General features: G+C 40.7%; 6 protein-coding genes across 18 annotated transcripts; 4 read left to right on the top strand and 2 right to left on the bottom strand.

Annotated features, from left to right (window-relative positions):
* Nucleotides 1–7,287: 7,287 nt before the first annotated feature.
* On the top strand, nt 7,288–78,777 carry LOC124872448 (calcium/calmodulin-dependent protein kinase type II subunit beta). Of its 7 annotated transcripts, none has more exons than XM_047372459.1 (21): nt 7,288–7,723; nt 14,467–14,561; nt 17,578–17,637; nt 19,446–19,500; nt 20,082–20,147; nt 29,310–29,382; nt 38,855–38,957; nt 45,755–45,838; nt 45,919–46,013; nt 46,111–46,233; nt 47,631–47,714; nt 49,935–49,977; nt 52,844–52,915; nt 53,923–53,960; nt 65,420–65,488; nt 69,410–69,454; nt 70,069–70,117; nt 73,217–73,292; nt 75,186–75,280; nt 75,366–75,602; nt 77,677–78,777. In XM_047372459.1, the coding sequence occupies exons 1-20, from the start codon at nt 7,662–7,664 to the stop codon at nt 75,596–75,598; spliced, it is 1,620 nt and encodes a 539-aa protein (XP_047228415.1). In that variant the 5' UTR covers nt 7,288–7,661; the 3' UTR covers nt 75,599–75,602; nt 77,677–78,777. The 7 variants fall into 7 exon arrangements, with proteins under 7 accessions (XP_047228415.1, XP_047228419.1, XP_047228421.1 ...); XM_047372461.1 differs by lacking the exon at nt 29,310–29,382 and adding an exon at nt 30,081–30,153 and having other exon boundaries at nt 7,298–7,723; XM_047372462.1 differs by lacking the exon at nt 29,310–29,382 and adding an exon at nt 30,081–30,153 and having other exon boundaries at nt 7,301–7,723; nt 53,926–53,960.
* A 29,768-nt stretch (nt 78,778–108,545) lies between these two features.
* Nucleotides 108,546–151,787, top strand: ogdhb (oxoglutarate dehydrogenase b). Of its 4 annotated transcripts, XM_047372493.1 has the most exons (24): nt 108,546–108,680; nt 110,433–110,536; nt 112,092–112,514; nt 115,739–115,927; nt 116,395–116,488; nt 122,906–123,021; nt 124,563–124,717; nt 124,808–124,954; nt 127,554–127,644; nt 128,176–128,355; nt 128,439–128,567; nt 128,856–129,035; nt 136,902–137,054; nt 137,222–137,324; nt 138,016–138,144; nt 138,239–138,389; nt 140,056–140,183; nt 140,386–140,564; nt 140,796–140,867; nt 147,409–147,534; nt 147,626–147,698; nt 147,788–147,951; nt 148,066–148,220; nt 149,778–151,787. In XM_047372493.1, the coding sequence occupies exons 3-24, from the start codon at nt 112,281–112,283 to the stop codon at nt 149,896–149,898; spliced, it is 3,069 nt and encodes a 1,022-aa protein (XP_047228449.1). In that variant the 5' UTR covers nt 108,546–108,680; nt 110,433–110,536; nt 112,092–112,280; the 3' UTR covers nt 149,899–151,787. The 4 variants fall into 4 exon arrangements, 3 of the variants coding, with proteins under 3 accessions (XP_047228449.1, XP_047228450.1, XP_047228451.1); XM_047372494.1 differs by lacking the exon at nt 110,433–110,536; XM_047372495.1 differs by lacking the exons at nt 108,546–108,680; nt 110,433–110,536 and adding an exon at nt 108,813–108,832.
* Nucleotides 151,788–151,961: 174 nt separating this feature from the next.
* pargl (poly (ADP-ribose) glycohydrolase, like) lies at nt 151,962–178,223 on the bottom strand. 2 transcript variants are annotated; one of them, XM_047372496.1, is made up of 16 exons: nt 178,065–178,223; nt 171,297–171,622; nt 170,504–170,641; nt 169,768–169,860; nt 169,619–169,690; nt 169,446–169,529; nt 168,620–168,780; nt 168,458–168,537; nt 168,302–168,374; nt 166,330–166,405; nt 166,099–166,246; nt 165,010–165,088; nt 164,827–164,935; nt 164,496–164,595; nt 161,370–161,498; nt 151,962–152,455 (listed from the first exon to the last, which is right to left on the bottom strand). In XM_047372496.1, exons 2-16 carry the CDS (start codon nt 171,618–171,620, stop codon nt 152,343–152,345), a joined length of 1,779 nt encoding a protein of 592 aa, XP_047228452.1. In that variant the 5' UTR covers nt 171,621–171,622; nt 178,065–178,223; the 3' UTR covers nt 151,962–152,342. The 2 variants fall into 2 exon arrangements, with proteins under 2 accessions (XP_047228452.1, XP_047228453.1); XM_047372497.1 differs by lacking the exon at nt 161,370–161,498.
* Nucleotides 178,224–194,815: 16,592 nt separating this feature from the next.
* Nucleotides 194,816–259,434, top strand: zmiz2 (zinc finger, MIZ-type containing 2). 3 transcript variants are annotated; one of them, XM_047371890.1, is made up of 20 exons: nt 194,816–195,328; nt 216,334–216,435; nt 218,434–218,551; nt 220,432–220,634; nt 222,913–223,081; nt 238,022–238,240; nt 238,418–238,630; nt 239,756–239,839; nt 239,995–240,172; nt 241,316–241,457; nt 243,338–243,416; nt 245,838–245,969; nt 246,098–246,203; nt 252,087–252,244; nt 252,327–252,394; nt 252,487–252,555; nt 253,106–253,347; nt 253,657–253,778; nt 254,364–254,564; nt 258,174–259,434. In XM_047371890.1, exons 2-20 carry the CDS (start codon nt 216,386–216,388, stop codon nt 258,279–258,281), a joined length of 2,661 nt encoding a protein of 886 aa, XP_047227846.1. In that variant the 5' UTR covers nt 194,816–195,328; nt 216,334–216,385; the 3' UTR covers nt 258,282–259,434. The 3 variants fall into 3 exon arrangements, with proteins under 3 accessions (XP_047227846.1, XP_047227847.1, XP_047227844.1); XM_047371888.1 differs by lacking the exon at nt 194,816–195,328 and having other exon boundaries at nt 218,324–218,551; XM_047371891.1 differs by lacking the exons at nt 216,334–216,435; nt 218,434–218,551 and having other exon boundaries at nt 194,817–195,328.
* Nucleotides 259,435–264,487: 5,053 nt separating this feature from the next.
* ppiab (peptidylprolyl isomerase Ab (cyclophilin A)) lies at nt 264,488–273,642 on the top strand. The gene is made up of 5 exons (XM_047371892.1): nt 264,488–264,671; nt 269,970–270,000; nt 272,882–272,970; nt 273,069–273,241; nt 273,321–273,642. Exons 1-5 carry the CDS (start codon nt 264,603–264,605, stop codon nt 273,454–273,456), a joined length of 498 nt encoding a protein of 165 aa, XP_047227848.1. The 5' UTR covers nt 264,488–264,602; the 3' UTR covers nt 273,457–273,642.
* Nucleotides 273,643–275,459: 1,817 nt separating this feature from the next.
* On the bottom strand, nt 275,460–286,409 carry LOC124872917 (dual specificity protein phosphatase 26). The gene is made up of 4 exons (XM_047373349.1): nt 286,061–286,409; nt 285,671–285,848; nt 284,565–284,776; nt 275,460–281,348 (listed from the first exon to the last, which is right to left on the bottom strand). The coding sequence occupies exons 2-4, from the start codon at nt 285,841–285,843 to the stop codon at nt 281,137–281,139; spliced, it is 597 nt and encodes a 198-aa protein (XP_047229305.1). The 5' UTR covers nt 285,844–285,848; nt 286,061–286,409; the 3' UTR covers nt 275,460–281,136.
* Nucleotides 286,410–287,907: the final 1,498 nt, after the last annotated feature.

Genomic DNA, 287,907 nt, shown 5'->3' with positions numbered 1-287,907 from the left:
CGATTATGTATACCATGTTTGAAGTGGATCCGATGATGTACAAAAAGCGGCTGAAGTTTCCTTGGGGACGCCATTTATCCAAATTCCAATTTCAACCAAAAGAGCTGCTTGAGGGGTGACAAAGTTCAATCATATTCAGTTTAGGAAAAATTTGCCACGCCGACACTTTCTGGCCTAGAGTAACTGTTCAAAGAAGGACTCTACATCACCTTGTTATTTGTGATGAAACCTGTAAGAGCCAGAGTGTAGAAGAAGAACATCTATCAGTGACATATGTGACTTCCTGTTCATAGTGGGTGGGGCTAAGGTGATGTCATCCACGATGATGCACATAAAATTTGGTGTGGATCCGATGATGCGTGATGGAAATATAGCCATTTAAATATTCTAATGGTGCTGTAGATCCAAATGCCAATGTAGTCAAATAGAGCTGTTTGTAGGTGACCAAAGATGATTCATGTCCCGTTTGAAGCAGATCAGATAATGCATGTGTGATTTAGAGGCAAACATATGCAAATGACAAGACATTGAAATTCGTCACCCCGCCACGCCCCCACTGTGTGGCCAGCAGTCACTGTTCAGAGAAGACAAGTCAAGTCAAGTTTATTTATATAGCGCATTTCAGCAACAAGGCACTCAAAGTGTTGTACACAAGGAAAAACATTACAATGATACAGAAAATCAAACACAGAAAAACAAATCAAATGACATTAATAATCCTTGGGGGTTTACTGGTAAGAGGTGGTCCTAATCCAATCTTTAATAGAGGTAATTAGCTCATCAAGTCCTCTGTGGTAAGGAATTCATCCTGTGCTAGAAGAAAAATTATAATATTAAACCTTGAGGTCACTGGTATGAGGCAGCTGTTGTCCCATCATTCAAAAAGTAACAGTCATGGGCACTCACTGAAGTCTAAGCAGAGAAGCTGGGTCACTGGTAGGTCCAAACTTTTTAAATACTAATATTGTTTGGCTTTCACTGGTGTGAAATTGTTGTGATACAATCCTTCTAAGAAATCAAAAAATCTATGAATCCTTCTTAGAAATCTAAAAATCTCTGGTCATTGGTGTAAAAACAACTGTAGTAAATGTTCAAATAATAATAATATTTGGCTTTTGCTGGCAATCCTTCTGAGAAATCTGAAAATCTATGAAAAGTAATGAAATCACACATTTAGGTGAAGTAAGATAGGAGGGAAAAAAAATCATATTTCAGACTCTATTCTTCGCAGAATAGAGTCTGAAATAGTACAAAAAACTTCAGCAGGAGTAAGCAATACACACATAAGTAAAGTTTTAGCAAGGGTACGGTGGAATCTTGAGTGTGCGAATATAAATAAGTCTGAGTATGTTTGAGAGAATTAGACTGTCAACACTGATAGAAGCGCCATTGTCCTTGAGAAGAGAGGTGGAAGTTTTATCAATCGGCCGCATAGTCCTATCAGCACACAGCTGGTAGGGGAGTGCTGGGGAAGAGTGTCGTGTTTATATAACATCCAGGAGATATTTTGTCGATAGCCAGTTAGTAGAAGTTGCCAAGGCCACATTGGGGCGCCAGATTTAGAAAAACAATAAATGTTGTGGTTCATGCAGTTGTGAATTTCCAACCACCTTAAGAGTTTTACTGGTTTGTCTCAATTGCGAATCCAAATAGCCAAATTTCTGGTATTTTTCCGCCGTATGAAACATCACCTTGTTCTGTGATGAAACATGTAAGAGTCACAGTGTAAAGCAAGGACATGAACCATGTGAAACATATGACTTCCTTTTCTAAGTGGGCAGGGCTAAGATGATGTAATCAATTTACCATGCCAACTTGTTCAGCAGATGCCCATGATGATGCATGCCATAGTTGGTGTTGACCTGATGATGTATGATTTTGTATATGACCATTGAATATTGTCCGGGGCAGATGTGGATCAATGCCAAAAAGTTTCGTGTCTCTGTGACTTTCCTTGTAGAAGCTATAACAATTTGGTTTTTTTTTAGCAGGATGTCAAATTTTGAGGCCACGCTCTGCCCTTTCAGCATGCTCAAAAACTCACAATTTTGATAACTTTAGATCCCCCATCCCTTCTGAGCCGACGGACCAAATTTCAAACCGATCGATCAAAATCTCTAGGAGGAGTTTGATCAACTACAAAATTGGGGTCAAAATCTCAAATTCAATTCAAGATGGCATGAATACCTGTTTGTTATAGAACATGTTTGCAAGAGAGTTTTAGGTAGAGCTCGGGGAGTTCTAGAAATGTGCTGAATTTCATACCTTTATGATGAAGTAAGGTCATTGTGGAGGCTGTTTTGAAAATGTCCAGGGGGTGCTGTGAAGCCATTTTTATTGCAACTTTGGCAAAACCCTCAGAATATGTAAATTTCATGCCTCATGCATATGTATTCAGCACCCCTTAGGGAGCACTTTTAAAACAGCCTTTCACTGGAATTAATGCTGTACGTATTTTTTGTGGGTCTCCACCAGCTTTGAACATCCAGAGACTCATTTTTTGTCCATTCTTCTTGTTCAGTCAAATTGGATATAGAGCATCTGTGAACATTTATTTCAATTTATGCCACAGATTCTCTGCTGGATATAGATCTGGACTTGAGTGTAAAGACATAACAATATTTTCTCATAACCCTGTCCTGTCTCACCATTTCTTAATAACCTTTGAGTTTAATTTAACCGAGTACTCCACACCTGAAATAAAATTTCCTTACAGTAGATCATTATCGGGCGATGCTGTAACAACCTTTAAAGAATCTGTTCTACTTTTAATTTCCTCATTATCACTGAAAAGCACAGTGGAGGGCAATAATTCTGTTTCTGCCCCTTCACAAATTGATTCTTTTGTTCATAGTGTTTCTTCATCATTGCGTGATGCATTAGACAATGCAGCACCCTTGAAAAAGAAGGTAATCATTGATAGGAGGCAGGCTCCTTGGTTTAATTCAGAGTTGCGTACTTTAAAGCACAATGTTAGAAAATTGGAGAGAAAATGGCGCTCTACACACCTATAGGATTCTTACTTAATCTGGAAAAATAGCCTATTGTTGAATAAAAAGACACTTCGCCAAGCCAGAACAGCTTATTTCTCATCATTAATAGAAGAAGAACAAGAATAATCCTAGATTTCTCTTTAGTACAGTTGCTAAACTTACATAGAGTCATAGCTCTGTTGAGCCATCCATTCCCTTAGCTCTCAGCAGCCATGACTTTATGGGATTCTTCTTAAATAAAATTGATTCTATTAAAAAGAAAATCTTTGACATACTCTCGAAGATGATTACTTCATCCTCAGCAAGTGAGACAACATTAGAAATAACTGCAGAACCTGACTTGTGTTTGGACTGTTTTGATCCTGCAAAGCTTCCTGAGTTATCAGAAATATTAATTTCATCTAAACCTTCAACTTGTATGTTAGACCCAATCCCAACCAAATTATTTAAGGAAGTGTTCCCTCTGATTACCAGCCCCATTTTAGATATGATTAATCTATGTTTAGTAAATGGATATGTACCACAGGCTTTTAAGTTAGCTGTAATTAAACATTTACTTAAGAAACCTTCGCTTGATCGAGATGACATGAAACATTACAGACCTATATCCAATCTTCCATTCTTATCTAAAATTCTTGAGAAAATAGTTGCTAATCAATTGTGTGAGCATTTACGCAGCAATGACCTGTTTGAAGAGTTTCAGTCAGGTTTCAGAGCTCATCATAGCACTGAAACAGCTCTGCTGAAAGTCACTAATGATATTCTTATGGCCTCAGATAATGGACTTGTGTCTGTACTGGTTCTGTTAAATCTCACTGCTGCATTTGATACAGTCAACCATAATATTCTCTTAAAAAGGCTGGAATATGCTGTAAGGATCAGGGGAACAGCGCTAGGCTGGTTTAAATCTTATCTGTCTGACAGATTCCAGTTTGTTCATGTAAATGATAAATCATCTTTAAACTCCAGGGTTAATTGTGGAGTACCACAGGGTTCAGTACTTGGGCCAATTCTCTTTACTATATATATGCTTCCAATAGGTCAAATTATCAGGCAGCATAGGATAAATTTTCACTGTTACGCTGATGATACTCAGCTTTACGTATCCATAAATCCTGATGAGCCCAACCAGTTAGATAGACTACAAGGATGTTTTGAAGATATAAAACCTTGGATGACTTTAAATGTTTTGCTTCTAAATTCAGACAAGACAGAAGTTGTCGTCTTTGGACCGGAGTCTTTAAAAAAGAAACTGCTTAGTCAATCACTTAACCTGGATGGCATTAAATTGACCTCCGGTAATAAAGTAAAAAACCTTGGTGTTACTTTGACCAGGACATGTCATTTAAATCTCATATTAAACAGGTTTCTAGGATTTCCTTCTTTCACCTCCGAAACATTGCCAAAATTAGAAATATCCTATCCAGGAGTGACGCTGAAAAGCTAGTCCATGCATTTGTTACTTCAAGGCTGGACTATTGTAATTCGTTACTATCAGGATGTCCACAAAATGCAGTTAAAAGCCTTCAGCTGATTCAAAATGCTGCAGCAAGAGTTCTGATGAAAATTAAAAAGAGAGATCATATTTCTCCTATTTTAGCTTCCCTTCATTGGCTCCCTGTTAAATCCAGAATAGAATTTAAAATTCTCCTCCTCACATATAAAGCCCTTAATGTTCTAGCTCCGTCATACATCATCTGATCTGATTGTTCCATATGTTCCTAACAGAGCACTTTGTTCTCAGACTGCAGGTTTACTGGTGGTTCCTAGAGTCTCAAGAAGTAGAATGGGAGGCAGATCCTTTAGTTATCAGGCTCCTCTTCTGTGGAACCAGCTCCCAGTTTTAGTCCGTGAGGCAGACACCCTGTCTACTTTTAAGGCTAGGCTTAAAACTTTCCTTTTTGATAAAGCTTATAGTTAGAGTGGCTTAGTTTATCCTGAGCTATCTTCCTTATTTTTTACCTCCGTCTTCTTCCTTCCCTGTTGGTTGGAGTAAGGGGGAGTCAGGTTTAGCCTAAACCGGCTCAGTTATGGTTGAGGTGCAAACACACCCTCCATTTCTGCTACCTGTATGACCTCTTCTCTTTTCCAATGGTTATAATTAGTTTGACAGGGGGAGGTATCCCAATCCTTGTGTTTTTTAGTATAACAATGACCATCAGTGGGACCCTTTGTGGGGTGCCTTGTGACGACATTGTTGTAAATAAGCGCCGTTTAACTAAATAATCTGAACTGAAACTATCTGTGTAGTTATGCTGCTATAGGCTTAGGCTGCTGGAGGACATAATGACCACTTTCACTCTCTTCGCTACATTCTCACACTACCCTCCAATTTTGCATTGTTTGCTGTTATTTCAACTTTTAACTTTGTTCTCTCTTTTCTCTTCCTAGAAACTACACCTGGCCTGACTCTGTGTCTACCTGTGACACCTTTCTGGAGAGGGGCATTGTCCAAGCTTCTGCTGGCAACAACTTATTGCTCACCCTCTACCGATGATCCACATGGCCCTGTCTTTTAGTGTTTAACCCTTTCTCTCTCCTAGACATGGTGATTGACTGAGCTTAACTGTGACTAACTCTATGTGCTCTCTTTCAGACTCTAACCTTGAAAACTGGCTCAGAGTTTATCTGTTCTTTCTTTCTAGGTGAAACGACTAAAGGAGCTACATCCATTAACATTTAATTTTCCTTCCCATAGAACGTACTCCTGGATCAGTGCTTCTTTGTTCTCTTTGTGTCTCTGTTCTGTTCTCTCTAACCCCCAGTCGGTCGTGGCAGATGGCCGCTCACACTGAGCCTGGTTCTGCTGGAGGTTTCTTCCTGTTAAAAGGGAGTTTTTCCTCTCTACTGTCGCTACATGCATGCTCAGTATGAGGGATTGCTGCAAAGTCAACGCCAGTGACTGTCCACTGTCTCTACATGCTCATCCAGGAGGAGGGAATGCTGCAAGTCACTGACTGGATGTAATCTGCTGGGTTTCCTTAGATAGAAAAACATTTTATCCAATTTGAATAAATAACTAACTTTGACTGCACTGTTAAATTGTTAGGATTAATTGGAATGTAAATACCTGACTGTTGTGAAGTGCCTTGAGACAACATGTGTTGTGAATTGGTGCTATATAAATAAAACTGAATTGAATTGACTTTGACTAGGCCATTCTAAACCATTTTTATTGTATTTCTGGCTGTATGTTCAAAAATGTTAGACTCTGTCTCAGTCTCAAATCTTTTACTGCCTTTAACAAGTTTCCTTCCAGGGTTGCTCTGTTTTTATCTCCATTACTCTTCCCATCAGCTGTGACAGGCTTCCGAGTCCTGGCTGAAGAGAGGCATCTCCACAGCATGATGCTGCCACCACCATGTTTCACAGTGGTGATGGTGTGTTGAGAACAATATGCAGTGTTCTTCCATCGTAACAATGGGTTTCTCGGTCGATTCTCTGATTAATGGTCTCCTTGCCAGGCCTGTCAGTTTAGGTGGAGGTCCATATTTTAATACGTTTGCAGTTGTGCCCATTTTCAGATTGATCAGTAATCTGTGATGTGCAAAATTTGGATATTGTTTCATCCTAACTCTGCTTTGAGCAACTTTCTTCCTCACCTGTCTGCTGTGTTCATTGGTCTTTATGATGCTGTTTGTTCACTAACCTCTGAGGCTTTCACAGAACAGCTGCATTTATTCTGAGATTAAATTACATACAGGTTTGACTACTAAGGATTTTATTTAGGGGTATCAGAGTAAAAGGGGACGAATAGACATGCAAATCACACTTTTCAAATGTTTTTTTAAAAATAATTTTTAAAAACGTATCATATTCCTTTCACTTACCAGTTATGCACCACTTTGTGTTGGTTTGTCACAGGCAAATCCTATTACATTACTTTGATATTTGTGATTGTAACGTGAATACTTTTGAAAAGTACCGTTAAGTATGAAGATCCCCAACATTGCATTGGGTCCTGTGACTTTTTGGCTCGACCTAAGTTGCTTTGTTTTCTTTAGATTTGCTTTGCAGCTTTATTTTTGTAATTTCTTGAATGTTAGCAGACAGGAGGGTGAAGACATTCGACACAGGTTGTCATGGCCACGTCGCTGACCAGGCGCACTACCGTTGTTGGCTTTGTTTCTTAAATTGCCAACAAATGAAACAGAAATCCTGAAGAGCACAGAAGATTTCCCTGTTGAACTCCGAGGGGTTTCCTCGCTGAAACCTAAAAATAGATCCCTGCAGCACCCTCACTGCAGTGATGCAAAAATCACGATCAGCTGGGAGTTTTGTTCACTTTTTTGATCATTTCATTTATCAGGATGCTGGGTGATCACATGAAGAAACAATTTATAAACCAAACTAGTTCTAAGCCCTTTTCCACGCCTTTCAGCTTTTCCTCCCTTTCTGGAGGATCACGTCATGTTGTGAGCATCTCTTGTGGTATTTAAAGAGTCCGCGCTTCTCGTCTTGCGGAGCGGAGAGAGCGCACCGGGCCGCAGCTGAACCACTCAGCCTTCCGGAGCTCTGTTGTGGGCGGAGACTGACGCCCCAAAAAGGTCCGCAGCCAGAGCGGGCACCGAGCATTTCGGGACTCCCCTCCCTCACACGCACACACACACACCCTCACACACAAACACAACGATCAAACTAGTCAATCCGTCCGAGGAACGAGGCATCATGGCAACGACCACTTGTACGCGTTTTACTGATGAGTACCAGCTGTACGAGGAGCTCGGCAAGTAAGTGTTCAGATCTTCGTGTCCTGTCTCCTGCATGCCGCCTGCATGACCCTGTCCTACCAGCGGACGCAGCGTGAGGGATGGAGGTCTGGAGGTCTCCCCATCTCCTCCCACCTCCCTGTTTAAAAAGCTTCTAAAATTAGCCTTTGGACTTCTTTAAATGGTGGAGCAATTTAGTATCAGTCATCAGATGTGCCTGATGATGATTGTCCATGAGCCCAGAAGCACTCCTGAGCATCCCCTACTTCTCCTCCTGCTCCTGCTTATTGCTCCTCCTCAGCCTCCACAGCCCAGAGGCTAATTAGGGACAAACAAACCTAATATGAAGGAAAAGCTCATGTGTTGGAATCACAGTGGCACACAGCTTAGCAAGGAGGTCAGAGAGCAATGCTGCTGCTTTTGATCTGCAGTGAATTTTGTTTTAAAAGAGAGGAAATATAGATCTTTTGGAACATGTGGCTGCAGATAAAATGAGAGAGTCTGAAGAGGCTATGGGTGCCACAGTGGGCAGATGCAAAGTGGACTCAATGTCTCTGTCGGGTTGTGCGTGGGTAGAGAGGCTCTCTCTGCAATGTCTGCCTCACAGGAACATTATTCCACAGTCGGCTCTGCTGGGCAGGCAAAAAAAAGAAGCAATTTGAGTACTGCAGGAGATCTTTTTTAACCCTAAATGATTATATTGAAGTTCAGCCATTATATAGTGACTGTTCTCTTCAGTTCTGTGTGTGTAAGCATATTGGAAGAGATAAGTTTGAAACAAAAGAGCTACTGGAAAAGCTGCAGCTGTTCCTGCTGATACCAGATCCTTATTGCTTGTTGTATGAATTTCTGTTTTATTAAAGATACAAGAAATGTGCCTAAATAACCTTTCTTAGACCAGCTGGAGGACGTGATCTCTCTCCAGGACATGACGAAAATACCTTGCAATAGTATTAGTACCCCTTGAACTTTTTCTCATTTTGTCACATTACATCACAAACTTAAATGCACTGTATTAGGATTTTAAATGACAGAGCAACACACAGCGTAATTGTGAAGCAGAAGGAAATTTTTAAAATTTTTCATAAAAAATCTGAAATGTGTGGTGTTTCTGTAATCAGCCACCTGAGTGTTTAGTTTGTAGCATTTTGGGGTGTATCTCTATAAGCTTTGTACATTTAGAGACTGACATGTTTGCCTATTCTACTTTCCTAGCTGTGGCTCCATGTTTAGGGTTCCTGTCCATTGTCTGTCCATCTTCCCATCAACTGTGACCAGCATCCCTGGCCCTGCTGAAGAAAAACATCCCCATAGCATGATCCTGCCTCCACCATGTGTAACACTGGGGATTGAGTGATCAGGGTGATGTTCTGTGTTTTCCTCATAAACATTTTTTTTTAATGTAGCATAAAAATGCAAAAACCTTGCTCTCATCTGACCAGAACACCTTCTTCCATGCATTTGCGGTGCTTGCTACATCACTTGTGGCAAACTGCAAATCAGACATCTTATGGTTTTCTTTCAATAGTGACTTACTTCTTGCCACTCTTCAAAAAAGCTATATTCTATTTCGTTTGCAAAGTGCCGCGTGCATAGAGAAAAACCCATGGCAAAGCCACTGTAGCTGATCTGTTTCACCAAGGATTATGCTGTCCCAAACTTGATCAGTTAATTCATATCCTGGAATAATATTATTTTACTGTTTCATGCTAGTGCATGCAAAAATGTTGGAAATGGAAAGCTAGAGTCACTGGGCATTTCTTAATATGCTACCAAAAGATTTGTTTTTCATATTTAAAAGACAACAAAACTTTTTCTATTAAGAAAAGATCTGCTCTGGGCCAATTCACAAACTTTGCTGATTTGTACCATTATTTTGTACCAATGTGCTGCCTTTTCGTCCCTACCAGATTCCAGCTAAGTCTACACTAACTACACTACTCTGGATTTTTCTTCAAACATACAAATTTCAGTTGTTTAAAAGAAATATGGTTTGTTAAGGGCTGCACGGTGGCGCAGTTGGTAGCATTGTTGCCTTGCAGCAAAAAGGTCCTGGGTTCAATTCCCGACCGGGGGTCTTTCTGCATGGAGTTTGCATGTTCTCCCCGTGCATGTGTGGGTTCTCACCGGGTACTCTGGCTTCCTCCCACAGTCCAAAGACATGCCTGTTAGGTTAATTGGTCACTATAAATTGCCCTTAGGTGTATGAATGAGTGTGTGCATGGTTGTTTGTGTGTTGCCCTGCGATGGACTGGCGACCTGTTCAGGGTGTACCCTGCCTCTCGCCCATAGACTGCTGGAGATAGGCACCAGCTCCCCGCGACCCACTATGGAATAAGCGGTAGAAAATGACTGACTGACTGGTTTGACACATCCTCTAGAATTTCAATCATAAACACTGAAATACCAGTGTTTTGCCAGCTGGAGGCGATAGTTTTTGCATTAATGACAAAAATTCAAACGGAATACATCTCAAGCATGGCTAAATCACTGCTAGGCTGAATATTGTCAGCTATAGCTCCTGTTTTCTTTGACCTCTTCAGAGGCATCTAATCGTGAGTCTGCAACAGTAATTTCCAGTTCTGACAACAACAAGAGCTGGAAAAGCACAGAAATATACCAAGAATGACTGAAGCAAAATCCCAAAATCAATTACACTCTTTCTGGATTTAGTATGGACTCAGACTGACAAGTCGCAGCCGGCCACGTGGATTGATACAACCAGATTCAGCCCAAATAACTTTATCGTATTAGCACAGATGTTTGTAGGCTGAAAAGACTGTGACAAACTTAGTAATGATCTCTTGTGAAAGTGTAGGTAATTACCATTTGCTAATATAATGAATTTCACAGATACGGACATTTTCAGTTTAAAATGTTTGGCTAAAAATTGCTATGATCATCTCAGACAGTTTCTTTACTTTTCTACAAACTGACTGGGGTGTGAAATTTATGCACCATGACTCCAGGTCAATTTTCCCCTTCACCAATTCTATGTCCATTCATACTTGTAAATTGCCAATTTAATACTTGTATACTTAGACCATTGTTTGAGTTTATTTTTTACTGTTATAACTGGTAATAAACCTAATATTACCTAATTCTGCTGTACATTATTAACTGAAAACTTTGTATTACATCTATTTCCATTTGTTTTAGTTCTGATCACTGTTTAGCTCGCTTGACTCATAAAATCTAACAGATTATGAACCTTTATCAAGCCAAAATAACTCTAAGCAACATCCTGCAGGTAGATATTGATTATTGCAGTCATGTAACCAAATTTTCTTGAAGTCATCAGTTCTCTAAGTGGCTGTGGAGTGTCCACCTGGCAGCTGCTAATTTCTGTATGTTAGAGCAAAAAGTCGCCAGTTTGATGGCACTATACGAGCAGAACTGCAAAGGTACAAAATGGCGAAGTGGTAACATAAACAGCTTGTGTCTACTATAGAACCTTAATAAAAAAAAAATCTAAACTATCCCTTTAGGGCAATGCAAGTCGCTTATTTATCATAAAAGAACACTTGGTTCATATTAGGTCATAAAAATGCAGGGTTAAGGCTCAGTTATATTTGTGCTTCAGGATGTCGCGCAGGACTATGCTGATGGCACGCAGGCCTGAACAAGCGCTGTAGGCATTTATCCATGCTGACCTTGGTGCAGTATTCTTCAAAAACACAGGGGGCAGTATTCTACAAAACTAGTGAAAATGTAGTAAAAGAGAGAAGAAACACTTGATGTCACACACCTGTAATGCATACAGTCTAACTTTGTAACACATTTATGTTTCCCTTACCATTTTTGTTTCTTGTTTTTCTTTTTTGTTACTCTTTTACTTCTGTTCATGAAGAAGCTATTTATTTGTGTGTGAAATAAATGTTTGCACATTTAACTTCATTCTTTCTAATCTAGAACAACGTTCACGGTCCTTGCCAAGTTACAAAAAAATCGTAGGTGCACGACCAGGCGCCGTGACAAGGGTGAGGACGGCGCCATTGCGTCACTGTTGGCACGGCACCCTTCCATGCGTCAAGTATAAACTTAGCTTTATGTTGACGAAACAGAAGTGTGCATAAACAATATTTTCAATTCAAATTTGATATTTCTACAGCTGCCTTGTGGTAAGAACGATGCATTACAAAAGATTGATTCTCAAAACAAAATGGATTTTTCAAATCAGTGCTCATTTCTCTTAGGAAAACAGATTTTCTAACAGTAGATGTTTTTTCAGTGTCTCATGTATGTTAGAAGTATTTTATTTTTGTTTTTCTGACTTTTGCATTGTCTGCAAAACACACAAATAAAAAGCAAGTGGCAAGAAATGCTTGAAATGCATAATTTAGGCCTGTCATCTCAAAATGATGCTGTTGTTCTTACATTTGATCATGAGGCAGCATTTTACAATGTGCCTCTCATTTACTATTCATGCAGACACCTTTTAAGCTTTCATGTCATGCATCTGAGGAGCATGTGAGTGCAGATTTACAGCTAAAGCACAGAGTCAATGTTAGCAGTCCTGGAGGAACTGAAGCAGCTCAAACTAGATCACTTCTACCACCATGCATCAGTCATGTTTGTTTCTGAAAAGCCTCCTTTAACATGTGCCAAACATGGCTGTTATTACTGAGCAACAACCTCAGTCATGCTGTTGCTCACCTTTATAAACTCAAAGGCTTTGTAATAAAAGGTACTTGCTATGCCTTTAGAGAGGGTTTGTGGTTGTGTGTACATTCTTAGTTTTAAGAAGAAAGGTTATCAGATTAGTGATCTGTTACCCTCTGAGATGAACTAATCCAGGTTTTTGGAGCCAAATCGGGCCCCCCTGCTGACTTGCACCTGCCCTGTCATGTTGAGGCTCTGCTGCCTTTTCCACGGCGCTGTGGGAAGTCAGCAAGTGTTATGCTTACTTACCCAGTCTCCCCATAATGTATGCGAGCTGAAGAGCTTGTAAGAGGATGGGGTTCTGAGGGGAGTGTGAGTGTTTTATTGTGTAACAATACTAAGGTGAGATGAAATTAGCTCAGACGGATGACAGAGATGGTTATTTCTGTCCCTCTCTGCAGGATTTGATGAACAAACGTGGTCCGAGAAGCTTCGGAATGCTACTCATCCCTAAAACGGAGCTCCTGATTTCACTAACATCACCTCAGTTATTTTCAGTATGAGGACAAAGACTAATCCAATGTTATATCATACACATTGTGACTGCAGGGCTTGCTGCTGTTGCACAGATACTAATTTTAGCAAAGACTTAAAATATCCTCACTTGAAAGTGGGATTCTAAATACAAGAAATACTGAATCAGAACTTTGTTTTGCATCCGTTTCTACTGTATTTAAATATAAAACAAATGTTCACAGCCCTGTTAAAATATAATATATATATATATATATACACATCTATACAATGCCTGGCCAAAAAAAAAGTCGCCACCAACAGAAAAAGGTCAGATACTCTAATATTTTGTTGGACCGCCATTAGCTTTATTACGGCAAGCATTCACTGTGGCATTGTTTCAATATCTTCCATTGATGATGGTAGAGTCTGACCGCTGCACAAAGCCTTCTCCAGCACATCCCAAAGACTCTCAATGGGGTTAAGGTCTGGACTCTGTGGTGGCCAATCCATGTGTGAGAATGATGTCTCATGCTCCCTGAATCACTCTTTCACAATTCAGCCTGATGAATCCTGAAATATGCCTTTGCCATCAGGGAAGAAAATATCCATTGATGGAATAACCTGGTCATTCAGTATATTCAGGTAGTCAGCTGACCTCATTCTTTGAACACATACTGTTGCTGAACCCAGACCTGACCACCTGCAGCAACCTCAGATCATAGCACTGCCCCCACAGGCTTGTACAGTAGGCACAAGGCATGATGGGTGCATCACTTCACCTGCCTCTCTTCTTACCCTGATGTGCCCATCACTCTGGAACAGGGTAAATCTGGACTCATCAGACCATATAACCTTCTTCCATTACTCTAGAGTCCAATCTTTATGCTCCCTGCGAACTGAAGCCTTTTTTTCTAGTTAGCCTCACTGATTAGTGGTTTTCTTAAGGCTACACAGCTGTTCAGTCCCAATCACTTGAGTTCCCTTCGCATTGTGCGTGTGGAAATACTCTTACTTTCACTATTAAACATAGCCTGGAGTTCTACTGTTGTTTTTCTTTGATTTGATTTCACCAAACGTTTAAATGATTGCTGATCACAATCATTCAGGAGTTTTTCTGGCCACATTTCTTACTCAAAGATGATGGGTCCCCACTATCCTTACAGTTTTTAATAATGCGTTGGACATAAAAGATGGGGAGAGAAGAATAAAGAAAGAAAGGAAGGCAGGTTGTGGTAGTGCAAAATGCTTATTTTGTTTCACAGCAGGGGAGCTGAGTACTCAGGTTGTAAGGTGTTCATTGTATGCTGTGAGTGCACTTTCCTTATTTGGAGTGAGATCTATCTGGGCTGAGTGAGAGAGTGAGAATTAGAAGGAAAGTGTGAGTCTCGCTCAAGAAGAGAGAGTTGCCGAGTTGCTGTTTAGGGACACCTGGTGAAATTAGGTAAACTTTGGGTTGGTAAACAGTCGACAGAGGGACAGATAAGGACATCATTTGTGGCTGAGGATATGCTGAAATCCGTCTGTTTAAATCAGCTTAGGCCATATAGGTCAGCGTCTGATAGCTGAGATGCCTGTTTTGATGCTGACAAAGCTCTTATGGCAGCTGACCCATCTCTTCCTCCTTTGTCCTGTCTCTTGTCTCCCAGGGGGGCCTTCTCAGTGGTGCGTCGCTGTGTCAAACTCTGCACAGGCCAAGAGTACGCCGCCAAAATCATCAACACCAAAAAGCTCTCCGCCAGAGGTGAGAAAAAAGAAAGTCACAAGACATAATCAGATACACAATGAATATGCAGAAGAAGCAGCATCTTTATACATGTGTCCTGGATCCAAGGGCCCACATTAGCATATTCTGGCACTGGTTTATTTCCAGTATGTAAAGCCTTCACATCGGTTACTCAGAAAGCAGCACATGATGGCTTCATTTAGAATCCAAAGCTTCTTAGTATCTGGCATCTTTAACTGCAGGCTGACAGCACTTGCAGTGTTGTAAAAAACATTTTTTTTCTCTTTTTTTCATCGCACTGTAATATTTCAGAAAACCTTTATATCAGACAAGGTTAACCTGATAAATAAATGCAACTCTTAATTATTGATGTCATTTTCCAACCATACAGAATCCCTTATTTATTTGCTTTTATGTCATAGTTAAACATTACAGATCATCAAACAAATTGTGATATCAGAGAACAATAACCTGAATAAATCCAATATGTGTTTTAAAAATTATGATGTCATTTATTGAGAAAAAAAGCTCAACCCACCAAGCCACATGTGAAAATATGCCAAACGTCTTTGTTAAATCCTGTTTTATCACATTTTTATGGCTTAATTTTGGTAGCCACAACAGGGTCTGATTACGGTTTGACCTTTAGAATCATAAAATAATTTTAATAGAACCTGTTCAACCACATGAAGTGGACCAAAGAATGTCAAAAAGCAACACATCATTACCTGATCTTCAAATGAAAAACAAAGTCATTTGCATCAGTCAGTCTGGCAAAGGTTACAAAGCCATTTCTAGGCCTTTGCGACTCTAGTGAAGAGTCATTACCTACAAATGGAAACAATTTGTAATAGTGGTAAACCTTCCATGGAGTGACTGACCTACCAAGATTACTCAAAGAGTGCACTGACAACTCACCCAGGAGGTCACAGAAGAGTACAACATCTGCAGCTCTGCAGATCTTACTAGTCTTAGTTAAAGTCACTGTTCTCCAGCATCTATCTCCAGTGGTATTGGGCAGAACGTAGGGTACACCCCGTGTAGGTTGCCAGTTAATCACAGGGTAAGAGACACACAGAACAAAGATATACACCCACAGACGATTTAGAGTAACCAATTAATGCAATCATGGGAAACATGGAAACTCTATGCGGTATCCAGGACTTTCTTGTTGCATAGTAACACTATTAACAATTGTCCAGTTTTCACCCCCGCCAACGGCCCTTATTAAAATCACCAACGACCTCCTCTTGGCAGCTGACTCCAGTCTCCTTTCCCTCCTTATCCACCTGGATCTGAGTGTGGCCTTTAACACCATCTCACACTCCATCCTCCTCCCCAGACTCTCTTGGTATCATAGTTACTCCCCTCTCCTGGTTCCATTTGTACCTGGAGAATGTCTGGCCATCAGTTTGAGACCTTAAGCTCAAGTGCATACCAGCAAGACTATCCCTGAAGTGCTTGTAGTGGCCTCTCCAAAGTCTGAATTTAAATATAATTGGGATGATGTGAGCTGATCTTTTTTGTGGCCTTCTCTTAAACATATTTTCATGCACTGCACCTCCGCAGTGGTGTAAAAGACTAACTAGCACTTAACGTAAACACTTGATTTTAGCCATTCCTACCAAGGTTGGCACAACCAGTTATTAGGTTTAGGAGGCTATTACTTTTTCAAATCTGCTCGGATTGGCTAGGATAGATTTTGTTCTAAATAAATTAAATCATCTTTTGAGAACTACATTTTGTATTCATTCAGCTTATCTTTGTCTGATTTTAAAATGTGTTGGATGATCTGAAATGTTTAAGTGTGACTAAAAAGCAGAAACAGAAGAAATCTGTAAGGGGTAAATACTTTTTCACACCGCTGTATGACATGTAAAGCAAACAGCATTTCATTTTCTCAGTTTCCTTGTTTCTCCTTACTTTAAGACGTAATTTTCCCCCTGTCAGTCCAACTATGACGAAGCAGAATCATCAAATAATGAGCAAATGCCTCAGAGAACGTCTGAAAATAGCAACATTTGTGTTATTAACACTGAGAACAGAGATGATGGGGTGAGACTGTGCTGAAGTCTATATCATGGCACCTTTATTAAAAACACAGCAGCTGCTCTCCGTCCTGCCCTCTTCTCAGGGAGGATGAAGTCCTTCATCGTTTTGCATTCCATGGCTGAAACAGCTGTGTGTGTGTGTGTGTGTGTGGTTGTGTGTGTGTGTGTGTGTGTTAGGTGAGGGCAGGACCAGCTGTCACTCAGCTAAATGCGGATTTTTGCTCTCCTCAGGATTCTCCACTCCTCTTGATTCACCTCTACCTTGTTCTGTCCATACAGTTATGTTTTTATCTTTTTATTTCTTTCTTTTCTTCTTGTTTTCTAATTTTCTTCTTCTCTTGATTCCTCTTTTGTTTCCTCTGTTCTTCGTTTTCTTTCCTGTTCTTCATTTTGCACATTAATTTGTTTTGCTTCTGTTTTGTTTGCTTAATTTTTCCTTTTTGTTCCTTTTCAGATCTTTTCTTTCTGACACCCTTTTTTCATTTGTTTTGTCATTATGTTGGTTCCTGTTTTATTTGCGCCACTTTTAGTTTTTGACTTTATTCTCAAATTTCCCTGTTTCCTGTCTGCCTTTCAGGAACTAATCATAAAAGAAGTTAATCATAAAAGTTGCATAATGTATTAAAACTTGACTTTAATTCAATTCATTGTTACTTTGCTCTTGTCTGTGGTTCTTTGAGTCATCTGTTGTTTCTTACTGTCTCATCTCCTTTGCTTTTTGGATTTAATGGGTCAACAGAGCATTTGGGACAAACCTGTAGAGTTAGAGGCATTCTTCGGGTCGTGCTCGCTCCTGTGTGTGTATAAAGCCAATGCTTAGTGTCATTGCTGGTGATAAACATTATGATGAGATATGCTACCTGAACCACCATGATATTTAACTATCACAGAACAGCAACCCTTCAAAGAGGTTAACTGATTATATTTACTTGGATCACACTGATTGTCATCCATTGTCTGTATTCCGTTAAATTCTCCTGTAGACCATCAGAAGCTGGAGAGAGAGGCCCGGATCTGCAGACTGCTCAAACACCCCAACATCGGTGAGCCTTATCAAACCTTTTTAATAATAAGTGCTGTGTTGAAAAAGAACAATCATAGCTGCTGTTTATGTCAAAGTTGCCTTCTATTTGAACAGGAACAGGTTTATGGAAACATCATTTGAAGGAGACCAAGTTCCAGTCTTAAATTGTATTTTAGTAAGAGTTTTTATTGATTTTTATTTTACTAGGTTTGTATGGCAAGGAGGTAAATATTAGCTGAATCTCACGTATGAGTATTTGGTACATTTGAAAATGTAATTCATCCGCAAATATACTTAACATGTTTGGATTGACAATAGTTATTATTTAATGTTTTAACAAACTATTTAGCTGGCAAAACCTGAAACAGCTTCTCTGCTGCTCGAAAGTGTTATGGTTTGCGAGATATAGGACCCCAGAATGCAGACGAGCAGGCAGCGTGATGGTAAGTGCAAAAGGTTTAATAACAGAAACTCACTCACAGCAGGAGGCAGGAAGAAAACAACAAACGGGCAGGCGAGACAGGCATGGCATGATCAAAAAACAAGACATGATCTGAGAACAAGACATGATATGAGAAAAATGTTTCCGCAATGAATGACAGAACAGGTGTGTATATATGGAGTGTAAATCAGGTGAAGCAAGACAGATTAACTAGGTGCATGTGAACTGAATAAAGTTGATTAACAGAGAACACAACGTAACACGAGCAAAACATGGCTTGAACAGAACGCAAATCTAAGGAAACAAACTAATAGAACTATAACTAGAAAAACATGAAACAAAAGCATAAACAGGAAAATAATAAACAGAAGCATGATTCAAAACTTGAGCAGTGAAAAACATAAGGAAAAAACCCGAAACCAAAAACCAAACAACCCCAAATCATAACAGAAAGAAGGCAAGAAATACATTTTCAGTGTACTGTTACCGTTGTAACGTTTTTGCTTATTAAATGAACTCTCGGTGCTAAGAACCCCTTCACACCTGAATAAACAAAATCACCCAATGGAGTCCATAGTTTCCAACACTGAAAGTCATCAGATTGTGAAAAAACCTGATTTCGATGGAAAAGCAACAAAACGTCATGGATAAATGACGATGCCTCATCAATGGAGCACCAGGACACAGACATGCTGCTGGTGCTACAATAACGGACTGTCATGAACTCCCCTTGGAAGCTGTGAAGGAATATTGGGGAGCACACCGCATATTCATGCACCCAGAAAACTTTTCCAGGACCCTGTGAATGCCTGACTGTTCTGGATCATTTTTATGTGATGAAAGTTTCTTTCAGTTCTAGGTTATTTCTTATCAAGACATGATGAAAATAATCTGGTCTTAATCCAGATAGAACAATTGTATAAATCTAGCTTTAGGTTGTCTAAAAGCACCTAACAGATTCCATCACATCCGTGTTTATTGAACAAAAGCAAAGCCAAAGACTTGACCTGATACTTTTGGGAACACCGCAGGGAAACAGAACATCCAATACAGCTGAAGAACTGCAAAGATGCTGCATGCAAATAGTTTCCATTTAAGTCCTAATATCAGACTGCAATGAGAACAAGCACATAGTTATGACAGAGTTGACACATTTGGGCTTTGTATGTGTCAATCTGTGACAACTCACAGCAGCACAGGAAATGTGTCGGCCTGACATCAGAAACATTCATTGGCTTTTCTGCAGACTGAATCCTTTGAGCGTGATCAGAACAGTGTGTAAACATGGAGTATTTCTTAGTGCTTTAAAAAAACAAGGCAGTAATGATGTGTGTGCCTGTTTTAAAAAAAAAACATTAGGAATGAACTTGATGCCTCTCTTACAGTTCGTCTCCATGACAGTATCTCAGAGGAAGGCTTCCACTACCTCATCTTTGACCTGTAAGTTTCTCCTGTCCATTTTTTCCTGTCATTCCTTCTAAATCCCACCCCCTGCCTTGCTCTGTACTGATTTTAAACTCCCATCCTTCAGTCTCTGCTGCATCTGTCTCCTCTAACACTTCCATTCTTTATGTTACATCCACATCTCTGCATTCCTTCTCCTTTTCTCTTCATCCCCTACTCGCATCCGAAGCAGTTTCCCCCATTACATAACCCCACTCATCCACCCTCCCCTCCCTGCTTGCGGCTGCCGCTTAAGCACACGCACACAAACATACACACACACAAACACACACACACACACACACACACACACACACACACACACACACACACACACACACACACACACACACGCACACATGCAGCCACAACTCCCCCGCACTGGAGCCAGTCTCCATGGCAACACTGTCAGAGAGAATCCTGCAGCCGGGGTTTCCCCCTAATGAGGACATCCCCCTCCTATCCCTATGTGTGTGTGTGTGTGTGTGTGTGTGTGTGTGTGTGTGTGTGTGTGTGTGCGTGTGTGAAACAGAAGTATGAAGTTTGGTATTTCAAACTCCATCCCTTACATTTCTCAGGGTGACAGGTGGGGAGCTGTTTGAGGACATCGTGGCTAGAGAGTACTACAGTGAAGCAGATGCCAGGTAAACCCTCTCTGTGTCTCACATGTGGACCCCCTATCCTCTGCATCCTCCCATCCATGTGTCACTCCTCCAGCCTCTGCAGTCCTCCGCAGCCCAGAGAGTTTGCCTCCTCTCATTAGCGGAAAGAAGAGTTTGACACATTTCGTGTATATGTACTTTTTTTCCCCTGTTTTTTTGGGCATTGCGCATTGTAGCTCTGACAGATCCCACCTCTGCACAGTGTTCCATAAGCCAAATTGCAAATGGAGGTCGAGGGAGCTTTCCCCAGAGTCGGAATTTACAGAGGAAAAAAAAAACTGCACATATGCCCACGCTGTAGCCCCTCAGGAGGTAGACCTAAATCAATTTGAGTGAGGAGGTGGTTTGCGGAGGCGAGAGGAGAAGAATAGAAAGGGACAGGAACATTAAAAGGAGGAGAGAAACAGGGATAATGAGAGACACAGTAAACAGATTTAGGCTGTCCCTTTTCAAAAACTCCCATAACATCTCAGCTTTCGCCTTCCTGCCACTGCTGAACCTGTTGCTAAGTTTTTCTTTCAGGAGTTGATTATTCTGGCTTGTGTTTGTTCATTCCAATAAAAACAAAATTATTGTTAACCAGTAATGAAGTTTTGTTATACCTTTGCTTATTTAAAACTACAGATCGTTTTTTGCCCTGCATGTAACAGGAACATGCCCCCATACTGTACATTTATGTAGGGGAGGTGACACATACGTTCTTTCCATCCATCCATTAGTTGTCTTCCACAAATCCAAGAGGTCGATGTATCCCAGGAGGTAACCCCAACATAATATGGTCCAGCAACACTCTCCAGCTCATTCTGGGGGATCCGAAGGTGTTCCTTAGCCAGAAGGAATATCCCTCCAGGAAGTTCTGGGTCTGCCCAAGGGTCTCCTCCCAGTGGGATATGCCTAGAAAGCCTCCAAAGAAAGGCTCCCAGGAAGTATCCTAAACAGATGCCAGTGCAACTTGCTGATTCCTTTCGATGCAGAGGGGCAGTAGCTCTGCTGAATTTCCCTGGATTACAGAAGTCCTTACCCTATCTCTAAGACTAAATCCTGCCACCCTACGGTAGTACCTTTTGGTTCAGGGTTTTCTTCATGAGGACAGGCAGGAGCAGTAGCTGCACTGCTGCAAAAGAGGTCCTGATCCATCAATTCATCTCACACTGCACCCAGCCTTCACTTATCTTGTTGAACAAGACATTTAGACTCCTCAGGCAGAGGAGCAGTTGACTGCTTTCCAGTTAAGAACCAAGGCCTCAAAATCTAAGGAGCTGACTAGTTATCCTTGCCACTTCATACTTGGGTGTGAACCCTTCAGAAATCACTGAGGGCCATGGCCTGTAGATGCCAACAGAATGATAAGTTCAAGAAGCTAAGATGAGACCCTAAGGTTCCCAAACCCGACAACCTTGTCTCCATAACTACGCTTTGAGACCAGTCCATGAAAACCACAAACAGGGTCAGTGACAAAGAGAGAGCCCTGACAGAGTTCAACCCACACTGATAATGAACTTGAATTTTTGCTGAGAATTTGGATACATCTCTTACTTTGGCAATCAATGATAGGATAATCCTTAAAAACCACCCAGGCACTCCATATCCCACAGCAACTGAGTCAAAATTTTCATGACCACCTCAGCTAATTTGTGAAGGAAAGGATCTTTTGCATTGTTCTACAGATACGACAAAACCCACACTGCCCCCCCTTCAACCTAAGTTTGAGAGTGGATTGAATTCTACCTTCTAAAACCCTGGAGTAAACTTTCCCAAGGGGGCTGAGAAGGCCAGTCTCTTGTCCCTTGTCCCCCCTCTTAAATATGATCTTTAATTTGGAAAACTCGAGGCTTCAGTTTTGTCACGAAAATTAGCACAGTTTTTACAATATTGTGCAGAGTGATCTGATGAATATCAATCTACTACTTAAAGCAATCGCACAAAATGGTCAGCTAACTTAATTTATTCATTTAAGTATAGTCATATCATCAACTTTGAGAGAGTCCAGCTGAAATCACTTTATGAATGAAGGGCAATTTCTTGCAACAATCCAGGCCCAGTTTAGTGATGATCTGTGAATTGTCTAGCATGATGGAGTGCAGAGTAACAACTAACAATGTGGAAAAAAGATCAGAACATTGAGATTTTGGACCCGTGGTCATGACGCTCTCTGAATATAAACACCCTGCTAACCTGTGGTCAGTTTTTAAAAGGAGTTCAGAGAAGCCTAACCATCAGTATGTAATTACTATAAGTCCTAATAAGACAAGAGTAGGTCACCATCAGTCAAGATTTTTCCAGACGTTGATATGCAGCATGCCAGAGAGAAAAAGAGCTATTGACTCCTCACATAAGTCTGATATATTACTAATTGATATTTTACTAATAAAAGCCTTTAAACTTGGGGCATGGCAGTTCCACAGGGGTAAAATGCTTGATCCAGAGGCCTCAGTCCTTGATGCAGCCCATTGCGGGTTCAACTCCCAGCCTAGTCAACCTTTGCTTCCCCTTCTCTCCAACACTAGTGGCAAAAAACCATAAAAAAGCCTTCAAACTTATTAAACTTTTTGTTGTTTTATACATAACATAGATAAATAAATATATAAATGAATATATATATATATATGTATATATATACATAGATTCAACAAGATGATGGAAACATTACTCAGAGAGTTTGGTCCATATTGACATGATAGCATCACACAGATGATGCAGATTTGTCGGCTGCACATCCATGATGCGAATCACCCAAGGCATTGGATTGAGATCTGGTGACTGTGGAGGCCATTTGAGTACAGTGAACTCATTGTCATGTTCAAGAAACCAGTCTGAGATGATTTGTGCTTTATGACATGGTGCCTTATCCTGCTGGAAGTAACCATCAGAAGATGGGTACACTGTGGTCATAAAAGGATGGACATGGTCAGCAACAATACTCTGGTAGGCCGTGGCATTGACACGATGCTCAATTGGTACTAAGGGGCCCAAAGTGTGCCAAGAAAATATCTCCCACACCATTACACCACCACCAGCAGCCTGAACCGTTGATACAAGGAAGGATGGATCCATGCTTTCATGTTGTTGACGCCAAATTCTGACACTACCATCCGAATGTCACAGCAGAAATAGAGGCTCATCAGACCGGGCAACGTTTTTCCAATCTTCTATTGTCCAATTTTGGTGAGCCTGTGCAAATTGTAGCCTCAGTTTCCTGCTCTTAGCTGACAGGAGTGGCACCCGGTGTGGTCTTCTGCTGCTATAGCCCAACCGCCTCAAGGTTCGACGTGTTGTGCATTCAGAGATGCTCTTCCGCATGCCTTGGTTGTAATGAGTGGTTATTTGAGTTACTGTTGCCTTTCTATCAGCTCAAACCAGTCTGGCCATTCTCCTCTGACCTCTGGCAACAACAAGGCATTTGCGCCCACAGAACTACTGCTCACTGGATATTTTCTCTTTTCCGGACCATTCTCTGTAAACCCTAGAGATGGTAGTGCGTGAAAATCCCAGTAGATCAGCAGTTTCTGAAATACTCAGACCAGCCTGTCTGACACCAACAACCATGCCACGTTCAAAGTAACTTAAATCACCTTTCTTCCCCATTCTGATGTTCGGTTTGAACTGCAGCAGATCGTCCCAACCATGTTTTCATGCCTAAATGCTTTGAGTTGCTGCCATGTGATTGGCTGATTAGAAATTTGTGTTAATGAGCAGTTGGACAGGTGTACCTAATAAAATGGCTGGTGAGTGTATATAGATGTTACAATATATATATATATACAGTACAGACCAAAAGTTTGGACACACCTTCTCATTCAAATAATTTTCTTTATTTTCATGACTATGAATATTGTAGCTTCACACTGAAGACATCAAAACTATGAATTAACATGTGTGGAATTATATAATGAACAAAAAAGTGTGAAACAACTGAAAATATGTCTTATATTCTAGGTTCTTCAAAGTAGCCACCTTTTGCTTTGATTCCTGCTACGCACACTCTTGGCATTCTGTTGATGAGCTTCAAGAAGTAGTCACCTGAAATGGTTTTCACTTCACAGGTGTGCCCTGTCAGGTTTAATAGGTGGGATTTCAAGCCTTATAAATGGGGTTGGGACCATCAGTTGTGTTGTGCAGGAGGTGGATACAGCACACAGCTGATAGTCCTACTGAATAGACTGTTAGAATTTGTATTATGGCAAGAAAAAAGCAGCTAAGTAAAGAAAAACGAGTGGCCGTCATTACTCTAAGAAATGAAGTTCAGTCAGTCCAAGCAATTGGGAAAACTTTGAAAGTGTCCCCAAGTGCAGTCGCAAAAACCATCAAGCGCTACAAAGAAACTGGCTCACATGAGGAAAGCCCCAGGAAAGGAAGACCAAGAGTCACCTCTGCTGCGGACGATAAGTTCATCTGAGTCACCAGCCTCAGAAATCGCAGGTTAACAGCAGCCCAGATTAGAGAACAGGTCAATGCCACACAGAGTTCTAGCAGCAGACACATCTCTAGAACAACTGTTAAGAGGAGACTGTGTGAATCAGGCCTTCATGATAAAATAGCTGCTAGGAAACCACTGCTGAGGACAGGCAACAAGCAGAAGAGATTTGTTTGGGCTAAAGAACACAAGGAATGGACATTAGACCAGTGGAAATCTGTGCTTTGGTCTGATGAGTCCAAGTTTGAGATCTTTGGCTCCAACCACCGTGTCTTTGTGCGGCGCAGAAGAAGTGAACGGATGGACTCTACATGCCTGGTTCCCACCGTGAAGCATGGAGGAGGAGGTATGATGGTGTGGGGGTGCTTTACTGGTGACACTGTTGGGGATTTATTCAAAATTGAAGGCATACTGAACCAGCATGGCTACCATAGCATCTTGCAGCGGCACACTATTCCATCCTGTTTGCGTTTAGTTGGACCATCATTTATTTTTCAACAAGACAATGACCCCAAACACACCTCCAGGCTGTGTAAGGGCTATTTGACCAAGAAGGAGAGTGATGGGGTGCTGCGCCAGATGACCTGGCCTCCACAGTCACCGGACCTGAACCCAATCGAGATGGTTTGGGGTGAGCTGGACCGTAGAGTGAAGGCAAAAGGGGCAACAAGTGCTAAGCATCTCTGGGAACTCCTTCAAGACTGTTGGAAAACCATTTCAGGTGACTACTTCTTGAAGCTCATCAACAGAATGCAAAGAGTGTGTGGAGCAGTAATCAAAGCAAAAGATGGCTACTTTGAAGAACCTAGAATATAAGACATATTTTCAGTTGTTTCACACTTTTTTGTTAAGTATACAATTCCACATGTGTTAATTCATAGTTTTGATGCCTTCAGCGTGAAGCTACAATATTCATAGTCATGTACTGTATATATATATATATATATATATATATATGTATATATATATATATATACAGGGGTTGGACAATGAAACTGAAACACCTGGTTTTAGACCACAATTTTATTAATTTATTAGTACGGTGTAGGGCCCAAACCATCACTGATCCACCCCCATGCTTCACTCTGGGCATGCAACAGTCTGGGTGGTACGCTTCTTTGGGGCTTCTCCACACCGTAACTCTCCCGGATGTGGGGAAAACAGTAAAGGTGGACTCATCAGAGAACAATACATGTTTCACATTGTTCACAGTCCAAGATTTGCGCTCCTTGCAACATTGAAATCGACGTTTTGCATTGGCATGAGTGACCAAAGGTTTGGCTATAGCAGCCCGGCCGTGTATATTGACCCTGTGGAGCTCCCGATGGACAGTTCTGGTGGAAACAGGAGAGTTGAGGTGCACATTTAATTCTGTCGTGATTTGGGCAGCCGTGGTTTTATGTTTTTTGGATACAATCCGGGTTAGCACCCAAACATCCCTTTCAGATAGCTTCTTCTTGCATCCACAGTTAATCCTGTTGGATGTGGTTCATCCTTCTTGGTGGTATGCTGACATTACCCTGGATACCGTGGCTCTTGATACATCACAAAGACTTGCTGTCTTGGTCACAGATGCGCCAGCAAGACGTGCACTAACAATTTGTCCTCTTTTGAACTCTGGTATGTCACCCATAATGTTGTGTGCAATTCAATATTTTGAGCAAAACTGTGCTCTTACCCTGCTAATTGAACCTTCACACTCTGCTCTTACTGGTGCAATGTGCAATCAATGAAGACTGGCTACCAAGCTGGTCCAATTTAGCCATGAAACCTCCCACACTAAAATGACAGGTGTTTCAGTTTCATTGTCCAACTGTATATTCTATCATCTATATCGATATAGATATAGATGTTATAATACAGTTTTTCCCAGTACAACTTCATGAATGTAAATTGGTCAGTCAGCAGAATTTTTATGTAAACAAATGAAAATAACTTGAAGTTTGATGACTTTCTTTTAATTGGCATTATTCTACGTTAACTGTGTAAGTGTGAGTGTTTGTGTGTGTAAGTCTGGATGTTTGTGTGTGGGAGTGTGAAGAACTTGTCTGTATTTCTGCCCAAAGCTTCTCACTGACACTTTCTTTTTGGTGTTCCATCTGTGCCCTGTTCAACTCTCAGTCCACCTAAATGGCAAAACCACATTTTATTCACTTAAACTTCTTCTGTTGTTAAGCCAAACAACAAAAACGCTAAGCCTTTTCACAAGCTGGTGCAAGTAGGATGTCAATGATGACCCCCCCAAAAAATATGTCACAAAATAGTTTTACTCGAGATATGGTGATAGTTAGCAGTAAAATATGGATTCACTCCACTAAAAAATATTCTGGTCTTATTTAGATAATTCAAGAAGGTCAATGAAAACAAAGTGTGGTAAAATGTGTTATCTGTTCCCAATCAAATGAGTCTAAAACGAGGAACAAGTGCAAACAAAAGGTTAGGAATGCATCAAAGCAAGAGAGCAGAAAACCTAAAATGAAAATGAATACAAAACAAAAGAAAAGATATTAAGCAAAAATGGACAGAAACAGGAGTCAATGTCTCATGACACTTAGACCCAGAAAAGCCAAACCAGAACCATCAACACCTATACAGAAGAAACAAGGTTTCAGTGATCAACGGAGAAGCAGTGATTGACTGTGGATGGTTGGATCCAAATAAAGCCCGTAAAGATGCCTGCCTGAATAAAACCAGTTCATATCCACAGTCATGGATGATGTGGGATATGTGAGGTAAAGGATCAGATGGCAATCCTTACATCTGAAGTGTTGTGACTACGAACACCCAAATCTGACCTTTTATACACCTTTCATTCAATAATACTGTTTTCATTAACTACCTTGAAAATGTTGTTGCTGGACTCATTTAGCCATAACAACCTGATGGTGTCCTGACAATGCTCAGAAGAAGGCCGGTCTGAATGTCCTAATGATTGTGGAATCATTATAGGTTACTGATTTAGAAAATCTGATCCCATACGTCAAAATAATCCATAATTATTCATTCATTTAGTCATTCATCTTCTATACCACTTTTTCCATAGTGGATCACGGGGGAGCTGCTGCCTATCTCCAGCAGTCTACGGGGGAGAGGCAGGGTACATCCTGGACAGATCTATAATTAGTTAACATTAAATAATGATTCATGTGTTAAACTAAACCTGTTTTTTTTCTACTTTAAATTATAATTGCATGTTATTAACCTTGTACTGTTTCAACCTGGAGATTGTACATTATCTTCAATTAACATTAATGTACTTCTCTCTCCCAAAGACTAAAGAATATTGTTGGAAAAAAAAAAGATTTCAATTGTTCTTATTGGCGGACTCGTGTGCTGTTTTTACAAGTTGTCCAAAGTCCTACGTGATTAGTTGATCAGACTTTGATATCTCCTTCCCTGGAAGCTGCCGGCTCAGTTACACTACACAAAAAAATGGCTCAAAAACATGTTAGTTTATAAAGAAATACAAAGTAGGGATGTTCCAGTGAGGATTTTTGCTAACACAGAGCCCCTAGAATGTAGGTTGTGTACCACTTAACTCACCAATACCATGTGGTGCCATTTTTCCTGTTGGTGACAGATATTTTGCTTACACTGCAATTTCTGCAGGACAGCCTCAATGTGCTTTTCCACCTGTATTAACTGGGTTAAGGAAGCTAAAATGTTATGAAACACATGTACCTTTACCACTTGTCTCTAACAGTATGTCTGACTCAACATATGCAGCTATAGTCTTCAGTAAACTCAGGTCCTGCTCCTGCTGAAGATTTTTCATGCTGAGGACTTTTCTGAAGTGCTAGGCTAACGTTAGCATGCTCACTCTCTGGTTTGATATGCCTTTTTGATAATTTAGTTTGTAAGATTTTCATTGCAATTCCAGTTAGTTGTGAATAGGCAATACGTACAAAAAAGTTGTTCTCTTGCTACATAAAAGTAGCACTTTACTGTGAATGTCATAAAACTGAATGATCAGTGTTTCAGGTGTTTCATGCTGGGTGTCTGAGCAGATTCTGCAGCACTGGTCGCATGTTAATGACAGACCAGGAGCTGAAGTAGCCAGTTATGTCCCTTTATAATGTGAATGTCAGTGTATAGTGTGAAAAAAAACTTAGATTGTCAGGAAAAACCCAGATTTGGTAGATCAGCAAAGTAATGTGCACAGCATATATTAAAAATAGTGCAAGCTGTGCACACGAAAGTAGACTATGAGCTTTAAATTGGCAGCACAAAAGAGACTCCATTTTTGTTTCCTGGGATCAGATTGGTACATTTTCCAAAGGAATACTTATGAACTGGTGTTGCATGTCATCCTAAAAGAACAAGTGTTATTATTATTTACTTGGTTTCACACATATTTCAAAATGTGAATCGGAAAAAAATATGTAATTACAATTATTGTTTTTGTCTGTAGTGTTTTTTACAAGAAAACATAAAATGTCAGATTACTGCTGTTGTCTGTACAGTCAGCAAATGGCAGAGTGCAGCTGCAAAGCATGCAGATCTGAGCTTGGATGTTTTTTCAAAGCTTTGAAAGAGTTGAGAGCCAAAGGCGCTTTCTTTTAATCCCCAAAGAGAGTAAAGTGTGTGTTACTATGTGTTAGCTTTTCTTCCCATGTCTTTCCTGAAGATCCCCTTCTCCCTGCACCTCTCTGTTTAACCATCCCTGAGCTCCCTGTCCTTCCCTTATTGTCTCCTTTATCTGCTCCTTACCCGTTGTTTTGTCTCCGCAGTCACTGTATCCATCAGATTCTAGACAGCGTGTCTTACACCCACCAACATGACATAGTGCACAGGGACCTCAAGGTGTGTCTGTGTGTCATTGTGTTGCATTGTGTCCCTGCATTGACATGCTTGTGTCCTATGCTGTTATCTAAAACATGGCTGTGATTTTAAACAGTTTGCCTGTGCCTGCTGTCTGTCTCTCTGTTTGCCTCCTTGTGCGTCTGCCTGTCTGCAGGTTTTTTGCTTTTGGGATTCTTGTTGCACTACTTTAAACCATAATAATCAGTTCTTGTCGGTCCTGGCAACAGGGCCCGCTGAGCCCAAGCGCAAGAGAGTGAGTATATGCAAGACAGTGTGTGAGAGGGTGAAGGTTGGCATTATAAAAGCAGAGGCTGAAGCTTTTAATCAAATACGACATTCCTGTTTGTGAATAAATCACACAGAAAAACAGGTTAGACACAGGGTCTCCCATGCAGAGCTGCATCTGACCATGTGCTGCTTGAATGAGCAAAGTCTGGCACCTTGTTGAAAATACAAAGCCGCACACCTTTTCGCCGAGTAGTTCAGATGGGAGTAGTCCTCACAGTTTTCATCATTGTGTGTGTGGAGGCGTGTGTGTTTTAAGAGTGATTCTTCTCCATGGGAATGCATGTGTGTGTGCGTATGAGTGTGTGTGAGTTGGAAAGATTTTGGTGGCTGATTGGTGCGTCTGCATGAATGTCACTGTGGTGGGCGGATTGTGTTTGAACTAACCTGCCCTCCCTGATGTCTGCATGCAGTCATTGCATCCAGCAGATCCTGGAGGCCGTGCTCCACTGCCATCAGATGGGGGTGGTACACAGAGACCTCAAGGTGAGTCACCTGCAGGGGTGTGCGGTGTATATGTGTGTGTCTCTCTGTGTGTGTTGTAGCTGTTTAGTTTTAAAACTAGCGAAAGGGACATGAACTACTGTTTAAGGTGCAGAAGAAGTGAGTCAGTTATTGAAAAAAGGGAGAGCATCTGTACATTTACTGATGACTTGCTGGCACCAGGGGTTGCTGGTGCCTGTCTTGAGTGGTCACTGGGTGAGAGGCAGGGTACACCCTGGACAGGTCACTGGTCACAGGGCAACACAGAGACACACAGGGTGTACAACCATGGACACACACTCAGACCTAAGGGCATTTAGGGAGAACAATCAACCTAACAGTCATTTTTTTGGATGCTGTGAGGAAGATCATCTTACTGCAGTTCAAATCAGTTCAATTCCTTTCAACCTATTCAGTTTATTTATATAGTGCCAGTTTCCAACAAAGGTCATCTCAATGCAATTTACGAGACAAAAAGAGCCAGTTCTTTTGTAACAATACTGAATTGAACACATACCATATTTAATTTAAATTAATCAAATTCATTCCAACACAATCTAGTCATATAGTCAGATTCAGATCCAATTTCACAAAGTCCAATTAAAATTAAACATGTGTTGCCAGCATGTCCGCCTATAACCAAATGTTTTAGCAGCGCCACAAATTGTTTTGCATTTTTATGTGTTTTTGTTTTTTAACAAGGTACCATGGTGTAGAGAAATGAAGTTGGAGCATTTCGGTAGTTGCAATCACTCTTGTCCACATCTGAAAAGTCAATATTTACAGAGCTAACTGTTTTTCTTCCTAACTACTGTGATTTTCTCTGACATGCTGGACATCAATTTGTGGACCAAATCTTGAGCGATGGTGATCCATTCTTCTTAGTCCTTGGAGTTGATTTCAGTTTGTTTCTTCTTTTCCTTTTGTCTTGTGACACATCATGCTAGAAAAACGTTTATTGACCAGTGTTCATGACTGTGATATGTTGCTTAATGACGGAGCCTTGAAAATAACTTTCTGATAGAGGATGTTTTGATCCCACTCCTTATTCACGACAATGTTCTTGTGCAGAATTGTGAGGAAACCGACTGCCTTCGATGAGTAGCACTCCTACAGATGGATTGTATCAGGATGTGTCTTTGTTGGAACCACAAATGACTCATGGTAGCTCTAACCTTTTTTTCCATGGACAAATTATTTTTTGTAGTTGTCCTAAACAATCCAATGGAGCATTCATCAGCAAAAAAAACAAAACATTGCAACACACTGCTGCTACCCAGCCTTGTACTTCCTGTACAATTTCAGTCAGTCCAAATGTTTTCCCTTGAACTGAAGTCACTTTTTCTTTCCCTTCTTGCCACAAGATCATTGTCCAAATGTCTTACAATCACTGCCTTTGCACTTGCACTTACCCCTCCAGCTGCAAATGTTAAGCATAATCTGCACTGGTGCAAGGGACTCTGTTCTGCATCCTTCAGCAGAAGGCCATACTGGTGCTTGCTCAACAGTCTTGAATGTAATTAAACCTTCTTCACCGCAACTAAGTCTCCCATTTTGAAGTTCCCGATGATCACATTATTCCTTCATTTCTCTCTTGTTGTTGTGAATATTGTTAGCAGCAGTTATTGTTAGCAGCACGTCAGGCCCTTTTCATGCAAAGCAATGATGGATTCACGCTTTTCTCAGGAGGCAACCAAGTTAGTGATTTCAGTCACATTTGTCCATCTTTTATAGCGATCCATCAGGCTCCTAATTGGCAATTTCAGCCGAAGTCTTTGACAGGGACTCCTGTACTGATAAAGGCTGCAAAGTTACAAAATGCAGCATCATCATCGCTGCTAAAACGTTGGGTTACAGCTGTACACATCAACCCCACATGAGTTATGTTTAGATATGGAGCTCAAGAAAGGACGTTTTCACACACATAGGGGATAAAAGAAACTCATGGATGCTCTCAACATGGGCAATACAACTGATAACATGTGGCTTTAACAAATAAATGGGAAACCTGTACAGACCCTTGAAAAAGTATTCAGACCATTTTAACCCTCATTAGATTTTGTCAACATTAATGTGCTGCATTGGGATTTTATGTGTACATCAACACCAAAAAGCACAATTGTCAAATGGAAGGGAAGCTATACATGACTTTCATTTATTTTACAATTAAGTATCTGAAAAGTGTAGGATGACATTATATTTTACTTCAACATTCCTAGATTTAATCCAATGCAAGGAATTGTCTTCAGTAGTTTCATGCTTAGTATGTTGAGTCCAGCTCTGTGTAATTTAATCCCAGTCTAAATACAGCTTTTCTGTGAAGGCCTCAGAGGCTTGTTAGGGAAAATTAGTGAACAAACAGCATCACAAAGACCAAGGAACACAGCAGGCAGGTCGGGGAGAATGTTTAGGAGAAGTTAAAAGCAGAGTTGGTTAATAAAATAAAATCCCAAGCTTTGATTACCTCACGTAGCTCTGTTCAATCCATCATCTGAAAATGGAAAGAGTAAACTTTAGGCCTATATGCAAAACCCTATGTGTGGCAGAAAGCTCACAGTATGTCTCCCTTACTATAGCAACCCCATGCTGAAACATGGTGATGTCAGTATCAAGCTGTGGGGATGCTTTTCTTCAATAGGCTAACTGGTCAGAGTTCATTGGGTGGAGTTAAATGCAAGAAAAACCTGGATGAAAACGGTTTGAAGGCTGCATGAGACTCTACCCCGGGGCAGAGGTTCACATTCCAACAGGGAAAAAGCCCTAAACATACAGCCAGAGGTACCATGGAAGTGTTTAGATCAAAGCATATCCATGTGTTAAAAGTCCAGCCGAAAATCCAATTAAGAATCTGTGCCAAGATTTTAAAATAGATGTTCACATATGCTCTTCATCCTACCAAACAGCGTGAACTATTTTGCAAAACAACGAGCATAAATGTCAGTCTCTGGATGGACAATGCTGAGACATCCCCAAAATGACTTGCAGATACAACTGAAGCCAAATACGGTTCTAAGAACCTTTTCCTCAGTGGCTTCAACACCAATGCACATCACACTTTCATGTATCCCTGTCCTTCCACTTCCCAAGTATACACTACTTTGTAATGGCCTGTTACATGAAATCCTAGTAAAATACATCGTGGTATGTAGTTGTAAGAAAATGTTAAAAAAAGTTTTAGGGGTATGAAGACTTTTGGAATTCACTGTATGGGCTTTGCCCAAAGCAGTGTGTCCAGTTCATTTCTGCATCAAACACACACACACACACACACACACACACACACACACACACACACACACACACACAATAGGTAGTTACAGTCAGTATGTGACACATCCTCTGAAGAGGTCAAACTGAATTAAACATTATCAGACCAAAACATCAGTAGAAAATTAACTTTGTTTGAGGCCTGTCTGTATTGTGGCAACATATTTATGAAATCTGGAAAAACAAATCTCTCTCTTATAAATAAAAACACACAGGGGTGATGAAATATAAACTTCATACACCAGGCTCTCTTAGCCAGAAATCTGTACCAGTTGGTGATGGATGCTCTTTTTGCAGTTGGTTTGAATTAATTTAGACATTTGCTTGCAGACCAAGCTGAGTTGAAACTTTGCAGATTCTCTTCCTTTTCTCATCCTTGTCTACCTTATCTGACTGTGGTGCTAGATGTTGATAAGTGGTGAGTGTAGTGAACATGTCCAAGAGTTAGCATGTCTGCGCACGTCTGTGGACCCAAATGATCCACACATGCATGTATGTATCTGTGCAGATGTTACCAACAAACTAGATTGTTGTGGATGCTCTTCATTGTACTGCATGTCTTCTACTAAATAGACTGATTGTTTCCAAGATGTGGTTCATTTTTTAAAAACATGTTTTTTGAGCTGACAACAAGTGAACATAGAGCTTTAATTAAGGCTTTGTCTGTAAACTGTAACATCACCATTGGACATGGTCACAGGTGCAACTGGGAGGATGTTTTCAACCAATGTTTAACAGCAGTTTACAGTTTACTGACCAGCCAGATAATAAATCAGAAACAAGAGGAAATGCTCATCTAATAATCAAAATGGCAGTGGGCTGCACACATTTATTTCACATATTATTTTTATTATGCATTATGTGTAAGCAGTACATCAACTGGATAACAATGTGTATTTTATGTAAAAACATAGAGTAATGACACACATGACTCTGCCTTTTTAACACAGAAGGAACTTGTAAACATTGTGTCTTTGATATGTGAAAAGCCACGTGTGTTTTCCATATTCTTTCTGTTTGGTGTGCTCCATCTGTAACAGCTGATAAGGATTGATTAGCCTCATATCTCTTAAAAATTAATCTGAAGGACTAAATTCCGTTTATCAGCAAACTCTTTATGTTACAGAAAGGAACAAGATTTATGTGGTATCAAGGCACCACAATGGTGTGACATCATAACATTTGTCATGTCACTTATTCTTACAGTTAATCTTCCAACAACAACAGTTTGGCCCTAAAGAGACACTTCTAGCTAATACGACACATAAGAGAGCAGTTAATGATTCTATTTATTGAAATGATCTGGGGATTCTGTAGATATGAGCAGATGTTTTGTTCTGACACATGAAAACTCAAATCTACATCACAAAAGACCTAACAACCTTTATGCTAAGTTTCCAATAGTCTCATTATCCTGGGGCAAAAGGTTTTTCAAAAGAAGATACTGGTTTTGGTGTTTGAAGAGAGATCCACTCTATTCACTTTCACAACTCTTTCTAATACATCCATTCCACATATTTCTGTTAGAAAGACCCTTTCATAAAGAAATCAGCACATTTTTGTACAGATTTTGCACACAGACTACATGGCAGTCATGCTGTGTTGTTACATGCTTGTTTTTATTCATGTATAGAATAGGTGACCCTTATTGTGTCAGAAAAGTGTGGTTTAAAATCACTTATTTGCTGTGAGAAATCACAGAAAGGCTTATTATGATTTATAGTATTCCAGTTTTATACTTTCAAGATTTCTAGCTTATCTGCCTCTGAAATGCAAAAGTCGGAAAAAGAAGGACACATGGAATAACTAGTTTGTACAGTCTGAGGTTAAATTAAAGCCAAAGTCAAATAAAACATGCACTTTTCTATTTCAATTTCTACCCTTTTTATGTACCATTTACATTTCTCAGTTAAATTTAGAAAAATAAGATGCATCAGTAATGTTGGAAGCTATTTCTGGACACCTTTCCTTTGGGGAAGCACCCTGTTTCAAATTCACCACAGACCTGTATTAAAAACTGTCCGAGCAGTGAAAGCCAGGTGATGAAGGCCCGAAGTTGATTGGCGATGATTTCCCAAGTGGAGCATTTTTTCAGGTTACAACAAAAGACAATGCACTGCTCTGTTGTGTTTCAAAGCTGCACTGAAAGGAAGAAGGAGAATGACAGCTTATACATCCCCAGGTTTCTGTTAACGTTGACTTCTGTAAATCCAGACAGATTAGATAGGTTTTAAAGAAGGCAACGGCTTCTAAAAGGACCAAAAACAGATTTTTCTTTCCTTCGCCAAAATAGATAACTGCTCTAAGATGGAGGAGAGCAAGAAATAACCAGAATAACAGGATTACTTGCTATCTTTTCATTTAATCTGTTACTCATTCTGCAGAGCTCAATTCGACTGTAGGAAGGGGACGAAGCACAATGTTGTTCCTCACAGTGAACATTTATTTTTAAGAAAAAGCATAACAAATTTTTTAGATGTAGAAGCACTAAAAAGCAGAGCTGCAACAATCTATGTAAAGGGAAAATTTACCAATCTATAGAGTCTGAATAGACACAATAATCAGTAACATCATGAACATTGATAATTAGCAGCACCCCCTTTGTTCAAAACATAAAAAAAACTCTCTACTCAATTTATAAACATTTGGTGTTCTGATCATTAAATGTCCTACAATACAAACAAGCTAAATGACAACATCCAAACTAACTGCTTACAGCATACAGTTCACACAATTAGCCCATAATGACAGAGTGAAAGTGTTTTTTCAGATACTTACGTTTTTTAATTTGTAAAAAAAAAAAAACGAGGAAACATTAAACAGTAATAAGTACAAAAGTATTCACAGCATTTGCTATAACACTCAGATGTGAGCTACGGTGCTTCGGATTTCCACTGAGGTCATCTGTGGAAATTATAACATATAGTCAGATTCCAGTAAATAAAATGTTGTCGAATAAAATTGATTGCATGGAAAGTTTGCTTTGATGCTCCAGAGGAAGCAAAGGGTGAGAGTAGAAAGGAATGACTTACCAAAGAGTAAAGAAGAAATGTTCTCAGCTTTGCTGCATTAGGCAGCCTAAATCAAGCCCACCTACACCTGATTAGGAGTTTAGATAAGCCGGCAAGGGGGTGACATGAAGTACATGCTACAGCTGGAGGAATACGCACATGCAACTGCCCCTCTGTGGGAGCAGTGGGCAGATTATTGTTTAATTGTACAGATCAGTCACTGTGTCTTTCCTCTGTCTCGTTGTTAGATCAGCATCAGAATATCACAGACACTGCTACTGCAAACAGACAAGCTGTGTTTAGTCGCCCTGAATTAAACAAAACAGCAAAAAGGCTTTAAGCTCCATCTGTCAGTCTCAGTCTGGGTGTCTGCTGCATCCACAGCTATTATTAGTCTTCACAAGCTGGAGGAACCGAGCTGCCTTTAATCTCACGAAAACTATAAGAGATAGAGAGTTTTCTTAAGCAACAGTAAGGTTGTGATAGTTCTTATTAATGTAAATATGTTGCACTCCATTATTGCATTATTGCAATAATTCCATTTAATCATATTGCAGAAATAGTAAAGACTTAGGGATCAGAATGTCTGCTTTAAATGACGATATCGACTCACGACTCTCCACACGACTGTAAAGAACCGGAAATGATCATAATGACAACCCACCAAAAGAAATAAAAAGAATAGACCTGCGAAACAAACATGGAGGTGCATTAGAGATCTGAACATCTGCCCCAAGAGAACATATATAACTCATGTTTTGGTATAAAGACAAAGATAATAAAAAAAATCACAAGCAAGGAAAATCTCAAAGAAAGACGTAAAATGCACAGAAACAACAACAACAAAAAAACAGAGTGGACACAACGATGATCCTCCTCAACATGATGCAAACAGCATAATCAAACTACAGCCACCAGTGATACAGACAGTGCAGACACAGTTAGAAGTTAGTGGGCTTTCATTTGTTTACAACACTTGATTAACGTCAAAATCCGACAGCGATGAACAGGAAGCTGACATTTGAGAAGGCCTTACTTGTCTGCTGTTGCCGCCGTGAAAAAACTGAAATCTGCCCTACCTCTGAACTAGCTCTTTGAACAGTGATGGTAATTTATTAGTCTAAGATTACTGCTAATTAAGGACAGATTAAAAAAGCTCCGTTAGCTTCCTAGTCTTTGTGCTTTTTTCCACTGGGTGCTCCTGGACTCTTCTTGTAGTCCACACAGTGTTTGTTCTATGTGCACGTTGGAAGCTGATGTGGATGTCCACGGAGGAGACTGGAGGGGTGCATTCAGATAACACATGGGCACCGCATTGACTGGAAGTGGTGCAGATGTGAATGAGGTCATCTTCCAAAAGGAAATAGAATTTAAAATTTACAGCACCTTGCAAAAGTATACATACCACTGGAACTTTAAAACTTCAATGCATTTTAGTGAAAGACCAACATAAAGTAGCTCATAATTATAAAGTGGGGGAAAACGATGCATGATTGTTTTCACAAATAAAAACTGTAAATGTGGGGTGTGCATTTGTATTAAGCCTTCAGAGTAAATACTTTGTGGAAACACCTTCAAATTATAACTGCAGGTTTTTACGGTATATCTCTACCAGTTTGGAACATCTGAAGATTAAAAGTTTTGCCCATTGGATGGAGAGGATCTGTCAGCATCAATTGTTTTAAGTCTTGCCACAGATTCTCAATCAGATTTAGGTCTGGACTTTGACTAGGCCAGTATAGTACATGAAAAAACTTTAAGCTAAATCATTCCAACTACGCCCTGATTTTAAGTCTTTTGCAGCTACTAAAATATTTTCTTGCTGGATTGTCTTGTATTTGATTACATCCATCTTCCCATCAAATATGACCAGCTTTCTTCTTCCTGTTGAGGAAAAGCATCTTAACTTGTCTGCTGTGTTCCTTGGTCTTCATTATACTGTTTGTTCTCTAATGTTCTCTAACAAACCTCTGAGGCCTTCAGAAAACAACTACATTTATACTGAGTATAGATTATTCACTGGTCAACCCTATTACCTAAGGTGCTGACTTCTGAAATATGTTGGTTGCACTGGTATATAATTAATAGCATCAGAGTAAATTTGGCTGAAAACAAATGCAGACCACACTTTTGGCTTTTCATTTAAATAAAAAAACTGCACTAAACTGGTTGTTGTGACAGAATGTGGAAACTTATAATGAATACTTTTGCAAGGCATCGTAAATGACCCTCAGTCCTTTCTTCACCAAATCACATCTTATTCTTTAGGTTATTGCTTTATGTAAGCATTGTGTAGTTTTTCTTTCCTGACTCAGTCAGTGGTCCCAGCTGACTGCTTTGGTCAGATCCAGTCTTGCTCTTTTATAAAGTCAACTTGGTTCTGCTTCACATAACAATGCTGTTGTGACTGTTTGTTACACCTGCAGCCGGAGAACCTGCTGCTGGCCAGCAAGTGTAAGAATGCAGCTGTGAAACTGGCTGACTTTGGACTGGCTATTGAGGTTCAAGGAGAACAGCAGGCTTGGTTTGGTAAGTTGCACACACAGATACACACAAACATTGCAGCAACATGCATAAAGGCAAACTATAATCGTACAACACATTCTTAAAACTAACTAACCACCTGAGGTTGGGTAGTGATTGCAGGAGAACACTCAGTCTATTTCTATACACTCAATTTAAGCTACAGTTACACTGCAACTTTGCAATAGCTCTGCTTTTCTTGTCCATACATAAGAGCATAGGAAGGAAATTGTTTCATTAATATAATTATGTCTGACTCCTCAAAGATCGGTGGAAAAAACACATTAAGCTCTTGAGTAGGGTGCTGGTTCTGGTCAACCTACTTCCACACAGACCAAAACAAGAGGCAAGTATTTGAACTGATGCCCGATTGGTACTAGGCGGTGAATTAGATAGCTTAAAGCTTTGCACATTTCATTACAGCTGTCTGTGTTAGATTTCACAGTTTTGTTGTTAGAAATCCTCTGTTGTTCTGTAGTTAATGCAAGGCCCACAGCAGAGATCTGCAGAACATGAGTGAGCTCATGGTTCAGTCTGGCTCACACTGAGTAAATGGATGAAAGGCAGATTTGGTACCCGACCTTGTACTGGTGGATGGGTAATACCATTACTACATCAGTTTTTTTTGCCATTGGATTTTTGTGTCCTTTATTAACAGTAGTCAGACAGGAAGTGGGCAGAAAGAGAAGGGAAGACGCACAGCTGAAGTCATAAGGTTGGGAATTGAACCCTTGACAGCTGCGTCAAGGACTAACAGCATTCATATAAGCGGCACCCTACCATACTCCTTCAGGTTTTAATTGACATACGCACCACAGCATCAGGATAACTACCAGAAGATGCATCACTTTGTCGTCTGGATGGAATGATGTTAGCACCCACCCCGCTAGTATGGTCAGACAGATGTAGACATGTTGATAGTTATAAAACCAGTTGTACAGGAATAACAGCTGGTTCCCTGGTTATACCCCACACATTTATGCACATAAAAACTAAAAAAAAGAGTAGTAATTTAAATAAACCCATGGATGATTTCTTTGTACATTAATGTGTCTCTTGTCAAATTAGGAGAAGTTTGGCAACACCTTTCCAGTATAAGTTGGTCAGAACACAACAAACAGCAACTAGTTTGTGGAGCAACGTGACTTCCTCATCATTACACTGAAGCACCATAGTGATGGGTACATGTACAGCTAACAAGATGTGTTTAATGGTGATGCTGGCCGTAAATTTAACAAAGGGGGGGAGGGAGTTTGGTGTTTCCTCAGTGTCTTCTGTATCTGACAATGTCCTTTGGAAATGCTGGTTTCTCAACCTCAACACACTTTATATGAGGTCAAATATTGGAATAGCCACACTCCTACACAGCAGTCATGGCTAGCGAGGCTGTCAATGAAGAAAGATGCTGCAGTGTGATGTCACAAGACAAATGCCTATTATAAAATACTTTTTAGGTTATTTTATATCCTACTTTGGAAACTTTCAGTTTAGTTTGCAAGTTGAGTTGTTTCCTGTGAAGTGTAAATTATATTTGAAATGCCATTTTTTATTAAAATATAAATTAAAACAGGTAGTCATTTTTAACAATGATTGTATTTGTATTATTTTACCTTTTGGGAGATGCCTATCTGAAAGGACATGTCCTAACCTAAAACACCTTCTAGGCTGTATGAAAATTATTTGAAAGCTAAATCTTTCAGCTGTATGAATAATTTTGAGCTCAACTGTATGTAAGTTGACAGTATTTTGAAATGTGACTAAGATTTGAAACTCGTGTGTCTTTTGGATTGAAATATCAATTGAGGAGTAAGAGACAACCTTTATACAATTGTTTAAGTGACAGCCCTTTAAGCTGTCCCAGCTTTATGAAATCTTTAAAGAAACTATTGGAATATCTGCTGCAAGTCTTTCTCTTTCCCCCACCCCGTTTTCAGCTTGAAGATTATTGCCTCAGAGCTCTTGGTATTACATCTGATTTTAAGGCCAGAATCTAGAAAGACTGCTCAGTTATGCTTTGAGTTAGGACAGTTTTCCCCACAACCAGTTTTTCTTCCACTCACTTTAACAAGGGGTGCAACTGAATGGCTGATATTTTGCCACTGTCTGTTTCTATATTTCTGTGCAGCATTTTTACTGTATATTGCCTGAGTAATAATAGCCATTAATTTCACAACAAAGTCAGTGGTTTTCTGTTTAGGAAGCAAAAATAAATGGATCCTAGAGATGAAAAGTGCTTGTACTGACTGAGACAAGTGATCTACATCTACTGTTTTTTCATCCAGAGCCAAGGCAAAGATCTATATAAAAATGCTGCACCAAAGTAAAGGCTCTGCCTGTACTTCATCTATTTTTGAACAGCACTCACTGCTGTGATTATCTGAAATATTTCCTAGCTGCAATGGAAAACATTTTGTGCTTGGTGGCATGTTTATTCTGTAGCTTTGTTAAAACAGGGACAGCAAGCTACTTTTATGATGAAAAAATTCCAGATATTAACAGATATGGAATGAAGCATTTCCAGCTTGGCAGCATTGGCAGCTTTATCAAATGTAGCTGCCATCACACTGATTTAGATATTGCATCCCTGGATAAGTCTTCATCTACCCTCCAAGCTCTCTAAGCTGCCTTTGACCAAATTCACACAGAACCAAGACAAACCAGGTGAAATCTAGACATGTCAATATTTGAGGTAAGAAGAGCAAAAAGTTTCTATTGATTGGTCTGACAGAGGCAGGAAGCTGGTGTTGAATGCTGCGGGTGGAGGAAACTCATTAAGGCTCCCAGGAACAGTTTGCCTCTGAGAGTAAAGGCAGATAGATCATTTAATCTTTAAAGATAAGAGCAGGCAACAGTAGAAAGGTTCCAGCGAAGGAGGAATGTAACACAATCCCAATAAAATACTGAAAAGAATAAATGAGGTAAATACAGTTATTAAATAGTTCCAAGGTAAAACTGCATTATGCTATGCAAGTCAAAGGGATAATGAAACTGTCTCCACACTAAGTTAGGTTTACATGACAAGCCAACCTTAGGAAAAGTAGGCTCACTCTTGATTAACTGACTGCACAGATGAAGTTTTGAGGTCTACTTTCTTGCTTAAAAACATCTTAAAACTACTTTTTGGGACAAATTATGGTATAAACACGATAGATATTTACACTCACCTTTTCCATTTACCACTGGTGGTGATGCAATGCATTGTGGGATATCTTGCTTTACTGTCAACTGCAAACCAACCCAGTGCAGTGGGAAGGTCATGGCTGGACGTTTAGATGCTAACAGACCTACAGGGGTTGGACAATGAAACTGAAACACCTGTCATTTTAGTGTGGGAGGTTTCATGGCTAAATTGGACCAGCCTGGTAGCCAGTCTTCAGTGATTGCACATTGCACCAGTAAGAGCAGAGTGTGAAGGTTCAATTAGCAGGGTAAGAGCACAGTTTTGCTCAAAATATTGAAATGCACACAACAATATGGGTGACATACCAGAGTTCAAAAGAGGACAAATTGTTGGTGCACGTCTTGCTGGCGCATCTGTGACCAAGACAGCAAGTCTTTGTGATGTATCAAGAGCTACGGTATCCAGGGTAATGTCAGCATACCACCAAGAAGGACGAACCACATCCAACAGGATTAACTGTGGATGCAAGAGGAAGCTGTCTGAAAGGGATGTTCGGGTGCTAACCCGGATTGTATCCAAAAAACATAAAACCACGGCTGCCCAAATCACGGCAGAATTAAATGTGCACCTCAACTCTCTTGTTTCCACCAGAACTGTCCGTCAGGAGCTCCACAGGGTCAATATACACGGCCGGGCTGCTATAGCCAAACCTTTGGTCACTTATGCCAATGCCAAACGTCGATTTCAATGGTGCAAGGAGCGCAAATCTTCGGCTGTGGACAATGTGAAACATGTATTGTTCTCTGATGAGTCCACCTTTACTGTTTTCCCCACATCTGGGAGAGTTACGGTGTGGAGAAGTCCCAAAGAAGCGTACCACCCAGACTGTTGCATGCCCAGAGTGAAGCATGGGGGTGGATCAGTGATGGTTTGGGCTGCCATATCATGGCATTCCCTTGGCCCAATACTTGTGCTAGATGGGCACGTCACTGCCAAGAACTACCCAACCATGTGCACCCAATGGTTCAAACATTGTATCCTGAATGCAGTGCACCAATACACACAGCAAGACAGGTGAAAGATTGGTTTGATGAACATGAAAGTGACCCCATGACCTGCACAGTCACCAGATCTAAATATTATTGAGCTACTTTGGGGTGTTTTGGAGGAGCGAGTCAGGAAACGTTTTCCTCCACCAGTATCACGTAGTGACCTGGCCACTATCCTGCAAGAAGAATGGCTTAAAATCCCTCTGACCACTGTGCAGGACTTGTATATGTCATTCCCAAGACGAATTGACGCTGTATTGGCTGCAAAAGGAGGCCCTAAACCCTACTAATACATTATTGTGGTCTAAAACCAGGTGTTTCAGTTTCATTGTCCAACCCCTGTACATCTTCTTCAAAAAGCAAAAAGACCCTGAGGTTACCTAACAAGAAAAACATGTGAGATGAATGATTGTTCTTGACATTAAATGGAAGGATCTGATCTTTTTTTAGTAATGAGGGCATTGCTTTGGTCTGTTGTGGGGAAGGGTGGGCTCTCTTGATTTACTTGTCTATCTACTGTATAATTCAACCCCAGCCTATGGTCCTCAGAAATGTATCATAAGTGAAAGAATGGGGGTCGTACCAGAGGTGCTACACCTTTTCATCAACAACCTCAGCTGAGGTGGTTTAGCATTTTGATTGCGATGTCTGCTTGCCACTTTCATTTCAAACAGCTTTGTGGGCATATCCCTTTGGAAAAAAGGTTCTATTACAGTGCCAGCTCATGCTAGGGGGATTATAGCCCCTTTTCCACGAAACACCCTGGAATTTAAAGCCCCAGGATTTGTTTTACATGGGTAATAGGAATCCCAGGGAATTTTTGTTTCCATTGCTCACGAATGCCACAGATCATTTATTTAAATCAGACTAATGAAGTATGGGGAAGCTGTAAAGAAAACTGCAATACACCTTCTGTCCAGTTGATGGCTATATTCCTTTGCTCCCTTTAAAAGACTTTTAGCTAAGAAATTTTTTTTCGTTTCAGCTGATAAATGATAGCAGATAACGAGCAACCTTAGAGCCATATAGTTGATTAATTACATCCATTATTCCTTGAGTTGCACGGGATCCATTAGTTTAAATCATTATATTACATTTAAGTCTTTACCAACCTGCATTGGGCCAGAGTTGTTCCTTTACAACTACATGATTCATTTACAATAACTGCCAAGAACTGATTAACACATTTATTTTTCTTTTACTAATATAATAATTAGGTAAACTCATATAAGATACAGCACAAACAGAAGAATGTCTTTCATATTTTATTTATTGGAAGAAACTCCCTGATAAAACTGATAAATAGTCCAGAAATACAGGGAATCGACTGTCTAATCATAAGCAAATAGTATAATATATGTATAATATAAAGTAGAAGATACATAGACAGTGGAAAAAATTATGGCAGGAAACGGGGCTGAAGAGGATCCCTGGGAGCTTCAGGGAAACTGCATCCAAGCCTGAAACTGTGGTCTCTTCTCCTGCACAGCTGTCTTCATAAAACCATGAAAACACAAAACGACAGTTTCTGAGAAATCAATAGTTTGTCTGTACAAGAAAAAGGGGAAGTGCTCTGTTTGATCGTTAAGGGGTAATGTATTAAAATATTTTTCTGATAGAACTGTCTCTAAACAGTTAATTAATTCCTACATTACCTTAAAATGTCAAGGATTACATTTTATATTCTGGTACTTGCAGATATTCACCACGTATACTAAATACTTTTTATTCACGTTCAGCTGCCACAAAGAGATAACAGGTAGCGGGAAATCCCTGAGTGCCGGCTCAGATCAGGCTATGTTTACAGGGAATTCCAAGTCTAACAGCCTGGTTACTTTAGCTTATCTTATTAACCAGACCGGTCTGTAAGTGGAGCTCTGCTGCTCCAAAAACTCTGAAAGCACAATTCAAAGCAGGCTCATTTTTGTTTTGAGTTCTATTTTCTTGCTTAAAACCATCTGAAACTACTGTTTGTGACAAATCAATGGTATAAAAATGATAAATTTGTACACTCACCTCCGCCATTACCACTGCTGCACACAACCTGGGGGAAATCTGGAAAGACCTAACTCAAACCATGGCCTCTTAACCGTGAAAGCAAGGGCCTGGGAAAGGTAACTTACCTGGCTAAATTTGTATTGAAACTCACTCTGGGTTTTCCACAAGCAATGGAAAAAAGGCTATGTATCCCTTATTGCATTGGAGTGCTTTGGAATGACCCAGGAGGATTTGGGAAATGTTACTGTGAACAAGAATGTCTGGAATTCCCTCCAGGACCTGTTACTTAAATTATCTGACATTTAATACGTGAAAAAGAGTGAATGGATGAAAGTTTTTTAGTTGCACATAACTAAGTTTGTTTCCTCTGGAACATATTTTTGGCATACATTCTGATGTCTGCCTAGTGTTTGGCCTACTGCTTTTGGGAAATCATTTTTGTCAGGAACATATTAAGGTCATGTTTAACCAAAAAAACCTCTGCACTATTCACCAACCCAGTTAGAACGTTTTTTTTAGATCACCTAAACAACAAAATATGAAAAGGATCTCCAACATGAAAAACCTGTTCTTCATCTAAAAAGAAACTGAAGCAAATAACTTGTGCCCTACTTTGCTTATGTTTCTGTTTGCAGGCTTTGCAGGTACTCCTGGTTACTTGTCCCCAGAGGTACTGAGGAAGGAGGCGTATGGAAAACCTGTAGATATCTGGGCATGTGGTAAGCTCTTTGTTTATGTCTTCATGCTGCCGCCTCCTTGTTCTCCAGCTCGTCACTCAAAAATATGTTTCTGTGTGTAGGTGTGATCCTTTACATTCTGTTGGTTGGGTACCCTCCGTTCTGGGACGAGGACCAACACAAGCTATACCAGCAGATCAAAGCTGGAGCGTACGATGTGAGCTGGTTGTTCCTGTGCTTTTCTCTGACTTTAAATTAAAAATGTTGCCACATGCATATTTATTGTATGTGTGTGTATGAATGGGTTCGGTTAGTTTCCCTCTCCAGAGTGGGACACAGTGACTCCTGAGGCTAAAAATCTGATCAACCAGATGCTGACTATCAACCCTGCCAAGAGAATCACTGCCCAAGAGGCTCTGAAGCACCCATGGGTCTGTGTAAGTAGCATTCACATATCCAGTATCCCACCACTGCTGACAGAAAACAATATTTCATCACCTCCTCTGACTAATTTGTAAAGGCCTAATTGGGAGTCTCAGAACATCTGATTGAAGCTGGCAAATCTTCCCACCATCTGTTTCCAAACATGCAATTTATCTCTGACATGAGCAGATACCAGGCCAGCTTGTTCTGGACATTTAGTGTCAGAGAACGCCAAAAGTGTAACTTTTCTCAGAGAGTAACTCTCATCTTGCTCTTCAATAAAACATCGGTTCTATAGTTTTTCAAGTGCGTTCAGGATATTATACAGTTGAAACCAGACATTTACATACGTTGCATAAAATGACAACAAAATTTCCTGTTTTAGGTCAGTTAAGATTACCAAAATAATTTCTGTTTGCTAAATGCCAGAATAATGATTGATGAACATCTTTATTTTTCAGTACTTTCTTTTGAACAGTTTAGGGAAGCCCAGATGATGGTTTTGTAAAGTACTGATGGGGTTATTCACAACATTTGAGTTAACTGAAGGCACACCTGTGATGAAGAAAATGCAAGCAAATATTAAGGAAATGTTTGCAAGTTTCTAAGTACATACGAGTTCTAATAAAAATTCTTTCATTTAGCAAATAGAAATAAAGTTGGTAATCCTAACTGACCTAAAACAGGAAAATATTAGTCTGGAAAAAAAAGGTTTTGTGTCTGTATACAGTGTATGTAAATATATAGTTTCAACTGTATGTGGAGGTGAAATACACTCAGTTCATGCATTTCATCATCAAGTCTAAAGTTGTAAATGTAATGTAATTCTTTTTCACCATTCCATCTAACATCACCTCGGCCCACCTATGCTGATAAGCTGCCTGGGGGCATAGCTGGATCTAAGTTGGCAAGTAGGTGTAAAGTATGAAAGTTGGCATTTCCTTGTTGAGGTGTACATCCAACTGTTTTCATAGTCAACCCTAATAGAGTTTAGGATGGGATAGGTTTTGTACTGTAAACAAAATTATATTCTGAAGGTGTTAAAGTCCTTGTAGGAAGGTTTCACTTTTGTTTTGCTTTGAGTTGGTTTGAGATTCAGCTACAAACAGTGGTTTCCTAAGGTCAGATATGCCTCAGATACATTTAGCCTTTGTAGTTCAGTTTGCTGTATTTACCGACAGCTGGCTCAGCTCCATAACCTAGCGTACACTTAAAATACTTTGGCAGGAATTTATGAAAGCGATGTGAATCCATTTAGGCTTGGAACATCAGGAGCCTCGGAATCAACAAATGTGTTGTGCAAAGCTGAGGCTCTCCTGCACCGTCTGCCCACATAAGTCTGTCAGTGCCAGATCTGCTCTTCTGTGATGTTTTATTTTCAGCATCTCTCTCTCTCTTTGTCTCCCCGCAGCAACGCTCAACAGTGGCCTCCATGATGCACAGACAGGAGACAGTCGAGTGCCTGAAGAAGTTTAACGCCAGGCGGAAACTGAAGGTGTGAAAACACTGAATAGGTCAAGAAGAAATTTCTCTTCATCTGTTGCTCCGGATCTACATTATATTTTACAAATCCAATACCATTATGAGTTTATTAGAAATTATTATAAAATTATTATCAGTATCAGTTAATTGTATTGGCTATGTACTGAAAAATATCTGAGAAATAATAGATGAAACCCAGTACATTTTATCTTTATGAAGCAGGAACCATCCACTAGTGTCTCACTTGATGACTCTACCATGAATCATGAATCGTCTCAGTAAGATTTTGACTCCTTACACTCTAACCGATTGGAATATTTCAAGGCAATATGATCAAATATAGATATTTCTTGTACACATTTCTACCAATGGGATGCATTGTAAAAACAATCTCTTGTTTAGGCCTAAAACTCCTCGAAAGTCAGATTTTCCTGTAAGTCCCCGGAAGAGCACAGGAGGAACAGAGCCCCATCTTTGTTCTAGTGAGAAAGGGAGAAGATATACACTCACCGGCCACTTTATTAGGTATACCTTGCTAGTACCAGGTTGGACCCCCTTTTGCCTCCAGAACTGCCTTAATCCTTCGTGGCATAGATTCAACAAGGTAATGGAAACATTACTCAGACAGTTTGGTCCATATTGACATGATAGCATCACAAATGATGCAAATCTCCCATTTCACCACACCCGAAGGTGCTCTATTGGATTGAGATCTGGTGACTGTGGAGGCCATTTGAGTACAGTGAACTCATTGTCTTGTTCAAGAAACCAGTCTGAGATGATTCGTGCTTTATGACATGCCGCGTTATCCTGCTGGAAGTAACCATCAGAAGATGGGTACACTGTGGTCATAAAGGGATGGACATGGTCAGCAACAATACTCAGGTAGGCTGTGGCGTTGTCACGATGCTCAAAATATCCCCCACACCATTACACCACCACCACTAGCCTGAACCGTTGATACAAGGCAGGATGGATCCATCCTTTCATGTTGTTGGCACCAAATTCTGACCCTACCATCCGAATGTCACAGCAGAAATCAAGGCACATCAGACCAGGCAACGTTTTTCCAATCTTCTATTGTCCAATTTTGGTGAGCCTGTGCGAGTTGTAGCCTCAGTTTCCTGTTCTTAGATGACAGGAGTGGCACCTGGTGTGGTCTTCTGCTGCTGTAGCCTATCCGCCTCAAGGTTCGACATGTTGTGCGTTCAGAGATGCTCTTCTGCATGCCTTGGTTGTAACGAGTGGTTATTTGAGTTAGTGTTGCCGTTCCATCGGCTCAAACCAGTCTGGCCATTCTCCTCTGACCTCTGGCAACAACAAGGCATTTGCGCCCACAGAACCGCCGCTCACTGGATATTTTCTCTTTTTCGGACCATTCTCTGTAAACCCTAATGATGGTAGTGCGTGAAAATCCCAGCAGATCAGCTGTTTCTGAAATACTCAGACCAGCCTGTCTGGCACCAACAATCATGCCACGTTCAAAGTCACTTAAATCACCTTTCTTCCCCATTCTGATGCTCGGTTTGAACTGCAGCAGATTGTCTAGACCATGTTTACATGTCTAAATGCACTGAGTTCCTGCCATGTGATTGGCTGATTAGAAATTTGTGTTAATGAGCAGTTGGACAGGTGTACATAATAAAGTGGCCAGTGAGTGTATAAGGAAAGAGGCTTTAAAAGGAGTTTGAGAAGGCAGGTGTTGGTCACTCCCCAGTGGAGCAAATGTAAAAGAGTTCTGGGAATCTGTTCCCCAGAGATGGTGGTGCAACCCCTTTACCACTAATAACGGTCTACAATTTAGAATAAAGTCCAGTTTGCTTTGAATAAATGATTTTCAGGCTACAACATGCCTGGCTTGATGGATAACATCTTCTGTCTCTTCTAAAACTGGACGTACTTTGCAAAAAAAGAGTAAAACACGTATTTAACTTTTTTTAATTTCAGATATATATATTAAATTGTTTCAAACATTGAAATGTATGATTTAAATATGTTGCATGGTTTAAACTTCCATTAGACCATTGACTTAGAGAATATTTGCAATTAGGACGAGGCAATTTGCTTGTTAGTGTATAAATGTAAAATACTGTACTTTTAATGTAAGTGATTTCAGACATTTTGTTGGATAGCAATGGGATAATGTTGCAAGACTCATTCAGACACGAAACCAATACGCTCGTGTGTTTACTTGGCTTTATCATAATGGCTCTCATCTTCTTTTTAACCTCAGGGAGCCATATTAACCACAATGCTGGTCTCCAGGAACTTTTCTGGTAAGAACTGTGTTCTAATGAGATGGGAATGAGGAGAACAGGGTAACATGCCATCTGTCCTTCACATAAACGCACACCCACACAAAAGTTCACGCTCATTTATGCATAGGGAGGTTAATGGGTGGCAGGATTGTAAGCAGGGCACACTGCAGAAATATTCACTTGCTTTTTGTTATGGCAAACCTCATATTGGATTCATTAGTTGTATATACAGTACAAATGTAGAGCATTTCTCCAAGTATGCAGGGCTACAAAAATCTGATGAAGTGGCTGAGAAAGCCTCAGAAAACCTGTATCCTATCAGGTTTTAGTTCCCTACAGTTGTGATTTGTGCCTCTGACTGGAGATGTCACTTGGCTGAACTATTGTCTTTTCTTAATTAGACCATTGATGTGTTGCAGTATTTCTGGTAGGAAAAACTTCATTCAGCAGCTGCAGTTAAATGATATTGCCAGGTGTTCAGTGGAATAAAGAGAAACGGAAAGTTCCCTTTACTGCAGATGATTATTTTGTCAGCCTATGTTTGAGCTATGCTTTTGAGTTCAAGCAATACACAGATCCAATCTCAATGTACCAAGAAAATGACAGGTCATCCATCTGAGGAAACTCCAATGTGTTTGATTGGGGATTTTACGTATTATACATACTGAAGTAGTGCATAATACAGTGACCTAGAAGGAGAATTATACATGATCATAAAGTTTTTGCACCTAAAAATCTGAAAAGTATGGTGTGCATTTGTGTTCAGTCCCCTAAGTCAACTCTGACTAGTTTTTCTATCCGTGCTGTAGAAAAGCATCCCCACAGCATGATGCTGTCACCACCGTGTTTTACCATAAATAATGTTTTGCATGTGGACCAGAAAGTTCAACCTCTGTCTCATCTGATCAGAACACCTTTTCTAATTTGCTGTGTAATCAGGGCTCCCCAACCTTTTGTTCTCCATGGACCAGACCTGGTCTACCAGAACGTTTTGTGGACCATGGGAGGGAGGGTGCGGGGTGGTTGCATTTTTCTCACATTCCACAAAACAACCACATAGGGCTGGACCAGATGCTCACTCAGTTTACATGTTTCTCTTCTTGCTCCGTTTCATTCCGTTTCTAGATACTTCTGAAGTATACCAACAGAAGTGCAAGAACACTTCCTATTTAAAAAAAATATATGTATATCCACTCGCTCTCGTAGCTCTGCTCCTCAATACCTCCAAAATTAATGCACATATTAATTGATTGACCACGTCTCGCAATAGACCCAATAGACCCAATGCCTGCTACTTGTCTTGGGCCAGATTGTCAAGGTGGGGTTTTGGATCGGACCAAAGTGCAGACAAGAGCTTGGCATCCGCATCTTAGTAATTTTTTAGTTTATTCTCAAAGATCAAAAAGTTACAAAACACTGCAGGAACTCATGGAAAAACGTAGTATCGATTTCCAAGCGAAGCATAGTCATGGTAGAGAACGGGGTTGTGACGAACAGGAACCAGCAACAAACAATGACACACAACCAACTAATATACTGAGGGATAACAAAGGGCAGGTAATCAAAGAAACAGGGAACAGGTGTGACAAGGAAGCAGGGAGGCAGAAGGAACAGGTGAAACAAATACAAAGACTGAGGATGGGCAAAGTAACTAATAAACAATAAACAGAAACACAGACCAAGCAAACCTATAGACAAACATAAATAATCAAATGGGGAATAAGAAAACTAGAATAATCATGACTAAAGTAAACAGAGAAACTAGAGGGAACATAGGAACAACAATAACAACCTGAGAACAAACAAAAAAAAAACCATAAAGAAAACCTGAATACAAAAGAAAACAAATCTAACCAAACTGACTGAATAAACTGGAAAGGAAACAGAAAATAAATTAGTAAACAAGAAGAGTGCAAAGGAACAAATACTAAAACATAAATAGACACAAAGATACGAAAAGAGAAATTAAACTAGAGAATCCAAGGAAGAGAAAGAACTATAATAATTACAATAATAATATTAATAATGATGATGATAGTAATAATAATAATAAACCATACAAAGAATACAACCATAAAGGAACTTAAGAAGGAAAACACTAGGGGGCGGTAGAAGGAGAAAAAGAACTAATAAACATGATACAAAAACCAAAATAGAAACATCTAAGCAAAAGGTAAACAAACACAAAGCCACAAACAAAGTCCAAAAATGTCAAACCCTGACACAGATGGTTGCAGACTGCAAACTTTCTTTTAACAACAACTTTTTTTCTTGCCACTGTTTAAGTAAGGTTAGATTTATGTAGTTCACGACTAATAGAGTTGCAGATTGTCCCACTTGAGCTGTGGACCTTTCCAGGTTCTCCAGTGTTACCATAGGCCTCTTGGCTGCTCCTCTTATTATTGCTCTCCTTCCTCGGTTGTCAGTTTAGATTATGTCTTGGTAGGTTTGCAGAACAGAATAGATTTATACAGGTTTGTACAGAGATAAAAATTACACATAGGTGAACTCTATTTACCAATTAGGTGACTTCTGAAGACAATTGGTTGCACTGGAGTTTATTTAGAGGTATCAGAGTTAAAAGGGCTGAAAACAAATGCGCACCACACTTTTCAGATTTTTATGTATTTTTGAAACATTTTCAAAAGCATTTCCATTTTCCTTCCACATATGTAGTGTTGGACTGTCACACAAACATTGCAGTGAAATAAATGTAAACATTGTAACGTGGAAAAATGTGCAGTTCAGGGGCTATGAATGTTTTGGCAAAGCAGAATATAAGCTAATTCAGCATTCCTCTTAACTGAAGTAAAAAATCCTGAAGTACATGATATTACTGGTTCTTTCTTGTCCAATCCACTCATCTCTCTCCGCTGTGTTTCAGTGGGTCGACAGACCACGGCTCCAGCTGCCGTCAGCGGGGTGGCAGGAACCACCGCTGGCATTGTGGAACAAGGTGAATCCACCTCAGATGTGAATATTTAACCATCATCTTCCTTACCCCCCTTTAAGCCTGAAAAGCCTCTCTGATGTGACACAGTTAAATGGAAATCTTCTAAAATCACACCACACACTCTCTTGGCTTGTTTTAATCTCTCGCTTTAAATCTTTTTCTCTCGCTCCATTCACCTTTACTGCTCCTTAAATATTTGCCAAGGTAAGCAGCTTCATCACTCATCTGTGAGATGAAGGTATTAATCCTCATCTCTTTTTTTGTTGTGCTAGGAATCGGAAGGTGCATGTATGAAAGAATGTATGCACCATTTAAAATGTCAGGTTTTAAACGTGAGTTGAAAGAAAAAAAGTCGCTGGAGGTTAGCTGCACACAGAGCTTTAGTGTCACTCTGATGAAGGATTAATGTCAGCCCAACCGTTGCTCTTTATGTCGTTTATACTATCACAAAAAGTATTTCAGCACCAGAGCACATTCTCTATGGCCTCCTAGAGTGTGTGTTTTTGCCCCCACATCCTGCTGCACCCATCAATGAACTCCAGCCTACTCTTGAGATTAACTAACCCATTACCGTTTACCTGCAGCTCTATTCCACTTCCTCCATAGCTCCATTCCTAATCCCCTGTGTAGCTGCAGCTGTGTATGAGTGTGTTAGGATTATATGGAGAATTAGACTTTTTTCCCTCCCCTCATTGCTGATGCCCTCTGCTTATCTAATGCTCTGAACAACGAATCATGGTTAGGAAGTGCCAGTTGGATGGAGGTTTTTTTATGTTGTTTGAATAAGAGTTTGGGTGTTTTCCACTAAATAAGGGTTTTTTTGTTTTCTATTTCTTTTCCATTTATCTATAGTATTTCAAGTTTGCTTTTAAGCAGGTGCAGTTTTTTCATGCATGCATAATTAACAGTGCATGTGCATTTGTGTGATGAGATTTTAGGAGTTGTGGTCATCTGAACATTTATGATGTGTACTCTTCCATCTGAGGGTGTGTCCTTCTGCCTCTCTGCAGCAGCCAAGAGTCTCCTCAACAAGAAGGCCGATGTCAAGGTAGGCTAGATTGTCTTTTAATTTCATTCCTTATTTGTGTCCTTTATGTGCATGTCTGACTCCTCCTCTGACTCTGGTTTGATCCATTTTTATTTTATTAGTGATGACTTGTAGTTAGACATTGTTAGGTAATGCAGAGTTTTGGCCTTAAAGGCACAGCATGAGTCATTACTTTGCAGGACCTTTTAACTCTAATGTTGAAAATCAGAGGCAATGCCAAAGCTCATTCTGCCTGACTCCTAGCAAAGGACTTCATAGACAAGGACTGCATGTGTTTGTTCTGTAGTTTAAATCTGTCAATCATGAAGAGGAGACCTAGGTGGCATATTTAGTTAAATCATAATTTAACATACTAAAAGTAAATACAACAATTCATATAGGTAAGCATGATATGCATGACAAAAGTAATATTGTGCTCTTTTATTTTGAAAAGTTAGTTTAAATCCTCTGAAATTCCCATCTGATTCACATCTCTCCTTGATTTGGCTCAGCGGGCACTTTGCACCGCTCTGCTGCAGACATTTTTCACACAGAATATTCCTTCAGTGCCAAAGCAAATCTCATTAAAGAATTAATGTCTGCAGAGTTTAACTCCCCGAAGAGACTACTTAGATGCTGAATGTGCAGTAATTTGGATTCTGACATTGTTGGTGCGCTTCTTTTTTTTTTTATCTCAAGTCTCTGAAGTGTTTGCAGTCTGCTGCTTTCTGTTGTGTGTGTGTGTGTGTGTGTGTGTGTGTGTGTGTGTGTGTGTGTGTGTGTGTGTGTGTCTTTGCAGTATCCTGTGTACCACTGTTGGAAACCTGTATTCCATGTGTTGTGTATATGCTGTGTTTGCACGACTCAGTGGGAAGCCTCTGTGTATACTGGAAGAACAGCTCCAGTAAGCTGCATAGTTAGTCAGTTAGAAAGCCTTAACATGCATCTTATAAAAGCACAACTGCAAGCTGAAGAAATGATAGAAACAAAATCTCAATAAATGGTTCCAGAGCTGCTCCTATAAAGGTTTCCAGTGTTTACACATCCAGCCCACAAACCTTGCATTCTTAGTGGTAATCCTGGTTGCTGGTTCCTTAATTTAGAGAGACAACCCAAGGCTCTAAATGTAATCCAGAGAATCTTAAACAGGATTAAAAATTAGTTGGAAGCCAAGGAAAGAAGAGAAAATGAGGCAGGGATTTATGTTAAAACAATCTGCATGACTTGGTCAGAAACTTTGGCAGCACCGCCCTTTAGCAGTTCAGCCACATGTTGGAAAATCTGTCATATAATGCTGTGTATTTGTCAGACCAACGTGCAGATCAATGTTAGGAAGCAGCATGGTGAGTTGGTGAGATTTAATAAAGGATATAAAATATGTGTTGTATTTTTGATATGCTCCAATTCCTGGTTCCAGATTGAAAAGGTCACCTGACCGTCAATTTGGACATTTTGGGGCATCCTGAGCAACCCACAAAATTTAATATGACTATCGTATATTTAAGACACTGTGAAAGTGTGAAAATAAACTGTTCATTTGTACGTCTTGTGGTTTATATCTTATTAAATCCGCCACATTCTTAATGTTGTTCTGTACGCTTTATAAATGACACAGTCTGACCTAAAATCTGACCAAACCTTTCATGTTTTAGGCCAGTTTGGATTACCAAACATATTTCTGTTTGAAAAAGGGCAGAATAATGCGAGAGAATTGTTTTAGAAAGATTTTCTTTACTTTCTTTAAATTCGGAAGTTTACACACATTACTTTAGAATTTGGTAGAATTGCCTTTAAAACTGCATGATTTGGGTCAAACCAAATCATGCACAGGTGAACATTGTCCAACATTAAGGAGTTAGAGCAGTTCCACCTTGAGGAATGGGCATAAATCGCAGTGGCAAGATGTGGCAAATTCATATAGACTTGTCCAAAGCGACTTGCAGCTGCAATTGCTGCAAAAGGTAACACTACAAAGTACTGACTTTAGGGGGAGGATGAACAGTTATGCACGCTGAGGTTTTCTGTTATTGTGTCCTATTTGTTGTTCACAATAAAAAAAAATAATGCAATAATGCAAGTTTAGGCAAGTTCTGTAAATGAAATGGTACAAAAAAATCTATTTTAATTTCAGGTTGTGAGGCAATAAAACATGAAAATGCCTTGACTGTGAAGGAAATCCTCTCATTTTTCCACAGACAAAAATAGAAACTATGTATAAATAGGACTAGTTTTGATTGAAATTTAGTCTGATTTAATATCAGACAGTAAAAAAACAACAGGTGTATACCTTTCTGTACGGTATAATTTAATATCTGGTTTCAACTGCACTTGTGTCATGTTCCTTTACCGTCTGAATGCAGAAAATTATTTGGTATTGAGAAGTTTTGTTATTGGTATTTAGCCTGTTCACCTAGCAGTGAGCAACTCCCACTGTGTTCTGACTTGATGTTCTTCCTAAATCTGTGTTCAGACTTCTGGGTAAATGCAACACAGAATCATACTAAACAATAACTCAGATAAAACTATTAGCTGTCAGGGTTTGGACATTTATGGACTTTAGTTTGTGGCTTTGTGTTTTGTTTACTTTAGTTAGATGTTCTGGTTTGTGGTTTGTATTCATGTTGTTTATTGCCTTTGTTTTCCTAACAGTTCTGGTTCCCTCTCGCCCTTGTTCCCTTGGTGTTGCTTTACTTAGAATGGTTTCATTATTATTGTTATTGTGATTATTAGTTCTGTATCTTCCTTGGATTCGCTGTGTTTATTAATGTTAGGTATTTTGTTCTCTCTCCTAGTTTAGTCCCTTAGGTCTAGTTTCTATAGTTCTAGTTCTCCCTCTCCTCTTGCTAGGTCAGCTTTTATTATTGTTTACATCTTTGTTTGTCCTCATGTTCCCTGCTTGGTTCTAGTTAATTCAGTCAGTGTGGTTTTAGGTTTGTCTACTTTTGTAATCAGGGATTCCTTATGGGTTCTTTGTTTATACTTAGGTTGTCAAGTATATGCTGTCTATCTATGCTGTCTAATTGTGTTAATCTGTTCCATTTATATAAAATCATTTGAATCCCTACTACTTGAAACAGAAAGAAAAAATGCCAAAAATACATTTACGTTTTTAGTGATTGAGAAAGATAAGAGACTAAAGATCAAGTTTTTATCATTAAAAATATTTTAAATAAAAATAATAAAATCATTGCTTTCTTACTGTTATTTGTTGAACAGAAAGCTGAATGAAAATATAAAGACTATTAAATTCCACCCACATTCAGCATTTTTAATACCTGAGATCAAATTATTGGCCCATTTCTGTGTTCCTAGTGAGGAACACTCCACATGTAAATGCTGTTCAGTAGTAACTTCTCCCTGTTTGTCTTGTTGAAGGAGACTTACAGATGTAACGCATTATGTGGGTCTGCCATTTTGGGCCTGTTTTTATGTCCGTTTTATGTCAGAATCTTAGTGTAGTGTGTGTTTCTCTCTGTTAACTGCTGGACTGGAAGTTATTCATTGTAATCAATACTGATGACAGGCATCATGTTGAAAGAAGGAACTTCAGAAAGGTTATAAAACTTCAGTTTACTAAGGCGTATGCCTTTATTGGAGAGGTCTGCTTTCTCATACTGAAAAACTGTCAACCTTCCTGATAGTCGTGGTATCATTTGCACGCTTGTTACAGAGATCAACAAAATCAGAAATTTACACTTCAAATACAGACCTAAGACTAAAAATTGACATTCAACAAAACATCCATCAATTGTCCATACCCACTTATCCTTGCAGGAATTAGCCCTCCAATATTCATTGGGTGAGAGGCAGGGTACACACTGGCAAGTCAGGAAGAAACACAAAGATATACAGGACAAACAACCATATGCACACACTCATACTTTTTGACAATTTAGAGAGACCAGTTAACCTAGCAGTCAGGTTTTTGGACTATGGGAGGAAGTCAGTTTCTGGAGAGAACCCCAGCATGCACAGGAAGAACATGGAAGCTCCATGCAGAAAGACCCCAGACCGTGACTTGACAAATAAAAGACCAGAAGACGACAGAGGTGAAGCTAGAATAGAAAGCTACATGACACTAAGATTAAAAAGATAATCTGTTGATGGGTCCAAATTATAAGATCACTATAACCTGATGCACAGAGTTGCGTCTATGCTGTCAAGCATAGAGTTAAACATCTGTGACTGAAACATCATTTTTCTTAATAAAGCAGTTTCTCAGTCTCCTCTGACATGCTCCTGTTTCCTGCATCTCTCTTCCTCCTCCAGTCTCTCTCCTTTCCACATCACTAACCCTCCCTTTGGTTGCGTGGGGTGCCCTGATGCTAATCTGAGATTATATCCCTCCAGATGATTAATCAGTCATTACATAATCACAGGGAGGTCACAGGGAGGCAGAAAACCTAGGAAATGCCTTCTATGCCGAACATATCCAAATTTGCTTTATCTTTAGACTCTGTCGACAAAGATTCAAAACCTCAGGACAAATGGAAGATCAGTTTTAAATGACTATTTAACATATTTTTCTTTGCCTTTCTCTCTTCAATAACTACGGCAAGTGGTATTGAAGTCTTGATTTTGTTTGTATGATGCAACTCATGACACAAACACATATCTGGGCTGTTTCAGATCTCAAAACAGACGCCCTCTCCTGGGCAGTGTTAATGTCCTTGACTAAAACTATGATGAAAATATTTTGTCAACCACCCTGTTTTTACTTATGAAATCAGTAGTTTTTAACTTCATTTCATTGTAGATCAATAATGTCTTCCAGGTGGAATGAAATTATTTTTCTTTTAGGTTGTAAGAAGAGATAAACTGGAGATCTTCTGTGATTTTATAGTTTTGTTGAATAAAGTTACAGAAAATGTACTCGACAAAATCTAAAATGACTGCAGGTGACTAAAATGCAACTAAAACTAAATTACATTTTAGAATAAAAAGGACTAAACTAAACTAAAATGTGCTGAATTAAACCCTGCTCCTGGCCAAGCCAGCTGACTCAGCATTCCATGGCCAACTCCTCTCTTAACTACAGCCATTTTAGGGCTTTTTCTGCTACCACCATCTTATGCATGATGCACTGTATTTTCAGGACAACCTTGTTGCCTTGCAGATCACATGGCCAACATAGAGCAAATGTTAAAGACTTAGCATGCCATTTGTAGCCGGAAATGAGCAATGAAGGTATTTACGATAAGACCACCCACACACCCAATCCTGCTTAAGTATTTATGCAGTGGAACCAACTATAATCTGGTTTCTCTGAGCATTTTAGTAGCAGCAAATGTGCACACAGAGTGCAAGGAACACAGGATTTTTAATTAGGGTCAAATAAATATGGCCGGGTCCAAGTGCTTTGATCGAAACTCATATCTGAGAATGATGCCAGGCCGAGTTTCAACCAGTAGGATTTTCTAACAGTTTTTACATCCAGTCTAAATGAGCTTGAGCTACTTCACAAAGGAGGATGGGGTAGAATTTCAGTCTCTCAATGTACAAAGCTGCTAGAGCAGGGATCTGCAACTTGCAGCTCCAGAGCCACATGTGCCTCTTCAGGCCCTCCACAGTGGATCTTCATAACCCTTGTCAAAAATGTGTAAGACCTGAGAAATACTTTAAAATATTGTCTTCTTTCTTCGTTATCTTCTGCTTTTCTCTCAAACCCACTACCTTCATGCTTTCTTTCATTCCATCCATAAATCCCCTCTTTGGTCTCCCTCTAGGCCTCCTGCCTGGCAGTTCCTGCCTCAGCATTATTTTACCGATGTACTCACTATCCCTGCTCTTTACATTCAAATACAATTCAAAAATACTTTATTAATCCCAAAGGGGAAATTAATTGTTGTTGTAGCTTATATTGTACAGGTTTCCTCAAAGAGCTTTTGTAGATGCTGATGGTTGTGGGTAGGAAGGATCTCCTGTAGCGCTCCGTCTTACAGCACATCTGAAGAAGCCTCTGACTGAAGACACTGTTGTTGTACAACAGTCTCATGAAGAGGATGCTCAGGGTTCTCCATAATGTTCTTCATTTTATGAAGAATCTTTCTTAGCACAACGATCTCCAGAGGTTCCAGAGGAGTCCCCAGAACAGAGCATAAATAAGGCTGTCTTTATCAGCTTGTTGAGATCACACTCTCCACAACAGACTTATAGAAGATATGCAGCATCTTGCTGCAAACACTGAAGGACCCAAGTTTCTTCAAGAAGTACAGTCTGCTCTGTCCCTTCTTGTGGACGGCTTCACAGTTGCATCTCCACTCCAGTTTGTTATACTGGTGAACACTGAGGTATTTATTCTCCTCCACCACCTCCATTTCTTCTCCCATGATGGAAATAATGTTTGACCTATTCCTGCTTCTCCTAAAATCTACAATCATCTCCTTTGTTTTATTCACGTTTAAGATGAGATGATTGTTCCAACACCATGCCACAAAGCAGTCCACCAGCTCCCTGTATTCATCTTCTTGTCCATTTCTTTCATTTGCAGTCATGTATTCTGTCTTGCTGCGGCTAACCTCTGCTTTCCAGGGCCAACCTCCACATCTGTAGAATGTTCTCTACGCGTTCTCTGCTCTCACCTCAGATCACATCAAACATCATAGTCCATGAAGATTCCTGTCTAACCTCATCTGTCAACCTGTCCATCACCACAGCAAACAAGAAGGGTCACAGAGCTAAACCTTGACGCAGTCCCTCTTCCACCTTCCAGCACACCTCACCACTATCTTACAGCTCACTCTCATACATATGCTGCATGTATGAGACACGCTAACATACTTTTCTGCTATTCCAGACTTCCTCACACAATCCCACAGCTCCTTTCTCAGCACACTGTCATATGCTTTCACTAGATCTACAAAAACACAATGCAGCTCCCTCTGCCCTTCTCTGTACTTCTCTATAAACATCCTCAAAGCAAATATTGCATCTGTAGTACTTTTTCTTGCCACAAAATCGTACTGCTGCTCACAGATGCTCACTTCTGACCTCAGTCTAACTTTCACTACTCTTTCCCATATGTATAACCACATATGTATATCCTTAACCACCCATTGTATAACTTATCAACTTTATTCCTCTGTAGTTATCACAACTCTGCACATCTCCATTATTCTTGAAAATTGGTACCCACAAACTTCTCATTTATTCCTCAGGCATGTTCTCACTTTCTAAGATCTCATTGAACAGTCTAGTCAAAACCTCCAGTGCTGTCTCCACTAAACACTTCCATACCTCCATAAGTATATCATCAAGACGAACTGCCTTTCCACACTTCATCCTTTTCAGTGCCCTCGTTACTTCATCTTTACTGATCTTTGCTACTTCTGATCCACAATAGTTTCGTCTTCTGCTCTTTGTTCTCTCTCTCATTTTCCCTATTCCTCAACTCTTGAAAGTACTCATTCCATCTTTCCCATCAGACTTGGTACACCTGCCAGTACATTTCCATCTCAAACCTTCACCACCCTAACCTGACAAACATTCTTTCAATCTCTGTCTCTCTGCCTTACCAACCTGTATAAATCCTTCTCTCCCTCCTTACTGACAAAACTATGATACAAGTCACTATAGACCCTTTGTTTGGCCTTGGCTACCTCTACCTTCACTTTACGCTGAGTCTCTCTGTGCTCCTGGGGACTTTCTTCAGTCATCAGAGTGTCCCACGTCTTCTTAGCTGATCCCTTTCTCCATATATATATCAACTTCCTTCCAGAAGACATACCAAGTAGTCTCCTACCTGTCTCCCTGATAGCATTAGCTGTAGTTGTCCTGTCATTTTGAAGCACCTGAAAGCCACACAACTTTCTTCCTTTTCAGCTTCCACCACTTTATCCTCTGCTCTGCCTTTGTCCTCTTCATCTCCCACACCATCAGTTATTCTACAGACCACCATCCTGGGCTGTCTGGCAACACTCTCACCTACCACTACTTTGCAGTCACAGAGTTCCTTCAGATTACATCCTCTACACAAGATGTAATCCACCTGTGTGCTCCTACCTCTGCTCTTGTAAGTTGCCCTGTGTTCCTGCATTTTCTGGGTACCAAATCTACCCATCACTTCCTCATCACCTCTGTTCCCTGTTCCAGCATGTCCATTGAGATTTGCACCAATCACCACTCTCTCATCTCTGGGGATATTTTGCATCACTTTATCTTCAGAATTTCTCCTTCTCCTCCAACTTACATCCTGCCTGTGAAGCATAACCACTAACAACATTGAAGATCACACCTTCTAGCTTCAGACTCATCACCCTATCTTACACTCTTTTTGCCTCCAGAACATTGCTGACAACCTTCTACTTTAAGATAACTCCTACACTGTTTCTCTTCCCATCCTCTCCATGGTAAAACAGCTTGAACCCTGCTCCTAATCTTATGGCCTCGCTAACTTTCCAACTGGTCTCCTGAACACACAGTATGTTCATCTTCCTCCTCTGCATCATGTCAGCTAACTCTCTTGCTTTTCCTATCATAGTCCCAACATTCAAAGACCCCACTCTGTTCTAGACTCTTGCCTCTTCCTCCTATTTTTCCTCTTCTTTGCTGACGAACAGCAGACCAATTTCCACCAGTAAGCTGTCGGTGACTGACACCAATGGAGGTCCTTGTTAACCTGGCCTAAATTGATCGAGCATGGAAATCATGTTCTTGACTAGCATGGTAGATGTGTCAAAAGTTTTACCCTGGATGCTCTTCCAGACCTAACCCTTTGCATTTATCTGGGCTTTGGACTGGTACAAATAGGACACAGGACACTGTCCACCAGGATGAGGCCTTCAGTATTAACTTTGCCATTATCTTTGACCTGGTCGAAATTCTTGTTTCGATTATTTACAATATTTTTAGCTAGAAAAGTTTAGTTCTAGCATTTTTGTCTGTGCTTTTTCTTGCTATATTTGCATAGAATTTCCACAAGGGGAATGACACAAATGACACAAGGAATTCCTTTTTGTTGAGTTCTTTTTTTTTGTCTTTAAGCTCTTTTAGGTTTTAAGATCTAAAATTTGTTATACATATATATTTCTGTCATTTAAATATAAAACAAACAATTTAAACAGTAGGTGTTCATAAAGCTAAAAAGGTAGGTTTTATGGATCTAGACAAATGTTATTTATTACATTTATTGATTATTTATAAGAAAAAAGGCAAAAATGGCTCATTGGATTATAAAAGTTGCTGACCCCTGTACTAGAGATATACTCTGCAGCTGTAACCTTAGTCCCCTACCGCCTAGCCTGGCAGGGGAATCAAATCAAAATTATCACAACACCACAGATTTTAATTTGTTTAAAGGTTGGAAAACTAAGCAACTTGTTATTTTCTGTTTATAATTAAACCCTACTTTCTCAAATAAAGTTCTGATATAATACAACACTGACATTTGTAGTTTAACAAAGTTCAAGTTGTATTACAGGCACTGTAAGTTTTAAAAGACTTAAAACTGATTAGTAGCACTTCAAAAACACTTGGACAAAAACATTGTGTCTAAAGGTAGTGAATTACAGAAAACACGGGTTCCCTTTTAAATAGCTCTTCAAATGTTTCCACATTGCTAGGTTAAAGCTACAAGATTACTTACTGAAGTGATTGTTGTAATAACAGCGTTTCTCTCAGCGAATGCCTGCTGAGATTTTCTTTTTATATTCACAAAACATATTAGAATCACTCAGATTTTACTTCATAGCTGGGTTTGAATGCTGAGGCGTAGCAATTTATAAACAGGGAAGAGTTTGGTCTGACTGCAGGTTATACCTTTATAACCCCTAATGACACTGTGCCCCTCTGAGTTTCATTTCACATTCCTCAATATTGAAGTGCTAAATATATATAAAACTGATGGTTGGACCCAACTTTCTACCCCAGCTCAGCTTTCAGCAACAGGAAATCTGAACGCCGTGGAGTCTGTGCGTCATTGCTGCAGTTGTGTGTTTCTGCATGCTGATTTAGAACATGAACACTTGCATTCTTGCTATTTATTTAGGAAACAGAGTGACTGTATATTTAGCAAGTTATGTCGTTTGTGTGGGCATGTGTGAACTGCCTGTTATGCTTCACAGTTCCGTCAGAAGTGCTGTGGGTCTTGTTAACTCCTCCGGTAAAATGAAGCAGTTATATGTTGCTGTTTCCTCAGGAAGGGTTTACAAGGATTTAGAGCCAAAGCTTGCTTGATTCTTTACGCCTGGAAAATGTAGACAGCTGCTTGTGTTTCAATAGCAATATGCAAAATGGCATCCATAGCTAGAACTAGCCAAACAACACTCAACTGGACAATATTCTTTTATAAAAAGAAAAAAGCTATACAAACCAACATGAAATTATTCTTGCCTTCTAAATAGATAACCAGACACTTTACTGCAAGATTTTTTGGTGGTGAGCAGAATTCATCAGTTAATAAAAGTTACCCAGGTCCTAAAGAAGCAAAATAACCCCAGACCACCATGTTTCACTGTCTGAAATGTTGTGTTGCACCAGATGTAACAAGATGCACACCTTCCAAAGGTTCCAGTTCTGTCTCATCGGTCCATAGAATATTTTTTCAAATGTCTTGGGGATCCTCAAGATGTGTTTCTGCAAATGTGAGATGGATCTTTGTGTTCTATTTTGAACTCTCCCATGGAAGCCATTTTTGACCAGTCTTTTCTTCTTTTTGTTGTCTCACTGACCTCAACTAAGAAAAGTGAGGCCTGCAGAGTTTTAGATGTTTTTCTGGGTTCTTTTGGGACCTTCTTGATGAGCTGTCAATGCGGTCTTGGAGTAACTTTGGTAGGTTGGCCTTAAAAAGTCTTAAAAACGGCTTTGTAAGCCTTTGCAGACTGATAGTCGTAAATGACTTAGTTTTTTATGTATTCTTGAATTTCTTTAGATTGGGTTATGTTGTCTTTCAGCCTACTACATGTTGCCAGACAGGGAAATTTTAAGGGATTCCTTTATTCTAAAGGCCTGCCAGTAGTTAGGCCTGGGTGTAGCCAGGGAAACAACTGTTAACTGCTATTAATTCATGATTTGAAGAAATGAGTTGGAGGATACTTTTCTCAGAGATGGCCAGGTTGGTTTGGCTAGATTTTTTCTCCTAATAAATAAAATCATCATTTGAAAACTGCCTTACGTTTCAAAATGTGTTGGTCGAAAACATTTTACGGTGACAAAATAGGCAAGAACAAAAGAAATCTAACAGGGGATAATCAATTTTTTCATTGCTCATAGGTATTAAACTTGTGAAAACTTGAGAAATCACATCCAGTGGTTTATAACAGTTGTCGGAGCTCTGTGGAAACCCCTTTGGGTCCATACCTGGGTAAAAACACTCAATCTAATCTTCGTGGACGCTTTATGTCTTGAGTACTCCTCTACTATCTATATTTACCTTAATTACACTGTCTATTTTTTTCCAGTAACCACCCACTTCACAACCAGCAGATGGCACCTTTCTGCATTGTCTCTGAGCACTAATGCCATACTTTGTGTTTCCATCACAGCCCCAGACAAACAGCACGAGAAACAGCATAGTCACCAGTCCCAAAGGCAACATCCCTTCTGCTGCACTGGTATGCAGCTCTATGTCTTGTCTGTCTGTCCAGACCATATCTACACTGCAGAGTACTGATGTGTGTGTGAGTGTATAAGAATGTCTGAAGGTGTGAGTAGATAAAAAAAATGACACTTTGTTTTGAGTTATGAATAGCAGCTTGATACAAAACGCTGATCAATGCAAAGGTTGATTAGGTTAGAAAGGCTGGTTCTGTAATCATACCCTCTATTCATGATGACATTCGTGGTGCAGCGTGAGTCAGTATAAATAGGTAAGCAGAGAAACCCTGAAGTCTGTGACCCAGGTCAATTAGACATACACTGTGATAACTGAAAAGATAAATTTGTCAGGTTGTTTAACATCCTTTGATGAAATGTGAAAGCTTATAGATAAGATTTCATTCTGTCAGATGTTTAAACAGAATTTAACATGTTTGCCATCTGCAGTCAAAGAAGAACACACCATGGTGGATGTCCACTGAGCTCCTTCTTCTTGTAGCGTCCTTATTTCCTCAGTGGTTAAGCAAAGGCTAAGGTTAAGCAAATGAACTTCAATGAAGCAGGAACAGACAGACTAACGACACCGCGTGGAACAAAGGACAAAGATGAACTTAAATACAGACGAAGGTGGACATGACACAATAGGGCAGGTAATCAGGGAAAACAGACACATGTGTGGAACAGGCGTGTGGGAAGACAGAGGGGCAGGTGAACCAGATAGGGATAACAAGAACATGAGGAGCCCGACAAGGCAAACAGTAAACAAACCCAAGGGACCAAAATACAGGAAGATAATAGATCTAATAATACAATAAAGAACAAAGCCAACAGAAGAGAACCTAGGAAATAAAACACCAGAAACGAGGACACAAGAACTAACCAAGCTTAGTAACAGAAAAACACCTGACTAAACGTAAACATCTACAGAATCAAAAAACACACACAGTGACCACACAATTAACAGAGCAGAACCTAGAAAATAAAACACCAGAAACGGGAAGTCAAAAACTAGCCATACTTAGAACAGCAAAACACCTGACTATACGTAAACAAATACCAACCAAAAACACACACTCTGACATTTGCAATGCACCAGTGCCACACTGACAACCAAACAGAACCTCAGAATGATGCTACCAGCACCATACCTGAAAATCATTATTTTTAGGTTTGAAAACATCACTTTCAAGCATTCTTTTTTATAGTGTCAAATCAATATATTTTCACTTGAAACTATACTTTAGAAATCCTTTGGTTTGTTCATGTGGACGCTTGCTAATTTCAGACGTCCTTTAAGGTGTCATGTTTTGGCGCAGATACAGTTATATTCAATAAATGACAATATTCTCATTGGTCAGATTAAAAGTGCCTTTCGAAAAAAACATCCTTTAAGCAGGTATTAAATATACTTTTCATTAAGCCTAGATTTCTACATTAAAATATTTTTTATTTGTATGATTTAATATTTTAATCTTAGATGTCATGTTTTGATTAGCTGTACAGAGCTTAAAAGGATCAGAAATAACAGAAATAAATACTTGAAATCATCAGTCTTTGTATAATTATATAACATCTATATAATGTATTTCACTTGGTGAACTGAGTTACTGAAAAAAATGAACTCTCAATAATATTCAAATTTATTATCTGTATTTCTTCCTTGGTGGCACTATAATTTACGGTTTATGATCACATCGAACCTTGGTGGTTAATATGTTTCTCATGAACATTGTAACACATTTTCTTGAATCTGAGAATGACAGCTGGGGTCAGATGCAGACGCGGAGCCAGTGTCACATTGCAGAGGGAGCGGGCACTTGTAGTGAGCCCTTATGGCTTTTGGCCATTTCACTTGTTAACAATTCACATTACGGATCTGATCTGGATCTGAGCTGTATTTGGTCGCTGCCAAAAAGGGCCTGAATAAACAACTTTAGCTTAAAAATAAAAAGCAACACACTTTGAACCATCAAAATATAAAATAGAATCATAAATCAACAAAGAGACTCAATTTGCTTTGTAAACAGCCAGATATTACGTACGTACAAATCCAACATTAGACACTGCGCATTGACAGCTTGTATGACACAGCTGATCAATTAGTAGCATTAATAATTGGAAACGGAGACAGAAGGGCAAAATGGAGCGGGTGGATTAGGATAAATTGTGCAGCACAATTTGTGCAGTACAATTTGCACTATTTCAGCACCAGGGACATTGCCATGGATTTATCATTAAATAGCCAACCGCTCATAATCTAGCACCACAACCGTCAATAGGCTATTTCAGCACCATGGTCACATCGTCGCTTAATCTTATTTGAGAAACGCTCTGATCTGGACTGATATTTCCCAATTCTTTACACTTGCTGTACATCCTTACAAATCCAGCAGTAAGAGACTGATTTTCCAGCTTTACTTTTTTTTTTTTTTGCCATCAGTCTGGCTGGCATGGGCCCATTCGAAACCGTGGGCCCAGGGCAGCCACACCCTCTGCCCCCCAGCTACAGCTCAGATGGTTAAAACCTGGACACAGTTGGGGAAAATGTTCCAAACACATTCCAACTACTTTTGGAAGGTTGGAAGGCGTGCAATAAGCTTTCTGAATGATCTCCAAAGCACTGACTGGCATGTTTAGTAGGTTGTGAAGGATCAAAGTGCAAAGATTGACTGGCAAACCAGAGTTCTTTAAAAATAAAGAAAATACAAATTTGTTTCTCGGGGGATTTGCAGGAAGAGCAGGTCATGGAGGACAGGAGGACATCCGATACGGGCAGTGAGTTCAACATGTCGGATGAACAAAGAAGCCTTGCAATTGCTCTTGGTAGCGGCTGGGAGGAGGAGCATCTGCTCGGAAAGGCAGCTGCGGTTCCTATGTTCTCTTCTTTCAGGGCAGCTGGAAGAGAAAAACTGCTTCGTCAAGACACGTCTCATCTTGGTGAATCGTTGGCTCATATTCATTTTTGCAGAAGCTCAGACAGAAACGCTAAGGTGACAAGTCTTATTTTTGGCTAGGATAAGGTCACCGGTACACAATCAGCAGACCAAACTTAAGTTTTTGATCCAAGGTTTCTGGCTACAAAGATCTTTACCCAGCCAGTGAGATCAGGACATTTACCCACGTGTCTCCCCTATGTAACCTGTGGTAGTTGCATGGGGGGGGAGACACAAAAGAGTAAGCAATCTGCTCCTTGCCAGAGTTACATAAATCTTTGATGTCACGAGGATTGCAGCTGTGACTCCTCCTTCCTTGGAGCAGTGCAGGAGGTTAATGAGGTGCATTCTGAGATTTAGAGTTTTGGCCAGTCTCATTTGTTTTCTGTAGCTCAGTATTCTTTTTGTTCATTTCATGGCTGGACTCCACTATGTGGCAGAAATAAATCAGGGAAGCTGAGGGAGTGAGACTAACTAACACAGCGGGAACTGAATTACGACACAGAAACTACTAACCAAGGGGAAAGACTAACATCTAAGGGAAATAAACTAGATTACACAGAGAACAGAACACAAGAAATAAACTATGAAACTGAAATGCAAAGGCATGAAGTAATATGGCAAGACCATATAGAACATAAATGATCAACAAGGAAATGATCAAAACACAAATACCAATACCAATACTCCAATCCAATGATACACAGTAGTTTCTGTATTCCTGCTGTGCAGGATCCACAACCTGGAGGTATGAACACAAATATTTTACTGCTGATGTGAGAGACAAGTCAAAGTGTAATAATGTTTACATGAATACTTAAATTTTTGCTGTCATTGTTTGTCCTAGATTCTCCCAGTCTTCAGAACTTTCTTCCTGTTGCCATGTGTTACTCACATCTTACGCTCTGCTGACTCTCATTCAGTCATAACACATCCTCTGTTTTGCCTTCATTTACTACTACTTTCTCTTTTTTCCCCCTTTCTTTCTCCCCATTGTTCCTCCAGGAGCCACAGACTACTGTTATCCATAATCCAGTAGATGGGATCAAGGTACATCCTCTCCTTTCCTCCATCTCCTCATTCCTCGTCTTTCCCTTCATTTGCCATCCTCTTCTTTACTCTGTCCCTTTCCCCTGGTTGGCTCAGCAGTGTTTTTCTAGGGGTCTTTTTTTACACTGTGAAGTTATTGTGATTTTCTTTTTCTGCATGAGAGGTGTGTGGGTGTGAATCTGTAAAGCTGTGGGTGTTTTTTTTTTTTTTTTTTGGTCTTATGCTGCCTCACTGTGTTCAAATGAATGAAACTCTGTGGCTCGGAGAAATCAGTGTGTGTCAGCAGGACTGATTAACACAGATTAACACTCATTCCACTCTTTAGATTGTGTGCTTAATATGGCTAAATGTTCTACCTGTCCGTGTGTGTTCTCATGGAGATGGCTCAATCCACAGATGGGATTGGGCTGGGTTGCAGCAGAGGCAGAAATGCAGTGCTGTTTTTGTTTTATTATTATTATTGGCAAAACTGTTGCGTGAACACTGGATTTTTCTGCAGGCTGAAACGTAAGCGTGTTGTGTATAAATCTGCATGCTACATTAGGATGAATGGCTAGATTTGTTGTTAATTTTAAGATTTTAATTATCAAGAGGGTGGATTCTTTATGTTTCAGGAGTCATCCGACAGCAGTAACACCACCATTGAAGATGAGGATGTAAAAGGTAGGTCACAACTACACCCAGGGCTCACTTAAATACAAACTGCTGAACATTAGAGTGCCTTGCTAAAGTAGTCACACCATTTGAACTTTTCCAAATTTACAAACACAAACCTCAATGATTTTATTAGCATTTTATGTGAAAATAAAGTAGAGCATAATTATCAAGTGAAAGAAAATTAGGATTCTCAAAAATGTGTAAGAGTAAAAATTTGAAAAGCGTGGTGTGGATTTGTTTTTTTAGCCCCTTTAGTCAATAATTTTGTAGAACCACCTTTCACCTCAATGAAAGCTTCAAGTTTTTTGAGGTATGCCCAGCTCTAAACAACTAGAAAGTGAAATTTGTCTTTCTTTGCAAGACTGCTCAAGATCAGTTAGATTGAATAGATTTATGAAAATCAGTTTTAAAGACTTTCTACAGATCAATTGGATCTTGGTAAGGACGGAATATTCAAATATCTTGAGTTCTAGTCCTGGGCCTGTATTCACAAAGAATCCTAAGACTAAAAATAGCTCCCAGTTACGTCATTCTAAGAACAATCTTAGAATTTGTCAGATTCAAAGATTTTTCTTAGAATGTTTCCCTCGGTAAGATAAAAGTTATTCACGAAGCATCTTAGGCCTAAAGAGAGCTCCTAAGGTTAGCAAAAACCAAGAGTAGTGAGTAGGAGTTTCAGTGAGGTTAAGAGTGTCTTAAGCAGAGAAGATGGTGGAAAGACAGAGAGAAAAGAGATAAAGTCTCAGAACAATGTATAAAAGTGAATTAATAAAAAGCAACCAGCTCTATTGTACAGGGATCCACCCCCAAAACAGTAAATTAATTGGGCACATAAACTTCTGTTACAATCATACAATTATTAATATAGAGATAAGACAAACTCTAACATCCCTCTAGGGTGAAATTAAGTAGTCTGTAGCAGGAAGGTCCTGGGTTTGACTCCCAGCCGGGGGTCTTTCTGCATGGAGTTTGCATGTTCTCCCTGTGCATGTGCAGGTTCTCTCCAGGTACTCTGGCTTCCTCCCACAGTCCAAAAAGCATGACTGGTTAATTTTGCCGAAAGGTTTTATGACGCTTTGTGTTTCACTGAGTTCCAAATTTGGGGGTTTTATGACTGCAGCCTGGTGGAGGCCGCTCCCAAAGCTTCGCCCAGTACCATATTTTCTCTTGTTTTGCCATAACTGCTGATTTCAAAATATGATTTTAGATTATAATTCTTGAAAAATATTAATTAATCAATAATCATAATTCTTACAGAGGGAAGGTAAATGAGGAGCCTAACAGTTGCCAGCCGTGGAGGACATTGCCCAGACGTTTTTATTAGGAGGTAGATGGCTAGAAATTCAGGAACACTCCAGTGTGTGCCTAAAGTCAGCCCAGGGAAACCTTTAACAAGAAACAAACGAGAGGAGAATGTCAGACTAAGCAGACACATCAGGAAACGAAAGGAGGTTCAGGAGGCTTGGGTTACTAACAGCCAAGCATCAAAGGACTGTCAGCCAGCTCCTCATATACTCCTCCATACAGCTTAATTCCCAGCTTCTGGTTGCTGCAGGTGTGCTAGTGCACACCTGCAGCAATCAGACGTCCGGTGCTCCTACACTTCAGGAGTAGTTTGCCCTCCAGATTAGAACCTAGGAAATCCAAACAGACTGACACAATACAACACAAACGCCCTTGATTCCTGGCAGGTAGAGCACCCTTGGGATAAAGTAGAGTGAAAAACTGTGACAAAGGCCTTGTTGTCCAACATCAATGTCTGACCTCACAAATTCTGTCATGGAAGAATGGACAAAAGTTCCCATAAACGCATTTCTAAACCTTGTGGAAAGCCTTTCCAGAAGAGTTGAAGCTGCTTTAGCTGTAACAGGTGGGCTGACATCAAATAAAACCCTATTCATTAAGAAAGGCATGACAACAAGATTCAAGTGTGCTAAGCCAGATGTGTGAATACTTTTGGCAGTATAGTGTGTAATCAGTCATTGATGAAATAATTTGCCACATAGATGATTAAGTTTAGGTGAGAGTGCCGCAGGCACCGCCCAGAATGAAGTCAGCAGCAACAGCTGGTTACGGGCAGGTAGAGAGAGAGAACAAGGAGAAAGAAAGAGACAGGAGAAAAACACATTGGATCATGACTTTTTCTGGTGCGAACCTTTTACATCTCATTTACTTGATAACCCAGCACTCAGCTGTCATTTAGATATACAGAAAAAAACAACTATGTCTTATTGTTCTGTTTACACCCCCTGCCTCCTTTACAAACAGATATTTGGGTGTATGATTGTTTCTGGTTTCTTAAATGTTCTTTTTAATTCAGAAACTACAGGAGACTGTGTCTCCAGCCTTTCCTATATCTAATACTCTAAGCAGCTTAAGACAAATATAACTTCATCTGCACTTTATTTTAGTGTTAGCCAGTATCTTACTGTATAAATTTATGATATAACATGGACAAAGGAACCAGCGGTGGAAATTATTAAGACAGAACTTTGTTGTAATTAAAACTGAAATGTGGCTTTGAGCACACTGAAGAGGGGCACACTATGATGTCTCCGTTTCACCGACTTTTCATTATGTGACATGGAGCTATGTGACAGGAGAAAATGTAGATGAAGCACAGAGGTGTTCTCATGATAGAAAAGGGTCCAAAAAGCAGAGAGAGTGAGAGAGCGAAAGAGGGAGGGAGGGAAATAGAAAATCCGAGTGAGTTAAGCCCTTCACTTAGTGTGGGGAGGAAGCAACGGGAGAAGGACAGGGCAAATCTCATCCAAAGGCCTGGGAACAAGAATAGCACCATGAGCTCGAGCAGGCTCATGCATGCAACAAAGATATGATGGATGATGGATGGAGGTAGAGGGCGACGCAGTGTCAAGACACACAATGGGGGGTATGTAAGCTGTACGGTCTAGGTGTGTAAAGTTCAAGAAGGAGATCGGATCAGGAGCACTTTCACTGGCAGTACTCACACAGACTGATCAGCTCTGTGACTTGGTTCAGCCTGTGATGGCTCTCAGTGGCCTTTGCTCTGGCTAAGCTGTGGCTCTGTGATGAATGTCACTTGGGAAGCTGTCTCATCCTTCTATCTTTCCTTCTTCTCCACAGCTCGCAAACAGGAGATCATAAAGATTACGGAACAGCTTATTGAAGCCGTCAACAACGGAGACTTCGAGGCCTATGCGTGAGTCCCCCCCTCATTCCTTACCCTTTACTGCTTTTAAAAGTTCAGCCGGCAGCAGGAAAGTGCAGCCCGTAAAGTGAATATTTAAGCTCTCCATCAGCCATGAAGAACCATTAATCTGATTGACATACAAAATGTGTTGTATTAAAAGATTAAAGAGTAATTTCATTCATTGTTTCATCCACATCCCCCCTTTCTGCTTATCATATAATTAAGAATAATGCCAGGCAGATTGAGGGGAGGGGTGGGAAGGGCTGGGTTTAGAGTGTCCTCAGTGATGGAAGCACAATCAATTCCACAGATAGGAAATAAAATATGAAAGATTAATGTGATAAAAAAGATGCAGTTTCAAATCAAACCCACAGTTGTATACAGTTAAGCTCAAAACTATTCATACCCCTGGCACGTTTATTTTAAAAAGTATATTCATTCAACCAAGAAGTTTATTTCTGACAGGAAATACAACATGCATTTACATTTTGTGGAAAAAAAATAGCATGGCGAAAATCATTTATACCCTTCTCAAAGGGGAAAAATCTTTATTGCCATTAAGTCAATCAGACTCTTTTTATAATAGCTGACCAGCTCTTTTATCAGTCTCTAAGGTTGGAAGGCCTCCTTGCCATCACCGTAATCCCACCAACACCCTTCACAGATTCTCTATGAGATTCAGTTTCAAACTCTGACTGGGCCAATCATAAACTTTAGGAATTTTGGGTATAATTGTACTTAGCCCAAATTATGATATCATAATAGTTAAATTCATTCTTAATCGCAATGGAAGAATCCTATAGTACTAATTTAAAATTGTAACCTACAGTGGTGTTTATATTTACGAGAAATATGAGCTAATAACTGAAAGAAAAAGTGTAAATGGCATCGCGTAGCATCAATTCTAACATTTTTTAGAAACCTCAGTTTAGAATTTATTGCAGGGTTCTGTTAACAGTAAATATCTTAACTGTAGTAGACACATTTTTGCTTTTTTTTATTTGTTTTCAGGCTAATGGCTTGTCAAAGCAGGGTGAGCGCAAAGCAGGCTTCTGCCATCTTAAAGCGACTTATGCAGAAGTCTTTTATAAACCTTGAACTCACTGTAATGGTTCCATCACAGTAGCTTGAAAAACTATTAGTGCCCTATTAACCTTTTCACATCTAACAAGCACAAGTTGTAATGTAATATTGGAATTTCTTGTCACAGACCAACCTAAAGTAGCATAAGAATATGAAGCAGAAGAAAAATAATGCTCGGTTTTAACATTTTTTTGACAACATGCGTTCGTATTTTCAACTCACCCAAGTCAATACCTACTACAAACATTAGATCTGCCTCATGCTGGAGTTACAGTGGCAAGTCTTTTGGCAGGATCATGCTGTAGGCATGATATGAAGATGGAACGAGCTAAATACAGTTTAATCCCGGAAGAAAGCCTGTTAGAGGCTTAAGTCCAGGTTTGAAATTTGACTTAAAATTGAGAATCTTTGGCAAGTCTTGAAAATTGATGTTCGCAGACGCTCTGCATCCACTCTGACTGAGCTTGACCTGTTCATTTTGTAAAAAATAAAATAAAAAAATATATAATTTTCTTTTCCATTCACAATTATGTTCTACTTTGTGATGGCTTTGTCAGAAAAAATCCTAATGTTTGACATTCAATCCTAATAATTGGCATTAAATGGGTATCCACACTTGGACAATGTGGATTGTTCTTTATATTAATACACTGTTTTTAAAAACATGATCGAGTTGTTTCCCAGTTCTCAATAAATACAATGTAAGCACATTCAAGATCTTAAATGACAAGATTTCAACAAGTATAGTAGACATTTTTGTAAGATGATTGATAGTTGATATATGTTGCCGTTTTCAGTTTGACCCATGTTTTCTTGCAGGAAGATCTGCGACCCTGGCCTTACCTCATTTGAGCCTGAGGGGTTGGGAAATCTGGTAGAGGGCATGGACTTCCACAGATTTTACTTTGACAATCGTAAGATCACAGTTTAATATCTCATTGCTTTTTGCATAACATATTATTTTTTACATCTACACCCTGTGTTATGTCCTTCCTTCAGTCCTTTCCAAAAACAGCAAACCCATCCACACCACCATCTTAAACCCTCATGTGCACATGATCGGAGAGGACGCCGCCTGCATCGCCTACATCCGCCTGACGCAGTTTATGGACAGCCAGGGCCATCCCCATTCCAGCCAATCAGAAGAGACCAGAGTATGGCACCGTAGGGACAGCCGGTGGCAAAACGTTCACTTCCACTGCTCGGGAGCCCCTGCTGCACCGCTGCAGTAATGAGGTACAGACAAGAAGAAAGCTCACATACGGCACAGGCCAAACAACATGCACAGAGGCTACACAGCCCCTGTTCAAATGCCAGGTTTTTGTGATAAAAACAAATGAGACCATGATAAGTCATTTTAAAACTTTTCCACCCTTAGTTTAAAAGTAAGTGTGCATACCCTTAAAGTAATACCAGTACTTAAAATCCATCTCTATCTTCAACTTTAAAGCAGACAACTGAAGGTTTTGACTCCAAAGTCACTGGCAGATGGGGCCGTGTATTATTTCATTAACCTGGATTAAAAACCCGAGTTTCACCTAACAAATGTTAACCTGTCGCATGATGTGCCACCACCATGTTTCACTGTGGGTATGTTGTTCTTTTGGTGATTAGCTTTTGGCATTGTTACCTTACAAGTTTGGTTTCATTAGATCAGATGCCATTCTGGTGAGCAGGACATTAGCTAGGCCTGGCTTTTCTTTGGAAGAAAAGGCATCTGTCTTGCAAGCATTCTCCTTTAGGTAGATGTATAGCGAATAAAGAAGGCTGTCAATTGTAGAATACAATAGGTCTTGTTGGAAATTCTTGCAGCTTCTTTAGTGTTGCCTCTTGGGAGTCGTTCTGACCAGTTTTCATCCTGTTTTTTCAACAATTTTGGAGAAACGTCCAGTTTTTGTAACTTCATGGTTGTACTACATTTTCATTAGTTGTGGCTTTTTGACTGACTGATACCTTTGTATGAGAACTTCCTGATCCTTTGTTATATATCTGCTGATGATGACTTCAGCTGAAGGATGCGAATGTGAAAACGTCAGAAAAATGAAGCTTGTACAGCTGAAATTCCTTCCAGATTTATACGAGTGAATATAACCGATGGCGTGCGAACCCAGGAAAACTAAAATTAAATTAACTGTGCTTTAACAAAATATTAGTTGTGTGTACACTCTCACAAAATGTGGTTATTGCACTATTACACTTCCCCCTTTAACTGTCATGTTACTGTCGGTTTGCGAAGGACCCAAGTGCCAACTGAATGGCAAACAAGTTTCTTTAATAAAAAAAAACAAAGGAGTACTTACAGGGGGGATCACAGGGAGAACAGATCTAGGAACCCAGGCAGCAACGGAAGAAACCAGCAATAAGTAAACCAGAGTGTGAAGAATGACAAAGAATACAGGTGTGAGCAATCAGGGCGAAATGTGGAACAACTGAGGCAGAGTGAAAGCAGGGAGCTGAGGGAGGGAGACCAATTAACCTGAATGGAGCTCAACAGAGGTCATTCAAAATGTACAACGAAGAATTGACAAACCAACTAATACACAAAGGAATTAACTAAAATTGCAAAACCTTAGAGAACATACAGAAAAATGAAATGAAGAAAACAGAGACCCCAAAAATCCAAACACCTGATTACAACACTAACAGGATAAACGTCACCTTAACAGGTGGAAAATTTGTCAAATGGTTTATCAGGATTTTTTCTTTCACATCACAAAAACCCAGCATTTTACCAGGGATGTGTAGACCTTCAAGAGAAAATGTGTAGACCTCCAGACTTTGTTAATGGAAGAGGGTCAGACAGGGCAGACATGCAAATACTGTAAATAGAAAAGAATCACTCTTTTGGTTTGAGCTGCTTCTCCATGCCTTCTTTATTCCTCTTTTTCTATAATTCTTTTGAATGCTAACCATAATTAATTTTTATCAAAGAATCTAATCTTAATCCAGAAACTTAAAGTTATTTTTATTGTGGATCTGAGAAAGTCGAATATTTCTATTCTTGAGGCTCATTAATGGTTTGAACCACCAGAGTATTTGCTCTTTTCAAGTCTCCACTTTAAGATTGAAAACATGGATAATCACACCTTTGAACACTTCATTGATACTAAAAATTGGCTAATAAACAACAAGAGTGTTGTTTTCATCGAGACCTAGTAGAGCTTAGATATGGTGTGTTCAGTGCTCACAGATCAGATTATTTTGTTTCCACATGTCGCTGGTCAGGGCTGATCAAGCTGGATGTCAAATCCTGCCACCAGCCAATGTCTTGGTCTATCTCTAATTGTTTCCTTATCTTTCTCTCTCATAGCCAGCCAGAGGAGAACGAACCTAGCAGATGATCTGAGAGAAGGCTTCAGCTCTGAGAGAGATGTGCAGGTGGATGAAAGGGTGGGTTTGAGGATTTTTGGGATTGGGGTCGTCCTCGTGCACTCTGCACACCCAGCTTGTGCTTCTCTCTCTGCAGCCACAGCAGACTGTTAAAACAACACCTAACCTACAGCAGGGGTCCAATATCAGCTGTGGCCAGAAAGCTCTATATGTCTGCATCTCATCCTCAGCTGGACTGCATGCGACCGAACACCTGGACTACACCTTTCCTTTATCTTGTCACTCTGACGTGTGGCACCCTCCTGTTGATGCTTTTCCTTCTCTTCTATTATATTATGGATCTAGATGTTATTATGGCTGCAGTCTCTTGTTGTGCCCTTTCTACTGTACAGTATATTTATTACCCATTTTAATCCCTTTCTTTCTTCTTTTTTATGACAAGCATGACTCCTACCTGTACTCTTAATATTATCGTGGCCGTTTTTTCTGCACGACTAAAGCTGCCTGTGTGAAGCGAACAAACAGAACCACAACACTTACAGAGAGAGACATGTGGGTGTATTAACTAGGTGTTTTGTTACTTCTTTGTTGTTTTTATCCTCTTTATCTGGAGTGTTGTTGACCCCGAACTGACGCCTCCGTGTACCCCCGGACCCCACCAAGCTGCTCTGTGAGACAGTGATAAACCATGCTGCTTGCTACAATATTCCTGTTGTTCTTAAAGATTTCCTGTGTGTTTACCTGCTGAAACTATGGCAACAGTTGAGATATACACCCTCCCGCTGTGTATGTATATATCCGGTTTCATTGTGGCGGTATTTACTTGCATGATATTTCCAAGTTAATGCATCACTAAATTGGATGTTATTGTGCATTTGGTTGACTTTTTCTCCCATGGACTGAACTGCCGGTGAGCTTTAATCCTGGTTTCCTGGGCTGTGTAAATGTAGATCCTGTTATAATTTCAGTATGAAAAATGGATGTAAGCATTTTTGACTCTTTCCTGGTTCCTATATAGAGTATGAATGGATCTTTACTGTTTATTAAGCAAAAATAATAATAAAAAAATCATTTCCCAGTTGATTCTTGTTGGCCTTTTAGATCAAAAACAAATGTGACTGATAAAAACTGTTTTAAAGGGGACATATCTTGCTTGTCCCTTCTTTTCACACTTAAATCATTCAGTTGTGGTCTATATAAAGTGGAGCTGCAATGCTTTGGTCTGAAGTCCTTGTTATTGGAGCTCCACTGGCTCCTCTTTTACCCCTGTTGTTAGGAGCTTCTGGGAGCAACTCGTTTTGGTGCGGTCTCTTTAAATGCCATTGAGGCAATTCACACCCCACAATGCAAAACTGTTTAATGTGATAATACTATTCCAAACACGCACTACTGTTATGTCTTCAGGGAGCTAAAAGCACACAGCCCTAACATAAGCAGAAGGCACAATGTTACTGCTATCAGAATGTCCAGGACGTCATATCAACACACAATAAATTCATGTCTAATATAAAGTTTGTTGTCCTTTTAGGGTTATTTGCAGCTTACTGCTTTGCTGCGCCCTTAATCAAATGAAGTCTTTCAGCAAATCATTCTTGATACTGGCAGAGGTTGCTGAAGGCACATGTCGTTGAAGTGGGGAAATAGGAATTTCCCCACTGATAGATTTCCTTGAAATATCAAATTTTACCAGATACATTGAAGAGGTTCTGATACTGGGGACAGTGTAATGAATTGTGTGGGTTAATACACCCAACAACCGAACATTTAGAATTACTCACTTGCAGCTTCGACGTACTTGAGCTTGGACTACAAAATAGCAGAGAACTAAAAATGGTCAGCCGGATGTCCATGACCTTGTTTAGCTGTTGCGCAGCAAATACTGTGACGTAACAGTTCAAAAAATGTAATAGAGGATAGAGAAAATTGAACAGACTGAAATATATGACCCAAACAAAATATAAAGATATCTATGCAGCACCTGGAGTGACTGAATTTAACTTCTCTGCACTCTGACAGATTCCAAGTACAAAACAAAATGTATTTAAGGGTTAAAAAAATCGATTTTTGCATGATTTGTCACCTTAAAAACCTCAAATAAGGATGTTTGATTCCTAAATGAAACAGGTGTCATCTTTCACAATGCAGAATTAAAGCTGCATTTTAATACTTTTTGGATTTTCCTTTTCTTTCTTTATGTTATATACAGTGAGTGAATTGCAGAAGTATTTACATTCCTAGAACTTTGTCACATTTTGTGATGTTACAACCACAAACTTCAGTGCATTTTATTGGAATTATATGTGACAGACCAACATAAAGTTCTGAATGATCATGAATGCACGTTAGAGATACACAGTTTATACAAATGAAAGTGTGCTATGAATTTGTATTCTGCCCCCTTTAAACCAATATCCCTAAACAAAATCTAGTGCAACCAACTGCCTTCACAAGTCACCTGAAAGAAGCTGGAAAATAATGCTGCACATCTCCGTGAAAACATCATCCCCAGTGTGAAACACAGTGATAGCAGCATCATGTTGTGAGTTGACGGGAAGATGGTTAGAGATAAATACACTTTTTTAATGAGGAAGGATACCTGTTAGAGGTTGTAAAACACTTGAGAATAGAGGAGAGGTGCAATTTTTATTGGTACAAGAACCATACAACCAGAACTACAATGGAATGGTTTAGATCAAAACATATTCAAATGTTAGTATGGTCCAGTCAAAGCCCAAACCGAAATCCAATTAGGAGTTTGTCGGAATTGAAAGGGCTGTTCATAGATGCCTTACAATCTGACTGAGCTTCAGCTTTTAGCAAGAGAAGAATGCGCAAAAGTTTTAGGGTCTATAGTTGGTAAAGACATGTCCACAAAATTATATAAAAAGAAATTAAAGCTATGAATCTTTTTCCTTTCACAATCACACACTGTATGTTGAACACTGGAGGTTGCTGAATCTCCAATAAACCCAATAAATCACACAGATGTTTGTGGTTAGAACAAGACAGAAAATTCCAGGTGTGTGAAAATGTTTCCAGTGGACTGTAGATTACTGTTTGTGAAAAACAATTACAAAATTATATATATATATATATATATATAAGATGTTACCAAGTTATGTAGATAAGACTCTTGGTGCCTCCATTTCGCATAAATCCAGATTAGTTGATAGGGGTACATCTGCAGACTGTAAATTGGAGGTTCCACAGTTTAGATGTTTAGTCTATACAAACATTAGTTGGGTTATTGAGTTGGCCCCGTATTACCTCTTTTTACTTACTTGCTGCAATTACAAGGTGGGTCAAAAAGAGTGAAAGTAATACAATCTTTAGTCATTAGGTTAGTGTTTCAGAATTATATTGAAAATGGCATTAGTTTGTATTATGAACGTGTAGAAATATATGTAGAAAAGTAGCTAATCAGATATGCCCATAAGCAAAAGATGACATGCTCCTCCAATCATGTTTCACTTTACTTAGGTTACGCTTTCCCTTAACTTGGATATGCCTTCACTTAGTCATTAGTTGGTCTTGAATGTGTTGGGACCCCAGCCATGGTTACAACATGATGTGCCAGTACGAGCTTTTCTGGAACTTTCAAAATAAATCGTATTACTTCCACCACAGCCAGTAACGGAATAACAGCAGACTTCCCGTGACGTCACTGTCCGACTAAAAACCCCGCTTTGCAACAAAATGACCTCTTCCACGCAGGTCCCCAGAGGAACTGGACAGAGAGACACAGCACGCTAATGTCTCTTTGCTGGCAAATAGACATAACTCTTCAAACTGGATCCAAGAGTGTCATACGATCACGCGATCATATGCACTAAGTTAAGTAGGAATGAATTGCTGTTTGTGTATCCGGTATTCATTCATGAACGGGGGTAATTAAGGTACAAGCGTTGCTTGACTTTTCTCTCTGAGGTCTATAGAAGCAAACTGTGTTCCAGAGAGTTGGGACCCTGTCTCTACAACGCCGCGTGGAGCAGTTTTCCCGGTCTGAAGGAAGGACAACGGGACCGCATCACCGTGATTAAAGCAGTAACGTGCAGTTTGGCCGGCCGACAGAACGAGCCACCCCCACCCCACAGCTACGGAGGTTAGCAAGTTAACCCTTTGTTCACTGTGGATGCTTCCTTCAACTTCGTCGCCTCGGACAACTTTTCCTCGGCACGGTTCACGTAAGAGGTTGTGTTTTGGGCAGAGAGAAGTAGTTTAGAGTGAAATAATCTAAACATTTTTCATTTTATGACGTTTGGTTTTGTTTATGTTGAAAACTCAGCCATCTTAGTGCTAGCAGATTATCTGCTCAGCACATGTGCTTAGTTTGTATGTTCTGTTTTTTTTTTTTTTTTAAGTTAAGACAAACTTTATTTAAAGGGTGATTTTAAACACAGAAGATTGGCCATAACACGCCCTCCACGCTTATGCATTTTAATTCTTTTATTAATGGTATTTTAAAGGTATGTGTTTGATTCTGATGATAAGCTATATGCTTCTTTTGTTAGCTTCAACCGCTAACAACTAAGAACACGTGCTTGCCTGCTAAAGATCATTTACCCAAAAAGGTTGTTAGTTTTCAATCTAGTAAAATAATATTTCCCTAAATATTATTTTACTAAACTTGATAAGTAACACAATTAAGCCTATTTCTCAAAGATTTGGTTCCTATTCAAAATAATATTTCTTTAAATATTATTTTAATAAATAAAGGCAGCTAATTAAACACCGTTGAGAATTGGTCATCCAGAAGGTTGGTTTTATTCAGCAAATCATTCTTGAAAATATTATTTTATTAAAATAATATTTTATCTGATCTTGCATTGTGAATGGTTGTCTAATGGTATCCTGATTATTGCCTAAGTTAGTTCCAAGACTAACTTCACTTCACTTCCAGATTTTTCAAGATAATCCTTGGTTCTTAAACATGAACATTGCATGGTAATGTTGCATCACTCTTTTGGTCATGGTTTTCAACCATCTTTGATCAACTTGTTATATTGTTCATAGCCCATTAGTCTTCCTTATTCTTTCATTCTGCTTGGTAGTTTAGTTGGATTGTTTTAGCATAGTAAAGAGTTTGTTAATTGAAATATTGTTGACTTATTTTTGTTAATAAATTCTTGGATTTTAAGAAATTGTGTGAATTCATTCCATATATGTGCAGAGTTTTGCTGTTCAATAATGTCAGAGCTTGGCTCATCCCTTTCAATTTTGTCCTAATACCACCGCCTTATTGGGCTGGGATTCACAGGATAACCCTTAACAGACTGAAATATTATTTGATAAAATATTAAAATATTACTATTAAATATTAAATAATATATTCATAATATAATTACAACAAATGGCTACTCCAAGAGCAGCCAAGACTTCTACTTTTCTAAAACTACTCAGATATCAAAAATGTTTTAGTGGTTTATGCAAACAGCATTTAATGAACCTTGTATTTGTCATCATGTTTGCATTTGGATGCTTATTAAAGTAAAGCCAACTAGCTGAGGATTAGTTACATGGAAATGGAGGTAGATATCGTGTTTCTGATTAAGAGGACTCAAATGCAGAGCAGGAGAGAAAATCTGGCAGAATGCTTTCAATAATAAAAATAAGAATGTGTATGTGACTACATGTGAGAAAATATTGTATTCAAGGGCGCTGCCCATTTTCATGTGTGTTTTAATAAAAGCAATGTGCCCAGTGAGAAGCTCTGAAGTCGTCTCGGTGTGTGGCCTGATCACATGAGAGCTTCCCCTGGTCCAGGTATTTTTAATTACATACAGCTGTCTCCGTGTGATTTATTCTAAATGTGTGTAATTCCTCCAGGTTATGGTGAATAAACGAACGCGCAGAAGGCCTCTTTAAAGAAGTTCTTCAACACTTCCCATTGTGAAATGGGGGGCAGATTTATCAGTCAACTTTGATCAAACATTCTGGTCTCAGATATGTTTAAGAATAGAGTTCAAACAAAAATTCAGAATGAAAGAATCACCCTTGCCGTCTCCACCGTCCAATGACTTCCCCGTGCGTCTCCCGGCCTTCCAATCAGCATCCTGTCCGCCTGATTCATCATCCAATCACCTTCCGACGCCTGGTTTTTAAAGGACCTTTGGCTGTGTTCCTCCTCGCTTGTCAGCTGAGTCATCCCTCCTCCACCCCACCTCCACCATCTTCCTCCTCATCTATTCTGGCTTCCTCGCTCCCTGGCCGCCAATTCACCACCAGTGTTGGATCAGGGGGAAGACATCACTAAATCTTGTACTCGTACTCGTTGTCTTCCGCTTTATCCGGGGCCGGGTCGTGGGGACAGCAGAATCAGTAGAGACGCCCAGACGTCCCTCTCTCCAGACATCTCCTCCAGCTCCTCCGGGGGGAGCCCAAGGCGTTCCCAGGCCAGCTGAGAGACATAGTCCCTCCAGCGTGTCCTGGGCCGTCCCCTGGGCCTCCTCCCGGTAGGACGTGCCTGGAACACCTCCTGAGGAAGGCGTCCAGGAGGCATCCGATATAGATGCCCGAGCCACCTCAACTGGCTCCTCTCGATGTGGAGGAGCAGCGGCTCTACTCCGAGCCCCTCCCGGATGGCCGAGCTCCTCACCCTATCTCTAAGGGAGTGCCTGGCAACCCTACGGAAGAAGCTAATTTCAGCCGCTTGTATCCAGGATCTCGTTCTTTTGGTCATGACCCAAAGTTCATGGCCGTAGGTGAGGGTAGGAACGTAGACTGACCGGTAAATCGAGAGCTTCGCTTTTCGGCTCAGCTCTCTCTTCACCACAACAGACCGGCACAGCGCCCCCATTACTGTGGCAGCCGCACCGATCCGTCTGTTGATCTCCCACTGCATTCTTCCCTCACTTGTAAACAAGACCCTGAGATACTTAAACTCCTCCACTTGAGGCAGGAACTCCCCTCCAACCTGAAGAGGACAAGCCTCCCTTTTCCAGTCGAGAACCATGGCCTCGGACTTGGAGGAGCTGATTTTCATCCCTGCCGCTTCACACTCGGCTGCGAACCGCTGGTCCAGTGTTCCACGGCCGGGACGAAAACCACACTGCTCATCCTGAAACCAGGGTTCGACTATCAGCCGGACTCTCCTCTCCAATACCCTGGCATAGGCCTTACCAGGGAGGCTGAGGAGTGTGATCTCCCTGTAGTTGGAACACACCCTTTGGTCACCCTTCTTATGTAGAGGGACCACCACCCGTCTGCCAATCCAGAGGCACTGTCCCCGACCACCACGCAATGTTGAAGAGGCGTGTCAACCATGACAGCCCCACAACATCCAAAGACTTGAGGTACTCAGGGCGGATCCCATCCAACCCCGAAGCCCTGCCACCGCGGAGCTTTTTAACCACCTCAGTGACTTCAGCCTGGGTGATGAAAGAGTCCAAGCCCAAGTCCCCAGCCTCTGTTTCCACCAGGGAATGCGTGATGGCAGGATTGAGGAGATCCTCGAAGTACTCCTTCCACTGCCCAATAATGTCCCCAGTCGATGTCAGCAGCTCCCCTCCCCCACTGTAAACAGTGTTGACGAAGCACTGCTTGCCCCTCCTGAGGTGCCGGACGGTTTGCCAGAATCGCTTTGGGGCCAACCGTTAGTCCTTCTCCATGGCCTCACCGAACTCCTCCCAGGTCCGGGTTTTTGCCTCTGCCACCGCCGGGCTGCGGCACGATTGGCCCCCACGGTACCCGTCAGCCGCCTCAGGAGTCCCACAAGCCAACCACAGCCGATAGGACTCCTTATTCAGCTTGACAGCTTCCCTTACTGCCGGTGTCCACCACCGGGTTCGGGGATTGCCGCTGCGACAGGCACCGCAGACCTTACGGTCGCAGCTACGGGCGGCGGCATCTTAAATAGATGCGGAGAACATGGTTCACTCGGACTCTATGTCTCCAACATCCCTCTCTAAATCTGGGCCGGTGCATACACTGGTGCCCGGCCCTGGCCTGGGGGCCTTCGATGCATTGGTTGGCTTAGCGGCCTCCTAAACTGGCAGGGAGGTACCATCTCATTGCAGGTGCTATCAACCTTCAAGGAGTGCATTCTGATGGTGGAGTGGAGGGTCTGTGGGAGGGGGTGGGGCGAAGTCAACATGGGTTCTAATGTCTCATGTGTTCTGGGAGTTGTTTGAATGTTGGGGTGGGTGTAGGTTTTCTTCTTGGGTGGCGTTGGGTGGTTGGCCTTGGATAGGCGTCATTTGTATCTGGGCGGTTCCAATTCAGATTCTGTCTGCATAGTATGGGCAGGCAGGCTGGTCGGAGTTGTTCTCGGAGTGGAGTGGTCTCTTCTCGGTGGGTTTTATTTTTGGGTCTGTAGGCTCTCTGCCTTTTGTAGGTTTCCGTGTGGGTTTTCTCGTGGGGCTACTTCTGGTATATGGGTGTTGGGCATGTGTTCTTGGGTCTGAATGCTGTGGTGGTCTCTGGCCGTCGTGTGTGGGTGCTGCAGGGCGATGCGGGTGACGTGGAGGGGTTTTGTCCTCTTTTTGGATGTGTGATCACTGGCATTTGGATTGGCTGGATTGGCTGAGCGGCGGAGCTAAACTGGTTGGTGTTTCTCCCTTGGCTATCGTTGCAATGGTGACGATGAGGTGTGTTTGTGTGGATGTGAGAGCATGGTGGGGGCCGCTGGTCCCGGGTGCGCGCCGCCAGCCAGGGATCTCTTGCCAGGTGAGTGTGTCCCATCTTGGTGCGGGGTCGGGGGGTCCGTTGTGAGTACAGTGCTTGGTGGTGTCTGCTCTGTTGCGCTTGTGGGCCGGGGTGACGTTACGCGGGGCCCTTGCTTTGCCATCATGGCACACTGTGTGGTTTGGTTTTTTGAGAAGGGTATAGTTCAGGTGCCATCTATATAAATTTGTAGCTCTCCAGCATATAGAAGGACAGGATTAAATGTGAGTGATTTGATAACATCAGAATCAGAGAATCAAATTAGCTGTATTGTTGTTAGATAATGGGTTTGAGTGAATTGAGTTACTGAAATAATTTAACTGTTTAATAATATTCTAATTTATTGAATATAACTGTAAATTTGAATTAACTCTGTTTTCTCTATGTTTTCTCTTTCCCATTTCTTTCACTGACATTTTTTTTCCTCTCAGTCCCCAGCAATTGTTGGGTGATGGCCACATTTATTGTGCCTGGTTTTGCTGGAGGTGTCTTCCTGTGTTTTTTTTTCCACAGTCACCAGGTGCTTGCATGTAGAATAACACTTTTGCAAGGTCATTGACTAAAACAACGACTCAGCGCGATCAGATTCCTCAGATTCAAAACTTTCCCCCAACTTGTATAACATGAACAACTGACTGATTGTATTCCCTTATAATGTGTATTAAATAGCACCGTGAGTATTTACATCTGTCTGACTATATCATTGGCTTGTACTTGAGTGAATGAATGAATAAATAAATGAACGAATAAATGAATGAATGAATGAATGAATGAATGAATGAATGAAGAAATAATTTTAACCTAAATTAGACCTTTTTAAATTCTATACAGTTAGATTTTTATTGGTTCTGTTTGCTTTGTAAGGTACCTGAAATACATTTGCTGTGAATTAACACCATATAAATAAACTGAATACATCTGACACTTTACCAGTTCCAATTTAGCATACTGCGCTGGAGTAACAGTACTTTCCTTCTGCATACTGTTGTGGAACCAAAGTTGTACTGAGTGAATGCATGCTTGATCACATTCTTTTCCATAATACCTCTCTTCCTGCATACTGAAAATAAAAACATCCTCTGTACATCAATATTAATCCCATGTGTTGTTTGAACTTTACCAAAAAGACATGCTGGTTACTAAATTTTGGCTGCAGTTCATGAGAAAACACTTGTATTTCTGAGATCTGTTCTTGCTGGTAACCATGCTGAAAACCTGCATATTGTCAGAAAAGCATTGCTTTCATGTCTAATGTTGATTGAAACATTTAGCTTCAGAAGAAATTCAGTCAGTCATTTTCTACTGCTTATTCCATAGTGGGTCGCTGGGGAGCTGGTGCCTATCTCCAGCAGTCTATGGGCAAGAGGCAGGGTACACCCTGGACACGTCGCCAGTCCATCGCAGGGCAACACACAAACAACCATGCACACACTCATTCATACACCTAAGGGCAATTTAGAGTGACCAATTAACCTAACAGGCATGTCTTTGGACTGTGGGAGGAAGCCGGAGTACCCAGTGAGAACCCACGCATGCACGGGGAGAACATGCAAACTCCATGCAGAAAGACCCCTGGTTGGGAATCGAACCCAGGACCTTCTTGCTGTAAGGCAACAGTGCTACCAACTGCACCACCGTGCAGCCCTTAACTAACAGTAACAATTTTTCTGGAATATGATAACTCCCTTAGAGATAGGGTGAAGAGCTCAGCCATCCGAGAGGGGCTCAGAGTAGAGCCGCTGCTCCTCCACATCGAGAGGAGACAGTTGAGGTATATCGGATGCCTCCTGGACGCCTTCCTCAGGGGGTGTTCCAGGCACATCCCACCGGGAGGAGGCACAGGGGACACTCAGGACACGCAGGAGGGACTCTCAGCTGGCCTGGGAACGTCTTGGGCTCCCCCCAGAGGAGCTGGAGGAGGTGTCTGGGGAGAGGGATGTCTGGGCGTCTCTGATGAGTCTGCTGCCTCCGCAACCTGGTCCTGAAGAAAGCGGAAGACGGCGAATGTATCGATTTTGAGATTCGTGACTAAAGTGCGCCTGAACTGTGTTATTGTCAGTGCAGGTGACTAAACATATAAAGAAATAAAGGTGAAGAGATGTAAAAAGCCAAAAATCTGACTGTCACTGGAACTGGAAAAGCTTTAAAGGTTTCATTCTCAGTACAAGTTTCAAACAGGAAGATCGTTGGTGGCATACAACCTCATACTGTCATAATCCTTGAGTGTTAGGTTTTGGTTCTTATTTGTGTTTCTCATTTTGTTTCTTAGTCAAATGCTCATTCTGTCCACCTGCACCTGCCAACAACCTCGATATCTCTCACCTTTGTCTCCATGCCTTCTTTTCTCTTTTCCCCTGTATTTAAGTTTGTTGGCTGTCATTGTCCTTTAGTGGTTTGTTTTGTTTACTTCTTGCTCCTCGTTGCTCTGTGTTTTCCATTGCTTCTGTTCCAGTATTACCTGTCTCACCTCCTTGTGCAAGACCAGTTGTATGCTTACCATATTTAGACAGTCATTGTTCCAGCACCTGCACTCGTATCTACTGATATAAGCAGGGAGTAAGTCAGTCTCTACTTTTTCACACACTCCTTCAGCTCTCAGTATTTTTCTGCTTCTTCACACTCAAGGCCAAGTTTGTGCAATAACAATTCTGCAGGCCACAATGTCTTATACTAACACAGGTTATACATTTTATTTCCCACACTGGTTATGAACATAATAATAATGATGCACACACATAATATATCTCCACAGAAGGGATATTGATTCATCTATTTTAGACAACCTCCTGTATATTTTATACAGTAATTTATTTTTTGTTATAGATCTAATTTGTTGATATTCTAGATATTCATCTAGAGGACTGTGTTTAAACCATTTTGAGATGGATTGTAGCCTGTTGGCTATGAAGTAACGATGAAAGTTAGGCAGATCTAGTCCTCCTTTATCTTTGGTTCTTGGTAGCGTTTTTAAGCTAATATGCGGGGGTTTATCTTTCCCAAGAAATCTAGTGATGGAGGTGTCCAGAGAAATAAACTAATCAGATGACAGTTTATTTGGGATAATTGAGAATAAGTCATTTATTTTTGGCAAGACTATCATTTTTACAGAAACAACCCTGCCCATGAGTAATACTGGAAAAGATTTCCATCCAGCGAGATCATCTTTCACTTTTTTTAAAAGCAGGATCTGGTTTAGTTTTGTTAAATCTGCCAATCTAGGAGAAACATTAATACCCAAATATGTAATATTTCCTGACAGTTGTGTATTAAGGGAATTGTGGAAATAACAATTAATTGGAAGAACTGCAGATTTTAACCAGTTTATAGAGTAATCTGAAACTCTTGAGAAAATGAATTAATCCAATTTCCTGAGAGAGAGGTTTGTGAATGCTGGAGAAAAAGTTATACATCATCTGCATAAAGATTGATTTTATGCTCAATATTCATGCATTTTATGCCTTAATATCTTTAGTTTCCCTGATTGCTGCCACTAATGATTCAATAAAAATAGTATAATGAGGAGGAAAGTGGGTATCCCTGCCTGGTGACCCTCTGAAGACAGAAGCTGGAAGATGTTTGGTTATTTGTCCTGATACTTGCTGCTGGGGAACTATATAATATATTTAACCAGTTTAAGAAAGAGTTACCAAAACCAAATTTACTCAAGATTGCAAACAAGGATTTCCAGTTACCTCTAACAAATGCCTTTTCTGCATCTAGAGATAATATATTAGCCTCATTATTTTTCCTGTGGGAATAGTCTATTATAATTAAGTATTCTGCATGAATCTGTGGATGAATTCCTCCCTTTTATCAAACCAGTTTGGTCCAGATGTATTATGAGAGGAGTTACCTTTTCTAGTCTTTTTGCAAGGGCTTTACAGATTATTTTAAGATGAACGTTAATAAGGGATATGGGATGGTAGCTGGTAGGAAATTGTGTCTTTTCCTGGTTTTAACAGGAGAGTAATGTTGGCAGAATTTATGTCTGCCATTTTCCTCGGTTTCCTGCAACATTCTGTGGAATGTTGGAGCTAAAATATTCCAGAATTCTTTGTAGAACTCTGTTGGAAATCTATCTGGACCTGAAGCCTTTTTATTGAGAATGCTTTTAAGGGCTTCCTGGATTTCAGCTGATGTCAGTGGTACATCCAGGGCCATCGCTTGACTATCGGATATTCCAGGAAGTGTAACTTTATCCAGAAATTGATCAATGTTGTTATCTAACAGGCCTAGCTGTGGTAAGTATAAAGCTTTGTAAAAATCTCTGAAAGAGCTGTTTATTCTTTCAGGATCATAAACTGTGTTTCCTGTTTAACAGCAAATATAGCTGTCTTTTCTTTGATTATTTTTAGCTGGTTAGCTAAAAAGCTACCTGATTTATTGCCATGTTCAAAGTTTTCTATTCAAAGTCTTTGTACTAAGAATTGGTTTTTTTTTGTCAAAACCTTTATTAAATTCAAATTTTGCTTTACATACACACATGGACAAAATTGTTGGTACCCCTTGGTTAATGAAAGAAAAACCCACAATGGTCACAGAAATAACTTGAATCTGACAAAGGTAATAATGAATAAAAATTCTAAGAAAATGATCACATGAAAGTCAGACATTGCTTTTTAAACATGCTTCAACAGAATTATTTTAAAAAATAAACTCATGAACAGGCTTGGACAAAAATGATGGTACCCCTGAAAATAATGTGACCAAAGGGACATGTTAAATCAAGGTGTGTCCATTAATTAGCATCACAGGTGTCTACATTCTTGTAATCAGTCAGTGGGCCTATATATAGGGCTACAGGTAGTCACTGTGCTGTTTGGTGACATGGTGTGTACCACACTCAACATGGACCAGAGGAAGCAAAGGAAAGAGTCGTCTCAGGAGATTAGAAAGACAATTATAGACAAGCATGTTAAAGGTAAAGGTTATAAGACCATCTCCAAGCAGCTTCATGTTCCTGTGACTACAGTTGCACATATTATTCAGGAATTTAAGATCCATTGGACCGTAGCCAACCTCCTTGGACGTGGCCGCAGGAGGAAAATTGAAGACAAAACAATGAGACGGATAATACGAACGTTAACAAAAGAGCCCAGAAAAATGTCTAAAGAGATTAAAGTTGAACTTCAAGCTCAAGGAACATCAGTGTCAGATCGCACCATCTGACGTTGTTTGAGGCAAAGTGGATTTAATGCAAGACGACCAAGGAGAACACCATTGTTGAAAACAAATCATAAAAAAGCCAGACTGGAATTTGCCAAACTACATGTTGACATGCCACTAAGCTTCTGGGAGAATGTCCTATGGACAGATGGGACAAAAATGTAACTTTTTGGCAAGGCACATTAGCTCTATGTTCGCAGATGGAAAAATGAAGCATATGAAGAAAAGAACACTGTCCCTACTGTGAAACATGGAGAAGGCTCTGTTATGTTCTGGAGCTGCTTTGCTGCATCTGGCACAGGGTGTCTTGAATCTGTGCAGGGTATAATGAAATCTCAAGACTATCAAGGGATTCTAGAGAGAAATGTGCTGCCCAGTGTCAGAAAGCTTGGTCTCAATTGCAGGTCATGGATCTTGCAACAGAATAATGACCCAAAACACACATCTAAAAACACCCAAGAATGGCTAAGAGGAAAACATTGGACTATTCTGAAGTGGCCTTCTATGAGCCCTGACCTAAATCCTGTTGAGCATCTTTGGAAGGATCTGAAGCATGTCGTCTGGAAAAGGCCCCCTTCAAACCTGAGACAAATGGAGCAGTTTGCTCATGAGGAGTGGGCCAAAATACCTGCTGAGAGGCGCAGAAGTCTCATTGACAGTTATGGGAATCATTTGATTGCAGTTATTGCCTCAAAAGGTTGTGCAACAAAATATTAAGTCAAGGGTACCATCATTTTTGTCCAGGCCTGTTTCATGAGTTTATTTTTTTAAATAATTATTTTGAAGCATGTTTGAAAAGCAATGTCTGACTTTCATTTGTTCATTTTCATAGAATTTTTATTCATTATTACCTTTGTGAGATTCAAGTTATTTCTGTGACCATTGTGGGTTTTTCTTTCATTAACCAAGGGGTACCAATAATTTTGTCCACATGTGTAGTTTGCCCAGCATTTCTTCTTCCTGGGAAGCTTCTAACAATTTTTCTTCTGATTCCTGAATACGTTTGTTTTCTTTTTTATTCTTATGTGGTGACAATGAAATTCTTTTACCTCCACTCACAAGAAAAGATATTTAATCTTCTAACTTTATTGTTTTTTGCAAATATTAACTCATTTTGAATTTGATGCTTGCGACGCATTCTAACAAAGCTGGGACAGGTTCACGTGTGTTCACTGTTTTACATTAACTTTCCTTTTAACAACACTCAATAAGCATTTAGGAACTTAGGACGCTAACTGTTGAAGCTTTGTAGGTAGAATTCTTTCACATTCTTGCTTGATGTACAACTTCAGTTGCTCAACAGTCAGGGATCTCTGTTGTCATATTTTTCTCTATAATTAAAAAAATAATAAAAATACTTTATTAATCCCAAAGGGAAATTAAATAATATAATATATATATAATGCGCCACACATTTTCAAAGGGAGATAGGTCTGGACCCCAGGCAGGCCATTCTAGTACCCGCACTCTTTTTCCATGAAGCCACGCTGTAGTAATACGTTCAGAAAGTGGCTTGGCACTGTCTTGCTGAAATAATCAGGGACGTACCTGAAAAAACGTTACTTGGATGGCAGCAGATGTTGCTCCAAAACCTGTATGTACCTTTCAGCATTAATGGTGCCTTCACAGATGCATAAGTTACCCATGCCATGGGCACTAACACACCCCCATACCATCACAGATGCTGACCTTTGAACTTAGCACAGATAACAACCCAGATAGTCCTTTTCTTCTTAGACCTGGAGGACACGACGTCCATGATTTCCAAAAACAATTTGAGATGTGGACTCGTCAGACCACAGGACACTCTTCCACTTTGTGTCAGTGCATCTCAGATGAGCTCAGGTCCAGAGAAGCAGCAGCTTTTCTGGGTGTTGTTGATATATGGCTTTGCTTTGCATGGTAGAGTTGCACTTGTAGATGTAGCAACGAACTGTGTTAACTAACTATGGTTTTCTGAAGTTTTCAGCCTTGCCGCTTACTTTCAGAGATTTCTCCAGATTCCCGAATCTTTTTACCCATCATGGACTGTGGATGATGAAATCCCTAAATTACTTGCAATTGTATGTAGAAGAACGTTGTGCGTAAACTGTTGGACTATTTGCTCAAGCAGTTGTTCACAAAGTGATGAATCTCGCACCATTCTTGCTTGTGAACAACTGAGCCTTTCCAGAATGCTCTTTTATACCCAAACATGACACTTACCTGTTTCCAATTAACCTGTTCACATGTGACATGTTCCAAACAGGAGTTTTTTAGCATTTTTCAAATTTCCCAGTCTCTTTTGCCCCTGTCCCAGCTTTTTTTGGGTGTGTTGCAAGCATCAAATTCAAAATGAGTGAATATTTGCAAGAAAACAATAAAAGTATATAAGTTTGAACATTAAATATCTTGTCTTTGTAGTGGATTCAATTGCATATAGGTTGAACAGGATTTGTAAATCATTGTATTCTGTTTTTATTTCCATTTTACACAATGTCCTATCTTCTTATAATGGGGTTGTACCTAGCAGCACAAATTACATCAATCTCATCCCTTTCTGAGGGGACAAGATGCCCCCTCATGGACACAAATTGCATTGTACCCCAACTGCCAGGGTCTGAAAATAGGACTATCACCTAAGACACCTGTAAGATAAAATTACATTATACCTAATACCCTAAATAATAAAATTTTATATATATGGTATTTCAGTGGAGTTCAATGTTTGGAGGATTGCTTCGACAAAAATCTTCTCTTGTCCTTTGAACACCTGAAAAGGAAATATGACATGCCCAATCAAACATTTTACTGTTATTTTTAGCTAAGATCCTTCTTGAGGGCTAACTTGGGTACAGATTATGACTTTAGCTGTCTTAAATGATGTTGAGAGACTGTATAAAGAAGTCCAAATCCCAGGTGAAGTACGTTCATCATCTGCACAAATCTACAGTTTAAAATGGGGTCATGACATGTATTTTGTAACAACTCAGGCCTGGATTGTCTCCCATTCTGAAAAGAAACAAATAGATACCTGTCAAAGTGGGCTTAAGTTGGGGAAAAAAACAGTGCTATAATTCCCACCTCTACTACATAACATAATGAAGTTATTGGTACACATAAAACTGTCTGTTTGTGAATATGTTGCTTTAGTGTCGATTCTGTAAATGCAGAGAAGAACATTATTAGCTTGCGTTGCTAATCCAGGTTAGCATGATTACTGGTCAAAACAATAAGTCCCACTGGTTGTCTACTTCACCACTAGAACATCATTAAATTGTGGCTGATATTCCTAGATCCATTTACATTTTAATTAAATGAATTTTGTCTAGAAAAACATTTTTATATATTTTATTTTTCCTTAAATAATTCAGCTGCTAAAATGGTGTCAAACTATATGCCTGAGAGTAGCTCTAACTCACAGAAAAAGACAAGCTTTTGTCACGAAATTTATGTTTCAAAAGCACTGCAGATTTCCAGCTTTTTTATCGACATTTGTGCCATTTCCCTCCCAGAAAAGCAACATGATAGACTGGATTCCCTTTCTGTATCCAGGCCAAAGTTATAAAATTAGTTTTTAATCAGATTAAGGGTCTCTGTGGAAGCCAGTCCTTCTTCCAGTGAGTACTGAGCCAAGTTTAAGCTGTTAATGCTGATGCCATAGGCCTTATGATTTTTTTAACCTGGTTCAGACAGTAATCAGAGCAAGACTGATGATGGTAATAGGAATACTGAGTGTTTGTTAAAGAAACAGAGATCTGGTAAAAATGTCTCTGTCATTTATTATACCTCTCTTAATGACGGTTGTCAATGTTAAAATGTCCTCTAATATAATCAGTGTGTGGATAAATAAAGTGACCAAGTAGAGTGCTCCTCTCTCTTCTGTTTTGACTCACAATCTCAGAAGAACACTGTGCCATTTGTTTGTGTGTGTTTGTGATTCACTTGCCGGAATCATTTATTGTCCGTGTTTAATGTCACATTCTCCTTAACACTCAGCACTGAAAATTAAGGAGTCGACAGTATTTAAGATCAAGTTATTGTGGATTCACACTGGAATTAAAGTGTGACATTCTCTTAGGATTTCCATTTTAAGTCACATTTTACATGTTTTCTTGATTGCATTTAAGACAATGTATTAGGAGTTACACTTTACAGTAAATGTATAGATGTACAGACAAGGTTTGAAGGTAAATGTGACAACACTATTGGTCGCATTGTACTGTATTGGAACAGCGTCAAGTATTGTGTAAAGTGATTTGCATGGTTTAGTACCAACTTTTGTGGTAAAAGGAGCACAAAGCAAATATTGGCCCTGGAGACACAGGCACCATAGTGGAGATTTACTTGCGTTAAAGCCCAATTCCAACAAGAGTTGGCAACCTTTGTAAGACAAAACTAAAAATCTATTTAGATCAGGTGTTTGGTGGCCAACAAAGCACCATGATACCATGGTCATTGGTACATTTGGCAGTGTGAGCCAAGTCCTGCTGGAAAATCAGCATTTCCATTAAACTTGTCATGAGAGGGAACGGTACAAACGATGGTACGTTATTTTTACTACCCAGCCTACATATACATCACTATTTGATGAGGAAGGCTACCAATGGCTGCAGTTTCACATTAGCATTTTGAATCTATAATAATATTCCTATTTTTCAGAAATAATCTCAGCTTTAGCTAAAGATGTCAGCACTGTGATTTTCTTGGTTTTTAATTTTGACTTCTTATACTAGGGAAAAAACTTCACTCTGCATCAAGAGATCCAGCAGGGGACAATGTGATACACCTGAGTGCATATTGGATTTGTTTTTCCTTCACTGCCTCCTAAAGGTCTCACACATTCAGACATTTCCGTACACTTACTGACCATTTTCTCTGTAAGATTTAAAAGATAGTCTTTGACATTATGAAATAGATTTTCTTATCACTCCTCATTGATTTTTTCATAGAATATAACATAAAGTCACAACTTGGATGGAAAGACTAAGCATTCGGTGGCTGCTGTTATTTCAAAATTTTTCTGAGTCTTTTTTGTTTATTAAATTTTTTTCTCTTACCAAAGAATTTTTCTGAATGCAATAATCTTAAAATCCTTTCACTTTGAATTATACAGTCATGATGCGTTGAACTATGGACTTATTCTTACCAGAGGTGTGGGTTCTTCAGTTTTATTTCAGCTCGAAGTTTGTTGTCAGTCTGTTCCTGTATTTTCCCAGGTCTATCCCACTCAGGTATTCCCCATGTCTCTCTTTGCAGTCTTTACTTGTTTTCTGTGTCATTTCCAGTTTCCAGGCCTCAGTTCACGCTTCCTCACACCTGCTGCGCATTCACTTAATTAGACTCACCTGTTCACTGTTTCAGAATCCCCGACCAAAGCTTTTATACTGTTGTTTTTTTGTCAGTCAATGGTCTTTATGCACAGAACTTCCGTTCTGGTACTTCTGCTTTCTTTGGCCTCGTGGATAGTTTGCGTCAATTGTCAGTAGTCAACAGTGTTTTTTACATTGTCACTGCAGGATATAAAATATGAAGACTTTCATTGAACTATATCATGTGGTACCTGAGCAGTCATATGAAATATAAAAACAGGTGTCAGAATACAACAGTTAGGGCTCTCGGAAAAACAAGATTGTGTTTTGAGTTCTTTTGAGCTTTTTTAAATGAGTAAAGTGTGATTACACATGGTCTATTTTACATGTTAAAATAGAGTTAAAAGGGTGTTTTATAATGCCTTTTCCTGTTTAAATTTGCTCGTTTGTATTGTTTACCAACAGTAGTTCACTAACTTAGGTACACAGATGGTGCTAAGAAATCCAAAACCAGTGGAGTTATGGGGTTATGGGGATGCCAGTGCACCTCTGTGGCAGGCACAGCTCTTTTGATCCAGATGGCCCATTTCTCCCAATTAAGTCTCCCAGCTGGTGCTCCAGTATTCAGTTGCACAGACAAATGGAGTTTAAACGAAAATTCAGAATGAAAGACTCACCCTCGCCGTCTCCCCTGTCCAATGACTTACCCGTGTGTCTCCTGGCCTTCCAATCAGCATCCCGTCCGCCTGATTCATCATCCAATCACCTTCCGACGCCTGGTTTTTAAAGGACCTTCGGCTGCGTTCCTCCTCACTTGTCAGCTGAGCTCATCTACGATTCCGACGCCTCCTCGCACTGTTCGTAACAGACTCTCCTTCCTCCCCTACCGCTCGTAGGAGCACTCGTCTCGCTTCATGGCTCATTACTTCCTTGTCTCAGCTCTGGGCAAGTGGAAAGCGCATCAAGAACTCCTACACTTCTCCTGCTAAGCGTCGCCGAGGTAGCCTTGCCTCCTCACCGGCTCCCGCCGCTGCGTCATCCGGCCTGGTTTCTCCAGCAGTTTCTCCTTCCATCTTCATCCCTCAAACCGATCATCCTACAAATTTACATGCTTCATTCATCTCGTTCAAGGATTCCCCCCCTAAAGTCAATTCACACCTTAGTCCTAAACCTAACCGTTAGCAAAATAGGTCGTGAGGACCAGCAAAAAGTCCTCACTTTGGTACAAACGGTCCTCAATTTGATGGTGAAATCAGGAAAATGGTTCTCACTGTGATGCCAAGACAGGAACACACACACACACACACACATACATATTTAGGATCACAAAGAAGCATTTGCCAGCTTAAACAGACATATCACTATAAATGAATATGCACGTAATCTGCTTTTGCACATACTTCATTATACAAGCAACTCACAAGCACACACTCACATACACTATCACATGCACAAAGCTTATTTTGTTACATTCATGTGCATGCCTACATGTGTACCAGGGACTCACCACTGAGGAAGCGCCAATGATAACAACATTGGCTGTCGACTTGGTCTCTGCCACGCTAACTCCTGCATTTTGCAGCAACAGTATTGTCACAATTTGTCATTTGGTGTTTTGTGTTTGTTTACTTTTGCTCAGTCAGATGTTTTTTTTTTGTTTTGTTCCTCCAGGTCTTTAGTTTACTTATGTTAGTTGTTTCTCTCTACATTCTTGTGCTTCATGTGTTTTTTTATATGTCCCTTTAGATCTGTTTTCCCTGAGTTTTTTTTATTTAGTCTAGTCTTCTTTGCTGCTTAGTTCCTCATGTCCATTAGTTTAATTAGTCCCATTCCCCTCAGTTTCCCTGCAGTCTGTTTCACACCTGTTCCATGCTCCCTCTAATTACCTGCCTCCCTGTTTCATTGGTCCATACTCTACCTCCCTCTATATATAAGCTTGTTGGTTTTCATTGCTCCCCGCTGGTTCCTACTTTTAGTTATCCTGGCTACAACCCTATTTCCTTTCCTGAGTTTCTCTCAGTATGTTACCAGTTATCAGTTTCCTGCTTTGCCTTATGGACCTGGTCTCTGGAGATTGTTTTGTTCCCAGTACTCTGACATTCTGCCTGTAAGTCTTGTTCATCTTCTTCATTAAACTCCTAACAACTCACTATGTGGCTTCCTCATCATGATCTGCGCTCTGGTCCTGCCTCAAACAACCAAATTGTGACAAGTATTGCTTTTCTTCTTAAATATGTGTGGATGTTCTCCACATGCAGTCATCAATATTTGTAATTCTATTGGTGAGAATACTCAATTTGAGGCTTCTTATTTCCCCATGTTGCCATGGTGAACCGTGTTATGTGCCTTCTGTTAATAAGGACTTCTTATTTACTTGTGCTTGTGCTTAAATCCGGGCGATTAGGACTTAGGGTTGAGTAACCCAAGTGTTACCCCATATTCTGAAACTGAAAACCCTGGGTATGGTATTGTGGAGTAGGGAATGTGCTTTCTACTCGGAGCTTGTTAACCCCGCTTCTTGAAACGGAGCCCAGGGGGGAAAGCTCGTCTGAAAACCTTACCAAAAGGCTTCTGAGAGCCTGACATGCGGCTTCCCTTTGAGCGTATAGCAGTAGAGGAGTACTGCAGGGTAAGAGGGGTCAACCACTACACCTGATGGTGCCTGATCCATCCTGATGCACCATGAATGGGATCATCTCCGGATGGGATCGTTTACGATCCTGAGGGGCAACCAGCATTTGTCCTTTTAGAAATAAAATGCAGAAATGTGACAAGCTATGTGGACTGCCTTTACATAATGATCTATGAGGGGAGACACACACTAAAAAGAACCCATCCATATTACTGCCAGATCCAGGGACATATGTTTATTTCAGGGTGTGTCATTTAAACAGAAAACAACTTGACATGGGTTACCATTTCAACAGCTTGTTCAATGAAATTTTCATGTATATCTATGACACTTATTACAATTCAATTCAAAAATACTTTATTAATCCCGAAGGGAAATTAATTGTTGTTGTAGCTTATATTATACAGGTTTCTTCAAAGAGCTGTTGTAGATGCTGATGGCTGTGGGCAGGAAGGATCTCCTGTAGCGCTCCGTCCTACAGCAGATCTGAAGAAGCCTCTGACTGAAGACACTCTGTTGTTGTTCAACAGTCTCATGAAGAGGATGCTCAGGGTTCTCCATAATGTTCCTCATTTTATGAAGCATCCTTCTTTCCACAATGATCTTCAGAGGTTCCACAGGAGTCCCCAGAACAGAACCAGAACCTTCTTTATCAGCTTGTTGAGCTTTTTTAAGTCCCTGGCTCTGATGCTGCTTCCCCAGCAGAGGATGGCAAAAGAGATCACACTTTCCACAACAGACTTATAGAAGATATGCAGCATCTTGCTGCAAACACTGGACCCAGGCTTCCTCAAGAAGTACAGTCTGCTCTGTCCTTTCTTGTAGACGGCTTCACAGTTGCATCCCCACTCCAGTTTGTTGTCCAGGTGAACACTGTGGTATTTATACTCCTCCACCACCTCCCCTTCTTCTCCCGTGATGGAAATAGTGTTTGACCTTTTCTTGTTTCTCTTAAAATCTACAATCATCTCCTTTGTTTTAATCACGTTCAAGATGAGATGATTGTTTCCACACCATGCCACAAAGCGATCCACCAGCTCCCTGTAGTCAGCTTCTTGTCCATCTCTGATCCACCCCACAACTGCAGAATCATCCGAGTATTTCTGCAGATGACAGGAGTACAGTCCCCTGTGGTGCTCCTGTGCTGCTGACTACCTGGTTAGACTCACAACCCTTCATTCTCACAAACTCTGGTCTGTTTGTCAGGTAGTCTTTGATCCAGGAGATTGTTGCACTGGAGAAATCAGAGAACATGATCCTCACACTGCTGCTGGCTTTTGTAACTTGTGTGGTTTGGCTCATGTTGCAGTGACGCTGCTGAAATGATGGAATGATTTTTCTGGCGGAAGTCCTGCTGCCATCGGAACTGGAAGTCAGCACTGCCTTTTAATATAAACACTAAGGCGTTTTTGTGTAAAACTGGTGGTAGAGTTGCCTAAAAGAATTTCACAGTCTGTAGAACACAAAGGAACACAAACACACACAGGCTTACCTTGTATAGAATCTGATGTTCTTGTCTGAGGCAGCAAAACGGTGAATGCCGAACCAACTGCTGCATCAGGGTAAGGCTCTCAACCTGTTGTCGGAGCTGGCAAAGTTCCTCCCGGAGAGTATTATTGTCCTTTAACACCACATCAACATCTGCAGGATCTGGAACGAAGGCATAGTTGTGTTCCTTAAGGACATCTGCAGTTACACTGTCTGGTGCGTCATCCTCCTCTCCGTTTTCCTCTGCCGGTGGCATTAGCCTTCTCTCCCAGATCCCCGGTTATGGAAGTGGAAATGAGTAATTGTTCCACTGAAACAGCACCTTTACAGCTCCCTTTTTTGACCACTGTCTTCTCCTTTCTGACACTTGCTCTTGAATGTCTTTGGGTTTGAAATGGTGGCTACACACGTGAGTGTGAGCTTTTAAGGTCAGGTTTTCCCTGCGGATAGAGACAATCTACTGTCGCCTTAACTCCTCATCATCAGGAAAATGTAAAAAACTAAGTAATCTAATGTACCTACTAGTGACTGGGCACAGTGGCACACAACAAAACTCCGTTGTTGTACCAGTAGCTCACAGGTGTTTTAACGTTTGACTCTTTTTCATGGCTCTAGCAGCTACCAGCCAAAACAGTAAGGAGTGGGTAGCTACCGGAAATGATCGACGTGTTGTGAAGTATGTCACCACTGCTCCTGGCATGCTTAGACTCTCCTGATGCTGGTTCCTCTGTGTCTTTCTGCCGTGCTGTAAGTTATTTAGATTTTTAGAAACACACTTTATTTTGACATTGCCTCTCCTCTGCTTCCATCGAGTCCTCCACAACACCATGGGAATTTGCTGCCTGAGATTCAACACAAACTACTGATTTTCCGATTTCTGTTTTTGTTGTAATCGTTAATTTGTCCAACTTTCTAAAACAATAACTTTTGTACTTTAGCAGGTGTTCCTGATGTCCGCAGACAGACTGTCACAGTCTGGGTTTGGATCGGACCACAGTGCAGATAAGAACTTGGCAGCAGCATGTTTGTAAGAGTCTTCAAGTTTTATTCCAAAAAGGTTTTCAAAGCAAAACAAAGCCCTGCAGGTATGAGATAATAAGTCGAGGTTCAAAACTTACACATACTGAACACTGCAGGAACATGGCATGACGAGGGTAGCGAGTGTGAGTGAGTTGTGAGACGAGGAACCAGCAAAGGACAATGAAACAAACCAACTAATCAACTAATAAACAGAGTGAGAACAAAGGCAGGTACTCAAGGAACTAAGAACAAGTGTGACAAGCAGGCAGGGAGGCAGAGGGAGCAGGTGAACCTAATAAAACTAAAGTATGAGGAAATAAACAGACTACAAAAACCCAAACTAAATAAAAAGTTGAAAACACAAGACCACAACAAAGTCAAAGATGTCATATCATGACAGACTGCATTAATGTCACTTGTACCATTTCTGCTCCATTTAATGCTGAAACTTGAGCTGTTTTGGTTCATTTTTTAACAAATGTTAAGGGAATGCTATTTTGTGGACAATTGTTTAGAGAGAGACTAATATACATGCCAACTGAAAACCTTTTGTGTTGGTTCATATAACAACAGTTTATGCCTTCTTATAACATGTAACATACTAAAAGGTGTTCTCCTAGGTAGGCTATGTTGTTCATCACAAAACAAATATAAAAGAACAGGAATAAATCCAAGGAAATATATTTCAAATTGTAAGGAGTTTGAAAAAGATAAGTGCATCAAAAAAAATTTTTTTTTTGTTTGCTTTCTGTTTTGATTTTGTTGGAAATATCCAAAATACTGTGCTGTGAAATTTTGTGCAAATAGTAGAGTGCGAATATAAACAAACTGATCTGTGTCTATTGCATCTCCTAATGCTAAAGAAGCATCCTTCTGCTTCCAGCGTCTAGTCTGGTTTTACCTGAGAGAGGCTAAAATAATCTATGTTAAGCAGACAAACATGCTACAATCCCCTAAAATCCCCCTAAAAGACGTAAATAATCCCTAATTTTATCAGGATAAAATCAGTTCTTTGCTCTTAACTTTCTGGGTAACTGCTATGTTATCAAGTAGATTTGATAACATAGCAGTCCTATTATAATAAACAATGAAGGACAATAATTACTCTCAGCCCATTAGATGTGTAGTCATGAAGGACAGAGTTTAGAAACATGCTATAAATGCCACCACTGCTCCAGGTGACTCAACTATGTTTTTTTACATGCACAGATAAAAACGATTGATTAAAATGACAATAAAGTCTCTAACCATAAGGATACAATAGAAAGGGGATTTCTCTGTAACTAGCCAACAAAATATCCATGTCATCTTACATAAAAGCCATAAATACTACAAATGAAAACACACATACTGATCTGGGTCCCCAGGAGAGAGCTGCTCTGTCAGCTGCTCAGTCAGCTCAGCTTAAACTCTCCCCCTCATGTGTCCGGACAACAGCATTAACCTCCTAATTGCTCACTTTGTGTCTCAGAATAAAGTTCTCGTGGTATCATGGTTATAGTTTGCTTCATTGCTTACTTTTGTCTCAGCTATGCAATAACGAGGACAAGGACATTAAAGTGCAAAGCCGTGGACTGTGGTGATTCAGTGGGATCTTTCTCCCATTTGATCCAACGCAGGTAGTCTGGTTATGGGCAGCTGCTGTCTGCCTCTTTACTCCTCCTGCAGACTGCGGTGCGCTTAAGGACCATCAACAAATTTCCAATCCAAACACACTGTTTCATGGTGGTATTTTGTGTGTTTTGGTAGAAATGTTTGTGCCTCTGAACTGCTGATGTTATGTGTGACCAGCTAGTTTAGGATGTTATTAAATACAGCGCCCCCTACCTGCGTGGTAATTCAGAAAGCTCAAGTGTCCTTTTCTTTTCTTTCAGCCTTCAGGCATGGTTTATAATTTGTAAATAGTAAAATAATATTTCAGTTTGACCATCTGCGGCTATTGTAGTCCTTAATATTGTTGTAGTCGCTCTTGAGTTTTATTAACTTTTCTTTGTACTTCCTCGGCAAATACCTTCTTATTTCACCTGGTCCCATGGCCAGTGAACAGCAGTCTGTTTACGTCACATGTAGTCCCTACTCAGTCCAGTCGTGCCTGCTCAGGAGCAGGGACCAATAAGTAGGTACCGGTTCGGAAAAAACAGTAATGGAAACTTTCCCCCAAGCGAGCCGAGTAGAGTCGAGTGGGGCTAAATTGAGCCAGTAGGGAAAAGGGGCAGAAAGAACAGATTTTACTGCAATATGTTATGTTTATACATTCACTTTTTTACACAAAGGATCTTCATTCACCACAGTTTAGTTATTACTCTGAGTGATAGTAGAGTCCTCTTTCGGTTAATGTGAGACTCATCACCTTGTTTTTTTTATGTGACCAAAGCCAAAGGGACAAAGGTTGACATTTATTGCTCTGTTCTGGGTGTTGCAGTGGATAAGGTACAGCTGTCAATGAACTGTAACGTCAAAATGTACTTGATGTTAAAGTACAATAGGTCACACATTAGAGTGTCTTATCTTCAGAGAGTGCAGAAGTGAATCAGCCAAAGCCAATATGTTTTGGAAGCTTATCTGCCCTCTTTGCTCATGAAATGGTGTTTTGCACTGAACTCTGTCAAAGCAAAATACTTTATTACCGTTGATCCAATAATCAGACATACTTTGTGAAACAGTTGCCAGTGGTACTTTTTGAGTGACTTGGATAAAACTAGTAGTCATTGGAAGATTTTTTTTTTTTTTTTATGAGGACATAGAATAGAAAAAAAGCCCAGAGTATTATGTCCTGAATTAACAAGAAACTGTGCCTATCCTTTGCTGCTGATTGCTTTCATGCAAAACTGCGCCACTCAGAATAGAAGACATAAAACATGATGTAGATGGATGGGTATAAAAAAAACAACTAACTTTTCAAATAGAATTGAACTAGTACTGCAGTACCTGTATGCCCCTCTTAGACATCATCCAAAGTGCACTGCAGAAGAAATTATTCTCTTTCACTGTTTGACATTCTGTCACGTTACAACCACAAAGCTTTACATATTTTACTGGGATCCTGTCTTTTTTTTTGTTAAGCGTGTCCTGTCCGGCAGAGTAGCACTCAGAATTGCTTTCTGAGTGCTAAGAAAAAACCCAATAGATTTACTTCCAGAAGTGGAGCATTACAGCTAACGCTTTAAAGTTCTGATTGATATTTATAAAAGAAACTTTGTTAGAAGCTGCTTTGGGATTATTTCAGTTGTTACGGACATGGAGACAGAAACGAAAAGGTAAAAAATAAGAAGCACGAAAGAGAGAGGTGGGGCACAAAGGAAAAGGGGAGAAAAGGAGAAAAGAATGGAGGACAGAAAGAAGGATGAAGAGAATACAAGACAATACTTATGGAAGCAAATCGTTACCATATTTCAAATGTAAAAGCATTTTCAGAAATGCTTTTTAATTTTAAGAATGTGGCTGCATTGTTTGACTCATAAATGAAATTAGTAATCAATAATCCTACTTGCATTTTAATTTTCTTCTTCAAGACTGCTCATTCTTTCACTTAGTTAAAATGAAAAAGAAAAAGACATTTGAGATTTATTTTTCAAAATGTACCCCAGCAAATAGATGCCAAAATTCAATTTGAAATGTAAAATTTTAAAATGAAAAAGCATTTCCACAAATGCTTTTTTATTTTAAGAATGTGGCTGCATTATTTGACCCATAAATAAAATTTGTAATCAATCATCCTATTTGCATTTGCATTTCTTCTTCACTGCACATTTTATGCCATAATCAAAAAGAAAACAAAGCAGACATTGCTTTTTCGTTTTCGTGGTCTGCCCGCAAAGTACTGCCCAGAACTCGAAAACGCAAAAGCCACCCAGCAGCCTGTCCGAGCTACCGCACCCTGTTGGTTGTCAGACGTCTCGGAGTTCCTCATGAAACGATCACACACTCTATCTAAAGACTCTAAATGAACGACTCTTAACCAGTTTCTAACTTTTAGCTCTTTTAATCTAAATTGAGGCAGAGGAATGATTACAGAGATCAGCGCTGAGGGTCCTTTCTCGGACCGTCGCCGTCTGTTAGAGGATGATGAAGAGCCTCGATAGAAGGTCACATGTAGTTTTTATATCTGGCACTCCAATGCAATGGATGTTGCCTCCCTCAGTGATTATTAGACTATGTGTTACCATTGTGGTGTCTATCTGGTAGGTTGTGTAGAAGCGGGTGTCCATACTTAATCTAAGTGTGCTGTAGCTTTCTAATCAAACCAGTTATACCGGTTGCTCCACTATCAAACCCAGTGTCCCAGCCTCAGGTCATTCATGACAACCCTTGGGCCATTTATCCTTGTAATGTGTGTCGATGAGCATTCTTATCCTATTCTAACAAAAGGGAAACATTAGAACTTATATTTTATATTACTATGGTATAAATAGAAAAAACAGCTATGAGTCATATTAATAAAGGTTATTCCTGAAATTTTTGTTCGTTCTTCTTCACAAAATATGTCAAGTACAGTCAGATTGGATGAAGACCATATGTGATCTATGGTCTTGCCATAGATCACACCATTATCAATTAGATTCATTATCAATTAGATTCAGGGCTGGGCTTTGACTTGACCATTCTTAACAAATGTATATGATTTTATCTAAGTTGTTCAATTGTAGCTCTGGGTGTAGGTTTAGGGTTGTATTCCAGCTAGAAGGTGAACCTCTACCTCAGTCCCAAGTGTTTTGGAACTTCTAACAGGTTGTGTTCAGATTTTGCTTCATTGTTCCTGCTGAAGACAATAACCACAGAATGATGCTGCCACTATCATTGTTTTAAGGTGGGAAATGTGTAAAGTTTTTTCTACCACAGATATTTTGCCTGTAGGCCTTTAATTTTGATCCGATCTGACCATAACACCTTCTTTGACATGTTTGCTGTGTTCGCTTCAGACTGTAGACTCTGGGAAGCTTTAATCTTTCTTTCACTCCTCCATAGAGGCCAGAACTTTGGAGTGTATGATCCTGTTGACAGATTTTCCCACCTGAGCTGTGAATCTCAGCAGCTTATCAATAGTTTCCATGGGTCTCTTGGCTGTTTCCATAATTAATGCTCTCTTTGCTGAGCCTGTCTGGTGTTATATATAACAAAATGTTATATATAACACTGGTTAGGTGGGCACCAATCTCATGTTAGGTCTGCAGTTGTGCCATCCTCTTCAGATGATGGATTGAACAGAGTTTTGTGAGATTTCCAAAACTCAGATATTGTTTTATCACCCAGCTCTGCTTTAATCTTTCTCCCTGACCTGTCCGCTGGTCAGGATGACAGGTCATTGTTTTTTTTTTATCTTACTCTTTGTTCATTCATGTTCTCTGACAAACCTCGGTGACCTTCACAGAGGACCTGGATTTATACTTAGATTGCATTTAATGAAAAATTAAATATGTCCACATTTATCCCCACAGATATTTCCCAATTAATAGAGTTTAGTTTTTCTGTCCAAATACAAACACATTAAAGTCATTTAATGTCGGAAGCTCGGCTATTTGCTGATTCTTCCTTCTTTTTTGACCACTGCTATTCACAGATCGAAATAGTTTGCTTTTCAAGAAATCATTGGAATGTGAGTCACTAAAGTGTTGATGTCTTGCTGTCTGCCAACCTATAAGAATGTCTTTAGCATTACAAAAGGTTCATTTGCATCACAGCTGGGGTTTTGTTGGCAAGACAGTAATTTCATCAATACACATTAACATGAAAATGACCTGCACCTGGATGCTAAATTCCAGAAGCTGCCTTTAGAACTAATTACCAAACTCAGAGGCTTTTCTAGTACTTTGGAGAACTTGTTTCTGATTGTATGGTAGAGGTGCACATCTCTAGGAGTGTCTTAGAGGTGTAAATCAAATGTAGGATTATAGAAGATTGTTTCTTGTTAGTGTGAGATGGGCAGACACAGTGCAGCTTTTAATTCTCATAGTCTGATTTAAATCTTACCTTAAGAAGTTGTCTTCACCACTTGAATTGATTTGTGATAGTGTATTTACTGCACTATTTTACATGTAGATTTTTTGTTTTTAAGGGTCTGAATTGCCTTACTATTTGATTGTAAGAATAAGAGCTTTTTTTATCAACATATGTTTTTGGTCAATCTTTTGTAAACCTCCCAGCACTGTTGTTTGGGCTTTTTTGTTTTCTTTCACAGTCCTGTTTTCTGAAGCTGATCATTCAAATCTGGAAGTCACTTGTCTTCTTGCTTTTGTGGTCCACTGTGAATAAAATCCAACTATCTTTGTAGGGGTAGAATATTTAATTAGCCCCTAATACAGAACAACAAATACATAAACGTTACATAGTTTTTTTTTTTTTTTTTACATAAAGACCTTTAGCGATGACGACATGATTATTTTTCTGTTTTTTTCTTTATTTTTTAGAGACTTACTTTGCCGCTTCTTTACATACACTAGGGGTCTTGACAAGACATTATTTCTTTATCTTTTAGTTTCTCTGTCATTTTTTTTCACCCCAACCTCACTTGTCGTTCTGACATCATCGCATGACGCAATTTAGAAACGAAGTGATTGAGCCGTGGTGCGCGCAGCTCTTCAACAAACATCCGCGCGCGCTCTCACGCGTGCTGCTCGCGCTCTGGACCCCGCTTGCTGTTCGTCATTCAAAGCAGTAGCAGGCAGCTGCTGAACAGGGAGGCGGCGGAGGGAGAGCCCGAGGGAAGTACCAGGAAACCCGCAGAACCAGGTAGCAAAACGGAGTATAAGAACATGTTCGCCTCAAGTTTGAGTTTGGGTTTAACTTTTCTAAAAATAAAAAAGAAAGCATCAAAATTAAAAGGTTCCTGCACGTGACCTTCCGGTTAGTTTGGAGGTTCTCGAGCAAACTTCTGGTATAAGGTTAGTTATATTTGACTCATCTGCTATATAATTTCTGGGTCCCGTTGTCCCTTTTAGAGTACATACATAATAATAAATTGAGATGTTTAATTTTAAGGTTTCGATTTAAGTTTATCTGGAGCGACGCAATCTTTAGCTACTGACCCCTTTTTTGATAATACAAGCATATAACCTCAAAAACATATAAGTATTGTACAACAGTAGTTTAATTTTTTCATTATTTATTGAAATGTTTTGAAAAAGTTTATTATGTCATAAAAACACCCCGAACATATTGAACAACAAACCAAACGCCGTTAATTTAGAAATCATTCATTTAATTGTGTTTGAACTGTAATGATCTATAATGCTGCACTTGATGACATTTCCAGTCATTTAAAAATGGAGCAGTAGGTTTTTTTAGATCTGGTTTTGATATACCTGAAGCATGGGCTGATTTCCGCTACCAGGAGGGATTTAAAACAGTTTTCTGTCATCTCATTCCTACAGTTTAAAGTAATTTTAATGAGATGCCAGAGAAAGTACCAGAGTGACCAGAGTTTTCTCTAGCTGCATGGATCATAGCGTAACATCCTCCACCCTGTTGCTATGCACTGCTTGTCAGCTGGCTGAAGGAGGTCTCCTACACTTTTCCCTTATTTACATGAAGGACAACCTTGTCTACTGCTTACTGACTACCTGGCAGATACATGAGTACTTAACCAGCTAAATTAGCTTGTTATATGGATGTTATTCTATAAAGACCAAAATGGCAAAAAGAATATCCTGTGCATTAGGCAGTACAAAATGACTTCTAAATTTAGCAAGATTTTACCATAGATTTTAGCCCTTGTCCATGTAATAAAAGCGAATATCAATAGATAAATGTTATTGTGGACATTAGGGGTGCAACGGTACGCGTATTTGTACCGGAAATATCTGGTACAGCCTTGTGGTATAACTAAACACATGCAGAGTATCTGGAACTGCGCAAAGCAACGCTCTGTAAAAAGTGACACCAAAACAAAACAGAGAACACTCCCAGAATGACTCACCTGAAACAACTTCCAGCCGACTGTAAACATCACAGATGCTGGAGAAAAAACAGCTGACATCCAAATCCAGCTAACTGTATCATCGAATTAGCCTAAACTCGTACATCGTAAAAGAAGCAAGTCGGCAGAATCTCAGTTGATGAGAAATTTTCCAGCTGCATTCAGGTACAGCTAGGTTGTGGAAATACGAAAACAACTCCAAAGTGATTTCAACATGCTTTATTCTCAGATATGAGCTTAGTCTTATTTAAAAGTTTCACAAACCTCAACATCAAGTGTTTATATTGTTGTATAATCTATCTATCTATCTATCTATCTATCTATCTATCTATCTATCTATCTATCTATCTATCTGTCTGTCTGTCTGTCTGTCTGTCTGTCTGTCCGTCCGTCCGTCCGTCCGTCCGTCCGTCTATCTATGCACTCCAGTCAGTTCTATACTTTCCACTTGTTTTGGTTTTAGACATCATAAAATCAGATTAATTTCAGAAATTGAAAGTGATTCTTTTACTGCCGACTGAAGTGAAAAATAATTACACATTTTTATTTATTTTTGTTGATTGAAGTGTATGGAAAGGTACCAAATCGTGACTCTAAAACCGGGATACATTCTTATCCGGAATTTTTGTGTACCGTTACATCTCGAGTGGACATTATGAAAGCTGTGATTGTGAGTATGATTTATCATTTTATTTGTGAATAAAATGAAAATAATAGGATCATAATACACATTTATAAAAAAAAAAAAATATTAATACCATGTTGCAATAAAGGTGAGAATCTTGTATTTGCCCAGGCCTTCATGCATCCTCTCCCATTTGGATGCAGGTGGCCAGATTGTTCAATTGTATAGCAAAGCTGTTCAGATCTCAGCACCTAGACCCAGTTAGACCTGGTGTTAACCTGTGTCTAGAGTGGTCCGATCTCAGTTACCTGTGTCACATGTAAATTAACACGTACCTACATTACACAGTGGGCTGTCAACATGGGTAAAATTCTTCCAAATTGCATTTAAGAAAAACCTAAAATCATCCTCATTATTGTGCTTGAGAAGCTGTGAAATGCAGTAGTGTGTGATGCAAATTGTATTAATTTCAGCTGAAATAACTCACATCAGCGGCATCTGGCTGAGATCCACTGTGCCACTGTGCTCCAACCAGAGATGCCTTTCGGCATTTTTCTTCTTCCAAGCTCTCCGCTGGTGAAGTCTAGTGATCTGTGTGGTCTCTGTGGACTATGTTTGGGATGCTTTCTGTGTGTGTTCATGTAGAGATCTGATGTGTCAGAGAGTGTTATGGCAACTCCAATGAGTGTTTGCCTTTATTAAAAAAAAAAAAAAAAGGTAATGTTCGCCTTCACAGAGCTCCGCATCAGTGAACAGACACCAAAGATTTTGACCTTTCCTTTTAAAGCTTCAGAGCAGTAAAACACCTGAATGCTCCTTGTCCCCAGTCAGCCACTCTACACACCTTCAGTGTGTATGACCCATTGCTGAGAGTTTGGTCTGTATTTAGCATGGAACAAAGAAAGTAGTAGAATCTGTAAAAGCAATCCAAGAAATCTCACCCACCTATACCAGGCTGCATTATGATGCAGTAGGTAGCACTGTTGCCTGGCAACAAGAAGGTTCTGGGTTCGACTCCCGGCCGGGGGTCTTTCTGCATGGAGTTTGCTTCTTAATTGGTCCATCTTAATGGACCTTAGGTATGAGCGTGTGTGTATGGTTGTTTGTCCTGTGTTGCCCTGTGATGGACTGGCGACCTGTCCAGGGTGTACCCCGCCTCTCGCACATAGACTGCTGGAGTAAGGCACCAGCTCCCTGCGATCCTGTATGGGAGTAGTGGGTATAGAAAATAGATGGATGGAGGTTCATGCCTTTATTCTTTTCTGTCCCGATGTGATCAGATTACCCACGATGAATGTTAGTGCCATGTCTGAGTGGAGTCTAGATGTAAGTGAATACGTAGCTAAAGCTTCTGTCCTTGAGTCAAATCCAGGGGCGCAAATTGAAAAATTTCAGATATTCTCACAAAAGTCATTTTCTAAATTAAATTATTATGTTTTATTGTTAACTGTGCAGTTTAGAATCATTTCCTCATTGGTCAACTCTAAAAGGTTGGAAAACATTTTGGGAAGAGTAACATTTGTTTTAGTGCCACCGTGCTGTTTTCTTTGCTGTTTATTGTGCTTATTTGGGAGAGCTTAATAAACTTGTGTCCTTTTAGACTCAACTGCAGCCTGTGGAAAGAGCAAGGAACAACATCTGGGAGAAATCTAACATCAGCTTTTAAAACCACCACTAGGAACTGGAGAAGAATTCAGGTTGCGGGTTTCTCCTTGCTTGCAATAGTACTGCTGCATCCTGCTTCCAAGACAAGAGGTGTGGCGTGAGGAACTGCGGCTAATCTGCAGTAATGCATCGCTTAAGGACTACAGTTGCAAGGCTTTGGCCTTTAACGTCTGCACAGACAGCCCAGAGCCTGGCACAGTCCCGACTGTCGGCACTGGAAGGAGACATTAGAACGTTTCAGCCTGTGAGAAGCCTGAATGCGTCTGTGGCTGCTGAACCGTTTCTCAATGGAACCAGTTCTAACTATGTGGAGGAGCTGTACTATGCATGGCTGGAGGATCCCAGGAATGTGCATAAGGTACTGAAGCTTTATGAGATGAGTTTAATGTCATATGATTGCATCTAATGCCAATGAAGAGAAACCTGAAATTCCATGTTTGCAGATGCCCACGTGTTCAAAACTGTCATAACTGTCCATGTTACTCTTTGCAGACTAACCAAAGAGATAGTAAAGCTGATTAAACCTGCCTAATTTACAGGTTTGAAATGAAACCTTCAAAAACATCTGATTATTCATTAGCTCCTTAATAATAAGGTTCAGGTTTCTGACATTTTCTTACATTATGTTCTTTTGGAGCATTTTAACTTTATTTGGTATATCATAGGAAAATCCGAAATCGAATGTACTATATAAAAAGAGATAATATGCAGCAGTCATAAATAGGCTTTTATTATAACAGAGTAATGTTAATAATAAATTTTATTTGTTGATGCCTTTCAGGACACTCGAGGTCACCTCACAAAAACAAAGACATAAGTCACAGGAACAGTCAGAAAATTAAAAACTGAATGTGTACATTAAAATACTTAAAAGAATGTTAGCATAGTAGCAAGACATTTGTCATGGAGAGAAGGTCAGTAAAAAATAGTACACTGTTTAACAACAAAAATGTTTGTCTTTATGACTTTTCTCCCAGCTGCTTTATCTGACTGGCAAATTCTCTCTAAGTAGACTCTGCCTTAAAGGCAAAAACCAGGGAACATGACCTTCCAGTAAAATGCACTGTTAACCCGCCTGTATCTGCTTACCTTTGCACATTTATCATCACATCCAGACCAAGCCCTTTGTACTGATTCCATACGGCCGTGGAAAAAACCCAACTGAGATGCTAGGGACAAACAGAATTCAGTAGGCTAAAGTTTACTCAAATAGCTGTGTTCTTCCACCTGTTTTTTTGTGTGAGAGCATGTTTAAATATTTAACCACAAGCTCAAAATTAAGTGTTATTAAATGATTAGTTTGATTCTTCTTCGGAAAATATTTTGTCTGCTTTAAGTTTAAGTTGAAAGGTTTTTTTTTTTTTTCTAAAATGCTTATTAACATACCTTAAAACATGTTATTATTACAACAAGCTTTGTTGTGTTGGTGAAAATAAAGAGAGCTGGCATGAACCATGTCATTATGACGCACATATGAACAATAAAACAAAACACACAGTACCTTGCATTATTTATAACCCCTTGAATCTTTCACATTATGTCACGTTACAACCAACAACCTCAAAGTATTTTACTGGGATTTCATGCCATAGACCAACACAAAGTAGTGCGTCATTATGAAGCTAAAGCAGTGATATGTGATACACTGGCAACAATACAATCCCAATTCCATTGACATTGGGCGTTGTGTAAAACGTAACTAAAAACAGAAAATAATTATTTCCAAATCCTGTTCAACCTATATGCAACTGATTACACTACAAAGAAAAGATATTTAATGTTCAAACTGATAAACCTTCTTTTTTGGGGGGTTTTGTGTTGCAAATATTCACTCATTTTTTATATGTTGCCTGCAACATGTTCCAAAAAACTAGGACAGGCGCATGTTTGCCACTGAACTGAGGACAGCTTTTCCACCAACGCTGTTCGGAGTCCGTTTGGGGTACCGAACTAGATTTTAGAACCGGTGATTCTGAAAACTAGTGTTTGCCTTAGGAGTAAGAACTCTGATCTAGAAATCTTGTCACACCTAGCTTAGCTGTGTTCCAGTTTGCATTTGAAAAACCAGTGGCATTTACTATGTCTCTAACTAACTATGTCTCTAACTAATTATCACTAATTATATAAGATACAAACCACTGGAACTGCAAATAAAGAGTTTATTTTGGTTACTCATACTCTGATTTTTAGTTTGGGAGCAGATGAGAAAACATGGACTTTCCAAACTTGGAAGGAGGGTTGTTTCCTAAAGCCAAAAAGTTCTTTTCAGGACAAACCCCAGATTCACAAAGCTATCTGCTAAATGTGTTGAAAGCTGAGTTTAGATCTTAAAAGTCTGCCCTTATTTATGTATGTTATATAAATCACTGTCAAAGTTAACAGCGTTGCATTCTCAAAGATCAGCCTTGTTTGCATCAGACAGATTGTGTGACAGAAATACAGTGTACCGCTTTATGGGCCGGATGATCCTTTCGTACTGTGAGTTGTGTCTCATATTTTGCGAATACCTTTTCTAATAAATTAATAATAGTCAATATAATCCTGTTGTTGCTTTTTTTAAGTTCAGAATACCTACTTTGAGGAACGGTTCCATCTGTAGTGCTTTACATTCAGAGGTTATTGAAAGATATTTGATGAAATTACCACTGCAAAGATGACAGTCGTTATTGGGCAACATATTTAAGCTGCAACTCCGCCCTGCCTGACTGTTGCAGAGTGTGGAGGTAGTGAGCAAGCACACAGCCTGTACATTTAACTGAAACCAAAGATCCTTTTTGACATTAGTTCATTTATAGAGCTGCACAAACTATGGTAATCACAAAAGACTGCTTGAATGCAATATTTGATAGAATTTGATATTTCAATATTCTCAAAAGTTTGCATGCAAGGAATCTATTTGATATACGTTCACTATCTGTGATGCCTACATTTGATGTTTATTTTTAGTGACTGAGATGCCAGAGCTCATAAAGAGTTGTGAGGAAAATTGTAATGAAGAAAAAGAAAAGAGTCAGGAAAATGGAAGTTAATCCTTACCAATATTATCATTGCCATATTCAGTAATAGTGTTTCTGATATTATGGCGCCCTGGAAATGAATATGGTTCAACACTGACAATATATCACAGATTTGTACTGTACATAATCTTGCATTACTCAAAACCAAAAGCATAGCTACCACAAATGGCAACTATATATGTATAAAGTTACTTATTTATACATTTTTCCTGTGTTGGATATGATTTCATAGCACACAGATATGACATAATATAATGCCAATCACAAATTTGACCTGATCTCTCTAGATTCACCATCTTAGTGATCACCAATCAAATTACTTTGCATCATCAAAAATCTATCTACTATCTAACTGAAACAACGTCTGTCAATGGCTACTTGATCAGAACAGCGCTAAAAATTCAGACTGAACCTTTTTATGGATGGTGTATGAACCTGTCTGTGTCCTCCTACCATTTGTTGTCAGATGCCGTCTCAGCCCATCAGCAACAAACAAACTTTGCCAGTTGTTGAGCTGAGCAGACGTACAACAAATGTGAAACTGGTCTCCTTTCTCCTTTTACAGTCTTGGGATATTTTTTTCCGGAACGCAAACGCTGGAGCGCCACCTGGTGCAGCCTACCAAAGCCCTCCACCGCTTAGTGCACCTTCTGACGGAGTGACCAGTATCCAGGCACTGGTGGGAGCTCGGCCCAATGTGGAGAAGCTGGTGAAGGACCATCTAGCAGTGCAGTCACTGATTAGAGCCTACCAGGTATCATATCATAAATGCTTGAAATCTTATCTTGTAATTGCAAGATTTCTGGAATGTTTCAAATTAACAGCAAACTTCCTAATATCTTATACTTAGCATTTTTCTCCGATACAATAAAGCATAACATATTTTAAGGCTGTATGTCTCAGAAAAAGGCAAAAACATTGATGCAACTGTTTGTGTTCATGAAATATCATTTGGTGAGATTTAAAGTTGCATAAAGGCTGTTTTCATCTAGGCTGTGAATGTATCAGACATACACAAACGTTTCAGATTTAAAGTACTTTGTTCAGGCAGAAAGCTGTCTCAGGGTGATGCAGGCAGCTTGTTTAACCCACTGCTGATATTCAGACAGTAAACCCTGACCTGGATGTTCACATCATGAAGGTGACCTGCTGGGTGCTGGGATGGGTTTTAGAAAGCCTAACCTGCTGTATGACCCCATGACTTTGTTTTCCTGTTTGTAGGTACGGGGCCATCACATTGCGAAGCTGGACCCTCTTGGTATCAGCTGTGTGGACTTTGATGATGCTCCGTGTACTGTTGGTTTTCAAAATGTTGGTGAGAAAAACAATCCAGCATCATGCTTGGTCTTTTTACTTTTCACTCTTCTTTTTGCTTCACTAAGTGTCTGTCTCATTCTTTTTCATTGCTTGCAATATGGTCCTATGTTACACAGATTGTATGTTTTTATTGTTTTTTATGTGAAAATAATACTTATTCTGCTTTGCTTTTTAGTTTGTTACATAAGAGCAGCAGACAGGTCTGGGGTAAAGTTGTAGAGAAGTTTCAAGCAGGGTTATGTTAAAGAACAATATGCCAAGCTTTGAACACCTCACAGAGCTCTGTTCAATCCATGTGAACATGGAAAGAGTATAGCACAACAGCAAACATACCAATACTTGGCCATCCAAAGAGAGCATTAATCAGAGAAGTAGCCAAGAGGCTCCCTCTTACTCTGGAGGAGCTGCAGCAATCCTCACCTCAGAAGGGGGAATCTATTGACAGGTCTACATATAGTTTTGCTCTCACTAAATCTTTTCCTTTTTGGTCTTTATGAAAAAGGGGTGAGAAGAAAGCCATTGTTGAAATGGAAGAAGGCGATCTGATCAGATGAAGCCCAAATTAAACTTTTTGACCTAAATACAAAACGCTATTTTTGGTGCAAAAAGACATTGCATATGACCCTGATACAAAATCCCCAGGGAAAAAAAGATAGTGGTGGCAGCATCAGACTGTGGGGATCCTTTTTTTTCTGCGGCAAGAGGGAAAATGTTCATGGATGGAAGAGGGATGGCGCTAAATACAGGTAAATCCTGGAAGAAAACCTGTTAGTGGACTAGGATGGAGGTTCACCTTCCAGCAGGACAATAACCATAATCATACAGCTTGGATCAAATCATATTCCTGTGTTACGGCCCAGTACAAACCTAAATCCAGTGTGGAATCTGTGGTAGGGCTTAAATACTGTTTATAGTTGCTCTCCATCCAATCTGATGAGTTTGAGCTATTCTGTAAGAAGAGGCAAAAATGTCAGTCTGATCAAAGCAGGTAAAGACATTCACCAATAGCTGTAATCATGATTGAAGGTGGTTCCACAGAGCATCTATTCAGAGGGACTGAATACAAATACATAAAAATACACTATATATTTTAAAAATATTTCAAAAACCATCATTATTTTCTTCCACGTTTTGTACTGCTTTGTGTTCTATTAAATGAAAATCCAGTGCCTAGCAGAAGTCCGAATACTTTTGCAAGGCACTGTACATTACAACCTACTAGCTTACCATGGAATCTTTTATTTAACACTTAAGACCACATCACCATCATGAACCATCATGAACATACAACACAGACACCCACATTTAAAAAGATCCAGTGAGCACCTAGATCTGCTTATTTAACCTTTTACTCATATGATACAAATTAATGTAGCTCAAAGTCTCGGTACAACTACAGTTACCTATGTTTCTATTATAAAACAGTATTAACAAAGGAAATCTAAATTGGCTTAAAGAACTCAATTTGTCACACTCATATGAGAGAGGGCTGATTTTAGGAGCAACTTTAGAATTTATGAGTGTTTTATATTTATGTAAAACAAACTAGTGTGTCCATAAAATCAGGATTAAATACTAAATTAAAACGCATAAAAAATATATTCAATACATTCCTGAAATATTTGCTCATGAATCAGTCAGCTTAAATTTTAGGTCCTTGAGCAGATTAGTTGTGTTCCTGAGTGGTGCAGATAGCACTAAGTAGCAAATGTTGCGCATCATGAATTTTAAATCTGCGTCTTGGAGTGTTCCAACACATATGGCCTGACTCAACCCTTATCTTTACTTTTTGACTTAATGCTGCTACTGTTACCACCTCAGGTGCTGGTCTTTGTCCCCTATATTGTACCTTGGCAGGTTTGGTCCTAGCATTTCTGACTTTTTGCAGATAATAACATGGTACTGTCTACTACGGGACATTAGTTTATACCCACCACGTGGACACCGCTTGCACTGCTTCTCTTCTGTTTCTGGCATCTTTGCTTCTGCTGACTTTTTAAACCACCACTGACTCAGGTGGGTTCAGTCTTTAAAGGAGCAGAAATGCACATCAGATGTGAAACAATACGGTATAATAGCATACTTGCAAAACTTGAATCGGATAAAATAATTAAAAAAAATATTTCTAGGAAATTGTGGTGTTTTGTGATTCTTTTGGAGCCAAAATTGCCAAAAATCTAAATTTATTTCTCAGCCTTAGATCAAACACTACACGTTACTCCTTCAATTACCTCCTTAAGTAAAGCATAATGCTAAGTTTAATCTAATTCTATGTGTAGTACATGATGTTTTTTACTCTTTCCCTGTAAAAGTCTTGGTTATTTGCTGAAAAAAGGCACACATTCATGTAATTTTATTGTAATCATAGCACCAGGGTAGGATTGTAATAATTTGAGAACATTATTTATAGTAGATTATGGGTTATCTAAATTGTAAGCTCTTAGTGCAACTTTATGGGACATTCATTTTGAATTTCAAATTTTTTATTTTATTTTATTTTTCATTTATCACATGGCATTTTGCCACTGCAGTTGTTTTAGAACATCCTGTACAGAAAACCATGTTCCCTGTGAGATAAGACTGCTTGCTTTACGACGCATTGGCTGAAATAGGCTTAGCATGTTATCATGCTGCTGTCAGCAGTTTAGTCACAGTGGTGCTAATGTGTCCTCTTAGAGATCACTGTGTGTGTTCTCGGTTTTACCAAAGTCTGAATGTGTACTTTCCTGATAAATACAGCTTGCTGCTGAAAACATACTGCAGATTAGGCTGTTTGTTTTCAAAGAATACTTGATAAGGTGAAGTTTTCTGAGGAAACATTTGACAACATGATTTTAAAAGCACTTTCTTCTCTGTAGTTATTGACGTCACTTATGTTACTGCAAACATGGTGTCCACACCTGACTCCTATATCGTGTTAAATGGCATCAATTTATCTGCATTGTTGCAATGCTGTAAAGAGTTAGAACAAAGTAAAAGGTGTGCGTTTGCTGTTCAGTGTTACACATGCTGCCATTGTGCCTGATCTAAAGCTTGGGCCTCTGAGTTCACAACCAGGTGATTGTTATGACCTCTAATAGGATGTTTCCATGGTTACTTGTGGTATTGTTCATTTTCAGTGAGAGGTTCACAGAGGTCAGAGAATTGGTCAGTGCTTGGACCTGGAATTATGTGTGGAGATTTACTGGATACTCAACCAGCAGTTTGAGTGTTTGTCACTTTGTACCTCCTACATTTTCTGTGCAGTGTGATTGGTGGATGTTGGACATGGACACCAAGCCAACAGTTCTGCTTGTGGCGAGTCTTTTTAATTTTTATTGTCTGAAATGAGTTGGAGATATGCTTCAATTCCATGTTATAGTGAGGCCGTATATTTATTAGTGGTAGAGACATTCGTGGCCAGTAGTTTAAAAACGAACATAGCTAAGCAACATCACTCCAGCATATAACATATACACATCCTTGCAAACATATACATAAGCCTTAAACTTTTCCACTTTCTGTCTTGTTACTACCATGAAGTTCGATTTATTTCGTTAAGATACTATATGATACTCCATCACAAAGTATTGCATAATTTAGTTGAAAACAATACTGTTTGCAGCAAGCCATGTAGGAGACAGAACAAACATGTGGAAGGGGGGGGTCTGATCAGATGGGACCAACATTGGCCTTTGTGCAAAAACTAGTTGTGGTACAAAAATAACATTGCACACCACCCTAAACACACTGGCACCATGCTATGAGGATGCTTTTTGTCTTAGGCAGGGACGGGGAAGCTGGTCAGAGTTGATGGTAAGATGAATGGAGCTAAATACAGGCAATGCTGGAAGAAAATCTGTTAGAGGCTACAGATCATTTGCAGATGTCCACCTTCTAGCAGGGCAACAACCCTAAACTTCCCGCCAGAGCTACACTGGAATGGTTTAGATCAAAACGTGTATGTGTTAGAATGGCCCAGTCTATTAAATTAGGTGAGCTTCAAGTTTTCTGGAAAGAAGAGTGGACTAAAATGTCAGTCTGTAGATTGCAGCAAAAGGAATTTATTAATTCAAGGGAGCTGAATACTAATGATCATCATACATGCATTCTTTTTATATCCACCTCAAAAATATACAGTGTAGTGCGTTGCTGTATCATTTATGAAATTCCAAAAAAAAGCTCCAGAAGACTGAGGTTGGTGCTGTAATGTAAAACAAAAAAAAACCTCAAGTGGTATGACAGTTTTCACAAGGCTCTGCCAGTACAGTACAGAGTAATACTGCAAGACATTCAGTACGTCCATAATTTTGTTTTAGGACATCATATTATTTTTCCTTTCTTCGATTCAGTGTGTTGTGTAGTGCACATGGCAATGTGAAATAATGCTTTCAGGTATAAAATAAACTAAAATTAAAATTTGTCATCAGCTTTTTTTTCATCGCTCTCAACGTTTGCTCCGAGCCACCAGTAGTAATGGAGGAAATTGAAGAGGGGAGTAGTCCATCCCATAACATACTGTCAAGAGACCAGTAAAACTGAGAAATATAACGGTGTTCTAACTGGTTTACAGTGGTTATGTTCTAAACCACTAACAAATGTGTCTATATTTCCAAAGCACCCAATGAGAAGCTTTTTCTTGAAAGGTTTTATCCAAGATAAAAAGTATTATATAAACACACATTTTATAAGAAAAAAATCATTTGATTTGTTGGAATTCTTTTGGTCAGCACGTCTGCATGTGTTGGGGCTCTATTTTTTCCTTCCCTCAGACTAAATCTAATGAAATGTTTCACCTTTATTCTGAAGTAGAAAAAAGAAGTCCCTGTTCTCTATTAATTTCTGTCTTGGTAATCCAGTCCATCTCAGTGGAGTACTCTCTTTTTTAACTATTAGTGCATTCAAATTAGACTTAAGAGAACCTTTCCTCCTCAGCTAATGAGGTCATATTTATTTATCCAGTGTTTTTCTATTTTTCATCATTAATGTCTTGTCATTAGATCCATCGCTGGGTTAACTTTCACCGTCTACCAGAAGTATTTTTTTATGTGAGACCAGGCTTAGAAAGAGAACCTTCAGAAGAGACTTCACTTTCCCCTTGGATCCACCCTCCCATCCCAACCAGCCTGCGCTGATTTACACATAGACACAACCTGCTTTGTGTGTGTTTAATGTAAACAAGGACATGATTTGCTTTGGATAAACACAGGTTTCTTTACAACATCACAGGCTGATAGTCCACAGGATATTAACACAGCCACGTTTGGGCAGTCTGCTCCATCTTGTTCTCAGTTAGATGCTCCAGTGTTATCAAACAGAAGACACAGATAATGCAAATACGGCTCTGAAAGAAACTATATATTTATTGCACATTAGTTATGCTTTCATATACAAGATGTATACAGTGGCCTTGATCATCTGTTCTTCAAGATTTCTATACTTGAGATTTCTTTACTTGTACTTTCCGTACTTGGGGTCTGTAGGAGTGCAGAAAAGTTGAATTTAGTCTCTCCAGGTGTTACGGGGATATATTTATGTTTGGGTCATATTTTTCAGTCCATTTTCTCTATTCTCTATAACGTTTTCTAAACTGTTATGTCACAGTATTTGCTGCGGAACAGCTAAACAAGGTCATGGACTTCCGGCTGACCAGTTTCACATGTTCCCCTTTTTTATTTCTCACAGCGATTTTGTAGTCCAAGCTCAAGTATGCCGAAGCTGCAAGAAGATAAGTCTAAATGCTCAGTTGTTGGGTGTATTAACCCACACATTTAATTACACTGTCCCCCAGCATCAGAACTTCATCAGAGTGCCTGGTTAAATTTTATTTTTCATGAAAATGTTCCAACATCAGTGGGGAAATTCCTATTTGTTTGCGTGAAGCACTTCATTTGATTTACTTTCCAGAAAGTGATAAGGAATTCACAGGCCCATAACATTAATGTTGGAGTTATAAACAGAATGGACAGTTATTATTGCACAGCTGATTAGAACCCTGAGACCTGAACATAGGACTTTCTGTTCCTTGTCCAGCAAGTTATCTCAAAGTCTGATAAACACAGCTTAGGTCAGAGGTGTCCAAAGTGCAGCTCGGTGGCCATTTGCGCCTCTTAAAATGATTTTGTGCAGCCCTGACTGTAATTCAAGAATGGTACAAGTTTGACCCCACCAGTGGGGTACTTGGCTTTTATTCCTCTAAGGAGTCATGTCAGCAGGATTCTGCAGTTAATGAAAGCTGTCATATTAGATCATAAGACAATAGCAGACATTTAGTATTGTTTTGGGTTTTTCCATTTGTTTTACCCGCTCATTTGTTTGTTTCGGTCTCAGGTGTGTAATCTTTCTCAGATCTGTTTCATTTCACATCTGTACACTGATCTGGTTTACATTCAGTTAGATTCTGTTGAAGAACATTTCTTCCATATCTCTTGTTCAGGTTTGTATGGACTGGCCGAGAGTGACCTGGACAAGGTGTTCCGGCTTCCCACCAACACTTATATTGGCGGCAATGAGAGCGCTTTACCACTCAGAGAGATTATTCGCCGCCTCGAGGTAGAGTTTTGCTAAAATAAAGAAAGCATGCACAACACATGAAGAAAGTTTTGTTTTTATTTGGAGCATGTCTATATTTATCTGAGGTGTTTGAAGTACTCAAAAAAAAAAAAAAAAAGTAAAATACCATAACAGAAAATGACTTATACTTTGGTAAAAGTGAAAGTCACTGATAAGAAAACTACTTGTGGAAAAGTCAGAAAATTGTTCACAATAAATGGGAAAGTAAAAGTACTAAGTACTTTTGTACATAAAAAGAAGCAAGACAAGCTATTTTTTGTTGGTCCCTTTACTTCACTTAGGTAAAAGCGATGGAGGTAGAATTTGTGGAAAACCCAATTTAGCCTTAAGAAAACATGGTATTCAAACAGCAAGAACTTAGAATAACACAAAGGCATCCGCTGTAGAATGACATGCATCCACAACTGTGCTGTCTGTCTGAGAAAACTAAAAGTGCCTCCTATAAGAAAACAATGAAATGTGTCTGCTCTGTCATAGAGAGAAAAAAAAACTAAAGTGCATTGTGTAAAAATAACTTACAAGCAAAACAAAAGAAATTTTACTGCACTACACTAAGACTGAGGTGGTGGTGGTGGTAGATATTACAATGTCCTACTGATGGCTAGAGGAGGCTGTACTCCAGTGGCACCATTCAAGGCTTCATTAGAATAGACTCCCAGCACTAGAGCAATAGAGACTGCAGTCTACCACATCGGACATACCCAAGATGGAGGTTGTGCTATGATGCCCCTGATAAGTGTAAAATGCTGGCAGGCAAAGGGTACAGGGAGCGCCATGACCAAGTGGCTGGAATAATATACAGGAACATTTGTGCCGAGCAAGGCATGAGATCAAACAGTTAAAAGTGGGAGACGCCACCAAGAGTGGTTGAGTGGCTAAGATCCTACGGGATGTGATAAACATTTAATCAGCCAGACAATGTGGAAGTGGTCAAAACTGAAAAAAGAGCAGTACTACTAAACACCGTGATCCCAAGTGACAGCAGCATCAACACGAAGGATCATGAACATGCAGGAAATACCAAGAACTCAAAGAGAAAATAGAAAAGTGGAGAGCCAAACCCTCAGGGCCAACGGTCCTTGGTGCACTTGGGGCTGTGAAACTAGAAGACTGGCTGCAGCAGTTTCCAGGAACAACCTCTGAGATCTCTGTCCAGAATAGCACAATCCTAGGAACAGTTACAACACTCCACAGAAGCCAAGGCTATTAGAAAAACTACCTGAAAAAATCATTAAGAAGGAATTCCATGCAGACGCAACGCTGGTTTAATCACTGGGTTGGGTGGCTTTTAAAATTGTTTATGAACTGGTCTGGTTCAAGGTCAGGACTAAACAGGAAAAATCCAGCAGAATGTTGAGAGACTCTCAGAAAGTCAGTAAAAAAACTTTTAAAAAGGTATTTAAACACAATTAAATGATAGATTAGAACCCATCCACCCTTTATCTGTAACCTGACACTGACTCAAGCCTTAGTCTGCTTGAGCATCCAAACCAGGACATAATCATCTCTCTGTTTTCTAGATGGCCTACTGTCAGCATATTGGCGTGGAGTTCATGTTTATAAATGACATGGAGCAGTGCCAGTGGATCCGACAGAAGTTTGAAACTCCGGGAATCATGCAGTTTTCTTTGGAAGAGAAGAGGACTTTGCTGGGTAGAATGATCCGGTCCACCAGGTTAGTCTGTCGGTACTTTACTTTCCAAGTCTAACTAATAGAACTCAATGCCTGATTCTGTGAAGCATCTGGGGTCACAACTGTCGGCAGGTTTGAGGAGTTCCTTCAGCGGAAGTGGTCTTCAGAAAAACGTTTTGGTTTGGAAGGTTGCGAGTCGCTCATCCCGGCCCTTAAGACCATCATTGACAAGTCCAGTCAGTGTGGAGTGGAGAGTGTGATCCTGGGAATGCCTCACAGGTACTGAGAAAGCTACAGCCGGTGTCATAAGGAGACTTTTTTTCTGTTACTCATTAAAAGATCTGTTCAGTTCACCAAGCTGAAGATTTTATCCCAAACAAATAAATGTGCATAAGCTCAATGTATTTTTCATACAGTCTCTCAGAAAAGTATTTACACCTATTGTCATGTTACAACCACAACTGTCAATGCATTTTATTATGTTTGCATAATTCTGAAGTGGAAGAAAAGTGATTCATGGTTTTCAATATTTTCTTACAATTACAGTGGAACCTCTAAATGCAAATTTTATTTATTTTTTACAGTCAGCTTTTACCCCTTGAAAACAACTCCCCACCAAAGCAATGCACAGCATTAAAATCACATACATTTTCAGCATAATACAGTAATTAATTCAAATTATAATATAGCTAGAGGCAATGTATGGTGAATTAATGATGGAACAATAAATGATGGTGAACAGTTTCTCATGGACAGCCATGAGATCTCCATTATGTCAAACATGATATAGATGGTTGAGAGTCTTGTTTCTATTAAATTTTTGTTGATAATTTTGTTTTGATTTTTTCATTCATTTTTTTCAACTTTTATTATGACTTTCTGCACTGGGCCCAAAACCCATCATAACATGGAGAACTTTCGCCTTTACAGACATCCTACATTAAAGCGCTGGCATAAATTGTGTCACTGATTTATGCCAGTCACATAAACTGACTTGCAATTTAAAACACGTCACTGACACTTGCTTCTGAATGTTCTTTAAAATGCTTGGAAAAGTCCTATAATTTGTGATGGTAGGTGAGACAGCTTTGTTTGGGTGATGCTGTGCACAGATGCTTTGCACGCTTTTGAACACACCTCTGATGGTTCTGGAAGTCCACTCGTAGTCAGCTGGTTTGGGATATCAGTTGAAGGAGAAGCAGGAAAAACAACACAGGAGAAAGATGTAGCACTTGTAGCTGCAGCATGTGGACCAAACAGTCGTTTTGCACAATAAAGCCAGAAACAGAAGCTCAGTGGGCTGGCTTACGCTCTGGATTGCAGGCTTTCTAATTAGATTCTAGACATGCATATTTGGAGGAAAATTTTTCATTTGGGCAGCCATGCGCTGTTCGCATTTTTAAAACTTTGTTTTCAGATGGTTTTATATTTAGAGGTTTCACTGGAAACTATTTAGGCCTTACTCTGACACCCATAATTAAAATCCAGTCTTTTTTTTAGCCACTTAATTAGCAGATAGAGTCCACAGTGTTCAGTTTACCTTCCGTAAAGGAACAAGCATGGCACAACCGCAAACCTACCAAGTCAAAGCCATGTCATTACGTCACTAGGCAACATCTTAACATCACCACCGTGAATTAACACTGTTTTAAACAGTAAGCTGTGTTTGTGAACGCTTCACAACCCTAATCAGCATATCTCTGATCCACACCAGCAGCTGGAAAAACAGAAGTTAACCAGCTTTTAGAGCAAGATTTATTAAAATCAAAGGTGGCCGATGTCAAATAAATCCGTTGAAAATGTTGGTTATGGATTAAGGGAAAAATAATAACTTGTCAGGACAGCTCAGTGACCAGAGATTTAAAAATAAACTGTGGGAAGATGAGCAACAGTGAGATTGCATTATTTATGCTAATCCAACATTTTATTATTGTTAAAGCATGGCGCTTTGACTGTTTTTAGTTTTTATTTCAAATGATCAAATTCAAAACTAATTTCCAGAGTTTTACACATGGCCCTCAAAACATTTTTATTGGCTCCCCTTCGGTCTTAGATCTTAGGTTAATACCAGTTTCGGGGCCAGTGCAGAGTTTGTCTGGGTGGAAACAGAGAAGTGGTGCTTCTAGATCTAACACCAGTTATGTAAGCACTGGAACCAGTTGGTGGAAAAGACCCCATGGTAACTCAGGAGGAGCTGCAGAGATCCAAAGATCAGGAGGAAAATCAGGCATAAGTCATGCCACTGCATAAAGCCACTTTGAAAAGAAATTTCCAGTTTATGGTATGCTCAGATCAGTTAAGACCAAACTGAAACTTTTTGACCTTGTTGCAAAAAGTGTAAAAAAGTAGTTTACATCATACTGAACACACCATGCCCACTGTAAGAATGGTGGTGGCAGGGTTTTCTTTAATAAGCACAAGAAAACTGGTCAGTGTTGATGTTAGGGAAGAATATAAAGGAACATCTTGGAAACAAATGGTTGGCAGGCTGTGGAGGGTCAGAGATTCAAAGAAGAACATTCAAAAATTCCAGTGTCTAGATGTCAAAAGCTACTAGAGACGTACCCCAAAAGACTGGTAGCTGTAACTGCAGCAAAATACGGTTCACTCACCGTGGCTGAATACAAATGCATTCCGCAGATTTCTCTAAATAATAAAACGTTTCAAAACTATGTAGCATTGGCCTTCCATTTAACAATGTGCCTACTTTGTGTTGGTCTTTCAAAAAATTGCCAATGGGACACATTGAAGATTGTAGTGTTAGCATCACAAAATGTAAAACATTTTAAGAGATATGGATACTTTTACCCTGCACTGCACTACCAGGCAAAAGTAATGTGCCCTCACTGATGTGTCTTTTATAATTGATTCTCCTCAGAGGCAGGCTGAACGTGCTGGCCAATGTTATCCGGAAGGATCTGGACCAAATCTTCTGTCAGTTCGACTCCAAGTTGGAGGCTGCTGATGAGGTTCGAACAACAAAATATTTTGTTGGAATCTGTGCATATGAAATTGGCCTGTGTTTGCAGGCCAGTATTAAAAAGAAAAAAAAAAAGGTCAGATAATTACTTCTAAATATCATGGCTTAAAAACACCTACTTGTCATTATTGAAACATGGAAAATCCCATTTTAAGCGCATTATTTATGTTGTATAGAGGGAAAAAATATCAGGAATCTCTGGCTTTTCTGGTGTAAAATAAGTACAAGAATAAAACCCAGTAATAAGAGAAAGATTTTCTGCTGCGATCCTAAAACTGTTTTTGCTTTCAGTTTCTTGGTTTAAAGCCTGTTTCCTCCATATTGTAGTATTTATTCTCAAGTTTGGTATTTGTTAAACCAGTTTCTTCTTAAACAAAATACATGTAATTGTATATGAGTTAGCCACAAGGTCCCTTTGCTTGAAGAAATGATGCCTCCAAAATGTAAAACCTGAAAGAGACACATTTAACTCACATTGGCTTCAACACATGAGCTGTAACTGTTTACTGTCTGTGTTTAGGGTTCAGGAGATGTAAAATATCATTTAGGCATGTATCACAAGAGGATGAACCGGGTCAGTGACCGGTACATCTCCCTGTCGCTCATGGCCAACCCATCCCACCTAGAGGCTGTGGACCCAGTGGTGCAGGGGAAGACCAAGGCGGAGCAGTTTTACTCTGGAGACACCGAAGGGAAGAGGGTAGGTTGCCTCAGGAGTTAATGAGAAGACATTTTTCTGATAACTGTCTAAATACGTTTTGAATTTGGAAATTCACTTTTCAGGTGATGTCTATTCTGCTCCATGGAGATGCTGCATTTGCAGGCCAGGGAATTGTGTATGAGACGTTCCACTTATCGGACCTGCCGTCCTACACCACCCATGGCACCATCCATGTGGTGGTCAACAACCAGGTACTCACTTTTAAACTCTGAATGAGATAGAGATGTTTATTCATCAACAGATGTATATTGAAGGCCTTCAGGATTTTTTTTGATTTAAGATGGATCCCTGTAAGCTCTGGGGCATTTTCTAATGTACCTACAAAGTGAAAATCTCAGTATTCTAATTGGACTGAACAAGTGTAACAAAACACACAATTAAGTAAATAAAAAAAACATTCGTTTACATTAAGCTTAGGCTTTGATTGTCAATCTGACAGCAACATGAAAACACCTGATAGCCTTCTCTGATCCATGCAGATTGGATTCACCACAGATCCCAGGATGGCCCGGTCATCTCCGTACCCTACAGACGTGGCCCGAGTCGTGAACGCACCTATCTTCCACGTCAATGCAGACGACCCGGAGGCTGTGATATTTGTGGGCAACATAGCAGCAGAATGGAGGAACACATTCCATAAAGATATTGTTGTAGACCTGGTAAATGTTTTAGTAAATGTCTATATTAAAAAGAAAAGAAATCCCTTTTAAACTTGTAGTTATGAAGAAAAGGTGTTTGGAAGGTCTGGAGAATATTCCTGTGCTTGGTAGAGGTTTTCCAGATAATCCAACCACAAAAAGGACTCTCAGCCCTACAAAATCAGCTCTTCTCTCTTACAGTTAGTCTCTTCAATCTCAGCTGTAAAAAAATAGCAATTATCTAAATATATTTTCTTGACAGCAAATACAAGTAAAGTCCTGTTTTGAAAAGTCATTAACAAAACCTAAAGCTGAAGTCAAAATAGTTGAATGTGGCATGGAGGAAATGAAGTTTGTAGATTCTTTGAAAGGATTTCCACCAAGAAAATAAGAGGGAACATGACAAAATAAGAGAACCTTTTGACATGTGATGTTCTACCAAAAACTGAACTGAACTTTAATTGTTTAATTTAGCAACAACAATGATGTAATGAGAATTTTAACATATACTGCTCACAAATAGTTAGGGATATTTGGCTTTTGGGTGATATTTATAGAAAATGTAAAATGTTCAGGCTACAGTGATATAATGAAAGTATGGCATTTAAGTAGTGGCTTGTAAAAAAAAAAAAGGCCAACCACAGTGGTGAGTAAACCATAACAAAACATGTCAATGTCTCAACATCATATGCTCTTCGGCATCAATTAGTTTGACCACCACGTCTCATACTGTTCACAAGTCGACTTATTGTCTGCTGAGGCATGGCATCCCACTCTTCTTGAAGGAAGGCCCTCAGGTCATTGAGGTCCTGGGGTACAGTCATTTGTGCCCATAAGTTTTTTATGGGGTTCAGGTCTGGAGAAAGTGCAGACCACTCCATTCAAGGTACCCCGGTCTCCAGCAGTCATTCCCTAATTATGAGACCTCGATGAGCTGGAGCATTGTTGTCCATGGAGATGAAATCAGTCCTGTGTTGTTCATGCAGTGGTACAATGACTGGATTAATGTTATTCATGTAGTATGGGCTTGTCACTGTACCATTCAGAAAGTGTAGGGCAGTTCTGTACTGACTAGAACCACCTGTCCCCACTTTAACACCACCACCAGCAAAGGCTCGTCTGGTGACAACGGTGGCTGATGCATGGTGTACCTGTTGTGAATTTGGCCGTTAAGCTCCTTGCTAGAGAACAGCAAGTTGTGCAAAAAGTACTGAAGCACTAAACAGTTGGGCATACAGGGGCTGGACAATGAAACTGAAACACCTGTCATTTTAGTGTGGGAGGTTTCATGGCTAAATTGGACCAGCCTGGTAGCCAGTCTTCATTGATTGCACATTGCACCAGTAAGAGCAGAGTGTGAAGGTTCAATTAGCAGGGTAAGAGCACAGTTTTGCTGAAAATATTGAAATGCACACAACATTATGGGTGACATACCGGAGTTCAAAAGAGGACAAATTGTTGGTGCACGTCTTGCTGGCGCATCTGTGACCAAGACAGCAAGTCTTTGTGATGTATCAAGAGCCACGGTATCCAGGGTAATGTCAGCATACCACCAAGAAGGACGCACCACATCCAACAGGATTAACTGTGGACGCAAGAGGAAGCTGTCTGAAAGGGATGTTTGGGTGCTAACCCGGATTGTATCCAAAAAACATAAAACCACAGCTGCCCAAATCACGGCGGAATTAAATGTGCACCTCAACTCTCCTGTTTCCACCAGAATTGTCCGTCGGGAGCTCCACAGGGTCAATATACACGGCCGTGCTGCTATAGCCAAACCTTTGGTCACTCATGCCAATGCCAAACGTCTGTTTCAATGGTGCAAGGAGCGTAAATCTTGGGCTGTGGACAATGTGAAACATGTATTGTTCTCTGATGAGTCCACCTTTACTGTTTTCCCCACATCCGGGAGAGTTACGGTGTGGAGAAGCCCCAAAGAAGCGTACTACCCAGACTGTTGCATGCCCAGAGTGAAGCATGGGGGTGGATCAGTGATGGTTTGGCTGCCATATCATGGCATTCCCTTGGCCCAATACTTGTGCTAGATGGGCGCGTCACTGCCAAGGACTACCGAACCATTCTTGAGGACCATGTGCATCCAGTGGTTCAAACATTGTATCCTGAAGGCGGTGCCGTGTATCAGGATGACAATGCACCAATACACACAGCAAGACTGGTGAAAGATTGGTTTGATGAACATGAAAGTGAAGTTGAACATCTCCCATGGCCTGCACAGTCACCAGATCTAAATATTATTGAGCCATTTTGGGTGTTTTGGAGGAGCGAGTCAGGAAACGTTTTCCTCCACCAGTATCACGTAGTGACCTGGCCACTATCCTGCAAGAAGAATGGCTTAAAATCCCTCCGACCACTGTGCAGGACTTGTATATGTCATTCCCAAGACGGATTGACGCTGTATTGGCCGCAAAAGGAGGCCCTACACCATACTAATAAATTATTGTGGTCTAAATTCAATTCAATTCAAAAATACTTTATTAATCCCGAAGGGAAATTAATTGTTGTTGTAGCTTATATTATACAGGTTTCTTCAAAGAGCTGTTGTAGATGCTGATGGCTGTGGGCAGGAAGGATCTCCTGTAGCGCTCCGTCCTACAGCAGATCTGAAGAAGCCTCTGACTGAAGACACTCTGTTGTTGTTCAACAGTCTCATGAAGAGGATGCTCAGGGTTCTCCATAATGTTCCTCATTTTATGAAGCATCCTTCTTTCCACAATGATCTTCAGAGGTTCCAGAGGAGTCCCCAGAACAGAACCAGAACCTTCTTTATCAGCTTGTTGAGCTTTTTTAAGTCCCTGGCTCTGATGCTGCTTCCCCAGCAGATGATGGCAAAAGAGATCACACTTTCCACAACAGACTTATGGAAGATATGCTGCATCTTGCTGCAAACACTGGACCCAGGCTTCCTCAAGAAGTACAGTCTGCTCTGTCCTTTCTTGTAGACGGCTTCACAGTTGCATCCCCACTCCAGTTTGTTGTCCAGGTGAACATTGTGGTATTTATACTCCTCCACCACCTCCCCTTCTTCTCCCATGATGGAAATAGTGTTTGACCTTTTCTTGTTTCTCTTAAAATCTACAATCATCTCCTTTGTTTTAATCACGTTCAAGATGAGATGATTGTTTCCACACCATGCCACAAAGCGGTCCACCACCTTCCTGTACTCAGCTTCTTGTCCATCTCTGATCCACCTCACGACTGCAGAATCATCCGAGTATTTCTGCAGATGACAGGAGTCTGTCTTGTACTGGAAGTCTGAGGTGTACAGAATGAAAAGGAATCGTGAGAGTACAGTCCCCTGTGGTGATCATGTGCTGCTGACTACCTGGTTAGACTCACAACCCTTCAGTCTCACAAACTGTGCTCTGTTTGTCAGGTAGTCTTTGATCCAGGAGATTGTTGAGGCCTCCACCTGAGTCTTCTGGAGTTTCTGACAAAGCAAATCAGGTTGGATTGTATTAAATGCACTGGATAAATCAAAGAACATGAACCTCACAGTGCTACTGGCTTTGTCCAGATGACAGTGGGTTTGTTGAAGCAGGTGTATGATGGCATCTTCAACTCCAACTCCACAGCGATAAGCAAACTGAAGGGGGTCCTGATGGTTTACTGTTTGCTTACTCAGGTGGGCCAACAGGAGTCTCTCTAGGACCTTCATGATGTGAGATGTAAGGGCAACAGGTCTATAGTCATTGAGGACTGATGGGTGAGTTTTCTTTGGTACTGGAACAAGACAGGAGGTCTTCCACAACACCAGAACCTTCTTCTGGGCCAGGCTAAGGTTGAAGAGGTGCTGCAGAATCCCACAGAGCTGCTCTGCACAGGCCTTCAAGACTCTAGGGCTGACATGATCTGGACCTGCAGCCTTATTCCGATTCAGTCTCTCCAGTTGCATCTTCACTTGACTTCTTGAGACACACAAGTGGAAGGGGGAAGCAAAGGAAGCATCAGCATCTTCTGATATGGTTGAAGACAAACATGTAGAAGCAGAAGGGTCTAGGGCTGAGGTGGAAGATAAAAAATGTGAGGTGTTACTGGACAGCTGTGGGTCCTGTGGGTCAAAGGAGGGTGGAATGTCTGTTTGGCTGTGAGCAGGAGAGGAGGATGCGAAGCTTGTTTCTGAACTGAACCTATTGAAGAATGTGTTCAGTTCATTGGCTCTGTCCAGACCTCCATCGGTCTGATCATCCTTCTGCTTGAAGCCTGTGATCTTCTTCATCCCTGTCCACACATCTCTGATATTGTTTTGCTGGAGCTTGCTCTCCAGCTTCTTCTTGTACACCTCCTTGCTGTCTCTTATCTTGACTTTAAGTTGCTTCTGTATACTCCTCAATAATTCTCTGTCTCCCTCTCTGAAGGCTCTTTTTTTCTTGTTAAGCAGGTCCTTCAGGTCAATGGTGATCCAAGGTTTGTTATTGGGGAAGCATCTCACGGTTCTGGTGGGGATGATGTTATCCACACAGAAGTTTATATAGTTGGTTACACACTCAGTCATGGCATCGATGTCCTCTCCATGTGGCTGGCACAGTGCATCCCAGTCTGTAGCCTCAAAGCAACCTTGCAGGGCTTCTTCAGCTTCCTGTGACCATTTTCTCACAGTCCTCTTTATTACAGGTTGTCTCTGAACAAGGGGCTTATATTTCAAACAGATAAAAACAAGATTGTGATCTGATTTGCCTAGAGGAGGTCTTGCTGTAGAGATGTATGAGTCCGTGATATTTGCATAAAACAAATCCAATGTTTTGTTTTCTGTGGTAGAACAGCTGACAAACTGTTGAAACGTTGGAAGTGTAGCAGAGAGTGAAGCATGGTTAAAATCACCAGAAATTGCCACAAAAGCATTGGGGTTTTGTGTCTGTAGCTTATCAACAACTGAGCTGATGGCATCACATGCAGTGTCGGCAACAGTGGAAGGTGGAACGTAAACTGTTGCCAAAATAACACTGGTGAACTCTCTGGGTAAATAATATGGACGTAAACTTACTGCCAACAGTTCAATATCTGGACTGCAGAGATGACACCTCACAGTTACATATCCTGGATTACACCATCTGTTGTTCACAAGTACTGCCAGTCCACCTCCTTTACATTTGCCACTCCTCTTTAAATCTCTGTCTGCTCGTATGGTTAAAAAGCCCGGCAGAGAGACGCTGGAGTCGGGGATATGATCCTGCAGCCATGTCTCAGTAAAACACATAATACTGCATGCCCGGTACTCTGGCTGGGTCCTTTGTAGGGCTTGGAGTTCATCCGACTTGTTTCCCAACGATCTCACATTGCCCATCATAATCGACTGAAGAGATGGTTTGAACTTCCTCCTTCTATCTCTTCTCTTAGCTTCTGCTCTGCATCCACGGCGTCTCCTTTTCAACTCATCAGGGATTTGGGATTGTAGTTGAAGTATTATTTGAGCTTTTGAGATATTAATCAGCTGCTCCCGGTTGTAAGAAACAACCCCGTTGCCATGGCAATGCATCATAACAAATGTCCAAAAATAGAACGCATTAGAAAAAATCCTCCAAGCTGCACAGCATCTGACACCGGAGAGGACAGTCGTCCAAAAAAAATCCACTGTATCCACCACAAGAGGAATAGTTCCCAAAAAAGAATAAATCAGAATCAAAAGTAACAGAGCTACTCCAACCTGCTGCCACCTTGAGCGGCGCAATTTTAGAATTCAAAAACCAGGTGTTTCAGTTTCATTGTCCAACTCCTGTATGTATTCAAACGTTTAGAGAGGGTCACATGAAGTTCTCATGTAAAGGATATAGTGCATCTTAGGTTCATCAACTTTTTGTGAATGTTGTGATTATGAATCTGAGAATATTATTTAATATTAATATTTTATCAAATAATATTTCAGTCTGTTAAGGGTTGTCCTGTGAATACCAGCCCAGTAAGGCGATGGTATTAGGACAAAATAGAAAGGTGTGAGACGAGCTCTCACATTATTGAAGAGCAAAAACTCTGCACACACATGGAATGAATTCACACAATTTCTTAAAATACAAGAATTTATTAACAAAAATACGTCAACTCAAAGTCAAACATATTTCAATTAACAAACTCTTTACTATGCTAAAACAATCCAACTAAACTACCAAGCAGAATTAAAGAATAAAGAAAACTCATGGGCTATGTACAATATAAACAAGTTGATTAAAGATGATTGAAAATTATGATCGAAGGAGTGATGCAACATTACCATGCAATGTTATTTATGTTTGAGAACTAAGGATTATCTTAAAGAATCTGGAAGTGAAGTTAAGTTAGTCTTGGAACTAACTTAAGCAATAATTGGTATACCTTTAAACAACCCTTCACAATGCAAGATCAGATAAAATATTATTTTAATAAAATAATGTTTTAAAGAAAGATCTGCTGAATAAAACCAACCTTCTGGATGACTAATTCTCAACGGGGTCTCATTAGCTGGCTTTATTTATTAAAATAATATTTAAAGAAATATTATTAGGAATATTTTGGAAAAGAGCCTAATCTTTCTGGAGAAATGGGGCTTAATGGTGTTTACTTAGTTATCAGATTTAGTAAAATAATGTTTAGGGACTATTATTTACTAGCTTGAAAACTAACAACCTTTCTGTTAAATATTACCTAGCAGGCAAGCATGTGTTCTTAGCTTGTTAGCAGTGAAAGCTAACAAAGAAGCTGATAGCTTAGCACAAGAATCAAACACACACCTTTAAAATACCATTAATAAAAGGGTTAAAATGCATAAGCGTGGATGGCGTGTTATGGCCGATCTTCTGTGTTTAAAATCACCCCTTTAAATAAAGTTTGTATTAACTTTAAAAACACACAAACACAGAACACCAAAAACTGAACACGTGTGCTGAGCAGATAGTCTGCTAGCACCAAGATAGCTGAGTTAAACACAAACAAAACCAAACTTCATAAAATGAACATCGTTTAGATCTTTTCAAACTAAATCCTTCTCTATTATTCTGCCCAAACCTAACCTCTGACCCATGCTGAGGAGGAGTTGTCCGGGCGACGACGAAGTTTGAAGAAAGGTCCACTGTGAACAAAGGGTTAGCTTCCAGCTAACCTCCAGAACAGTGACTTGGCGGCTGCTCAGTCGGGCCGACCAAACTGCACGTTACCACGGTGATGCGGTCTGCTGTTTTCCTTCCAGACTGGGAGACCGCGTCTCTGCAGGGACTTCTCAGGAACACCGTTTGCTTCTGCAGGCCTCAGAGAGAAAGTCAAGCCAGGCGTGTACCTTAATTCCTGTTCATGAGTGAATCTACCGGATACACAGACAGTGATTCATTTGTACTTATTTTAGTGCATATGACCGATGATCGTATGACACCCTTGGATCCAGTTTGAAGAGTTTATGTCTGTTTGCCAGCAAAGAGACATTAGCGCGCTGTCTCTCCGATCCCGGTTCCGCAAAGAGGAACAGTGGAAGAGAAAGACTTGTGGGGGATGTGGGGGTTTTCTGTGGACAGTGGCATCATGGGAAGTTCGCTGTTACCCCCAATTCCTAAGTTGTGCTGGAAGTAGATTAATGCAATTTATTTTGAAAGTTCCAGAAAGGTCTGTACCGCATTTCCTGTTGTAACTCATGGCTGTGGTTCCCAACATGAATATGTTTCCCCCCAGATTCACAAATGAGACAACCAAAGGATAAAAAGTGGGTGAAAAAAGAGCTAAAAGTAGAGAGACAATAATTAGCCACATACCTTTTTCAGGACCTTGATACTGTGATATCAGCATTTTTGGTCATTTGCTAACATGAGCATCTCAGGAGCTGTCAATATTTACACATTAACACCATGAGAATCATTAGAATTCACATGTCATCTATCATGACAGGGATGTTATAAAAACTTTCTTTTGCAGGTTTGTTACAGACGTAATGGCCACAATGAGATGGATGAGCCAATGTTCACCCAGCCACTGATGTACAAGCAGATAAAGAAACAGAAAGGAGTCTTGCAGACGTTTGCAGAAAAACTCATTGCTGAAGGAGTCATCACAACACAACACTATGAGGTAAACATCTGCATGCCTCTGATTTTCTGGATTTGATAGTCATCTATGCTAAATTTTAAAGACCGAATTTAAATTTTAGGGTAAAACTCTACCTACAGACACTATGGTACACTAACCTCTAACATTTTCATTTATTAAATGCAAATTCATACCTGGTTGTCTCTTAGGAGGAAGTGGCTCGCTATGACAAAATCTGTGAGGATGCTTATGCTCACTCCAAAGATGAGAAGATCCTCCATATCAAACACTGGCTGGACTCTCCTTGGCCAGGTAACTTGTTTCCCTGAATTATTTAATTTTTTTTTGTTTTTCTAAATTTTGATTGGAGACAATTTTCATACAAACATTCTGACTACTATTTTGCATAGATTGTGTGTGTATACTGTGTGTTGGGGCAAAATTGTACAGTCTGCTACGTTGTCTGGACCAAGAAAGAAGTTACTTTTACTGCTGCGCCACAAATTCATTTATGCCTTTTTCCATATTTAACGATCGCCTAAACTTGCATGCTCTGCCAGTGTCGTTACGTAGCCAGATCATTAATTGGTAAAATGATCAGCAAGCCTGTCAGACTCCACTGATGTTGGAGCCACTTAAAGCATTCGGCATGCTGGGGTGAGTGGATCTGCATCAGCACAGCAATTGAGTAGAATGTGTGTAAGGTTTCGTAGCAGCCGTGTTTTCTCTTGTAAACTCATACCACGGAATATTTTTTGTCCATAAAATCAGGGCAGCCTAGCTTAGCTGGTGATCATATTGCGCAGGTATCAAAAGGCAGTGCTGAACCATTATCTACTTGCAAGGTACATAATAGTTTTACAGGATTTAATCCTAATAATCTGAGTATTTAAGCTTTCAACACATCTGCAAAAATATTAAACAATCTAGAAAGGAAATAGCAATTAACAGTTACAATATAATTATTTCAGTGTGTCTGTGTATCTTCGCACTTTGTCTTTAGGTTTTTTCACTCTGGAAGGTCAACCTAAAACTATCAGCTGCCCTACCACTGGCATCCGTGAAGATGAGCTCTGTCACATTGGAAATATTGCAGCCTCTGTCCCAGTGGAAGACTTTACGATACATGGAGGTACTCTCCATCCTCCCAATCCCAGCTGTTAGAAAATCCTCTAAAAAAGCCATGTTAAATCTTCCCGTTTTGTGCTTGTTCCATCATGCTGCAGGGTTGAGTCGTATCCTGAAGGGACGTGCAACTATGGTGAGCCAACGAGAGTGTGACTGGGCCCTCGGAGAGTACATGGCCTTCGGCTCTCTGCTCAAAGAGGGCATCCATGTGCGCCTCAGCGGACAAGATGTAGAGAGGGGGACATTCAGGTAACACCAACACAGCATGTTTAATAGTACATACAGAGTGTTATTGTGACATGGCTTGTCTGCTCAATGCATACAGTACAGTACCTTCCTCTGTTATAAAGGAAAAGTTCAACAATGTACTGCTGATTACAATGAACTACACTGGTTAATGGTAACTGGGTTTGATTTGTATAAAATTTAAAAAAGAAATAGTGTGTGGTGCTAAACTAGTTTAAAACTAGTGCATGAACTTAGACCGTACATGTTGCTTGTATGAACAAAATTTAATGGAACAGTTTTTTTTAATCTTTTTCTGCAGTTGCATAACTTTTTTTCAATAAAAGCAGATTATACGAAAGATAACATCGTGCTGAATGTAAAAAAAAATCATGCTCTTTGTGTACCAAATGATAACTCAAACTCATCTAATTTAGGTTTACATATAAACAAAACAGTTCCAGTTCAACACCATCTATTAAGTCAGTCATTTTCTACCGCTTCTTCCATATTGGGTCGCAGGGAAGCTGGTGGCTATCTCCAGCAGTCTATGGGCGAGAGGCTGGGTACACCCTGGACAGGTTGTCAGTCTATCGCAGGGCAACACACAAACAACCATGCACACACTCATTCATACACCTAAGGGCAATTTAGAGAGACCACTTAACCTAACAGGCATGTGTTTGGATTGTGGGAGGAAGCCGTAGTACCCGAAGAGAACCCATGCATCCAGAAAGACCCCTGGGAGTTGAACCCAGGACCTTCTTGCTGCAAGCCAACAGTGCTACCAACAGCGCCACCATGCGGCCCCATCTAATTCAATTCACTCTAATTTATTTCAGTTACGTTCATGTCCAATGCAATGACAAACTTTTGTGTGATAGACCAACACAAAGTAGCTCATTATTGTGAAGCTGAAGGAAAACGATCAAAGGTTTAAGTAGAATTTTTCTACCAGCTTTGCACATCTAGAGACTGCAATTTTTTGGTAGCTCAGGTTCTGTGAGATTGGATGAAAATTCTCTGTAAACAGCAATTTTCAAGTCATGCCACAGTTTTTTAATGGAACTGGTGTGTGTTTTTTAACTGGGCAATGCTAACATATGAATATTGAAAATAAAATAAAAAAGAAATAGAAAAATAAATAAAAAGCTAATATAATTATTTATATATATTTTATCTTTAAAGAGTTACAGATATTCTTGCAGACTATACACACTATATTGCCGAAAGTATTTATCTGTCTACTTTTACATGCACATGAACTGTGATGACATCCTATTGTTAATCTGTAAGGTCCAGTTTGTTGATGGAGCCACTATTGCAACCTATAGCTTTAACTTTAACTATTCTGCAAACATCTTCCACAAGGTTTTGGAGTGTGTTCATAATTGGATGAGAAAACCAAAAATGTAGCCTCCGCTTCAATTCATCCCAAAGGTGTTCAAGAAGGTTGAGGTCAGGACTCTGAGTGGGAGAGTCAGCTTCTCCACACCAAACTTTATACACCTGCAGCCTTGGAAGTGATTTGGAACACCAAATATCATTGATTTGGTGGAGGGATTCAATACTTTTGCCAATAGTGTATGTTTTTCAATTAAGATGTGTGATTATTTTATATATGTTTATATATATTAAATATATTTGTTTTTTGGTTTTTTTTACGGTTTTGCATTGTTTTCTTTCACAGCCATCGTCATCACATTCTCCACGACCAGAACGTTGATAAAAGGATCTGCATCCCAATGAACTACGTCTCCCCTGATCAGGCTCCTTACACTGTCTGCAACAGCTCTTTGTCTGAGTACGGAGTACTGGGTCAGTGGCAGAAGTACTGACAGCTCTACTAAAATCCTCAAATAATAGATTAAACATTATTTTCTTCAAAGCAGTTCAGAGCACAGCAATTGTGGAACTGGCTTTACATTGGCCTCATATCAGGGACTCTAGTGCTGTGGTAACAAGATACCAACATCATGGCAACTTATACAATGGTGTTTGTTTTATTCCCGATGCACAGGTTTTGAGCTGGGCTTTGCCATGGCCAGTCCCAATGCCCTGGTTCTGTGGGAGGCCCAGTTCGGAGACTTTCACAATACAGCTCAGTGCATTATCGACCAGTTCATCAGCTCAGGACAGGCCAAGTGGGTCAGACAGAATGGCATAGTGCTGCTGCTCCCTCATGGGATGGAGGGGATGGTAGGAACAAAGAACCATGATCTGCCACATTCTGTGTTTATTAAGGCATCTTAATTTGATTTGGCAGAACCTCACAATCTGGACTTCATCACTGTCTGCAACAGCTGCTCTGAGTTTCTGTCCTGCTTCTACAGTCTTTTAGGAATTTAACTTGTGTTACTTGCTTCACCCTTCAGAATAAAGACACACCGTGTCCGTGTTCTACTCTTTGTATTTCTTACATACATGCAGGGTCCAGAACACTCGTCAGCTCGTCCTGAGAGGTTCTTACAGATGTGCAATGATGACCCAGATGTTTTTCCTGTAAGTTTGTCCCTTTCTACAAATAAGAACACGAAACATAGAATATTTTGATAAAATATCATAATGTCCTTATTTGGTTTAAAGTTATGGCGGCTGTTGCCTGTATAATATAAACGTAGATGTTTGTTTGTTTATCTTTTTATTCAAATATGAAACTTAGGGGTGTTCTTGTTATTGTAGCATGAAATTTTATCTCCAGGAACTTATCCTGAAACCTGTTTAATGTCTGGATTTTAGTTTGAAAGAGAAAAGAACATTTCTACTGTTAAAGATGACCTACGGCTGAATCTACGTTTCTTCATGACTTTAATCCCACAGTGTATTATGTCATGCATTGTTTACCTGAAGCTGTTTTAGCCACATTTTTTATGTACAGTGGGGAGAACAAGTATTTGATACACTGCTGATTTTGGAGGTTTTCCCACTTGCAAAGCATGTTAGAAGTCTTTCATTTTTTATCATATGTACTCTTCAACTGTGAGTGACGGAATCTAAAACAAAAACCTCATTGTGTGATTTTTAAGTAATTAATTAGCATTTTATTGCATGACATCAGTATTTGATCACCTAACGACCAGTAGGAATCCCAGCTCTCACAGGCCTGTTAGTTCTTCTTTATGAAGCCCTCCTGTTCTCCACTCATTACCTGTATTAACTGCACCTGTTTGAACTCATTATCTGGCACCTGTCCACACAATCAAACAAACTCCAACCTCTCCACAATGGCCAAGACCAGAGAGCTGTGTAAGGATATCAGGGACAAAATAGTAGACCTGTACAAGGCTAGGATGGGCTACAGGAAAATAGCCAAACAGCTAGGGACAGGACAACTGCACCGTATTGAGTGGAGGATGGATCGGGCCATGTATCAGGAGATCTTAGCCAGCTACCTCCTTCCCTCAATAAGGCCATTGAAGATGGGTCATGGTTGGGTCTTCCAGCATGACAACAACCCGAAGCGCACAGCCAGGGCAACTAATGCCCTTTTCCACTGGATTGTTTTAGCCGGCGCGGCTCTGCTCCACTCGGTTTCGCTCCACTTGGTTCTGTAACTGTTGTGTTTCCACTGACCCCCCAATGGCTGAAGCCCCGCCTCCAGCCATGAGTGTAGAGCGCTGTGCTGCTATTAACGTTACTGTGTTACATTGTCACATTAAAGTAATCGGCGTGAAATGAATAGAAAATAAAAACATAAACTAAATACTAATGTTTGTATTAATATATATGTAAGATTGTATTATGTTTTTTATGTCTAAAAGGAACCACTGGGATAATTATCTGGAACACAGCCCCACCAGAACCTATGAAAGAAAGCTCAGGGGTTCTGATGTTAGGGGCTGTGGCAGGAGAAGCAGAGAGGAGAGACGCTGCTGTCTGGATGGTGAAGCTCCAAAGTTTACCTGAAGTTCCTATTTTGGGTTTTACGAGGAAGTTTTTGTCTCAGCCTTGGCAATAACGAGGACAAGGAGTTAAAAGCGCAAAACCGCGTATTTATGACCTTTGAAGTTAGTTTTAGGTAGGATATTGGATTTTCGTGCACCGCAGATTCAGCAGACTCGTCCTCCTGTTTGGTCCGATGCAGGCAGTCTGGTTATGGGCAGCTGCTCTCTGCCTGCTCCCTCTTCCTGCTGACGCTGGTTCTCTTAAGGACCATAAATATCCAAACCAAGCACATTGTTTCATGGTGGTATTTTGTGTGTTTTGGGGAAAGTGTTTGTGTTGATATTACGTGTGATCAGCTGATTTAGGATGTTATTACATACAGCACTCTGCCTGCGTGTAATTCAGAAAGCTGATTTGTCCTTTTTCTTTTCTGTCAGCCTTCAGTCATGGTTTATGTTCTGTAAATGGTAAAATTATATGTTTGAACCGCTCCGGCCACTGTGGTCCTTAATATTATTGTAGTTGCTCTTGAGTTTTATGAACTTTTTCCTGCACTGTCCCAACGAAAACCTTCTCATTTCTCCTCCTCCCAAAGCCAATCAGTGAACAGCGGTCTGTTCACGTCACATGTGGTCCCGACTCAGCCCCAGTCGGACCTGCTCAGGACCAGGGACCAAACAATTAGGTACCGGTACAGAAAAAACTGTTTTGGAAAAACTCACATAGCGAACTGAGTGGAGTCAAGTTGGGCCAAATTGAGCCAGTGGAACAAAGGCATAAGGATTGGTTCCGTGAGAAGCAGCTCGAGGTGGCCTAGCCAGTCTCTAGTCCTGAACCCAATCAAAAATCTTTGGAGGGAGCTGAAAGTCCATATTGCCCAGCGACAGCCCCAAAACCTGAACGATCTGGAGAGGATCTGTATGGAGGAGTGGTCCAAAATCCCTGCTGCAGTTTGTGCAAACCTCATCAAGAACTACAGGAAACGTCTGATGTCTGTTATTGCAAACAAAGGTTTCTGTGCCAAATATTAAATTTAGTTTTCTGTTGTATCAAATACTTATTTCATGCAATTAAATGTAAATTAATTACTTAAAATACACACAATGTGATTTTTCAGGATTTTTGTTTTAGATTCCGTCACTCACAGTTAGAAATTAAACACTTCTATGATTTGCATGTGGGAAAACCTGCAAAATCGGCAGTGTAACATACTTGTTCTACCCACTGTAGTAACAATATACTAAATGTATTCTGTATCTGTACGCAAAACTTTAGAATTTACTCGTACTCGTCGCCTTCCGCTTATCTGGGACCGGGTCGCGGGGTCAGCAGACTCAACAGAGACGCCCAGACGTCCCTCTCTCCAGACACCTCCTCCAGTTCCTCCAGGGGGAGCCCAAGGCGTTCCCAGGCCAGCCGAGAGACATAGTCCCTCCAGCGTGTCCTGGGCCGTCCCCTGGGCCTCCTCCCGGTGGGACGTGCCTGGAACACCTCCCGAGGAAGGCGTCCAGGAGGCATCCGGTATAGATGCCCGGGCCACCTCAACTGGCTCCTCTCGATGTGGAGGAGCAGCGGCTCTACTCCGACCCCCTCCCGGATGGCCGAGCTCCTCACCCTATCTCTAAGGGAGTGCCCGGCCACCCTACGGAGGAAGCTCATTTCAGCCGCTTGTATCCGGGATCTCGTTCTTTCGGTCATGACCCAAAGTTCATGGCCATAGGTGAGGGTAGGAACGTAGACCGACCAGTAAATTGAGAGCTTTGCTTTTCGGCTCAGCTCTTTCTTCACCACAACGGACTGACACAGCGCCCCCATTACTGTGGCAGCCGCACCGATCCATCTGTCGATCTCCCGCTCCATTCTTTCCTCACTCGTGAACAAGACCCCGAGATACTTAAACTCCTCCACTTGAGGCAGGAACTCCCCTCCAACCTGAAGAGGACAAGCCACCCTTTTCCGGTCAAGTACCATGGCCTCGGACTTGGAGGAGCTGATCCTCATCCCAGCCGCTTCACACTCGGCTGCGAACCGCCCCAGCGCATGCTGTAGGTCTTGGCTAGAGGGGGCCAGCAGGACCACGTCATCTGCAAAAAGAAGAGACGAAATCCACTGGTCCCCAAACCCGACCCCCTCCGGCCCTTGGCTGCGTCTAGAAATCCTGTCCATAAAAGTTATGAACAGGACCGGGGACAAAGGGCAGCCCTGCCGGAGTCCAACATGCACTGGGAACAGGTCCGACCTAGTGCCGGCAATGCGGACCAAACTCCTGCTCCGCTCGTAAAGGGACCGGATGGCCCCTAGTAAAGGGCCCCCGATTCCATACTCCTGGAGCACCCCCCACAGGGCATCACGAGGGACACAGTCGAATGCCTTCTCCGGGTCCACAAAACACATGTGAACCAGTTGGGCAAACTCCCATGAACCCTCGAGCACCCTGTAGAGGGTATAGAGCTGGTCCAGTGTTCCACGGCCGGGACAAAAACCACACTGCTCCTCCTGAAGCCGAGGTTCGACTATTGGTCGGACTCTCCTCTCCAATACCCTGGCGTAGGCCTTACCAGGGAGGCTGAGGAGTGTGATCCCCCCTGTAGTTGGAACACACCCTCCGGTCCCCCTTCTTATGAAGGCAGACTGAGGTGGTGGTCCCCCTTCTTATGAAGGGGGACCACCACCTCAGTCTGCCAGTCCAGAGGCACTGTCCCCGACCGCCACGCAATGTTGAAGAGACGTGTCAACCATGACAGCCCTACAACATCCAGAGACTTGAAGTACTCGGGGCGGATCTCATCCACCCCCGAAGCCTTGCCACCGCGGAGCTTTTTAACCACCTCGGTGACTTCAGCCTAGGTGATGAAAGAGTCCAACCTCGGGTCCCCAGCCTCTGTTTCCACCACGGAATGTGTGAGGAGATCCTCAAAGTACTCCTTCCACTGCCCGATAATGTCCTCAGTCGAGGTCAGCAGTCTCCCGCCCCCACTATAAACAGTGTTGGCGAAGCACTGCTTCCCCCTCCTGGGGCAACGGACGGTTTGCCAGAATCACTTCGAGGCCAACCGGTAGTCCTTCTCCATGGCCTCACCAAACTCCTCCCAGGCCCGAGTTTTTGCCTCTGCCACAGCCCGTGCCGCAGCACGCTTGGCCTCACAGTACCCGTCAGCCGCCTCAGGAGTCCCACAAGCCAACCACAGCCGATAGGACTCCTTCTTCAGCTTAACAGCATCCCTTACTGCCGGCGTCCACCACCGGGTTCTGAGATTGCCGCCACGACAGGCACCGCAGACCTTACGGCCACAGCTACGGGCAGCAGCATCGACAATAGATGCGGAGAACATGGTCCACTCGGACTTTATGTCTCCAACATCCCCCGGGATCTGGTTGAAGCTCTCCCGGAGGTGGGAGTTGAATACATCCCTGGCCGAGGACTCCGCCAGGCGTTCCCAGCAGACCCTCACTATGCGCTTGGGCCTGCCAAGTCTGTCCGGCTTTCTCCTCCTCCAGTGGATCCAACTCACCACCAGGTGATGATCAGTGGACAGCTCAGCCCCTCTCTTCACCCGAGTGTCCAAAACATGCGGCCGAAGGTCTGATGATACGACAACAAAGTCGATCATCGACCTCCCGCCTAGGGTGTCCTGGTGCCAAGTGCACTGATGGACACCCTTATGTTTGAACATGGTGTTCGTTATGGACAATTCGTGACTAGCACAGAAGTCCAATAACAAAACACCACTCGGATTCAGATCGGGGAGGCCATTCCTCCCGATCACGCCTCTCCAGGTGTCACTGTCGTTCCCCACAAACTGATTAACTAAACAGCCCTGTTCTGCAAAACAGAAAAAGGAAGGAGACGCTGAACTGGGGCGTTGAAGTCCCCCAGCAGAATAATGGAGTCCCCGGGAGGGGCACTATCCAGCACCCCCGACAGGGACGCCAAGAAGGCCGGGTACTCTGCACTGCCACTCAGCCCGTAGGCTGAAATGATAGTCAGAGACCTCTCTCCAACCCGAAGGCGCAGGGATACGACCCTCTCATCCACTGGGGTAAACCCCAACACGAGACGGCTGAGCTGGGGGGCAACAAGCAAACCCACACCAGCCTCTCCCCGTGGGCCACTCCAGAGTAGAACAGAGTCCAACCCCTCTCAAGGAGATGGGTTCCAGAGCCCACGCTGTGCGTGGAGGCAAGCACGACTATTTCCAGTCGATATCTCTCGACCTCCCGCACCAGCTCAGGCTCCTTCCCCCCCAGCGAGGTGACATTCCACGTCCCTAGAGCCAGCCTAAGCATCCGGGGATCGGGCCGCTGAGGTCTCCACCTTCGTCCGCCACCCAATCCTCTTTGCACCGGTCCCTCACAGTTCCCCCTGCAGGTGGTGGGCCCACTGGGGGATAGCCTCGCATCTCTCGTTCGGGCTTGGCCCGGCCGGGTCCCGCGAGGAGCAACCCGGCCACCAGGCGCTCTCCGACGAGTCCCGAACCCAGGCCTGGCTCCAGGGTGGGACCCCGGCTCCGCCGTACCGGGCGACATCACGTGCCTCGATATTTTGTTCTTCATGAGGGATTCTTGAACCACTCTTTGTCTGACCCATCACCTAGAGCCTGTTTGCCATGGGAGACCCTACCAGGGGCATTTAGGCCCCAGACAACATAGCCTCTAGGATCATTTGAGCACTCAAACCCCTCTACCACGTTAAGGTGGTGGTTCAAGGAGGGAACTTTAGAATTTAGCTGTTTTAAATGGGAATAAAGTTTAATCAGAGGCAAATACTAAAACAATATAAGATACTTTAACGTCTATTAAATGTACATACCATGGAGATTTTTTCTTAAGCATCTTGGAAGATAAGACCATACAAATAAATACTAAAATAGAGAAAGCACATACAATCAATTAAATACATAATTCCATTGTCATTCCTGTTCCCAATAAAAACCCAAACAGAAAAAACAAGCATTTAAAGAGCTGTGTTTTCAGTAAGTTTGGTGAAAGTACAACATAATTCAGTATTATTTCAGTGTTTCTTTGTTTAAAAAGTTACTATGATATCAATATTAGATCCTGTTCACTCTTCTTTTTAAATAAAATCAGATTAAATCAGTTGTTTGTTATTTTGAAGAACATAACGAAAACTTATTAAAGTTGATTTATTTTTTTTTAGAAACTCTCAGGGGACTTTGCGATGCATCAGCTTCATGACTGCAACTGGATTGTGGCAAACTGCTCCACTCCTGCAAACTATTTCCATGTTCTCCGCAGGCAGATCCTTCTGCCCTTCAGGAAGCCTGTAAGTGACCATCACCATGAACTGTGATTTAGCATGAAGGATGATGCAATTCTTAAAGCTCAACATGTTCTCTCTGTTGTTGAAACAACAGCTCATTGTGTTTACTCCAAAGTCACTGTTGCGCCACCCAGAGGCCAAATCGAGCTTTGACGACATGCTGCCTGGTGAGAACTAACAACAAAAAAGTCCAGTAAATAATGCAAATTAAATTGGTTTGCTTAGTTTTATTTTATTCCATCTTTCCTCCCACCAGGTACCCACTTCCAGCGACTTATCCCGGATGAGGGGCCTGCAGCAGTCAGCCCCCAGAAAGTGAAGAGGGTAATTTTCTGCACAGGCAAGATTTACTATGAACTTATCCGGGAACGCAAGAGCAGAGGCATGGATGAGGCTGTTGCTGTTGTCCGAATTGAACAGGTGATTGATTAAACAAACAGACTATATCTTCAGACTCATACTAATATTACAGCATGAATATGAAATACATTTGTGGACAAGCAGCGATTTCAAGTTGTTTGTCTGACGTTGCAGCTGTCACCATTCCCCTTTGACCTGGTGAAAGCAGAGACTGATCGCTACCAGAATGCTGATCTGGTTTGGTGTCAAGAGGAGCATAAGAACCAGGGTTACTATGACTACGTCAAGCCCCGCCTTCATACTACAATAAGTCATACACGCTCCATCTGGTAAATGTTACATAAGCTGATTTTTTAGTCAGTCACCCTCCTCCTGAGGGGAATACAAACACATTTGTATTATTTTGTGTAAAGTACGACAAGTGAAAATAAGTGGACTTTCGTTATATCTAAAGCACTCTACACCAAAACAGTGCCAGAATGGCCAGTAATGATGAGATGCAGGAGCCTGGACAGTAACCTGCTTGTTCTAATCAGCACTGTGAAAAGGTTTGGCATTCTCAGTAAACTACCGCATTAGTGGAGAGCAAGTGATGGATACAGTGTTTAGCAACAGTACAAGTGATATTTTATAAACTAACACGGAAAAGTATGTACTTAGAATGTTTTACAAGTGAGAATCTGAAAAGTGCAGCATGCATTAGTAATCTATCTTTTATATTTTGAACCACTGAATAAAATGTAAATGTCACATAATGAGGAAACAGAGCAATGTAGATGCTGCTGTTCTGTGAAAGTCTCAGAGGTTTGTTAGATAACATTAGTGAACAAACAGCATCATGAAGACCAAGGGACACATGGTAAGAGTTCATGGAAATTTAAAGTTTAAAGCAGGGTTTAGTTATTGAACAATAAGAGCATCAGAGCCAGGGACTTAAAAACGCTCAACAAGCTGATAAAAAAGGCTGGCTCTGTTCTGGGGACTCCTCTGGAACCTCTGGAGATCATTGTGGAAAGACGGATTCTTCATAAAATGAAGAACATTATGGAGAACCCTGAGCATCTTCTTCATGAGACTGTTGTACAACAACAGTGTCTTCAGTCAGAGGCTTCTTCAGATCTGGTGTAAGACGGAGCGCTACAGGAGATCCTTCCTGCCCACAGCCATCAGCATCTACAACGAATCTTTGAAGAAACCTTCATAATATGAGCTATAACAACATTTAATTTCCCTTTGGGATTAATAAAGTATTTTTGAATTGAATTGAATTGAATAACAGCTTTTAACATCTGAGAGAACTGTTCAACCCATCTTAAAATGGAAAGAAAGGGAGCTGCAGGCTATATAATTTGGAAATTGAGGTTCACTAATGCTCTCCATCCAGTTTCTACAAAAGAATGAACAAAAGGTTTTCTAGATGTGATTCTACAAAAGGTCAACTCAGTGGGATGAATAGAAATCCAAGCCACACTTTTCAGTTTATATATTTTTAATCCAAACCCATGTACTGTATTTCTTCCATCTTACAAATACACATTACCTTGTGGTTGTCTGCCATGTACCATCCCAATTAAACACACTGTAATTTTTGGATGAAATGCAACAAAATGGAAATCCACAAGGGTCACAATTTGCACGATTTCGAACACCTGCTGTAAAATGTTCAACATTTTTCTTATACTGTGTTTTCACAAATATACAAGTTATTCATTTCAGTTTTGCTGTGGTAAGCTCACAGCATGAGCCAAATCCTGCCCTGCTCTACATAGCCTGGCATCTTAGAGCCTCTTCATTAGTTAACATGTTGGACTCAAAAGGACAGTGCCAATGCAAATGTAAGTAACGTCAGTTTAAGGTTTGACTTTTGTCCCTCTGTGTATCCGTAGGTATGCAGGCCGTGAGCCTGCAGCAGCTCCAGCAACTGGAAACAAGCACGCACACCTCATGGAGCTTCAGCGTTTACTGGACGCAGCCTTCAATCTGGAGACTTTCCCAGGGAAACTGTAACATTCCATCTAACGCAGATCTGACCTGCCTGCCTGACCTCAGGGTCCAGAAATGTTTTGCACAGCTCAGAATTACCTGACTGTTATATCACTGTTACCATGAAGACCTTGGATTCACAGTGAGGGACGATACAAAAAAACTATAAAACTAACTTGCACTGAGTGAACAAATTTCTACAGAATGAATGTCATGACATTTTTTGCTTTTATTTTATTTTTTAATCTGTTCTGCTGTTTAAAAACTAATCCATTTATTGATTTTGGGGAATATTTACTGGTACACAAGATTAAAATATCAGTAAGTCAAAGGATATTTAAATATTAAAGGAAGGTTGTGGGTTGATAAGAGTTAGCTTTCTTTTAGTATACCTCACCAACCACCATAGGTCAGAATTAGGATTTTATTTGGATTGTAGTGAAAAGAATCACATAGAAAAATATATGTGATATTTTAGATGCTTTAGAGGTGCTGGTTGGACAGTTAACTAGATAACTTATTTAAACTCATTTCCTTTGAGGATAAGCGCACTAAGCATGAACTGGTTTTTGGTTAAATGATTAAAGCAGAATTTCAAACTCTTATGGTGTCAAAGCCACAACAATATTCTGTATGTTGTTCCTACGGTTTAGTCTTTTAATGAAATGCCAAAGGGTCGAAATGACTGGAATTTTGTCCAGCTGTCTGAAGCTTAGAGTAAGTGTGCTGCCCCCCCCCCCCCTTAATTAGAAGGACAAAGTCAGCTGTTTAGAAAATCATGGCATAGAAACTAAAGAAGAGCCATCCATCATTCTCACCGAGGTACCATTGCTTTAAAGTACATTTTGCAAGCTCTATGTTCCACCAGAGCACACAGCCCGACTAGTTAGCAAGATAATATCTGCTCCATGTTAGCGTGCTACTCTGTAAAAAGCAGAATGGCAAAGAAATGATAAAGTTCTGCACAACAAGCTTGCTTATGTAAAAACAAACTACTGAAATTGGTGCTTTTCATCATACTGTTTAACTCTACTACTGTGATTATCTGCTTTTAAAAAAGCTGATATAAATCACTGGGTGACACAAGGTTGCAATTTTATCTCCAGATATGAATAAAGTAGAATTTAATCCTTCATTTTCTAAATATTTTGGTTAGCTGAAAGAAATTGTTGAAAAGACAGCGAGTGTCAACACTGATCAGTGTTCCACATGTGTCTGTGGATCAAAATATCAAAAATATGGTGTAGGTGTCATTATTAAAACAATATTTAATATGTTGTATCATTTTAGCAGCAGATGGCATATTTTCCTGTTCTATAATGAATTAAAGCAATCAGATCAAGGTATAGATTATTTTATTTTCATGTTTTTGTCAGAACCATCAAACTGTGATTTTTACTCAGTGTTTTCATACCATGAGAATTTAACACCGTCCCATGCCTATAGCTAACTGTTTCATCAAAATATAAAAAATTTTATTGGCACACAACAGTACATGTTAATTATGGTGTGAGTGTAGAGGAAGAACAATGTAAACTAATCAAAAAACACTGAAGATCAGGGATTATGTGACATGCTGAGTTTATACACCTGTAATATTTTTAAAAACAAACATTATAAGCAGCCTCTGAGTTACAAAGTCAGGTTTAGGAGCAACGAGCTAAACAAGCTTCTGCAGTTCTAACAGGTCTGTCACTTGCATGGATTATTTATGCTTTTATGTTTTCCCAATCTGAAATGATCTCCTGTGTCTCACTCAGCAGGCATCCTGAAACATCACTCTTTAAGCTCTACCTGTGTCACATATAACTGATTACTTCACATTATAGCTCATTTCCATTAAAACACCACAGAACTGGTGAAGAGATGTCAGTAAACAAACAACGTCAAATTAAACCATATATTTATATTCATATGGTGCTGCCTGTTTTATGCTTTGAACAAAGTAAAGAATTTTTATCAGTGCTGTTGAAAAGTCTTTATATGTTGATTATTTTGCAGAATTGGCCAGACTGATGATCTGTAACTCAAAGCTGTAGTGTAATCCACACAGTATGTAGAGAGAAAACTCGTTAGAACGCACAAAAACCGGTTCTAGTTTGGTTTATTCTGTAAACTCTCTAACAGTAAATCCAAAAACATCTGGATAACACAGGATATTACAGTACACTCACAGTTTAGTACAGACAGAACCAAGAAGAAATCAGGATCCATTTATCAGAAGGAGCAAATATTCAGTGGCTATTAGCGATGGGATATTTAGTCACTCAGGCTCTGGCAGCATCTAAGAGTCTTGATGCTGTCTTGGTTAAACACTTTACTGGCTTAATGCCTGTTGTTTGTTCTTGATCACTGCTGTAGTGTAAAAACGTGCAAAAAGCTTATCTTTAGAAATATGATTTACTTTCTCCTTCTTGTTTATTAAAAATTAATTCCTTCAGTGTTTCGTGCAAATAGAACAGAATTCCTTAGAGCAGACTCCGGATGTTTATGATGGTGTTTCTGAGGAAGTCAAACAGACTCTCGCGTGAACTTGGTTTACGTTGAATACAGTAATCCTCCAGATATTCATACAGCTGGCCTAAAAAGAAGCAAAAAGAAAATGAAATAGTTTATAGAAGGAAAGAGGCTCAACAGTTTGGAGCGTATTTCTTTAAAATATGTATAAAACAGTTTAAGATTTATGGATGACGTCAATTTCCAGAAAATAAAACTGTTTAGATTATTCTGTTGAGAATCTGACTAATTTTCCAGTTTGGGGAACATGACCAAAACTATTTGTATCATTGATTTGTATTTATGGACATACAGAATAACAGGAGTCCTATATCACTAACAAGATCCAGAACTGTTTTTGGTAGAAAAATACATGTCCACATGATAAATATTTTACTAGTAGGTGTTCTAGAGAAAAGCAACAGATCCACCAGCCGTGAAATGCATACTGCCGATTCTGTGTAACCAAAGAATTATTTTAATACATTTAAGCCCAAAGTTATTTCATACCCATGGCAGATTTAAATTATTTTGTTTGTGATAAGAAATGAGGCAGGGATCTCTCAAAAGATAAAACAATTTTAAAAATATGAATCTTGAAAAATAAATACTTTCTTTATTGTTCTTTACACTTCATATTAAAAAATGGCATGCAAAAATATTTATACCCTTCTCAATAATCAGAGGAAAAATCTTTCTGGCATTGCAGCCATCAAACTCCAGCTTTTCACGTTTCCACTGGTACTTCGACCTTTGACTCCAAGTCTTGGAGGTAGGCCTCCATCCCATCACCCTAATCTTTAGTTTCCTCCACAGATCTGCTTCAAGTCGGGACTCTAATATTACTTCCAGCCAGGAAAAATAATTGCTGGTAAAAAGATTATTTTAAACCTAAATCTGCTAGGGGGTATGAATAATCTTTGTCTTAACTGTATCTGTAAAACCTCCCTATTTTCCAGAACCAATGACCTATTTTTTAGGAAATTCTACAGAAATTAGAACACACTGGCTACCTAGTGAAGCATTTCAGCTATTAAACCATTGTTCAGCAAATAAGTTACTGACACTTTTCCCAGCCCTCTTTAGGAATACCACGTTGGACAATTCACAGTAATTCATACCTAGCCTGCTGTTATGATACCTACTAACATGGTACAAGACAGAGTAAACAAATATATCCTTCATGGTTGATTCTTTTGAATAAAATCTAAATATTTATTGTCCTCATAAATACACAATGTCCACCAGAAAGTATTGACAACCCTTCACCTTTTCCTTTCCTATAGATGAATTCTAAAACAAGATTATAGAGATTTAAACAAAATAGTCCATTGTGACAAACAAGTTGCAAAACTGAATGTTGGTTGATCAGTGGAACACTGGAGCTTAATTTTGAGTGTCATAGCAAAAGATTGCAATACTTGCATGTACCTATTGTCTTTAAACATTTACATTTTCCTTAATTTTCCCTTTATATTCATCTAACCATCCAATTGTCTATACTTGTTTTTCCTTGCAGGGTAAAAGGAAGAGGCTGGTGCTTATAGCAGTCAGTGGACAAGAGGCGGGATTCACCCCGAACAGGTCTGCAGTCCATCACTGGGCCACACAGAGACCTCTTTATCTTTTTACTAATAATTTATTTTTAAGCTTGTGCAATTACCAATGTACCAATGCGACTGAACAACCGCTCCATCCTGTTCCTGTGCATCCGTAAACCTAATGTCCTGCATTCAAACCAGATTTGCTGCAACTGGGCTGCGGATCATGTACAGGTAGCTCTTTTATCTACAGAGATTCTACTTGAAAGCTTGAGTGTAAGGGGCAGCTGAGTTCATCTCATTTACACTAATAACCAAAGGTCACCTTTTATTTGCTGTTTTACTGGTATAGTGTCCAATGTGACTAGACAATATTCTGGGCCAGTCACAAATAAATGATCACTACACTACTATTGTTAGTCTAGTTAAATCTCACTACCTGAAGAGATCCTTGGAACATTTTTCTACTTTTATTTTCAAGCCATACCCACCCATTACCCCATTAAGACGGTGTTAGCCTAGGGTCAAAATTGAATAGATTGAAAACTAATCTCAAAGGAGCAAACCATGAAAATCTAATAAAAATAAATACAACTCCAACTGAACTCTATGTGCTCTCTTTCATTCTCTAACCTTGAAAACTGGCTCAGAGTTTATCTGTTCTTTCTTTCTAGGTGAAACGACTAAAGGAGCTACATCCATTAACATTTACTTTTCCTTCCTATAGAAAGTACTCCTGGATCAGTGCTTCTTTGTTCTCTGCTCTGTGCTCTCTAACCTCCAGTCGGTCGTGGCAGATGGCCTCTCACACTGTGCCTGGTTCTGCTGGAGGTTTCTTCCTGTTAAAAGGGAGTTTTTCCTCTCCGCCTCATACTGAGCATGCATGCTCAGTATGAGGGATTGCTGCAAAGTCAACGCCAGTGACTGTCCACTGTCTCTACATGCTCATCCAGGAGGAGGGAATGCTGCAAGTCACTGACTGGATGTAATCAGCTGGGTTTCCTTAGATAGAAAAACTTTTTATCCAATTTGAATAAATAACTGAATCTGACTGCACTGTTCAATGATTAGTTATTAATTGGAATGCATGTGCCTGACTTAAAATCTACAGGTCCTTCTCAAAAAATTAGCATATTGTGATAAAGTTAATTATTTTCTATAATGTCATGATGAAAATTTAACATTCATATATTTTAGATTCATTGCACACTAAATGAAATATTTCAGGTCTTTTATTGTCTTAATACGGATGATTTTGGCATACAGCTCATGAAAACCCAAAATTCCTATCTCACAAAATTAGCATATTTCATCCGACCAACAAAAGAAAAGTGTTTTTAATACAAAAAATGTCAACCTTCAAATAATCATGTACAGTTATGCACTCAATACTTGTTTGGGAATCCTTTGGCAGAAATGACTGCTTCAATGCGGCGTGGCATGGAGGCAATCAGCCTGTGGCACTGCTGAGGTCTTATGGAGGCCCAGGATGCTTCGATAGCGGCCTTTAGCTCATCCAGAGTGTTGGGTCTTGAGTCTCTCAACGTTCTCTTCACAATATCCCACGGATTCTCTATGGGGTTCAGGTCAGGAGAGTTGGCAGGCCAATTGAGCACAGTGATATCATGGTCAGTAAACCATTTACCAGTGGTTTTGGCACTGTGAGCAGGTGCCAGGTCGTGCTGAAAAATGAAATCTTCATCTCCATAAAGCTTTTCAGCAGATGGAAGCATGAAGTGCTCCAAAATCTCCTGATAGCTAGCTGCATTGACCCTGCCCTTGATAAAACACAGTGGACCAACACCAGCAGCGGACACGGCACCCCAGACCATCACTGACTGTGGGTACTTGACACTGGACTTCTGGCATTTTGGCATTTCCTTTTCCCCAGTCTTCCTCCAGACTCTGGCACCTTGATTTCCGAATGACATGCAGAATTTGCTTTCATCCGAAAAAAGTACTTTGGACCACTGAGCAACAGTCCAGTGCTGCTTCTCTGTAGCCCAGGTCAGGCGCTTCTGCCGCTGTTTCTGGTTCAAAAGTGGCTTTACCTGGGCACGGTGGCTCTGGATGTTTCTACTCCAGACTCAGTCCACTGCTTCCGCAGGTCCCCCAAGGTCTGGAATCGGCCCTTCTCCACAATCTTCCTCAGGGTCCGGTCACCTCTTCTCATTGTGCAGCGTTTTCTGCCACACTTTTTCCTTCCCACAGACTTCCCACTGAGGTGCCTTGATACAGCACTCTGGGAACAGCCTATTCGTTCAGATATTTCTTTCTGTGTCTTACCCTCTTGCTTGAGGGTGTCAATAGTGGCCTTCTGGACAGCAGTCAGGTCGGCAGTCTTACCCATGATTGGGGTTTTGAGTGATGAACCAGGCTGGGAGTTTTAATGGCCTCAGGAATCTTTTGCAGGTGTTTAGAGTTAACTCGTTGATTCAGATGATTAGGTTCATAGCTCGTTTAGAGACCCTTTTAATGATATGCTAATTTTGTGAGATAGGAATTTTGGGTTTTCATGAGCTGTATGCCAAAATCATCCGTATTAAGACAATAAAAGACCTGAAATATTTCAGTTAGTGTGCAATGAATCTAAAATATATGAATGTTAAATTTTCATCATTACATTATGGAAAATAATGAACTTTATCACAATATGCTAATATTTTGAGAAGGACCTGTATATGATTCAATTGAATTGACTTAGCCCATTTTAAAGTTACCCACCTTTCACACAATGCAACAGGAAACAACACTCTCCAATTATTCTTACCTCTGCCTTCCTCCCTCCCTGTTGGTTGGAGTAAGGGAGAGTCAGGTTTAGCCTAAACTGGCTCAGTTATGGTTGAGATGCAAACACACCTTCCATTTCTGCTACGTTTGCGACCCCTTCTCTGTTCCAATGGTTATAATCAGTCTGACAGAGAGAGGTACCCTCAATCCTTGTGGTTTTTAGTATAACAATGGCCACCAGTGGGCTCTACATGGACACACTTTATCAGTGTATTATTATACTTATTACTTATTCATTCTAAAATGGCCAAACTCTAACACTCAGTAGTTTGTTCTAACGTCCCCAACAACCCTATACCATTCCAAACTCTTTGTGAAGTGCCTTGAGACGACATGTGTTGTGAATTGGCGCTTTATAAATAAAACTGAATTGAATTGAACTTCTGCCATAACTGTTGTTCCTAGAAACAGCCATGGCAGCCATGTGAGGTGTGTTGAATGGCTGGGACATTTGCTTTATGACTAGGTTCTGATTCATGCCATGACAGAACGTTTCTTCCGCCAGTTGCAGACAAAGTGCAAAAACATGCACCAGGTTGCCAGAGCTTTAGGCACCAGCGCCCAAAGGGTTCCAGTTGCTACCCACTGCCTCTATGCAGGCCCAGCGGCATTTATTCTCTGTGTCTTTATTGACATCTTTAGTGTCTTCCCCTGGCTTCATAAACTTGCGGTCCATGCTCAGTATGAGCAACAGTGACATTCAGCGGCACAAAGACCGACTCCTGGATCTGAATCATAAGTTCTATCAAGTCTCGCCCCCACCCTATTTCTAATTGGCTAGTATGCCTACCTAGTGTGGTTGGGAGTAAAACCTGCACCACTATTAAATCCAGAAGAATGTCTATTTAATCTCTGGGCAAACCCAAATTTGTTCCCCCCCAGGTGCCCTGGAGATCCAGCACGGCGCCGAAGTGCTATCAGCCCTGATTTATTACTTCAAGGCTGGACTATTCTAATTCTATACTATTAGGAAGCACTTCACTCTCAGACTGCAGGTTTACTGGTGGCTCCTAGAGTTTCTAAAAGTAGCTTCCCTCACTCTGCAACATTCTCCTACTACTCTCCAATTTTGCATGTTTTGTTGTATATATTGCCTGGGCTTTAATATGACAAACTGTATGTGCTGTCTTTGAAAACTGCTTCAGAGTATATCAGTTTAACTGTGTTTCTCTCCTAGATGAAGCCACTGAAGGAGCTACTACTACCTTTAATGTTTTACTTCTCTTTCACATAAAAAGTTCTCCTGGATCAGTGCTTCTGTGTCCAAACTAAAGAAAATGCTATTTTTATCCCACATTTATCTTAAAACTAGTACATTCCTAAATGTTTAAAGATGTAATTTTAACTACAGTACCACATTCCATGTTTATCCAAAAAAGTGTTTGTGATTTTTCAGGAAAGACACAGTGGAGCTACATGAACATGCTGGCTTTTAAATTATTAAAATTAACAAAACATAAAAATGTAATATTGATATTTCAGGCTGAAATTGTTTTACAGCACATTACGTAGAAATATATATATATATATATACACACACATTCAATATGTTAATTTAACCCTATAATTGAAAATTAGCCTAATCGCTAATGTTAGCTTAAATGCATGCATGCATGCATATATATATATATATATATATATATATATATATATATATATATATACACTGCTCAAAAAAATTAAGGGAACACCTAAACAACACAATATAACTCCAAGTAAATCAAACTTCAGTGAAATCAAACTGTCCACTTAGGAAGCAACACTGATTGACAATCAACTTCACAGCTGTTGTGTAAATGGAATAGACAACAGGGGGAAATCTTTGGCGATTAGCAAGACACACTCAATAAAGGAGTGGTTCTGCAGGTGGAGACCACAGACTTCTCAGTACCTATGCTTTCTGACTGATGTTTTGGTCACGTTTGAATGTTGGTGGTGCTTTCACACTCGTGGTAGCATGAGACGGACTCTACAACCCACACAAGTGGCTCAGGTAGTGCAGCTCATCCAGGATGGCACATCAATGCGAGCAGTGGCAAGAAGGTTTGCTGTGTCTGTCAGCGTAGTGTCCAGAGCCTGGAGGCGCTACCAGGAGACAGGCCAGTACACCAGGAGACGTGGAGGAGGCCGTAGGAGGGCAACAACCCAGCAGCAGGACTGCTACCCCCGCCTTTGTGCAAGGAGGAACAGGAGGAGCACTGCCAGAGTCCTGCAAAATGACCTCCAGCAGGCCACAAATGTGCATGTGTCTGCACAAACGGTTAGAAACCGACTCCATGAGGATGGTATGGGGGCCCGACGTCCACAAATGGGGGTTGTGCTCACAGCCCAACACCGTGCAGGACGCTTGGCATTTGCCAGAGAACACCAGGATTGGCAAATTCGCCACTGGTGCCCTGAGCTCTTCACAGATGAAAGCAGGTTCACACTGAGCACATGTGACAGACGTGACAGAGTCTGGAGACACCGTGGAGAGAGATCTGCTGCCTGCAACATCCTTCAGCATGACCTGAATCCGATTGAGAACATCTGGGACATCATGTCTCGCTCCATCCACCAGCATCACGTTGCACCACAGACTGTCCAGGAGTTGGAGGATACTTTAGTCCAGGTCTGGGAGGAGATCCCTCTGGAGACCATCCGCCGTCTCATCAGGAGCATGCCCAGGCGTTGTAGGGAGGTCATACAGGAACGTGGAGGCCACACACAATACTGAGCCTCATTTTGACTTGTTTTAAGGACATTACATCAAAGTTGGATCAGCCTGTAGTGTGTTTTTCCACTTTAATTTTGTTTGTGACTCCAAATCCAGGCCTCCATTGGTTCATAAATTTAATTTCCATTGATGATTTTTGTGTGATTTTGTTGTCAGCACCTTCAACTTTGTACAGAACAAAGTATTCAATGAGAATATTTCATTCATTCAGATCTAGGATGTGTTATTTGAGTGTTCCCTTTATTTTTTTGAGCAGTGTGTATATATATATATATATATATATATACTGGTCCTTCTCAAAATATTAGCATATTGTGATAAAGTTCATTATTTTCCATAATGCAATGATGTAAATTTAACATTCATATATTTTAGATTCATTGCACACTAACTGAAATATTTCAGGTCTTTTATTGTCTTAATACGGATGATTTTGGCATACAGCTCATGAAAACCCAACATTCCTATCTCACAAAATTAGCATATTTTATCCGACCAATAAAAGAAAAGTGTTTTTAATACAAAAAACGTCAACCTTCAAATAATCATGTACAGTTATGCACTCAATACTTGGTCGGGAATCCTTTTGCAGAAATGACTGCTTCAATGCGTCGTGGCATGGAGGCAATGAGCCTGTGGCACTGCTGAGGTCTTATGGAGGCCCAGGATGCTTCGATAGCGGCCTTTAGCTCATCCAGAGTGTTGGGTCTTGAGTCTCTCAACGTTCTCTTCACAATATCCCACAGATTCTCTATGGGGTTCAGGTCAGGAGAGTTGGCAGGCCAATTGAGCACAGTGATACCATGGTCAGTAAACCATTTACCAGTGGTTTTGGCACTGTGAGCAGGTGCCAGGTCGTGCTGAAAAATGAAATCTTCATCTCCATAAAGCTTTTCAGCAGATGGAAGCATGAAGTGCTCCAAAATCTCCTGATAGCTAGCTGCATTGACCCTGCCCTTGATAAAACACAGTGGACCAACACCAGCAGCTGACACGGCACCCCAGACCATCACTGACTGTGGGTACTTGACACTGGACTTCTGGCATTTTGGCATTTCCTTTTCCCCAGTCTTCCTCCAGACTCTGGCACCTTGATTTCCGAATGACATGCAGAATTTGCTTTCATCCGAAAAAAGTACTTTGGACCACTGAGCAACAGTCCAGTGCTGCTTCTCTGTAGCCCAGGTCAGGCACTTCTGCCGCTGTTTCTGGTTCAAAAGTGGCTTGACCTGGGGAATGCGGCACCTGTAGCCCATTTCCTGCACACGCCTGTGCACGGTGGCTCTGGATGTTTCTACTCCAGACTCAGTCCACTGCTTCCGCAGGTCCCCCAAGGTCTGGAATCGGCCCTTCTCCACAATCTTCCTCAGGGTCCGGTCACCTCTTCTCATTGTGCAGCGTTTTCTGCCACACTTTTTCCTTCCCACAGACTTCCCACTGAGGTGCCTTGATACAGCACTCTGGGAACAGCCTATTCGTTCAGATATTTCTTTCTGTGTCTTACCCTCTTGCTTGAGGGTGTCAATAGTGGCCTTCTGGACAGCAGTCAGGTCGGCAGTCTTACCCATGATTGGGGTTTTGAGTGATGAACCAGGCTGGGAGTTTTAAAGGCCTCAGGAATCTTTTGCAGGTGTTTAGAGTTAACTCGTTGATTCAGATGATTAGGTTCATAGCTCTTTTAGGGACAATTTTAATGATATGCTAATTTTGTGAGATAGGAATTTTGGGTTTTCATGAGCTGTATGCCAAAATCATCCGTATTAAGACAATAAAAGACCTGAAATATTTCAGTTAATGTGCAATGAATGTAAAATATATGAATGTTAAATTTTCATCATTGCATTATGGAAAATAATGAACTTTATCACAATATGCTAATATTTTGAGAAGGACCTGTATATATATATATATATATATATATATATACAACTTTCTGTCGTGAAATGTCTCACCAACTGTCATGTTCTGTGCGACCAGCAGGTTGTAAATTTCTTGCAGACCTCTACTCAGATCATCATCTCCAAATGTGAAGAAGGCCAAACCCCTTTTGGCCTTTGCTGCTGCCATCAGCTGGATCACAGCTGCACAAGAACAAACAACAGTCACACTGTGTGAGATGAAACTCATACAGCCTGAGCTAATCTAGTTACTCTGTCTATGAACGTTCGCAAAATGTCTTGTATGTCACAGGATCTGTATTTTACTGTAGCAGAATCAGTTACACTAAGTGTTCAGTGGCCAGATCTTCTAAAACCAGTACAGTGTCTTGTCCAAGTATTCAGAAACCCTGAACCTTTCCACAATTTGTCACATTACACCACAACCATCAATGGGTAGCACACAGTTGTAAAATGGAACAAAAAGGATGTAAGGTGAAATATAAATGAGTGCGCCATTAAATGCGACAAAATAACAAAAAGGTCAAAAGTTTTAGAACGCCATTCTTATTTAATGGTTTTCTTTATGTTTATGACTATTTACATTGTACGTGGATTCTCACTGAAGGCATCAAAACAGTGAATAAACACATGGAACAGCCACCACCTCAGCTACTCTCCTATTGGCTGAGATCAAGCCTCTGGGAAGTAGGTGCTGAGCCTCATTATAGCTGCCTGGTTATGAAAAGGAGCTAGCAGAAACGGCTAACATCTGTCATGTTTCTGTGAAAGAAGTCAGGTGTATTGTGGATTTGGTGGTAGATAGTGCCGTTAGTCGGGATAGTTTACTGTGTCCTATTGACTCCAACTGAGAGAATCCTTCAGTTTGCCCAAGAGAAGTACTAAGAGGAAGTCACGTTTACGGACCCGCTTTCAAAATAAAAGCATGACTCAATGACGGACTGTTTTCAAAATCTAACCAGAGGAAACATATTTTAAGAACTTCAATGTTAAATTAGCATCTTCAAACATTTACAACGATACTTCCTTAATAATACAGCCAGGGTCTTTCTGCATGGAGTTTGCATGTTCTCCCCGTGCATGCATGGGTTCTCACCGGGTACTCCTTCTTCCTCCCACAGTCCAAAGACACCCCTGTTAGGTTAATTGGTCTCTCTAAATTGCCCTTAGGTGTGTGAATGAGTGTGTGCTTGGTTGTTTGTGTGTTGCCCAGTGATGGACTGGCGACCTGTCCAGGGCGTACCCTGCCTCTTGCCCTTAGACTGCTGAAGATAGCCACCAGCTTCCCCGCGACCCACTATGGAAGAAGCGGTATAGAAAATGACTGACTGACTGACTTCCTTAATAATATTCAGATATACATCTACAGAGGTATAACTTTGAATTTCCACATCAGATATGAAAGAAGTGACAAATAGAGATGCATCATTCTACAAAGCTACAATATTCTTTTAATGGCAATATGAATACAGTAAAATACACATTTTATTAGATTAGATGTGGATACCACTTTCTGATGTTAATACAGATACAGCGCCTTGAGCGCCTTGTTGCTGAAAAGCACTATATAAATAAACTTGACCTGACTTGACTAAAAGAATCAGCCCAGGACATCAGACAGATTTATTTTAGCTGGCGCCTACCTCACCGCTGGAGATAGGCACCAGCTAACCGTGACCGTGTACAGAACAAGCGGGTCTAGAAAATGGATGGATGGATCGATTAATATAGTGACAAACAGTTAATGTCCTCATCTAGGTATTTCATTTTGAAATTCCACACCATATATGAATAATACTTTTGAGTAACGTGTGAATTGTTTACTCTCAACTGAGACAGAAATCATCCTGGGATAAAAGACAGTATTGTTTTATTAAAAACATGCTGATTTAAGTAATTTTCCAATGTTTATCAGGCTTTAATTTAGAAATCCCCTATGAAATATAAAAAATTATATGACTGGCAATTACATAAACTGAAATTCAAAATTACACCTCTGGTATATTCTAATATAGCCTATATTTACACAATAATTATTGGGTTAAAAGAAAACTGTCTGCCAGAGACCGATTCCTGTTAACCATCTATGTCACTAAAGATGTACATATCTGCTGTCCGAATCTGAAGCTATATTTCTCAGCATACATGCAATATTTTATCCAGAGGTGTAACACCTGCTGGGTACACAGATTTCAACTATGAGTTCCAGTTGTACTTTGTATAAGTATATAATCTATATAGTATAGTATATAAATTACTTGTTTCTCGAATGAATCTTCATGTCTACAAGCCTACTCTAGCTGATGCAAGCCCTATTTTAACCTTTACCTTCCCAGGGGGCCAGGCCTGCAATCTTTGAATAATTTTATAAATAAACATCTTTATGAGGCTTTAGTTTAGAAATCCCACATGAAATATAAATGGTTGTTTACTTTAAAAGATTATTATTATGATGATTAATATTGTCCATATTTACCACGCTTTATTTTTGACAGGCTTTATTTTCGACAATATCTGATTAATTGACCTAACATTGAAAGCACCTTATTTTTATTATTTTGTTGCATTTAATGGTGTACTCATTTGTATTTCTAGCTACATTCTGGCCCAGTAATTACTTTATAAAGTAATTTATTTTTTTCTGCATATATTCTTAATTATGGCAGGATTGGTCCTCCATAATCCTAACAACTATGCTATGATGTAAACTATTCCATTGTAGCTCTGGCTGTTTGTTTCCTGCTGGAAGGTCAATCCCCACCCTAATCTATAGTCTATTTCAGCCTCTAACAGGTTGTCTTCCAGGATTGTCCTGTTTAGCTCCATCCATCTTCTTATCAACACTGGCCAGCTTTCATGCTGAAGAGAAGTGTCCCACAGCATGATGCTGCCATCACCATGGATGGTGAGTTTAGGGTGACGCGCTAGTGTTTTCTGCTGCCACACTGTGTTTTTCATGTTCCAAAATGTTTGCTCAATTCTGACCAAATCATCTTTGTCTGCATGTTTGTTGTGTCCCCTACATGTCTTGTAACAAACCTAAACAGGACCTTTTGGTGCTTTTCTGTGATGAAATGCCAGATCTGTGGAATGCATGACTAACAATTATACTATTCTTGGATCTGCTGGTTTTGACTTTGGTCATCATGGACATTCATTTGACAGGATAACAAAATTTACCTTTGAGTTCTGGGTCTCCGTTGAAAGCTCCACATCCCCACTTTCCTGTGGCAATGTCTGGCTCTTGATGGTCATGGTGGCCTTTAAAACCACAGTAAGCCTTCAAAAACACACAAAACAAGCCTGAAATATAAAAAAACATTTACCAAAAATGCCACAATCAGCAACACATCTGATCAGCTTTAAGCTTAGTGGGACCATTTTGCATGTTTTAGCAGGACAGAATCCTGAAACACACTTTTCATCACATGATCTGGCCTCCTCTGCATTCAACCAAGCAGCTGAGATGCTCTTGGATGACTTGCAAACACAGAAGGCACCCCAACCGTACCTTGTTCAGTTCCCGTCTAATCTTTGCCATGTTGTACTGATCTCTGGGATGTCTGAAGTGTAGCGCATCAATAGCCAGAATCTGCCGCTTCAGCCGACCCCACTCATCTCTGCAGAAATAGTTTGAGGAAATCAGAAAATTGTTCTAGTTCATGTTTTAAACAGTCTTGTGTCCTGCTCCCACCTCTCAAGGTCATCGTCATAAGGGCCAATCCATTTAAAGCTGTCACTAAAACCACTGTAACAGCTAAACTGCTGCGTACCTGAGGAAGAGAGACAACCGAACACAAGATAACGCATCAGATCTGACACAACTAGGGTCTAACAAAACATCTTGAAATTTGGTTTTTATGTTTAGAAAGGGGGCCTTAGAATTTTGAGGTTTTCAGCAGATGAACAAAAGCATCGATGATGCTGTAACCACTCAAAAACTGATGGATATTCCTTTTTAAAAATAGCTCAACTTTTTCCACATTCTTTCACATTACAGGTAAAAACCTCAATGTATTTTATTTAAATTTTATGTGATAGACCAACAAAAAATACTGCATACTTGTAAAGAGGTTTACAATTTGTTTTACCAATAAAAATCCTGAAAGAAATCCTGGAAGAAAACCTGTTAAAGGCTTCAAAAAGCTTGACGCTGAGGCAGAGGTTCATCTTCCAGCAGAACAATGACCCTAAACATGCAGCCAGAACTACAACGAAATGGTTTAAATCAAAGCATATACTATCATATGTTAGAACGGCCCAGTCAAAGTCCAGACCTATTTTCCTTTAAAAATATGTGGCAAGATAGTGGTAGCTTCTATTTACTGATTAGGTGATTTTAATGCCAAATGGTTGCATTGAATGTTATTGTACATGACATTTTTATCTGTCAACAAATGTGGAAACCATGTTACATTCCTGTCACCTTACATTTATGCACTTCTTTGGGTCAAAAAACACTAAGATTTATGGTTTAAGAAATTGTGAAAAAATTCAAGGGGTGTAAATACTGTATTGTTGTGTTTTTGTCCCAAACGTATTTGATCACAGCATTTATACCTTCGCTTCAACATGAAGGGGGAGACATTTATAGTTTCCTGCTTTTAAAGATTTTTGAATTAGCTCAAAAAATGTTGAAATTGTGAGATAGTACATTAATAGTGTCCTTTATGGTGTATGCTCTCTAAAATCTTAACTCATTATCTTGAAATGCCATCTAATTTGAATGTCTAACTGTATAAAATAATAATGTATAAAAAAAAGAGTCGTAATTCATTTTAACCTGTAATGATGAGGCACTCGTTGTCGTCAAGTTTCTCTGTAAAGAGACGAGACACAATCAGCTCTGGATTTATGAGGAACAGGATCTCCTCTTGAACCAGACCAGAGTCCAGAACACCCCCGCCAATCCAGCTGGCAGCAAAATCCACCTACATACACACATATCTACAGTCAGGCCTTAGCGGTGGACCTAAACAGCTGTAGATCACCTCGACTGTAGGCCGCTTCTCACCTGAAGCATCCCTTTACCTTCAACCTCGATTTCGCCCTTTGATGTAACGTGCAGTTTTTGCATTGTATCATTACACCTACAAGAAAACACAACAGTTATGAGAAGGTAATGAGATGTTTCATTCAGATGTTTGGAAGGAACACTGTGGGTCAACCTAAGCTAAAAATCCTTCAGCTATAAGCTGCTTCTGCTCTTTGAACTGGATGCAAAGACTGCATTCCATGTTTCTAAAGTATAACAGTAACAAGAACATAATGGCTACCTTTAGGTTTTTCCTTCCTCTTGTCACTTCCACAGTCATTATTCATAAAAGTGGAGCCATGTTTATGTATTTATATATGCTTTCTTAATTATATAATATACATGTACACTTACTGAATCTGCACGCAGCATACATCCTCCACTTACGGTTGAATTGTGTTTAAATTCACTCTTTTCTGAATAATAACATTTAGCATTTTGGCCCATAGGTCTCCATCAATGCTAGCAAAGCAGTAATTTCTGGTTAAATAAACTAAAAATGTCTGAAACAAACCCAAATAAGGACCTACACTGCAAACCAAAAAACTTTGCCTGTCACTTGTTGTTGTTAGTCACACTGTTATTTTAGTTTTCTCATTATTTTTACAGTCATGAGCAGAAGGATCTGATATATTTCAATTAATTGCAAAGAGCTTATTAGCTCAAAAGGTTTATGATAAAACAAACATTTTTTCCTATACTTCTGCTCAGATTCAAAATGATCAGCTGACCTTGTGTCAGTATAGTCGTGTCATCAGAACTGGTGAAGCTCTGAAAGAGTCCAGGGGAAACCCTTCTCAGTTTAATTAGCAAACTAAATGCTGTAACAGGCTGAAACCACCGTCGACTTATATTAGTGATAGTTAACGGTGCAGGCATCAACACTTTACAGTAGGAACCTCCAGCTAAGATTATTGCAGCTGAAAGAGTAGAAGGCTATGGGGCAGCCAAGAGTCAAAGAAGCACCAAGACTATCTCTTACTGAGGAGTGCTCTCCAAAGTCATATTGCCACCAGTGCAGAGCCTGCTCACCACTGGCAGCAGTGAGTGTATCTGTATGAACAATGAGGTTAACACTTTTGAAAAACAGCCTAGAAGCACAGCATTGAAGCCACTTCTGTCCAGGAAAAACATCAATCAAGAACACTGAATTTCAGCAGGAAGTACAAGGACGGACAGCAGCAGACAAAGCTAGTTATGTGATGAATCCTCCTGATTGTTTTGGGACATCTGGAAAATGGTGTTCCTCGAGAAGAATAGGTGAGAGTGACCACGAGTTACCATGGGGTGCCAATAGAGAAGCAACCTACATAATTCATGTGTCGTGGTGCTTCCCATCCAAAGAGGTCTTCCTCACAGTTCTAATGAATGCAGGGATGATCTGTGTTTTTTTCATCACAATAGAAATGGTGTAAAGTTCACCAGAGGTCAATTCAATGGAGAACCTGTGGAACGTTCTCCTAACCCAACAAATGTCCTTGCAAGATATTTTACAAGAAAAACTGCAGTCAGGCGCTGATGGTGTAGGGGTTAAACACACGACCATATACAGAGGCTACAGTCCTCGAAGCGTCCGTCCCGGGTTCGAGTCCCGGACCCGGCGACATTTGCCGAATGTCTCCCCCTCTCTCTACCCCTCTTTCCTGTCTGCCTACTGTCAAAAAATTTTAAATAAAGGCCAATAGTGCTGAAAAAATATCTTTATAAGAAAAACAGCAGTCAAAGTGTGATCAACCACAGACACTAATTTAACAACAACGGGTCACCATTAGTCAGCTGATTTCCAGACATTATGAAGAAGGATCAAAGCTAAATACGGACTCTCATAAACTGCACGTTTTCTTTATAAAAGCTAAATACAGTAATGAAGTGTCTAATTGATTCGCGTGTGATTGCATGTTAGTGGTTTTTATCATAAGACTATTAAATATTTTTTTAAATCAGGCATTACTTTTCCCATTTAGGTACATCTGCGTAAGTGAGGCAACGCCTCTCAAACGTCACCAGTCCCTCTGGTTTAGATTCTGCAGAGAAATAAACAGACAGTTACAAACGTCCTGTGACGTAGCTCGCAGACACAAAGGCGTGAGGTGGGGCTTGCACTCACTCTCATCTGTCACCACGTTGAAGTACTGCATGATGGCATGGAGCTTCTGGGTCTTCCGCTCAGACTGGTTTCCAAACAATCTGTGAACAGAATCGAAATAAAAAATCAGCACATGAGATGTTAAACAAGACGGAGATAACAAGCAATCCTGTGTTTGGTGACCTGGTGAAGTTTATGGACGGGAAGTTGCGGTATTCTGCATCGGGTCTGGTGGTGTTGCGGTGAGGGAAGGTGCAGTAGAAAGCGTTAGCGAGCAGACATGAGATCTGAACCTGTGATAAAGTGATGGAGGCAGGTTCCTGGTGCTGAAGCAGCGGGATGGCCTGAACCCATAGATACACATCGTCACACTTAGGGCGATTATACAATGACATTTAACATGCAATGAACCTGGTTTTTGCAAACACAACACCCCTGACATGTTCGTTTTCCTCTACAGGCAGCTTGGGCAAACACCATCAGTGGGAATGGCTACCTTACAGTGTCAGAGCAGATTTTCTCTTAAAAATACAGGCGAATGGGATATTCCTGCTTGTACAATTGCTCATTAGTTTTAATGTCTCCTGTCTGTCTTATGTTCAAGCAGAAATACAGATAATACAGAATAAAACTCTGCTCCTTCTTTTATTTACCTTTATTAAAATTACACTTTGTTCAACAATGATAGCGTAAATGTTCCCAGAATTTTTTTAATAACAATAAGTTTGGCTCTTGCCAGATTCCCATTATTTTCTTCTCAGAAGAGCCAAAAAGCTTCTCAGAGAATTATTTCGGAACTGTGAGGAGACAAAATTAATCACTTAATTAATGAACTTACAGTCTTGCTTTCACCCTATTACATGAAACAAAGATTGTTTAAAGAACAAGTCCAATTGAAGTTTTTGCTTTTGTGACTTAAATCTAAGCTTTAGACTCAAGTCCCTGTCTCTGCCATATGCATGTTTTTATCTTTGCTAATGAATCACTTAACGTTGCTTCCAGATGGTACCTTCTTTACTTGTTCAGGCAGCTTCAAGGCCAAAGCAGCAATCTTCGGAAACAGCGTTTCAAAGTGTGTTTCAAAAGAAGATGGCTGGAAACAAAACATGAAACATTTCTCATCACCAGTGGGTTTAAATAGTCAAAACACTCATCGTGTCAGTTTAAGAGGTGACCACTGACCTTCCCCAACATTGCTAGTGCATCAAACGACCACTTTCCTTTATAGCTGGGGTTGTATTTGAGGATAGATTCCTGATGGAAGAACATTATCTTGAAGCATGAGTTGAGTTGAACATCCTAGATTTCTCTGTGCAAGACTTCAAACCTACCTTGACCTCCTCGACCGTCGCTGCTTTCTTACTGGCCAGGGCACTCAGCTTCTTGGAGATCAGCCCCCACCTCGACACATGGCCTGGTCCAGTCTGCAACATTATTTACTTTGTAATATATTTTTTAGCATATTAACGTCTGCTTTGTTTGATCAAAATCTGTTGATTTGAGGACAAATTGTACTCATGTTTTTAAGTCAGATAGTAGAATTTATTGTGTTAATACAACAGTTCAATTTACAGAAATCCCCAATAAGAAAGTACATTTCTTATTGGGGATTTAAGCTAACATTCAAGCCAATTTCTGCCACTTTAAACTACTGCAAGTCAGAACGTTCACTGCATCTGACTAACCATGGCAACTAAAGTTAGTGCACTGGTTAACCTTACAAGAGGACCCCCTCTGTTTATTTCCAGGAACTGCAAGAGAATTGTTAACTATCTGCTTTGGTCCAGACGTTAGAACGGAAAAACTCTTGAGGTTTAACCAAGATCGGTAAAGAAAAGTCTGATTGTTTAAAGAGACTTTTCAGAACAGTTGTGCCATTTGGGTCTATTCATTTTGAAGGTTTCAGCAGCAACAAGACAAAATAAAATAGTTGCTGTACCACTTACTGCTTTCTATCCAATTCATGCAGATTTCTGGAATCTTTGGTTTTGCCATTTACCTGCTTCAACATCCCTTCATGTTGTAATTTGTGTTCTTCATCTAGATGTTACTTCATAATTTCTTTACCTTTATTTTCACAGGACCCGCTTCAAAATCTGGTTTCGGTGACCAGCTTGATGGTGAACACGGCAGCTTGACATATTTGTGATGCCACAGGTCCCTCCCTTCCTGAGGACGAATATCCCCACAGCGAAAAGCATTCACCTGAAAAACAAACAGGACAGAAACCAAATCAAGCCAACTTTATTTATTTATTATAAAAACAGTGGACCAGACCAAAGTGCTGAACTGATTTACAAAAGCATTTAAACACATATACAAGTAGAGGTCTGGGTCCAATAAACACAGTCAAATAATGGTCAAATAATAATTAGCTAAAATAATCAAAATGTGAGTGAGCCTGCCATCAGTTCAAGACTTCAGCATGTGATGGCAGCAACGTTATCATTGGATCACTGCTGTATAGTCTGGTTGGCACTTAGGTAACTCCCATAGTAGCGATACATAGGGAGGTAGGAAGGAAAGAAGGAGGTAGGAAGCAAAGAAAGAAGAACGAAAGACAGGAATGACGGAAATAAATGGCAGTAGGAAACAAGGAAGAAGAGAAGGAAGGGCATAGAAAATACGTAAGGACACAAGGAAAGGCAAATATTTCTCCATATGTTTATTTTCTTTTTACATATTTATGCAGACCTGGAAATTTCAGACTTTTCCAGACTGATTTCCCAGACTAGATACAGTTTCACGTCACCTCACATCAAGTCATGACTTTAAATGAAGAAACCCTACTTGTTCCTTGTTCAGCACATTACTTTGTTTTTGCAGCACAGGCTCCAGAGAGAAGGCAGAAACAACTTACATCTATGAGGACGATGTGAGACTTTGTGAAGCCCAGTTTTCCCAGCTTGAGGTCACATTGTGGAAGTTTCTTCAGGTGCTCCAGCTGACAGCACGACGAGCCGACTTCACTGCTCTGCGACCTCCTGAGCTCGCATTCGCTTGACTTACCTGCTTTCTCAAGATGGCTATTTCTAGACGTGGATGGTTCAGAAGACCTGGTCTTCTTTGAGCTGTCCTTCCTGTTCTCTGGGATTTTAGGTTTGGTCTCCCTGTTTTCAGGGATATCAGGTTGGAGGAGTGTTGTTATCTGATGGCTGTCATTTCGCTTATTTTCCCCGGACATATCTGCAGGAAATAAGACAAGGTGATCACGATGGCTGTCAGTGTGAGTTTTATGTTGCTTCTTATTTGTACTCAGAGGCTGTCACTCGGAGTACAAATAGGAATCGGGGTGCACCGATTGAAGTTTTCTGCCGATCATTGATCTTTAAAAACCCTGACCTGCCGATTCCAATTTTGGCAGACACCAATTGTTTTAATAACTGACACTGTCAGGTGTTATGAAGTCACAATACAGTTTTAATGTTTCATTATTTTATTGAAAAACATTGAACAATACCCATTAAATAATATAAGCTTGTTTTAACTGCACGAGGTGGTGCTCCCAAATACAGTGCCTTGCGAAAGTACTCGGCCCCCTTGAACTTTTCAACCTCTTGCCACATTTCAGGCTTCAAACATAAAGATATAAAATTCTAATTTTTTTGTGAGGAATCAACAACAAGTGGGACACAATCGTGAAGTGGAATGAAATTTAGTGGATGTGTCAAACCTTTTTAACAAATAAAAAACTGAAACGTGGGGCGTGCAATATTATTCGGCCCCTTTACTTTCAGTGCAGCAAACTCACTCCAGAAGTTCAGTGAGGATCTCTGAATGATCCAATGTTGTCCCAAATGACTGATGATGATAAATAGAATCCACCTGTGTGTAATCAAGTCTCCGTATAAATGCACCTGCTCTGTGATAGTCTCAGGGTTCTGTTCAAAGCGCAGAGAGCATCATGAAGACCAAGGAACACACCAGGCAGGTCTGAGATACTGTTGTGGAGAAGTTTAAAGCCAGATTTGGATACAAAAAGATTTCCCAAGCTTTAAACATCCCAAGGAGCACTGTGCAAGCAATCATATTGAAATGGAAGGAGTATCAGACCACTGCAAATCTACCAAGACCCGGCCGTCCCTCTAAACTTTCATCTTGAACAAGGAGAAGAATGATCAGAGATGCAGCCAAGAGGCCCATGATCACTCTGGATGAACTGCAGAGATCTACAGCTGAGGTGGGAGAGTCTGTCCATAGGACAACAATCAGTCGTTCACTGCACAAATCTGGCCTTTATGGAAGAGTGGTAAGAAAAAAGCCATTTCTCAAAGATATCCATAAAAAGTCTCGTTTAAAGTTTGCCACAAGCCACCTGGGAGACACACCAAACATGGAAGAAGGTGCTCTGGTCAGATGAAACCAAAATGATATGTTTGGCATAAAAGCAACACAGCTCATCACCCTGAACACACCATCCCCACTGTCAAACATGGTGGTGGCAGCATCATGGTTTGGGCCTGCTTTTCGTCAGCAGGGACAGGGAAGATGGTCAAAATTGATGGGAAGATGAATGGGGCCAAATACAGGACCATTCTGGAAGAAAACCTGTTGGAGTCTGCAAGAGACCTGAGACTGGGACAAAGATTTATCTTCCAACAAGACAATGATCCAAAACATAAAGCTAAATCTACAATGGAATGGTTCTCAAATAAACATATCCAGGTGTTGGAATGGCCAAGTCAAAGTCCAGACCTGAATCCAATCGAGAATCTGTGGAAAGAGCTGAAGAATGCTGTTCACGAACGCTCTCCATCCAACCACACTGAGCTCCAGCTGTTTTGCAAGGAAGAATGGGAGAGACTTTCAGTCTCTCGATGTGCAAAACTGATAGAGACAAACCCCAAGCAACTTGCAGCTGTAATTGCAGCAAAGGGTGGCGCTACAAAGTATTAACGCAAGGGGGCCGAATAATATTAAACACCCCACTTTTCAGTTTTTTATTTGTTAAAAACGTTTGACACATCCAATAAATTTCATACCACTTTATGATTGTGTCCCACTTGTTGTTGATTCTTCACAAAACATTTGAATTTTATATCTTTATGTTTGATGCCTGAAATGTGCCAAGAGGTTGAAAAGTTCAAGGGGGCCGAATACTTTCGCAAGTCACTGTATAAAGAAACGTTTAGAGCATTGCAGTTCCTTTAGTCTTTCATTTTTCACATTTTAAAAACAAACAAAACTTGCACAATAGGTTAGACAAGTAGAAAAAATCAGTGGATAAGATCAGTTTCACATGTAAGTATCGGCTGATCACAGATCACCCAAAATGAAGAAAATCAGGGCTGATCGACTGGCCAGCCCATCGATCGGTGCACTCCTAGTTTTCATGTTTCAACTCAGCTAATCTCAATTAAGTTTTGATTCCAGCTTGGATAGCCAGGTATTTCACACAAACCAAAACTTCTAACAGTTAGTTTCTTATTAAATCTTAGCACATATAATGCCCGTTAGCATATGTTATGCCACAGAGTTTCAGTGCATAAAATTCTAAGATCTACTCCGCAAAAAACCCGGAACATATTTACGTTCAGTTCTACGTCATTCCTTGAACTGAAGTCTGAATTTGGTTCCGAGACAATTATTATCAGTTTGTCACATTTCACTGATCTTGTTTGTAACCAAGCTAAAACTCCTCTAGTTTTTCCTTTTTGATTTTAAACTAAATTACATTAATGTTTTTAAGCACCAGTTCCAATATTTTGACTGTTCTTATAAGAATTTGCTTGTATTCTAAATGTACTCACATGTCGGTACAGTTATAAGTCACTAAAAATATGTTTCCTTCATTTTATACCATTTGTTTTCATTGGATGTACATGATTTTGGCATGTCCCTCACAGTGCTCTGCTGACTACAGCATGTGTCATAAGTGCTTAAATGACACTAAATCAAACATTTACATGGCTTTATTGTCCACAACATCACATTTGATAGAAATTGTTATTTTGATCATGCATACACTATTTCCATAACTATGTTAAACATTTTGCATGTGTCACTGAAATTGTTGTTGTCATAGCTTTATAAAACCCAACTCGTCTGCTGACAGTATTTTTATGCGGCAGACGTTTTTTAGTACTAGGCTAATACTAGCCGGACTGTTTTATTAACATACTTGCAACATATGTCAATGTGGTTCCAGTTAATTGTGTGCGGAAAAATGTGCAGAAAATGTTGATTTCCTAGTTTATACATTTAGCACTTTGCAATGAATGATGTAAAATTTAATAGCTGCATTTCAGTTCTCCCTCCACAGACAGTTATTTGAGCACAGCACTGAGAGCAGGTCACAGTACACAAAAAGAAGGTGCACCACTCAATGCAGTCTTACTTGCACAGCGAACAACATTGTAAAGGGAAAAACATTTAAGTTGTTAAAAACACCTAGATCTGTTAAATCAACATTATACATTATGCTGGAAAAAATAAAGGAGCTCTTTGAAAACACATCCAATCTCAATTGAAAAACTAAATTATGCTGGATATCCATACTGATATGGAATAGGTAACGTGTTGGGAACAAAGGGATGCCACATCATTTGATGAAAATGAAAATTATCAACCCACAGGGAGCTAAATCTAAAGTCATCAGGAAATTTAAACTGAGAAACTGATCCTACAGGCTAGTCCAAATTGCTGAAATGTCACTGCAGCAACTGAAAATGGTCCTCAGTACTTTGTATGGCCCCCACGTGCTTGTCTGCATGTCTGACAAAATTGGGGCATGCACCTTATGATATAACAGATGGTGTCCTGGGGCATCTCCTCCCAGATCCTGACCAGAGCATCACGGAGCTCCTGGACAGCCTGAGGTGCAACATGGTGGCGTCAGATGGACCTAAACATGATGTCCCAGAGATGTTCTATTCAATTTAGGTCAGGAGGGCATGGATGCCGGTCAATGGTATTAATTAATTTATCCTCCAAGAACTGCCTACATACTTTTGCAACATGAGGCTGGGCCTTATCATGCACCAGGAGGCACCCAGGACCCACTGCACCAGTAAAGGATGTAACAGTGGGTCTAAGGATTTCATCCTGATACCTAATGGCAGCCAGGGTGCCATCGTTTATATCCTGTACAAGTCTGTGCTTCCCTCCATGGATAGGCCTCCCCAGACCAGCACTGACCCACCATAAAACCAATCATACTGAATAATGTTGCAGGCAGCAAAACATTTACTGCAGCTTCCAGACCCTTTCACCTGTCACATTAATTCAGAGTGAACCTGCACTCATCTGTACTAAGAACAGGGCACCAGTGACAGAACCTGCAAATTCCAGTGTGCTCTGGCAAATAAATACCAGTCGAGCTGCACGGTGCCGAGCAGTGAGCACAGGGACTACTAGAGGACGTTGGGGCCTCAGGGCACCCTCATGAATTCTGTTTCTATTGGTTTGGTCAGAGACCTTAACTCAGTGGCCCACTGAAGGTCACTTAGTAGGGCTCTAACAGTACTGATCCTGTTCCACATTGCACAAATAAGCAGATACCGGTCCTACTGATGGGTTAAGAATCTCTGAAGGCCCTGTCCAGCTTTCCTAGAGCAATTGGCTCTCATGGGATCTCCTACAGGCTCTAGAGACTGTGATGGGAGGCAGCAACCCTTCAGGCCATGTTCTGATTAAAAATTCTTCCTTTCATTTTTTGAGGAGTCTATATTTATACAATACAAAAAATATTGTGCATGGACTTGGCTGTATAGCTCATAAGGGTTACAGGTGTGATAAAATCATAGATAATACACCAACAGTTTCAGACGTGGGAAGTAACAAAATACTCGGTGACTATACTTAAGTACCTTTCTGAAGTATCTATACTTCAGAAAAACTTCAGAGTATTTCTTTTACAGATGACATTTTACTTTTGATACTTTTATCTTTACTTTCTACTCCTTACATTCGCAATACTTTTGCGTCCACACGCAATACTTTAGACTTCGCTTGCAATAGTCTTTGCGTTATCTCGCAATACTTTGTGGGAAAGTTTCCAAACCAGACAACTGCAAAAATGGAACAAACACTACACCCGTTTTGAGATTTATTGAGTTTTATTTTAAAATCGGCCTTAAATAAAAAGATATTCAATCAGACTTAAAGACAGTTACTATCCACAAGCTGTCAGACTACTGAACTCTGGACAATAATACTGCACGAAACCACATCTGTGACTCTTTATTAGCTAATTGCTACTGCATGATGTGTACTTTTTTATTGTACGCCATTAGTGCTTTATTTTTATAGTGAGTTGAATGGTTCTTCTTATCCCAAGCATTTCATTGCATTATTGACTGTGTGTTAACCTGCATATGAGAAACAAGGTTAGGTTACCAATGCCATATCTGTGCTGTTTGTTTTGTGAGCTGTTTGTCATCTGTGCTGCTGTTCCAAAATGCACAGCTTTCTCAAGGTGATTTACAACTTTTGCGATCGAACGCAAAAGTATTCCGTGGGGACAAAAGAAAAAAAATCCCCCATGTTCCTTCGCGGGCTCCGTACTATTGTGTGCTTGCTCATGGAACATTTCTTATTTAGTTAAGATGTTTTAGTGATCACAATGTAATTTGGGTTCTAGCTATGGGGTTTCTGCAAACATGAATCTTGAACAGATCGTATGAAACTCTTCTACTAAAAGCTCTGTAAACTATAACTGAAAATTTAATTTCATAAATAATTCTTAGTTGTTACAATATAAAGATTTAAGAGAAGTGGATAAACCAACTTAGAACATGATGGAGGAGCAGGTTTAACATTAAAAAATGGCTGACAGTATAAAAAAAAAGCAGAGCAGCGTCATTCAACCAGAGCAGGAAAACACGGAGCCCGCGAGGGGACATGGGGGAATTTTTTTTCTTTCGCGTTCCCACGCAATACTTTTGCGTTCTCTCGCAAACGTTGTTAATCACCTTGAGAAAGCTGTGCATTTTGGAACAGCAGCACATTTGACAAACTGCTCACAAAACAAACAGCACAGATATGGCATTGGTATGGCTTATTTGTCATATGCAAGTTTAACATGCAGTCAACAGTGCGATTAAATGCTTAAGATAAGACGAACCGTTCAAATCACTATAAAAGTGGCGTGCAAAAAAAGTACACGTTATGCAGCAGCAATAAGCAAATAAAGTGTCCCAGATGTGGTTTCGTGCAGCATCATTGTCCAGAGTTCAGTAGTTTGACAGCTTATGGATAATAACTGTCTTTAAGTCTGATTGAAGATCCTTTTATTTAAGGCCGATTTCAAAATAAAACTCAACAAATCTCAAAAAAGGGTCTCCAACAAAGTATTGCGAGATAACGCAAAGACTATTGCGTGAGAACGCAAAAAGAATTGCGTGGGGACGCAAAAAAAAAAACAAATTCCCCATGTCCCCTCGCGGGCTCCGTAGAAAAACATCTCCAGTCTCAGCTGATAAATAAAAATCACTTAGCTGACTGAAACTCAAGCGTCTCGATGATGGGAATTGTTTGTCTTGAACTGAACGGATAAAACAGCCCAGAGTAAAGTGACTTCTTTAGCTGCATTTTCGAGATCATTTTTCAAACCAACATTAACCTGAAAGCCCATATGTAGCCGTTGGCAATATATTAAATCTATAAAGCACTCTGTTACAAAACTCACCTTTCACCAGCGACTGCGTTGGTTGTGTTCAAATGTGGCGTAAATCTGTTTTCAGCGTGTTTGATCGACGTAAACGTACCCAGGACTAGCCTAACACAGTTAAGTTTACTTGAGGTGCGAAGCGAAAACGAAAGTGAGCTGAGTCCAACTGCGGCTGCGCACCAAAATCTAACCGGTTTGCCTAGAGACGAGCAGCGCAGGTTTCAGCTCTTTAAAGCGGCTATTTTTTATTTGTTCTTTATAGCGCCATTTGGGAGTGAGACAACTGTCTTCTCCTGATAACAAGGCTGCAGTAAACTTAAAGCTATTTGCTGGCCTTTCAAAAAAAAAAAAAAAATCTAAATCATGTTAGATACAGTTTGTGACCTATAGATTTGTACGTGTAAGGTACATCTCCCAGAATTAGTATTGCGTAAAAGTACATTTTTTGCCAGTCATTTCAGAAAGTGAAATTTTATAGTTATTTCATAGAGATTCATTCCACATAGGGTAAAATATTTCAAGTTTTTCTTTATTGTAATTTTGACAATTATGGCTTACAGGTAAAGAAAACTCAAAATTCAGTGCCATATCCCGTATGTCCTCTAGACACGCAATATTGCCAAACGTATTTACTCACCCATCTAAATCAGGTGTTCCAATCACGTCCATTCCCAAAGATGTTTAAATTCCAGCAGCTAGACATGCTGACTGCTTCTATAAATATATATAAAAGAATGATATGCTCTTAGGAGATCAATGAATTCCAGCATTGTACCATTATAGGATGCTACCTGTGCAAGAAGGCCAGTCGCAAAGTTTTTTCACTACTAAATATTCCACAGTCAACTATTAGTGGTATTATGACGAAGTGAAATTGCACAAAGCAAGCTCAATAAAAAATGGACTTAGCAGGTTTGCTGCAGTAGAACTTCAATGTACTGTGAGCAATGCATTCTCGTTCAACATCAGTGTCTGACCTCACAAATACCCTCCTGGAATAATGTTTAAAAAATCCCACAAACACACTAAACCTTGTAAAAAGTCTTCCCAGAGGTGTTGACTCTGTTATAGCCGCAAAGGGTTGGCCGACATCATATTAAACCCCATGGATTCATAATTTAATGTCAATCAAGGCAGATGAGTGAATACCTTTGGAAATTCGAAGTAGTTTTCATGACACATTAGAAAAGTGCTGTCAAACTCCTGTAATTTTGACCACTGTCTTATGAAAAGTACCCAAGAACGAAAAGAGCTGTTGTAAAATTGAAGTTAGTAAATTTATCCCAAAGGGTACATGCATCCGCTGATGTGTTATAAATAATAATTTTAAAAATATACAAGATATTTTTAGGGTGGCTTTAGACCACAACAATCAATGAAAAATGACATCTAACTATGTTTATGTTCTTTAATTAAAAATGTATGGTACTCCAAGATTATGGAGATGTGAAATACTGAGCCACAAATACCTAACTGAGATGCCGTTAATATGTGTTTTTAGATGTAAAACTCAACATAAATCTTTCACTGTGTCTGTTGTAGTTTTACTTTTTAACAGAGGATGGCAGCAGTGAACCAGAACATGTAAGTTAAAACCTGGTTTTCTACAAGATTACCTCTGTATTTTAGATGTAAGCTTAATTTAAAAGGGACCTTATATACCCATTTTTTGTGTGTATATACACATACCTTGATTACTTAATGATTACAAAAATATCTTAAAGGCAGATTCTGTTACTTCCTTTGGTTCCAAAAACGGCATCAATAAACTGCATTTAATGTAGAATCACCACTGTCCTCCTGTGTCAGACCAGACTATTCCATCCTCCAGTTGTCTCAGGCCAAGGAAAATCAAGACACATCACTAAAAATGATAGACTTCCCTCTAACACAGAGATGGGCAACTCCAGTCCTCGATGGCCAGCGTCCTGCAAATTTTAGCTGTCTCTGCTTCAACACACCGTAATCAAATGTATGGCTCATTACAAGAACCCGTGCAGAACTTGACGGCATACTTTAATAAGTAATTCAGTCATTTGAATCAGGTGTGTTGGACCAAGGACACATCGAGGACTGAAGTTTCCCACCCCTGCTATGAGAGGTGGGGGGCCTCTGAAGCTTTTCTTTGTTAAACAAAGAAAGGTCACCCAAAATACAATACAAAATCTTAATGAGTATACCTTCTTCTTCAAATCAAATCATTGAAAGAACAAACACTGAGATTCTGATTATTTCATCCATATTTAAACATTTATACATTTAACATAACTACTTTTACACTTTAGAGTTGGACAGTAGCCTAATATCAGAATATTACTGGCCAATGATTTGTCCTGATGTTAACACAGTATAATAGCAGACTGCAAAACATCTAGGATACTTTCACCGTTCCACAGCAAAATATTTCACTCAGAAGGATTCTTTACAGACTGACATGAGTAGGAAAATGAATGTTTTGACATGTGCTTCATCCGTTTGGTGCTAATTACTGGAGTCCTACTTGTCCAGATGCTAAGGATTTTGTGATAAATGCAGTTATATGAAGGCACAGCGACAGAACATTTAATTTACACTCTTGCTTTCATTTAATAGAAATCTGAACAGAAGCGACTGCAAAGCCTGTGGTGTCAGATGAGCGTAGATTTGTCAGGTTAAAAAGAACAGAAGGTCACCAAGAGTTTATTTGAATTGGTACAAACTGCTCTGAAGTAGTGAAGTAAAAACACACCATCAGATGATCTGAACAGTTAGTGTTCACACCATCTGTGTGAACGGAGGGTCACACAGATGGTGTGAATGGAGCTGAGTAAAGAGATGTGTGGAGAAGCCTTCATTAAAAAGAAATTCTTGGACTTACATTATTTCATAGTTAATTTTAAGGTGCTGAAATGTGTATTATATAAGAAAGAAAGAAAGAAAGAAAGAAAAAGTAATCATCATAGTTCATCATAGTTAACAAACAATGCAATCAAGTAAAGTTCAGTTTATATTCAAATTGGTTCAAATGTTTTCTATCTAATAAAACCCAGAAAATTGCATTGTCATTGACTTTGCAGCAATCCCTCATACCAAGCATGCATGTAGCGACAGTGGAGAGGTAAATTCCCCTTTAACAGAAAGAAACCTGCAGCAGAACCAGACTCAGTGTGAGCGGCCATCTACCATGATCAAAAGGGAGTTTGAGAAGACAGCGCGTACAAAATAACACAGTAGCACTGATCTGGGAGTACTTTCTATGTTAAAGAAAAGTAAAAAGTAAAATATAGCAGTAGCTACGTTAGTAGCTTCAACTAGGATAGAAACACAGCAAAGCAGATGAGCTCTAAGTCCATTTGTAAGTATAGAGTATGAAAGAGAGCACATACAGTTAGTAAGCCAATAGGTATGTCTAGGAGAAAGACAGGGTTAAACACTCAAAGACAGGGCCAAATGTATCATTTAAAGAAGGACAACAAGAAGTCTTTGGCAGCAGTAGCTCAGGCAATGCCTCCCTCCAGGAAGGTGTCACAGCTAAACGGAACAGCAGGCCAGATGTAACATGTAGATAAAAATCAGAGAGAGAACATAAAGTTAAAAGTTGAAATAACAGCAAATAATGCAAAATTAGTAGTAGGAGATTGTAGCTGAGTGAAGAAACAGGTTATTGTGTCATCTAGCAGCTTATGTCTTTAGCATCATAACTACACTCTAACTATAAGCTTTATCAAAAGGCAAAGTTTTAAGCCTAGCCTTAAAAGTAGACAGGGTGTCTGCCTCACGGACCAAAACCGGGAGCTGGTTCCACAGGAGAGGAGCCTGATAACTAAAGGATCTGCCTCCCATTCTACTTCTAGAGATACTAGGAACCACCAGTAAACCTGCAGTCTGAGAATGAAGTGCTCTGTTAGGAACATATGGAACAATCAGATCTCTGATGTATGGTGGACCTTGATCGTTAAGGGCTTTATATGTGAGGAGGAGAATTTTAAATTCTATTCTGGATTTAACAGGGAGCCAATAAAGGGAAGCTGACTGAAACTCTTCAAACAGATCATTAGTGTGTAAATGCTCACACCCTAGCAATTAATTTTTCATTTATATAGGAAAGGAAGACTGGATGTAGGTCTGTATTTTAACAAGTCATCTTGATCAAGAGAAGGTTTCTTAAGTAAAGGTTTAATTACAGCAACCTTAAAAGCCTTTAAAAGATATCCGTTTACTAAGGATAAATTAATCATACCTAAAATGGGGGTGGTACACTTGCTTATATAATTTGGTTGGGATTGGGTCTAACATATAGTGTGACGGTTTAGATGAAGCTAATATTTTTGATAACTCAGGAAGCTCCACTGGATCAAAACAGTCCAAACACAGATCAGGTTGAACAGTTACCTCCAATGCTCTCTCACGTACTGAGGATGAAGCAATCTTGCTCAGGAAGATGGCAATGATTTTATTTAAAAAAATAAAGTTTTAAGTAAATTTAATTTAGAAAGAATCTCATGAAGTCATTACTCCTGGCATTTTAGGGAATGTGGTGCCAACAGAGCTATGCTTGTGTAAGTTTGGCAAATGTACTAAAATGTACTAAGAGTATTCTTATTCCCCTCTATAAATGATGAAAAATAGTTGTTTTAACTTAGCAAAGCATCTTTTTATACAAGACCTAACTATTTTTTCAGATTATGTAGGACTCCTCCAGATGTTTAGAGCACCATTTTCTCTCCTATTTCCAAATGTTGTGCTTTAAAATATGCAGTTCTGAATTAAACCAGGGAGCCAGCCTCCTCTGAATAATTACCTTCTTTTGCAATGGTGCTACATTATCTAATGCAATGAGGAGTAACACTGTGAACAAGAACATCAATTTGTGAAAGAGTAGAAATTACATTTCTGCCCTTTGCTGTTTTTCTGTGATACTGGGGAAATAATAAATGTAACCGATTCTTTAAAAGGTGTTACAGCATTGTCTGATAATAAGCTACTTTGGTTAAATTTTCTTTCAGGGGGTGAGTACTCGCATAAATAAAATTAAAAGATTACTAAAAAGGTATGGTTAGACAGGACAGGGTTATGAGAAAATACTGTTATTTGTACTTAATGACATATGTCAGCACAAGGTCCAGAGTATGAAGACAGGAGTGAGCAGCTCTGCGAATGTTTTGAACAAAGCTAATGGAATCTAGGATAGCCTTATAGCCTACATTTAGGCTATAATTTTTGTATCAAAAATCCCCAACTATAATAATCTTATAAATATTAAACATTAATCAGATAAGAAATCTGAGAACTGATCTAAAACTTGAGAGTAATGGTCTGGTGGATGATAAAAGAACAGTAGTGGTTTTAGTGCTTTGCGATTTGGATGAGGAAAACTAAGGGTTAGAATTATAGCTATTAATTGGCCTGGGATTAATCAATAAATCTGACTGAGAGATGGTTGCTACACCTCCTCCTCTTCCAGTATTTCAAGGAATGTGAAAATTTTAATAACAAGGAGTTGATTCATTTATACTAACATTATTCTCTTACTGCAGCCAGGTTTCTGTGAGACAAAATAAATCAATCTGATTATCAAAAAGACTTTCAAGAGACAGATCTTATATTCAATAAACCACATTCATTTTATTTTTCTGTTCAGTAAGAGCATTAAACTGTTTAAAACTAGCAGCAGCATCATTTTAGATTTACTATGTAAAGGGAAACATGCATTGCCATTTGGCTTTTCTGTTAATCACTGAACTAATAACTAGTTGTATAACCACTGTTTCTCAGAACTGCTTCATTGTGGTTTCATGGAGTCGACCAACTTCTGGTTCCTGTGAACAGGTATTCCAGTTCAGGATGATTTGACTACATTCTACAGATCCTCCGCATTTCTTGGTATTGCCTCAGAAACAGCATCTTTGATGTCATCCCACAAGTTTTCTGTTGGATTAAGGTCCCGGAATTGGGCTGGCAGCTCCATAATGTTAATCTTGCTTTGATGCAGCTTGCCTACTGGTATGTTTGAGGTCATTGTTGTCAGGATCTAGGTTGTGTTTGTGTTTGTGTTTTGTGCTTGATACATGTGTTCAGAGTTTTCAGACGGTGCTGGAGTTCTCAGGTGTGCTGGGTGACAGGTGCGACTTATTCTACTGATTACTTTGAGGAGTACTTAAGCAGGAGGCGGCCAGCACTTTGATGCCAGAGTGTTTTGCCCACTGTGGTACCAAGCTCAAGCCAAACACTAAATCTATGCTTTTTTCTTCAACCTCGTTGTAACTTTGTTTATGCTCCTTCGCAGACTAAGTAAACCTGAACCCCGGGTTTATGTCACCGAATACTGACTACGTGTCCGGAAGTCTTTCTGGATGATCAAGGCTATCTACGTTCTGAGGATTTTATTTCCTATCTACTGTCTTCGTTTGGATTCGCATCTAGCTGGCAGTTTCCTGCTACCTTCACCTCCTGGACCTAGCCGCAAGCGTACCCTATCCACCCTCCAACGTAAGCATCTGCACACCGAACTCATTCCTGTTTTGCTCCGAGCTAACACTGAACAGTACCTTCAGAACCTTCTACAAACCTGGATCCTGAATGCCTCTTCCCCTGGCAACCTGACCACACCTATTTAGTAAACTGTTCTCTTGTTTGCATTAATTCCTTGTTAGTAGTTCAACATTATTCAGTTCCCTATTTTTCACCAGAGCTCTTCCCTTCTTCCCATACAATTCGAGAATCATCCGTTACTTCCTAATTATCTTTGTCACAATAAACATCCTTTACATATTCTGTACTCTGTGTGTGGGTCAGATCTATTGCAAACTGACAGTTGTCAGGTTGAAACACTCAAAAACATGACCTCTTCAAGTGTTTTGATTTATTAAAACTGATCCATGATACTCAATATGCAATGAACATATCCGACACGATAGTGTGAGAAACTTCCCAAGAGCGTGATGCCTAAACCACTATGGTTCAGTGTACCGTGGCTTTACTTCAATGTTTTAGGGTCATCTGACAAACTGTATATGGCTTCTAGATCTAAAAAGAACAATCTTGTGTTAATCAGTCCACAGAATGTTCCACCATTTTTCTCAAGGCCAGTTAATGTGTTCTTTGGCAAACTAAACTTTCACATTATTGTGTAGCAATGGGACATTCCAAGGACTTCTTGCTGATAGCTTGGCTTTACATAGGTGTTTTCTAATTATTACAGCCCTTACAGGTAACAGCAAATCCTTCAATAATCTCCCTGGAGCTACATATTGAGTTCTATTAGGATGGTAGATTTTTGTTTTCTTGTCATTTTGGTTTGCATTTTAAAGTATCAAGATCTTTTTTTTTTTACCAGAGCAGCATATTTTCTGGACATCCTATATAATTGAATTGAGAGAGAGAACACATAAAAGTACACTGTTCTTCTGAGCAATGCCTAAAATTACCTATTTCACTCAAGTCTTCATAGAGAAGTGTTGTGACCAGCATGTACATTTTCTGCCTTCTTCCTTTTTAAAAATTTTATAAATGCCTTTGCAGTTTTTAAACGCAGAATGAGCGTTTGGTCAGATTGGGTTCATCTGTTTTTAAAACTAATTTAAAAACATTCCTTTCTCCTTGGCTTTTAACCAAGCGTGACTTATTAACTCTTACTATTTTACCCTTTGTATGTACCTGTGCTATTTTAAACGTCTCTAACTCTTATGTATTACCTTTTTTATAGCTGTTTTATTCCTGTTCTCTCACTTACATTTTTGAACAACACTTTGACCAGCTGTTATGTTGTCTTTAAGTGCTTACAAAATAAAATGCTAAGGTATGGTGTCCTTAAATAAGGGCCTCTGATGTGAATCACAACTTTTTTGACTCAAACTGAATGATCTGAATAACTGAACCCTGCAAATTTATTGTGAACCTGTTTGTTCCAATTAACTGTGGATTTAATTTCACAGAATCAGCAGCATGCAGTCATGACTGTTGGATCTGTTGATTTTTCTATTACTCTGCTATAGTGGTAAATTATTTTCTGTGTAGAAATATAATTTTGGCCAGAAACAGTGATTAATGTGGTTTGTGTTGGATGGACTGCTACCTGTTTGAACACAACTGTTTACTGAAGCTTCTGCAATGTATTGGGGTGAAATTATATCTGTCTTTTTTTGCATCTTGGACCTGTGTTACATCTGTTAGAAAGATTTAGAAATAAGAACTTTTTTTTTTTTTTAAACCCAGTTCCAAATAAAATGTAAAGAACCTCCAAATATCCAAACTCAGAACAAAAGGGACCCCTGTTCATCTAATTGGGTCCTTTATGTCCACATGTGTCTCTAAGCCAAAGATTTGTTTACTTTTCTCTCCCAAATTTCTTTTAGGTTTTAATTAGCTTTAATTCATGTAGAAAAAGAGCCTGTTTCATTCTAACTCTCAACCAAGAAGTACTGTGTGGTTTACAATTAACTATTCATTCCTTATCAGTGATTTATATTATTGGTCAGTCCGTTAGTAACTTTTGGACAAAGTTTTATTAATATGTTATATTTTCCTCTATAATAATATATGCAACTCAATGGGAAGGTTAATAATTCTTCAGATTAACTGTATGGATTAGCCTTGAGACTGATCTGATATTGGTTGAAATTTAAGCATCATCTGAAAACAGAGTATGGTACAGCTGCAAGCCTGCTAAAACATGCCTGTCCATCTAAATTGACAGACAGGAAAGGAGAGCATTAATGAGAGATGGCTGCAAAGATGCCCATGGTAACACTGGAGAAGCTGCATAGATCCACTGCTGAGGTCAGAGAATCTGTTGACATTAAAATTAATATTTGTGCCCTCTATAAATCTGGCCTTTGTAAAAGGAAAAACAAGGGAACCTTTGGAGAAAACCTGTTATGGGCTACAAAAGAGAAGATTGTTCTACAAAGTATCGCCTCAGGGGTATGGAAAACATAGGCATGCCACACTTTTCAAATTTGGTTTTGTAAAAAAAACAATGTGACATTATCCTTCCATTCTATTTTGTGTTGTCCATACATCCATTTATCTATACCCGCTTATTCTCGCACGGTCACAGGGGTACTGGTGCCTATCTCCAGCAGTAATTGGATGAGAGTTGGGGGAACCCCCCTCAAACAGGTTGCCAGTCCATCTTAGAGCAACCTGCACACTAAGTGAAATCAGTTTTTTGTTTTTTTTTTTACTGTGGGAGGAAGCAGGAACTGGCGAAAACTCACACATACAGGTCCTTCTCAAAAAATTAGCATATTGTGATAAAGTTCATTATTTTCTATAATGTAATGATGAAAATTTAACATTCATATATTTTAGATTCATTGCACACTAACTGAAATATTTCAGGTCTTTTATTGTCTTAATACGGATGATTTTGGCATACAGCTCATGAAAACCCAAAATTCCTATCTCACAAAATTTGCATATTTCATCCGACCAATAAAAGAAGAATGTTTTTAATACAAAAAACGTCAACCTTCAAATAATCATGTACAGTTATGCACTCAATACTTGGTCGGGAATCCTTTTGCAGAAATGACTGCTTCAATGCGGCGTGGCATGGAGGCAATCAGCCTGTGGCACTGCTAAGGTCTTATGGAGGCCCAGGATGCTTCGATAGCGGTCTTTAGCTCATCCAGAGTGTTGGGTCTTGAGTCTCTCAATGTTCTCTTCACAATATCCCACAGATTCTCTATGGGGTTCAGGTCAGGAGAGTTGGCAGGCCAATTGAGCACAGTGATACCATGGTCAGTAAACCATTTACCAGTGGTTTTGGCACTGTGAGCAGGTGCCAGGTCGTGCTGAAAAATGAAATCTTCATCTCCATAAAGCTTTTCAGCAGATGGAAGCATGAAGTGCTCCAAAATCTCCTGATAGCTAGCTGCATTGACCCTGCCCTTGATAAAACACAGTGGACCAACACCAGCAGCTGACACGGCACCCCAGACCATCACTGACTGTGGGTACTTGACACTGGACTTCTGGCATTTTGGCATTTCCTTCTCCCCAGTCTTCCTCCAGACTCTGGCACTTTGATTTCTGAATGACATGCAGAATTTGCTTTCATCCGAAAAAAGTACTTTGGACCACTGAGCAACAGTCCAGTGCTGCTTCTCTGTAGCCCAGGTCAGGCGCTTCTGCCGCTGTTTCTGGTTCAAAAGTGGCTTGACCTGGGGAATGCGGCACCTGTAGCCCATTTCCTGCACACGCCTGTGCACGGTGGCTCTGGATGTTTCTACTCCAGACTCAGTCCACTGCTTCCGCAGGTCCCCCAAGGTCTGGAATTGGCCCTTCTCCACAATCTTCCTCAGGGTCTGGTCACCTCTTCTCGTTGTGCAGCGTTTTCTGCCACACTTTTTCCTTCCCACAGACTTCCCACTGAGGTGCCTTGATACAGCACTCTGGAAACAGCCTATTCGTTCAGAAATTTCTTTCTGTGTCTTACCCTCTTGCTTGAGGGTGTCAATAGTGGCCTTCTGGACAGCAGTCAGGTCGGCAGTCTTACCCATGATTGGGGTTTTGAGTGATAAACCAGGCTGGGAGTTTTAAAGGCCTCAGGAATCTTTTGCAGGTGTTTAGAGTTAACTCGTTGATTCAGATGATTAGGTTCGTAGCTCGTTTAGAGACCCTTTTAATAATATGCTAATTTTGTGAGATAGAAATTTTGGGTTTTCATGAGCTGTATGCCAAAATCATCTGTATTAAGACAATAAAAGACCTGAAATATTTCAGTTAGTGTGCAATGAATCTAAAATATATGAATGTTAAATTTTCATCATGACATTATAGAAAATAATGAACTTTATCACAATATGCTAATTTTTTGAGAAGGACCTGTACACAGGGAGAACATGCAAATGCAATTCAGAAAGACCCTAGGAAACTGAAGCATGGACTTACCTAACACAAGACAATAGTGCTTACAACTGTGCTACTGTGCAGCCCCCAGCTGTGTGGGTCTATTATATAAAAATACAACAAAATGCATCACAATTTAAAAAAGTTCAAGGGGTGTAAATACTTTTTCAAGGCAATGCCAGTTTTTGTTTCATTCTTAAAAACCTACCTTTCATTTTTTTTTGAAAATTTAACTGAAAAATGTGTATCAAAGTGAAAATGTCTTAAAACAACATAATAGTTGCAACCTCTAAAATGTGACTGTCAGTTTTTCATATTTTCCATGATAGCCAAATACAGACTTGCATCATGGAAAATACTTGGTTATGCAGCCTGAGAAGATCCTGTAGGGCTGGAGGACATGACAGTGGAGTCATGGAGGAGCTGGAGGGCGAGTGCTGTCATGTGTTCTTATGATAACAGTCATATGAGGCTTTGGCCCAGCTGCATCCACACAGTGCATGGTGTGGCTGTGTTTTTCCACATGAACAGTAAATAGCGGTTTCAGTAAGCCCGGCCAGCGAAAGGGTGGAGGACCTGACTGCCTCAGTCATCCTGAGTCTGTGTGTGTGTGTGTGTGTGTGTGTGTGTAAGTGTTATTCTAGGTCAGCCATTTCCCTGGAATGTTCTGCTGGCTGCCAAAGAGAAGTCACTACAAAGGAATGCACACATAACACTGCAGAAACACAAGGATGACTTAAAAAGGACTGAAAGTAAGGAGACGTGGGCAACATTCATATTTCTTCGTATGCCTTTTCTAGGTAGTACCTTTGGCCGTTCAGAATAAGACCTACAAAAAAGTACATTTCTTTCATTCTTTTCATTTTTGTCACCCTTAAATGTTTCAGATAATTAAACAAATTTAAATATCAGCAAAGGTAACCAGAGTAAATACCAAAAGCCAGTTTCCAAATGATGATTTCACATATTAAGGGAAAAATACACACGGGACTATAAGAAAATATGATTGCCCGCCTTGGTAAATCATTAGTGAACAGTGATTATTTAACATTTTTTAGACAGATGAGTTACATTTTCACACAGGCCTAATTACAGCCACACCTATAGAATCAAAAAGGTACTTACAAAGAACCTGTCTGACAAAATGAAGTAGGCTAAAGATCTCAAAAAGCACTGAATCATGACAATAAATAAAGAACAGATAAGAAACAAAGTAATTGAACAAGTAATTGACATATATCTTAGTCTCCAGTGAACCACAGTAAAAAAGCGGTGGCCGGCCTACTAAAATCACACCAAGAGTACATTAAGAAGTCATTAAAAAGGTTGCAAAGAAATCAAAACACTGATTGCCTTGGTTAAGGTCAGCGAATAAACGATAAGAAAGATATTGGGCAAAATTTATTCCCATAATGAAGTTCCAAGGCCAAATTCACTGCTGATCAGGAAAAAAAAACACAAAGACTGGTCTCACATTCGCCAAAAACATCTTGAAGATCCGCTGGATTTTAGGGAAAATATTATGTGGACTGACAAGACAATCATGGACGTTTTTGAAAAGGCATCCACCCTATTACCTATGACCAAAAACTAATACCATTCCAAAAATAATAACAAATCTCCAGTTAGGGAGAGGTGGTGGGAGTATGATAGTCTGGGACTGTTTTGCTTCTTCAGGACCTGGAGGACTTGTCGTAATTGATGCACAATAAAAAAGGATGCACTATCAAAAAATCCTGAAGGAGAATGTTATGCCTCCAGCTCATGACCTTTAAGCTCAAACGGGCTTGGGTTACACAGCATACTCAATGGAATAAAGCACTCCATTAAGTTCAAATTTGAATACCAAAAAACTTAAACAAAGGTCTTGAAGTGACCTAGTCTAAGTCCAGACTGTGACACTGAGACACAGTGGCATGACCTTAAACATGCTGTTCATGCTAAACAAAAAAAACCAAAGTGGCAGAATAAAAACAATTCTGCAAGGATGAGTGAGATCCTCCACAGAGGTGTAGTAAACTCTTTGTCAGTTACTAAAAATGTTTGATTGCAGTTGCTGCCACCAAGGGTGGCAAAACCAGTTATTGTGTTAAGGGGTCAATTACTTTTCCACACATAGCCAGGTTGTAATTAACATGTGTTTGATGACACTTAAACGTGGAAAACAAGAAATTTCTAAGGGAGCAATTACTTTTTACATCACTGTTTATAACAAACTGTATGAAACGCTTATGGGCATTATTCATGTCAGAGGAACATTTTCAGACACCGTTTGCATCTGCTCCGCCACCAAAAACAGAGACCACAGAGACCAATCTAAACCTGCTTTGTTTTCCCTCTTTGTCTCTTTAGCCCTCCCTTCCTCCCTGCTCCTTTCTCTCCTTTTGGAAGCAGTGATGGCAGCTCAGCCTCTGATCTGAGTGAGGGAAGGGTCAGCACCTTGGCTGGGTGCGCCTTCTCATCTTTTCTGCGTGGCTATGTGCTATGTCGCCTCTGTCCTGTGACTTTGTGAAATGACTGCAGTAGATTGGAATTGTACAATGCGGCAGGTCGTGGGGGAGGAAGCAGCGAGGCAGCTGCAGCGTTTGGAGTGTAGAGGTGGTGGTGGGGGTGAGATGGAGAGAGAAGAAAAAAATGAAGAAATGGGAAATCTCGGGAACCTGTTTCCAGGGCAACAGAGGTCTGAAAAACACAGGCAGGTTGGACTGTTTATTTGCCACGCTGCACTGCCCTCTGGCAAGATACTGCAGACACCTCTAATGACTGAAGCGCTGGCTGGCCCTGCTGCTAACGCACCTTCAGGCTTTAAGGGACACACACACTGCCTCTGTCAGTGTGTGTGTATTTCTGTCACACATGTTCATAAGGGTGTTGCAGGTAAAGGGACATCACAGGCCATGCTGCATGATCCATGCCCCCATACATGGTGATCATCTGCAGGTGACGTCATGCTCCTCCTCCTCTTCCTTTTCTTTTTCTCTAAAATGATCTGTTCTAATCTGCAGTCATTCAGTCAGTAGACTTCCGGAGGAGGGAAGGAAAAGTCCTTTTCTCAGTGGGAGACATTAGCCCTGTGATCTCATGAATATATTATAGCGGGCTGTTGAGCAATGAGGAGGGCATACTGAGCTGCCAGGTTGTGACCTGTGAAAGCCCTAACTGCAAAGTCCTGTATTGTTATATTAGTATTAAACCTCCAGATAAGTCAGGGTTTTTTGCACTGAAAACAGGAGTGAAACAAAACTATAACGATTATAATTTAGCATTTTTAAAATTAAAGAATGAAATTATCAGAGACAAGAAGCATTTATCTAATTAACAGCTGAGTCGCATCGTTCCTCAAGCGGCATCGCCTTCTCTGTAACCCGACTGCGACAGTAGGAGATAACGCTGCGTTTAATGACCCTCGGATATCCCCATCCCCTTTCCCTCCCTCACTTGTGTGTGTGTGTGTGTGTGTGTGTGTTTGTGTGTGTGTGTCCCAAATAAACAGTTACAAAAGAGTTAATTGAGGAACTGGTTGGAAACGATGCACAAGCAACAGGGATAATCGCTGCTGGGACCAGAGCTTCCAGAGCCACCAGAAATACATATCCATTACAGGGGCTACAACAGTCACATTCCTTGTGTTAGGCCAGACTGAACCAGAGGCAGTGTCAGAAGTGTTTTACCTAAGCTAAGGTGGAAAAGGACTGAACTGTTGCTCTTTTCAAAGGATAGTTAAATTGAAATGTCATATCAAAATCGAGGTCCAAGAATGGGGAATAGCTTTTTGGAGATGGTGACTTTTCAACACACTGATTAAAAGTACCAATACCTGCTTTAAAGACCATAGTATCACTGTACTTGATTGGTCAGCCAAATGGCTTCACCTGAACTCAACCTGGAGCTATGGACTATTGTCAAGAGGAAGATGATAGATAGGCTACCAGAGGCAACAATGCAGCTGAGCTGAGGGCTGCTATCAAACAAATCTGAGCTTCCATTTCACTTCAGCTGAGACACAGGCTGATTGTCTCCATGCAACGCCGCACTGATGCAGGTTTTCATGCGAAAGGAGCCTAAATCAAGTAGCTATGGAGTACAGCACAAAGAGATGTACAGTAAAAAGACATACTTTTAAGTAAACCATTTCTGTATTAAAATCCATCTAAATTGGTCCTATGCAAAGAATTTTAAGGTTTCATTATCTCTAAGCCATAATCTTCAGGAAAACAACGTTTGAAATACACCAATGAGTTTAATGAGTTTATTATTGAATTCAATTACTGATGTAAATTAATGCAGATATATATATATATATATATAGATATATATATATATATATACACACTGCTCAAAAAAATAAAGGGAACACTCAAATAACACATCCTAGATCTGAATGAATGAAATATTCTCACTGAATACTTTGTTCTGTACAAAGTTGAATATGCTGACAGAAAAATCATCAATGGAAATCCAATTTATTAACCAATGGAGGCCTGGATTTGGAGTCACACACAAAATTAAAGTGGAAAAACACTACAGGCTGATCCAACTTTGATGTAATGTCCTTAAAACAAGTCACAATGAGGCTCAGTATTGTGTGTGGCCTCCACGTTCCTGTATGACCTCCCTACAACACCTGGGCATGCTCCTGATGAGACGGTGGATGGTCTCCTGAGGGATCTCCTCCCAGACCTGGACTAAAGTATCCTCCAACTCCTGGACAGTCTGTGGTGCAACGTGACGTTGGTGGATAGAGCGAGACATGATGTCCCAGATGTACTCAGTTGGATTCAGGTCTGGGGAATGGGCGGGTCAGTCCATAGCTTCAATGTCTTCATCTTGCAGGAACTGCTGACACACTCCAGCCACATGAGGTCTAGCATTGTCCTCCATTAGGAGAAACCCAGGGCCAACTGCACCAGCATATGGTCTCACAAGGGGTCTGAGGATCTCATCTCGGTACCTAATGGCAGTCAGGCTACCTCTGGCGAGCACATGGAGGGCCATGCGACCCTCCAAAGAAATGCCACCCCACATCATTACTGACCCACTGCCAAACTGGTCATGCTGAAGGATGTTGCAGGCAGCAGATCTCTCTCCACGCTGTCTCCAGACTCTGTCACGTCTGTCACATGTGCTCAGTGTGAACCTGCTTTCATCTGTGAAGAGCACCGGGCACCAGTGGCGAATTTGCCAATCCTGGTGTTCTCTGGCAAATGCCAAGCGTCCTGCACGGTGTTGAGCTGTGAGCACAACCCCCATTTGTGGACGTCGGGCCCTCATACCATCCTCATGGAGTCAGTTTCTAACCGTTTGTGCAGACACATGCACATTTGTGGCCTGCTGGAGGTCATCTTGCAGGGCTCTGGCAGTGCTCCTCCTTTTCCTCCTTACACAAAGGCGGAGGTAGCGGTCCTGCTGCTGGGTTGTTGTCCTCCTACGGCCTCCTCCATGTCTCCTGGTGTACTGGCCTGTCTCCTGGTAGCGCCTCCAGGCTCTGGACACTACGCTGACAGACACAGCAAACCTTCTTGCCACAGCTCACATTGATGTGCCATCCTGGATGAGCTGCACTACCTGAGCCACTTGTGTGGGTTGTAGAGTCCGTCTCATGCTACCACGAGTGTGAAAGCACCACCAACATTCAAACGTGACCAAAACATCAGTCAGAAAGCATAGGTACTGAGAAGTGGTCTGTGGTCCCCACCTGCAGAACCACTCCTTTATTGAGTGTCTTGCTAATCGCCAAAGATTTCCCCCCTTTGTCTATTCCATTTGCACAACAGCAGTGAAATTGATTGTCAATCAGTGTTGCTTCCTAAGTGGTCAGTTTGATTTCACAGAAGTTTGATTTACTCTTGAGTTATATTGTGTTGTTTAAGTGTTCTCCTTGTTTTTGGAACAGTGTATATATATATATATTATTTTCAGTTGACAGAAATACGAGTTCTCAGAGGTCCTTGAATGCAGCACTAGCTTATCTCAGTTTAGCTAAGCTAACATAACTGTATACTATAAAGCAGCCTCATTGTCTGCCAGCTAAAGCATACCCACGGTAAGCTCCGGGGCAGTTAACAGAGTCAGTGTTTTAAAGTGCTCAGTTAGCTAGTGTTCGTTACAATGTAGCTAACTTAGTAGCGCCGTACAAAGGAGCGTTCCACAGGGTTACACAAAGTTAATGGTGTGAGTTAAGTAGCCCTCAGTTAGCTCAGGGTGGCAGCCAGCGGCTCAGCCAGCAGCGTGTTAAAGCCCCTCCACAGACAGTTCTCCGATTCCACTCCTCTGCTGGCACTTAACACAGCGACACCTAATCCAAACTTAAAGCGGCGAGAGGTTGCCAAAGCAGCACCATCTCCACTCCTTCAAAACGGGACTACCTGCTCCTATTTCTTCACATTTGTGCTTGTTTTAAACGGCGGGCTTCATCACCCGGAGCGCTTATCCCCGAGCAGCCCGACAAGGTAAGGTGAAACAAAACAGCTGCTATTCTGTGTTTTAGTGACGGAGGGGAACGCGCGCACACAGGAAGACAGAGAGGCTGGTCTCATCCACTCCGTGCAGCACACTGCTGAAATGCTTTGTTCTGCTCTGCTCTGCTGCATGTTTTTTTCTTTGCACTCTTCAAGATGCTTTTACAAATCAGGGTATTCATGTTTGCAAAAAAGCTGTACTGTATTGAAGACGTATTGCGTTGTTATAGTGACCAGCAGTACACGGCACAATGAAATTACAGCTAGATACACGGATTTCACGAGTTCATTAGATCTGTTTGGGAAGAATTACGTTCTGTGATTGGGTTGAAATTGCGAGAGAAGGCAGCTGCAGGAAAAAACCAAACACCCGGTGTGGGGGACTTTTAATTTTGATCAATACTGCTAAATAAATATATTTTTGATGGGAAATAGTCGTCTGACAACTTTAGTGTTATATAATTTGTTCAGTGTGATTTGAAGGGCCCACCATGAAACAGGTGAGACCTCTGCTCTCTGTCTGAGGTGATATTTGGAGGGAACAATTTGTTGACTGACCTTCACTGCAATGTATTTATATAACAAGCTTCCTCGCAAAAGTATTCACACCTTTGAACTTTTTAACATTTTCTCACATTGCAATCTCTGTGGATATGTTTTATTTGAGACCAACACAAAGTAGTGTATGAATTAAATTGGAATTAATATGTTACATTTAAGTCTTTTTTTAATACCAATACAAATCTGAAAAGTGTGGCATGAACATGTATTCAGCCTCCTGAGTCAATCATTTGTAAAAACAACCTTTTGCTGCAATCATAGTGGCAAATCTTTGGGGGTATGTGGCTAGCTGTTTGCACATTTAGAGATTTTTATTTTTATTTCCAATATTCTTTTGCATCGTAACTCAAGCTCGGTGAGATTTAATGGATACTTAATTGGATTCAGGTCTGGACTTTGACTGAGCCATTCTAACACACAAATAGGATTGGATCTGAGTTCTTCCATTGTAGTTCTGGCTGTATGTTTCTTGTTGTGTGTTGAGAATGAACCTTCACCATGTCTCAAGTATTTTCTAGCCTTTAGCACGTTTTCTTCCAGAATTGCCCTCTATTTAGCCCCATGCACATTCCCTTGAACCTTCACTAGTTCAGTTGCCCTGCTGAAGAAACTAATTTCCCACAGCATGATGCAGCCACTACTCGGGGATTTATCATCACCTAATGTTAAGAATAAATAATAAATATATAAATTGTAATTATATACATTGAAATTTGTGATGGAATTGTGACAAAACGAGAGGAAGTTCAGCAGGTGTGAATATTTTTGCAAGCCATTAAATAACAACGTTGGTGCCTGAATAAATAATTCTATAAACTAATTGAGTTGTGGTAACAGTGGTGGAAGATTACAACCAATGAAATGCCTGATTTTGTTTAGCATTATCTGTCTTAAAGGCACATGGTTTTATTGCATCCAAATCACTAAGCAATCAAATTCCCTTGACTGTTTTAGCTGAAAAGCTGATGAAGCTCTATTATAAACATCTTTACATCAGAGTGTATCAGAGAAGAAGGTCTTGAAGTGTGAGGAAGATTTGCTTCTCTTTTGGATCATGCAGCAGAAGAAGCTGATTGATGCATGTTAACCCTTTTAAAATCTGGGAGGCCATGTATCATTTTCTACATAGAGTGGGTTCGTTCCACGGCAACAACAAACATGAAGTTGCCTAACTCATCCCGTTCACAGATGAAACCTTGGGTTCTTTGTGGTATAATTTGGTTGCTGCTGGCCATTTCTTGTTGTAACTTAGTTTTTCTCTCCAGTGTTTCCCACTGGATAATTATTATTAATTATGGAGTATTTTATCTAAGTAAAAAAAAACAACTAAATCTGTGCAATCTGTGTGCTTCTGTAGCTTAACATATTTATTAAAAATGATTATTTTAGAACTGCATGGAGTCTGTTAAATTGAATGGGATTATAATTGGATTTAACTGGACTGTGCTGGATTTCACTGTACAGAACTGGACTGAAAGTGTTTAATTTTTATCTATACCACGCTAAGATGTCTTTTATCGTGGATTGGAACCTTAATACGTTAACTGAATTAATATTTATTCATGTGTATTGGTACAGTCATTGTCAGAAATATTACATTTAAGGACAGCTTCTTAAAGCTAATGAAACTGAATTAGAGTTTAAGTGATGTGTTTCTATGATTTAGTGCAAGCAGCAACACCGGAAACCAATTATATGTACATACTGGGACCTTTCCAGAGCTTTACTGGTTATCTTATAGCCAAAACAAGACAATATTGCAGTGATACTGGATCCGTGAGGCATGGCAATATTCTTTAGACATTTTAAGACGAGAGAAAGCAGATTCCCTGGAGGATTTAAAATGTGACCCAAAAGGGAAGATGGAAGTTGTGGACTTTGGAGGACAGACAGATAGAGCAGCAATCTACAGGTCCTTCTCAAAATATTAGCATATTGTGATAAAGTTCATTATTTTCCATAATGTCATGATGAAAATTTAACATTCATATATTTTAGATTCATTGCACACTAACTGAAATATTTCAGGTCTTTTATTGTCTTAATACAGATGATTTTGGCATACAGCTCGTGAAAACCCAAAATTCCTATCTCACAAAATTAGCATATTTTATCCGACCAATAAAAGAAAAGTGTTTTTAATACAAAAAACGTCAACCTTCAAATAATCATGTACAGTTATGCACTCAATACTTGGTCGGGAATCCTTTTGCAGAAATGACTGCTTCAATGCGGCGTGGCATGGAGGCAATCAGCCTGTGGCACTGCTGAGGTCTTATGGAGGCCCAGGATGCTTCGATAGCGGCCTTTAGCTCATCCAGAGTGTTGTGTCTTGAGTCTCTCAACGTTCTCTTCACAATATCCCACAGATTCTCTATGGGGTTCAGGTCAGGAGAGTTGGCAGGCCAATTGAGCACAGTGATACCATGGTCAGTAAACCATTTACCAGTGGTTTTAGCACTGTGAGCAGGTGCCAGGTCATGCTGAAAAATGAAATCTTCATCTCCATAAAGCTTTTCAGCAGATGGAAGCATGAAGTGCTCCAAAATCTCCTGATAGCTAGCTGCATTGACCCTGCCCTTGATAAAACACAGTGGACCAACACCAGCAGCTGACACGGCACCCCAGACCATCACTGACTGTGGGTACTTGACACTGGACTTCTGGCATTTTGGCATTTCCTTCTCCCCAGTCTTCCTCCAGACTCTGGCACCTTGATTTCCGAATGACATGCAGAATTTGCTTTCATCCGAAAAAAGTACTTTGGACCACTGAGCAACAGTCCAGTTCTGCTTCTCTGTAGCCCAGGTCAGGCGCTTCTGCCGCTGTTTCTGGTTCAAAAGTGGCTTGACCTGGGGAATGCGGCACCTGTAGCCCATTTCCTGCACACGCCTGTGCACGGTGGCTCTGGATGTTTCTACTCCAGACTCAGTCCACTGCTTCCGCAGGTCCCCCAAGGTCTGGAATCGGCCCTTCTCCACAATCTTCCTCAGGGTCCGGTCACCTCTTCTCGTTGTGCAGCGTTTTCTGCCACACTTTTTCCTTCCCACAGACTTCCCACTGAGGTGCCTTGATACAGCACTCTGGGAACAGCCTATTCGTTCAGAAATTTCTTTCTGTGTCTTACCCTCTTGCTTGAGGGTGTTAATAGTGGCCTTCTGGACAGCAGTCAGGTCGGCAGTCTTACCCATGATTGGGGTTTTGAGTGATGAACCAGGCTGGGAGTTTTAAAGGCCTCAGGAATCTTTTGCAGGTGTTTAGAGTTAACTCGTTGATTCAGATGATTAGGTTCATAGCTCGTTTAGAGACCCTTTTAATGATATGCTAATTTTGTGAGATAGGAATTTTGGGTTTTCATGAGCTGTATGCCAAAATCACCCGTATTAAGACAATAAAAGACCTGAAATATTTCAGTTAGTGTGCAATGAATCTAAAATATATGAATGTTAAATTTTCATCATGACATTATGGAAAATAATGAACTTTATCACAATATGCTAATATTTTGAGAAGGACCTGTATATGCAAAAGGATATCTTCAACCTTACAGTTAAGTGCCTGTGGGACCTCAAACAGAGACACAGTTTTACTGTTGTCAAGTTTAAGTAGACCAACAGACATCCAGGCTTTGATACTCAATAAGCAGTTGCTAAGGGTTGGGGACGCTTACTTGATGGTTAGGTGCTAATAGAGGTTTGTATGCCCTCCGCATATGAATAAAATTGCAGACTGTTTCGAAATGTGACAAAGTGGGATCATGCATATGACAGAGTAATGGCCCAACTATAGAGCTCTGAGGCACTTCTTGATAAGGGCTGTAGGAGCGCAAGAATCACTGATGGTGACAACTAGGGGTGCACCGATTGATTGGCGATCATTCACAATATTTACTATGAAATCTAATAGCAGCATCTTCTCTTACAGTAGAATGAGCCACCTGATCTTGTGAAATAGTGGTACTGTGACACCATTTACAATCCTCTCAGATCATTAAAGCAGTTTTTTATTCTTTTTAAGACAGGCAGGGTTCAGGAGAGAACCCAGTTACACCCTGGACAGACCACCAGTTCTGCTTCTGCAATGATCTATAATGTGAACAGGGGTGTGACTTGTAAATACATGGTAACAACATCGGTACACTTTGTTAACCTCATAAACATGGTTAAGTGACGTGTGTGTTGGTAAGGCATCAAGTTGTGGTCTGAGTTTCATTTTCCAGCTAATGGGACACAAAAAAAATCAAAATGGTTTCAATGGCTCACAAGATGGTTCAAAACAGTTATTTTAACAAGCATGACATGTTGTTTTTGAGTTGGAGAGTGTCTCTGAGGTGAGGGAGCCAGTGCCTGTTTTTCCTCTTTGGCCATGACTTCCTGGATGTATGGGCACAAAAACATGTTGTCATGGCATGAGGCCAGGCTCGGTTACTTCGGGTCTGTGTTGACCAAAAAACTCAGACTCCCCTTTTTATTCGCCCTCATAAACCGAGCAGAAACGGGGAAAACAACAATCTAACTCTTAGGGAATATTTAAGAAATGTTAGTGTAAGGAAAGTGTTGATATGCTGACACTGAATTTGATGCAGGCAGTGTTTCTGTATACCTTCTCTGCAGATCAAATACTCAGTGACAGCAGGGAAGTCTAGTTCAAGCACTGTGGTTTCAAAAGAAAGAAAGAAAGGTGTAAAGCAAACTCTCTGTTTGTAATATTCACCGTGTCAGTGTATTACCATCTGGGCAAAATTTCTCTTAAATATTCCATTAATAATTTTATTTGCAAATGCAATAAACTATTTCTTACAATGTTTCAAAGGCAAGAGTTTTTTTTATCCAAATCCTACGACATTTATCTGTATATGATGAAATCAAACAACTTAATTTATTTGAAATATATATTTTTGAGGATTTAAAAAGTTGGCACATTTATCGTGCTTAAAACTACAACACTTAAAAATACTAATAATTAATTTAAAAGTAGGAATAACACATTTTGTTTTTTAAATATGTGAGCTTTTATGTTGGTATAGTTTAAAGAATTTATTTCAAATATGTAAAGAACAAAAGTAAACAAAGAAAATAATTTCAATAATAATGAATATCCAAAAGACAGTTCAAATATTTACATAAACTATATTGCCAAATGTATTGGCTCACATATAAACTTAAGTGACATCCCATTCCTAATCCATAGGCGCCATACCAGATTCAGCTCTTCTGAGAAGGCTGTCCACAAGGTTTAGGATTGTGTTCATTGTTTTCACCATTCTTCCAGACACTGATGTTAGATGATAATGGCGGGCTCTCAGTCTTCACTCTAATTCATCCTAAAGATGTTCTGTTTGGTTGAGGTCAGGACTCTGGGCCAGTTAAGCTCAAGCTGAGGCATTCAGAGTTCCTTTCACTGGAACTGAGGATCCAAGCCCAGCTTCTGAAAAAAAAAAAAACAACCCCACAGCATAATCCCCCTTCACCAAACTTTGGACTTGGCCCAATACAGTCAGACTAACCCTTCTCCTGGCAACCTCCAAACCCAGACTCAGATCTGCCAGATGGAGACACGCGATTGGTCACTACAGAGAATGGACCTCCACTGCTCTAGAGTCCAGTGGCGCCGTGCTTTACACCACTGCATCTGACGCTTTGCACTTGGTGATGTATGGCTTGGATGCAGCTGCTTGGCCATGGAAACCTATTGTTCTTGAGCTAATCTGAAAGCCACATGAGGTTTGGAGGTCTGTGGCTCCATATGAGGGATTGGTGTAAAGTCAACCCAGGCGACTGTTCACTGTTGCTACGTGCTAATTCAGTAGGAGTGAATGCGGGAAGTCACTAACTCGATGCAATCTGCTGTTTTCCTTAGATAGAAAAACTTTTAACCAATTTGAATAATAAAGTGAATCTCACTGCACTGTTTGATAGTTGGGATTAATTGGAATGTGTGTACCCAACTTGAAATCTGTCTGATTCAATTGAAATGACTTTGTAAAGTGCCTTGAAACCTGTGTTGTGAATTGGCGCTATATAAATAAAACTGAATTGAATCAGCGATTTATTTTGCAGAAAGTCGAGGACCTCTGTGCACTATACACCACCGCTCTGTGAGTTTACGTGGCTGAGTTACTGTCATTTCCCATTGCTTCCAGTTTCTTATAATACCACTGACAGTTGACGGTGGAATATTTAGGAGTGTGGAAATTTCATGACTAGGCTTGTTGGACAGGTGGCATCCTATCACAGTACCAGGCTGGAATTCACTGAGCTCCTGAGAGAAACCCATTCCTTCACAAATGTAGAAACAGTCTGCATGCCTGGGGGCTTGATTTATACACCTGTGGCCATGGTGATTGGAACACCTGATTTTATTCATTTGGATGGGTGAGCGAATATGTTTGGCAATATAGTGTATTTAAAAAGGAGTGGGAAGAAGTACAAATTTACCTGATCCCACACCTTCTTCAAAAACCTAATAATACTCTCTTGTTCCACTTTAATTCACAAGAATAAGGTCAATAAGACCTATACAATAATAATTCCACTTACCTAGTTACTCTATATTATTTATATCACAATAATTACATAGAAAATAATTAATAAATACAGAGATATTAACCTTATAAAAAATTATCCGGTACTAATAAAGAATATATACAAACATATATGCACATACATATATAGTTGGGAAGAAATAATCCGACACACTCTTCATCCCTATATCTTGGAATATTATGTCTTTATACCTCTTTTTGAGACGTTTTTGTTTGGACATTCCTTGAGTTCTACATTCAAACTTTTATACAGTTTTACTCCACAGATTGAAATACAAAAAGCTTTCTAGTCATACAAACCTTCCCTGATTTAAAATGAAACTTTCCCCTTAAATCATAAACCCCTTCCCTTTTACTGAACAATTTTTGAATATGACCTGGTAATAGTTTGATTATTGATCAAATATTTTTTGTGCCGTTTGAACCCCCACAAGGTCTGTAAACAGTTTTGACTGCAAAAATAATGAAAAGGTGTGATTTCTATATCCAGCCCCATGAATGATCCATACTGATTTCTTTTGTAGAATAAATAATGGCTGAATTGCTCAGTTAGAATAATTACCCGACACTTCTGCACAGTGATTTAAATATGGATGAACAGTTAAACTGACAGCTCGTTTTTATTTAGCTAACTGTGCAATACCTAATGTGTGGTTTGGAACAGAAAGAAGATCCTTCAGGCTTCCTTTTATCACAGCGTTCTGATACTGTAAGACAGTCTTACGTACCCTTAAAGAAAAATTTTAACCGAGTAGAGGGCTCTGTGAGATACAAATTACAACATCTGTGTATTTTTTTCACTGATTTGTTTTAACTGGTCATCGTGAGGCTATCACACCAAAAAAACAAAGTCCAAAGTAGATTTTAATCGGTCAAATAAAAGGCTATTTTATTTTTTGTTTATACTTTACACTTCAACCAAGATTATATTGGGGTATATACCAGAGTTGTGGACTCAAGTCAGGTGACTTAGAATCAAGCCAGACTCGAGTCATAAATTTAAAGACTTGACTCGACTTGAGAGTATTATAAAAGATTTTAGACTTAACTTCATTTCGACCTGAACCTTTTGACTGTAAAAGACTTGATGTCATACACCAAACAGAAACAGTGTTGCACACTAACAGTGTTAATGTGCAATAATGTTGAACACTCTGTTGCTGCAAGCACGCTGCATTGGACATGTTTTCCTGCTTTTCTTCTGCATCCTACAGTAACAGCGGAGAAACAGATGGTTGGAGCGGTGCTGTCTTCCAGCACATTCAAAAAGGTGTGTGCAAAATTGGAAAAAGCTCCAAAAAAAAGCTCTGTTCACCCAAACAACTGGTAGGCCACTACGTATCATAACTGTTTACAATAGTGTTTCGGCACTTTCAGTAAGATATTAAATGCAGATAGGAACACCTTCTGGATCGATCCTTATTGCAAGCCTGGAGACAGTGATATGAGTGGTGCCAGCAGCTGCATTGACATTATGTACGGGTTGCTAGAGCAGCCATAAATGTGTGGGTATTGTGTTAGGTGATGGACCCAGCGCAAAATGCTCCAAGATAGTGATGTCCTCCCTGAAGTCATAATAGAAGTGTTTTTTTTTTTTTTTTGCACCAAGCAGGTGGGTCACCGACAGAAAATGTGTTCTTTCTGTTGATTATTTAGGTTTAATTAATATGTCACAAATCGTTAGCCTCATAGCATAATTGAGGAACTCAACTTAAATTATGCTATGAGGTGGCGAGCGTCCTCTGTACCTGCACCACCGTATGGCAAGGCAGCTGCACTGCTGCTGAAAGGAAGGCTCTGCAGAGGGTGGTAGACGCTGCTCAGAGAACCGTGTGGAGCAGTCTTCCCACCACCTCGGACCTCTACACATCACGATGCAAGGGGAAGGGCCCTACAGATCATGAAGGACTCCACCCATCCCGCAAACAGACTGTCTCAGCTCCTCCTCTTGGGCAGGTAGCTGAGGAGCATTCTGAGCAAGACCACCGGGCTCAGAAACCGCTTCTTCCCTGAAACTGTCAGACTGCTGAACTTGAGCCAAACTCTGTAGACTCTCTGGCCCTGTCCCAATACTCGCACTTCCACGATTGTGTCCCTCAATTGTGCGTTACCGTTGATGGGTTCAAGGGCGTAATGTGTACCAATTCTCCAGTGGTCTTTCACTCCGCCCCCTTTGTGCCCTCAATCCACACCTCAGCTAAGCACGCATCTAAGTGGACTTCGCACAATTCACTGCTGCAGGTGACGTTTTGAGCAAAAATCAATCACTACCGTCAATGTAATCAACCCTCAAATCAGAACAATAAGAACTGGCTAAACTACAAAGAGTAAGCCGACAATATATATTGTTTACTGGTTTTCCAGGCTCAACATTGTGAGACGTCACCGTCTCCAGGGTGATTCTGGGCAGTCAGTAGGCCATAACATTGAAATGACCTTTTGAACAATCACTTGCGCCACATCGGGAGTCTGGTGTATAAGCCTCTTTCGGTTCCTGCACTTTTTTCTTACAATTGCTTGTTCCAGTTTTAAAATATTTTCTTAGCAGCAAAACTGCAAAACAGCGACAGCTCCCGCCATGTTTGATGTTGCAGTTGCAGAGCAGTGGTGTAAGTCGATAATGTAACCCGTACTGCCCCAATTCTCCAATTCTGCATGTCTGTAACCTGCGCACTTCAACCCCTACGTGCACTTTTACAAAGTACACCCTTCATAGAGGGGTGTAGGGTGTAGTGTGGGTATTGGGACAGGGCCTTTCACTACAAACTGACCTGCACTAAACACTTCACCCACCAAGGTGCAATATTTCACTCATTTATAGGTACAATATTAAGGACTACCTCATGCTTTAACATGTGTATTTAATACTTTGCAACGTTAATTTATTTAACTGTCTATATTTCCTTTTTTTTTTTTTGCTCTTTGCTGTATATATTTTTATTGATTGCTGTATTTTGTCTTTTTATTATTAGATTTAGCTTTGTATGTTATACTTAGTTTTCTTTTTACTTCAGTATTAAGCTATGAAATTCAGACTAAGGTCCCGGTTTAGAAGCCTAATATGTAAATGTGAGCTGGTATGACAACAAAAGTCCTTGAACCGTTAAAGAAAAGAAGCCCCGCAGCAATATGCTGCTACCAAGATTTGCGGCTGTGCATGAGTGAAAATAATCCTGTCGATGCATTTCAACCTGGAAAGACTCACATAAAGGAGAAACAACAAGATGACTGTTTAAAGGGTTTATTAATTAAAGATTATTTCTTTGGCGCTCGGACCCCTGAGGAAGATGTAAACGCTGAGAATGAAGTGGGTTTGAATAAATATCTTAGGGTTATGATTAGGTACGTCTTCCCCCCCTGGGATCCGATCCTGGTGGTGGCATAGGCCTTGGTATGGAAGGAGTTGGGAGCCCATGGTGGAGAAGGGTGGAAGCTCAGCAGAAGAGTGGTGTCTTCCATGCAGAGGGTCTTTAAAAGTGATGCCTTGGGAGATGATTGGCCGAGGAGAAGTGCGGATCTGCCGTTGATTGGAGCAGCCAATGAGGAGTGATTGGACATGGTGGGGTGGTGAGTCTTCCATGTTGAATTTTCGGTTAAACTCCCTTATCCCAACTTAGTTGGGATAGCTTTGGTTGCTTCTCTAATTTATGCTCTCCTTGCTTGGCCTTCTTTAGTAGACAGCCATGTCTTAATAGATTTGTAGCTGTGTCACAGGGCTAATTCACACTGCTGGTCCAGGCCAGGAATCGGTCAAAGTGAGAAAATTCACATGCTTAGTTGGCCCGGTTTTTAGACCAAACCAAACTAAGTCAGAAAGTTGCAATGGATTCTTTAGGGGGCAGTATTGCACTGATTGCGGAAAAACAAGCATGAAGAAGAAAGTCCGTCACATCAGTTTCTGTTGCCACTTTGCGGCTTAAATGTAGTTTTCTGCCTGCATCTCATCACTACTCCACGTAGCCTCATGATATATTTTTAAACTTGTTTGTCTTCGGATTGGTGCTCTTACTTTGTTTTTCCTCTAGTTCTTCTGCTACTCAGATGCGTTGCTCTTGCCTTACATCCTCTCTTCCAGCTTTCGGTACGCTGGCCCGGCATGCATTAACACTGCATGCGAACGCTCCAGGGTCCGGTAAACCATGCAGAGACCGACAGTGGTAACCTCTGGTCCGTTTCAGGGTCCAGGATGGGTTCATACCGACGTGATCGCTCCAGAAACCAGACTCTGGAACGCTACAAAGCGTTCCAAAGGTTTGCTGTGAAAGCATTGACACTCTTTCTATTTTGGGTGATTTAACAGAGCTCTGTTAGCACATTTTGCTTTATTGGATAAAGTTGGTTAAATTACATTACACACAGGGGGATTCTTCATACTAAAGAGGTGACTTTTGACAGTAATTGGTTTGTCTGGATTTGATGGTGTTTTGTGTTAGTCTGTCACATAAAATCTCATTTAAATAGCCTGAAGTCTGTGGTTACAACGTAACAGATGTGAAACAGTTTAAGTGGTATGAGTGCTTTTGAAAGGCGCTGTAACTGCTTCATTTGCTGTTGCACACATGACTGTATGTGGTCCTTGTAGAACAGTGCAGCAGCAGAGCAGTTTGAGGGTTGATTGAGTGCAGTTGATTCAACTGTCTGCGATGGCAAGATCTGAGGACTGAGAGTGGAAGGATGAGAAGAGAATCTGACAACGAGGAGCGGAGTGAAGAATAGGAGTTATGGGTAAAGGAAATGTCGAGACGCTGAGGTCAAAGAAGGAGGGGGGAGCAAGAAAGAACAGAGTGTCTCAATGAGTCCCCCACAGGTACAAACTGCACCTCGTTTTCACTTTCAACATCTGATGCAGCCACACGTCTCGCACACCTCACCCTCCTTTTGTGTTGTTCTGCTGCTCAGTTGTGAAGGAAGTTTCAAGGTACTTGATTGGAGGGAATTCACAAATAGTGATCATGTGATCTGTGGAGCACCCCTCCCTCTCTGTCTTTTTACACAAGATTCATGATGTCTGACCCAAATCTGCAAAGTAAAAAAGGGAAAGCAGCAGTGGAAAAAATGAGGGGGTGGGGTGCCTGAGAGGTGGGTCTCAGGGAATGTTCAGGGCTCTGATGTTGGGAAATTAGCATGTCACTTGGTAACTGCCAGATAAAGGAACTCATTAGGTAACGGCAGAGGAGCAGCAAGGATCAGAGATAAAGAATACAAAAAGGGAACATATGGAACTGAAGAAGCAGGTGTAATATTTGATGAGCTGGTTTAAAAGAACTAATTCAGACCTTCATCTTTCCTTTTAGATGTCTGTGTTGCCTTTTCTTGAGTGTCAAGCAATCTACTCATTAAAGCTGCAGTACCCTAATAAACTGTTTGAGTTAATAATAATCACTTCTTTTTTAAATGATGAATAAATAGCCTTCGCAGTATAGTGTATTTGATGAATGAGAAGCCTCTTTTTTTGTATGTTTATAGGTATGACTTTTTTAAATGTGTGTCCCCTCTAAATAAAAACCTAATGTATTACTATAAAGATAGGAAATAACATTCATAGAGCAACGTGTCTTACTATGTGCAGCAGAACAGCTGATGCTTTGGGGTGAATTGCTCTAAACACTGCTACGTTGGTTTCTTGCTCCTTGTGGCAGAGCTGAACATTGATGGAAAGTTAACCTGAAATAGATTAAGGTGCTGCTGTTGTGTTAAAACTATCATTAAAAGAGGGCTGTTTTGAAACTTGCATGCTATGAGTGGGCTATCTGTTAATCAGCCGACTGCAGCTGATAACCCAACTAATTAAGCAGCTAATATCATCCTGTTGGACCTGTTACTCTAAAACAGCAGAATAGGAATAATTCTGTCCAATAAGCAATAGAAAACAACTAAATGTAGTGGATGTTTATTTTATGTTTACTAAAGTTAATAAATCAAAAGCAATATTTCAGTAAATAATGAGGTACATTACAAACAGTATTATAATAATTAACAATATCTTCCAGCTTTTAGCAGGAGTAGGAATAACTTTGCCTTTCTGCTTTTAATAAATGTGATTAGATCATTTTTATAGATTTTTGTTTTTCATTTTTGCATGAATACCATCAGATTTAGTTATCATACCATTAACATCTCATTCAAACATAACTATCCAAACTGAAGCCTCATGACCCAAACATGGGTATTTTTGTTGTTGCCAGATGGGGAGCCTGCTCTTAGCAGGGCGAAGGTTCAGATGTGTGAACTTGCAGGTACATCAGGGACCATCTTTGAATCAGTTTTAACTGTAAAGCACTTTTGTTAACATGTCTAAACAGAATCGTGATTTCATCAAAACGGAAAACCTGTCAGCTTTAGTTCTGTAGAAGTGGCCAAAATTACACACATATCCTTAATGAGCCACTTCAGTCAAAATGCCAGGCTTGCACTACTCGCAAATAGAGGTTGGGGTGGGAGTATTTAGGCACTTTGTGATTCGATTCGATTACTATTCATAAGGCTATGGTGCGATTATAAATCGATTGATGACATAAAATTACCCATCTCCCCTTGCCGTTTCTCTGCAAGACATCTATGACTCTCCTTAGCTGTTGTTTGAAGCAACATGACATGCTAGCTGCTGTGCATCCGAAAAATCTTTTTCATGGGAATTGCTTTCCTTTGACTGCTCTATTTTGCTAATTGATTCATTTTTTGACTATTTTTAGGGTTAATTGAGCAAAATGTGCTTAGGAGATTTCTTTTTTTTTTACTGAATTTGAACCAGGTGAAGCTTAAACTATGCAACCTGAGGAGTTCTGGATAGAGCATATTTACAGACAAAGAAGATTTTTCATCTTAAATAAAAAATGTATACATTTCTTTTGTTCAATTTTGGCCTGATTACTGCTCTGAGTGGGTTGTTCTTTCAGCAAATGTCATGGTGTGTATATTCCAGTTAACTTTCACCTAATTTACTAATCAAATGATCGTTATTTCCATAATTGAATAATTACAATTAATCCGATTAATTGTTTCAGTCCTAGTCTGTAGTCCAACTTTTCTCAAATTGCCTTGTTGCTAAAATGTTCTATACGAATAAACTTGACTTGGCTTTCCATCCATGACATTTTGGAGCTAATTTACTTGGTAGTGATTCCGTCACTGTTTGTGTTGCATAAAAAAATAGCTCCAAGGCCCTGATTCTAAGCAACTCTTGTGGGTCTCATATCCTTTACGATAATAGTTGGACTGCACTCTGTAGTTCACTTCAGCTTTTCTGAGTTAGGGGAAGGATTATCATCGCTAGTTTAATGCACAGCTTTTTTACTTCCAGTTTTGGGTTAAAATGTGTATCATAGTTGCTCTTGTTTTGAGAGATTTCCTTTCAGTTTCACACATCCTGCATATGGCATGGATTTGATCCAAGTGATTTTCTCTTTGCCTGTGATCTTGTATGTTCCCCATAAACTGTCCAGGTGCCGCAACTACTTGCTTCTGAGTTCCTTAAGTGTGTCTGGAGTTCAGTGGCATTCACCAACTGGTTCTGCAGGTCATTGTTCAAAATTAAGCTGTCATCGGGATGGGATGTGACCAGAGGACATCTGCTAGTATGGCTTCCTTTGACTCTTCCATTCTCTGTGTCCTTTGTTGCTACTGCTTGATGACTCATTGTGAAACTCTAAGCTCTGAGGGAACTTTCCTCTGATAGCATCCTGTTTGAAGCCTAGCAGTGGCTAGGTATAGTTGATTGATGGTTAGGTGTCATCTTGGTGTCAAAATGTGAACTGCTTTAAGACTCTTTAAATACAAACTGTCATTGAACTAGAACTTGTAGTGGTAGTTTCATGGATTAGATACCTTGGTTGAGAACAGCATGCACTGAAACATTACACAGTTGAGCAGGTGTATTCCAAAGTTTAGAGGTGTGCTAATTAGGTTTGTACATTTTAGGTACATTTTGAAATGTCATCAGAAAGCTGAACATCCCTAACTTTTTGTGAGAAGTGTATGCTGCTTTCTGTGGAACTAAAACCCATGTAAAAAAATAACTCTGTCCCCGGACACATTTTGAAGAATGCCACCAAAGTGCGTTACGAAAAGTGGGGATGAGTGGAGGGGGTTAAGCGGGGGTGTGGTCAGGAGGACAAGGCAAAGGGGCAGCTAGCTTAATTTGTTACATTGAAACATTGAGCGTGAGCAGAGTGATGCTGGTAGTTTCATCACGGATAGATTCTTTGAGGTGCAGGAATTTTCACCACTCTCATCACCAAAGGTTAAGGGAGTCTTTCTGCACCCCAGCGGGCCTGATGGCCTGAGCCATCAGTTAGAGCCGCTGGCTCAAGGCGCTGACTCCGCAATGTCGAAAGCCTGCGTTGCTGAGGGAGTGGAGAAAATAATCCCCTGGTTGCAGGAATGATGCACTTTGATTTAAGGCTGAAAAATATTAGGGGAAGCATGTGATGTACGATAATGCTGCTAAAATAATAATATGATTGCGGTAAATAAACAAATAGGTTCTTGCCAAGCCTAAAACCCCAGATAATGTTTAGTTTGTCCAGCTACTGGGGGAAAAAAATTATTTCTATTGAAAAACTTGCTTCAGGCAGACATCAGCTGTTTTTGCAATGAAACAACTTGGTTGTAGTTTTTGGATGACTTTACCACCTTCAATAACATTTATATGTTGGATTTAACAACTGGTGTCACCAATTATATTACAGGCACAGAGAGCCTCAATGCATGCTACCTAAATAATTAGTTAACATTTACTGCAGTCCAAGCAGTTCTTTGTGATCTGCATTTATTGCCATAATGATAACTGTGATATATTTTGCAGCCCTTTTTGGGGGGCATGTTTAACACTTACTACTTGAAACCACAAAAGGCTTTGGTGGATTCTAAGGAAATGGATTGTTATGTCACCCCACTTCTTTGGTGGCTACAACATCCAAGAGTGCTTTCAAGGACTATGGCAGGGCCAGCTTCATATAAGGTGTAATGCATGTGTGCTGAGGTTATGATGCCAGCATTACCTAAGGGACATTGTCAGTTAGATGCCAGATACATAATTAAAACATGGAGGATTGCTCATTTGTGATTATTCTTGTTAACTGTGCAGGTGCCCATCACTATGGTGGGTCCCATCCCATCACTACTCTGGGTCCCATCACTGCGGTGGGTCACATCACTGCTTCAACATGGCAGTGAGGAAATTACATTCCTCCACAAAATTGTTACTGATGCCTGAAACTCAGCAAAATTTAAGGCAAAACTAATTAATTTACATAGAAGTTAGAATTGCACAAGATATCATGAATCAGTCAAAATTACAAAGGACTGCTTTGATGCAGTAATTGTGATGTACCATTTATGCATACCTTGCATGCCCATAATACATTTGGCTTTAGGATTGGCTTTACTGCCCTCGATGCCCACACCTGTTACATAGTTTAAGGGCCTGATATCTTTCTACCTTGATAGAAATCATTCACAAGTTTTCTAAATTACTTGTTTTGAGTTGTGATGTCCATCAACCTGTCCTTTGCAACCAGAGATTAAACGCAATGACAACAACAAGTAGCTGTGTTTGTTTTTTGGGTGCGTCTCTGTAGACAAGTGGTAGAATTTCAAGAATGTCCTCAAAACCTTTAAAAGTTTAGGAGAAACTGCATTATTCCATTTCTGGGATATGATATGGATCTACCCTGTTTAAAGCCAGATTTTGTCATGATAAGGCGCTGTAGCCTCTCTCACCAATGCTTTGCATTTTATCTCCATAGTCTCCTTTTTTCTATTTATCTTTCTGTAATTGAGTCTCTCTCAGCAACAGTCGCCGTTATGTACTGCCGTTTAGTATCCCAGAATACAATGCAGTATGATATCTATACTAGTTTCCGACAGGTGCACCAGCAAACAGCTTAACAAGCAGTCACGTTCTGACATGTCAAAGTTTTGCTAGGACATCTCCATAAGAGTGTAATTATTGAAACAAAATATAGAAATGTAGCTAGACTGCTAACCATTTACTTAAAACACAGCTCGCTACACCATAACAAACCGCTTTACTACACTTACCGCTATCATGCTGGAAGTTGCAAACACAATCATTTCTACACCAGCCCTGCAAAAGATAAGTTGGGGATTTCTTTATAAATGTGACTGAGTTTATAAATAAATGAGTGAGGGTATGCAAGTTGATGTTGGAAATGTAAATCTAGCTCAGAAAGTTTAGGTAGTGAACACAAATTAACATATTCTTAAACTATTGGAACTAATGCTGGTTAAGACTCGGTACTGACTGTGGGCCATATTCTATCTAATGCATCAAGTTGTGATTTATGACTTTGGTTTTAAGTGTAAATACCCAAAATGGTCCTTTGTAACTTACATTTGCAGTTCGTAACATTTTGGGTCTCTTCCCTGCAACATTTCATGGGGACAAAAAGGTACCGTCAGTCTCAAATGTCTTCTTATACAAACCATGTGTTTTTTTTTTTTGTTCAAATATTTAGTTATGAATCTTTTTTAAATGGAAAAAGAGAAACCAAACAAATACAAACACAAAGTAAAGCAAGGAGCACAAAATAAAAATAAATAAATAAAAAGCCACCAATGAGACACTGAGAACATGGACTACTACCCATAAGCTCTGCGTCCTGAAGTTTGCAAATACAGTAGCGGAGGCAGGCAGCGCACATGGAACATGTGTCAGAAGGTTCATAATGCAAAGGTTTCTGCAGTGATGGCCTCCATAATACCACCTGCCTTTTCTTCTATGTTTCTGGTTTCTTTAGAGATGTTTTACCCAGAGCTGTTGGAAGATGTCGCTGGAGGTATAGTGAAGGGTTTTTAAAGCTTAAAAAGCTAAAAGCTTGAAAGATTTTGTTTTTTCTTAGTCTTAAAATCTGAAGATGTTTAGTTGACTGTCAACAAATGAGATATAGCAAATGTTTATTGCTTTACTGTCCTTGATACAGGAACAAACAGCGACAGAAGCATATCTTTTGATTTGTAGATTCAGGAAATTGCAGTTTCTGTAGTTGCGTTCTTTGTCCTAAAATATTTAACAAGCAATTTGCATAAAAAGCATGAAACAAGATGAAGCATACAGCTGCTCAGTATTGTTTGTTTTTGCCAGATATGTCTTGAGTTTCTGAAAATTGGGTCAACCGGTGCACGTTTAGCTGAGTGTTGTTATTTAAGTTCTGCTTTTGGGTTGTTTTCTCAGAGTTTTAACTCCTGTTACACATGCTCAAAATTTGGGATGTACAAATCAACCGACTGGTAATCAGAACTTGTCAGTTTTATTTGATCAGCTCTGATTGAATGCCAGCAGGTCAGATCCTTTTTCCTTCATGAAATGAATCAGAACTGAATCCTTCCACTTGTTTGGGTCTGTAAACCCATCATGTCCTTGAGTTCGGATCAAGGGTAGAGACAGATGTTTTTATGCGTAAATTGTTGTTAATCCCTTCTTTTTGTGTTTGAACCAAACAAAAGTACCTCTATCAAGGATCACTTTTATTTTTTGACTTAGTATCAAACGTTTAATGAATTTGATCTGCAGAAAGAAAATTGGTGTAGCCCCTCATTATCATCCTGTCATACCTCTAAGAAACCCAGAAATCAGCCCGTAAACCCATCTCTACACAAACTCTTTTTACTTAACTGGTAAAGAAATACATTTATCCGATCTTTAATCCACAAATCAGGTGTCATGCTGAATTCTGCAAATTCCAGTCTCCATCTAAGCAAGTGGTGAAACAGAAATGATGGACATCTGTTAAATCATCTGACCTTATTCAGACATTAACATGGTCCTATCCATCTCTGTAAATTCAAATAAATCTGAAAACATGACTGTGACCAATACTCACACTGTGGGGGCCTCAGAGGTTGGTTATGCCTGGTTCACATGGCAAGATTTAAAAATCGAGGGCTGATTTTCAAAACCTTAGGGTCCCTACATGTGATGATAAAAAATCTTAGGTATAACAGGTTTGGTCCTACAGTGTGTGGTGTCCAGCCACAGGGCAAGCACAACACACAAACACATTTCACCCACGAACATTCAGATGTCAGTCGGGAAATCTCGCAAACCCTCTCGGGAGATCAAACGTGAGTTCTGAGTTACTCCCTTCCGTGTTTCTGTCACATCGCTTTCTGATTGGCTATATGTCACATTCAACCGGCTGCGTGCTCGCATGTCCTCAGGGAACACCCCACACGGTGGAGTATCGAGCCAACACTATCCAACATGTTGAATATCCCCGATTTGAGGTCGGAGCCGTCCCGTCGTCCTTCCAAGCAGACTAGATCACTCTTAACACAACACAGACAGCAGGATTATCTCATAAGATTATCATGTGAACCAGGCATTGGAGAACATTAGTGAACAAACAGCACCAGGAAGACCAAGGAACACAGCAGAGAGGTCACAGATGAAGAGAGTTGGGTTATAAATCAATATGCCACGCGTTAAAGATCTCGCAGACCTCTGTTCAACCCATCATCCCAATATGGAAACAGGATGGCACAACAGCAAACCTACCGAGACATGGTCGTCCACCTGAAGTGAAGAGCTGAGTATAGAGAGTATGGAGTTAGAAAGATCCACAACTCAGTGGGGAGAATCTGTTAAAAGGACAGCTATGAGCTATGTGCTCTACAAATCTGGCCTATGTAAATGCCAATGTTAAAACAAATCCACAGAAAGTCCGGTTTGTAGTTGGTCACCAGTCATGTATGGGGCACAGACATGTGGAAGAAAGTACTCTGTTCAAGGACCAAAACTGAACAATTTGGCCATTCAAAACACTTTATGTGATGGAAAACTAACACTGCATCTCACTCTGAACACACCATGCCCACAGTGTAACATAATAGTGGCAGCATCATCCTGTGGGGATCCTTATACCAATAAAAGATATCCATTTTTTTGTAAGTCAATAAACTGGATTTTAGGTGTAGGGATGTTCTTGTGATGCACTTTAAAGGTGAGCCTAGGATAGATGATATGTACCAGGTCAGAACCAGAGTTCTATCCTGGAGTGAAGTGAGAATGACACCACAGGAGAAAGAGAGTCAAAGTAAAAGCGACATAAAGTGTTTCCCATCTTATTACAGTCTCTCAGTGTTTTGTACTAGCTTGTATTGGTTTACTTTTATCAGATGAACCCATAAGTTCACCCCAGTAAAATTATTTTTTCCTTACATAATCTTTAAAGATCACAGAAGAGGAAAGGAAATTACACACAACCTCTCCTGTAGCCCTTCTTGCATGCCTCCTTTCCTTATGCGTGCATCTCCTTTAAATATATCTTCTGATCTACGGCATCCTTCCAGACGTTTAGCTGAAATCAGTTTTATTAATGCCAAGTTCAAGTAGAGAAATGATGTGAATATAGTCAAAATGTTTTTACCAGGTGATTAATCGGTTACTTATTGATCAAAAATCTGTGGTGTTTTGTATGTGTTAACAGTGGCGTTGGATCCTGGGTTGATGTAAGAAGGCGTTGACCTTTTTATTAATATAAAGAAAATCCAGAACATGATTCCTGTCACAGCAGCAACCAGTTCTGTTTGCTCTTGAGTCACTGATGGTACGTTGGTGTGCTGAGAGAAGAGTATGCCTCTTCACATCTCTGTTCTCTTAAATTCCTTTTGAAATCAGCCAGCTAAATTTAGCTTGCTGCACCCCTCCCCCTGCTTCCAGAGGTATCAGAGCTGCAGCAGACAGTGATAGGCTAACGTTTTGAAGTGCGCAATCCACACACACACACAGATTAAAGTGAGTGGCACAGAGTGGGAGGTCGCTCTGTCTTTGTGCACACAGTGTGGGCTACAGTGATGATAAATCGTTGCTGTGCACCAAATGAGCTGAGAGGGTTTGTCTGTTTATGTGCGTGTTTTCTCTGTCTCTCAGGGCTGCTGCTTGAGGATAGTGGGGGCTCTCTAATGATCCCACCATTCATCCAATGAACCCCTTTAACTCCATGAAACCCTCCCTGCCTCCCACTCCACAAAGGTACCCATACACGTGCACACCATGCTGACATTAAACTCAGGTGAATCATGTGCTTTGCAAAGATGAAAAAGAGTCTATCTCTGGTTCTGTCTCATTCATACAACAATCCCTCTTGATTATAGACCTGCACAAGGTTTAATTTGAAATTAATAAATCAATTTTAGACCTCTAGGTAGAAACCAATCTGCATTTTATTCAGTCATTATTAAGAAAAGAAGCAAGTGTCATGATTTTTTTTATATATATAAAGAGCAATGACTCGCAGATAATCAGCTGATCTTTAACATTCAGACCACTCAGACAGGTTTCAAGCTATTTGTCTTCACCAATCTTTTTGTTCTTCCTTTAGAGTTGAGCATTTGAACCCTGTTTGTTGTGATGAAATCTTGTTATATATTCAAAATGCAAAATCAGCACCAGGATTTAATGCCAGCAACAAAGGCTTGTAAACATTTTACAATATAACAGTAAATGAGTAAAATGGGTTTTGCACTTTTTAATGATGCCATATGAGATGAAGCAATGGTTAGCTAATGAAAAAGACATAAAACAAGATTCTTGGGCTTTTAGGTGTTTTATAATTGATAATTATTGTGTAGATTTTTAGAAAATCATTGCATTACTTGAAATAATTACTTTGAATTGATTTCTACAATGGAGGTGATGTTTCTTCATTATTTTATGATAGACCAGCCCCTTCCTGCCAGTTTAATCTGCTGCTTTAAATCATTTCCAGTAGTATCCATACCCCTGGTAGCGTTAGATTTAAATTTATTTTCATTGAACTAAGAACTGAGACATGCATCTCTCAAGAGATAATTTAGCAAAGAAATATGGTTATCAATAAAAAAAGGTTTTATTAACATAAAAAAATGCATTCTGAAGATAATTTTAAACATTTTAATACTAAATGTAAAAAATCTGGCAGGGATATGAATAATTTCAGCCTTAACTATATTTGTTAAATTTAGACATTTGCTGTTCTTATGTATAGGAACACATACAAAACATTGCTTTTTTAATAAATCTACAGTACCCTCCATGTTTGTTAGCACACTTACAGTTTTAACCTGTTCAAATATTGCTCTTCCTGTGGATGTGGACAAGTTTAGGTCAGTAGCTATTTTCTTGGCTTGTGAAGATCATACACACCTCTCTTACGTAAAAGGGCATGTCGTCTTGTCATTTTTATTAGGTGCCGGAACAAATGGGCCTCTGTGTCACATCATATTTATCCTCCAGGGAAGCACAAAGTCATGGATTAATAAAGTTTCTAAATGCTCTGATTAACTTAATGAATGGATTTTAAAGCTTTTCGTGCACTGTTTCCAGAGTTGCCAATAAATGTGAAAGGTGCTGTACGCAGTCTTCTTTGATCCTAAAATATGGTAAATAACGTTGTTGTTTCAGCTATGTGGGAAACCCTAATGGCCTAGTCCAAGCCTAAAGCATCTTTATTATAGTCAGTCACAGGGACCGTTTCTATGCAGACAATAACAAAAGCAACGTGTTTGCTTTTATTTCAGTTGCTGAACTTTGTAATGAAAATGTGTTCTTATCCACATAATGTCATCCAAAGTCTCAGTTTTCTTGCCAAAAGAATTAGCCACAATAGTGCAATGTTGCACTTTCTGGTGACAAAGACTGCAGCCAGCCTGCAAGTGATGTGGTCTGACAGTCGTGCTGCTGTGGTAGCTTCCTGTTGAGGAAATGGTTTCGAAGGAGGAAGCAGAGGCTAACCTCAACTGTCAGATGAAAAAACTGTGCTCAGGTTAATCTTTAGCTCACCAAAGCGAACATTTGTTTGTGACCTTTTAGTCAGCTGAGTTTCTCTGAGCCAGAACAGCAAATTAACTCTAACCAGGTGTTAAACACTCCTTGTTTTTAGGAGGAAATGATGAAACGGTCTGTGGGGCTGTTATTGCGGTTGCTGGTATCTGGATGAATGCTCTCTCTTTCTCTGCCTCTCCTGAACCGTCCCTTCGTATCCCTCTGCAGCACTGACGGCCCCTTCCTAAATGAGCCAGTCTCCTGGCAACCAGGCACCAATCAGCACGCAAGATCTCTCTCTGTAGTAACCACAGTGTGGGGCGTGACCAATCCCACACACAGCCAGGTAACACATGACTCACTACCCAGGGACATTGTGCTCCTCTTGTGCTCACTGACACAAGCTTTGATTTATTTCTCTGTGGAAAATCTAATTAGTACATTTTATATGTAAAACTGTTATTTTAACCTAAAGCCCAGTGTCCCACAGAGTGTCTAATAATGCTGCTAAGCAAATTTGTGTAGAGATTTCTTTGCTATATCTGATGTGTTGTCTACCTCCTTTGGTTTTATACCTGTGACAATACAGTTATAGTAAATTCTAGAAGACTAGCATAGTCTGAAAGCCTATAAAAGTCTGTCATTAGGTCATATATCAACACAAACCTTCAAATATTCTACTTGTTTTTATTTAAAACAGCTTGCCATCTGTAGTTTTAAAGCAGCATCTAGTAAGAGTGATGGATGGCGCTCCTTTAGCTTCCAAACCTTGAATGTTTGTGCTTTTTACCACTGGAAATATCAGCCAGCTGACTGGCAGTGTGCAGCAACATGTGTGGGGGGAAGAGCTGGCTAAAACACCCTCATTAAAAGGACCTGAACTTGTCATTAACAACTCTTTAATCGGGAAAAGGGGGAGGGCAAATTGCGGCAATTTTGAAATGCAACAACCTTTGCACATCTTGATTCTGGTAAACGCCCTACGCCTAGACTGATGATGTAACACAACACTTTCAAAGATTACCGCTATACTTTGTGGTTATGATAATTTTGCATCAGAGGTGATGTGTTACGGACTTGTCAGTCAGTCATTTTCTACCGCTTATTCCATAGTGGGTCGCGGAGGAGCTGGTGCCTATCTCCAGCAGTCTATGGACGAGAGGCAGGGTCACCCTGGACAGGGTGTTACGGACTTTATTTTTTGAAAATAAGTTGACAGGAAATGGGGTGGAAAGAGCGGGGTACAGGTATGCAGTAAACGTTGATGGGCCGGGATTCGATCCCGCGACACCCTGCACCGCACCCAGAGGTTGTGTGTTAAGACGGGAGTTTTAAAATGCAGTACACACGTTCAAACCTGTTAACATGAGCTGATTTTTTTCCTTTACCATTGCCTGTAGTAGCCATTGGTTACCCTCCAGGCAGAACTTGAGTTACATCCTGTCACCCTTAGGACTTTCCAAGGAACAAGTCTGAAAACAACAATGACACCATTATGAGCATAGAGGACAGTATATCTGACAGGTTGTTCTTAGGCATGGGCCCTTTTACAATATCAAGATATACTGAGGTTTTTAAAACATATGCTTATAAAACCACTAAATTCTACATCATACTGTTCCTACAGTTTAAAGTCCACTGTTGGTCAGCTGGCTGAAATAAGCCTGCTATGTTTTTCTTTTTTTTATTTACAAAATAATTGATTGCTTGGAAATATTTGGATCACAAAAAACATGGACAGTCAAGATAGGCAGACAGTTGGCAAACCTGAGGTGGTTGGCTAGATGCTTTAAACAAAAGCTTAAAGCTTATGTGGATAATTATCAAAAAAAATTTGTTTTCCCAGACTTTATTCCCCATTTTCTTATCTAAATGTGTCTGTCTTTCTGTCTGTACGACTATGTCACGATGCAAATATTTGCCAAAATGTATGAAGGACTTTGGGATTTTATATATTTTTTAAATGAACGTAAAGGACTGAGAACTCTGGAAATATGAGTCTGGTAATTCTTACATTAAAACCACCCTGAAGTAGACTTCTTTGATACTTGATGTTTTTAATGTTATTTATTTAAAATTCATATCAGGTTTGCTTTAAGGCTTGAGTCTAACTTCAGAGTTGGGGCTTTCTGTGGGAACTTCTCATTAACCATCTTCTTTTGAACTTACTTTATTTCCTTAACCACCAATCTTCAAAGTGATAATGCTCCCCTGTTCCACCTGCAGGTGTTTGGAGCACCAATGGGCCCCGGTGAGAGTTCTGGTGGTCACATAATGCCAGTTGGCAGCCCAGGGATGGGCGGCAGCATGGGCTCCCAGTTTATAGGCCAGCAGTCATACGGAGATGGCGTGTCTAAAGGCTACGGCCAGCCAGTCATGTATGGACGTCCCAGCGCCGCCTACAACCCAGCTTCAGCATATGGAGGAAGGTAAGATGTGAGATAAGGCTTCAGTGTGGCCTCTGTCCTCTATTCACATTGATGTTCCTTTAGTGCTGGCAGCTGCAATCATCCATGTATATTTAGTGTCTCACAAGTAGTAAACATCACAAGTCTCTTTCAGGCACTTTTATAGGTTTGTATGAAGAAAGTTTGAAAACCCTGACTTCAAATCATTGTTTTAACAGATGTTTTAACAATCAAAAGTTATATATCTCCTACCTGAAAGGAGCTAATACTGGAACAATAATGTAACATGTAAAATATGTGCCGTTATATTGGCAATTATGCAGTATAAAGTTCAGAAAGTTTGATGTAAAAACACTTTAGGTTTTCATTCTTAATCAACCTTTTGTTTTAGACATGCTAGTGCACACAGCTCCTTACAAAAGTATTCATGCTTCACGTTTATGTATTTTTGGGAGACTATAATTTTGACAAACCAGCACAAAGTGGTGCATCATTACATTTTTTATGTTACAAATTAAATTTAAAAAAGTGTGGCATGCATGGGACTGGTCCTCTTTAAATTTGCAGTGGGGGTTCTGATAAAACCTGGACTTGGCCTGAAAATTTGAACAAGCACACCTTACAAGTTCCTCCCCCTTGCTCTCTGCTGTGCTAAAGGCCTCCTTCCACAGCTACTCCTGGAGCTGTGGAAGGCGGATACCACTCGAGAAATTGGCAGTTTTTCTGTCACGTTAGGTTGTTTCTTTGCCATTGGCACAGCTGCAGCACACCAGCAATCTTTAGCTTGAACCATTGTACGCGCGCAGCGAGGGAGGGGTGTGAGCAGTGAACATGAGTGTGATTGACACAGCGAAGACATTCCTCCTGGCTCTGATTGGTTGTTTTTGACCAGGAGTGGTGTATTTCTGCAAATAGCAGTAGGACCACTGGGAAGAGCCAGAGGAGCTTGACTTTTTTTTTTTTTTTTTACAGATAATTTGTCTTATATCTTATTGTCAGGACATAGTGACACTTTAACAAATATGTTAAAAAAATAAAAGTTTACATACAACTCATGGGTTGAAACCATTTATTGGTTTTACATACAGATTTACAATAAACGACCTAATGGTGTTTTGCTGTCTTGCATGTCTAAAAGCTTCTCTTTAAGTTGCTTTTAACTGCATTTCTCTGAAGCTCATAAAGATGTAAAATGCTATCTCCATCTCTTTGATTTTTAGAAAACCGTGATTCAGAATAATAAACACCTTTTAAAATTGTGAATTTCTTATTAGATTAGCTGCTGACTTTTTGTCAACCTTTATTTTTAAACACATCATTAACAGCAAGTTGCACAACTTTGTTCCAAAGTCCCTGGAGGAGAACCACAAAACTCAGGCATTAATATTATGTGAAAGCTCTTTCATCGAACCTGGTGATGTTTTTGTCAGGTATCCTTTGATTTTTCTTTCTTTGAGCCTTTTCTACCTGACTTTCTTCTGATTTCCAGTTTCTATACATTTCTGTACAAGCCTGTACATTTTTCTAACGTTGTAGAAACATAATCTCAGACTAATTCTTACCTCTTAATTTGGGTACATTTATTCCATGGGGGAAAAAAATCACATGTCATGAGTGGTACAATTAATGGTTTCCCTGCTGTCAGTGTATTGTACAACCTCTTTTTGCTAGCAGTAGTACACTATTGACAAAAGTGCTGTACTCTGCTCCTTTGCCAAGTACTCTCGGTATGATCCATTATTGAATTATACTTAAAGTATGATCTTTGACTTTTCCACAAGTTGACATATTCAAAGAACTTTTTTAGGTAGAGTGAGCAAAATATTGTGAATGTTGGATCCTGATAGACATCAGGACTGAATCCTAAAGATGAATCAAAATGTGCTTCAGCAAAGTATTAATTCAAGGGAGTGAAAACTTATGCAACTAGGTTGTTGCAGCTCTCATATTTTTTAGAATTTCCCTCCAATAGACTTGTTTGTTTTTTCCTTTAATTTTGCAGAATAAAAGTAACATTAAAGGTAGGATTTATCTGGATCTCATGTATTTGGAAACTGTAATAAATAAGTTGATTGATTCGGGCCGATCTGAACATGTCTTTGTAGCTTGTACTGTTTTATTATACTGTATGTTTTCACCTCATGTGCTGGTGCTGCAGGGTTTCATGCCAACATATGCCAGCGTGGCTGCTGTCACCCACTGCTGTGACTCACCATCGTGACGACACCTTGCACACTCATTCGCTCAGTTGACTAAGATTGCAGCCCACTCATCTCCGCGTCTTTCCCTCTCGCTGCAGTTACTCTGGTAACGGTGGAGGTGCCGGCCTGGGTGTTCGTGCTCCCTCAGACTTCACTCAGGCTGCTGCCGCTGCTGTTGCTGCAGCCGCTGCCACAGCCACCGCTACAGCCACGGCAACTGTTGCAGCAATACAGGAAAAACAGAACCAGGAGCTGAGTTACGGTCAGGTAAATGTCTCAAAGAAAACAGCACACACTTCTTGGAAAAATAAAATTTCTAAGAGATCATGATGTTGGTTATGAAAGTTTCCAACGTCCTGGTTCTGGCCCTGCTCCTTAGTTGAAATATTTAGCTGCAGGGCTGGAAATCAGAAGCTGTTTTTCTGCTTCATACTCACATCAGGTCCAGAACACATGCTTCTTATTACCAGCAGAGACATTGCATAACTTGATACTGCCATGCCATTCAAACTAGAAGATTATGTATGAATCACTGTAGAAGCTTAACAGAGTGAATCACCAGTTCTATAAACTGGAACCATTCCTTACTTAAATGAAATGTAAACCGATTTCATACATTTAAATGTATGTGTAAGTTACGTACACACCCTGCACGGCGCAGGAAGAGGGATTTACAGGGATCGCCTACTTCATGCATGGTGGAATCCATGTCCCAGCTGATTCTCTGACGGATCTGCTGCTTTACCACCTCTCCCTGTGGCTGAAAGGTCGCTGAAAACCCCCGACATCTGGCTGAGACATGAAAGTGGCTATAGTGCTATGTTAATCATAGAATTTCATGTTTGCTCTTCTTTTCACTTGTCCACATTTGCTACTGAAGTATTCAATTAGTTAATAAGGCACTTACTAAACAATGTTTAGCAGATATACAAAACAGATTTATTTAACACAGTTTACAACCATCATCGCAGTATCAGTGTCAGCAATATCACAGACGGCTCAGATGCAATATTCATTAGAAAAGTACAATTTCTAATTATTTATCTGCTTTAAAAAACGAGAAAAGCTCAATTTTATTTGTTTTGTTTTTTCAATATTTTTTAGGTGTTCTGTTAGAAACATGTTTGAATTTTTCTTTATTTTTATAATTTATGCAACAATGTGAAAATGCAGTTATTTTAAACAAATGTTTACATTTAGAATGCAAGTAGGGAGCTACAGGTATGTCTCAGAAAATTAAAATATTGTAAAAAAGTTAAGTATTTATCATCACTCATTTCAGAAAATGAAACTCTTATAGAATCATCACACATATGTGTGATGATTCTATATATATTTCTAACTTTTATTTCTTGCAGTTTTGATGGTTATGGTTTACAGATAATGAAAACCCAACATTCATTGTCCTACAAAATGAGAATATTGTGAAAAAGTTAAATATTGGAAACTCATGGTGTCACACCCTAATCAGCTAGTTAACCCAGAGCCTCTAAATAGTCTCTCAGTCTGGGCCAGTAGGCTACACAATCATGGAGAGGGCTGCTGACTGGACCGATGGCAGGAAGAGAGTCATTGACACCCTCCACAAGGACAGTAAGCCACAAAGGGTCATTGCTAAAGAAGCTGGTGGATCACAGTGCTGTATCCAAGCATATTTATAGAAAGTAGAGTGGAAGGAAAAACTGGTAGGAAAAGGTGCCCCAGCAACAGGGATAAAAGCAGCCTTGAGAAGATTGTCAAGCAAATTACATTCAAGAATTTGAAGGAGCTTCTCAAGGAGTGGACTGAGGCTGAAGTCTGCGCATCAAGACGAATCCTACACATGGAATTTAAATGTTGCATGCCATGTGTCAAGCCACTTCTAAACCAGAAACATTGTCAGAAGTGTCTTACCTGGACTAAGGAGAAAAAGAACTAGAATTTTGCTAAGTGGCCTAAAGTCCTCTTTTCAGATGAAAGTAAGGTTTGCATTTCATTTGGAACTCAAGGTCCCAGAGTCTGGAAGAAGAGTAGAGAGGCGCAGAATCCATGTTGCTTGAAGTCCAGAGTGAAGTTTCCTCAGTCGGTGATGATTTGGGTGCAATGTCATCTGTTGGTGTCAGCAGCCATTTGCCAGGAGATTTTAGAGCACTTCATTTCTTCCTTCTGCTGACGAGCTTTATGGAGATGCTGATTTTATGTTCCAGCAAGACTTGGTACTGACCCACACTGGCAAAGTTACCAAAAGCTCATTCTATAACCATGGTGTTACCATGCCTGATTGGCTAGCGAACAGGGCTGACGTGAACCCCATAGAGAATCTTTGGAGGATTGTCAAGAGGAAGATGAGACACCAGACCCACCAATACAGATGACCTGGAGGCAGCTATCATTGCAGCCTTGGCTTTCCTGAACAACCCAGCAGAACTACAGGCTGATCACCTCTATGCCATGCCGCATTGATGCAGTAATTGATGCAAAAGGAGTTCCAACCAACCATTGAGTATATAGAAATACAGGTCCTTCTCAAAATATTAGCATATTGTGATAAAGTTAATTATTTTCCATAATGTCATGATGCAAATTTAACATTCATATATTTTAGATTCATTGCACACTAACTGAAATATTTCAGGTCTTTTATTGTCTTAATACGGATGATTTTGGCATACAGCTCATGAAAACCCAAAATTCCTATCTCACAATATTAGCATATCATTAAAAGGGTCTCTAAACGAGCTATGAACCTAATCATCTGAATCAACGAGTTAACTCTAAACACCTGCAAAAGATTCCTGAGGCCTTTAAAACTCCCAGCCTGGTTCATCACTCAAAACTCCAATCATGGGTAATACTGCCCACCTGACTGCTGTCCAGAAGGCCACTATTGACACCCTCAAGCAAGAGGGTAAGACACAGAAAGAAATTTCTGAACGAATAGGCTGTTCCCAGAGTGCTGTATCAAGGCACCTCAGTGGGAAGGAAAAAGTGTGGCAGAAAACGATGCACAACGAGAAGAGGTGACCGGACCCTGAGGAAGATTGTGGAGAAGGGCCGATTCCAGACCTTGGTGGACCTGCGGAAGCAGTGGACTGAGTCTGGAGTAGAAACATCCAGAGCCACCGTGCACAGGCGTGTGCAGGAAATGGGCTACAGGTGCCGCATTCCCCAGGTCAAGCCACTTTTGAACCAGAAACAGCGGCAGAACCGCCTGATCTGGGATGCAGAGAAGCATCACTGGACTGTTGCTCAGTGGTCCAAAGTACTTTTTGCGGATGAAAGCAAATTCTGCATGTCATTTGGAAATCAAGGTGCCAGAGTCTGGAGGAAGACTGGGGAGAAGGAAAGGCCAAAATGCCAGAAGTCCAGTGTCAAGTACCCACAGTCAGTGATGGTCTAGGGTGCCGTGTCAGCTGCTGGTGTTGGTCCACTGTGTTTTATCAAGGGCAGGGTCAATGCAGCTAGCTATCAGGAGATTTTGGAGCACTTCATGCTTCCATCTGCTGAAAAGCTTTATGGAGATGAAGATTTCATTTTTCAGCACGACCTGGCACCTGCTCACAGTGCCAAAACCACTGGTAAATGGTTTACTGACCATGGTATCACTGTGCTCAATTGGCCTGCCAACTCTCCTGACCTGAACCCCATAGAGAATCTGTGGGATATTGTGAAGAGAACGTTGAGAGACTCAAGACCCAACACTCTGGATGAGCTAAAGGCCGCTATCGAAGTATCCTGGGCCTCCATAAGACCTCAGCAGTGCCACAGGCTGATTGCCTCCATGCAGAAATGAAGCAGTCCTTTCTGCAAAAGGATTCCCGACCAAGTATTGAGTGCATAACTGTACATGATTATTTGAAGGTTGACGTTTTTTGTATTAAAAACACTTTTCTTTTATTGGTCGGATGAAATATGCTAATTTTGTGAGATAGGAATTTTGTGTTTTCATGAGCTGTATGCCAAAATCATCCGTATTAAGACAATAAAAGACCTGAAATATTTCAGTTAGTGTGCAATGGATCTAAAATATATGAATGTTAAATTTTCATCATGACATTATGGAAAATAATGAATTTTATCACAATATGCTAATATTTTGAGAAGGACCTGTAAGCATACTGTTCAGAACCCTGACATTTGTTTAAAATAATTATTATTAAAATCTAAATAAATGGTGGCTTAAAATAGTTCACTCTATATGCAATTCAATTTAGTTTATTTATATAGCGCCAATTCACAACACATGTCGTCTCAAGGCACTTCACAAAAGTCAGGTACATACATTCCAATTAATCCTAATTATTGAACAGTGCAGTCAGATTCAGTTATTTATTCAAATTGGATAAAAGGTTCTCTATCTAAGGAAACCCAGCAGATAGCATCCAGTCAGTGACTTGCAGCATTCCCTCCTCCCAGATGAGCAGATGAGCAGCACTGTAGAGACAGTGGACAGTCACTGGCGTTGACTTTGCAGCAATCCCTCATACTGAGCATGCATGTAGCGACAGTGGAGAGGAAAAACGAAAGTTACGTACGTAATTACGGTTCTATGAATCCCGGATGACCGCCAGAGGGTGGTGCTGAAAGCACTGAATGTTCCCTTCGCCCATTCGCAATTCGAGTAATTATACCAACAGAGTCACACCTGTGACAATGGATGACCACAGAGGCTATACAGGTCCTTCTCAAAATATTAGCATATTGTGATAAAGTTCATTATTTTCCATAATGTCATGATGAAAATTTAACATTCATATATTTTAGATTCATTGCACACTAACTGAAATATTTCAGGTATTTTATTGTCTTAATACGGATGATTTTGACATACAGCTCATGAAAACCCAAAATTCCTATCTCACAAAATTAGCATATTTCATCCGACCAATAAAAGAAAAGTGTTTCTAATACAAAAAACGTCAACCTTCAAATAATCATGTACAGTTATGCACTCAATACTTGGTCGGGAATCCTTTGGCAGAAATGACTGCTTCAATGCGGCGTGGCATGGAGGCAATCAGCCTGTGGCACTGCTGAGGTCTTATGGAGGCCCAGGATGCTTCGATAGCGGCCTTTAGCTCATCCAGAGTGTTGGGTCTTGAGTCTCTCAACGTTCTCTTCACAATATCCCACATATTCTCTATGGGGTTCAGGTCTGGAGAGTTGGCAGGCCAATTGAGCACAGTGATACCATGGTCAGTAAACCATTTACCAGTGGTTTTGGCACTGTGAGCAGGTGCCAGGTTGTGCTGAAAAATGAAATCTTCATCTCCATAAAGCTTTTCAGCAGATGGAAGCATGAAGTGCTCCAAAATCTCCTGATAGCTAGCTGCATTGACCCTGCCCTTGATAAAACACAGTGGACCAACACCAGCAGCTGACACGGCACCCCAGATCATCATTGACTGTGGGTACTTGACACTGGACTTCTGGCATTTTGGCATTTCCTTCTCCCCAGTCTTCCTCTAGACTCTGGCACCTTGATTTCCAAATGACATGCAGAATTTGCTTTCATCCGAAAAAAGTACTTTGGACCACTGAGCAACAGTCCAGTGCTGCTTCTCTGTAGCCCAGGTCAGGCGCTTCTGCCGCTGTTTCTGGTTCAAAAGTGGCTTGACCTGGGGAATGCGGCACCTGTAGCCCATTTCCTGCACACGCCTGTGCACAGTGGCTCTGGATGTTTCTACTCCAGACTCAGTCCACTGCTTCCACAGGTCACCCAAGGTCTGGAATCGGCCCTTCTCCACAATCTTCCTCAGGGTCCGGTCACCTCTTCTCGTTGTGCAGCGTTTTCTGCCACAGTTTTTCCTTCCCACAGACTTCCCACTGAGGTGCCTTGATTCAGCACTCTGGGAACAGCCTATTCATTCAGAAATTTCTTTCTGTGTCTTACCCTCTTGCTTGAGGGTGTCAATAGCGGCCTTCTGGACAGCAGTCAGGTCGGCAGTCTTACCCATGATTGGGGTTTTGAGTGATGAACCAGGCTGGGAGTTTTAAAGGCCTCAGGAATCTTTTGCAGGTGTTTAGAGTTAACTCGTTGATTCAGATGATTAGGTTCATAGCTCGTTTAGAGACCCTTTTAATGATATGCTAATTTTGTGAGATAGGAATTTTGGGTTTTCATGAGCTGTATGCCAAAATCATCCGTATTAAGACAATAAAAGACCTGAAATATTTCAGTTAGTGTGCAATGAATCTAAAATATATGAATGTTAAATTTTCATCATGACATTATAGAAAATAATGAACTTTATCACAATATGCTAATATTTTGAGAAGGACCTGTATATGCCTACGTCATCCGAGGTTCTGTTCCTACAGAATCTTCTCGCAGAACCAAGGATGCTGAGTGACAGAGAATCTCTGGCGGTCATTCGGGATTCATAGAACCGTAGTTACATACGTAACTTTCGTTCTATTTCATCCCTACTGACTGCCAGAGGGCGGTGCTGAAAGCACTGAATGACTAATACCAACCATGTCACGAGGAATCCTGAGCACATACCTCACTAAGAGGGCCCAGCGGAGCCTCGCAAAAGAACCTGGCCCAGGGGATGAGGCGCGGCCACATTAACATTGTAGAACCTGGCAAATGTGCTTGGCGAAGCCCACGATGCAGCAGCACATATGGCCTCCAGCGGAACCACCCTCATAGTAGCCAAGGAAGCAGAGACGCTCCTGGTAGAGTGGGCCTTCGCATGGATTGGCAGTGGACGGTGTCCTGCACTGTAGGCGTGGCAGATGACATTCACAATCCAGTGGGAGAGACGTTGTCTAGAAAGGGGACAACCCAGCCTGGGACCGCCATAGCACAGAAAAAGCTGATCTGAGTGTCTAACAGCTTCAGTGGCAGCAACGTATGCCTCCAGCGCCCATACTGGGCGCAATAACTCAGACCCATCCGCTGTTGCACCTGACTGAGGCCGAAACCAGGCCAATCTCAATGGCTGGTTACGGCGCGAACTGGACAACACCTTAGGCACAAACGCAGTGTTAGGCCACAAGGCAACACCAGAACCATCTGGACCCGATCGGAAACATGAGGGACTTACAGAAAGAGCATGCAGCTCGCCAACCCTCTTAGCCGAAACAATAGCCAACAAAAAGGCAGTCTTATAAGAGAGCCACTTGAGGTCTGCCTACACCAAAGGCTCGAAAGGGGAGCAGCACAAAGCTTCGAGAACCAAGGGCAGATCCCAATCAGGAACTCTCCGAACCAGCGGCGGGCGCAACCTACGCGCACCACGCAGAAAAAGAGAGACCATATTGTGGCTCCCCACCGTTGGGTCATCAACAGATGCATGATGACATGAAATTGCTGCGACGTATACCTTGAGAGTCCAAGGAGAGCGGCCCTCATCAAACAGGGACTGGAGAAACTCCAGAATAGTGGGCACCGGACAAGAAACCGGATCTTCATTGCGGCCAAAACACCACTGCGAAAAAAGACGCCATCTGTTGGCATACTACTGACGAGTAGAGGGTGCCCTAGCACTCAATATAGTGTGCCTGACAGGGTCCAAACACCCAGTCAGCCTCCCAGTGGCCATGCCCACAGCCGGAGACGTTGAGGGTCGGGGTGCCATATCCGTCCGCCCAACTGGGACAGCTGATCCCTCCTGGGTGGAAGAAGGAGCAAACCCAAGGGCACAACACGAGTGACTAAAATCTGTTTGCCTTGCAGGTGCAGGAAGGTGATGTAGGGAAACCGCCTGCCCAGCCTGAATTAACTGACCAACTGGAGTATGTCGGCCACCCTGAGAACAGATGGACGAGCCCTCATAGTTGTCAAGTCCAAAAGCATCCCAAGAAAAGTGGTTGTCTGGGACGGAACCAGGCAACTCTTCGCCAAGTTGACTTTGAGGCCCAACTGCGACACATGAGCAAGAAGGCGGCACATATCTTGAACGGCACCTGCCCGAGAGGGGGCGCAAAGGAGCCAGTCGTCCAAATACGGAAGAATCCTGACTCCGGAGGCCTGCAGGGGAGAGAGGGACGCTTTAACGCACCGAGTAAACACCCTTGGGGAAAGGGAGAGGCCGAGCGGGAGCACCCGGAATTGCCAATGGCGACCCTGATAAGCAAACCTGAGAAAGCGTCGATGTTCTGCCGCAACAGGCACATGAAAGTAGGCGTCCGTCAGATCTATCGACGTAAACCAGTCTCCCTTCACAACAGCCTGAAGAACTTCTGATGTTGTAAGCATGTGGAAAGGAAGCACCCTCAGGAACTGATTGAGTCCCCTGAGATCTAAAATGGGGCGAAAACCGCCTGTTTTCTTTGGCACGACAAAGTACATTGAATAGTAGCCCCTGGGTTGCCGCAGAATGTCTACAGCCTTGATTGCACCCTTGGCCAGGAGGGCGGAAAGCTCCTGGTCCAGTGCTTGGGATTTCACCGGGTCCGCAATAATGGTCATTTTGACCTGCTCTGAGAAAGTGGGTCGCCGTCGGAACTGTAGCCTGTAACCGTGGGTCAAAGTGGCAGCCATCCACGGATCCACAGTATGAGCAGCCCAGAAACTGAGCTGCTGATGGCAAAAATGTCCGACAGCTGGCCCGGTGGCATCATCTTCGACCCCCACTGCCCCTGGGAGCCCTGGGGTGGGGGCGAACAGGATCTCGGGTCTAACTGGGCGGCGGACTGGCTGACGAAAGTCCCTCCGGGTCTCTGCCGCACCTCTCGGGGATAGAACCCCACAGACCCATCACCATGCTGAGGTGGTGGCCGAGCACTCGGGCTAATGGAAGAATGGCTCGAGCGCTGAGGAGGAGGGGGCATACTCCTGCGGAGGCCAGAAAGCTGCTGGCTAGTCTGGCGCGCCTGAACAGTTCGCTCCAGCGCCTCCACAGCTGCTGATCCAAACAACTCCCCTGGCACGACTGGGACACCCCTGAGGGTCCGACAGCATGCTTCCGTCAGAGGAGAAGCCCTGCAATGCTGCGTCGCTAAACCAAACTGCCGCAGTTGCACCACCAGCGTCTTGATGGGATGCAGAGAGGGCGAACATAAGATGTGCCATGGAATTGCCAAGGCGGCCAGCACGCGCTCCTGCATTGTATGTTTTACCCAGAAGATCATCCATCACCATCATCCATCATACATTGAGTATGTGGGCATTGGACATCAGGACTCAGGGCTTCATCTGGTGACACGATCAATGAAGCAACAGCGGGTTCAACTGCTGGCATATGGTCCAGGCCTGCCTTGACTGACTCATGCATGGCAGCCAACACTCGGCCATCTGTGGAGAGACGCGACCATGCTCTTGGGTCCTGCCAACAGGCGTGCATTTCCCTCAGGTACTCCTCTGACGGAGGGACAGAAAAGGGAGTAGGAGCCCGTCCACGCCTGAAAAAGGCACTTCCGGTAGCAGACACCTCTCCTAGCCTAGCGGGAGCTCCAGCTGCAGCTGCCTCAAGGCCATACACATGACCTCCCGCATAGAGCCGTCACTGGGCTCACCAACTGCACTCTGCGAAGAAAATTAGCCAGTCTCAGAGGCTGGGCAGGACTGCGCCTCCTCCTCATCTCTAAATTGAGATGCCGACACGGCCAGAGACAAAACATCCTCCTCCACAGACAAATCAGGCATGGATGGGGAAGAGAGCCCAGCGGTTGGAAGTGAGGCGTCAGAATGACCCGATTGCAACGACTTCATCTCTGCCAACTCTGTCGACAGCTGCTCAACCCTTGTTACCAGGCCCTGGTCAGGCTTGGCTCGCTTCCTCCTAGTGGGGGGCACAGATACTGTGGTCTCACCATGGTGCTTTGAAAGTCTAAGGGGGGCCACCTGCCCAGAGGGCGGAAGTTGAGCATCCTCCTGAGGGCACAACTGGGCCAACCGAGCCACCCTCAATGCACGGGGCATGAAACTACACTTCATGCAGGGGTTCTCAGACAGTGCCTCCACCAAGTGATCATGTCCAAGGCAGGTAGGACACAGGTCATGGCCATCGTCTGCCTGAAGCACAGTCCCACAATCCATGCAGCAGTGGGAGCCATCCATGTCCAAGATTGAAAACAAGGCTCACCCAAATTCAGATGGGAAAGTAAATACGCTAAAATCGGCAGAGGGGGCGCTAACGCTGCCGTCACCAATTATAGCAGAGCAGGCAAACAAAAAGAGCCAGGCACAACTAAGAAAAACAGACACCGCACTGTCTGTTACACTGGGAGAGGGGGCGAGCACTGCTGCCGTCACCAGGTATAGAAAAAACAAAACTAAAGGCAGCTTACACTGGCAAGCTGGACAGGCCACACAGCTGAAACGGAAAACACACCGAGCATACTGGGAGAGGGGACGAACACCGCTGCCGTCACCAGGTATAAAAATCAAACTGTTTTGTAAATCAAACTGTTTTAAGGAAGGCTTAGCGCCGTGAGCTGAAACGGACCACACGGTCGAGCACACTGGGTGAGGGGGCGAACACTGCTGCCATCACCGGGTATAAAAATCAAACAGTTTTGTAAATCAAACAGTTTTAAGGAAGGCTTAACGCCGTGAGCTGAAACGGACCACATGGTCGAGCACACTGGGAGAGGGGACGAACACCGCTGCCGTCACCAGGTATAGAGCCAAATAACACCACAGACACAGTAACAAGAAACTGGGAAAGGGGGCACGAACACTACTGTCACCAACAAACAGCAAACTTACCTGCAGAAATCCTCCACGAAGATCAACCCGTTGCAGCCCTAGGAGGGCGAAAATACCGCAACTCCAGCCAGCAAGCGACAGGGTGTCCAGGCAACGGGGAAGCAAAGCTCATATGAACAGCACGCGAGAAGAAATAAGGAACAGAGCCTCGGATGAACATTCAGTGCTTTCAGCACCGCCCTCTGGCGGTCAGTAGGCATGAAATAGAACTCCCTTATAACAGGAAGAAACCTCCAGCAGAACCAGGCTCAGTGTGTGCGGCCATCTGCCATGACCGACTGGGGTTTTGAGAGAACAGAGCAGAGACACAAAGAGAACAAAGAAGCACTGATCTAGGATCCTTTCTATGGGAATGAAAAGTAAATGTTAATAGATGCAGCTCCTTTAGTTGTTTGACCTAGAAAGAAAGAACAGATAAACTCCGAGCCTGTTTTCAAGGTTAAAGAGCCACTAACTCCAAGAGCGCACATAGTTAGTCACAGTAAAGCTCAGTCAATTGCCATGTCTAGGAGAGAGGAAGGGTTAAACACTGAAAGACAGAGCCATGTGGATCATCGGTAGAGGGTGAGCATTAAGTTTGTTGCAGAAGCTTGGACGATGCCCCTCTCCAGAAAGGTGTCACAGGTAGACACAGAGTCAGGCCAGGTGTAGCTTCTAGGAAGAGAAAAGAGAGAGAATAACGTTAAAAGCTGAAATAACAACAAATAATGCAAAATTGGAGAGTAGTGTGAGAATGTAGCAAAGAGGGTGGAAGTGGTCATTATGTCCTCCAGCAGCCTAAGCCTATAGCAGCATAACTACAGAGATAGCTCAGGATAACCTAAGCCACTCTAACTATAAGCTTTATCAAAAAGGAAAGTTTTAAGCCTAGCCTTAAAAGTAGACAGTTTGTCCATCTAGAGCCCACTGATAGCCATTGTTATACTAAAAACCACAACGATTGGGATACCTCTCTCTGTCAGATTGACCATAACCATTGGAAAAGAGAGGGGGTCATACAGGTAGCAGAAATGGAGGGTGTGTTTGCACCTCAACCATAACTGAGCCGGTTTAGGCTGAACCTGACTCCCCCTTACTCCAACCAACATGGAAGAAGACTAAGGTAAAAAATAAGGAAGATAGCTCAGGATAACCTAAGCCACTATCAGCTTTATCAAAAAGGAACGTTTTAAGCCTAGCCTTAAAAGTAGACAGGGTGTCTGCCTCACGGACTAAAACTGGGAGCTGGTTCCACAGGAGAGGAGATATGTAAGGAATCTATAATATGAGTTTCACTTTCTGAAGTGAGTGACAAAAATGTATTCGAGTATTTCATGATTATTAGACTATTAGTATTTCATGATTGCAAATATGTTTCTCCATACATATTTGGAAACAACCATTTCTATCTGGCTAAACCTTTGGCATTTAGACAGTATTGGAAAAACCTTAATTTTTGACAACTGCAGAGTTCTGTTTGTCTAGTTTAAAAGCACTATCAACAATAAAACCAAGGTCCCTAACAACAAAGTGACTGTAAGGTACCAAGGGGCAGAGACTGAGTCTGTCTCCAAAATCTTTAATCCTTTAATTTAACCAAGTTTTTATGTCATTTAGACAGTTAAAAAGGGACCTTGAGTGACTCAGATGTTATGCTTCCTAAAAATAGAACCCAAGGACAGCAAGTACAGATTAAAAAGAAGTGTAACCAAGATGGATCCCTGAGAGACCCCACAAGTCAGTCGGTTAAAAAAATGTAATTAAAATCTCTTAGAAGGGCTATTTGTGCTATGGCAGGATTTAAAAGGGTGTCGAGCTCAAAGCACTCACCATCATCAGGGTCTTGTTGCAGCAGATTACATTCTCCATATAAAATCACATGCTGGCGGCAGCTGGATAGCTTTTTGTGGGACAGATTTCACTTCCAAATGAAATACTGCGGCAATTTTGATATCACAACAGAAACACTTTGTATAATGTGTGTGTATGGATTAACAATCTGACTGTTGAAACGTGTCTTCTACAAGAGTCGCAATGTTTTTGGACTTTTTCAAAAGAGATTGTATATATGTTTCTCCCTGGTCTTGAAGAGTCATAAAAAGTTTTAAGATTTTTGTTGTCTCTATAGGCTGTACATTTTTACATCATATCTCTTACTGTCATTTAGTTACAGTACAGACCAAAAGTTTGGACACACCTTCTCATTCAAAGGGTTGTCTTTATTTTCATGACTATGAATATTGTAGCTTCACACTGAAGGCATCAAAACTATGAATTAACACATGTGGAATTAAATATTGAACAGAAAAGTGTGAAACAACTGAAAATATGTCTTATATTCTAGGTTCTTCAAAGTAGCCACCTTTTACTTTGATTACTGCTCCTCACACTCTTGGCATTCTGTTGATGAGCTTCAAGAGATAGTCACCTGAAATGGTTTTCACTTCACAGGTGTGCCCTGTCAGGTTTAATAAGTGGGATTTCAAGCCTTATAAATGGGGTTGGGACCATCAGTTGTGTTGTGCAGGAGGTGGATACAGCACACAGCTGATAGTCCTACTGAATAGACTGTTAGAATTTGTATTATGGCAAGAAAAAAGCAGCTAAGTAAAGAAAAACGAGTGGCCATCATTACTTTAAGAAATGAAGGTCAGTCAGTCCGAACAATTGGGAAAACTTTGAAAGTGTCCCCAAGTGCAGTCGCAAAAACCATCAAGCGCTACAAAGACACTGGCTCACATGAGGACCGCCCCAGGAAAGGAAGACCGAGAGTCACTTCTGCTGCGGACGATAAGTTCATCCGAGTCACCAGCCTCAGAAATCGCAGGTTAACAGCAGCCCAGATTAGAGAACAGGTCAATGCCACACAGAGTTCTAGCAGCAGACACATCTCTAGAACAACTGTTAAGAGGAGACTGTGTGAATCAGGCCTTCATGGTAAAATAGCTGCTAGGAAACCACTGCTGAGGACAGGCAACAAGCAGAAGAGACTTGTTTGGGCTAAAGAACACAAGGAATGGACATTAGACCAGTGGAAATCTGTGCTTTGGTCTGATGAGTCCAAGTTTGAGATCTTTGGTTCCAACCACCGTGTCTTTGTGCGGCGCAGAAGAGGTGAACGGATGGACTCTACATGCCTGGTTCCCACCGTGAAGCATGGAGGAGGAGGTGTGATGGTGTGGGGGTGCTTTACTAGTGACAATGTTGGGGATTTATTCAAAATTGAAGGCATACTGAACCAGTAAGGCTATCACAACATCTTGCAGCGGCATGCTATTCCATCCTGTTTGCGTTTAGTTGGACAATCATTTATTTTTCAACAGGACAATGACCCCAAACACACCTCCATGTTGTGTAAGGGCTATTTGACCAAGAAGGAGAGTAATGGGGTTCTGCGCCAGATGACCTGGCCTTTACAGTCACCGGACCTGAACCTAATCGAGATGGTTCGGGGTGAGTTGGACCACAGAGTGAAGGCAAAAGGAAGGGCCAACAAGTGCTTAGCATCTCTGGGAACTCCTTCAAGACTGTTGGAAAACCATTTCAGGTGACTACCTCTTGAAGCTCATCAACAGAATGCCAAGAGTGTGCAGAGCAGTAATCAAAGCAAAAGGTGGCTACTTTGAAGAACCTAGAATATAAGACATATTTTCAGTTGTTTCACACTTTTTTATTCAGTATATAATTCCACATGTGTTAATTCATAGTTTTGATGCTTTCAGTGTGAAGCTACAATATTCATAGTCATGAAAATAAAGACAAAAGACTCTTTGAATGAGGTGTGTCCAAACGTTTGGTCTGTACTGTATATCTTAAATGTCTTCTTTCATTTCTTCATTAATTTTGATTTTTTTTTCCTTTTTTAAGACATGCACTGGCAGCAATCATTTGTTCTGTGTGTTGTAGTTCTGACCTAGGAATTAGGGTATTATTATCCTATGTCAAAACTGTAAGGCTCATGATGGAGGACAACAAACAGGCCAGTGAATCGGAGGGAATATAACAGCCGACATGGAGTTTTTTGGACAAACCTGCAAAAGAAATCAAAGCATTTTTGTTATCTTCTCCATTACTGGTTCCTTCAAAATGGTGTTTTGAACTAGGTAGCTTAAGTGCAAATTGACTCACATGTAGAACCAACAAAACACCAAGCTAAGTTGACCAAATTATACTTACTTTGCTCAAGTTACTTTAGGTATTTGAGTTAGAATGTTACTCAGTCATGTTTCTGAATTTAGGGTAGGGTTTAGATGTAAAAGACAATGGTTATAAAATTAACCAGCTACAACTTGCAGAAACCCTGGTTTTGCTGAGTTTGCTAGAACAGTTTTTGTCATAGAAATGTATTATTATTGTTTTGTAGAACATGTTTCCCTGAACAGCATATCTTAGCAACCTACATAGCCCATGTCTGCAGATCTCCTGATACAGAATTTTTGTTGGTAGAGGTTATCAACCTCCTTGTAACTTGGCCTCATTAGTTTATCAGTAAATTTTCCTCCCTGTACTCTATGAGCTGCCCAGGCTGTGGTAAAGAACCAGCAAGCTTTGTTTTTACGTCTCCTGTTTTATTTCCCTTTTCCGGTCAGATGGCTGGAGCATCCCCTTATAGCAACCAGTTCCTGTCGCATTCGGGCCCCCGTGGCCCCCCAGGAATAAACCATGGTGGGATGGTTCCCTTGAGGCCTGGACTGCCACCGTCCACAGGTAGCTTGTATCCCTCTCACCCTGCGCAGGCTCAGAGGATGCCCCAGCACGGAGGCTTCTCAGGCGGTCAGCAAGGCCTCAAACGGCCGTTTCATTCAGAGGTCAGTGACATCGGTGGAGGTTTTTCCTCACTTTTGAGGTGTTGCTTTTAATTTTTTCCCAACATTTTTTGCAGTGTAAAATTTAACAACACATTGGAGTATTCTGTAGGTCTCATCCCGGGAATTTTTATACCTGTGAAACCTATGCAGAGACTTAACCATCTTCCCTTTTCCCAGGGTTTCCCAGGGCAACAATACAACTCCGGGGGGATGCCTGGGTATTCTAACCAGCCTCTGCAATACCCCACTGGTCCACAGCAGAGATGTGCGCCGTCACCTTCTTACCCCTCCAGTCGGATGCCTCACATGGTACCATACACATCTGGAACCCACAACCCAACGCAGTTCTCTCCTGGTGCCGGCCAGCCCAATCCTCCGCAGTTTTATAAGGTCAGATCAGATTCACTGTGCTGCAGACGAAGGGTTGACTAGTATGGAATATCATCCAAAGCTGAATAGATTTGTAAACGTGTCAAACAAGTAAATAACAGAGCCTTTCAAAAGTATACATACTCATACATTTCTTTCACATTTTCTTAGGTTACAACTACAAACTACAATGTATTTTATTGGAATGTTATATACTATCACAAAATAATGTTTATTGTGAAACTGAAAGAAAATGGTAGATTGTTTTCAAAATTCTGTACAAGTGAAAATCTGAAAAGTGTGTTGTGCATTTATTTTTAGACCAGATCGGATACCCCTAAAAAAAATAGGCTACAACCAATTACCTTTTAGACTTCAGGTGGGGAAGCAGCCAAGAGGCGAGACATTGCTTGTGCACTCCTCGAATCTTGCCTTTATGGAAGAGTGGCAAGAAGGCCATTAAAAAGTCCAGTTTTTAGTTTGTGTTGTAAAAAACAGAGATGGAGAGCATAGTTCAGGCAGAGTGGAGTGTCCAGGGTGATTCGTAGCAAAAGGATAGCTGCAATAGGCTTAAATGATGGTAGTGGGTAGAGTGGGAGGACTGGGAAATAAGTCTAGAGTACATAGAGTGTACTATAGGCTCATACCATGTAAGTAAAGAAAAATATGGTGTTTCTGACATTTTATTTTCTAATGCATTTCTAATTAACTGCATTTTGGTCAGTTATGGAATGTTTGTTTTTTTTCTCTGATTTCTTACTTTTGATATTTGGCTAAATGTAACATTTGAACATGTTTTTTTTTTTTTTTAAAGATATTTTTTCGGCACTAGTGGCCTTTATTTTTCCATTTTTTGACAGTAGGTAGACAGGAAAGAGGGGTAGAGAGAGGGGGAGACATTCGGTAAATGTTGCCGGGTCCGGGACTCGAACCCAGGACAGCCGCCATTTAAGGACTGTAGCTTCTGTATATGGTCGCGCGCTTTCGCCCCTACACCACCAGTGCCGCCCCACATCTGAACATGTTAAAGAGTGAAAGAATCATTTAGCAACCCTGTGTTTATTTTCAGCATTCCTGCTGAACTCCTTTGCATCAGGTTTGATGAGGAATTATCTGAATACTGTGTTTCCTCTCTATGGCTTCCAGTCAGAGCCTTTTAATGGCCAGGGCAGCCTACCATCTGGAGGAGCCGGGGGATACAATGCCTTCACACAGGCTGCAGTTAACGGGGTAAATCTTTTAAGACTCTCCCTCCTTTAACCTGTTAAATTTACATGTTCTGTTTGACTCTAGCCTAAGCACATGTTTACAAGGGGTACCAAACATAACAAAACTTTATATGCGAGGATTTGAAGTTCTAACTTATTTTCATCTTTGCTTCTCAGCCGGGTCGAGGTGCAGTGATACCTGGATACCCCAGCTCACCAATGGGAGGGAATCCCACCCCGCCAATGACGCCAGGGAGCTCCATCCCCCCCTACCTTTCCCCAGGCCAGGACACCAAGCCTCCCTACCTTCCGCTGGACTCCAAAGCCAACATTAGCACCCAGCAACCCTCTACAGGTCAGTCAGGGTTAAATGTTTGCAGCTTATAATTAGACTGATACAGCCTCAAATGATGAAGCACCCATGACATATTAAATCATGTTATTTTTTACCAAGAACTGAACCAAAACGCTGGGAGAAACAATCCACACCCAGGGTTTAGGATATTGTTGAAGCACCATCAGCTCCAGTAACTACTGGTGGTTGTTTTCTCTGTGACCTCCTCAGCTTCTTATATTGTTATAGAAGAATTGTGTCCACAATGTTCCTTAAGTTTATTAAGATTTGCAGGCAAAGCCATGCAACACTATTTAAACCATGTTCATATCTGACTTGACCATTATACAAACTTTCACTTGCACTTTTGATCATTGTGTCAGGACTGAATTTCTGTAAACCAGTAGCAAACAGACAGACGGCCTCACATTTACCTGTAGAATACTCTGGTTTACAGACTGCACGGTTGACTTAATGACTGCAGGGGGTCCCAGTCCTATTGGAGATGTCTTTAAAATGTACTATCAGAGACATATGGAATGCTTCAAGATACATCTGGAAAAAGATCCCCATATAATAACTGTCAAGCAGTTCTCCAGATTTAGCTTGGAGCATTATGGCCAAACATCTCAAAATTAACTCATAGTTTAGTTTTCTCCTTAAAGAGAAGAGCCTTTCTCTTGGGAATCTTCCACACAAGCCACACTTGATCACACTTTGTTCTTTGAATTGTACTTTCACAATTTTTAGTGTGTAACCCTATAAAAGATGCCCCTGTAGATCCCAGGGATGTTTGTATTCTCTGTGAATGGAGCACTGTTTGACCCTTGAGGTGAACTCAATGTAGCATCCTCTCCTGGGAACTGCCTTAAACGTTTTCCACTAATCTTCCACAACTTGAAATGGTAAATTTTAAATTGTCAGGAAACTGTCTTTAACCTTTGCCAGAATGATGGGTGAAAGCAATCACTTCCTCCCTGTCATTGTGTTGACATACACTTGAATTGCTGCTGTTCACTTAGTTGGTGCGTTTTATTAGCAGCATCTTTCTGCAATTTATACATGTAGAACCGTTAGGATTTTGCTGTGTTTTTCACACATTTATATAGATTTGTCTAAAATTAGCGTTTTAGTTATTGATTTCAGTACCGGTTCTCTCTCAAGGTAATCCTAGTGATGACCTGCGTCTGACATTCCCGGTCCGAGACGGTGTCGTGTTGGAGCCATTCCGATTGGAGCACAATCTTGCTGTCAGTAACCATGCGTTCCAGCTCCGAGATTCTGTCTACAAAACGCTGGTGATGAGGTGAGAAGACGTAAATAAAATGGTTCATATGTGTTCCCCAGTGTGAGAAACCTGCCAGAAAGAGAGAGACTTGAGATGATTGAAGGCTTCTGAGCCAGGGTTTGCTTTGACTCTGCTGCTCTAGTATGTCACCCAGTGGTTATTAGAGGTCATATACAGGGGAAGTCAGTGTGTCACTACTCAAACTCCAAGTTTTTGTGATGTGAAAACAAAACATTAGAAATCATTTCAGAGCTTTTTCCTCATAATGTGACTATTATGCTACACAAATAAACTGAAAAAAGCACCAATAAATGAGTTGCATTAGTGTTTCCTGAGCATCTAGATGGTCTCTCAGTCTGGGTCAGTAGGCTACACAACCATGGAGGAGACTGCTGACTTGAAAGATGTCCAGAAGATACTCATTAACACCATGCACAAGGAGGGTAAGCCACAAAAAGTCATTGTCGAAGAAGCTGATTGTTCAGAGTTTTGTATTCAGGCATATTCATAGAAAACTGAGTGGAAGGAAAAAGTGTGGTGCACCAGCGACAGGGATAACCAAAGCCTGGGAAAGCAAAATCCATTCAAGAATTTCGTGGAGCTTCACAAGGAGTGGACTGAAGGTGGAGTCAGTGCATCCTACACACAGAAGGGATTTAAATGTCGTACTACTTGTAACAAACTTCAGAAGTGTTTTACCTGGGCCTAAGTGAAAAAGAACCGGACTGTTGCTCAGTGGCCCAAAGATGAAAGTAAAGTTTGCATTTTATTTGGAAATCAAGGTCCGAGAATCTGAAGGAAGAGTGGAGAGGCACAGGATTTATGTTGCTTGAAGTCCAGTTTGAAGTTTCCATAGTCAGGGATGATTTGGGGTTCTATGCCATCTGCTAGTGTTGGTACATTGGGTTTTCTAATGTCCACAGTCAATGCAGCTATCTACGAAGAGATTTTAGAACGCTTCATGCTTCCTTCTGCTGACAACCTTTATGGAAATGCTGATTTTATTTTCCAGCAGGACTATACTGCCCCACACTGCCAAAGGTAACAAAAGCTGCTTCAGTGATCATGGTGTTTACTGTTCTTGATTGGCAAGCAAACTCCTCTGACCAGAACCCCATAGAGAATCTATGGGCTGTTGTCAAGACGAAGATGAGATACCAGACCTAACAAAGGCGATGAGTCAAAGAACCTAGCCTGAATCGACATGTGGTCATAGGAAGCGAAGCAGTAGCTGAAAAGGTTCCTGCAGTGAATGTATGAGGTCACCTGGATAAAAGATATTCTCACAATCTGAGAGATTTAGAGAACTTCTTAAAATAAGGAGTGGGGAAATATTGTCAGGTTAGGATGTGGGATGCTGAGAGACTGCTACCACAGAAGACTGAATGCTGAAATTGAATCAGAAAGTGTTCCAATGAAGGATGTGCCAGCTTGTGGCACTTTAAAAAAAAAAGTTTTTCCTTTGAACAGATGTGTTTGTTTTTCAGTTAAACTGTAAATGTCATATTATATATGGAATAGTTTAGAAATTATTTATTATTTTCTTACATCACATGAATCAGACATTTGAACAGAAGAAAGAACAGTTCTGGGAGCCACTGCAATTCTAAGATAGATTGAATACATATGTAGTTTGACTGGGAGGCTGTGGTATTAAGAACCAGGTTCCCAAACATGGACACTTTTAGGTGGTCCAATCTGTCTGTTGCTTATTCTTCAGTCTGACCTCTGTATAATGAATTAGCAACATGACATCTGTCCGCTTCCAGTGCACCAGATGACATGTGGCTCCTTTTCTTGAGCACCTTTCAAACCCCAGAGAAAAGGAACCAAACCCAGCATGTTAGAAAACCCCACCCAGGGTCTGTTTGACAACTGTGTTGTGTCTCCCCCCACAGACCAGATCTGGAGCTGCAGTTCAAATGTTACCACCATGAAGACAGGCAGATGAACACTAACTGGCCTGCCTCTGTGCAGGTAAGCAGCATCCTCAACCTTTTTGACTTGATGCAGTTCTCAGGTGGGTTTGTCTCAGGTCCATGGGATTCAATCTGTCTCACTAATGTAGAGGTTGGGAGTGTCTTGCCTAAGAGCTTTTTGCATCGATTTAATATATTTGAAGAGAACTATCAGTCAACCTGTCTGGTGTACTTTGAGAATAAAACAAAACCTTCACACAGTCCTCATGACATTTATGTGTTTCTGACTGTCTTTAAATTACCTCTTTCTGATTGAATTATCATTATTCATCTACCCAGTTGATTGAGTAGTAAGCTAAGCGAAGGTGTGTTTGTCTCCAGGCAAGTGTTTGAACTTTAACTGTCTAATTAAATTAGTAGCTGATTGTTGTTGGTGAAAATGTTGGGGCAGCCCTGCCACAGCTCTTTATGGCAGCCAACATAAGAACGACAGTGAGCCTGACATGTTTACAGTCACAGCTTATGCTGGTCAAACTGTGAGAACACAAAAGCATTTTGGAAAACAGCCCTATTCATATTTTATCTTGTTATAACCATAAACTAATTCAACACAAAGTAGTGAAAAGTCATTGTGAAATGCAAGAGGAGAGGATGCATGTTTTTTTATTTTTATCGTTAATAAAAATCTGTAATGTGTGGGGAGCATCCAGACCCCTTAACTTCCATTCATCCATTGTCTATACCTGCTTATCCTTATTTCCAGCATCTATTGGGTGAGAGGCGGGGTACAACCTGGACAGGTTGCCAGTCCATCACAGGGAAACACAGACACTCACAGGAAAAACAACATGTACCAGAACCATGCAAATACTAATACCCTACTTTGACATGATTATTCACTCATTTCCAATACAATACTCGTGTATTGTATAGTTTGTGGTTGTAATGGAAAAAAAGGTGGAAAGGTTAAAGGAATACGAATTGATTTGCAAGGCACTGAAGTTTAAATTAAATTTAAAGATTTTATGAGAACCACAAGAAGAAAAACTACCAGAAGCTTTGGATTTATCTTCATGATGAGCTTTTGGCTTTTATTACCTCTCACCAGGAACTAACTGGTAAATGAGAATATTTTTTTGTGAACCGCCTACTCAGCCCTTTAATCTAATTTAAATAGATACCATCAGAAAAATGCTGTTTTAATCTTTTAATATACGCATTTTAAATCTGCAACAATCAATATTTGTACATGGATAATTAAAAGGATAAAATCTGATTTGCTCATTACCATAAACCTAGATAAATATTAGCAATGCTTTGCCGATCTTATGCATATCTTATTCTTTAAACATCAAAGCTAACGGCAGCAGACGGCTGCAAGTTGCTCGCAGGGATTGCTACGAGTAAATGTTGTCGTTATCACTTACCTAGATGTAGGTCATCCAAGATTAGTGTGACGGTTTTATTGTCAGTGATTTTCTTTGCTGCCTTGAAAAATGTCACAAATACTTATTTTGTTGAATATCAGCTTTCTGTGAGACTTCATTAATAACTGCATTGGTATATTGTGAGGAGAAACTGTTGTACCAGGATTAAACATAGCAGCAGCATGAAAAGAGCATGTCACAATTAAAAAAAAACACAGTTAAATGCTTTGGTTAGCATTATTAATAATGAACATCAGTGTCTGCATGTATTCACCAGTGAATGTAAAACCCCTGCTGTAGCAGCCTCTAAGAACAAGCTACAGGCCTTAGAAGAAAATACACTTTTCTTTGATAAAGCTTTTCACAGTTTTTGTCCTTTTGATACTGAAAACTGGTAACTTGAGGTGTTTTTTATTCTATAACCACTTCCACCCTGATGAGGAGTTGAAACAACCAGTAGTGCTTGGATATTTTGCTGAACACCAATTATTCAGTTTTCCTACCTGCTGGTTAAGCTAAAAATGACCCAGTTCAGGTCACCAGTTGATTTCTTGGTGCATCACTTTAATGGTATCAATATGTGTACAGTGCATTTGTAAGGATTATCTACATAAAGTGACAAACATCAACTTGAGATTACATATATTTAAGGTAACACATCTGTTCACCTCTAAAAATTATTCAGCCTTTAGTACCAATGGGTCTCCAGTTTTGCTTTCCTTACATCACTCATTTCTACATGTTCTGCACATTTCAGCAGGTCAGACTCCAAAAAACTCTGTTTGTTTCAAAAATGTATTATCTAGAAACACAGAGTTATTGATGTATTTTTTAAGTTTTGTCATTGGATCAATCTGAGAAATCTAAATCCAAGGAGCTGAACTTGTGAAAGTTGAGTCCAACAAAGGAGCGATATTGCTCTTGGAGACTGGGGCATGTTGAGCCCTTAGCAAGCTTAGTATGCAACCATGGACACGGAGTGGTTTTACAAATTCAGCAGTTTCAAGAATGTAAATTTTTGTTCATCTTTTTTTCTTCATTTTGTGTCTCAGGTCAGCGTTAATGCAACTCCTCTTTCCATTGAGAGAGGTGACAACAAAACCTCCCACAAACCCCTGTACCTAAAGCAAGTATGTCAACCAGGACGCAACACTGTGCAGATCACTGTGACGGCATGCTGCTGTGTAAGTTCGATAGACATGATGATTCACTGATCCAGTCGCCGCAGTGACACTGTTATATTCATCATGGAACACAGCAAATGTGCAGAATCCCATGTTGACCTTGTCCCTTCCTGTCTCTTTGTCCCCAGTCCCACTTGTTTGTGCTGCAGTTAGTGCACCGACCCTCTGTCAGGTCTGTCCTGCAGGGCCTGATGAAGAAGAGGCTGCTGCCGGCCGAGCACTGCATCACCAAGAGTGAGTTAACTTCCTTATTTAGGAAGACAATAAACACGGACTCAAAAGACACATAAGATGAAGTTTCAAGCGTTTGAGTTCACTTTTGTGTAATTTAATTTCAGTATAAATACAAGGACGGGTCAGGGAGAAAGTTGCGGAGAAGTCTAAATAAGATTTTAAAAGATCTCTCAGAACTTTGTTCAATCCATCACCTGATAATGGAAAGAATGGCATGTCTTGGTATGTTGGACCGGCATACTAAGACATGCGGGTCAGGTAAGGAGAGCATTAATCAGCACAGTACTCAAGATGCTTATCTTAGCTCTGGAGGAGCTGCAGAGATCAACAGCTTAGATAAGAGTCTGTTGACAGAACAACTATTAGTCATGGAATCAACAAATCTGACTTTTTATTGAGTGGAAGAAGGAAGAAAGAAAGCCTTTGTGGAAAAAAGGCCACAGGAGATCCTGTTTGCAGTTTGCAACAAGGCATGTAGGGGACACACCACCCTCAGCATAGGGGTGGCAGCATCATGCTATGGGGATGCTATTCTCCAGCATTGACAGGCAAGATGGTCAAAGTTGATAGAAAGATGGATAGAGATAAATATGGGACATCCTTGAAGAAAACATGTTAAAGGCTGCAAAAGACCTGGGTCTGAGGTGGAGGTGCATCTTCTAGGTACACCCTAAACAAACAGCCAGAGCTACAGTGGAATGAGTTAGATTATAGCCAGATTTTCCTGAAACTTCTTTCTTTACCATCAGACTATGTCCTCGCCTCTATATGTGAGCTTTTCCAGTTGTCTACATTAATGGCAGTTAGTCTATCCAACTGGGCGGCTATATTATTGAAATGCAGAGTGTATACTGTGTGCTTAACACTTGAAATATGAGCTCAAACATTGAGCCCAGTCAAAGTCCAGACCTAAATTTAAAAATGTTCAATAATGCCTAAGAAGAAAGTAAATTGCCCCATACTTTGTGAAGTGAAGTACTTTTAGTGACCCTTATCCCTGAGAAAGGAAAAGCTTTACAACAGGTTGGTTCTTATAGACCGGTTTTGTTGTTGAATTTGGATGAAACAATATTAGCCAAAATCTTAGCTAATAGACTTAAGTACTCAGATGGTTAAATTCATTCACTCGGATCAGACGGGAATTATCCCAACACGACACTCATCCCATAAATTTAGAAGCCTTTATAATATTATGTACTCCAGTAGAGCCCCAGTTGAGGATTGATTTAGACTGAGCCTAGATGCCGAAAGGCTTTTGATTGTGTGGCGTGTCCTTACTTGTATGCAGTTCTTGAAAAATTTGGTATTGGCTTAAAATTTATTGCATGAATGCAGCTGCTGTACAGTAACCCATGTGCCAAGATTCTTACTAATAGGACTTTCTGAACCTTTTAATTTATCTCGTGGCACACCGCAGGGTGCTCCTGAGCCCTCTACTTTTTAGTCTGTCATTAGAACCATTGGCTGAAACGATTAGGGCTACAATACAAAATATACTTAAAATAAAATGTCATTGTACGCTGACGATATTTTGATGTATATAACCCAACCGCAAGAGTCTATTCCTAAGGTGTTGGAAATAATTGAGCTTTTTAGTTGTTTTTCAGGATACAGGATAAACTGGGGAAAAAGTGAACTTATCCAATTAAGTGCAATGAGCCTGATTCTCTTAACCAGTTGCCCTTTAAAAATAGCCTCTGAAAAATTTACATATTTGGGAATTGAGATTACAAAATGTCATAAGTTTTTGTATGAAGCTAATTTTACAAAGATGTTAGAGGGGTTTAAAAAGAAGATTGAATTTTGGAAGTCACTTTCATTATCATTAATTGATAGAATTAATGCTATAAAAATGATCAGTCTTCCCCAGCTTTTGTACCTGTTTCAAAAAATTCCCATATATCTCAATGTTTCGTTCTTTAGAAAATTAGACTCAATATTTCTACCGTTCATTTGGAATTATAAAATTCATAGGATAAAAAAAATTCCCCTTTGTGAAACAAAACTTTATGGCGGACTGGCTTTACCAGAGTTTAAGTACTATTATTTTGCTTTTTTCATACGATATACAGGGGTTGGATAATGAAACTGAAACACCTGTCATTTTAGTGTGGGAGGTTTCATGGCTGAATTGGACCAGCCTGGTAGCCAGTCTTCATTGATTGCACATTGCACCAGTAAGAGCAGAGTGTGAAGGTTCAATTAGCAGGGTAAGAGCACAGTTTTGCTCAAAATATTGAAATGCACACAACATTTTTGATGACATACCAGAGTTCAAAAGAGGACAAATTGTTGGTGCACGTCTTGCTGGCGCATCTGTGACCAAGACAGCAAGTCTTTGTGATGTATCAAGAGCCACGGTATCCAGGGTAATGTCAGCATACCACCAAGAAGGACGAACCACATCCAACAGGATTAACTGTGGACGCAAGAGGAAGCTGTCTGAAAGGGATGTTCGGGTGCTAACCCGGATTGTATCCAAAAAACATAAAACCACGGCTGCCCAAATCACGGCAGAATTAAATGTGCGCCTCAACTCTCCTGTTTCCATCAGAACTGTCCGTCGGGAGCTCCACAGGGTCAATATACACGGCCGGGCTGCTATAGCCAAACCTTTGGTCCCTCATGCCAATGCCAACCGTCTGTTTCAATGGTGCAAGGAGCGCAAATCTTGGACTGTGGACAATGTGAAACCTGTATTGTTCTCTGATGAGTCTACCTTTACTGTTTTCCCCACATCCGGGAGAGTTACGGTGTGGAGAAGCCCCAAAGAAGCGTACCACCCAGACTGTTGCATGCCCAGAGTGAAGCATGGGGGTGGATCAGTGATGGTTTGGGCTGCCATATCATGGCATTCCCTTGGCCCAATACTTGTGCTAGATGGGCGGCGTCACTGCAAGGACTACCGAACCATTCTTGAGGACCATGTGCATCCAATGGTTCAAACATTGTATCCTAAAGGCGGTGCCGTGTATCAGGATGACAATGCACCAATACACACAGCAAGACTGGTGAAAGATTGGTTTGATGAACATGAAATTGAAGTTGAACATCTCCCATGGCCTGCACAGTCACCAGATCTAAATATTATTGAGCCACTTTGGGGTGTTTTGGAGGAGCAAGTCAGGAAACGTTTTCCTCCACCAGTATCACGTAGTGACCTGGCCACTATCCTGCAAGAAGAATGGCTTAAAATCCCTCTGACCACTGTGCAGGACTTGTATATGTCATTCCCAAGACGAATTGACGCTGTATTGGCCGCAAAAGGAGGCCCTACACCATACTAATAAATTATTGTGATCTAAAACCAGGTGTTTCAGTTTCATTGTCCAACCCCTATAGAGCTCAATAGTGGTATGACTCTGGCATAGTGGAGAGCTGGCTGGATTTGGAATGAGAAGACTGTGCACCTTATGCCCTTGGGGCAGTTGCAATGAGTCTTATTGTGCTTAAACAGAAATATTAAAATCATAATCCAATAATTCACAACACTATTCGAATTTGGAGGCAGATTAGGAAGGTATTTAAATTAAGAGCTTTGTTATTTGCATCTCCTATAGCGGCTAACCCATCATTTACTCCCTCAGTCATCGATGGCGCATTTGACCGATGGGGTTACAAAATGTTGATGATTTGTATATGCAAGGCATTTTTCTTCGTTTTAGCAGCTTAAAGAGAAATACAGTTTGCAGACTAGGGATTTTTTTTTTAATCTGCAAATAAGGAATTAGGTAAGATCCCACATTCAAGCTTTTGAAACTACAATGCCAGGCAAGTTAGATCAATGTTTAGCGGTCTGTGTGACTGGGAGAAATTCTATTTCATTCATATATGAAACATTGTTAACTATTTCACAAATTGACATGTCTAAAGTAAAGTCTGCATGGAAAAAGAACTTGGGGTAGAAATTCATAATGATGTTTGGACCAAAGGTTTGAGGTATGTCAATTTGTGTTCTTTAAACGCACATCACTGTTTCAATTCAGTTTAAAATACTGCATAGGCTGCACTTTTCAAAAGCACAGCTGCATAAAATATTCCCTGGGGGTTTTACCAATCTGTGATAAATAGGTGTAATGAGACAAGTTTACTTCATAGTTTTGTAACCTGTAACAAACTGAAGAGTTTTGGACTTCAGTATTTTCTTTTTTTCACACCTTTTTGGGATGAGACTTCAGCCTGACCCAGTTTGGATTGTTATCAGACTTTCAGAACAATCGACAAGGCTTAATAGCTCACAAGCCCGTCTTATGTGTTGATGTCTGCAAAGAAGCTCACTCTTCTTTTATGGAAAGGGAAGGAGAGTCCATCTATAAAAGTCTGAATATTAATAATGACAGAGACTTTACACCTGGAAAGAATTTGTTACAGCCTTAATCAGAAGCTACAAGAGTTTAGACAACTTTTCCAAATATGTTGACCCATATTTTCCAAATATGGGTCAACTGAAGTTGATTTAATCAACAGATAGCCCCATGGGTTCAAGGGTGGGGTGGGTGGGACTACTTATTTTCTGTTATTTGGTTTTGTTTTGTTACTGTACGCTTGTTAGGTTGTAATTATGTGTTGTTTATGTAAAAAAAGCGAAGCAACTGGGGACTGTTAAAAGTAATGACTGTATTCTCAATAAAAATATTACAAGCAAAGTCCAGACCTAAATCCAACGTTAAATCTGTAAAGTTTCTTCATCCAGTCTGACTGATCTTGAGCTATTTTGCAAAGACGAGACCTGCTTTTACCTTTAGCTGCAGTGAGCAGAGAAATGGAGCAGTGTGGGACAATGAGGACACCACCAGAGGAACATCTGTTTACTGTTTTCTGTTGGGATTTTCGATAGTCCCAGTGAGTTATGTTCAGTCTCTGGTGGCAAGCCAGAGAATCCACCTGATGTTGTTGAGGAGGTCTGAAAATGGGAACAAGATTTGCTGTCTTTGCTCATCTCTCAAAAGTATCTGGTACCATCTGCCTCACCTAACTGTGGTGACAGGATACTACTAGACAGAAAACACAGATTGGTAGGCAACCTGGGGTAAGTCAGTTACCTAAAGGCACAACCAGTGGCAGAGGAGGAAGCTGGAATTGAACCCAGAACTTTCCGATTGCAAGAGGACTGCTCTTCCACACAGGTTGAATATGTGGAAGAAAGCAGTCACTGTAAAACTGGATTTTACTTGTATTTGAAGGCAAAGAAAAATTAATTATTGAGTTTATCATCTGATATTAGCGATTAGCACTGCTAGCATTCCTAAAATGTCATTTCTATCATCAGGCGAGGTAGCTCCACATAGAAACACGGATGTTAATTGGCTGAACACAGAGCAACAAATGTAACAACAGTCTGCTATTTAATTATAGACCATTAATAACCACTAATACAGTGTTATATCCAACTGATGTTAACATTTTCAGTTTTAGTTTTAAAATTCTAAAGTCAGACGGTGTACGTCTGACTAGTTGTTAACTTCCATCACTTTGAGGATTTCTTTTCATTTTCAACAAGCTCATCTTTCCACCAATAGTAGGAGGGCTGACCGATAATGGTAAATGGTTGGTGTACTGGATTTATGTACAGCAGCACTTTTTTAGTTGTACAAACCACTCAAAGCTCTTTACACTATAGCCACATGCACCCAGTCTGTATCCCTATATCACTTAGGAATGGTGTGTTGACTGGTTGGAAAGACGGTCATATTTTTGATTTTCCATCCGACAGTGGTCAAGGTTGATGAAGCTATAAATCAGCCGATTCCGGTCACCAGCCGGTTTCTCGGTGCATCTCTGTTTTTATCTGATGCTGTGTTGTCACTGGAGCTATTAAAAAGCTTGATTGTTTCATGAGCAATGAGGAAACCACATATCCCTGCTGCTGTGTTTTTGTTCCAGTAAAGCGAAACTTCAGCAGCGGCACCATCCCTGGGACCCCTGGTCTAAATGGAGAGGACGGAGTGGAGCAGACGGCAATCAAAGTTTCCCTCAAATGCCCAATCACGTTCAGACGAATCCAGCTGCCAGCCAGAGGCCACGACTGCAGGCACATACAGGTGAGGTCACACCTGAACTCTGCATCACACACCTTGACTGGTCCAAATCCCTTCTAACATGGAGCTGTCTTTTTTCTTTAAGTGTTTTGACCTGGAGTCTTACTTGCAACTGAACTGCGAAAGAGGGACATGGAGGTGTCCTGTGTGCAAGTATGTAAAGCGACACAAATGCAACTTTTCTTTATCAAATTCACTTTTATGAATATGAAACCCGACCAACTGCTTGCTCCTCTTGTTTGCAGTAAAACAGCTTTGCTAGAAGGCCTGGAGGTTGACCAGTACATGCTCGGGATTCTTGTCTACATACAGAAGTAAGCACTAGTCAGCATGATTGGAGCTGGGTATACAGTCCACATTACAGCCACAACACAATGTATATTATTTTTTTTCAACAGAGTGACCAACACAAAATAACACATAGTTGTAAACACTTGTTTCAGAGCAAAGTGAAACGTTTAAACCCTCATGGGGTGAAAAACACTGCACATCATACTGAGAACATCATCGCCACCATGAAACACGGTGGTGGAAGCATGAAGCTGTGGGGATGCTTTTCCTCAGAATGAACAGGAAAGCTGATCAGGGGTTGATGGGGGATAGATAGAGCTAGGTGCAGATCATTCCTGAGAGAAAATCCTTTGGGGGCTTTTCAAATTAAAAGTCTATAGGTCACCAAAGTACTGAAACTAGAATTAAAGCACTTGCCTGTGATGATTCTATAAATAAATCAACTATTAAACTGAACTTAAAGACAGTAAGTAAACAGTGTCGAGGTCTTGAGTTTATGTTTTGAATTAACCATAAACCTCCTCAATGAGAGCTTCATAATCTAATGTTGCTGTTCTGTTTCCCCCTCCTCAGTTCTGATTACGAGGAGATCACCATCGACCCAGTGTGTGGCTGGAGGCCAGTGCCGATCAAACCTGACATCCACATAAAGGAGGAGCCCGATGGTCCGGTCCTGAAACGCTGCCGCACGGTCAGTCCGAGTCACATGGTCCTGCCGAATGTGATGGAAATGATCGCAGCTCTGGGACCCGCATCGTCCCCATACCAGAGTCTGAGCGCGGGGGGAAGGAACACCCCTGACTACAGCCGGCCAGGTAGCTCATTGGCTCCATTTGGAGACACGAGTCAATTAGGAGACATCACAGTGATGGTACTTCACAATATGATAAACACAAGACAGTCCACAGGCAGGTCCCATCACAGTTACACCCGTACATGCACATCAGTGTTGAGTAACTCATTTAATCAGAATTCCAGCAGAACAAAGATGGCCTCTTTAATATCAGTTGGAAGGATTTTTGTCCCTGGCTGCTGACACACAAGTGAAAGCAAAAATGTCTGCTTACCTGTTCACATGCTACACGCTGAGAGGAAGTCATGTTTGCTTTGTTTTGCTCCTGTAGGAAGCCAGGGATTCTCGGGCCAAACAGGATTTCCAGACTTCCCCAACACTCCTGGGACCCCAACGCTCGGAGAGTACACCTCCTCTGGACCACCACCGCCCCTGCCCTACCAGTCTGAGCCGGTTTGGCATATTTAAAGCTCTCTCAAATATAAAATACATAAATGTAGGAGCAAGCATGTGTATCATACAGTTTATTGCAAAAGTATTCATACACTTTGAACATTTCCCATTTTTTCTCATGTCAGAATCACATTTATTTTGTTGGGATTTTTTGTGATAGACCTACACAAATTAATGCATAATCGGAATAAAAATGATAACAGTTAATAGCCTTTTTTTACAGACAAAAATCTGAAAAGTGTGGCATGAATATGTATAGCTATGAATTAAACTGTCCTGTGAAGGCCTCAGAGATTTGTTGGATAACGTTAATAAACAATCAGCATCATGAAGACCAAAACACACAGCTGACAGGTCAGGGATACAGCTGTGAAAAGATTTTAGGAAGGGTTAGATTATAAAACAAAATCCCAAGCTTTCAACATCTCACAGATTCTGTCCAGCCCATCATCTGACATTTGACACAGATCGAAAACTAAAGAGTGGATTTCTCTGAATCAGGCAGGGTGTTGTTTGGTGCGAGTTCATGGTGGTCTTATGACAATCCACTTCAAAAACCTGGATTTGTTTCATCATTGCTTTCAGGTTGCCCACACTGGTGGAATCGAACACTCGCACAGCATCCTCCAGCAGCACGTATCCGGAGTCCATAACAACCAGAGTCTTGGCGAGGCCGGCAGCCCACTAGCACAGAGGAGCTCAGCTACACAGAACCCACGGCTGCAGGGTGAAGGCTCCTTCGGTCTGGGGGGTTCTGGAGGGGAGGGGGCCGACCATGCTCTAGATGTGAGTAAAAAGCAGACCATGTGAAGTAACTTTATTTCCAATTCTAAGATGTAGCTTTATTACTCTTGCTGCTCATCAATCTGGAAAGTAGACGGCTATTTCTGAGCAGCTTGGAAGTTTCATACAGGAAGAAAACAAAACTCATAAGCAGTAGTCAGCCTATAGCAGCATAACTACAGAGATAGCTCAGCTCTAACTATAAGCTTTATCAAACAGGAAAGTTTTGAGCCTAGCCTTAAAAGTAGACAGTTTGCCCATCTAGAGCCCACTGATAGCCATTGTTATACTAAAAACCACAACGATTGGGATACCTCTCTCTGTCAGATTGACCATAACCATTGGAAAAGAGAGGGGGTCATACAGGTAGCAGAAATGGAGGGTGTGTTTGCACCTCAACCATAACTGAGCCGGTTTAGGCTGAACCTGACTCCCCCTTACTCCAACCAACATGGAAGAAGACGAAGGTAAAAAATAAGGAAGATAGCTCAGGATAACCTAAGCCACTATCAGCTTTATCAAAAAGGAACGTTTTAAGCCTAGCCTTAAAAGTAGACAGGGTGTCTGCCTCACGGACTAAAACTGGGAGCTGGTTCCACAGGAGAGGAGATATGTAAGGAATCTATAATATGAGTTTCACTTTCTGAAGTGAGTGACAAAAATTTATTTGAGTATTTCATGATTATTAGACTATTAGTATTTCATGATAGCAAATATGTTTCTCCATACATATTTGGAAACAACCATTTCTATCTGGCTAAACCTTTGGCATTTAGACAGTATTGGAAAAACCTTAATTTTTGACAACTGCAGAGTTCTGTTTGTCTAGTTTAAAAGCACTATCAACAATAAAACCAAGGTCCCTAACAACAAAGTGACTGTAAGGTACCAAGGGGCAGAGACTGAGTCTGTCTCCAAAATCTTTAATCCTTTAATTTAACCACGTTTTTATGTCATTTAGACAGTTAAAAAGGGACCTTGAGTGACTCAGCTGTTATGCTTCCTAAAAATAGAACCCAAGGACAGCAAGTACAGATTAAAAAGAAGTGTAACCAAGATGGATCCCTGAGAGACCCCACAAGTCAGTCGGTTAAACAAATGTCATTAAAAACTCTTACAAGGGCTATTTGTGCTATGGCAGGATTTAAAAGGGTGTCGAGCTCAAAGCACTCACCATCATCAGGGTCTTGTTGCAGCAGATTACATTCTCCATATAAAATCACATGCTGGCAGCAGCTGGATAGCTTTTTGTGGGACAGATTTCACTTCCAAATGAAATACTGCGGCAATTTTGATATCACAACAGAAACACTTTGTATAATGTGTGTGTATGGATTAACAATCTGACTGTTGAAACATGTGTCTTCTACAAGAGTCGCAATGTTTTTGGACTTTTTCAAAAGAGATTGTATATATGTTTCTCCCTGGTCTTGAAGAGTCATAAAAAGTCTTAAGATTTTTGTTATCTCTATAGGCTGTACATTTTTACATCATATCTCTTACTGTCATTTAGTTACAGTACAGACCAAAGGTTTGGACACACCTTCTCATTCAAAGAGTTGTCTTTATTTTCATGACTATGAATATTGTAGCTTCACACTCAAGGCATCAAAACTATGAATTATATACGGAACAGAAAAGTGTGAAACAGCTGAAAATATGTCTTATATTCTAGGTTCTTCAAAGTAGCCACCTTTTGCTTTGATTACTGCTCCTCACACTCTTGGCATTCTGTTGATGAGCTTCAAGAGGTAGTCACCTGAAATGGTTTTCACTTCACAGGTGTGCCCTGTCAGGTTTAATAAGTGGGATTTCAAGCCTTATAAATGGGGTTGTGTTGTGCAGGAGGTGGATACAGTACACAGCTGATAGTCCTACTGAATAGACTGTTAGAATTTGTATTCTGGCAAGAAAAATGCAGCTAAGTAAAGAAAAACAAGTGGCCATCATTACTTTAAGTTCAGTCAGTCCGAACAATTGGGAAAACTTTGAAAGTGTCCCCAAGTGCAGTCGCAAAAACCATCAAGCGCTACAAAGAAACTGGCTCACATGAGGACCGCCCCAGGAAAGGAAGACCGAGAGTCACCTCTGCTGCGGACGATAAGTTCATCCGAGTCACCAGCCTCAGAAATCGCAGGTTAACAACAGCTCAGATTAGAGAACAGGTCAATGCCACACAGAGTTCTAGCAGCAGAAACATCTCTAGAACAACTGTTAGGAGGAGACTGTGTGAATCAGGCCTTGATGGTAAAATAGCTGCTAGGAAACCACTGCTGAGGACAGGCAACAAGCAGAAGAGACTTGTTTGGGCTAAAGAACACAAGGAATGGACATTAGACCAGTGGAAATCTGTGCTTTGGTCTGATGAGTCCAAGTTTGAGATCTTTGGTTCCAACCACCGTGTCTTTGTGCGGCGCAGAAGAGGTGAACGGATGGACTCTACATGTCTGGTTCCCACCGTGAAGCATGGAGGAGGAGGTGTGATGGTGTGGGGGTGCTTTGCTGGTGACACTGTTGGGGATTTGTTCAAAATTGAAGGCATACTGAACCAGCATGGCTACCACAGCATCTTGTAGCGGCATGCTATTCCATCCGGTTTGCGTTTAGTTGGACCATCATTTATTTTTCAACAGGACAATGACCCCAAACACACCTCCAGGCTGTGTATGGGCTATTTGACCAAGAAGGAGAGTGATGGGTGCTGCGCCAGATGACCTGGCCTCCACAGTCACCGGACCTGAACCCAATCGAGATGGTTTGGAGTGAGCTATATTATTATATCGATATAAAAGGTCTTTTAATTCAGTCATTTAATTGCTTCTTTATGATTATAATGACTGAAATAAAGTAGTTTTATAGGATATTTATACTTGCTGAAAGGCACCTGTGAAAAAAAAAAAGAACTTTTGATGGAATCAGTTTGTACTCTCATCACAGGGAGGATCGATGCAGCTGTAAGTAGTTCTTGCACAGCCGTCAATATGAAAAGTGTTGAGTGGTGTCTCTAATCTGAACACAGGTCCAAATGTAGGAAGCTTGATGGAGAACCAGAAAAATTAAACACCACCAAATCAATGAATCCTGGTGTTCCAATCACTTCCATGGCTGCAGGTGTATAAAGTTTGGTGTTGAGAAACTTGACTGACATGCACAGAGTCCTGACCTCAACCTTCTTGAACATATTTGAGATGAATTAGAGCGAAGGCTGCAATTCTGGCTTTCATGTGTAACTATGAACACACTCCTAAACCTTGTGGGAGATGTTTACAGAATAGTTAAAGTTGATGTTGCTGGCAGCATTGGGTCCATCAAGAAATTGGACCTTTGATAGATTAGGGATAGGATGCCATCAAAGTTCATTTACATGTAAAAGCAGACAAACAATACATACTTTTGGCAATATAGTGTATGTCTGCTTATCTGTTCTTGAAGTATTTGAACGATTTAGGTGCAGTAGTTATGTAGATGTTTGTGGATGGAGCCTCAGTGATTGTTTTCTTCATGCATAAAAGCAGCATGCCATATCAAGTATGTATTTTTTATTATTTGAAGCAGCAAAGCCATGAAAGACATGACCTGCAGTATCTCAGACTGTTTCTTTTTGTCATCCAGCTTCTTCCTGAGCTGACTAACCCTGATGAGCTGCTGTCTTACCTGGGACCACCTGACCTCCCAAACAACAGCAGCGATGACCTGCTGGCGCTTTTTGAAAACAACTGACGTGGATTCAGCAGGACACATCAGCTGAAGAGGGTGGCCAGCCCCTGTTTGCACCCACTTTAGTGTGCGTGTGCATACCAGTGTTTTTGTTTGTCTTTTGTCTTTAAGTGTCCTACTGTACTCTGAAATCCTTTCAGTGCAGTGTAGAGGTGCATGAAGGAACATGGTGAGTGAAGAAAAAAGAGCCTGACTCTGCAGGCCAGCAGTATAAACACAAGCCTCAGACTGGAGGGGGGGGGGGATATGAGAGCGATGGTTGAAGCTGAAGGATGCATACATTAGCTCTGCTGTAGCTGCTTCATGTTACGATATACATTTAACATGTTTTGTGAAAAGCAGCAGGTTCCCATCTGTAGGTGTGTCACTGCAACTCTAAGACATCAGTGAACCAAATGACTAAATATCTGTGTTTTTATACTGAAACAGTGTGATGAGGGAAACTGACTGCTGGGATTGTTTTCTGGAACATGTTTCCTAACAGAAAATGTTTTTATATTTGAAGATTAAAGGTCCTCACACATACAGCAACAAGTAATATTGAAACAATATATAACACATTTATTTGATTTGTTCGAAGATGCATTTCTGTGGTCCAGAAATCTCTGCGATGCTCTTCGGCTGACATGATGAAGTCAACGATTAAATATAAGCTCCTTATGTTTTTTCAAATCATGCACCTTATTGGCTTATTAACAGTATGAGATTTTAAGTAAAAATACCACAGTATGGTATTTACACAAACATGCACAACATGATTTATTTGGTTTTATTTTAAACAAAAACACAATAAATAGTTTAGTTCTTTGTGCACAGAATAATATAGCGAGTTGTCTACCGTTACCACTCCTGTTTAGTCCACATGCTGCCTGTACAATCACCTTTGTGTGAGCCTTGGTGGTGTGCAGAGCTGGACATAAAGGGGTGATGAACCAGACAATGCTTTCATTAGCCGCAATCGGCTATTGGTTGGCTTTTATTCCTCTCACAGCCAAACATTAGACTTTTTAAAGGTATCAACATTCATCTTCAATGGCAAATAGGGGAATAAAAACCTGCCTTATAGATCGTTTTTATGTGTGAAGATCTTTAGTTTTCTATGGCATTTCATGGTATTTTTATTGCATCAAAGATATAAAAATCAAAACCAACATCATCCATTTGTCAGTCCTTAAATGATTCCTTCATTTCCCAGAATACCAGGAAGAGAGTTGGGATCATATTGATGTAGGACTGGGAACTAATTTCTCTTTATTTTTAGTCTAAATGGCACTAAATTGATATTTTAATGATTTCCACAAATTATACATTTTAGCAGGATGAGGTATTACTCCAAAAACAGACTGTATATCAGATTCAGATGAAGTCACTGGGTGCAAAAGCGATGAGAAAGTGCCTTAAAGTGCAGTGCCACTTTTGGCAAGTAGGCTCCAGTGAAATATAAATTAGGTCAATCTATCTTGTGTAATGCTAAAGGATATATTTTCATGAAATAGATTTTAGGTAGACTCAACCCTTCTGATGACGTGTGGGCCGCTCTTCACTGAGTGATTTTGAATTTAACTGAATATTTTCTTGCTAAGGAAATACTTTACCTCAAGAATCCTCAAACTGACTTCATCCATTTTTATTTACAGTCTTTTGCAAAAAGTATATTTGTGTTCCCACGCTACTGTCAGGAACCAAGCAGTACAGAGTAGAGGACACAGGTGTTGAATTCAAAAAGTGGGTTTTATTTACCCAAAAAACATGGAAAAAAATGGTTAACAAAATGGGCAGTTATACAGGCATGCCAATAAAAGAGGTCAACTCGAGATAATAGACTGAAAATCATCACTGACAAGACTCCGACAGATACGAACCAAAACCGACCTCCTGAACTAACACATAAGGGCCCTTAAATACAGGTTTAGTTAAACCACACACACACAATAGGGGAAGACAAAATGGCTGCCACATAACAGGAAATAAATCCAAAACACCCCCTAAGGTTCCCCCCACTTGGCATGAAGTGTTTGGTTCAGTCCAATGAGGCCATCAGCAGTATTTCAGGAATCTCAGCCCTTGGCCATGCCTTTTGCCCATCAGGAAGGGGAAGCCAAACACCAAACACCCAGGTAAACTCAAACAAAGAAAAGAGTATTAATACAACATAGAACTGAATTGACCTTGCAGTGTTAATATGTGTGCACTTCATATAAACATTGTAAGGTAATAGAGGAATAAACAAAAACTATATAATTAAGGAATATTTAAAATAATGACTACAAAGTAAATTAAAGGAAAACCAGATTATAGTAGGGTGTGGCTCTTACCCTGTGTGGCTTGCCATCACACAACCACCCTCTTCAGGACTCTCGCTGATTCCGCGAGAGAGATAATCAGCAACGAGGTTCTCCTTGCCTGGTTTATGGTGCACCGTAAACTGAAACGGTTGTAAGGCCAGGTACCAACGGGTAATTTGTCCATTTGTGTCCTTCATCTTCTTAAGCCACTGGAGCGCCTGATGATCCGTCTCCAAGGTGAAGTCTCTTCCTAACAGGTAGTACCGGAAGGAGTCCACAGCCCACTTGATTGCTAATGCCTCCTTCTCCATTTGCTGACTCCAGATGGTGCTGCTGAGGAATCCTCCGGACATCCTGGGATGTTTTCCATGCGTTATGGCTCCAGGCTTGTCCCTTCTTTCTGGCAGCAACAAAGAGATCTGCTAGCTCAGCTGCTTTCATTACTGAACCAGGATTGTCCTCCCTGATCCAAACCTGCAGCTCAGGGGACAACATTCTCAGGAACTGTTCCAAAATTATAGTAGTACCAATGTCATGAATGGTTTCAGCCCTTGGCTGCATCCATTTTCCATAAAGTTCTTTCAGCCTTGCATTTAACTCACAGGGGCTTTCATCTGGTTTGACCTCCAGGGACCTGAATAACAACAGGAAATAAATCCAAAACACCCCCTAAGGTTCTCCCCGCTTGGCATGAAGCGTTTGCTTCAGTCCAATGAGGCCATCAGCAGTATTTCAGGAATCTAAGCCCTTGGCCACGCCTTTTGCCCATCAGGAAGGGGAAGCCAAACACCCAGGTAAACTCAAACAAAGAAAAGAGTATTAATACAACATAGAACTGAATTGACCTTGCAGTGTTAATATGTGTGCACTTCATATAAACATTGTAAGGTAATAGAGGAATAAACAAAGAAACTATATAATTAAGGAATATTTAAAATAATGACTACAAAGTAAATTAAAGGAAAACCAGATTATAGTAGGGTGTGGCTCTTACCCTGTGTGGCTTGCCATCACAGCTACAAATATTTGTTTTTCATTGTGGGGGTCATATAAGGACACAGACATACTTGTTGGCACGCTGGTTACAATGTGTAGACATAAAGTCACAGTGAAATGTTTAGAAAAATCCAACCTTTAATTCAAGTACATTTAGTATGGAAAAAAAGCATTAGTTAAGGAAAAAAAAAATCTAATTATACATCTAACTGTCCTCTTTAAATAAATTTAACTGAAGTATTTGTGTTATTTTTGGACTTTTTAAACGTTTTGTCAGGGTTTACAAATATGGCATCACACAGGCCCAGGAGAGGGGCCCATATTTATTGTACCGCACACACTGAGCAGAGTTAACTGATAGAGAGCTGCAGGAAAGATGAGCATATCCTAGGCTCACTAGCTCTCCATAACCATTAGACTCCATCTACATGCAAACCAACTGTCTGGCAGTTAGTTATGCCTAAAAAAAAAAACAAACATTTTTTATCCTTCCATCACAAACGTAAATATGGGTAGTTTGCTCAATGTTATCGGGACTTTAACTGAACCTGTGTGCTTTTTGTCAGATGAGACTAAGATTAAGCTTTTCAGTCACAAACACTACAGATGGATTTGGCCTAAAACAAAGGATGAATATATGGAAAAGCTCTCATCCCCACTTCTAAGTTTGGTGGAGGGTCTGTGAGGCTGTGGGACTGTTTCTCTTCCATAAGCTCAGATAACGTTTAGTGCATGAAATCAGACTCTTGGAAATACCAGGATATTTCAACAAAAATCTGGTAGCCTCTGACAGAAAACTGAAAATAGGTCAACACTCTGTCTTTTATACTAGAATAAACATCCAAAACATTTGCCCAAATCAACACAAGGGGTCTGAACTCCAGTCCTCCAGAGCTACTGCCCTGCAGCTTTTAGATCTCTGCTCAGACACCGCTGACTCAAATGATTGAACTACCTCTTCAGCATGTTATCAAGTTTGGTAAAGACCTAGTAATGAGCCATTCATTTGATTCAGGTGTGTTGGAGCAGGTATGCATCTAAAAGCTGCAGGATAGCAGCTTTCAAGGACTGGAGTTGGAGATCTAGAAAGTTTGTGCAATGGAGATTGGTCAAAGTGTGAAATATTATAGAAGACTAGGTCATGTCCTGTTGGCAAAACCAGGTGGATTTTTCTGAACTATTTAATATAATAAAAGTTAAATTTATTTTAAAGCTTTTTACACTTCTTCACCAGAAGAGCCAACAAATGTGTCAACGTATATAAAACCTGCTTTTAAAAGTGGCCCATTGCTTAATGGGAAAACTACTGTTGGTTTTGCTTTTTATGGGATTTACTGGAAACGGCACATAAAACTAGAAAGCGGTAACAGCATAGCCTCCGTGTTCAGGTCACCCTTCTAAAACAACGATGTTGCGAGAGTGCTGAGGTTCACTGTGTCCACCACTTGCACCAGCACTGTGAAAAACAACCCCCCCGCCACACCAGTACCAACAATGTTCCTTCCCTCTGTCGGGGCTTTCAGAGCTGTGTGTGATGGCCTTTTCTGCCATTGTATGTTTTTAAATGGTTTGACATGTATAACCCATCCAGATGCGGGTTTATGTACTGTATAATCAGCTGTTTTCATTAGAGAACGTGTGTGTATCAAAAGACTTGTTAATCATGGTATCTTTAATGTCATTAGTTGGATAATGGATCATTGTTGGCACCGTATACATTCTGTATGTTAGAAAACTATAATGCTGTTGTAAAAACATCTGTCATACACACATAGATACACGATGCATGTATGACAGCAACTAGTCTGCTGACACTAGGTCAGCCAGTTAAAGATGCAATGGTTGGTTCCTAGTTCTACTTTGTAACGCTGAAGTTTTTTTTTTTTCTATGATCAGTTTTGCAACCGCACCGTTTGTGGTTCAGCGTTGCCTTAACGAGGTAACTACAACAAAAATCTTATTTGCCAATTTGAGCAACATGATATTATATTTGGAAATGATGGGATATTTAACAGCAAATTTGCTAGGAAGGAAAAAAAAAAAGCTTTTTTAAAAATGTAAACTACTCCACATATTTTGTAACACATTGTAATTGCCATTATTTTCTATTTATTTTTTAATCATAATCATCATTGTATCCACATTTACTTTGTGCCCCCCACTTCTGAATCTAAATTAAAAGTCACTTTATTTGGCACAAAAAGAGTGTGATCTGTAATCTTTATATAAAACTTTTGCTGATGCATGGAAATGAGATCCACTTTCATTATTTAATAAAGGTGGAGAAAAAAATAGTAAAAAATCTGCAACTAAAACCAAGACCTAGCATCGCAAAACACACACACGTCAACTATAGAGCATGACGTTGAAGGGATGATTTGGGTTGGCAGCTGCAGGACCTGGACACCTTTTAATTACAACCATGAACTCCTCTGCATGCCAACATCTAGAGTTGAGTATAAGGCCATCCCTCTGACAGCTAAAGTATGGCAAAGATGGGGTCATGCAAGGAATTTAACAATGCAGAAGGCGGATAAAAATCACTGTCAGTTATTGCTATTAATGAAAGCTCTGCAGGCTTTTCAGCCATCTTGTTTAGTAAATAATGACATGGGATCCTGCTGTGTTCTTGTACACTTAGGGTGAGATTTAAATCATTTTAGTACCTAGAAATGACCAGATGAGTTTTACTTTATTTTTACAATCACTCTAAATCAACACAAACATCCCCCAACTGTAGTTAAATAACATGTAAACATGTCTATTTAAACAGTTTGTTGAGTGTTCCTTTGGCTGCTTTGGGTCACTGCCACGCCATCAGAGGTTGTCATGGTGATAGTCCTACCACTTAACCGCTCACTCGGCCTAAGCCCGCCTATCTGGACTTCTATTGGTCCATTCTGACGTTTTTCCAAGGAGGGGCTTATTAATTGGCTGTTGGAGAGCTCTTTTTCTCCAGCCAACAAAAATAAATCGAGAGAACATAGCCAGTAGCCTGTACGTGCTGCGCGTCTTCCTCGCATCCGTTTAGAGCTTTAGAACCATGGAGAACCCCAGAGTTTTCTTTGACATCACCATTGACGGCGGGAATGCTGGCAGGATTATAATGGAGGTAAGCTGAGTTCAGGAGTCGAGTGCTGAGAATGTTTTACACCGCTGTGAGCGATGTCACTGACAGACCGTCAACTTTCCTTTTAATCAGTCATATTTTGATGTCACCTATCTCGTAAATAACCATAACCTCACAATATTATAGGAGCAAACTACAGCTCTAGAACTGCAAGCAAGTCGTGACAAATCTTGTCAGCGTGAAACGATAACGCCCATCAGCGCTGTTAGTTATAACACAGCGGAGTGAAGGGCTGGAAGGAAAATAGACCGGGAAGTGGTCGTGTTTCTATACTTTATTCCTTGTCTCGTTATTCATTCATCCATCCATCCATACATACATACAGTACATACCAAAAGTTTGGAGACACCTTCTCATTCAAAGAGTTGTCTTTATTTTCATGACTATGAATATTGTAGCTTCACAATGAAGGCATCAAAACTATGAATTAACACATGTGGAATTATATACTGAATAAAAAAGTGTGAAACAACTGAAAATATGTCTTATATTCTAGGTTCTTCAAAGTAGCCACCTTTTGCTTTGATTACTGCTCCACACACTCTTGGCATTCTGTTGATGAGCTTCAAGAGGTAGTCACCTGAAATGGTTTTCCAACAGTCTTGAAGGAGTTCCCAGAGATGCTTAGCACTTGTTGGCCCTTCCTTTTGCCTTCACTCTGCGGTCCAACTCACCCCAAACCATCTCGATTGGGTTCAGGTCCGGTGACTGTGGAGGCCAGGTCATCTGGCGCAGCACCCCATCACTCTCCTTCTTGGTCAAATAGCCCTTACACAGCCTGGAGGTGTGTTTGGGGTCATTGTCCTGTTGAAAAATAAATGATGGTCCAACTAAACGCAAACAGGATGGAATAGCATGCCGCTGCAAGATGCTGTGGTAGCCATGCTGGTTCAGTATGCCTTCAATTTTGAATAAATCCCCAACAGTGTCACCAGCAAAGCACCCCCACACCATCACACCTCCTCCTCCATGCTTCACGGTGGGAACCAGGCATATAGAGTCCATCCGTTCACCTCTTCTGCACCGCACAAAGACACGGTGGTTGGAACCAAAGATCTCAAACTTGGACTCATCAGACCAAAGCACAGATTTCCACTGGTCTAATGTCCATTCCTTGTGTTCTTTAGCCCAAACAAGTCTCTTCTGCTTGTTGCCTGTCCTCAGCAGTGGTTTCCTAGCAGCTATTTTACCATGAAGGCCTGATTCACACAGTCTCCTCTTAACAGTTTTTCTAGAGATGTTTCTGCTGCTAGAACTCTGTGTGGCATTGACCTGTTCTCTAATCTGAGCTGCTGTTAACCTGCGATTTCAGAGGCTGGTGACTCGGATGAACTTATCGTCCGAAGCAGAGGTGACTCTTGGTCTTCCTTTCCTGGGGCGGTCCTCATGTGAGCCAGTTTCTTTGTAGCACTTGATGGTTTTTGCGACTGCACTTGGGGACACTTTCAAAGGTTTCCCAATTGTTCGGACTGACTGACCTTCATTTCTTAAAGTAATGATGGCCACTCGTTTTTCTTTACTTAGCTGCTTTTTTCTTGCCATAATACAAATTCTAACAGTCTATTCAGTAGGACTATCAGCTGTGTACTGTATCCACCTCCTGCACAACACAACTGATGGTCCCAACCCCTTTTATAAGGCTTGAAATCCCGCTTATTAAACCTGACAGGGCACACCTGTGAAGTGAAAACCATTTCAGGTGATGACCTCTTGAAGCTCATCAACAGAATGCCAAGAGTGTACAGAGCAGTAATCAGAAAAAAAGGTGGCTACTTTGAAGAACCTAGAATATAAGACATATCTTCAGTTGTTTCACACTTTTTTGTTCAGTATATGATTCCACATGTGTTTATTCATAGTTTTGATACCTTCAGTGTGAAGCTACAATATTCATAGTCATGAAAATAAAGACAACTCTTTGAATGAGAAAGTGTCTCCAAACCTTTGGTCTGTACTATATCTATGCATCTATACATACATCTATGCATCCATCCATACATCTATGCATCCATCCATACATCTATACATCCATACATCTATGCATACATACAAGTCCTTCTCAAAATATTAGCATATTGTGATAAAGTTCATTATTTCCCATAATGTCATGATGAAAATTTAACATTCATATATTTTAGATTCATTGCACACTAACTGAAATATTTCAGGTCTTTTATTGTCTTAATACGGATGATTTTGGCATACAGCTCATGAAAACCCAAAATTCCTATCTCACAAAATTAGCATATCATTAAAAGGGTCTCTAAACGAGCTATGAACCTAATCATCTGAATCAACGAGTTAACTCTAAACACCTGCAAAAGATTCCTGAGGCCTTTAAAACTCCCAGCCTGGTTCATCACTCAAAACCCCAATCATGGGTAAGACTGCTGACCTGACTGCTGTCCAGAAGGCCACTATTGACACCCTCAAGCAAGAGGGTAAGACACAGAAAGATATTTCTGAACGAATAGGCTGTTCCCAGAGTGCTGTATCAAGGCACCTCAGTGGGAAGTCTGTGGGAAGGAAAAAGTGTGGCAGAAAACGCTGCACAACGAGAAGAGGTGACCGGACCCTGAGGAAGATTGTGGAGAAGGGCCGATTCCAGACCTTGGGGGACCTGCGGAAGCAGTGGACTGAGTATGGAGTAGAAACATCCAGAGCCACCGTGCACAGGCGTGTGCAGGAAACGGGCTACAGGTGCTGTATTCCCCAGGTCAAGCCACTTTTGAACCAGAAACAGCGGCAGAAGCGCCTGACCTGGGCTACAGAGAAGCAGCACTGGACTGTTGCTCAGTGGTCCAAAGTACTTTTTTTGGATGAAAGCAAATTCTGCATGTCATTCGGAAATCAAGGTGCCAGAGTCTGGAGGAAGACTGGGGAGAAGGAAATGCCAAAATGCCAGAAGTCCAGTGTCAAGTACCCACAGTCAGTGATGGTCCGGGGTGCCGTGTCAGCTGCTGGTGTTGGTCCACTGTGTTTTATCAAGGGCAGGGTCAATGCAGCTAGCTATCAGGAGATTTTGGAGCACTTCATGCTTCCATCTGCTGAAAAACTTTATGGAGATGAAGATTTCATTTTTCAGCACGACCTGGCACCTGCTCACAGTGCCAAAACCACTGGTAAATGGTTTACTGACCATGGTATCACTGTGCTCAATTGGCCTGCCAACTCTCCTGACCTGAACCCCATAGAGAATCTGTGGGATATTGTGAAGAGAACGTTGAGAGACTCAAGACCCAACACTCTGGATGAGCTAAAGGCCGCTATCGAAGCATCCTGGGCCTCCATAAGACCTCAGCAGTGTCACAGGCTGATTGCCTCCATGTCACGCCGCATTGAAGCAGTCATTTCTGCCAAAGGATTCCCGACCAAGTATTGAGTGCATAACTGTACATGATTATTTGAAGGTTGACGTTTTTTGTATTAAAAACACTTTTCTTTTATTGGTCGGATGAAATATGCTAATTTTGTGAGATAGGAATTTTGGGTTTTCATGAGCTGTATGCCAAAATCATCCATATTAAGACAATAAAAGACCTGAAATATTTCAGTTAGTGTGCAATGAATCTAAAATATATGAATGTTAAATTTTCATCATGACATTATGGAAAATAATGAACTTTATCACAATATGCTAATATTTTGAGAAGGACCTGTACCGAACCATTCTTGAGGACCATGTTCAAACATTGTATCCTGAAGGCGGTGCCGTGTATCAGGATGACAATGCACCAATACACACAGCAAGACTGGTGAAAGTTTGGTTTGATGAACATGAAATTGAAGTTAAACATCTCCCATGGCCTGCACAGTCACCAGATCTAAATGTTATTGAGCCACTTTGGGGTGTTTTGGAGGAGCGAGTCAGGAAACGTTTTCCTCCACCAGTATCACGTAGTGACCTGACCACTATCCTGCAAGAAGAATGGCTTAAAATCCCTCTGACCACTGTGCAGGACTTGTATATGTCATTACCAAGATGAATTGACGCTGTATTGGCCGCAAAAGGAGCCCTACACCATACTAATAAATTATTGTGGTCTAAAACCAGGTGTTTCAGTTTCATTGTCCAACCCCTGTAGAGTTGTTACTTAGATAAAATATCTCCTTGTATTGTTTTACAGTTTGCCTATAATACTGTGCAGGAGCGTCTCAATAAATTAGCAAGTCATCAGTAGTTGCTTTACCTCTTTCGTCTTCTTTTCATCATTTCAATTTGATCAGTGATAATTTATTTCAGGAAATAAATAAAGAATATAAAACATACAGATTAGTTAAACACAGAGTGATAGATTTAGGTATTTAATGATGGCAAAATCAAAAACAACATAAATGTTATGGCCTACTCAATCATGGGGAAGACTCCTGTCTTGGCAGTCCTCAAAAAGTATAAGCCACAGGACATCATTGCTAATGATGTCAGCTGTTCACAAGAATGTTAATGGAATGTTTAGAGGAAGGAAAAAGGTTTTGTGGAAAAAGGTGCACCAGCAAAAGGCCCATTGGAAAAGTTTGGGGGACATTCTCAAGACATGGACTGCAGCTGGAGTCAGAGCTTTAAGAGCCTCCACTCACAGATGTTTTCAGGACATGGGCTACAACTGTCCTATTCCTTGTGTTTAGGCCACTCCTGAACCAGAGATGGCTTTAGAAGTTTCCTACCTGGGCTAAGTAGAAAAAGAACTGGACTGTTTCTTTGTGGTCCGAATTCCCTCTTTTTAGATGAAAGAACAGTTTGCATTTAATTTGGAAATCAAGGTCCCAGAATCTGGAGGAAGAGTGGAGAGGACCAGGAGCAATTTCGCTTTAAGTCCAGTGTGAGGTTTCCACAGTCAGTGATGATTTGGGGTTCCATGTCTTCTGCTGGTGTTAGTCCACTGGGTTTTCTGAAGTCCACAGTCAAGGCGGCAAAACTTTTGAGTACTTCCTCCTGCTGACAAGCTTCATGGAGACGCTGATTTCTTTTTCCAGCAGGTCTTGGCTCCTGCCCACTCACAGTACATGGAGATACTTTTCAGTGGGCCCACATTTCTGTATGAATAATCCTTTTTTACTGGTCTTATGTAATATGCTAATTGTAATCATTAGCTGTAAGCCAAGATCGTCTAAATAACAAAAGTAAATCTTTGAAAAATAAAATTGACTTTGTAAGAAATCTATACATTAGTTTTACTCTTGAACTGAATTACTAAAATGAATGAACTACTGGACAATATTCTGATTTACTGAGATGATTCTGTATTCTGACTGTGATTTGTTTTCCACTCTGTTTGGCAGCTGCGAGCAGATGTGGTCCCAAAGACTGCAGGTGTGTGACCATGAGATGCCGTTGCTTTGTTCCCTCCCTTCTTCCCTAAAATAGATTCATGTCTGATTCTGGAAATGTCAGCAACTAGTTCTACATGTGGTCGGGGATGTGGGTGATGCAGACAGTGGGCTCTACACGTTCATCAAGTGTGCCTCAACACTAAATGTGAGGGTAAATAATTCATTGTGCTGTTAGGAGATGCTACGGCTGACTTATGAGACGGAAACAAATGGTTGCCCGTAAGCCTTTGGGTTTACAGGTTCTGATCTAGTCAGGCAGAGCAAAAGTGATATTCAGGATGTTCCTCAGAAATTAACCTGCAGGATGCATTAGTGTCTGACTGTGCCTCTGTACCATGTAGCTATTCTTAGTAATATGACCTATTTACTCAGTAAGTGCAAGTAGGATGGCCTTTATGTACTGTGTATTCACAAAGTGGTTTCAGAATCTTATGTTGGCCACAATAAGGCACCGTGAATGAATAACTCCTGCAGGATCAAACAGAAGCCAGGATACAAAGTGCAAACCTAACAAGATGACAACAGGGATAAAAAACAACAATGTGACACAGACTCAAATAGAGCAAAACTCACTACTGAAGAGGAAAAGAAAAAGATAAAGAAAAACAGCTAAGCAACCTCCAAGAGCAGAAATGAAGAGAAGGATAAGAATATCAAAGGGATTCAAGAAAAATCACAAAGATGGGAACTCAGAACTGTATGTAAATGCAAGCTGACTACAAATATGATTTAAAAAAGAAAAAAACCATAAAGGAACTCAAATGAGATCAGAAAATAGGTAGGTCCAGTACTTGATATTACTGAAAAAATACTGGATATTTTCAATACCACAAGACTTTACAGTGTTTACAGGCACCGCAGACCTTCGACAATAGATGTGGAGAACATGATCCACTCGGACTCTATGTCTCCAACATCCCCCGGAATCTGGTCAAAGCTCTCCCGGAGGTGGGAGTTGAATACATCCCTGGCCGAGGGCTCTGCCAGACGTTCTCAGCAGACCCTCACTATGCGCTTGGGCTTGCCAAGTCTGTCCGGCTTTCTCCTCCCCCAGCGGATCCAACTCACCACCAGGTGGTGATCAGTGGACAGCTCAGCCCCTCTCTTCACCCGAGTGTCCAAAACATGCGGCCGAAGATCTGACGACACGACAACAAAGTTGATCATCGACCTCCTGCCTAGGGTATCCTGGTGCCAAGTCCACTGATGGACACCCTTATGCTTGAACATGGTGTTCATTATGGACAATCCGTGACTAGCACAGAAGTCCAATAACGAAACACCACTCTGAATCAGATGGGGGAGGCAATTCATCCCGATCACGCCTCTCCAGGTGTCGTTTCCCACGTGCGCGTGAAGTCCCCCAGCAGAATGGAGTCCCCGGGAAGGGCACTATCCAGGACCCCCGACAGGGACGCCAAGAAGGCCGGGTACTTCGCACTACCGCCCAGCCCGTAGGCCGAAACGACAGTCAGAGACCTGTCCCCAACCTGAAGGCGCAGGGATGCGACCCTCTCATCCACTGGGGTAAACCCCAACATGAGACGGCTGAGCTGGGGGGGCAGCAAGCAAACCCGCCCCAGCCCGCCGCTTCTCCCCGTGGGCCACTCCAGAGTAGAAGAGAGTCCAGCCCCTCTCGAGGAGATGGGTTCCAGAGCCCACGCTAAGCGTGGAGGTGAGTCCGACTATTTCTATTCAATATCTCTTGACCTCCCGCACAAGCTTGGGCTTCTTCCCCCCCGGTGAGGTGACATTCCTCATCCCTAGAGCCAGCCTAAGCATCCAGGGATCAGGCCACCGAGCGCTCCACCTTCGTCCGCCGCCCAATCCTCTTTGCACCGGCCCCTCACCGTTCCCCCTGCAGGTGGTGGTCCCACTGGGAGATGGCCTCGCATCTCTCTTTCGGGCTTGGCCCGGCCGGGTCCCACGAGGAGCAACCCAGCCACCAGGCACTCTCCAATGGGTCCCGACCCCAGGCCTGGCTCCAAGGTGGGACTCCGGCTCCGCCGTACCGGGCGACATCACGTGCCTCGTTTGTGTAGCCCTCATGAGGGTGTCTTGAACCGCTCTTTGTCTGACCCGTCACCTACAGCCTGTTTAAAATGGGAGACCCTACCAGGGGCATTCAAGTCCCAGACAACATAGCCTCTAGGATCATTCGGGCACTCAAACCCCTCCACCACGTTAAGGTGGCGGTTCAAGGATGGGTTTAAAAACACACACAAAGAGTGTGTGTTTAAAAAAACACAAAGAGCTATATTTTTGTATATATATTAAAAATTGTAAAACCGCAATGTATTTAGAATAAAACAAAGGGGCATTTACACAGTCAATTGCAATGATCGCATTGCTGGGCAATTCTGGAAGACAACCTGTTACAGGTTGCACAAAACAGCAGACTGGGGTAGAGGCGAAGACAACATGCAACCAGAGCTACAGCCTGGATCAAAGCTCAGTGACTAGAGCAAATATTTCAGTATCTAGATGAGCCAATCAGGTAGACACACACACCAAAAGACTTGCATCTATAATTGGAGGGATCTCCACAAAACTTAGACTCAAGGCAGGAAATACAAATTTACACCATGTTTTCAAGATTTTTATTTATAAAATATGTTAAAAAATAAAATCTAAATACAATTTTCTTTGGCTTTAAAATGATGCAGTACATTGTTCATAAAATCCCAATAAATTCAATTTAATTATGGGGGGTTGTAATGTTAACAAAATCAAAAGTTCAAGGATGCAAGGCACTGTATTTTCGTCATCTTAACTACAGCAGCCTACTGGCTAAGAGCCGTTCAGTTTTTTTCTACAGTCTGTGTTTGTATCTGAAGAATAATGATGTTTATGTTTTACAGAAAATTTTCGGGCGTTGTGCACCGGTGAGAAAGGATTTGGTTTCAAAGGTTCCAGCTTCCACCGTGTTATCCCCAAGTTCATGTGCCAGGTAGAGTTCGAGAAACAAATGTGTTGCCATTTGCATCACTTAGGCCTAATGGGAAGGATGATAATGCTAATACCAAAAGACTTGCTTTTTATATTCAGGGTGGAGACTTCACCAACCACGATGGAACCGGAGGCAAATCCATCTACGGTGACAAGTTTCCTGATGAGAACTTCCAGCTGAAGCACAAAGGCATGGGGACCCTGTCCATGGCGAACGCCGGGCGCAACACCAACGGCTCCCAGTTCTTCATCTGCACAGCCTCAACTGACTGGTGAGCCCGGCATGTCACTCAGAGTTTCAGCTTGCTCTAGGTGTTGCTTCACACACTGATCGGCTGATCTGCTGTGCAGGCTGAACGGGAAACACGTGGTGTTTGGCAGCGTTGTGGACGGCATTGATGTTGTCAAGGCGATGGAGAAGCAAGGCACAAAGAACGGCACGCCTAAAGCCAAGGTTGTCATTGCTGATTGTGGTGAGTTAAAATAGAGCAAGGCAGCTGTTTAGCCTGCTCTCTGTAATGTAACCTTAGTGAAATGCCCTCTTCCTATTGAACTCATTGTCTGCTTTGTGGGATATTTTGATGCTTCTGTAATCTTTCCCTGGAGGACAATATTTGTTATGAATGTCAGCCTAAATAATAATGATGACGTTAATAAAACAGTTTAAAATCCAGGCACTTTGTATGTTTTTGTTCCTAAAAAGCAGTCATGATCACCCTTTTTCACTTGACATCTACTTGTTTCACCATTAGGTCTTTTCAGAAAGCAAAATCTAGGACAAAATGAAAATGTTAATAATAATAATAATAATAATACATTTTATTGATGATGCGCTTTTATATTTAAGCAAATCTCAAAGTGCTACATGATTAAAAACAAATGCTAAAAAATTAAAACACAGAGTGCATAAAGACAAGATGGGGCAAAAGGAAATGAGCAAGAGTTCAATCAAAAGCTTTCCTATAAAGGTGGGTTTTCAGGCCATTTTTGAAATCATCCACAGTATTGGTGTCCTGAGGTGATCAGGGAGAGCCTTCCAACCACTGGGAGCAGCTGAAGAAAAAGCCTGACCTCCCATTGTATGAAGCTTTGTCTGGGGAGGTTTCAGGAGATACCCTGAGGAAGATTGGAGTGTGTGTGTGGAGGTTACTGGGGTGTATTGACTGGTGGGTAAGGAGGGAGAACTTATACTCAGTCCTGAGTGAGACAGAAAGCCAGTGGAGTGAATTTTTATTTATTTTTTAATAATGAGGGTGATGTGGTCATGTTTGTGCACCTTTAGCAGGATCCTAGCAGCGCTGTTCTGAATTTAATGCATCTTCTGAAGGCCTCTCTCTGGGATCCTGCTGAAGAGCGCACTGGTTAAAGCCAAAAGAACACAACTCATCTGCATGCCAGATCTACTGGCCATGCACTCCTTTTCAGCTGAATGACTTGCTCGGTCATTAGTTTAGAGACCATGTGGTTATAACCCTCTCTCTTCCTATATGACATTTATACAAAACATGATTATGACCAAAACCTAATGGTATCACCTGTTTGAATATAACTGTTATTCTTACCTTAAGTTAAGAAAAGTAAATATTAATGTTGCCAGTGAAGTAAAATTGAAATTACATTGTAAAATCACTTCTTTTGACTATTATTTGAATTCTCTGGTGTTCCAACTAATTATGGGGTTCCTGGGTAGATGCTTTAAAATGAAAACTGTGTGCTAAATTTGATGTGTGGAAAAAACCTACGTTGAACGTATGTTTGTCTGAGGCCAACTAAGCACATCTAGATACAAAAAATCTTATTGGATGGAGCATGTATTTGAAGAGTCCCTCCACAAATTCTCAACCATGAATCTGTGGACTGGACTTTGACTGAGCCATTCGTAGGATATGCTTTCATCTGAACATTTCCAGTGTAGTTCTAGCTGCATGTTTAGGGTTGTTTTCAGTCTGGAAGCTGGACCTCTGCCCCAGTCTCAGCGGTTTGCTGCTTCTAATGGGTTTTGTTCCAGGATTTCCATGTTCTCATTTCTCATCAAGTCCTTGCTGAAAAAGGCATTCCCACAGCAAGATCCTTCCAACACCATATTTCACTGTGGGGTGTGTGTTCAGGATGATTTCCCAGGTTTTTCCACCTCACAATGTATTTTGCACGTGGGCCAAAAACTTACATTTTGTTCTCATCTGACCCATCTTGTGATGCTTCCATTCAGGCCAGATCAGTACAGTTCACGAGTAGTAGTTGTCTTGTCAATACATTCTCCTGCAACCTGAGCAGTCGGTTCTCTGCAGCTCCTCCAGTATCAACCATGAGCCACTTCGCTGCTTCTCTAATTAATACCCTCCTGGTGGGACCTGCTAGTTTATGTGGACAACCATGCATAGGTAAGCTTTTACTTTATTTACTAGTTAGGTGATTTCTGTAGGCAACTGGATGCACTGGAGTTTATTTAGTGGTATCACAATAAAGGGGGATTTAACACAAAAACAGTAAAACATCTGAAATACTTTTTAAATTTTTTTATGACCGATTACAGCATTTATCAAAAAAATGGAAACAATTGTCACAGTAAAAAGACCAAATTGAAGAACACAGATTAAGGCATGAACTTCTCCTTTTCCAGTTTCGCCTTCAGTGAATCCTAGACAGTGAGACAAAAATAAATTCACTGCAATTCAAGTTTTCCTATAGAAGAGTTTCTGCTGGAAACCACAATGATATAAACAGGAATTGAGACCAGAAACAAGTTACATCACAAAAAAAATCACAAAAACATACCACAGGAGAGCTGAAGAATCACAATGAAAACATTTTCCTACAGGTTCTTTTAGGAGAGTTCTTCATTTTTTTGACTGCCATCTCTATGTTAGTAGCTTAACTTATTCAGATCAGCAGATAATGCTGTTAAAAGGACATCATATATGTTCCTCTGTCAAGAGAACACTGAGCAGATGTAATATCAGACCTTTGAAGTTTAACCTAAGCTATTTTAAAAATGCCATAATTCTGACACCGTTGTAATGCTGTTAGTTTCGACTGTACATCAAGGTGGACAACATTAAAATAAAGAAGATGCAAAAGGCTGACACCATCTGAAAACCTGCACATTGTAAATACAGACCAAAGGACACCATGATCCTGCTAAGACGTGTTTGACGTCACGCCATTTCAGGGAGTTTTCAGATGCATTCTGGTTCTCTTATAGAGGCAAACGCTGCTGAGTTACAGTATTTTCTAGGCAACACTGGGGCTCACTGTATTCAACGACTAGTACGACATTGGGCCACAACGTGGTGAAGGAATGGAGCCATGATCTGACTTGTTGGTCCTATGTAAGCTACATTAAGATGCAGACAACATAACACTGAGAAATAGTTTTTAACAGTCTAGGTCCATTTTTTTAATGAACTTGTTTTCCAAGCAGGTTCAAAACATAAATACTGATGTTTTATCAATTATATTCATAATGAAAGTGATCTGACATTACAGCCAAATATGATATTAAACCTTGAAAGCAGTGGTGGTCGAAGACTCTAAGATTATGAAGCTTAAAACTGTAAACATAAAAAACTGTCGCAGAATCAAGCTCCATGATTGGTTTACAATGTAAAATATTTGCTGTAGAATATTTCTAATTTGGGGGGTAAAAATATATATAGAATAAAATAAAATGTTAACTTGGCAACCTTTGGTGAAATCCAAAGGTAAACTACACTAAATTTTAAATTTCTACCCATACAGATGCCTAAACTCGCTGCAGCTTTCATCTTTTAGTACCATTACAGATCTGGACAAGAAGCTGCATTGTGGTCATGATCTTCAGGGACTATAAGTTATTGTATTGGGATAAGAATCAAGAAATTCCAATAACAAAAACAGATTATTCAGATGTATTTTTATGTCTTGGGTTAACCACAGATTCATGGTCTTAAATTACACGCTTCTGCTGCTCCAAGAGTCAAAATGGGACATTAAATAGATAAAGTTGCCTTCTGTCCAAACATGAACATTTCTAATAATGTCCAAATGTGGTTGAAAAGTTACTAGGGTTGATGAAGGCAATTAAAGCCTGACCTTGAACATACTTGTTGACGTTAAATCTGGACTGGACCCCTTTATTCCCATAGGTCCAGTAGTGGCTGACCTGAAACGGCCATTAAAAATGACTTCTATGGGTGTCTAATGTTTGGAGGGAAGGCAATCAAATCTTTAAAGTCACATGAAATAACTTACCTATTTATGTGTTGACCTCTGTAACACCTCTGCACAAGTATTAATTACTGCATGTTTTCCTTTTCCCCCTAAATAAACGCTGTCAGGAGTTCTGAGTTCCAACAAAGCTTATAGGGAAAGGTGGCTGGAGTCTGTTCAGGCTGACCAATTAGAGCTTTTCTGGGGAGAAAGTCTTCCTAAAATGAGATTTTTAAAGTAACTGAGATTTGCATTCTGGGAATCATTGTGTCTCTACATACTCCAAGACTTTACAAATTCAAGCATTCATATTCTTTATGTACATTTTCAGCATTAAGATTAACGGTTTGTCTTCTGAACTAAACTTCATCTTACTGATTAAACAAAAACAACACAAATAAACTCCAGAAAATGTTTCAAACACTATTATTGAGGTATTTAATAACAACACTACAGAGGACATTTAAAAAGCTGGCTTAAACTGAGAATGTTCTGAGGAAGCACAAGCCTCACTTAACACTAAGTCACACTGAGTGCGACTGGGCTCTGAACACTTCCAAGTCAGCCAGGCAGTTAGTAGCTTTAGCAACGGCACATATCTGGTGTTGTTCTGTGATGCTATCTAAGAGACCTTAGAGCCAATGTAACACTTAAACATACACTTGACTGAACAGTTCTTAATTCAGTGCAATGCTAGTCCTAATGGACATAAATGAAAGGCTCTGCCCGTTAAAGTATTCTACAGTAAACCAACTATTCACACTGGAATAAAATCAATGTTCTTGTTTTGAATAATACCTAATGGCTACAAAGCTTTGCTGGTTTAGGGCTGTATTACAACTGCTGCACGATTCAGTAGCTTAGGCCAGGGCACTTGTGTTATATTTATCTTATTTAAGGTTAAAAGGAATTATCTGAGTAGTACAAACAATGACTATGAATTCAGTTTCTAGGTCTAGAGCCATCTGGTGATGTAATTGGAGATTGCAATTAACAAATCTTTCCGGTCAACATGGGCAACTGAATGTCAAGCAGGAACGGTGCCTTCACATGGTTGTAAAACATAGTGGAAGGAGAGGAAAAGAACTAATAATGATGGTGTGTGCTGTTTCTTGTAAGGTAATAAAATAGTACAATGTTTATTCATGTTGTTAACAGAATAAAGCTGCACTGCTTTCGAACCTGTTAAGTGTTGGGCTGGTCTAGGCTGAGTGAGTGCATTGCCAAGCATGCTGTCCTGCACCTTACACTTGCTGAACCAGATAAAACACTCACCCTGGGCAGAGATACAAGCAGCTTACTCTTTCTTCTCCTTAATAATAACTGAGTAAAACTGCCAGGGTTTTCCTCTGGCACATAGCTACATTCTGCATTCAGGCTGCAGCATCTTTGTGTCATTTGGAGTTATGCATTCTCATCTTCCTAGTTTTGATCTCCAGCCTCAAGTGCACAGCATACTGCTTCTTATGTGCATGCGGCCTAAATCCGAAATTCCAGACATACAGCTGAGTTTTTCAGTTCCCATAGAAGAATTTGAAATTCTCCAAGGCTGGGAAGACAGAAGTTAAGTCATCCCATTCTACCTATCTACGAGGCTAACATTATAAAGGATCGGAACATCCCTTAAAGCATCAGCACGGCATACTTGCGCCAAACCGTCAACAAAATGCACGGTTGTAAGTCTTCTCTGTATCCACAAAACACAAGTGGGCTGGAACCAAACTCCCATGACCCACTCAACAGATCTGGCCGACAGGTCCGTGTCCAGGAGGAAAGCCATACTGCTCCTGCTGAATCCGAAACCTTTTGAAGCCTGCTTTCCAACATTTTCCCAGGGAAGTTCTGAAGTGTAGTCCCTGAATATCTCAGTCTACTGCAGCAGACAGTGATACAAGCTCCTCTTGGGTCTCCTACTAAAACCAGACAGATCACAGCGAGTGTAGCTGGCTGAGCTTTTACCATGTAGTTAAACATATATTGAACACAGTACATGTAGCTGCTGCTCTGTTACCGAAAGAACTGTTGTTCTTGAACTGGTTTGGTGTTTTGTTGAGCACAGACGCGCGTTTCAACCACGAGTCTCGAACACAGGCCATTACACAACGCGGTGGTAAACCGTGGTAGCGAGACGGCGGAGCTTGCTGAGCTGCGGGAAATGTTCCTTTTAATGCAAAAACAAGAGCATTCATAATCTCCAGTTAATACAGAGAAGGAGACGGCGACTCCATGCAAGAACAATGGTATGTACGTTTTCATTTGCATGTGTTCAATATTCGCGAGTGTAACGAAAATGAGTAGTTACACATTGCGTGTTTAGTGTGGTTTAGCAAATGTATATGGTACGCTCTGTCTTCACCACTGTACTTGTTGCTTGTATTGTTTGCAGCTTCTACCCACCCACGGGTGACGTTCGCGCAGAAGAACCAAGTATTATGTGGTGCCCAAGTTGAACCACAGTTAGTGCCCAGGAACCTCTTTTCGTCAGTGGAAACACTTTGCTGGTTCAAAATCACGTTCAGGAACTGGCTCCGAACCGCGTTGGTGGGAATGAAAGTACTACCTTTGGTGTTACAGACAGATTCTACAGCTCTAATGAAAACACAGCATGGAACATTTGTATTGCTTACCATATCAGCAAAAAAGTTCAGATTATGTTAGTTACTCAGACTAGTTGCTGACCTGAGTTAACATATATTTTACCAATAAGCAGTAGAACTCAAGTAATGTATAAACCAGTTGATTTTTTTGTATTTTGTAATCTTTTAACCCCTAAATGAATCTTGTCATTACTTGATAAATGTTCCATTCTCTCTGAGTTATGCTAAAACCAAAGCAAAGGAATGGTTTTAGTTCTGTTTGTCAGGATACAACAAAGCTAAAGCTACGCTGACCTGGATGTAACCAGACTCCTGCCTCTAAAAGTCAGGACAGATGGCCTGACCTTGCTGAATGCTTCTATGTGTCTCTAAAATCAGTCTGAAGAATAAAATCCTAGCAGGACCTACAATGACAAAAATAACATGTTAACCTGTTAGTAACGTCTGAATTGAGCAAACTGGAACTAGTTGGTCAAGAGGGCAAGAATCAGCATGTCCCCTGGAATGTGATAAGTTTAAAGTTTCTCCAGCCAGAGAGCAGAGGAAGAAAGGATGAAGGGCAAGAAGAGTGCCAACCAATGAGGAATTAGACGTTCGTTTCATCAGAAACCAGGTGGCATTTTACCAGGACCTCCTGTATAACAGTGATTGCAGTACAATAAATTATTTGTTTCCAGTGAGGTTTTTTTTGGCTCATGTATTTTCGGGGCAGTTGTGCTTTTAAATGACTTTGTTCCAACCTGCATGACACAGAGTGCTTGCAACCGAAACACATCTTGTGAGCTGGTATCTGTTCCTATGATAACTAAATGTTACTGCAAATGTACCAATTTTCCATCACGTCAGTATCTGTCTTTTAAATGTCCATGCTCTTAAATCCCAGATTGGAAGTATTTAGTCTGAAGGAAGGAGATGCATATTGTTGCATCTTCCAGTTATAATGGATATCTCAATCTGACATTCGTTAAAAAATACAGGACCTGAAAGTGGCACCCTCTGCTGCTTCCCTGAGGGATTACCTGAATTTTCTTTCAGTAAAAATGTGATCTGTTCAATGAATGTGTGAATGCTTTAAAGGACAGTGTGAGGCTGTTGTATCGTAGAGAGTCCCTCCGATAATTGATCTGATGAGTTTCGAGCTTCCTCTGACGAAACGACTTGGATCTTAACTGGAGACTTTGACCTTAATGGGTTCCTGCAGTAGTACGTATTAAAAGACTGAACAGATAAAGTCCAACATCTGTTCAGCTGTTTCTATTTAGAGCCACCACTTTAGAAAGACACGAGTTGCTCTGAATTTGTCTCTGTTTGTGTGTATGGCTGCTACCTTGGCTCTGGTGTGTGTGTGTGTGTGGATGTGTGTGTGTGTTGAAGAGGGGTTTTCAGCTCTGCGGTGATGTCTTGCGGCTTTCTCTCAGGATGCCATCCAGTCCGTTGAGTTGGCGCAGGAAACCTCGGTTAGGGATGACACCTCGGTGATCTTTTACTGTTCTGATGGCCTCCACCAGCGTCAGGTTTTGCCTGATCATCAGGTAGGCCAGCACCAGAGTGGCTGAGCGGCTTACTCCCACCGTGCAGTGGACCAGCGCCCTACCTGCACACGTGCACCGGTGTGAATATTTGGTTCAGTTATTCAAGATTTACAAAACAGAGATAAAAAAAAAAACCTGTTAAGTTATGATGTTTCGAAAATAATAGAATTAATCTAAGGAAGAGCTCATCTGAAACACTTCTACATTCAGTTTGCTTTATTTATCTTTATCGTTGAAGACCCAAATTCACAGGTTATCTTTTTTTTTCCGTCCAGTATCTTTACTCATTTCCTTGAACTTTTTCACAAACTTCAATGTATTTCATTAGGATTTTATGTGACAAACACAAAGTCGTGCATATTTGTGACACTGAAAAAAAGATACATAGTTTACTTTGCTAAAAAAAGTGTGTTTGTATCCAACTCTCATACTCCTACATATATTCCAATCCAGCTGTTCTGTGGAGTGAACAAACAGCATCATGAAGACCAAGGAACAGAGGAGACAGGTCAGGGGGAAAGCTGGAGGCGGTTAAAACAGGGTTGAGTTATGAGACAATATCCCGAGCGCCGAGGCATCTTTTGGAGCTCTGTTCAATCCATCATCCACAAATGGAAAGAGTATGGCACAACTACAAACCTACCAAGACATGACCTTCAACCTGGATGGGTAACAAGAGCATTAATCAGAGAAGGAGCCAAGAGGCCAATGTTCTGGAGGAGCAGCAGAGCTCGGGTGGGAGGACCTGCCGACAGGGGATCTGTTAGTGGTACACTCTGCAAATCTGGACTTTGTTTTTATGGAAGAAAGACAATTTACAGCTTGTCAGACAGAGGACACAGCAAGCGTGTGGGGAAACAGATGCTTTGGTCAGGTTAGACCAGAAGTGAAATGTTTGGGCTAAATGCAGAACGTTATGTGTTAAGGAAAACTTCGACACGCCATCCCCACCATTAAACATCATGCTTTTCTTCAGCAGGGACTATGAAGATAGTCAGAGTTGATGGAAGATGGATATGAGCTGCACAAGGTTTGACCCCAGAGAGGAGTTCCATCTTCCAGCAGGAAAACATGATCATTTTCTATTCCTCCTCACAATTTTACATTACTATCGCATTAAATCCCAATAAAATCCATTGAAGTTGGTTGTAACCAGGAGTAAAAATGTTTGTATCAGGCGCTGCATGAGTTCACATTCTTCACATTTACCCAGAATCAATCTTACCTTAGACCTCCTAATGTTTACATTATGCTATTTTCATTTTCTTTATTTTTGTGCTTTTTTGCCTTCTCATTGCTACTTTTGATACAATAATTGATTCATTCATTTTAAAACTTTTACTGATCTTAACCAGGGATCCCTACAAGTGTGGAGGACACAGTAGGTCATGAAGAGCTGACCACAGTTTTAATCTTGAGTTAGGTTTCTTTATAGCAGTGTTTTAACAGTTTTTAGTAATTCTCGTTGTTTAGCCTCTTGTTCATTCGTTGGAATCTGTCTCAGGGATTTTTAAGCTCTCTTCATGAGCTTGGGTGGAGCTCCTACAGGTCCTTCTCAAAATATTAGCATATTGTGATAAAGTTCATTATTTTCCATAATGTCATGATGAAAATTTAACATTCATATATTTTAGATTCATTGCACACTAACTGAAATATTTCAGGTCTTTTATTGTCTTAATACGGATGATTTTGGCATACAGCTCATGAAAACCCAAAATTCCTATCTCACAAAATTAGCATATTTCATCCGACCAATAAAAGAAAAGTGTTTTTAATACAAAAAAACGTCAACCTTCAAATAATCATGTACAGTTATGCACTCAATACTTGGTCGGGAATCCTTTTGCAGAAATGACTGCTTCAATGCGGCGTGGCATGGAGGCAATCAGCCTGTGGCACTGCTGAGGTCTTATGGAGGCCCAGGATGCTTCGATAGCGGCCTTTAGCTCATCCAGAGTGTTGGGACTTGAGTCTCTCAACGTTCTCTTCACAATATCCCACAGATTCTCTATGGGGTTCAGGTCAGGAGAGTTGGCAGGCCAATTGATCACAGTGATACCATGGTCAGTAAACCATTTACCAGTGGTTTTGGCACTGTGAGCAGGTGCCAGGTCGTGCTGAAAAATGAAATCTTCATCTCCATAAAGCTTTTCAGCAGATGGAAGCATGAAGTGCTCCAAAATCTCCTGATAGCTAGCTGCATTGACCCTGCCCTTGATAAAACACAGTGGACAAACACCAGCAGCTGACACGGCACCCCAGACCATCACTGACTGTGGGTACTTGACACTGGACTTCTGGCATTTTGGCATTTCCTTCTCCCCAGTCTTCCTCCAGACTCTGGCACCTTGATTTCCGAATGACATGCAGAATTTGCTTTCATCTGAAAAAAGTACTTTGGACCACTGAGCAACAGTCCAGTGCTGCTTCTCTGTAGCCCAGGTCAGGCGCTTCTGCTGCTGTTTCTGGTTCAAAAGTGGCTTGACCTGGGGAATGCGGCACCTGTAGCCCATTTCCTGCACACGCCTGTGCACGGTGGCTCTGGATGTTTCTACTCCAGACTCAGTCCACTGCTTCCGCAGGTCCCCCAAGGTCTGGAATCGGCCCTTCTCCACAATCTTCCTCAGGGTTCGGTCACCTCTTCTCGTTGTACAGCGTTTTCTGCCACACTTTTTCCTTCCCACAGACTTCCCACTGAGGTGCCTTGATACAGCACTATGGGAACAGCCAATTCGTACAGAAATTTCTTTCTGTGTCTTACCCTCTTGCTTGAGGGTGTCAATAGTGGCCTTCTGGACAGCAGTCAGGTCGGCAGTCTTACCCATGATTGGGGTTTTGAGTGATGAACCAGGCTGGGAGTTTTAAAGGCCTCAGGAATCTTTTGCAGGTGTTTAGAGTTAACTCGTTGATTCAGATGATTAGATTCATAGCTCGTTTAGAGACCCTTTTAATGATATGCTAATTTTGTGAGATAGGAATTTTGGGTTTTCATGAGCTGTATGCCAAAATCATCCGTATTAAGACAATAAAAGACCTGAAATATTTCAGTTAGTGTGCAATGAATCTAAAATATATGAATGTTAAATTTTCATCATGACATTATGGAAAATAATGAACTTTATCACAATATGCTAATATTTTGAGAAGGACCTGTATACTTTTCTTTATACCACTTTTCATTGCTGGCATGAATGAAGTGTTGATAAAATGCACATCAGTGGTTCATTGGTGAGTGACTTCTATCTGTATGCATGCCTACATGTTTACAGGTTTACCTCCACTCGTGAGGGCTTTGTGGATAAACTCGGCTGCTGGGTAGAAGTTGACGCTCATGTCAAAAGTTGGGGAGTCATGAGCCTCAATCCCGTGATAGGTGATGTTCATCCCAGCGTAATACTCGGCTCCACCTCGCCACTTGCTCTGTGCACAGTTCAGAATGTGTGTAATACCAAGCCTGGCCAGCTCACGGCGGTCTGAGGCAATGTTTCTGAGGAGAACAGAGTTTTAACAGCATTTCAGATCTGCCACTTCTTAACAGAGGTTACTGAGTTATGAAGAAGGTGTTAGAGTTTCAATTGATTTTAAACATAATCTTACAAAAAAAAACTAAAAACAATAAATCTGTATGCTGAACTCAGATTCTTTAAACAGAGTTGGCGTTTGCAAAGCCTATTTGTGAAAACACAAACCAAAAAAAAACTTTAAAGAAATACAGCCTTATAGTCTTATTTGGCTGGGGTTTTGCAGGACCAACGTGCAGACCAGAGTGTGGGAGCCGCATGGTGAGTCTGAATATTTAATAATGAAACTGGTAGACTTACAGACAGGCAGGACATGGAACATAGGAAGGGAATTAGTCATGGAGCAACGTCGTAAACGGTAGGATCCAGTGGTGAGCAACAAAAACCAGGCAGTATAAAACCGAGGCAGGGAGGAGAAATGAGCAATGAACTAAAAGATCTAATCAGGTGGAACGTGGAGCAGCTGGTGGCAGGGAGAACGCAGAGCAACTGAAGGTGGGAGGCTAATAAACACAGATGAGCAGGAACACAAATACTGGAGGGAATCTAACAGACCTCTAAATGTAGACACATGGGATGAAATAAAAACATAAACAGCAGGAAGGAAACAGATCAACGACATTCAAACTCAAACACCAAACAGAGGAATTGCTCCCTGTCATCATTGTTGTGAAGCTTTTATGGTGTAATATGCATGGGGCACAGAAAGAGGGGCTCAGCAGTTTCCCCCAAGAATCACTACTGGCTGTACACAATAACATAGTTTGGAGTGTGAACAATAATCACTACTCTCTATTGTAGCCTTTGGCTACAGTAACCTGCCGTGATGCACACAACAAGCAGCTCTACTGAAAACTCACTGGTCTCCAATGTAGAGCCTGGGCCACACTTCGTCCGCATGGTTGCAGGCCGTCTTGCCCGTGTACAGGAGCCTCTCCAGCTCGGACACCGTCAGGGAGTCACGCTCGGACTCCTTTCGGCTCGGAGACCTGGAGCTGCTCCGGGACCGGGAGAACCGGGACATGAACGCCATTTATTCTGAACAAAAAGAAGAAAACGACCCATTTATCGTATGGAACTGTATTAAACTGCTTTCCGAGTCATAAATACTATCATATCAGTTCAGATTATACAGCAGATATGACCTGTAGCTTTACAGAGTCGAAAACTTAATTTGTTCTCTATTTTTCAAGTTCTATATATAATCTAGATGCATCTATTAAATAGCAAGGAACACCGTATTTCTTTACCTCAATATTGTTTTGGTCTCCGGCTCAGAGGATGAGCAGGTCGAGCTGCTCCGCAGCCATGTTGACTCATGTAGTTGCTGTGGGAGGAAGGATGGTCTTCTCAGCATCCACCGCATATCTTCACCGCCCTCCGCCGCATCTCCATCCTCGCAACAAGTCCTCGTTAAGACCGTCACTCCCCAGTAATAACAGCTCCTGTTTAACACTGAAACATAAGTAATGTTTGCTCAAGCAACGCAGACAGATCCACTGGCTGTCCTGTGACGGGTTTTCCGTCGTTTTTTCGAAAACAATGGAGGTTATTCTACAGTTACTACTGGCCCATGTATGACGGAGACTGTCTCGCTCACACGTTTTGCTGTTTGTCGCCATCTACTGGCCAAACGATAGAACTTCAGCAAAAGGGTCTCCGTCAACCCAACGATGTTCTGGATGTTTCGATCACATCTCGATCCTCGATGAAAGAGTTTTAACTTGTTGGAAACGCAAGTTTAATCGATTTGATCTCCATTTTCATTTCTATAGTATCATTTTACAGCAGATGAAGCATGTCAATATGAATTTAATATAATGGCAAATGATTTAACCAAGACACTGATCACAAAAATGCCTAAATGAGTTGCAAAGAAACGTATTAACAGCTGTTACAAAAATATACGTTTCCTAGTAAAGGTAGGGCTAAGTACTGACTATAACAAGATATTAAAAAATACAATAAGTACTATTCATCAATGGTATTTTAGTTATATTGTAATAATATACCAAGGATTAAAAAAAAAATTTAAATAACATACCAGGGATGCAGAATAACCTCCATTGTTTTCAAAAAAGAAGCCAACAGAAACATGCACCTTTTTAAAAATGATGTTCAAGAGGTACAAAACCATCCCTCCAAAGACTCAACACATTTGTATTTGCAGGGTCTCTGGCGGGCTGGTGCCTATTTCCAGCAGTCACTGGGAGAGAGGAAGTGTACACCCTGGACAGGGCGACACAGAGAAGCACAGCACAGACAACCACACACACACACACACACACCCATTCATACCTAGTCATGCAGTTTAGAGAGACCAATTAACCTAGGGGTACACAAGTCCAGTCCTCGACAGCTACTACTCTGCAATATTCAGTTGCATCCCTTCTCTGACACACCTAAATCAAATGGCTGAAAAACCCTCTTTGGTATGTCATTCAGCTGTGTAGAGGCCTGGTTCTGAACCTTTCCAGGTGTGGTGGAGAAGAGATGCTTAGGATAGTAGCTATCGTGGACTGTTGGAGGAAGCCAGAGTACCTGGGGAGAACCCGGGCAAACTCCATGCAGAAAGACCCCAGGCTGGAATTTGAACCCAAGGCCTTGTTGCTGCAAGGTACCAGTGCTAAGAACCACACCACCCTACTAACCGTAGAAATATACAGTCCTTGCAAAGGTATTTACACTGCTTTTAATGTTTCTACATTTTGTCATGTTACAACCTCAAACATCAACGTATTTTGTTGGGATTTTAGGTGATAGACAAACGTAAAGTCCTTCATAAATGTAATTGGGAAGGAAAGTGAAACATAGTTCCCAATTTTTTCAAACAAAAGTCTGAAAAGTGTGTGAGCATTTTTAAAGAACTATATTAAACTCCCCACGTCATTCTCAAGCCTTTTGTAGCCTCAAAATGTTTTCTTCCACAATTGCAGTATTTCAGGATATACTATCCATCAATCTCTGACCAACTTTCCTGTCCCTGCAGGCAAAAATAATCCCCACAACATGATGTTGCCACCTCCAAGTTTCACACTGGAGATGATCTGTTCAGGGTGATGTGCAGTGCACAGCTAATAATTGTCCTGTCAACAAA

Source organism: Girardinichthys multiradiatus, chromosome 8 (genome assembly GCF_021462225.1).
Source record: "Girardinichthys multiradiatus isolate DD_20200921_A chromosome 8, DD_fGirMul_XY1, whole genome shotgun sequence".
Lineage (NCBI taxonomy): Eukaryota > Metazoa > Chordata > Actinopteri > Cyprinodontiformes > Goodeidae > Girardinichthys > Girardinichthys multiradiatus.
This window is presented reverse-complemented; position numbering and strand designations above follow the sequence as displayed.

What these genes read in the sequence shown, in the direction of transcription:
- LOC124872448 (XM_047372459.1), top strand. Translation starts at nt 7,662, where the DNA reads ATGGCAACGACCACTTGTACGCGTTTTACTGATGAGTACCAGCTGTAC. An exon ending in TACAGTGAAGCAGATGCCAG is followed by an intron (nt 20,148 to 29,309) that starts GTAAACCCTCTC and finishes TTGTCTCCGCAG; the next exon opens with TCACTGTATCCATCAGATTC. An exon ending in TGAAGCACCCATGGGTCTGT is followed by an intron (nt 46,234 to 47,630) that starts GTAAGTAGCATT and finishes GTCTCCCCGCAG; the next exon opens with CAACGCTCAACAGTGGCCTC.
- ogdhb (XM_047372494.1), top strand. Translation starts at nt 112,281, where the DNA reads ATGCATCGCTTAAGGACTACAGTTGCAAGGCTTTGGCCTTTAACGTCT. An exon ending in GAGACACCGAAGGGAAGAGG is followed by an intron (nt 128,356 to 128,438) that starts GTAGGTTGCCTC and finishes TTCACTTTTCAG; the next exon opens with GTGATGTCTATTCTGCTCCA. An exon ending in TTCTGCCCTTCAGGAAGCCT is followed by an intron (nt 147,535 to 147,625) that starts GTAAGTGACCAT and finishes TTGAAACAACAG; the next exon opens with CTCATTGTGTTTACTCCAAA.
- pargl (XM_047372496.1), bottom strand. Translation starts at nt 171,620, where the DNA reads ATGTCCGGGGAAAATAAGCGAAATGACAGCCATCAGATAACAACACTC. An exon ending in CGACGGTCGAGGAGGTCAAG is followed by an intron (nt 169,691 to 169,767) that starts GTAGGTTTGAAG and finishes TTCTTCCATCAG; the next exon opens with GAATCTATCCTCAAATACAA. An exon ending in TGCCTGAACAAGTAAAGAAG is followed by an intron (nt 168,781 to 169,445) that starts GTACCATCTGGA and finishes CTATGGGTTCAG; the next exon opens with GCCATCCCGCTGCTTCAGCA.
- zmiz2 (XM_047371888.1), top strand. Translation starts at nt 218,381, where the DNA reads ATGCTCTCTCTTTCTCTGCCTCTCCTGAACCGTCCCTTCGTATCCCTC. An exon ending in CGAGCACTGCATCACCAAGA is followed by an intron (nt 246,204 to 252,086) that starts GTGAGTTAACTT and finishes TTTTTGTTCCAG; the next exon opens with TAAAGCGAAACTTCAGCAGC. An exon ending in TGGAGGTGTCCTGTGTGCAA is followed by an intron (nt 252,395 to 252,486) that starts GTATGTAAAGCG and finishes TCTTGTTTGCAG; the next exon opens with TAAAACAGCTTTGCTAGAAG.
- ppiab (XM_047371892.1), top strand. Translation starts at nt 264,603, where the DNA reads ATGGAGAACCCCAGAGTTTTCTTTGACATCACCATTGACGGCGGGAAT. An exon ending in CTGGCAGGATTATAATGGAG is followed by an intron (nt 264,672 to 269,969) that starts GTAAGCTGAGTT and finishes TCTGTTTGGCAG; the next exon opens with CTGCGAGCAGATGTGGTCCC. An exon ending in TCCCCAAGTTCATGTGCCAG is followed by an intron (nt 272,971 to 273,068) that starts GTAGAGTTCGAG and finishes TTTTATATTCAG; the next exon opens with GGTGGAGACTTCACCAACCA.
- LOC124872917 (XM_047373349.1), bottom strand. Translation starts at nt 285,843, where the DNA reads ATGGCGTTCATGTCCCGGTTCTCCCGGTCCCGGAGCAGCTCCAGGTCT. An exon ending in AGGCTCTACATTGGAGACCA is followed by an intron (nt 284,777 to 285,670) that starts GTGAGTTTTCAG and finishes TGTTCTCCTCAG; the next exon opens with AAACATTGCCTCAGACCGCC. An exon ending in CAAAGCCCTCACGAGTGGAG is followed by an intron (nt 281,349 to 284,564) that starts GTAAACCTGTAA and finishes GCACGTGTGCAG; the next exon opens with GTAGGGCGCTGGTCCACTGC.